We start from the raw sequence: 288,358 nt of genomic DNA on the forward strand, positions 1-288,358 counted from the left end.
ATAAGATAGATCCAGGGGAATTCATTGAAGTAAATATTGGTACCTCTAGTAACCCAAAGATTATTAAAATTGGAAAGATACTAGTGAAGAAGAAAGGAAGAAATTGATTGATTTACTTCATGAATATAAATATGTTTGATCATTTTCTTATGATGACTTGAAATTTATAGGGAATATGTTATGGAACACGGTATCCTTTTAAAATATGAAAATTATAAACCCTTTCATCAAATGATTAGGCAGATAAATCCTAAGTTAGCCTCCACTCCTCACTCTCATCATTCTTCACCCCACACTACCTTTGAAGCCACTATTTTTTATCATCCCAGTCATGGCACTACCCTTTATGATATTGTCGAGATGGAAATTGATTTTGAGTTTTTATTTTCCAACCCAACACCACATACATCATTCCCCTCTCCTCATTATAACTCCTTTTCACATTTTCCCATCCAGGTCCACATTTTTCCATTGGGTTAAGAAGGAATAAGCCTCCCCTCCCCTTGTCCACACTTTGGGTTTCACTTGGAATGATGCCCCAAAGGTCGATGCAGCTAATAGGAAGAAAAAAGAATAATTTTGCCAATTACAATAGGAAAATGTACCATAAAATGCAAAAGATGGTTAGGACATAAAAATTTAGCATGTGGGTAAAAGCGAAAAATAATCTCTACCCCTTATCATTACCATCAACCCAGTCCCAAGGGCACCTATATGAGCCCCTCCTACATCATTAAGTAACCCATGATTGTCTCAACCCTTGATCGAAAATGAACTACCCAACCTTAAGAGGGTAATTCACTTCTATATGATTCACATCATGCTGGAAAAGGCATATGAAGAAGGGTAGAAAAAGAAAGGTCGAGGTAATTCATGTACCATGATTACTCCCTCCTACATCTATACACCCATGTGTGGGTTTCCCTCATTATAGCTTCCCTTATACCATGGAATGTGGCTTGGAGCCTTCTGTTGTAGCCCTACTCTGTTCCATCACTATTTCACATGACACCTACCATTTGACATATGTACCATGACTATATCACTCCCTTAAAGGTTGAAACCACCTAATAGGGTCATTGATTAACCTCCTTCTTTAACCTAGAGACACCTGTAAATTTTAAATCCCATTATGGAAGCGCATGCCACAATGAAGTTCCCACTTGGTTCCATGATTTGTAAGCTCATTTTCTCAATTGCACTGATGAATTGTTATGTTCGAATGTGAGGATATGCATTTGAACTTATATAGGATTGCAGTTGGCTCTTCATATTATTGCTTGGTATACCTATATGGGATCAAAGGCCTCCATAGGGTCTTAATGGAATTTTTAGGGTGAGCGTTGAGAGCCATGGGCCTCCACGATAGTAGAGAGAAGATAGTCACGCCATGGGGTCCTCAACACCAGTTTTTCTTTCTCTTGTCCCACTTGTTCCATGATGATGATGCATCTAGACCACCTTGCCCAGCTAACTACACAGTTGCACCACACACTAAGCAGATGATTCAAGGCCCAAATGGAGTTTTGTCTTACCTAGGGAGATAAGGGAGGGCTTGCACGATTGTTCCATCCCTTATAGATGGAGCACAGGCTTGTTTGATTCAGCAGGAGACCCGTGGGGATGTTATTTGTGCCCCCACAAGAACTTGGGAGCACCATAGATCATTTACTTGGAGATCAAGGGCCCAGCCCCTTCATCATTGTTATTGGAACCCTCTTATTCACATGAGGGACTTCATTTGGCCTTCCAACGACCCTTCTAGCTACTTTTATATCATTTTGGCCCTCTTGAAAGGCTAATTATTCACGTTTTGGAGCTATTTTGCGGGATTGTCATCAAAAGTATTGTATTTTGCACATTATTTTGTTATAGGGTCAATTAGGCTAAATTAGCCAAATTGAACACCTTAGAGGATTGTATAAATATAAGAGATGCATTCTCTCTCATTCATCATCACTTGGATTTTCAATATATCTTTCTAAAGATTTCAGACCTACAATTTGTAGAATGATTTGGATGATTAAATACATTTTGATGTGTGTAATATTTTCGTTATCTCTCTTGGAGCTTCTATTTGGAAAGTTTATGGATGGATATACTCTTTTAGTCATGTAAGTGCACTTTTCATGTGAATTTCATAATGTTTCATGTCTAATGTATAGAATTTTATGTCATGATTTTATTTGGGCCCTAAAAATTAATGCAAAATTATGAAACACTTGTAATCCTAACTTGTTGCATATGTTATTAACCTTGGCAAGAAAAACGAATTTTCCTAGGGGTAGGTTGTTCACCTTTTACCTTGAAAATCCATCAAACATTGCATATGAAAGTGTAAAAGTCTAAATTTTTGATGAAGTTGCATCCACAGAGAGCGTAGCTACTTCTTTAGGTCTCTTTTAAGAGAAAATTTCCTAAATCTTGATCATTTTGACTCCAATCTTCCTAGTAGCTAGGTACTTGTCCTAGATCCTTGGTGATCACATTAACTTAATGTAATATCATTCTTTCACGTCTTTTATTTTTCCTCTAAGGAAAAGGATATTTTCTTGGGATTGGTGTGAAATTTTAGGGAGTAATAAATTTAGGATTCCACCTGGACAAGTTTCTTCATGTATGTCTCCTCTAGGCATCCTCTAGTTTAGAACGAATTTTGATGGCGGAATTTCAAATAAATTGATGCCCTAGCAATCACACCAAGAGACAACCATTGGAGGTGCTTTGACTTGGAGATGTATTGAAGGTTTTCACTTTGAACTTCATCATTCAAAACCTTTTCTCTAACTATATGTGATCATCATATGAGCCTTTACCATGGTATATCTCTCAACCCTTGGTATATTATAATATTTCTCTCAAGGAGTTTTTTGTGGAAAGTCACCCTAGCTTCTCATAAAGCTCACACTTCAATTGAATATTTCCATTGAATGAGCCATCCTTTCCTCACTTTGAACCCTAGTATAAACACATCAGTTAAAAGTGAGGATTTTTGGAAATTTTCTATCTTAGGAATTCATTATTATTGAATATTCCTAAGCCTAAGGTCATCCTTCATAGGTCTTAATTAGGGAGCCTTTTATCTTTTCTTTAAACATTTGAACCATTAATTGAGCCTCTCCTTTGAATGGGCCTTGGAAATCATGTTATAGTTTGTGATTGATCCTATAATCTATGTGATTTACACCATATTGGGACTCCTCCCATTGGTGAAAGTGTATAAAGAGTAGGGGATATCAACTGAGGTGACAGTGGGTCCTTGTCTCAATGTTTCCATTTGTTCTATAATTTTTTTATTAGGTACTCCCAGGTCCCCTACTAAATTGAGCAGTAACATTACTCACCCATTAAAATTATTTCTCTCATCTATTTGAATTTATTTGTGTATTAATGAATATATTTTCTTATAAGAGCCATAAATCATTGTAAATATTGTAAATTGTTTTCTATATAATTTTATTCTAACCCTTGTACATATTACTTCAATTTTTTATATATCTATTAGGGTTTTCATTTGATTTTTTGTAGTTATGAACGGAGAATCTTCTTCTTGAGGGTTCTACTCCTCACCTATCCTAGATGGCTAGGGTTTGGGCTCTATATTTCACATTATGGTTGGTCGTCTAGGACAATTTTCCTTCCCTTTCAGGGCCGCAAGGAATCTAGGGCCCTTCTAGCCCTCTCAAGGCATCCATCTACCATTTGTGCTTATTTCACCTCAACATATTTTTCTAAGAAGTCACAAGGGTTTGTGGCATCTTTGAGGGTTTTAATCTCCATTTGTGTGGCTCCACTCTTCAACAAAAAAACAATTTGGTGCATCTGCTAGGCCTAGAAGCCTTTTCTCACTTCAAATTTAAATCTTTGCAAGGGTTTGACATTCCAAAACAAAATATTTTAAATATTTTAAATTATTTTTTAATCAAAATATAAATTGGGTTATTTGTTGTAGACTTGTAGACACATCTTCAGCTCAAGTTTTGAATTTTTTACTTGTTTTTGGCTAGTTGTCAACCTACTTAGCATTGATTGGCCTAGCTACAAGCATTTTGAGGGTGATATCCTTGTCTGCAAGCTAATTTAGGGTTCGAATTTTATTGCGTGACATTTGAAGACTAATCTTATGGTTTTGTAAGCCTCCTCCATCAAGTTACAAAGGGTCATTGGAGAAATTTTGAGGTCAAAAATGGGCCTCAAGACAAAAACGTACAACCAAAATCAACCATATAAGAACCAATAAGATTCAAGATGATGATTTCAACCAAGCGGGGTGATTCACCATTTTTGGAGTAAAAAAAGTAAAAAGATTAAAAGACTAATAATTAAAAAATCTAATTTTTCAACTTATCTCCCTATGGTTTTACTCAATTTTAAATTGGGAGAATTTGTTGGATGAAAAATTTAATTCAACATCCAAGAAATACCCATGTTGCATACTTTCGATGGACCCTACTACACTAAGAATGAGAAATATGTGTTTTGCAGTCACATTTTTTCATGTATTTCTCTTTTTTCGTGTAGCAAGGTTCATCAAAAATATGCAACATAAGTACTCCTTAGATAAGGAATTAAATTATGCATCCAATGAGTGCTCCCGCTCAAAATTTGAGTAAAACCATAGGGATATAAGTTTAAAATAAGATTTGAAAAAATAGTTTTTTCTTTTTTCCCTCTAAAATTTGATGATGTACTCTAACCTTATTTTATTATTTGTATTATTATTTTATATGAGGCCCATTTTAGACCTCAAAATTTCTCTAGTGTTTATTCATTTGTTTTGGGTTCGATCACTTGGAGGTGCCCTTAAGGCTAGCCGCAAGGCCTCACATCGACATATAGCCTAGCTGTAAGGCTTTTCATTGACCTCTCTTAACCTCATTTGATTTCAAGGACTAACATCTCGTGGTTGCATGGTTATTCTCATTCATTTGGAGGATTTTAACACTAAGTTTGTGGCTAGGGGTTAGTGTTGAAAAATGTGTAACTAGGTTCGACCTTCATTAGTATGAAATATATTCTTGTATATATAAAATGATATATATATATATATATATATATATATATATATATATATATATATATATATATATATATATATATATATATATGTTGGAGCATGGGTTTCATGCTAAAGTTATTTAATTTTATAGGTTAAGCACCCAATGAGTGCTTCTAGGGTTTGTCCTAGGTATAACAGTCATTTTCATATATGGAAGACCTAATGGGCATATTGTAAATTGTAAAAGAAAAATTATTTTGTCTTGAGATTTTCAAATTACCTCCAAGATCAAGTCAACTTACATGAAGAGCCATGTCCACCCTTGAAGGAATCCTATATATAAGAGGAACTCGTCCTCCATTTGGATCATTCACTCACTCATCTCTCATACGAAGGAGGAAGAAGTAGAAGGATGAAAAAGGAAGTGCAAAGAAGAAGGAAAATAAAATTCAAAGTGTTTTGGGTTTCTTTACTTTATTATGGGAATGTGAAGTTAGGGTTTCTGCACTAGGAAAGTCTAAAGTTCGATTTTGAATCAAATAAGAGAAAAAACACAAGCAAAGGTATCTTAGGATTTCGTACTAACCCTTAGACTCAAATCTAGGCATGTGAGGTCAAGGGAATATTAGTTAGAGGGAGATCAAAGTTTCTTAGAGAATCAACAATAGTGAAACATTTGCTCGGGGACAGAATTTCGGATTTACTGGGGAGGTCAAAGATATTTCAGCAAGAGTCTAAGGAATACTTCATATTGGAGGGTATTTTTCTGAGTCTAGGCCATGGTATTCATCAATTGAAAGATCTGAAAGATAAGAAAATATTTTATGGGTTTTCCCCTCAAGATGAGGGGTTTTAGCCCTAGCTTATAGCCTACATATTGTATTGTTATTACTATTTTGGTAGTTGTTTGATGTATTGCACTTGAAATAATAAATATCAAAGCTTATAAGTAAAATGACTACACAAGAAGTAATCAAGTTAAGATAATTAACATATACATTTCCCTATTGAATCCTCAACACTTAGCCCTTTTGGCATCTCATTGTCACTTATTTTTCTCAAGGTTATGCCACAAGCCTAGAAGACCTTATCTTCCTTGGCCATGAACCTCAAAGAGGTTGAAACCCTATTTTATCTAAAGAACATATTAATTAAGGGTTTTAAAATTAAAATTTGTATATTAAAAGGATTGAAATCATTAAAACTCATCAAACATAACTCATAAAAAAATTTAATAAGTTTTCTAGCCTCTTCTCTTGCTTGGTCGTGGGCTTAGTAGGACTAAATCATCTTGGTCGTGAGGGTTTTCTAAATTCAAGTGCAAACATTGGTTATGGAAGTAAAATTTTCATTGCATTTGTGCTTTCCTCCTTAGTGATTGATAGCTTGAAAATTTGTTGTTGTTGTTAGTTTCTTATCTTCTTGTGATCTCTTCAAGATCTTGCTAACAACCTTGATCTTTAGTTAGCTTCTCTTGTTTCAAATTTGGATACTAATCCTTTATTTCTCTCATTGAGTATATAGGCTCTTGCTGTTAGATCTATTTTTTGAGTTATTTTTATCATTAAATTCACTTTTAGCAATCTCATTTGTCTTCTAGTTACTTGCGTTGATATCATTTGAATTTCACTTGTTTCTAATTGCTACAAGTGAAGAAAATTCTAATAAAAACCATAACTAAAGGAATTTTATATTGTTGTCATCATTATTATCGTTTCATTGAGTAATCCTAAATTTCTTTATTGATTTTCTATTGGAATCTTGTAGCCTTGCGTTAAGGTAATATTTAAATAAAGTTTGGATATAAGTTATTTACGTCTATTACATTGAAGCATACTATCATTATTGTATATATTTGAAACTACCTAATTTTTTCATCATTTGCATTAGAATCCTAGTTTATTTTTTCACTCCTAAAATTTATCTCCAAGCATAATCTTGGTTGATATAAAATTAGGACCACCTTTTTCACCCAATTTGGGAAGCCTGAACCTTGTGCAATAGTTAAAACATGAGACCCTGCAGTTCTCTTGTGGGAATTCCCTTGTAGGAATGGAGGCACTTGGGTCATTACAACCCTTGGGGAGGTATCATTAGTGATGACTTAGCCTCCTTCACCATTAGTTCTATATATAACTTTGTGTGAGACCTACTTCGAAACAATTGAGCTGAAGGTTTTCATCTAGATTAGGAATTATAATTAAAATTGACCAAGATCTTGTGTAGGAATTTATAGGGTATGTTCTTCAGATAGAAGACCAGAGGACACCACTCATAAACAAATCACAGATCAATACACCATTATTCTTGATGTGGTTAAAACCCTTAAAGAGGGAAACAGTCCACGACCTGAGCCAACGCGGCCAATTCAAGAATTTTATTAATAAAAGAATGAAAATTTACATAAGCTTCTCTCATGAACGGTCACCCTAGAAATGACCCTCCATGCTCTTTAAATAGAGATCATGGACCAATCGGGTGTTAAGCCATGGATCAAGTGTTAGTAATACAAAGGAGAGAATGAAACGTCGGATCACTTCATGTCTAGAAGATATCATGACCATTGGATTATAAGTTACAAATGTACATAGTAAAGAAACACACTTTACCTAACTCTATAGTAGACCAAGTTATACTTAACTATTTCCTATGGGTTGGAATATCCTAACATCCCCCCTTAAGAAAACCTTGGGATAGGATTGAAGGATGTACAAATATTACACAATAGGCGAAGGAAGGAGGCATTATATCCTATGCTATTGTGACACAATATGAGAAGGAAGGAGGCATTAGAACCTATGGCTCTAATACCATGTAGGAATTTACAAGGTAAGTTCCTCAGATAGAACACCAAAGGACACCGCTCACAAATAGATCACAAATCAACACACCAGTATTCTTGACATGGTTAAAACCCTCAAAGAGGGAAACAGTCCATGGCCTAAGCCAACGCGACCACTTCAGGCAATTTACTAATAAAAGAATGAAAATTTACATAAGCTTCTCTCATGAATGGTCACCCTACAAATGACCCTCCATGCATTTTAAATAGAGATCATGGACCAATCGAGTGTTAAGCCATGGATCAAGCATCAGTAATACAAAGGAGAGAACTAATCGTTGGATCACTTCATGTCTAGAACATATTGTGACTATCAGATTGTAAGTTACAAATGTACATAGTAAAGAAACACATTTTACCTAACGCTACACTAGACTAAGTTATACTTAACTATTTCCTATGTGTCGAAATATCCTAACATTTCCCCTAAGAATAACTTGGGATAGGATTGAAAGATTTACGAATATGACACAATAGGAGAAGGAAGAAGGCATTAGAACTTATTGTATTATGACACAATAGGAGAGGGAAGGAGGCATTAGAAGCTATGGCTCTGATACTTTGTAGGAATTTACAGGGTAAGTTTATTAGATAGAACACCAAAGGACACTGCTCACAAACATATCACATATCAATACACCAGTATTATTAACGTGGTTAAAACCCTCAAAGAGGGAAACAGTCTATGGCCTGAGCCAACACGGCCACTTCAAGCGATTTATTAATAAAATAATGAAAATTTACATAATCTTCTCTCATGAACGGTCACCCTACAAATGACCCTCCATGCTCTGTAAATAGAGATCATGAACCAATCGGGTGTTAAGCCATGATCAAGTGGCGATAATACTGAGGAGAGAATGAACCATCAGATCACTTCATGTCTAGAACATATTGTGACCATCGGATTGTAAGTTACAAATGTACGTAGTAAAGAACCAAACTTTACCTAACTCTACACTAGACCAAGTTATACTTAACTATTTCCTATGTGTCGGAATATCCCAACATCCCCCCTTAAGAACAACTTGGGATAGGATTGAAGGATATACAAATATGATACACTAGGAGAAGGAAGGAGGCATTATAACCTATTCCCCCCTTAGTGACAACTTCTTGAACCCCAACCATAAATCGAAGTTTTGTAAACTTCACCTCTGTGAGAGCCTTTGTAAAGATGTCTACAACTTGATCATCGATTGAACAATATTGCACTTCAAGAACATGGTCATGAATGAGTTTTCTGATGAAGTGCATGTGTAGTTCAATGTGTTTGCTATGTTGATTTTGGACTGGATCTTTTCATAGTTGAATGACACTTTGATTATCACACCAAAGTGTAGTGAGATGTTGCTGCTGAAATCCAAACTCTGATGGGATCTTACAAAGCCACAGGGCTTCCTTACTAGCTTCTACAATGCCATGATACTCTACTTCTACTGAAGAAAGAGAAATGGTACTTTGTTTCTTGAAAGCCCATGTAATAGGTTTAGAACCAAGAGTGAAGACATAACCTGCGATAGATTTCTGAACATCAGGGTCACCATCCCAATTGGATTCAGTGAAACCAACCAATAGAGGAGATGATTCTACACTGTAATGAATCCCAAATTGAATTGTACCTTGAACATAATGAAGTATTATTTTAGCTACTTTCTAATGACTTTCATGTGTTTTTTGCATAAACCGAACAATAATGCCAACAGCAAAGGAAAGGTCAGGATGGGTATGGGTCAGATACAAAAGTTTTCCTACAAGCTGAGGGTATAAGGTAGCATCAACTTCAGGGGAAGTACACGTGACTAAAAAATTGTCTCTACAATGAAAGGGAGAAGGGGATGGCTTACATTCTTCTATGTGAAAGTGGTGTAGAAGATCGCAGGCATACTTGGACTAGGAAAGGGAAATACCTTCCTTGGATTGCAAGACTTGAAGACCAAGAAAATAATCCGAGTGTCCTAATTCTGTTATTTCAAACTACTTTTTAAGGCTAGACTTCACATGGTTTATAAGGTATGGAACACTACCAGTAAGGAAAAGATCATCAACATAAAGAACAAGAATGATAAGAGACTTACCCACTTTCTTGCTGTAGACAGTACTGTCAAAATGACACCTAGAAAAAGTAGTATCTAAAAGAAAGCTATCCATTTTTGCATACCAAGCCTAAGGGGCTTGCTTGACACCATAAATGGATTTATTAAGTTGACATATAAGGTTGGAGTCTACTTGTATAAAGACAAGAGGTTTTTGCATATAGATTTCTTCATGCAAGGCCCCAGGCAAGAAAGTAGATTTAACATCTATCTGATGGACTTTCCATTTGAAAGAGGCTGCAAGGGAAAGAACAAGACAGACAGAGTTCATTTTAGCAACAGGGAGAAGGTTTCAGTATAGTCAATGCCTTCAACCGGTGAAAAGCTATTATGAAACCAGCTCAAAAAAAGATAGAAAAGATAGATCAACACCTTAGAATTCAGCTTCTTTGAGGGGCGCAACCTCATTTACATTACACAAATGAACAATTCTTGGATGATAGAAATGACAACACCTCATTTCTATATATAGGAATCTAAGGGGTCATAATACAATTAGAGCTAGCATAACAATAATAATGTAAGGGAATAATAATAACAATAGTGGGCTTTTATGGGGCACAATAATAACAATATGGGGACTACATGGGCACAAAAATATAGTAAGGGGGTTGTACTAATAACAATAAAGGGGTTACACTAGTAGTATAGGGACCTAACATGCCCCTCTCCTTCAAAAAGTGTTGTCCTCAATGCTTGAGTAGTTCTTGATGTTTTGTATAAAATTCTTGTCCTCCCATGTGGAATATTCAGTGGGTCAGTTCTTCCACTTGATGAGATACTCTGGAATTGATTGATTTCATGGCTATTGAGTTCTTCTTTCCATGATTGCTTCAGGTTACAATACGATTTTTCCTTCCTTGTCAAGTTTTGGAAATATTATTTGAACTAAGATCTTCTGCATCTTTTGAATGAGTGACCACACTTCATCCTTCTTCCATTCATCCCTTGCTTCATTTATCCAATCTGGTTGGACAATAGAAATAGCACAAAACAATGCTTCCACATCCTCATCTTTTTTTGAGAGTGCATCTGCAACAACATTTTTCTTCCCTTTTTTGTAGATGATTTCAATGTCATAACCCAACATATTTGTGACTCATTTTTTATGTTCTTCTGAAGATAATCTTTGTTCTAAAAGGTATTTAGGACTATCTTGATCCATTTTTACCTTGAAGTGTATTCCCCTTAGGTAAGGTCGTCATTTCTTAAGTACAAGTAGTATAGCCAACATTTCCTTCTCATAAATAGCTTGCTTGATATGTAGTCGTAAAAATACCCAATCACTTACATCAAAACTTCTTTCACTACGATCTTGATTTGCATGTTGTTTCATTCGATTCTGCACCAAAGTGGTATTATCCTTTAAAAGTTGGAGAACTTGTTGTTGATGCTTGATGTGATATTTCGCTGCTTGAATATTTTTCTTCTTGATATGTCCTTTTATCTTGTTAGTTTGAGGAGTGGTAATTTCTTCCAATGCATTACAAGATATGGTCGAATTCATTTCTTGAACATTTTTATTCTTGATATGTCCTTCTATCTTGATAGTTTGAGAAGTGGTAATTCTGGCCAATGCATTACAAGATATGGTCAGATTCATTTCTTCTTTCTCGATGTGATATTTCACTTCTTGAACCTTTTTCTTCTTGACATGTCCTTCTATCTTGAGAGTTTGAGGAGTGGTAATTCTTGCCAATGTTTTACAAGATATGGTCAGATTCATTTCATCTTTCTCTGGGGTTGGTTCCTGGTGTATATTCTCTTCTTTTGATGTTTCTTGATTCTTTTCTTCCTCCTCTTGATAATCTATGTAAAATAATTTCTTCTTAGCACACTTATGACCTTTAATGTATTTTCTATCACAATTGCAACAAAGCCATCTTTCTCTTTTTTCTTCCAATTGTTGGGATGTAAGCCTTGTAGGTTGTGGAAGGTTAGGAGAAAAAACTCTTCCATAATTATAGTCGTGAGTGGTGGGGCTCCTTGTTTCCATAATTTCACTTTCAATTTTTCTTGCCAACCTGAATGCCTTCTCCAGTGAATCAGGTTCCCAAAGACAAACCACATGTTGAATGTTATCCTTTAAAGTCCCTATGAAGACATCAATCCTTTGCTTCTCTAGAATATCATTTACCCCTATATTAAATTTTTGAAAGTACTCAATGTGCTTTGCCATTGAACCCTTTTGTTTGAGATTTATCAATTGGCTAAAGAAGTTGTTTCTCTTTGTATCCTCATAATGTGCTATCATTTCCTCCATGAAAATTAACCACGTTACAAGTGGTTTATGAGAAAAAGCCCTTTATGCCATAAAAATTGATATGATTCTAAATATGAAGATGCAATATCTACCTTTTGTAACAGTTGTACCTCATGTAGATAAAAATATTTCTCCATCTATAGTATCCAATTTATCAGATCATTTCCATCAAACTTCCTCATATCGTCCTTTCTTGATTTTAGGATCTCGATCTTGAAATGACTATAACTCTATAATTTCATATCTCCAGGTTTTGAAATGTCGTCTTGCAGTAACCCTCTAAGTCCTCTTTCTAACCCTGCAACTCTGATCAAGATTAGATTCTTCAAGGAAGAGTTATGTCAAATCTCCCACGATGAGCTGATTATAGACTAGTTCAGTAGAGAAAACTTGTATGACATGCCACATGTCACTGTTTCAAGTTTAGGACCTAAAACTGATATAAAAAAACTACAGTTCATCCTCATTCTACAACTTCTTATGAAATTTAAATTTGATGCTCAGAGAGAAAATTATGACAATTTTCTCAAGGTCACCTGTTTAGGATGTAATTCGGGAGCCTATCGAAACCCTAAATGTCTTGAACTGTATTTCTGAAAATATAGTGTACCAAGATCTGAAATTCGATTCCGAGCTTCACCAAAGCTGCAGCTCAAATGGGTTTTAATTTCAGAGTCTGAAACTTCGCATAAAAATAATTATAGCAAAAATTCCCTAGTGACCTACTTGAGATGGAATTCTGAAGTTTTCAAAAACCCTAACTTCCTCAGATCATATCTTCGAAAATATAGTAAGAGAAGATCTCAAATTTAGACCCCAATTTTAGAACAATTTCTTCTGAATTGGATTTTTTTTTAGCTTCGGAAAATTTGTAGCAAAAATGTTATAGTGAAAGCTTCAGGATGACCTGTTTGGAGAAGTGAAACCCTAAAATCCAAAGCTTTGATACCAAATGTTATGAAACCATCTCACAAAAAGATAGAAAAGATAGATCAACGCCTTATAATTCAGCCTCTTCGAGGGGGAAACCTCCTTTACATTACACAAATGAACAATTCTTGGATGATAGAAATGACAATACCTCATTTCTATATATGGAAGTCTAAGGGGTCATAATATAATCAGAGATGACATAACAATAATAATGTAACGGCACAATAATAACAATAGTGGGCTTCTATGGGGAACAATAATAACAATATGGGGACTACATGGGCACAAAAATATAGTAAGGGGGTTGTAATAATAACAATAAGGGGTCACACTAGTAGTATAGGTACCTAACAAAAACCCTTAGCAACAAGACGGGTTTTATGTTTATCAAATTCTCCATCTGGTCCATACTTGGTTCTGTAAACCCATTTGCATCTAACAAGTTTACGTCGATTTGGAAGAGAAACAAGATCCCATGTACCATTTTCCAATAATGAAAAATATTCTTCATTCATAAATATGTCCCAATCTGGATGGCCTAAAGCTTCTGCAAAGGTGTTAGGATCGTAATTCGCTGAAGCTTCAGCTAGTAAAGAAGAGGCTCTATCGAACTGAGAACGAGTATGTCGTTGATTTGTACGATCACCTACAAGAGTACCTACTGCAACCCGAGTAGAACGAACCCATTTTGGAAGCTGATGTTGTGGGAAAAAATGCCTATGCAGGACGATCCTATCCACCTAAGGTGTGATAGTACCTTAGCAACAAACGAATACAGCTACTTCGGTTTCTTCCTTTATGAAATATGAAAGAGAGGAGATTGGTAGACTTACCGTTATCTTCTGGTTGTCCCTCGATCTAAATCCTCTCCTCTTTGGGTGTCCACAGCTACTCGTCTCCTCGCTTGCTCAAGATAACAGCTACTTGATTCCCACGAGATCACAAGAGAACAGCTACCTGTGACAAGAGAACAACTACTTGCGACAAGAGAAGGACACAACACAAAGGCAAATATACATATTCATAAATGATTTAGGATTAGAAGTAAATCAAATACACTAATGCAAATCATCCAATAAACACCAGCATATAGGAAAGAACCAAGAAGCTTTATTGATTGATAAACAAGGTTCAGGAAGAGATACAACCCATAGGGCTCCAACCCAGCATCTCCTTCCCAGCAGAATGGAATTCCTTCTTCAGCCCCTTTCAAAGCATAAACACCCAATGATCTAACCACAAACCAACAGCAATTCTTTGCAATCACAACATTCCAGCCTCCCTTGACCTCATGGAGAGAGATCTATATATAGGAGTTTTGGAGAGAGGATGAGTCAGCTTGAGAAGTGACTAGTGTCCTCTCCCACTTCAGTTCTTGCTTCCACTTGGAGATTTGGAACCTCTTACTCATCACCAGTCGAATTCCCTGACCCAAGTGTCATTTTGGAAGCTTCCTGGGCATTGACACCTTGAGAAATGAGCCTGCCACTTGTCCAGTTACGCTCAGCGCAGGTAGCCTTCTTTGTAGTTGACATTCAACGCAGGTAGACAGTGGAGCAGTTGACATTCAGCGCAGATGCTCAGTGGAGCAGTTGACATGATCTAGAATTGGCCTGTTTTTGAGTGTTTTCAGGTGGAGAACTTTCGTGAACTGTTGTGGTTTGCTGGCCTTGTTCCTCTAGGGGTAGGAACAACATGTTTAGGGACTTTGGATCCCTTAATTATTGACATTCATGCTCAGTGATGCAAGGCACAAAAATGTCTATAACAGTTGCCCCCTAAAGTATGAGGCCGTTTATCGGGTGAAATGCTTTATCCAGGGGAGTCCGAAGTTCATCCATTTGCTGGGAGGAGACCTGTAATAAGATACAATACAATACATTATGATTCATTCTGCTTTCATGATCTAGCTGAGGTGGGCATTCCCATGCTCAGCTTTATAAATACATTTTGGTACACAGAACAGACGATCGTCTGATGGTAGACTGATAATTCTGGCGAAACTATCATCCTTTGAGTAGGATGATCATCTGCTGCAATGATGTACATGTCAAATGTCTTTATTTTCCTGAATATATATCGCATCCCAGATGGATGAAACTAGATCCGGGGTCTTCAAACTCGTTCGATCTTCACTCTGAGTACAAGTCGATCCATGTGAGAATTGCGCTGAAGTCGAACATGGAAAGACATCGCTTGATTACCGGTCAATGATGTAAACCGTTAACAAGCGCGAGAGGACTCACCGATAATGATAATGACCCTCAAGGTACTACAGTACAATTCACGTGGTGTGAAATAAAGGACTTGGCGTCGAACACCACGCAAAATCTTCTGGTCGAAGGTCATTGATGTATACCTGTCGCCGGAAGTGAGAAACTTGCCATTGAGGCATGCAAGCTTCAAAGTACTGAAGAGGTTGTTCCTAGATCAACTTCTTGGATAATGAGCTGATGTCGACAAGAAGCGATCCGTCAAAGGAGGGCCTTAATGAATCCCACATCAGTGACACGGAACGGAGCTAATTATTTTAGTGGAGGTGAAAACAATCTGTGACATATGATTCAGGGTGGCGGTCATGAATGGATGAAGGATAATGTATGGCAGTGGATGGGACTTGGTTGACTCTTTCTGAATGACTTCTCCTAAACATATGGTGACACTGATGCGATGGATTGGTAGCATTACCCCAAGTATGGATGGTATGGCGAGACCATGGTGATGTGACCGGTGAATGAAACAACCCAACCCGATGTGGTACGGAGGAAAAGTGTCATGTTCAAGAGCGACCTGCTACCATCAAAGACTTCTTGATTTTTTCCCAATTTTTCCCCAGTCATTTCTGACCAGTACCTCTTTATTTTTGTCAAGCTTGAGGAGGATAACATATGCTTGTTCTATAACCTGCCCTTCGGGCAAGCCCATCGCTATGTTTTAACGAGCCTAGCGATAGTGAAACTCGTTCTCGTCTAAAGACAAGTTTGTCTCTATTTAGTGATTTTAACGAGTCTAACGACAAAGAAAACTCAACCCTTTTCATTTTTAGAGAGTCTGAAAAGGTACATAAAGTTAACTCCAAAATTCCTTTTTCGTCATCTAATCCCTTAAGTCCGAAAAAGTATAAAACAATACAGAAGGGATGAGTTTTCGGTATTTTTAACGAGCCGAACAAAACAAGCGCTCGATCTTTTTGTGCAATAATCCCTCAGGTCCAAAAAGATTAAAATCTAGAGGAGGGATAGCTCTTCCGGTCGTTTAACGAGCTGGAAGGCCAAAACTCGGCAATCTTTTCATATTTTACGAGTCAGTTGAAAAGAGCTTAAAGAAGACTCATATTCTGAAGAACGAGTGATGAACAGGGTTAGCAGCTGATTCCAGGTACAGGTTGGAATTTTCCAATCACGGCAGTGTCACAAGGATGGCTAGGTGAAATCACTCTTCGCAGCTATTCCTAAAAATGGGTAAACAATCATATGGAGGTAAACGATCGCCCAAATGAACGGTGGAGGTGACGGTACACAAACACGACCAAGGCTTTTATGGTTGATCAGGTTACATACTCAACGGTTATCTACCGGGATGGGTTTATTTTTTAACGAGCTTGAATGCGCCGCTAAAACTGCTCAAGCTTATGTTTATTTTTTAACGAGCATGAACTATGCTGCTAAAACTGCTCGGATCTCGCTTTTCTATTTTTTAACGAGCATAAATTCCGCGGTAAAACTGCTCGATTATACCAGTCATATGATAAGAGCGTCTCATGTGAGATTGCTATTTTTTAAGGAGTTTCATCTCACTACGCTTTACTCCATATCCTTCCTTTATGCAAGTTCGGAAACGGCTAACCCAAAAAATAGATAAATAACCGCTCTTTGCTTGCACTCCAAAAGGTTTGCATGCCCCGAGGTATAAAATACAATTTCAAGGTTTCCCCTCCTTCTTCTTACCTCTGCTTTTCTTTGGGTGTTCACAGCTACTTGTCGTCTTGCTAGTCCAGTTTCAACGGGTCTATACGAGGTCACAAGAGAGCAGCTACTTGTCTTCTCGTTAGTCCAACTTTCAATAGATTTTTTGCAAGATCGCAAGAGAACAGCTACTTGCGACAAGAGAGCAGCTACTTGCGACAAGAGAAGAACACTACTCAAAGACAAAACATTTGTGTTACTGAGGGAGGCTTACCTCTTTCAGGTTACCCAAAGATTGTCTCGTTAATCAAAACACTTCCTTGGCCTACCTTTTTCAGGTTACCTAAAGATTGTCTCGTTAAACAAAACACTTCCTCGGCAATGCCTACCGAAATAGACAAAGGTGAGCGAAAAGCAGATTATTCCACTCACATAACTTTGACAAAAGAATCTTATTCTAGAACAACCCTCTTTCCTAGACGGACGGGGTACAGACTAGTCATATTCTCCCGCGGAAACCTACCTTATACCCAAAGTTCTCTGCCGAAGCAGACCAGGACACATGCCCCCTGGGTTCCAGTCATGTCCTCCCGGATTACTCGAGCTCATCAGGAGGACGGACCGTGGGTTGAGACACTTCTTGCGTGAATAGACCATTTAGGGATGGTATACGACTATTTGCGATGTGTGATCCGGGAAACGAAAGTTGGTCCACGAGCTTGACCATTCTTCCTTCATGTGGAAAACACATTACTCTAAAGAGTGAGGAGACTATTACTCCCATGCAATAGATATAGTCTCGTCCAAGGAGTAGGTTATAATCCAAGGGTCCTTGAACAACCATCACGTTCATTTGAACCGTCTTCCCTTTCAATGTTATTGGCACATTGGGGAGGATCCCTAAAGGGTGACTAGTTCCCTTATCAAAGCCTGATAGATTTCTCATTTCAGGCAAAAGCGCAGGTGAACCAAGCGCTTTCCAAGCAATAGAGGAAAGGATACTCACAGATGCCCCTTCATCAATAGCTGTACCAGCCATTACCATTCTATATATTTGGACAATAATTCTGAATGGTATGCTAGCTGGCAAGCGGGGTCTGCCTAGTTGGTTCCAGTCAAAGGACACAACCAGGTTGCTTGGTGGTGGGACCGAGTACACGGCCAGATAGCGCTCTGATGAACTTCCTTCCTGCGATAAAGGAATGGTGGCATTGCCTCCTTGATCATCAGAGTCAGTGCTGATGAAGAGAATTTGGACGGTGTCGTCTTTATTCTCCTCTGTGATGGTGTCATCCGAAGATAGAGCCTCTGAAGGCAAAACCGGGTCAACTGCCGTTTCAACCTTTAGACTTTCGTCAGGTATGGATTCAGACGGTTCATCTTCAATGACAGGTGCTTCGGCTGACCACCTGGGCGGGTCAACCGGATTCTCAACTAGCGAGGGACTTGGCAAGAGTTTTTGATATCCAGGAGGAAGATTTGCTCGTAATATCAGGCGATCTTCCAGAACTCTTTTCGCCTCGTCTAATAAGGGACAACGGTGGATGGCTTGATCGCCTTCACACAGTCTGCAGGGAAATTTAGCTTTCCCGCTCTATCCTGGAGCTTCACTCCCACTAGTTGATGGTGAACAATCGACATGGCTATCAGAGGTCTATGCTACCGAATTGTGCAAACGGGGGGACCAGTCTCTTAGTATCCAGGGGATACATGGACAATCTCTATGGAAGTGGTCTCCCCTGCATATGACGCATGGCGATTTAGGCCTTACGAGTGCTGTGTGTGGATTTTTGTTAGATGACATTTGTTTGCCCCCAGTTGCCTTAGGCTCCTTCTGCTTCTTTTCTTTCTTCTTCTTCTCCTTCTTCTTCTTAGGAACCCGGTTCTTTGACCGACCAGTTCCGTCAAGCGAAGAGGAAGGAGGAGAGGAAGATGAAGTAGAAGGCTGGGAGGCAACTCTTGTCTGATCTAATTGTTGACTCGACTGTTCAGGAATGGTGGCATTCTGAATGACACTGGTTGAAAAGAGCCATACAAGTAGGCCAATTGTCAGTCCTGGAAGCGACAATGTGGCCATGTGGGGTGCACCAACATCTCCCCAAGAGGAGAAGGGACTAGGATTTCCACCAAGGGGAACTCCTTGGTTGGTGTGCTCCATCTTTTCAACCTAAAGATCAACGCGGGAATAAGGGTGATTGTTCCGTTTAAAATAAATTGTTAACGACGCTTTAGACACAACTTGCTTTTTCAATTTTAAAGAGTCGAGAAAAAGCTAAAGATGACTCTAGTCTCCTTCGATGTTTTAACGAGCCCGAAGTGACAAATGCTCGGTTGGACTTTTTGTGTTATAGAGTCTAAAAAAGGCCAAAAGAAACTGCTCTGGAGATCTAGGCAGAGGGTGTGCCAAACTTTTCGCAAAACCACAGAATACGTTTTACGGTACGGGTGGTCGATCTTCGTGAATGTTGTGTTCACTGCATTGCGATCAGTAGGGCGGCTGACACGGCTTCCTAAGGATAAAGGATATATGCCTATAGGGGTCTCCCAATATATACGCGACGGTACGTGGGAGCACAAGTCTGTATTAGTGCTATCGTCCCTCAGGAGGAATCACCCACCTTCTTAGAGATCGACAGTCACTAGGTTTAACGATGTCGGAACACGTCTCTACCTAGACCTCTATGTTGTGCGTTATGTTGCAAAGCGTTGTTAGGTTCATTCAATATATTTTAAGTTGATCTTTTTAAAGTTTGTCTTTCAGGATCACCACGAGATGTATTGGTACAAATTCCTAAATGCAGTCTAAGATGATAAGCAAGCTTTATAATCTTTCAACTTTGAAAATCCTAGCTACTAAGGGAAAAGAGAGCGACTATCTTTTCTCAAAGAGCAATCAGCACACTCTAATGCACTCTTCCTAAATCCAACATGCAAACTTATCAAAATGCAAATGCACAATGCAGGTGTTTGTTTTCTACTTTCTTAGTATAAATGCCTACAAAGAAAGCTTTTTGTACAACTTTGAATTTGCTTTTAAATGACTGAAAATAAACAAGTTTACTTTTTCCCAAATCAGCAAGGGTAGAAGAGATTACAATCACTTTGCGATTTTCCGAAAGAAATACTTGTTTCGACACTTAAAAGTGACAAATTCAAACCAATAAGCAAAAGCAAATGATAATCAAACTGCAAACAGCCAATGAACTCTCTCCTAAGATCACAATCAATCACTCAATCAGATCTGAATCAAGGCTACAGGATGACTATTTCACTCATGCAAAGGAAAACTGTAAATGACGCCACAAACACATAAAAACACTTACAGCCTTTTTGTACAAAAATGAGGCGGAATCCAAGCAAAGAAAAGGGGTTATCAGAAGTGGTACCTATGCTGGTTCAAGGCTGCAAAAATAGAGATCAAAACAGGGCAAAAGACAGCAAGCAACCCCAGCTACACAAGGCCACACTAGTTCAGCGCAGGTGTAACACTGTCAATTTGACATTCAGCGCAGGTAGCCTTCACGGGACCTGCATTGAAATGCAGACTGCCTTCACAGTGTCTGCGCTGAAAGGAGAAACTCTCGTTTCTCTTGGTTTCTGGGTCATAAAATGCTCAAAAATCAACTGTTTCAGGCCAAATCAGAAACACAAGAAAGGTATAAACAGAGGGATGCTTTGAGAGGGTACTAAAGACTATCACAAACGATCATCAAGTCATTTGTGAGTCCATTGTTGAGATCATAGACAAAAACCCAGTGAAGGATCAACGCAGCAACATTCTACTTTGCAAAGCAGTTCGATTTTTGCTGTTGAGTCTATGAAGTAAACAAGGATGTAAAAACAAACAAAATGACTAAAACAAATCTCCCCAGCGGAGTCGCCAATTTGTTGTGGGGAAAAATGCCTATGCAGGACGATCCTATCCACCTAAGGTGTGATAGTACCTTAGAAACAAACGAATACAGCTACTTCGGTTTCTTCCTTTATGAAATATGAAAGAGAGGAGATTGGTAGACTTACCATTATCTTCCGGTTGTCCCTTGATCTAAATCCTCTCCTCTTTGGGTGTCCACAGCTACTCGTCTCCTCGCTCGCTCAAGATAACATCTACTTGATTCCCACGAGATCACAAGAGAACAACTATCTGTGACAAGAGAACAACTACTTGCGACAAGAGAAGGACACAACACAAAGGCAAATATACATATTCATAAATGATTCAGGATTAGAAGTAAATCAAATACACTAATGCAAATCATCCAATAAACATCAGCATATAGGAAAGAACCAAGAAGCTTTATTGATTGATAAACAAGGTTCAGGAAGAGATACAACCCATAGGGCTCCAACCCAGCATCTCCTTCCCAGCAGAATGGAATTCCTTCTTCAGCCCCTTTCAAAGCATAAACACCCAATGATCTAACCACAAACCAACAAAAATTCTTTGCAATCACAACATTCCAGCCTCCCTTGACCTCATGGAGAGAGATCTATATATAGGAGTTTTGGAGAGAGGATGAGTCAGCTTGAGAAGTGACTAGTGTCCTCTCCCACTTCAGTTCTTGAGTCCACTTGGAGGTTCTTGCTTCCACTTGGAGATTTGGAACCTCTTACTCATCACCAGTTGAATTCCCTGACCGAAGTGTCATTTTGGAAGCTTCCTGGGCATTGACACCTTGAGAAATGAGCCTGCCACTTGTCCAGTTACACTCAGCGCAGGTAGCCTTCTTTACAGTTGACATTCAACGCAGGTAGACAGTGGAGCAGTTGACATTCAGCACAGATGCTTAGTGGAGCAGTTGACATGATCCATAATTGGCCTGTTTTTGAGTGTTTTCAGGTGGAGAACTTTTGTGAACTGTTGTGGTTTGCTGGCCTTGTTCCTCTAGGGGTAGGAACAACATTTTTAGGGACTTTGGATCCCTTAATTATTGACATTTCATGCTCAGTGATGCAAGGCACAAAAATGTCTATAACAGCTAAGGAGTTGAAGGAGGATACTGAGAAGGTGGGAGAGGATTGTCATCCTCGATGTCATCATCTGAATAAGAAATATTTTTAGAAGTGGAAGGGATAGAGAGAGGTGGCACATCCGTCGAACTAGGCTTGTGGGCCAATATATTTTTAGAAAACTTTACATCTCTTCTAATGATAACATTTTTGGACTTACGTGAAAAAAGTCTATATCCTTGGAAATCTTCAGAATATCCAACAAAAATACATTTTTTCACTCTTTGGTTCTAAGGCTTTTCGTTTCTCATCGAGAATATGTGCCCATGCTTCACTTCCAAAAACACAAAATTGTTATGAAACCAACTCACAAAAAGATAGAAAAGATAGATCAATGCCTTAGAGTTCAGCCTCTTTGAGGGGGAAACCTCCTTTACATTACATAAATGAGAAATTATTGGATGATACAAATGAAAATACCTCCTTTCCATATATAGGAGTCTAAGGGGTCATAATATAATCAAAGCTGACATAACAATAATAATGTAAGGGCACAATAATAACAATAGTGGGCTTCTATGGGGCACAATAGTAACAATATGGGCACTACATGGGTACACGAATATAATAAGGGGGTTGTAATAATAACAATAAGGGGTTCCACTAGTAGTATAGGGGCCTCACATGCCCCTCTCCTTCAAAAAGTGTTGTCCTCAATGCTTGAGTAGTTCTTGATGCTTCTGTATAAAATTCTTGTCCTCCCATGTGGAATCTTCAATGGGTAAGTTCTTCCACTTGATGAGATACTCTGAAATTGATCAATTTCGTAATTGTCGGGTTCTTGTTTCTCTGACTCCTCCAGGTTCCAATATGATTTTTCCTTCCTCTTCAATTTCTGCAACAAAATTTTGCTTCCATTTTCTATAGATGATGTCAAAGTCATAACCCAACATATTTGTGACACATTTTTTCTGTTCTTCTAAAGATAATAGTTGTTCTAAAAAGTATTTAAGGCTATCATGATCCATTTTTACCTTCAAGTGTCTTCCCATTCGATAAGGTCTCCATTTCTTAAGTGCATGTAGTATTGTCAACATTTCCTTCTCATAAATAGCTTGGTTGAGATGTAGCAGTAAAAATACCCAATCACCTACATCAAAACATTTTTCACTATGATGTTGATCTACCTGTTGTTTCATTCGATTTTGCACCAAAGTGGTGTTATCCTTTAAAAGTTGGAGAACTTGTTTTTGATGCTCGATATGATATTTCACAGCTGGAACCTTTTTCTTCTTCATATGTCCTTCTATCTTTAGAGTTTGAGGAGTGGTAATTTCTTCCAATCCTTTACAATTCATTTCTTGATGCTCGACATGATCTTTCACTTCTTGAACATTTTTCTTCTTGATATGACCTTCTATCTTGATAGTTTGAGGAGTGGTAATTCTGACAAATGAATTACAATATATGGATGGATTCATTTCTTCCTTCTCGATGTGATATTTCACTTCTTGCACCTTTTTCTTCTTGATATGTCCTTCTATCTTGAGAGTTTGAGGAGTGGTAATTCTTGTCAATGCTTTACAAGATATGGTCTAATTCATTTCTTCTTGCTCTGAGGTTCGGTCCTGGCATATTTCCTCTTCTTCTGATGTTTCTTGATCCTTTTCTTCCTCCTCTTCATACTCTATGTAAAATATTTTCTTCTCTGCACACTTATGACCTTTAGTGCATTTGCTATCACAATTGCAACAAAGCCCTTTTTCTCCTTTTTCTTCCAATTGTTGTGGTGTAACCCTTGTAGTTATGGAAGACTAGGAGAAACAACACTTCCATATTTATAGTTGTGAGGGGTAGACTTCCTTGTTGCCATAATTTTACTTTCCACTATGTAACAAAGCCCTTTTACTCTTTCCAATTGTTGTGGTGTTGCTCTAAAGAAGGTGTTGTTCTTTGTATCCTCATAACATGCTATCATTTCCTCCGTAAAAATTGACAACGCAACAAGTTATTTACGAGAACAAAGCCCTTTATACCATTAAAATTGATCTAGTTCTAAATATGAATATGCAATACATACCTTTTGTAATAGTGGTACACCATGTAGATCAAAATATTCCTCCATCTGAAGTATCCAATTTACCGGATCCTTGCCATCAAACTTCCTCATATCGCCTTTTCTTGATTTTAGGAGCTCGATCTTGAAATGACTATAACTCTGTAATTTCAGATCATCCAGTTATGAAATTACGACCTGCAGTAGCCCTCTGTGTCCTCTTTCCAATGCCACCAGTATAATGGAATTTACATTCTCCTAGGCAGAGTTATGCACAATCTCCCAAGATGACTTGATTATAGACCTTTTTAGAAGAGCTAGCTTGTAGGAAGTGCCACATGTCACTGTTTCAACTTTAGGATCTGAAAAATATACGCAAGAAACTAGAATCCGTCCTCTTTCTGTACTTCTTATGAAATTTCGATCTGATGCTCAAAGCAAAAGTTATGACTAGTTTCCCCAGGTCACCTGTTTGGAATGTAATTCAAGAGTCTACAAAAAGAGCAACTTCCTTAGATCATATCTCCGCAAATATAGTGTGAAAAGCTCTGAAATTCAAACCCAAGGTTTCGTAAGATTTCTTCTCAAATCAGTTTTTTTTTAGCTTCTGAAACATCACAGAATAAAAGTTATAGCGAAAATTCCATGATCACCTATTTGGAGCAGTGAAACCCTAGAATCCAAAGCTCTGATACCAAATGTTATGAAACCAACTCACAGAAAGATAGAAAAGATAGATCAACGCCTTATAATTCAGCCTCTTCGAGGGGGCAACCTCCTTTACATTACACAAATGAAAAATTTTGGATGATACAAATGAAAATACGTCATTTCTATATATAGGAGTCTAAGGGGCCATAATATAATCAGAGCCAACGTAACAATAATAATGTAAGGGCACAATAATAACAATAGTTGGCTTCTATGGGGCACAATAGTAACAATATGGGCACTACATGGGTACATCGATATAATAAGGGGGTTGTACTAATAACAATAACGGGTTCCACTGGTAGTATAGGGCCTAACATGCCCCTCTCCTTCAAAAAGTGTTGTCCTAAACGCTTGAGTAGTTCTTGATGCTTCTGTATAAAATTCTTGTCCTCGCATGTGGAACCTTTAGTGGGTAATTTCTTCCACTTGATGAGATACTCTGAAATTGATTGATTTTGTAGCTATCAGGTTCTTGTTTCTATGACTGCTCCAGGTTCCAATATGATTTTTCATTCCTCCTCAATTTCTAGCAATATTGTTTTAATTGGGATCTTTTGCAACTTTTGAATAAGTGACCATACTTCTTCATCCTTCTTCCATTCATCCCTTGCTTTCTTTATCTAGTCTGGTTGGATAAGAGAAATAGCACAAAAAAATGCTTCCACATCCTCATCATTTCTTGAGAGTGCATATGCAACAAAATTTTTCTTCCATTTTCTATAGATGATGTCAAAGTCATAACCCAACATATTTGTGACACATTTTTTCTGTTCTTCTAAAGATAATAGTTGTTCTAAGAAGTATTTAAGACTATCATGATCCATTTTTACCTTGAAGTGTCTTCCCATTCGGTAAGGTCGCCATTTCTAAAGTGCATGTAGTATTGCCAACATTTCCTTCTCATAAATAGCTTGCTTGAGATGTAGCAGTAAAAATACCCAATCACCTACATCAAAACATTTTTCACTACGATGTTGATCTACCCATTGTTTCATTCGATTTTGCACCAAAGTGGTGTTATCCTTTAAAAATTGGAGAACTTGTTGTTGATGCTTGATGTGATCTTTCACAGCTTGAACCTTTTTCTTCTTCATATCTCCTTCTATCTTTGGAGTTTTAGGAGTGGTAATTTCTTCCAATCCTTTATAATATATGGTCAGATTCATTTCTTGATGCTCGATGTGATCTTTCACTTCTTGAACATTTTTCTTCTTGATATGCCCTTCTATCTTGATAGTTTGAGGAGTGGTAATTCCGACAAATGAATTACAAGATATGGATGGATTCATTTCTTCTTTCTTGATGTGATCTTTCACTTCTTGCACCTTTTTCTTCTCGATATGTCCTTCTATCTTGAGAGTTTGAGGAGTGGTAATTCTTGTCAATGCTTTACAAGATATGGTCTGATTCATTTCTTCTTTCTCTGGGGTTGGGTCCTAGCATATATCCTCTTCTTTTGATGTGTCTTGATCCTTTTCTTTCTCCTCTTTATACTCTATGTAAAATAATTTCTTCTCAGCACACTTATGACCTTTAGTGCATTTGCTATCACAATTTTAATGAAGCCCTTTTTCTCTTTTTCTTCCAATTGTTGTGGTGTAACCCTTATAGGTTGTGGAAGGCTAGGAGAAACAACACTTCCATCTTTATAGTTGTGAGGGGTAGACTTCCTTGTTGCCATAATTTTACTTTCCACTATGTAACAAAGCCCTTTTAATCTTTCCAATTGTTGTGGTGTTGCTCTAAAGAAGGTGTTGTTCTTTGTATCCTCATAATGTGTTATCGTTTCCTCCATGAAAATTGACCACGTAACAAGTTGTTTACGAGAACAAATCCCTTTATACTATAAAAATTGATCAGGTTCTAAATATGAAGATGCAATACATACCTTTTGTAACAATTGTACACCATGTAGATCAAAATATTGTTCCATCTGAAGTATCCAATTTACCGGATCCTTGCCATCAAACTTCCTCATATTGTCTTTTCTTGATTTTAGGAGCTCAATTTGAAATGACTATAAAACTATAATTTCAGATCATCCAGTTCTGAAATTGTGACCTACAGTAGCCCTCTATGTCCTCTTTCCAATGCCACCAGTCTTATAAAATTTAGATTCTCCAAGGCATAGTTATGCACAATCTCCCAAGATGACCTAATTATAGACCTTTTCAGAATAGCTAACTTGTAGGAAGTGCCACGTGTCACTGTTTCGCCCTTAGGATCTAAAAGATATATACAAGAAACTACAGTCCATTCGCTTTCTGTAACTTCTTACGAAATTTCAATCTGATTCTCAAAACAAAAGTTATGACTATTTTCCTGCAGTCACCTATTTGGAACATAATTCAGGAATATTTAAAAATACCAACTTCCTCAGATCATATCTCCGCAAATATAGCGCGAAAATCTTTGAAATTCAGACCCGAGGTTCAGTGTGAGTTCTTCTCAAATTGGATTTTTTTAGCTTCTGAAACGTCACAGAAAAAATTTATAGTGAAAATGTCACGATAACCTATTTGGAGCAGCGAAACCCTAGAATCCAAAGCTCTGATACCAAATGTTATGAAACCAGCTCACAAAAAGATAGAAAAGATAGATCAACGCCTTATAATTCAGCCTCTTCAAGGTGGAAACCTCCTTTACATTACATAAATGAACAATTCTTGGATGATACAAATGAAAAGGCCTCCTTTCTATATATAGGAGTCTAAGGGGTCATAATATAATCAGAGCCGACATAACAACAATAATGTAAGGGCACAATAATAACAATAGTGGGCTTTTATGGGGCACAATACTAACAATATGGGAACTACATGGGTACATCAATATAATAAGGGGGTTGTACTAATAACAGTAAGGGGTTCCACTAGTAGTATAGGGGCCTAACAGAAAGTGACTTACATCTGGTGTCATTGAGCTCCATGATTCTTCTGGAGTGATATTCTTTAAAACCTTAGTAGGAGTGAAATTTACTATGTAATCTGCATAGTTAATTGCTTCTGCCCAAAAATTAAGACTAAGTCCTTTAGATTGAAGCATGCAATTATCCATTTCCTTTAAGGTGTGATTCTTGCTTTCAGCTACATCATTTTTTTATGGAGTATATGGAATAGTATGTTGCGTTTGAATTCCATGCTCTGTGCAAAAGTTGATGAATTTGTTGTTAACATATTTTCCGCCACTATCAGATCTTAGTGTAAGAATTCTATGTCCATATTATTTTTTAACAAAGGCCTTAAAGGCCAAGAACATGTTAAATACTTCACCTTGAGTTTTAAGAAGTATACCCAAGTGCGTCTGGAGAAATCATCAACGAAAATAAGAGAGAATGAAACAACTAGAAGTGGACCACATAAATCACTATGCATAAGTTGTAAAGGGGCCGAGGCATGCCAAGAGGGACATTTTTCAAAAGTATCTCGATGATGTTTTCTGAGTACACATCTGAAACAAACACCAGCTCTAAAAGATATCGTAGGAAGACCTATCACCATATTTTCTTTACATAGATTTTGAAGGGAGCGATAGTTTAAGTGACCAAATCACTCATGCCAAAGTTTGCTCACTTCATCATTATGAGAAACAAATACCGAGGGAAGAGTTGATGACCCTAAGTTGTTAAACCTATACAACCTTGTATAATCATCAGCAATTCTAGTAGCTAAAATCTACTTAGGATCTCTTAGGTCCTTAATTACAACATCATGAGGGGAAAATTCAATGGTTTTACCTTCACCTAAATGAGTTATCTGATATATAGATAGAAGGTTGTAGGATAAGGTTGGAACACATAATACATCATTAAATTAACATTGTATAGATGAACAATTCCAGTCTATACAACACTAAGAGATCTATCATCAACAACATATATATTTTTGGTGTTACAATCATTTAAAGAAGAAAACATGGCTTTGTTTTTTGCCATGTGATAAGTAGATCCAAAATCAATGAGCCACTCATGAGAATGAGAAGAAGAATATACATTTAGTTCGTAACTTGACCGAGATGCTTGACAACCACAAGAAGAAAGTGTTATCGCTAAAGATGAAGTTAAAGTTGAAGAGTGCTCCAAATGGATGTTATGCTTCTTCATTGATGCTTCCAAGGCTTCCATCTTCTTAAAGGATTTGGATTCTAAGTGGCCATCTCGATTACGAAAGTGGAAATGTCTATTAGTCTTCTTCCCTTTGTTTTTGTTTTCCTTATCATTTTGTTGAAATGATTTTCATTTTGAGATTGAAATTGCTTAAGACCCTTGTTTGGTTTATGACCATTCTTTTTAGGATACTTCTTCTTAGGATTCTTTGAATTTGGTTGTTGTTGGATGGCTAAGGCTTTCTTAGAAGAGTTTCCAAGATTAAGAAGACCAAGATGTAAGGTTTTTTCTTATTCTCTTATTAAAGAATCAAAAAATGCATCAAAAGAGGGGGACTTGTAGTCTTGTCCTTGAGAAATAAAGGCTTCTCTAATAGAATGGAAGGTGGAAACAAACACAGAGTAGGCTGGTCTAAACTTAGTAAGAATGGAATAGATAAGGCTACCATATTCTTTCTTAACCTTAACACCTTCCAAGAGAAGTCTAAGGGTCTTGAACTTGGACAAAAAATCTTCAATGGAAGAAAACTTATTGGGGTCCAACATAAGAAACTCATTTTCAAGTTGACAAGTTCTAATTTCATTTTTAATTCCAAAAAATTTAGCAAGTTGTTTCATTACTTCATTAGGAGTATGAAGTTATACGATATGGAATCTAAGGTCTAGAGAAATAGACATCCCTATAAGCCCACGTGCTTGATCTTTCCTATTTTCCCATTTGGTTGCCTTATCTTCATCTTTAGGTTTAGTTTCTTGGCTTGAGGCTATTCTGTAAAGACCTTTACTTCTAAGTAAATCCACAATTTAGGACCACCATTGGAAGTAGTTGGTGTTGTCAGGAATAACTTGGCATGAACATTCCATTTTAACATAAACTAAAGTTGTAGATGCTAAAACTAAGTGTTCCAATGGAAAGATCTCGAAAAATTAGGCTGATTAAAAAAACGGCTCTGAAAATGGCTTCCTGAAGAAGAAGTTATGGATTTTTTAAGAAAAGTTGTTGAAGATATCGACGAAGTGCGTGAATGTGCGGAAGTGAATGATAATTATATATATATATATTTTTAAATCCCCACCCCAAATTAATCTAATTAGCTCACTTTAAAAAAAAAATGTGACCCACTTTCATAAATAAGTGAAAGTCACTTTTACAATGGTACGTTATGAGCTACCCACTAAATTGTAACTTAAATAAAAGATAAAGAGACTTTAGAATTATAAGTGACTCACATTTTATAATGGGTGAGAACACTTTTACATAAAGTAACTTTAAAACATAAGTTACGTGTGCTTTTTGAAAAAGTAACTCAACAAAAAGAAAGACTTGAACTCAAGACCTCTATTTTCATAATGTAACTTTGGACCAAGTGAGCTACTTTAAAAGGTTAGTAATTTTTGAAAAAGAGGAAAGGTCCCCCACCCCCCTTCCAAAATTAATCTAATTAGCTCACTTTAAAAAAAATATATGTGACCCACTTTTATAAATAAGTGAAAGTCACTTTTATAATGGTACTTTTTGAGCTACCCACTAAATTGTAACTTAAATTAAAGATAAAGAGACTTTAAAATTATAAGTGACTTACTTTCTATAATGGGTGAGAAGACTTTTACATAAAGTAACTTTAAAACGTAAGTTACATGTGCTTTTTGAAAAAGTAACTCAATAAAAAGAAAGACTTGAATTCAATACCTCTATTCTCATAATGTAAATTTGGACCAAGTGAGCTACTTTAAAAGATTAGTAATTTTTGGAAAAGAGGAAAGGAGTTTTTTCTTTTTTCTTTTTTGTTTGTTTGTCACTGAAGCTTTGGGGTGCGTACTTACTTGAAAAAGCTCTTTTTTCCTACACAAAAAAAAACCACACAACCCAACACGGACATACAAAAAAAAAACAAGCCTTATGGCTTGAAGTTAGCTTTCACCAGAACCTAAACATTTTCCTCAATGTTTCTGGTTTTCCAAGATCACACTAAGGCGTGGCAGAAAAGAGCATATGCATGAGAAAAATCCTTGATTTATATTTCTGATTTTCCCAAATGGCACAGAGTCGCAGGGTAAAGAGAATATGTAGAAATGAATGGTATAGATCCGGTAATAAAAGAAAGAGACTTAAATAAACCGAAATAAATAGAGAGATGAATAACTAAAACTACAAATAAAGACTGCATACCTGCAGATCTTAAAAATGGCATAGCTAGGGCTACTAGAAACCTTTTAGGGGTTTCTCAATAGAACAGATTCTCCTAACACAATAGAGCAACCTTCTCAGCCCGAAAGTAGTCAAAAACAGTAGATCTAGGACACGACAATCGGATGCAGTTGTACCGGCTTCATATTTGGATCACCAAAAAATGTGGCCCTCAAATAGATTTGATACCATGTAGGAATTTACAGGGTAAGTTCCTCAGATAGAACACCAGAGGACACTGCTCACAAACATATCACAAATAAATACACCAATATTCTTAACGTGATTAAAACCCTCAAAGAGGGAAACAGTCCATGTCCTGACCCAACGTCGCCACTTCAAGAAATTTATTAATAAAAGAATGAAAAATTGCATAAGCTTCTCTATGAAAAATCACCCTACAAATGACCCTATTGAGATTGCAACAAGATGATGGAGCTTAGTGAAAAGAGTCGCCTTCACTAAGTGGGCAAGTCTATTTTTAGACTATGTCTATTTTTAGACATATGGATCATGTCTATGGATTGCAGGTTGCTGTTTATGGATGATTGATCAAGTTGGAAAAAAAATAGATGGACTTCTATTTTTGAAAGTGTGAGTGATCACAGTGTTTGTGATCAAAGTCTATTTTAGACTGGCTGTCAAAAATAGAAAAGTCAAATATTATTATCTCACAATAATATTTGGACTATAAACTTAATCTTATTCTCTTGGAGCACTTCAGTTTGAGCTACAGAGGTGGCACATGCAGTTGTCAGAAGGAAATACGCTTTTCTTATGATTCAGTTGAGTTGTTGCATGCATGGCTTCAGTTAGAACTCAATCAGTTGAGTTTGGTGGAGTTGATTATGGAGTTGATGGAGTTGTGTTCAGTTTAGCTTTGTTAAACTAGTTGTATTTAGTCTAACTGGAAAATAGACTAGAGATGAGTTGGGTGAATTAGTTATTAATTAATTGACAAGTTATTAACTCATAATAAAACTAATGAATACATCAGTTAACTCAGTTGCATGTCATTGCATGTTCAGTTCAACAGGGACAGGTGGTAGAGAATCAGATTGCTATCAGTTGAGACTATAGTTGTGCACCAGATCTTGCACAATAAAGGGATTGAATATGCCAATGAGTTTGCTCACGTATTTTCCCACATTATAGCTTGTGCTCACGTCCAACAAAGTGTGAGTGACTATTTTGCAGGTAAAAACGAGTTTGGTAAGCCATTCTCATCAGTTCTTGAGCAGGTATTGAGCAGTGGAGGCAGGCAAGCAGTGGAAGAGATTTGGAGATCAGATCTGAGCTGTATTGTGTGTAACAGAGGTGGAGAAACTTGTGAGAAGTATTATGCTGTGTAATGTTACATGACTCAATCATTAATATACATAGTGTGGGGTTTAGCGAGATGCTTTCCGCGGGATACATACTGTGTTAATGTGTGAATGCTCTTGATGTTTTATTGTTATTGATGCTGCTATATTGATGATCAACGTAGAGGAGCTTATGTATTGTGTATGTTTTCCACAATAGTACATGATCAGGATAATCTCCATTGAATATGTGTTAAATTATTCAAAATTTCTACATGGTATCAGAGCGAGCTAGATAATTGTAGAAAAAGTTTCTACATGGTATCAGAGCTGTTGATCATCAGATCTACTATTCAGGAAGTGTTTACATTTTATTTCTTCAGGCAGAGTCTGTAATCGGGCCAGGTAGCCTCTGGATTCATCCTTCCTTTGGAAGGTGAGATATCCGGTGAATGCCCATACAGTCAATCTCTGTACGAGAAATATTGTGTTCTCACGAATTCTAGATCGTAAGCAGTTGAGTTGGTTGCTAGTGGAATTCGAATTTGCAACAGTGTTTTCTTGGTGACAACGCAACAATGTCTTTCAACAGATTTTAAATGTTATTCCAAAGCAAGAGTGACCTGGCACTCAAGGATAAACTCAGTAACAATAAAGGTGAGAATGGATCTTCATCAAAGGTATCTGATGAAGAGAATTGCGCTTTGGCTACCAAAGCAAAGAAGGGGAAGAACAAGAAAGCTTCTCATTCCGGTGCGAAAGGCAAGAAGCAGGACATGTCCAAGGTGAAGTGTTTTCACTATCACCAACACGGACACTATGCCACTAATTGTCCATAGAAGAAGAAGAACAAGTAGGCTGCTGGATCTTCAACGGGAGAGGCTCTAGCCTCACAGTTTGAGCTTGATTTTTTATTGATCGCATGCTTGGTTTCAAGTGTGATGGGATCAGTGTGGTTCTTGGACAGTGGTGCGTATTTTCACATGACGGGAGATAGAGATTTGTTCTCTGATCTGGAGGACAAGGATCTTGGAGTGCACATCGAGATGGGCGATGATGGTAGATACAGTGTGACCGGTATCGGTACCATTTCCTTTGAGAGGGAGTCTGGTAAACCCTTTGTATTGAAGGAAGTCATGCATGTTCCAGGATTGAAGAAGAATCTCATCTCAGTGGCGATGTTAGAAGACAAGGGGTATGATGTTGTTTTCAGCGAGGGAAAGGCCTTCCTACGCAGCAAGACAACCAGTGAGACCCGGAAGATAAGGGTTCGAGTTAGGAACATTTATTAGTTTCATGTAGATGGATGCGCAGCAATGGCGGGCAAGGCAGAAGGATTTGTGAGCCGAGATGATGGCGAGTTGTGGCACAGGAGATTGGGTCACCTTCACCATGGAGCCTTGAAGATACTACAGCAGATCACTACAAAGCTTCCTGAAGGCACACTTGCACAGTCAGATCAGTGCAAGGGGTGTACTTTGGGGAAGTTTGTGAAAGCCACCTTTCACGATAAGGATAGTCGCGCCACGATGATCCTTGAGAGAATTCACACAGACGTGTGTGGACCTTTCTCAGTTGCTTCGACAACAAAACACAGTTATTATGTGATTTTTGTTGATGATTTCTCTCGTAAGTGCTGGATCTTCTTCATGCAGAAGAAGAGCGAGACATATTCAAAGTTCTGTGAATTCAAAGCATTGGTCGAGAAGGAGTCGGGGAAGAAGGTGAAGGCTCTTAGGAGCGATAATGGTGGTGAATACATCTCGGACGAGTTCAAGGATTTCTGCAAGACAGAAGGGATTCGTAGAGAGCTCATAGCTCCCCATGACCCACAACAAAACGGCGTAGCTGAGCGGAAGAACAGAACGATTGTGGGTGCTGCACGGGCAATGTTGCATGATCAGGGCCTACCCCTTCACTTGTGGGCGGAAGCATGCAATACAACAGTTTATGTGCAGAACTGTTGTCCTCATAGGATACTTGGCATGAGTACACCTGAGGAGACTTATTCTAGTAAGAAGCCTGATCTTTCTCATTTGAGGATTTTTGGTGCTAACATTTACATGCATGAGACGAAGGATGCCAGGAAGAAGTTGGAGCCGACCGCAGAGGTTGGGATATTTGTGGGGTACACTGATACACCCCACAACTATCGTGTGTATTTTCCAGATAGTGGTAAAACTGTTGTGCGACGGGATATAAATTTCAGGAGGAGAAAGCCATGAAGTGTTCGCTTGAGAGGGAGCTACACTTGCATGCAGATGAGGAGCTATTAGTTCCTAAGGATGAGCTTCAAGACGTGGATCAGCCACACGATGAGGTTCATGGAGTGGACGAGACCACTCATGCAGCGCCACCCATCAGAGGGCGAAAGCGCTTGACAGAAGCTGAGCGACTGGCTCAAGATGCAGAGAAAGTTGTAGGACCACCTACAGCCCAACACAGGCAGAGACAGTCACCTGATCAGTACACTGGATACATGGCTCTTATGAGCAAGTGTGTTGTGATTGAGCCATCCTCTTTCGAGGAAGCTGTGGAGGATCCCGCATGGGTAGACGCCATGGTGGAAGAGTATGACTCTATTGTCAGAAACAGTGCATGGGAGATTGTTCCTAGACCGGAAGGGAAATCAGTGGTGGGTTCGAGATGGATCTACAAAGTTAAGCAGGCAGCTGACGGGAGTGTGGAGAAGTACAAGGCAAGATTTGTTGCCCAAGGCTTTTCACAGATTGAGGGGATCGATTATGAGGAGACCTTTGCACCTGTCGCAAGGTATTCTTCCATACGGACGATTCTTGCTCTCTCAGCGCAGATGGGATGGCACATTCATTAGATGGATGTGAAGACTACGTTCCTCAACAGAGTCATTGAGGAGGAGGTGTACATTGAGCAACCCGAAGGCTTTGAAGTCTTCAGCAGCGAGTCGCATGTGTGCAGGCTCAAGAGAGCGTTGTATGGGTTGAAGCAAGCACCACGTGCTTGGTACACACGGATAGACAACTATTTCACAGGACTTGGATTCTCCAAGAGCGAGGCGGATCCGAACCTTTACCAAATTGTGGTGGAGGGTAAGTTGCTTATCATTGTACTGTATGTTGATGATTTGATTCTAACGGGTGATGAGCTGTTGATACTGTCATGCAAGAAGGATCTTGCTACAGAGTTTGAGATGAAGGATTTGGGCCTCCTTCACTATTTCCTGGGATTGGAAATATGGCAGCGCAGTTGTGGACTGTTTGTTTCTCAGGGCAAGTATGCTCGGGAGATACTGGAGAAGTTCAACATGCATGGCTGCAAGCCTGTTGATACTCCTCTTCCTGGAGGTTGGAGGAAGGAGGATGCCACTTCGGGAGAAGAAGTGGATGCCACTGTTTATCGACAGTTGGTGGGGTCGCTGATGTATTTGGTCAATACACGACCTGATATATGCTATGTAGTTAACTAGCTTTCACAAGCTATGGTTAAGCCTACCAAGCTCTTCTGGAAGGCGGGCAAGCATGTATTGCGCTACTTGAGAGGCACATCGGGATATTGTTTGTGGTATAGAAAGGAGGATGAGGTGAAGCTATGTGGCTTCACGGATGCAGATTGGGCAAGGAGCCCAACAGACAGAAAGAGCACATCAGGAGGGGTCTTCAGTATCGGATCGACAACAGTTTCTTGGTACAGCAGGAAACAGAGATCCGTGGCACTCAGTTCAGCGGAGGCCGAGTATATGGCAGCAAGTTTGGCTGCATGCGAGGCTATATGGATGAGGAAGATCCTGGTTGGTTTGTTTGGTTCTCATTTGGATCCTACTGTGATTTACTGTGATAACTAGAGTTGCATTAAACTCTCGGCTAATCCTATATTTCATGATAGATCTAAACATATTGACATCAGATACCATCATATCAGAGATTGTGTACAACGTAGGATCATGTTACTTTCGTACATTCCAGCGAAGGATCAGGATGCTGATATTCTGACGAAGGCTCTCACCAGGAGCAAATTCGAGTACCACCGAGGCAGGATAGGGGTTGTTGATAATCCATATCTTGTCGAGAGGGAGTGTTGAGATTGCAAAAAGATGATGGAGCTTAGTGAAAAGAGTCCCCTTCACTAAGTGGGCCCGCAGGCTAATTTTGGCGTAAGTCTAATTTTAGACTATGTCTATTTTTAGACATATGGATCATGTCTATGGATTGCAGGTTGTTGTTTATGGATGATTGATCAAGTTGGAAAAAAAATAGATGGACTTCTATTTTTGAAAGTGTCAGTGATCAAAGTCTATTTTAGACTGGCTGTCAAAAATAGAAAAGTCAAATATTATTATCTCACAATAATATTTGGACTATAAACTTAATCTTATTCTCTTGGAGCACTTCAGTTTGAGCTACAGAGGTGGCACATGCAGCTGTCAGAAGGAAATACGCTTTTCTTATGAGTCAGTTGAGTTGTTGCATGCATGACTTCAGTTAGAACTCAATCAATTGAGTTTGGTGGAGTTGATTGTGGAGTTGATGGAGTTGTGTTCAGTTTAGCTTTGTTAAACTAGTTGTATTTAGTCTAACTGGCAAATAGACTAGAGATGAGTTGGGTGAATTAGTTATTAATTAATTCACAAGTTATTAACTCATAATACAACTAATGAATACATCATTTAACTTAGTTGCATGTCAGTGCATGTTCAGTTCAACAGGGACAGGTGGTAGAGAATCAGATTGCTATCAGTTGAGACTATAGTTGTGCACCAGATCTTGCACAATAAAGAGATTGAGTATGCCAATGAGTTTGCTCACATATTTTCCCACATTATAGCTTGTGCTCACGTCCAACAAAGTGTGAGTGACTATTTTGCAGGTGAAAAACGAGTTTGGTAAGCCATTCTCATCAGTTCTTGAGCAGGTATTGAGCAGTGGAGGAAGGGAAGCAGTGGAAGAGATTTGGAGATCAGATCTGAGTTGTATTGTGTGGAGATACTTGTGAGAAGTATTATGCTGTGTAATGTTACATGACTCAATCATTAATATACAGATAGTGTGGGGTTTTTAGCGAGATTCTTTCCCCGGGATACATACTGTGTTAATGTGTGAATGCTCTTGATTTTTTATTGTTATTGATGCTGCTATATTGATGATCAATGTAGAGGAGCTTATGTATTGTGTATGTTTTCTGCAATAGTACATGATCAGGATAATATCCATTGAATATGTGTTAAATTATTCAAAATTTCTATAGACCCTCCATGCTCTCTAAATAGAGATCATGGACCAATCAGGTGTTAAGCCATGGATAAAGTGTTGGTAATATCAAGGAGAGAATGAACCGTCAAATCACTTCATTTCTAGAACATATCGTGACCATCGGATTGTAAGTTACAAATGTACATAGTAAAGAAACACACTTTACCTAACTCTACCCTAGACCAAGTTATACTTAACTATTTCCTATGTGTCATAATATCCTAACATCTTGCGTTTCACATTAGATAGATCTTGCATCTCATTTGATCAATTTCTAATTGGAACTATGAGCTCAATATATAATTGTAGGCCTTAATTGTTTCTCTTCTCATTTAAAATTAATTTTCATTGAATATCATATTTACTTAGAGCAAGTTTATTTTACTTGCAACTGTCCTCTTAAAGTTGATTACATATATATCTGGTTATCTTGAACTTTTCTTGTACTAACATTTCGTTGTAGCATTGCTTGTCTTATAACTTGAAGTATCTTTTATTATGTGCAAGTTATTTAATTTACTTTGGCATTGTTATCAATGCACTTATCTCTTATAATTTCATCTTAAGTGTCATTTGGGTCTAATTGAACATATTCATCTCACATTTTTTCAATTTAATCACTTAACTTGCCATCTAATCTTAATTCGATTTACTTGAAAAAGTGATTTTGATCTCCTAGATTTTTTATTCCAACAAGTTTTCCTTACATTTTCCATCCTTATGGACTACCCCTCGTATCTTTCCTATGAGAGAGATTAAACGAAGTGAGTGGGGATCAGAGTGATATCCCATGCTTTGAGCGTTGTTCCTTAGGTGTACACTTTAGGTAAGAACAAGAACATCAGTAGATACTTGCAAGGCATAGTATTTGTGAAGAGTCAGGAAAACAACAACAACTGCTACTTGGTGGTTGGAGGAGAGGTACTCATTATTTTCCTATATGTGGATTACTTTTTCTTAACAAGTTGAATGGTAATCATCGAGGAGTGCAAGAGGGATCTTACAATACAGTTCGAGATCAAGGATTTTTGGTAAATTCACTACTTTCTAGGCATGGAGGTATTAGAAACAGATGCTAAGATATTCCTTAGTCGCGGGAGATACTACATAGAGTTCCTGGGGAGATTTGGGATAAATTATTGCATGGCCATGTCTACAGCCATGATTAGTAATTGGAAGAAGATAGATGCTTCCAAGGAGAATGATATAGACCCCACCATGTACAGGAAGTTGATAGGCTCTCTCATGTATCTAGTCAAAACTAGGCTAGACATATCCTATTTGCATGGCACAGTTGAGTATGGGATTAATTATGCTCAAAATGATGGTGTCATATTAGTGGGCTATCCGGGTGCAAACTAAGCAGGGAATGTAGAAGGTCAGAAACCCACTTCAGTGTGTTACTTCAACATGCGATCAGTGATTGTCACTTCGTACAACAAGAAGCAGTAGTATGTGGCACTGAGTTCATCCAAGGTAGAGTACATAGAAAATGAGCATGGATACATGCAAGGCTATTTTTCTTAGGAAGTTATTGGTAGCCTTGTTTGGTCATAGGATAGAGACTACAAGGATACATTGTGAAAATCAAAGTTGCATCAAGTTGTTAGAGAATCCATTTTTTCATGATAGGTCCAAGCATATAGACATATGATACCACATCATTAGGGATTTTTCGTAGCACAAGATAGTCTAGCTACAGTATATACATACAGATGAGGAGGTAGTGGATATTTTGATGAAGTATTTGGCGAAGGAAATATTTATCTTCTTTAGATACAAGTTGGTTGTTATGTGTAACACCTTCCTCACTAAGAGGGAGTGTTAGTTTGTGTATCTCAGATAGTTTTTCTAGTCTTAGATTGTGTTTAAGGCTAGGGATCACATTTTCTCCAATACCTAGAATTGGTTTCATGAGAAAAGGCCTTGATTAGACTTAATTAAGTAGTAAATTAAATTTCCCTAAGTATAACTTAAGGAAACAACTTAATTAATCAATAGTAATTTTGGTAAATACAGTTTCCTCTAGAGACATATGAAAAAGTCACTTGATGGATTCAAAATGATATTATCCATCGATTGTGATTATATTATGGTCATTGATATGAAAACAAGAGATTATAAGATGATATCGAGGGTATTTTGGAGAGCATGAAGGAGAGACGAATTGCAGTGAGAGCAAGGGTGTAGAGGCAGTGCATGAACACTAGTAGAAGTGCTTCAACAAGAAAAATTTGGGAGAATATTTCGAGATAATATTTTCATAGAGATTTTCAGTATTCTCGGAGACATAAAAGGTTGTTTTTATATGCAAAAATGAGGGTTGAACAAGTAGTGCAACTAACCAATTTACCAAGTACAAATTGTTGGAGCAGTAAATTCTATTTCCAATTGCCGAAATAATTCCCAAAGGAGGTGATAGTAGCTTCATAACACAAAGGGAGGCAATATATTCGTTCGAACAAATTTTTGGAAGCATTCTCAATTGCTAGTGTGAGCTACAGGTAGAGAGTGTGAATTTGCAGGAGAAGTCCAAGTGGACTTTTGCAGAGGAAGCTTAGTGTTCTAGTTAGATTTTCCAATTAGAATAGTGGAGAAAGTTTTCTAGTGTTTTTCCAGTGTCAAGCAAGCAAATCATTATGCTCTCAAATTGCTGAAAATTTGTAATAATAAAAGCCTCATCTGCAGATTGGTTTACCCTTTAGCATTTTCCAGGGACATTTGTCTGGAAAAACTGGTTTTCTATATTTGTGTATGTGTGTGAATTATTTTATTAGTTCCTATGGTATTTATTTTTTAGTGAAGTTGCAGTTGTATTTTATTCAACATTTTCTACAAGTATTTTGCAATTGAAAAATAATCTAAAAAGATAGGAGAATAACAACCAGTAATTGTAACAGAATAATAAAAATTTCACAACTCTGCCATCATGGAATTCCACCATAACTATTGGTCTACTACCTCGCAAAATATGAAACATTGGGATCTATGATGATGCTCAATAATTCCATTTAGACTGGAAACTTCTTTAGAGATCTACTTTCTCTAAATCTGCTCATAGGAGCCTCAACATAGTCATGAGCACCCCTCAATTTCTTAGTACACCATCAAGGTCTCTTGAAAAAAATGGAATGGGTTATTGTCTTCTACTCTTCACTTGAAGGTTTGTGTACTATTATGGAAGTAACTTATGACCAACATTAAGCATTACAACTTATATCTCTTCATACTCTAAAAAGATTTCATAGCTAAAGCCAACATTTCAAAGCTTTCATTTTAAAGATAAAGCCAACAGTTGGATATATTTGTGGGGTACACTGATATACCTCATAACTATTGGGTGCACCTTCCCTCCAACAAGATGACAATGGTTCATAGAGGTGTGAATTTTGATGAAATAAGGCCATGAAATGTTCCCTTGAGAGGGAGATTGATCTAGATTTAAATGGGAACGCAACAAATTACAGAGATAACCATAAATACATAGATGCAGTGGAAATAATACTTCATTTCATTACTGTAAAATATTGAAATATGCTTACAAACAGAAATGGAAATAAACCAGCTAGGGCGATGCTAGCTTATCTCTGAGAAGAGATGTGGTGGCTACATGCCTTTGAACTATGTTACAATGAGGCTCAAAGGCCTATTTATTATTGAGAAACAATGGAAAACCCTAAACATCCAAAACCCTAACCCTAAAATATGAAACGCCAAACTATGGTCCCGGTTTGGGTAAATTGGTACATCGACTTCTCGGGGTTGTAAATTTGGCATCCGATCTCCATTTGATGCGTATAATACCTCGTTAGAAAGATATATCCGATAAATACAACTTTTGGAAGAGAAACATCAGTCCATGGACCCATGTTTCTCCCAGTTTTCCCAAAAAATGTCATTTAGGGCCTCAAAACGGCTCCGGAAGTTCAAGACCCAAAAAACTGCTGAAAATAGTAAATTGTGCTACAATTAAGGAAACTAAAAAGTTGAACGAAAAAATGGTGTGGGTCCAAGTGGACTTGACAGGTGGCCATAAATATCCACGTGGATCAGATCTTTAGTTACATGCAAATGAGGAGCTTTTAACTCCAAACGAGGAACCTCGGATGATGTGAAGCAGCAACATGCAGAGGAGAAGAAAGTGGAAGCACCCACTCATGTAGATACTTACAGAGATGGAAGGAAGTGGACCAGAGAGGCTGACAGATTGATGCATGATACTAAAGAGAATGTGGGAGAACCCACATCGTAGCGAAAGCAGTGGAGGTCATCAAATCGGTACACAGGCTACATGGCTCAAATGAGAGAGTGTGTAGAGGTTGAGCCATCCTAATTCGAGGAAGTAGTGTAGAAACTAGTATGGTTTGATTCCATGGATGAGGAGTATGACTCCATTATCAGAAACATTGTTTTGGAAGTGGTCCCAAGACCAATAGACAATCTAGTGGTGAGTTCCATATGGCTTTACAAGGTAAAGAAAGCAGCAGATGGGAGTGTGTAGAAACACAAGGTCAGATTTGTGGATAGAGGATTTTTTTCAGATGACGTGCGTGATCCAATATTTTCTTGGAGAACACTATAAAATTATCCAAATAAGCAACAATACTCTTACCTATCAGGCCACCAAAGGCAATGTCTATTGCTCTTTGGAAAGTCGCACCTATGTTTATAAGTCCAAATGGCATCCTCTTAAAGGAGAATGTCCCATGTTTGGTCTCAAATGTTATTTTCATTTAGTTGGGTTCCACTACTAGCACTTTATTATAACATGAGAACCCATCTAGTAGTGAAAACATTTCAAACCCAAAATACTATCTGGAGTATCTGCACCATGAATGGCACTAGATATTTATCTTTATCAAAAGCCTAATTAATGTTTTGGAAATATACACATAATCTTATCTCTCCAGACATCCTTTTGACTGGGACGAGATTGGAAATCCACGTGGAATGTCTAACTTAAAATATGATCCAAGCATCCAACAACTTTCTCAACTCCTTTTGTATAATGGATTCCAGTGTCGGATGAACTTTCTGTAATTTCTGCTCAAACGGTTTCACCCCTTCTTTTATAGGGATGACATATTGGATAATACAAGTATCATAAGTATTTAAATTACCATATATCCATGTGAACACATCATGATACTTCTTAAATAAGTGGATAAATTCTTGTCATTCTTGTGGAGAACAACAAGTACCAAGGTTCACATAATTTGGATCTTTGGGAGTTCCTAAATTGACTTATTCAGATGATAGCTTTGAAATCTGAGTCTTAGTGTTGGTTGGACCCCTGAATCGGTTCTACATATATTTTTTCTAGGGACACCACACTTTTAGGTATAGTGTTTCATTTCACTACATTAGATGCCTCCTGCAGAACCTGATCGTGCTCATCCTCCTCTATGGCAACATATTTGAATATGTGAGAATTAGCCATAAAGTGTAGTATATGTTGTTCATAATTGAAAATACATAAGTTAGTGACATTGTCGAGCACAAATCGTTTAGATATAATTTCAATAGAAAAACATTTTTCAATGGCAACATTCGAGAAGCTACATTCTCTAATGCATCTACTCCAACATTTATAACTCTAGGAACAAAAAAATAATGAAATCTTTGAAATGATTAATCAAACGCCATTCCTCCTGTTGGTATTTTTTTAAATGCAGTAAAACATAGCATATAGTATCTTGTATCTGAAGAGTGACCACCTCTAATTCACTGATTAGCTTCAGAAATTTTACCTTTAGGTCAATATATTTCTTTAACCTGAGAATGAGTGCTTCATATTTAACGGTATTATTAGTGAACCATCTTGTGTCTTTGAACCATCAAAGTATAAAGTCCAAATATTATGAGCTATTAAGGAATTTCCTATACTTTTATTACTAGTATTACTAGTATCACTACTATTGTGTACACCTATATTACATGTTAGATTCGCACCAGCTGGAAAACAAGGAATGAGTTCCAGTTGTCTCTTTGGTAGAATAGGTGATGGTTGTACCTGATAGCACCTGAGATCAATTTCGAGAAAGAAACTCCCAAAAATCATATCAGCAAAAGAAATAGTTTGTTCTGGCCCTCAAGTGGTGTCATGATGTATTCCATGTATAACTCATTATCCACTCGAATTTTATTATTCCTTCCCTTGTATGGAAGCTAAAAATGCGACCAGTCTGTTGCGAAATATCCATTTAGTTTGTTAGACCAGACTCTACTAAGAATTACACCATAAGCTTATGGTATCTACAATCATGACATTTATACATCATTGAACTCGATTGTCTTGAACAATCTGATAAGAACATTCCTAATTTCACAAATTGCCTAGAAAAGAGACCTATCCACCTCAACAATTTGTGCATCGATTTTATCCCATTTTGCATTTAGTTTCTTTTCTACAGATAATGGCATTACATTTACAGATGCACTAGAGTTGACTAATAAATTATGGACAGTATAATTAAAAAATTCAAATGTTAACAAAAACAAAGGGCAGAGAGTGTTAGCTTCTAATGTTAAAGCATTCACAACAGATTCAAGGGGACCAAAAGAATTACCTAACACTTTTTTAGGGGAGGAAGCTTTACTGCTTGCTAAACGTTGCAAAAAAGTTTGGATAATGAGTTCATGCTCGCTTGTGATCTTCACAAGCTCATAAATATAAATTTTGGCCTGTGTCTTCTTCATATCTTCCATAATGTTATAGTCGATTGTTTCACCTATGGTAGGCAATGCTAAAGTGTCTGGAGGAGTGGATTTATTTGACACTTCCGGAATGCTAGAATTTTTCTTGTTACTCAAGGAAGTTCTGTTGGACTTAGTTGCATCTAGAGACTTACTTTGTGTATTTTGAGGAGGATTGATAAGGGATGATATTCTTCTTAACAACTACTCTTTTAGTTTATATCTTCTGAATTCCTATTCAGAGATGGGCCCTTTACTCCTTAAACTATATCGACTAATTTTCTTCTAAGGAAGGGCTTCACCTTGGGGTGGCTCTTCAACATTTTTCTTCTCAACATTTAAAATACAATGATATGCATTCACTGCATGTCTAATACTTTTTCTTTCTTTAGCCATTATAGGTTCTTTTGTTTCCTCTGTTTTTTTTTCCTACTCATATGCTAATAGAGTATCTATGATATGTGTATCGAAAGCATTCATGTTGTGGTTTTACTGGGGGAATTTATTTCTTGAGTGATATTCCTAATGAAATGAACAATCATTATCCATGTCAATGCTTTCTATGTTGATCACAACATTCAAGCTATGTGTATACTTAACGAGCTGATTGTTTTTGTTACTATTTCCCCTTCAAAAAGGGAAGGACTTGGGAGCCTGGCTGCTAGTAGAAGTTTCACTTGACCTTTTCTTTAGCTCTGAGATTTCATTGGTGAGTTTCTTCACCATCATAGTCAAGCTCTTGATATCTAATGATTCCTTTTCTTCAGCATTACTAGAAGAAGGTTGTGACTTCCTAATAGTTTCTTTGGAGACCTTATATTTGTCATCGTCTGTAATGACCCCACTTGAGTGAAGGTACTTCTCAAGTGTGATCTCTTCTGTAAATTTTAATGAAAGTGTATCCTTTACAACTCTCCTTACAAATTTGGAAATACTAGTGGGAAAAACAATCATGTAGTAATAAATAGTGATTGAATCATTTGGTTGCATATCTAGGGAAAATTTATTCAATATGTTACTGAACTTATTATTAAAATCTTTCACCTTCTCTTTCTCCCCCAACTGATGCTTCCTATCTCCTTAAGTAACATGGTTGGAGTCTTGTGTCAGCAAGCTTCTCAAGAAACAAAGTTTTAAACTCCCTCCAGGTATGGATCGAATTGACTGGCAGACTGTGGTATCACATTGTTTCCTTTCCTTCTAGTGTATAAGAGAAAAGTCGGCAGGAAACATCATCATACCTTACCTCCACCATTTGTAGATGCATGTAAAACTCATCAAGGTGGTCAAAGCCTTCGCCTTCTTATTTGGATCATACTTTGAAAGAAGCTTTTTTGGATGTCTTGGAATTTTATTCAAGTTTTTCGGAAGAGAAAGAGGCCCTTGGGTGTTAAATTGGAAACAAGGGCCAAATTCCATGCGGGTCAACTTATTTATGACAGCTGATATTTTTATTGGATCCCTCTCGTTGAGAGGTGTAGGATTGATCCAAATATCATCCGATTCCGATAAGTATTTATGGAGATATGAATTTATTTAGATTATGGAATTATCATCTAGCTGACTAGCAACTTGAGTAGGCTCAGAAGCCCAATAGACGTGTCTATTCATCATCCTCATTTTAGTATAAATAAAAGAAGAATTTAATTCATTCGATACACTCACTCTCTCGTGATCTCTCTTCATCCTGTTTTGGGTTTGATGGAGAAGAGATCTAAAAGGAGTGCCCTAATATCTACGATGCCCTAATGGAGAACGCAGTCATGAGTCATCTACAAATTAAAGCACTGGGATAGAAGTAGACACAGTCAATACGCTGTCATGGAAACCCTTACACATAGTTATGCTGAACGCAAGACATAAAGTTATTAATACGCAGTTATGAAGTTACCCTTACACACAGTTCATATATATATCTGCACACTATTCATGTTATATATTTACAAGTTGTTCATATATATATATATATATATATATATATATATATATATATATATATATATATATATATATATATACGTCGTCAGCTGCAGTAAGATAAGGAACACAACGTGGATGGAATGTAGTTATATACACAATATACATACGCTGTCCAGAAGCCCTAACTCGCAGTCAAGTAATGAACATAGCACCGCTGTCCAGAAACCCTTACACACAGTAATGAACGCAATCAAGAGAGCACCGTTGTCTAGAGATCATAAACACGCAGTTAGATTATATCCGGACTCAGCAAATCTATGCATTGGATATATATACGCAATACAACGCAGCAAGATTCATGGGCAATGACACAACACAACAATATATATACACAGTATTGAAACACAGTTATTTATGGAACGCAGGTCATATATGGAACCCACAGTTGGAACGCACCCGCAGTATTGAAACGCAGGTCTATACGCAGTGATGAAAACTTCTCAACGCTATTCATGGAAACCTTATACGCTATTCATGGTAACACCTTGCCATTGATGAAGTAGATCCAAGTGGTATTCTTGTAGCAGTCTCAGCATAATGGTCAGGAGGGTTTGAATCAGAAGGGCTACGTTCTCTGCAGAACCATTGTAGTATAGAAGATCACTATGATTCGGCATTCTCCCAGTCAAGATCTGTAAGGGTATGACTTATACTTGGTGATCAATAAATATATATGTATATGACCTCTATAATGAAGCAACAAAAGGGTATTATGAGCAGCATGATGAGCTGCATATTGGGCAGTAGTATGAGCAGCATGATGCATGATGTATGAGCATCATGGTAAATGTAATCATGTGCATGGGCAGCACAATGATGCATTGAGCATGGACATCTCATGGGTAGCATGATGTATGGGTAGTATGACGTAACTCATGGGCAGTATGATGTATGGGAAACGTGATGTATGAGATCATGAGCACCGTGATGATGCTACACAGTCAGGTGCAGCAAATGGATGAGATGTAGAACGATGATAGATGAAGGAGTCACCTTGCATAATTAGTTGAAGCAGAATGTCTTCAACTAATCTCATAATTATAAGAAATGATCTATTCTATATCTAGATAAGTCAAAGTGTTGACTTCTGTTGTAAATTTACTATCTCTCTCTCTCTTTCTCTGTTGAACTTTGAAGAACATAAAAGAAGAATTGATCAAGGGTTTCCTCACACATTGTGGGGTTTGTCCCTGACTATCACCACATCTTGTGTCCTCTTGTCTTGGCATGTCTTCTATGATTTATATTTATGTTCTATCTACAGTTTACTTTATGCTGATGTGATTGCTAATATGGAATAGAAATTAAATAAATTTCTTTAGCATAGAACATACCAAAAATTAGCATGGTATCAAAGATGAGGTGAAGACAATGCCCAAGCAAGAGTGAAAGAGCAATCACCAAAGACAGTTGGGACAAGACAAAAGGATCAATGGGTTCCACATCTCTCTTCTAAGTTCACCAAGGGTGAAGTCCAAGAAGAGCATATTATCAGAATGGCATAGCGAAGTTTCTGATGACCTACCTAAAGATCACTTCATTGGGAAGTTCGGATCTAAGGATAGAAGGAAAGGTAGATGCCTTGGTTGTAATAAGTTCAACCATCATGCCAAGGAGTGTCTGAATAGCGGAGACACATCTCTTGATGAAGATAACAATCATTCCAGGGACATCTTCAATGATCAGAGGAATGATAAGTAATGTGGGTCATCAAGGAAATGGTCGATTCTTCAAAGAAAGGAAGGAACCCCAGAATCTCTTTTATGTACCTTATCGCAAGAAGAACCTAGTGTCCATCTCGGAAATTGATGTCAAAAGCTTCAAGGTGGCACTCATCGATGGAAAGGTATGTGCTTGAAAATATATTTTTCAAAGATGTTTTTGAGTTTTGGGTTGTATCAAGTCCATTAGGGACCATGCCCATTGACTCAGCACTGGAGGTCTTTGGATCAGATGGTGACCGGGATGCCTGAATTCAAAAAGAGCATGAAGGTAGATGTATGAGTTGTACTGAAGGAAAATCTTATAAGAGGATCATTCCCCTCATGCCACAAGTCCACAAGTTTGGAACAACCCAAGGAGTTTGAGATTCATGATCGGGAATCTCATGTATGCTGGTGGTAGAAAGCCCTCTATGTAAAACACCCTGGGCATAGTATGAGAGGATCAACAGTTGTCTAATGAAGCTAAGATTCACTAGGAGTGAAATCGATCCAAACCATCCGAAGGTTGTGGATGACAAACCTCTCATACCGGCACCTATGTTTGATAGGTGCAGACCCTCTCATTTGTAGGAGACAGAGGGAGTTGGATTCTGAATGTGGAAAGATAAACTGCAAGCCTATGACTACCTCGAGGATCTTAAATTTCAGAAGTTATATGGTAGTGATGTTGAACCTGATTTGGGAAATGCCTCTGAGTTTCATAAACTCATTCGCATTAATGTTCTTGGTGAACCTCCGTCCAGACATATGTTTTGCAGTCAATATGGTAAGCTCATATTTGGTTGAGCTTCACTGGAGGTGTCTACAATTTTCTGAGATATCTTCAGGGCACAATCTCTCATGGATTGAGATACATTGCAAAAATATTTCAAATACTGAGTGGGCAGGCAGTGTGGAGGATCACTAGAGCACTTCTAAATGCTTATTCTCCTTGGGATCTGCTTTGATATCCTGGTTGAGCAGGAAGTAGATGTCAGTCGCTTTGAGCACCACCGAGGCATAGTCTATTGTTGCTAGCATGGATACCTAAGAGGTAGTCTGGTTGTGAAAGCTCTTCAGTGAGCTATTTGTACACATGATGAATACCACTATGACTCTCTGTGACAACCAGAGGTGGGATTCGATTATAGAGGAATCCCATATTCGATGATTTCTCCTGCAAATAAAAATTAGATGCTACCATATCTGGGATATGGTAATTTGATGAGCAAGGAGGCTCCATTGCACTGAGATGATGTACAGGTTTCTAAAGTCTCGGGGGAAAGATGAAATCTATGATTTTCCTGAACAACTTGGAGTTATCAAGAGACCCTTGTACAAGGGTCCTGCATATTGCATACATTGAGCTCTGGCAGCTATGGGGGCTTGCAGTTCTTGCTGGAGAAACATACAACCACAAAGTGACTCACCCTCCCCTAGTGGTGCACATTGGGACAAGATGATTCACTCTCTTGTGAGACAAGATGATTCGCTCTCTTGTGGAATAGGATGATTCGCTCTCCTATTGTTATAGACATTTTTGTGCTTTACAGATCTAAGCATGAAATGTCCATAAACCAAGGGCTCCTAAGTCCCTAAAAGTGTTGTTCCAACCCCTAAAGGAACAAGGTCAACAAATTACAGCTTCTCCCAGAAGTTCTCCACCAGAAACTGCTCAGAATAAGTCAAATCAGGATCATTTCAGCTGCTCCACTAGCGAAGTGCGTTGCATAACACCTAAACCCACTAGCTAGGTTCGTTGCAACACACCTAAATGCACTACCAGGGTGCGTTGAGCGGGAAATGAAAAATGGCAGGGTCATTACGCGAGGTGGAGAAACAATGGAAGCTTCCAAAATCTTCTCCTATGACACTTGCCTCACTGAATTCGACCAAGGATGAGTAAGAGGCTTTCAGTCTCCAAGTGGAAGCAAGAACTGACAGAGAGAAGCCACTAATCAAATCACAAGCTGACTCATCCTCCTTGCATGCATCTATATATGGATCCCTCATCCCAGAGATCCAGAGGCTGGAATTTTGCACATTGCAAGGAATTGCTGTTGGTTTTGAGATACATATCAGAGAATTGGGTGATCTATGCTTTGTTGGGGGTGAAGAAGGGACTTCTTTGCTGGGAGGTTGATGCTGGGTCAGGAATCATCGGTTGTAACTCCTCCTGGATCTTCTTGTATATCAATAAAAACTATTTGAGTTTCTTCTCCATGCTTTTGTATCATTGATGCTTGTTACATTTGTATGGTTAACTTAAATCTGATCCTAAGTTATTTATGAATATAAACCCATGTCTTTGTATAGTTTCCTTCTTCTGTGATCTTACAGGTACTTGGTGAAGCTGGGCAAGTAAGGGAGCAGGTAGCTGGAAGCTGTCAAAGAGGAGAGAGATTGGATCGAAGGACTAGCGCAAGACACAGGTTGGTTCTTCCCATTCCTCTTTGTTTATAGTTCATAAAGGAGATATAAAAGTAGTTTTCTCTGTTTGTTTCTAAGGTAGTTGTCACACCTTAGTGGGATAGATCAGTTCTAAATAGACATTTTTCCCGGTAACAAAATGGCGACTCCGCTGGGGACATTGTCTAATTAGTTTGTTTTTGTATCTCTAGTTGTTTATTTCATAAACTTATGAGTAGCAATCGAACTGCATTTGCCATTAAAAAAAGCAAAGTAGACATCTGCTGCTTTAATCCATTCACTGGATCTGTTTATGATTTGAACAACTGATTCATAGACTAACTGATTGCCCTTGTGATATCTCTTAGACCCTCCTTAGATCTACCCTTGATTGTGCATTACTGATTGCTTTTACTCGGCCAAAAACCAAAGATTAAATTGCAAACTGTGACCCAGAACCCGGATAGAATTCTCGTTTCTGCCCCAGCGCAGGCACTGTGAAGAGGTTCTGCATTTCAACGCGCTTCCCGAGAGGGAAACCTGCGCTGCAATGCAGTTTCTCTGTGTAACAGGTGCGCTGATCAGCCTAGCCCTGTGCAGCTGAGGTTCTTTGCTTCATTCTTTCCAGTTTTGTCTTTGTATTTTGCAGCCTGTGATCAGTATATGACTGTTTCAGACCCCTTTTCCTTACTGATATTCCAGCTCATTTGTACAAAAGAACTATAGATGTTTTTATGTGTTTGTTGAGTCGTTTACAGTTTTCCGTTGCAAAAGTATAATAATCATACTGTCGTCCTTTGATTTAGATCTGTCGCAAGTGTCGATTTTGATCATAGGAGAAAGTTTATTTGATGTTGATGGTCGATTATGATTTTACTTTTGCCTTTGGTTTGAATTTGTGACTTTCTAGTCTTGAAACGAGTGTTTATTTCAAAATCATAAAGTGTCGTAATCATCTCTACCTTTATATTTCGAAAAGAAGCTTGTTTTTGTTTGTCGCTTGAAAGCAAATTCAGATTTATACATCAACTTTCTTTTTAGCATCAATACTAAGAAAGGGAAAAAACAAATACATGCATGTGCATTTGCATATTGACAGACTGTTTGGCTTGATTTAGGAAAGTGCATTTACAGTGTGCTCTTTGCTCTTTGTGAAAAGATTGTGTCTTTCTTTTCCCCTAGTAGCTAGGATTTTCATTGCTGAAAAGAGATAAAATTTTGTTTATCATCTTTAGATTGCATTTTAGGAATTACATCTACATCTCGTGGTGAACCCAAAATGCAAACTTCATAAGAAAGATCAACTTAAAATAAATTCAATGAACCTAACAACGCTTTGGAACTTAACGCACAACATTCAGAGGTCTAGGCTAGAGACGTATTCCGACGTCGTAAAGCCTGGTAACTGTTGTCCTCACTAATGGTTGGGTGATTCCTCCACTTTGAGACGATAAGTGCCAGTACAGACTTGTGCTACCACGTATCGTCGAGTATATATTGGGAGACCCCTATAGGCTTAAATCCTTTATCCATAGGAAGCCGTGTTGGCCGCCCTACTGATCACAATGCACCGAACACAGCATTCGGGAAGATTAACTGTCGTACCATAAAAAGTATTCTGTAGTTTTGTGATTGGTTTGGTACTCCCTCTACCTTGACCTCCAAAGCAGTCCCTTTCGTTCCTTTTCAGACTCTTTAACGGAAAAGGTCCATCTGAGCACTTGTCACTTCAGGCTCATTAAAAATCGAAGGAGACTAGAGTCATCTTTTGTTTTTTCTCGACTCTTAAAAATTGAAAAAACAAGTTGTGTCAAAGCGTGTTAAAAATTTATTTTAAACAGAATATTCATACCCTTTTCCTACGTTGATCTTGGGTTGAGAAAATGGAGCCTACCAACCAAGGAATTCCCCTTGGTGGAAATCCTAGTCCCTTCTCCTCTTGGGGAGATGTTGGTGCGCCCCATATGGCCACATTGTCGCTTCCAGGACTGAAAATTGGCTTGCCAGTATGGCTCTTCTCAACCTCTGTCATTCAGAACACCACTATTCCTGAACAATCGAATTAGCAATTAGACGAGTCCAGAGTTGCCCATCAGCCTTCTACCTCCTCTAATTCTTCCTCTCCTCCTTCCTCTTCGCTTGATGGGGCTAGTAAAGCCAAAAGTCAAGTTCCTAAGGAAAAGAAGGAAAAGAAGAAGAAAGAGAAGAAGAAGAAGGAGCCAAAGTCAAATGGGGGAAAACGAGTGTCGTCTAACAAAAATCCACACACTCCACCGACCAGGCCTAAATCACCATGTGTCATTTGCAAAGGAGACCACTTTCACAGAGATTGTCCTTGCATCCCTCGGATATTAAGGGACTGGTCTCCCCGTTTTCACAACCCGGTGTCGTCAACCTCTGGTGATCATGCTGAAAGCACACCGTCAACTAGTGAAAGTGAAGCCCCAAGACAAAAAGGGAAAGCTAGATTTCCTTGTAAATTGTGCGAAGGCAATCACGCCATCCACTGTTGTCACTTCTTAGATGAAGCTAAAATAGTTTTGGATGATCGTCCGGTTTGACCGTTACGACTTCCTCCTGGATACAAAAATCTCTTGCCGAGTCCGTCACTAGTTGAGAATCCAGCTGGCCCGCTCAAGTGGTCGGCTGAAGCGCCTATCATTGAAGATAAACCATATGGATCCATGCCAGACGAAAGTCAAAAGGTCGAGGTGGCAGTTGACCCGGTCTTGCCTTCAGAAGTTTCATCTTCAGATGATACAGTCATTGAAGAGAACAAGGATGACATCGTCCAAATTCTCTTCATAAGCATACACTCCGACGAACATGGGGGAAATTTACCCATTCCTTTACTGCAGGGAGGAATTTCGTCAGAGCCGTACCCGACCGTCTATTCGGTCCCACCTCCAAGCAACCTAGTTGTCTCCTTCGACTGGAATCAACTAGGCAGACCCTGTTTACCAGCAAGCGTACCATTCCGAATTATCATTCAAATATATAGAATGGTTATGGCTGGTACCATCATAGATGAGGGGGCTTCTGTGAGTATCCTTTCCTCAACTACTTGGAAAGCGCTTGGTTCGCCATTGCTTTTGCCTGCGATGAGAAATCTGACAGGCTTTGATAAAGGAACTAGTCGAGCTTTAGGGATCCTTCCCGATGTGCCAATAACATTGAGAAGGAAAACAGTTCGCATGAATGTAATGGTAGTTCAAGGACCCTTGGATTATAACCTACTCCTTGGACGAGACTATATTTATTGCATGGAAGCGATTGTCTCCTCACTCTTTAGAGTGATGTGTTTTCCGCACGAAGGAAGAGTGGTCAAGCTCGTGGACCAGCTTTCATTTCCCGGATCACGCATAACAAATAGTCATATACCATCCCTAAATGGTCTTTTCACGCAAGAAATGTCTCAATCCCCAGTCCATCCTCCAGATAAGTGCGAGTAATTCGGAGGGATATGACTAAAACCCAGGGGGCATGCGTCCTGGTCTGCTTCGGCAGGAAAACTTCGGGTATAGGGTAGGTTTCCGCGGGAGAATATGACTAGTATGTACCCCGTTCGTGATTGGAAGAGGGGTTATTCTTGAATAATATTCTCTTGTCAAAGTTATGTGAGTTGGCGGGCATCGTCACTCACCTTTGTTTATCTTGGTAGACATCACCGAAGAAGTGTTTTGTTTGCGCCGCGAATAGAACAATCTTTGGGTGACCTGTAAGAGGTAGGCCTCTCTCGGTAAAACAAATGTTTTGGCAGAAAGAAGTAGAGGTAACCTTGAAACTCTATTTTATACCTGGGGGCATGCAAACCTTTTGGAGTGAAAGCGAAGGGCGGCTATTTATTTTTTAAATTTTTAGGACCTCTATCCCTTTAAACTCGTAGGATTAGTCGTCACCTAACTTGCATAAAGAAAGGATGTGGGGCAAAACTCTAAAAGTTTTCGTTTTATATGAGACATTCTTATCATATGACTGGATTAATCGAGCAGTGTTACCGCAAGGTTCAAGCTCGTTAAAAAATGAACTATCCCCTGGTAAATAACCACCGTGAATGTAGTACTTCAGCCATTAAAGCCTTGGTCGTGTTTGCACCGTCACCTCCACTTTTTCATTGGCCAATCATTCACCTCCATTTGATTGTTTACCCATTTTGAGGAACATCTGTGAAGAGTGATTTCAATAGCCATCCTTGTGACACTGCCGTGATTGGAAAATTCCAAACCTTACCTGGAATCAGCTGCTACCCATTTTATCACTCATTCCTCAAAAGACGAGTCTTCTTTAAGCTCTTTTCAACTGACTCGTAAAATATGAAAATATTGTCGAGTCCTTGGCCTTCCAGCTCGTTAAAGGGACAGGAAGTGCTATCCCTCCTCTAGATTTTAATCTTTTTGGACCTGAGGGATTATTGCACAAAAAGATCGAGCGCTTGTTTTGTTCGGCTCGTTAAAGCTAATCGAAAATTCATCCCTTCTGTATTGTTTTATACTTTTTCGGACTTAAGGGATTAGATGACGAAAAATGAATTTTGGAGTTTCCTTTACGTACCTTTTCAGACTCTCTAAAAATGAGAAGGACCGAGTTATCTTTGTCGTTAAACTCGTTAAAAAGGTTAATAGCGACAAACTTGTCTTTAGACAAGAACGAGTTTCACTGTCGCTAGGCTCGTTAAAACATAGCGATGGGTTTGCCCGAAGGGCAAATTATAGAACAAGCATATGTTATCCTCCTCAAGCTTGACAAAAATAAAGAGGTACTAGTCAGCAATGACTGGGGAAGAATTGGGAAGAAAACTCAAAGAATCTTTATTGGTAGCAAGTCACTCTTGAACATGGCACTTCCGCTCCGTGCCCGAGTCGGGTTGGGTTGTTTCATTCGCCGGTCACATCGCCATGGTCACGCCATACCATCCACATTTGGGGTTAATGCTACCAATCCATCACATCAGTGTCGCCGATATGTTCAAGAGAAGTCATCCAGAAAGGCCACCTGTGTCCCTCCCACTACCATACATTATACTCCATTCTTTCATGACCGCCACCCTGAACCATATATCATCAGATCGTTTTCACCTCCATCAAAATCATTTGCTCCGTTCCGTGTCATTGATGTGGGATTCATTAAGGCCCTCCTGTGACGGATCACTTCTTGTCGACATTAGCTCATTATCCAAGAAGTTGGTCTAGGAACACCCCATTCAGTACTTTGAAGCTTGCATGCCTCAATGGCAAGTTTCTCACTTCCGGCGACAGGTATACATCAATGACCTTCGACCGAAAGATTTTGCGTGGTGTTCGGCGCCAAGTCCTTTATTCACACCACATGAATTGTACTGCAGTACCTTGAGGATCATTATCATTATCGGTGATTCCTCTCGCGCTTGTTAACGGTTTACATAATTGACTGGTAATCAAGCGATGTCTTTCCATGTTCGACTTCAAAACATTTTTCACATGGATCAACTTGTACTTCGAGTGAAGATCGGACGATATTGAAGACCCTGGATCTAGTTTCATCCATCCGGGCTACGATATATATTCAGGAAAATAAAGACATTCAAATGTAAAGCATTACAGCACAGATAATCATCCTACCAAAATGATGATGGCTCTATCAGAATCATCAGTCTACCATCAGACGATTGTCTATCCTATGTACATGAAAATGAATTTATAAAGCTGAGCATGGGAATGCCCGCCTCAGCTAGATCATGAAAACAGTATGAAGATAATGTATGGTATTGTATCTTATTACAGGTCTCCTCCCAGCATTGAAAGAACTTCGGATCCTCATAATAAAGAATTTCACCCGATAAATGGCCTCATACTTTAGGGGGCAACTGTTATAGACATTTTTGTGCTTTACAGCTCTAAGCATGAAATGTCCATAAACCAAGGGCTCCTAAGTCCCTAAAAGTGTTGTTCCAACCCCTAAAGGAACAAGGTCAACAAATTATAGCTTCTCCTAGAAGTTCTCCACCAGAAACTGCTCAGAATAAGTCAAATCAGGATCATTTCAGCTGCTCCACTAGCCAAGTGCGTTGCATAGCACCTAAACCCACTAGCTAGGTGCATTGCAACGCACCTAAATGCACTACCAGGGTGCGTTGAGCGGGAAATGACAAATGGCAGGGTCATTCCGTGAGGTGGAGAAACAATGGAAGCTTCCAAAATCTTCTCCTATGACACTTGCCTCACTGAATTCGACCAAGGATGAGTAAGAGGCTTTCAGTCTCCAAGTGGAAGCAAGAACTAACAGAGATAATCCACTAATCAAATCACAAGTTGACTCATCCTCCTTGCATACATCTATATATGGATCCCTCATCCTAGAGATCCAGAGGCTAGAATTTTGCACATTGCAAGGAATTGTTGTTGTTTTTTAGATACATATCAGAGAATTGGGTGATCTATGCTTTGTTGGGGGTGAAGAAGGGACTTCTTTGCTGGGAGGTTGATGCTGGGTCAGGAATCATCAGTTGTAACTCCTCCTGGATCTTCTTGTATATCAATAAAAACTATTTGAGTTTCTTCTCGATGCTTTTGTATCATTGATGCTTGTTACATTTGTATGGTTAACTTAAATCTGATCCTAAGTTATTTATGAATATAAACCCATGTCTTTGTATAGTTTCCTTCTTCTGTGATCTTACAGGTACTTGGTGAAGCTGGGCAAGTAAGGGAGCAGGTAGCTGGAAGCTGTCAAAGAGGAGAGAGATTGGATCGAAGGACTAGCGCAAGACACTGGTTGGTTCTTCCCATTCCTCTTTGTTTATAGTTCATAAAGGAGATACAAAAGTAGTTTTCTCTGTTTATTTCTAAGGTAGATGTCACACCTTAGTGGGATAGAGAAGTTCTAAATAGACACTTTTCCCGGTAACACCTATGTAGCAGAATGATTAGTTCTCCTATGAGTCTTGGATTGATGTGTTCTCCATGGCAATTGTAGTAGGATTGATGTGTTCTCCTATGACACCTAGATTGATGTGTTATCCATGGCGATTGTAGCAGGATTGATGTGTTCTCCTGTGAGGCCTAGATTGATGTGGTTTCCATGGAAATTGGAGCAGGATTGATGTGTTCTCCATGGTGATTGTGGCAGGATTTATGTGTTCTCCTGTGATGATAGGATTGATTAGTTCTCCTATCGAGGCATCCTACCCATGCAGTCTAGGACTCATGGGAAGTACCTCTCATCTAATCAATGAGCAGGGAAATGAAGTTAGGGACCATAGTAGTACCAATGGACACATTGTTGTATCTACCATACTCCCTACGCTAGGATGACCTCCATTGATCTGGGATCAATGATACTGGTCTGGGACTAGTGGTAGGAGTTGTACCATACTATGACGCTGACTCCAAGTTGGTTGAGACTAGTCTGAGACCAGTGGTACATACTCTGAGACTGACTTCATGTCAGTGCAGTACTGGTCTGGGACTAGTGAGAGTGGTACATACTATGGCACTGACTTCAGGTTGGCTAAGACTAGTCTAGGACCGGTGGTACACTCTCTGAGACTGCGATACTGGTCTGGCACCAGTGGTAGGAGTTATACCATACTATGATGCTAACTTCAAGTTGGTTGAGACTGGTTTGGGACCAGTGGTACATACTCTGAGATTGACTTCGTGTCAGTGCAGTACTTGTCTAGGACCAGTGAGAGTGGTACATACTATGACACTGACTTCAGGTCGGCTGAGACTGGTTTGGGACCAATGGTACACTCTCTAATTGGTCTGGGACCAGTGGTAAGAGTAGTATCCACTATGACGCTGACTTTGGGTCAGTTGAGACTAGTCTGGGGTTAGTGGTACACACTCTGAAACTGACTTTGGGTCAACGGAGAATGGTATGAGACATTCTCAATCAATTCTTCTTCCTCATAGTTCAGCAGAGGAGAGCTGAGAGAGCAGAGCAGAGACAGTAGAGCTGAGTAAAGCTAGCAGACCTGAGCTGAGCTGAGCAGAGCCAGCTGAGACGGTAGAGCTGAGCAAAGCGAGCAAAGCTGAACAGAGCTAGCAGAGCTGAGCAGAGCAGAGCCAGCTAAGACAGCAGAGGTGAGCAAAGATGGGCAAAGCAGTGCATGGAACTAATGGTAGAGATAGTACAGTCAAACATATGATCAACGGATGGAGTTCTTCCTAGTTGAGAGGGATTGTTAAATTTGCAAGTAGGGCCAAACTCCATGTGGGTCAGCTTATTTATGACATCTAATATTTTTATTGGATCCCTCTCGTCGAGAGGTGTAGGATTGATCCAAAGATCATCTGATTCTAATAAGTATTTATGGAGATATGAATTTATTTAGATTATGGAATTATCATCTAGCTGACCAGCAAGTTGAGTAGGCTCAGAAGCTCAATATACGTGTCTATTCATCATCCTCATTTTAGTATAAATAAAAGAAGACTTTAAGTCATTCGATACACTCACTCTCTCGTGATCTCTCTTCATCCTATTTTGGGTTTTATGGAGAAGAGATCTTAAAGGAGTGCCCTAATATCTACGATGCCCTAATGGAGAACGCAGTCATGAGTCATCTATGAATTAAGGTGTTGGGATAGAATTAGACGTAGTCAATACACTTTCATGGAAACCCTTACACATACTAATGTTGAATGCAGGATGTAAAGTTATTAATACGCAGTTATGAAGTTACCCTTACACACAGTTCATATCTATATATATCTATATATATATATATATATATATATATATATATATATATATATATATATATATATATATATATATATATATATATATATATATATATATATATATATATATCACAATATACATAATATACACAATATACATACATTGTCCAGAAGCCCTAACTCGCAGACAAGTAATGAATGTAGCACCACTGTCCAGAGATCATAAACACGCAATTAGGTTATATATGGACATAGAAAATTCATGCATTGGATATATATACACAATACAATGCAACAATATTCACGGGCAATGACACAACGCAACAATATATATACACAGTATTGAAACACAGTTATGTATGGAATGCAGGTCATATATGGAACTCGCAGTTGGAACGCACACGCAGTATTGAAACACGGGTCTATACGCAGTGATGGAAACTTCTCAACGTTGTTCATGGAAACCTTATATGCTATTCATTGTAACACCTTACCATTGATGAAGTAGATCCAGGTGTTATTCATGTAGCAGTCTCAACATAATGGTCAGCAGTGGTTAGGGTTTGAATCAGAAGGGCTACGTTCTTTGCAGAACCATTATAGTATAGAAGATCACTGTGATTCAACATTCTCCCAGTCAAGATCTGTAAGGGTATGACTTATACTTGGTGATCAATAAATATATATGTATATGACCTCTATAATGAAGCAATAGAAGGGTATTATGAGCAGCATGATGAGCTGCATAATGGGCAATAATATGATTAGCATGATGCATGATGTATGAGCATCATGGTAAATGTAATCATGTGCATGGACAGCACAATGATGCATAGATCATGGACAGCTCATGGGCAGCATGATGTGTGGGCAACATGATGTATGAGATCATGAGCAGCATGATGGTGCTACACAGTCAAGTGCAGCAAATGGATGGGATGCAGAACGATGATAGGTGAAGGAGTCACCTTGCAGAATCAGTTGAAGCAGAATGTCTTCAACTGATCTTATCGTTATAAGAAATGATCTATGCTAGATCTAGATAAGTCAAAGTATTGACTTCTGTTGTAAATGTACTATCTCTCTCTCTCTTTCTTTGCTGAACTTTGAAGAGCATAAAATAAGAATTGATCAAGGGTTTCCCCACACAATGTGGGGTTTGTCCCTGGCTAGTGCCACATCTTATGTCCTCTTTCCTTGGCATGTCTTCTACAATTTATATTTATGTTCTATCTGCAGTTTACTTTATGTTGATGTGATTGCTAATATGGAAAATAAATTAAATTTATTGCTCTAGCATAGAACATACAAAAAAATAACATTGGGCCATCCATTTCAAATCCTAGTCGGCCGTGTTCTCATCTATGTGTTCTTCCTCCTGATCATAATCTGAGGAATACTCACTATCTAACCCATCAAATAGGTCATCAGAAAAAATAATTTATTCATCCTCATACCCTTCGTTAATAGGGGAAAGATGTTTTTGGTGTACTATATCATTTTTAGATTCTGCCAACTCTTCATGGGAGGAAAATATGAAATCTTCCACTTTAGAAACCAATATACTTGTACTAGTTGTTTCTTTCTGCTTCAGAAAATGTGGAAGTTTCTGCGCTCTAGGAATCAATTTAATAGACTTTGTGTACCAAGGAGTTATGCGTCAAATTTCCTGGTTATGTTTGTAAGTAACCTTGCAAGTTTATTTTGGGACTAGCTGAGAAGGTCCTTCTTCTTTATGAATTAGAGTTAGAATGGTGCTCAGAATTTTGATACCTTGTGGTGAAGAAGAATCATTTGGGTGTGTGGAGCTACCAGCCATAAGAAGCCAATTTCCCTCCTTCTAGCACCAGAATGTTGATGACATTGGATATTGCCAACATATAGAGGAGCTCCCTGATATAAGGTCCCAATTATACCTTACATTGTTTGGTGTAGGGGTCCCATATAGAATACGGCTCGACTATCGTTTACTTAATTATATGCCTTGGCTTTAGCTGTTAACATGAGAGAGAAGTGCACATCTCTTCTGAATGAGAAATCTAGTATGCCTTGTGGATGTTAAATTGTCAATGTAATAAGGTTCTCTTATTGTAGAGGGGTAAATATAGTGAGCCTCTAAGAGAGAATTAATAGTACTACCCTAATGGAGACACACACATGAAAGAAAAATACTCGTCTAACATCGAGCGAAATAGTTCACAATGATGCAATGATCATTATAGCATTACAACACATTTCCAACAAGGAGCATTGAAGTAACTGAAATAGTTCAACTAATCAAGTACTTAATAAAATAAAACATGAACCATAAACATTCAAAGAACAGCCTTAGAAACATTCACAATCCTTGTATGAAAATGTGTTGGCCTAGAAGGCTTCAATATTAAGTAAAAGTCCCAAGATACATAAATATAATGAACACCACTAGCTCTAATATTGGAGCATTAGAGCCACTACTTGCTTCCTAAAAGTACTAACTTTGTCTCTCTGATGCCTTGTGGGATAAGCCAAGGTTAACATTCCTTTATGTGAGAAATGTGTATCTATTTATAACTTGAGGAATCGCATTTCACATCCTCATGACTCTTGACTTTCTAAATTCTAGTGACATTTGGACTTATACACCCATTGGAGGTCCAAATGACTTTTTGAATTACATATGAATTTTGGTATTACATGTCTTTTTGACTTCCATGACTCTTTAGTTGATACATGACTCTTGGTCTTCTACTTATTTCTCTTTTACAATTATTTCAATAATACATACCCACTTCCACATCATGGTATGATTAAACTTGACATATCACTATCTTTGATGACTAGGACTAATAGTGACTAATGACAAGGAATTTCTCCAGTGGTGACATGGTTTCCAATTGCATCTTGATTCTTTGTGTGACTTTCATCATGGATGTCCTCAACCTCCAAAGGGTCTTTGGTTGAATGGACTTTTTGGGTGCTTTGATCATCGATATTCAAGTGTGTTTCTCATTCTTTTCATGATTCCTTTGTTTATTATCGTTGTCTGATATTCCCCATGTGTGCTTTCCGCAATGTTTCTGGGATACCTACATTTTCAATCGCTCATGATGAGAAACTATCAATCTAAAAATGTCCTATCTACTATGATTTATGCAAATATTTATGTTTGTTCTTTTTTGGTGTGTTTCAAAGGGATAAATGATTTTTTAGCTTCATGGGAGCACTTTGGAAGGTTTAAGGAATGAAGAGGGAAGAATTTAGGGCTTCGGCATGCACTCATTCACTTAAGAGAGAAAGGAAGTTAAGGCGGGAGCATGTATCAAGACCAAAGGATGAAAGGGATGGGTTTGATCTTCCCAATTGCATTGTGCGCTCAAGGGGGAGAGAGAGGCTTCATATCACACTCCCGAAGGTAGAAGAATGAAGCTTCATGCCTTCAAGGTGCACTCATGAGTTCCAGAGGCCTCAGGAAGGGTGTAGGGCACATTATTGAAGGATGAAGGTTGAGGCTTAATGCCTTCATAGTGCTCTTTTTTGCTCCAGGAATCCAGTAGTATGCATGGCATAGTGTGGAACATTGAATTATTGAGCTTAGGGTATTTAGGTTGTGCTAGTGTGCTCAAGGAGATCGTACTTCTTCAAGTCGAACCAGTGCAATCAATGAATACTTAGTCATTTTAGAGGGTGCAGTTCAAGATAAGGAATGGGAATTGAGCTTGAAGAATGTGCTTTGTGCCCTTGAAGGGAATATGGTGCACTTACAAACAACGAATGATCTCCCATCAAGGCTTTGAAATGTTCTCATGCACTTTTTCCCTCAATGGGTTTGCTTTGAACCAAAATTTGTCTAAGTCTGAAAAATGAGGCAAGGGGCGAACATGATAAGTTCAGACATAGAATCATGTGTGGCACACACCAAATCATCAAGAATACTTAGAAAAACTTAAATAATGGTAAATATAGATTGAGATTCCACTCTATACACATTCCCAAAATGCAAAAAGTGTAATGTGTGCGACTACAACCACAAAGTGTAGTTTTACGATGACAAAGATGTTATGACCATGAAATGCAGCAAAAGATGTTCTAATCAATGTGATTACACTTGAAACCATTCAAAGACACTTGAAACACAGAGTATCATGGAATAACATTTTATGATCAAAGTGACTCTATATGTGACAATAAAATAAGGCTCCAAAATTCAAACGTGACGAAATTTTGGAGGGTGTTGTAGCTGTGACAAGACACCATTATATTCTAATTTGTATGGAATAGTCATGTTCTTCTAGATTTATACCTCCTTTTAGAAACCCTTGAACTCCTTGGAAGTATACTCTCCCTCATTTTCCAATCTCAAGACATTGATATTCTTCACTATCTAGTAGACAACTACAACCTTAAACTCCTAAAACATGTTAAATACCTCAACCTTGGTCTTTACAAAGTAGATCTAAGTTTTGTGAGAGAATTCACTTAATTAAGGAAACATAATAGATGATACTAACATAAGTTCATAGACATCTAACTAAACTATGTCTATAATCCCCTTAGACCTATGCTCACTACTTCAGAAATTGTTCATGGCATATTTCCCAAGTGTGCACCCTCTACGTACTTAATCATGTTTAATACAAAAATTTGAAATTCTTGTGACTATATCCCTTAGAATAGTCAATTCACTATGATACAAGTATTGTGTTCTCTTATTGCATGAATCACACAAACCATTGTCGCAAACATCATGAAATAATTGTGATAACATCACGAAAGAATCACGATAACATTGCAACATTGTGATTTTTTCCAGGCACTAATTTTATTGGCCGAAAAAAGCCTCCAATTTTAAGTTTGAAAAATCAAGAAAAAAATCATAAGAATTGAGATAAAATTGATATAACATCATAAAAAACACAAAATAATCATGAGTGAATCCAAAAAGTCATCTTAATTCACTTTTTTTCTACTTTTTTTTTTTATTTTTTCCAATATTTTCTTATTTGTACCAATATTTTCCCAACTTTTACAACATTTTTGTTTTCCAAACCCTTGTTGATTTTAACCCTATGCCAATTTTGGAAACCTTTACACAAACTAACCCTATGCCGATTTTAGAAACCTTGACACAAACTAACATATTTATGAACTAAGTTTCAAACACTTTCACCTTGCAACCTATAAAAATTACCTTCTATAACTCTTGTTACCTAAGCTATATCTAGGCTAGACTCTTACTTAATGAAGACTTGCCAATTATTGAACTAAACAACAAAGAACTTAACCTCCATACCTGAAAATAAAAGAAGATTATTTCTAATACTTGGGACAAACAAGATATCATAAAAACTCAAAGAGTTATCTAACTCAAACTAGAAGGGGACAATACCAACTGCTATTATCAGATGCATGGCATCATTGAGCTTGATCTACACTCCTAATTCATGCTTTGTTAGACTAGAAAATAATTATTGAGATAATGTCATATGACAATATTTCCCGTCATCCACATACCATATAAATCTAGGAACCATATTCCTAGTAAGGAAATATACTATAGATAATTCCTTGACAAACTTGGTAGAAAACTCATTCATATGAGTTTCTTTAAAGGATACTACCTACTTTGGTTGTTTCTTCCCTTTAACCTTCTTATATAGACACTATGATGCATAATGATTAGGATTATGTAAAATGAAACACTTATCTTAAATCTATAATTAAGTCCTTCCTTTCTCTTTGTTAGGATGACTCCTCACTATTTTCCTTAACCTTGTTGGGTTCTATTACCCCTCTTTCAACAAGGGTACATATATGAGCATTTTCATTTTTTGGAAACACGATGGTAATCACAAAGAATGAAATTAAAATGTACTTTAGTCCATTTGGAGGTTATGTTTTATGGTATCCTAGGCTTATTATGGTCAAGCATGGTTGATTGTATCCCTCTTTCATGAGGGGTACAGTTCCAAGACGTTTTTACCATGCCATACAAGCCCAAAGAATGTGTTTTATAACCTTATAAATCCATGTGGGCTTGTATTATTTAGTGAAAGTATATCTTAGATCCCCATTGGTGTGGACAACCATGGATACTTTCGGTCTTGTTTATTTCATGGCATGCATGCCTTTGTGGCATTGCTAACTTATCCCTAGGGGGCAGTGCTTCCCTACCTTAACGAGTATTCTTACACCCTTGGATAGTGTAGTGGGTATCATGGATTAGAAACTAAAATGACTCATGGTTTTGTTAAGAAATCTAAGGCATAGAAATTATGTGATTCCTCTTTTGCTAATAATTGCGTGTGAATGCTTTTTACTTCTTTATATTAGGATCTTCTATTTATTTAGATTATAGTGTTCTTCTTCGTCAAAAAGATACCAATGAATAAACAACAAAGAGACAAGAGACACATATTATAGGCTATCAACCATGGCCAAAAATTCTTCCACTTGAGAGGAAAACCCAAACAAATTCTTCTTCATATAGAGAGTTCAATTGATGAATACCAAGACCAAGAACCTTGACATATTTGACACTCCAAGACCAAAAACAAAGCTTCCTTATCTTCCTTGAGTCAACAAAAGTCAAACTGCTAAATTTATCTCTACTTCTTGGCTACACTTCAAATTTCGGTTTACTACGATTTCTCGTCTTAATGCAAAAGCCCTAGTTGTAGTGCTTAGTAAGTGTCACTTTCTATGTAGTGCCTTAGACTCCTTCGCTTATTATAGAGACTCCTTGCTCAATTTAGTTTCCCTTTGACTTCTCCTTCTTCCAATTTGATTGCCTTAAATGAGTGTAATATTCTGAACCTTTCCTACAGTAGATGATCCCTCTCTTCTTCACACGTGTGACAGAAGAAAAACATTAAAACATACCCAGAATACCTTCACTCTTCCTCCCTTATTCTTACTGGATATGAGACTACTTTCTTAGTGATTCTTGCACTTCTTGTTGTAGACTTCTTCTTGACCGAAACTTTGTCTCTGAAATGACATTGAGTTGCCCTATTTATAGTGGTTGGAGCATCCATAATAGGCCGACTTGAAGGTGAGTTGACATGTCTTTTGGAGAAAATTCATTATTTCATTTAAGGTTGAATTGAAGGATATACTTGAGCTTGGTATTGGAGGGCTATTTGACTCTTTCATTGACTCATATACAAATGTAACATACCCAAGAAGGGTCCTTCATACATGACATTGACTCAATTTGAATTTATGACCATTCCTAAGGGCTCACAATGGGAGCCATTACTAAAAATAAAATCCCTTGCTCATGAAACCCATGAGACAAGAATTACAATAATGATTTTATTTTCTTCTTCACATCAATTATATAAAATCACAATTATGCATGTCATTATGAAGACCGAACCTAGTTACACTTTTCAATAGGTTTAACGGAAAAAAATCAAATTAAATCCTTGTAAGAGTGGTCAAATATGTAATTTTCCCTAAATTATCCCTTCTCATCTAGGTGCACCACCCTACCCCACATGTGCCATGTGTCTTACATAATATTCACTCTTCCTTTTCCTTGGTTTTGCATCATGATAGTCTCATAGTTCCCAATGCATTTACATCTCCCAAGGCATCATGCCACATATTATGAGTCAAATAGGGTTTCCATCTGATTCCCCTTGCCAAGATCAACCACTTATCTTTTGAAGCAATCACATCACCCTCACAAATATTTAGTTACACCTATTGATCAGTGGTGGTCATTGATGTCAACCCAAGCAGCACTAGGGCTACCCCGATATTGCATGGGCATTTTGACTTAACAAATTACTCTATTCTGAGTCAAGGATCTTCTATATGTATTCACTCATTAAGATGTTTTCTTTGATATATGGCACACCAAGCAATTATTCATGGTTTGAGAGATATTCATCCTTTAATTTAGTAACCCCAATTAGTGGGCTAAAACCCTATGGGGTTGTGGCATGGCACTCATATTTGGTTTTGGTTATTGAATAGTCAATAATTAATAATAATAATAATAATAATAAAATCCCTCCAACGTTCACTTGTTGAGGACCCTCTCAACTCAATACTTTCATATAAATACTGACCCCCATATCCTCCTCTAGTAGGGATTTTGTGGCTTCAAACAGGTCATCATGGAATTTTCGCTATAACTTGTTTTCTGAGAAACTTCAAAAGCTGACATTAAAACCCATTTCAGCCAAAATCTTGATGAACGTAGTGTTTTTATTTCAAATCTTGGTGCCCTGTATTTTCGGAGATATGATCTAAGGAAGTTAGGGTTTTTGCAAGCTCCCAAATTCCATGTCAAACAAGTGAAGCTCTTCATAAATTTATCTCTAAGCATTGTATTGAAATTTATTAAATAGTCAAAAAAATAGGACGAACTGTAGTTTGTTGAGTAGCATTTTTAGGGCTAAAGGTCGGAACAGTGACACGTGGCACTTCGTACAAGTTCGCTCTACTGAACCAATCTATAATCAGGTCATCATGGGAGATTGGGCATAATGATTTCTTGAATAATCAAATATTTATCAGGCCTATGGGGTTGGAAAATGACTCAGAGGGATACCACAAGACAAAATTTCTGACCCTAGAGATCCGAAATTACGTAGATACAACAGATTCAATATCAAGCTCCTAGACGCCATGAAAAAACATGCATTCAAGGAGCACTACAATAAGGACCACACATCAACAGTGAAGGGTAAGTCCCCTACAAAAAGGTATGTATTATTAGCATTTACATTTGAATTTTGAGTATCATTTCTGACATATTTTTTTGCAGGACACCGTAAGTATATACAGTGTCTCGGTTATATCTCTATGTCTCTATATGTAACAACTAGTTTTTCAAATGTCCTATTCTTGATACTACACATTTTATGCTACATATTCTTGATGCTACACGAAGTTTGATAAAATTATATGATGTTGTAAGTTCATGTTACTTGTCTTGTCATAGTTGATAGAATGGTCTCTATTGTTGTACTTAGAATTTGGTCCATCACAAGTCTAGGGTTTGTCATCAGTTTTTATTGTATATATTTAGGTTAGTTTTGGATATAGTCTTGCATGGATTCCAGGCCTATATCAAGAGTGGGAGTCTTTCTCTACTACTGCAGCAAGTCAACAACAAAATTGACAAGCACACTTCAAGTACACATTGTAATTTTAATTTGTATTTATTCATTATTATGCACTTACATGTCTTTTGCAGGAAGAGGTAAATTGAAGGGTATTTTTGTTTTCTTTTGGGATTGGTTTCACCGGGAAAATTTCATGTAGGTAGAAGAATATTCAAGTACAACTTCAAGCAAGAATTCAAGAGCAGAAGTACCAAATCAAAGGAAGCATTGCAGCAGGACATCCTTTGAAGACATGACAACCATCTGTATATTGTGAAGAAGTGTCAAGGCTAAGAGTCATCATTGTAAATTTGTAAAAGACTCATTCATAAAAGTGTCATCATTGGAAGAGTCATTATTATAAAATAGTCAATCTTCCTAGAGTCGAAAAGGCATTATTGGGAGATATAGGAGTCTCTGTTGAGATGATGTCATGGTTGGGTTACAGGTCATAGTGTGATTGTGTGTTTGGTCAAAATCATTGTAAAACATATTGTATCATGGATCATTGTCCCTAGTATGGGAATCCACACTCTTATCTCATTTTATTCATTATAGGGTGGCAAGGAGGTGCTAGGATGGTGCATGAAGTCGCCTACAAGTTGGATCCCTTGAACACTTTAGGGTGGTAGATTGGTCTAGGATGTTGGGGCATCCATTCAGTTGACTACTAAAGAAATCAGGGCATTGGGGTGTGCTTCCAATGGGAGCTGGAGAATAATATTTTTCTAGAATTCTAGGAAGGTGTTGCTCTCATTTCAGTTGGGGTTGAAGATTAAATAATTTATTAGAAAAGAATTCGGTGGTTTTTTACCTGGAGGGGGTTTTACACCTAATTTTTTTTGTCTACTATGTTCTTTTATTTACTGTTATTACTACATAAACATTAATAATAATTGAAGATTAAATAATTTTGTGAAAGGATTTAAAAGTGCTAGTTGCTAAGGAATACAGATTCACGCCCCCCCCCCAAGTATTTCCAACAATTGGTATCAGAGCATGGTTCCTTCAGTAATATCTTAACTGTGGAAGTTAGTTTTCAAAGCATAGAGATGGGAAAGTCAAAGAAGTAGGTTACAACGATTTCAAAGGAAGTTACAGGTACAACAAAATCTGAAGAAAGTGAGTATTGTGTACCAACCCCTGATTTTGATGCAGATAATTACTAGATATGGGAATCTAGGATGGAAGTACATTTGTAGGCACATGGACTATGGGAATCAATTTTTTCTGGAGACACATCTACCGAAGAAGTTAAAAGTTATAAATCAAAGGCCATGAGTGTAATTTTGACTATTTTGAAAAATTCTGTGAAAACAAAAGCTGGTCAATGTTCAATAGCTAAAGCTCTTTGGGAAAAGCTTCATAATCTCTATTCAAGAAACCAATCAGGTCAAGATGTTATTGAAAATTCGAATCCTTCTAAATATGTTGAAGAAATTGGGAAAATGAGTAAAACATAGTTTCAAAATCAAGTGATCAAGGTGATAAAGGAACTAAAAAGTCAAAAGGAAAAGACAAGACTTTTGGAAGAAGAATTGAAGACAGAAAAAGAACTCATCAAAGAAAATGAAGAGTCTGAGAAAATGATTATTAGCCTTAGAACTCAATTGGAAGAAATAAAGAATACAACAACACGAGAACTCAAGTGAGAATTTCAACAAAAGCAACAAGAACTCAACACAATGTTTGTAAATACTAGAATGATCACACAACAGATGCAAGAAACAGAAATTGAAAGGAAGGAATCTGACAAAGATACATATCCGCTATTGGCCAAAATTAAAATGAATTAGAAACATCTTTAGTAGAAATAAGCAGGCTCAATATTGCAAATGAGAAGTAGAAGGAACATATGCAGGTTCTCAACAAAGAAGTAGAGAAAACCACTCTTCTCAAGCTACAGGTTGAAGAGGCAGGAAAAAGAAGGAAGATCATGAAAAGATGGTTTCAATAAGATCTTGCTAAAAAGAAAGAAGAACTTGATGAAACCTGTGATGAGATCAATAAACTCAAGGGATCGCAAAAATAACACTTTCAAGATAAGACAAATGAAGAAGCAAAAATGAAGTCAATTAAAGATGGTAAAGCTCCAGTTGATGAAGGTACAAGTTGCACATATTCACAGGATGATTATAAGAAGGAAGTTGTTCAAAGTGAAAAGCCAAAGAAGAATGTTGCAACTCCAAAGAACAACACCAAAACAATCAAGAACAAAGGACCACAACAAACTACAACACCACCTCCAAATAAGAATGAAAAATATTTCAGGTATGTTCGTTTATTTAATGGTTATTGTTTTTCATGCGCTAACTATGGACATATGGCCAAGGATTGTAAATTTATTGAAAGGTACAACTATCAAGGACCGTCGCATTTGAATGACCCATTCAACTACGCACATTTATTTAATGGTTATTTATTTTTATGTGCTAACTATGGACATATAACTAGCTATTGTGAAGCTTTTGACATGTACAATCATTATCTACAAAACCCTAGAAGCAAGTTTTCAGGGTCACAATACAGGTTCCATATTTTTTCAGAAGATAATACGTGTTAGATGGGCCAAACATTGAATGTTTCAAATTTCATAACTATGGCCGTAGAGCTTACGGCTACAGATATCAGATGGAACCACCTATGGAAAACATTGAATGCTTCAAGTGTCATAACTATGGGCACATGGCTTGAGATTGTAGGAATAAGAAGGTCTGGAAAAGGAAACAGGTACATGAAGACAAAGAAGATAACAAGGTTTCAGCAATTATGCTTTCAGGATTTGTAAAAGCAAAAGGTCATGAAGAATTAGTAGTTGCTTCAAATAATGACTCAAGTCAAGATGGCCCATTAGGTGACTCACTATTTTGAACAATCTGGCATGTTGACTCCTTAATGTTTGTAGAGGAGGATTATATGTAGCAGTATATGGCACAAGTATACGATTGATAAGAATGTATTTTGAAAAAGATGGAAGTTTCATTAGAGGTTCAGGGGGAGCAAAATAGTTGAAGGATTATAGGTTACCAGGAACAAGGCAAGATTAGTCTGCAAAGTATATACACAGGTTGAAGGAATCGATTTTGAAGAAATGTTTTCTCTTATTTTCTAGAATGGAAGCTATCAGGATGTTTCTCGGTTATTCTTGCTCAAGAAAAATAAAGGTCTACCAAATGGATGTTAAGTTATCTTCTCTAAATGGTGAATTGGAGGAAGAATTTTACATTTTACAACCCAAAGGTTGTCTATTCTCTGACAAAGAAGACTGCATCTATAGATTAAAGAAGGATCTATACGGTCTCAAGCAAGCTCCTAGGCTTGGTGTGCTCATCTTGACGAATATCTACATCAACTGGGATTCAAAAAAGGACGTGTTGTTAAGTTATGGTATGTTCTATGCTTATAACAGTTTACTTCTTTTTCTTATTATATTCCACCGATTAGCAATCACATGTACATAAAGTAAAGTGCAGATAGAAGACTAAACGATCGACAGAAAACAGCCAAGACAAGAGACACAAGATGTGGCGGCTAGCCAGGGACAAACCCAACAATGTGTGGGGAAACCCTTTGATCAAATCTTCTTTTATCTTCAATAATTCAGTAGAGAGAAATAGTACAATAAATCTGATTCATATCAGCAGTAGCAAACCCTAGATCAGTAGCATCAGCATTAGCGGCTTCATTATCAAACTAGGGCAGACCATATCTCACAAACCGATAGTCGAATTGACTTCATTCCACCACCAAAAGTTTCGGCTTCCAAAGGAGGTTCAGATGAACCTACAGCGCAGTTCCAAAGAGGAGATATTCTAGGCCACGCAAGTCAATCTTTACTTCTGTAGTTGCAGCTTCAGTTTCAGCAGTTTCCGGCTTCAAACTACGGCAGTCGATATCTTGCAAAACGTTCGTTGGATTGACTTCATTCCACCACCAAAAGTTGCATCTTTTAAAGGAGGTTCAGATCAACCTACAGTGCAGTTCCAAAGAGGAGATCTTCTAGGCCACACAATTCAATCTTTACTTCTGCAGTTGCAACTTCAAATTCAACAGCTTCCGACTTCACATGTGTGAGAGAGAGAGACCCATTTCAGCGCAGTAGAGAAGAGACCCATATCTGCGCAATAGAGAGAGAGATGTGATGAGATGAGTGAGTCCAAATAAGGAAAAGTCCTCTTATATTTATACACAACGTTGGTGGGTGAATAGATGCGACTGTTGGGCTTCTGAGCGTACATGAGTTGTAGGTCGGCTTGATAATAATTCCATATAATCAAAATAAATTCATATCTCCATGAATACTTATCGGAATTGGATGATCTTTATATCAATCCTACACCTCTCAATGAGAGGAATCTAATAAAAATATTATTAGCCATGAATAAGATGACTCACATGAAGTTTTTCCCTGGTTGCCAATTTTAACACTCCCTCTCAACCATGGAGAACTTCATCTGCAATCTGTCTATCGGTCGTTACTATTCATTCATCAAATGCACTGCCTTGTACAGCCTGACCCTTGCCCTACTCTGCTCTATTTTGCCTGTTCTGCTTTGTCTTGTTCTGCCCTGCTCTGATCTGTACTGTTTTGTTCTGTTATGCTCTGCTCTTGCACTTTTCTGTTTTACTCTGCTTTTGTCTGAATTATGAAGAAGAAGAAATGATCGAGGATGTATCATACTGACTCAAAGTTAGTCTCAGAGTATGTACCATTGGTCCCAGACCAGTCTCAACCAACCCAAAGTCAGCGTCATAGTGAGTACAACTCCAATGGTCCCAGACCAATATCATCCTCCACTGACTCAAATTCAGTCTCATAGTATGTACCACTGATCCCAGACCAGTCTCAACCGACCCGATGTCAGCGTCATAGTATGGTACAACTCCTACCACTGGTCCCAGACTAGTATCATTGATCCCAGATCAATGGAGGTCATGCTAGTGTAGGGAGTACGGTAGTTACAATGATGCATCCATCGGTACTACTATGGTCCCTAACTTCATTTCCCTGCTCATTGATCAGATGAGAGGTACTTCCCATGAGTCCCAGACTGCATGGGTAGGATGCCTCGACAGGCGAACTAATCAATCCTGTCCTCACAAGAGAACACATCAATCCTGCTACAATTGCCATGGAGAACACATCAATCCAGGCCTCACAGGAGAACACATAAATCCTGCTACAATTGCCATGGAGAACACATCAATCCAGGCCGCCATGGAGAACACATCAATCCAGGCCTCACAGGAGAACACATCAATCCTGCTACAATCGCCATGGAGAACACATCAATCCAGGCCTCACAGGAGAACTAATCATCCTGCTACATAGGAGATCAAATCATCCTGTTCCACAAGAGAGCGAATCATCTTGTCCCACAAGAGAGCGAATCATCTTGTTCCAGTGTGCACCACCAGGGGAGGGTGAGTCACCCTGTGGTCGTATGTTTCTCCAGTAATAACCGCAAGCCCTCAAAGCTCCCAGAGCTCAATGTATGCAACATGCAGGACCTTTGTACAAGGGTTTCTTACCGACTCCAAGTCGTTTGGGAAAATCACAGATTAGATCTTTCCTCAGGGCTTTGACAAGGTGTATCAACCTGTACATCATATTAATGCGATGGAGCCTCCTTGCTCATCAACTTACCATATCCAAGATGATGTCTATCTGCTGGAGCAATCGACAAATACGGGATTCCTCAATAATCGAATCCCACCTCTGGTTGTTATAGAGAATCACAGTGGTATCCAATGTAAATCCAAACAGGTCACTGAAGAGCTTTCGCAACCAGACTACCTCACACGAGGTTATGCTAGCAACAATATATCCTGCTTCGGCGGTGCTCAAAGCCACCGACTTTTGCTTCCTGCTTATCCAGGATATTGAAGCAGATCCCAAGGTGAAACAACACCCGGAAGTGCTCTTACAGTCCACCACACTGCCTGCCCAATCAACATTAGTATATCCAAGTAGTCTCCCATCTCTGGCAGTGTATCTTAATCCATGAGAGATTGTGTCCTGAAGACATCTCAGAAGATTCCTAGCATCAATCCAGTGAGGCTCAACCAAATATGAGCTCACAATGCTAACTGCAAAAAATATGTTCGGACGGAGGTTCACCAAGGACATAAATGCGAATGAGTTTATGAAACTCAGAGGCATTTCCCAAATCTGGTCTGACATCACTACCATATAACTTCTAAAAGTTACGATCCTCGAGGTAGTCACAGGCTTGCAGTCCATCATACCAAATCTTTCCAATATCTTTACCACATATTTCCCTTGAGATAGGAAAATTTCCCTTGGCTTCTGCCATACTTCAAGTCCTAGGAAGTAGTGCATCAAGCCTAGGTCTTTCATTTCAAATTTAGAGGCCAGCTCCCTCTTACATTTGTGAATGAGAGGGTCTGCACCTGTTAGAAAGAGGTCATCCACATACAATACCAGTATGAGAGGCTTGTCATCTTCAACCTTAAAGTAAAGGTTAGGATCGACTTCACTCCTAGTGAATCCCAACTTCATCAAGTAGCTATCTATCCTCTCATACCATGCTCGGGGTGCTTGCTTCAGCCCATAGAGAGCTTTCTTCAACCTGCATACATGAGATTTTCGATCATAAATCTCAAACCCTTCAGGTTGCTCCACGTAGACCTCTTCTTTGATCAAACCGTGCAAGAACGCAGTCTTGACATCCATCTGATGTAGGTTCCATCCTTGTGAAGTGGCAGGGGCTATGATCGAGCGGATGGTCGTATATCTGGCAACAGGTGCAAATATCACATCATAGTCTATACCTTCCTTATGGGAGAAACCATGAGCAAAAAAACGAGCCTTATACTTTTCCATACTTCCATCTGCTGCATGCTATATCTTGTAAACCCATTTTGGAGTAACAATTGTCTTGTCTAGGGTCTGGGAACTACTTCCTAGACATCATTCTCCATAATAGACTCATATTCTATGGTCATAGCATCCTTCCATAATTAATGCTTGATGACATCTGAGAATGATGAAGGTTCATTTTGTATGATCGTGCTCATGATGGTCAGGTATCCCTGATACCTGTTAAGTTTCTTACTTTGATGGAAGGTTCCTTAGGGTGCAACATGTCCTTCTGCATCATCAAGTATCCCCCTAAGCCATGAAGGCCTCTTCCTAGAAGAGGAAGGCTCATGTGGATGAGGATCAATCGGATCCATGGGTTCTTCTACATCAGGCATTGATTCATCATCCTTTTCTTTCGGTTCCCTGCTGTCGGCTTCTTGAGAGCTCCTCAAAGTCAGAAGATTGTTCACCTTACTGAGAGCCATATCTTCGTCAAAGTGACATCATGAGCGACTTCCCTTTGACCGACTACATAGATTCTATAGCCTTTAGTATTTTCACCATAGCCCACAAAAATTCCCTTCTTTCCAGATGCACCCAATTTTTCGGCACATGAAAATATACAGGGCTTCCAAAAATTCTGAAATGAGAAACATCAGTTTTCTTACCAGTGAACTTTTCTTCAGGATTCTTGGAACCCAATGCTTGATGAGGGCATTGAATTTTGTACGTATACGACAGTGTTTGTAGTTTTAGCCCATAGAAACTTTGGAAGTCTTTAATCATGTAGCATGGCCCGGACAGCTTCCACAATCGTGCAGTTCTTCCTTCCCACCACACCATTCTGCTCAAGAGTATGTGGTGTAGTAGTCTCCCTCTTAATGCCAACCTCAGGTATGCCTGAGTGAACCAACTGTAATATATTGGAGGTCTTGCTTTGGCTTGAAGGGAATGGTCCCTTTTTGAGCTTTCCTTTGGCACATCCCGGACATACACCTTCTTTCTCTACTTGGAATTCGGGCATCCCTGTTACCATCTGTCTTACATCGGGTAGAGCTTTGTAATGAAGGTGAGCAAACCTCCGATGCCAAAGTTTGGACTAAAGAGTTGTGTCACAAGACATGACACGTAGCGGACTTCTTGATATAATGAATCAACACTAAACCCAAGAGTAAAGGTATCTTTAACATTATTTTTCCATATACATACCTTGCCATTGCTAAAGGTTACCTTGTAGCCTTTGTCTTCCAGTGCCAAGATGGACACTAGGTTCCTTTTGAGGTCAGGTGCATTTAATACATCTTGGACTTTCTAGCCTTCTTGAATGGTTGTCCTCTTCCTCGATCTCTAGGTCTCCTCTTACCTTTGCTGTTGAATTTGTCATTCCTTTGATTTTCCATAAGAGGGATTTTGATCGTCGTCCTGGTGTGAGTCCTTTCTTCTCTTTGCATGAGAAGAAAAGACAACAGGAGGACCTTTAGGCATGGGCATTTCTTGCACTTCTTCCCTTGTTTCTTCTTGAATGCATCTAGCCATTAATTCCTCGAAACTAGGAATTACATTATTGTTCAAAAGAGTAGTCCTGAGCACATACCATTCAGATGGTAATCCTCCGAGAGTTGTGAGTGCCATCTCTCTGTCAGTAATGGTTTCCCCAATAGATAGGAGATCGTTCTTGATCTCGGTGATTCTTAAGAAGTATGCTTGCATACTTTCATCTTTGCCCTTCTTGATTTCCCTCAACTTATTTCTAAGAAACAAAACTTGATTTGCATCATCAACTTTAAATAAACTCACCAGTCTATCGTAGATTTCCTTGGAGGTGTCTAGATCAGAGATGTAGGCCACCAAGTGCTTATCGATAGAGTCCCGGATGATCTTCTTTGTTTTGACTTTTCCATTTTTCCATTTGTTCCAGGCAGCAGCATATGCATTTGATGAAGGATCAACAATATTCCCTCTTGCATGGTCCATCACTCCTTGATCTTCAAGGGTTAGATCGATAGACATCTTCCATCCGTGATAGTAAGCTTTCTCACGGAGCTTGTCTTCGGCAGGAAAGAGTGTTGAGGACCCCATAGTTCTTTTAGGATAGCCTTGCCAATCTTCTCTTCAATGATTGCTCTTGCTCTTGCTCGGGCTTTGTCTTCACCTCAGCTCTAATACCATGTTAAGTTATGGTATGTTCTATTCTTATAACAGTTTACTTCTTTTTCTTATTATATTCCATCGATTAGCAATCACATGTACATAAAGTAAAGTGCAGATAGAACATTAAACGATCGACAGAAAACAAGCCAAGACAAGAGACACAAGATGTGGCGGCTAGCCAGGGACAAACCCCACAATGTGTGGGGAAACCCTTTGATCAAATCTTATTTTATCTTCAATAATTCAGTAGAGAGAAATAGTACAATAAATCTGATTCATATCAGCAGTAGCAAACCCTAGATCAGTAGCATCAGCATTAGCGGCTTCATTATCAAACTAGGGCAGACCATATCTCACAAACCGACAGTCAGATTGACTTCATTCCACCACCAAAAGTTTCGGCTTCCAGAGGAGGTTCAGATGAACCTACAGCATAGTTCCAAAGAGGAGATCTTCTATGCCACGCAAGTCAATCTTTACTTCTGCAGTTGCAGCTTCAGTTTTAGCAGTTTCCGGCTTCAAACTAGGGCAGTCGATATCTTGCAAACCATTCATCGGACTGACTTCATTCCACCACCAAAAGTTGTGGCTTTCAAAGGAGGTTCAGATGAACCTACAGCACAGTTCCAAAGAGGAGATCTTCTAGGCCACGCAAGTCAATCTTTACTTCTACAGTTGCAGCTTCAAATTCAACAGCTTTCGGCTTCACATGTGTGAGAGAGAGAGACCCATTTCAGCGCAGTAGAGAAGAGACTCATATCTGCACAGTAGAGAGAGAGAGATGTGATGAGATGAGTGAGTCAAAATGAGGAAAAGTCCTCTTATATTTATACACAACTTTGGTGGGTGAATAGATGCGACTGTTGGGCTTCTGAGCTTTACATGAGTTGTAGGTCAGCTTGATAATAATTCCATAATCAAAATAAATTCATATCTCCATGAATACTTATCGGAATTGGATGATCTTTATATCAATCCTACACCTATCGATGAGAGGAATCTAATAAAAATATTATTAGCCATGAATAAGATGACCCACATGAATTTTTTCCCTGGTTTCCAATTTTAACACGTGTTGACAACAATCTTTATGTGAAAGTGGATCAAGATAACCCAACAATTATCGAAGTATATGTGGATGATATAATCTTTGGAAGCAGTGATGACAGATTAAGTAAATACTTTTCAACAAAAATGCAATGTGAGTTTGAAATGTATATGATTCGTGAACTGACATACTTTTTCAGGGCTTTAGATTTCTTAGCAGGATAAAGGAATATTCATATATCAAACCAAGTACATCAAAGAAATGCTCAAGAAAATCCAGATGGAAGATTGCAAGGCAGTCCTTACCCCCATGGTAACATGTTGCAAGTTACACTTAGAAAATTCATCAAAGTATGTGGACCAAAGGTTTTATAGATCCATGATTAGTAGTCTCTTATATGTGACAGCCTCCTGGCCTGATGTGATGTAGGAAGTTGGACAAGTAGCAAGATTCCAAGCAGCACAAAAAGAATCTCATAATATTACCATCAAAAAATTTGCTTCAGTATATTAAGGGCACATGGGAATATGGTCTATCATATCCCATAGGAAATGATCTTGTCATCCAAGCTTATATAGATGCAGATTGGGAAGGAAGTGTTGATGATCATAAGAGTACCAGTGGAGCAACATTCTATCTAGGTGGTTGTCTTGTTTCATGGTTAAGTAAAAAGTAGTCTTCAATCTCATTATTCACAGTAGAAGAAGAATATGTTGTGGCAGTAGCTTGTTGTACGTGTGTTCTCTGGATGAAGAAAATTTTGCAATATCTTCAAATCAAGTTTGATGAGCCTATTCCCATCATTTGTGATAACACTAGTGCCATCAGTATCTCCAAGAATCCTGTGATGAATTCCAAAACGAAGCACATTCTAATTATATATCATTTCATGAGAGAGCAGGTCATCGAAAAGAATATCAATATTGAATATGTTGGCACAAAGGAACAAATTGTTGACATCTTTACCAAACCATTACCTTGTGAAGAATTTGAGTATCTTCGCCAAAAGCTTGGGATTCTCCCAAGTTTTCATTAGACTATTTCTCTTGTCTACTCAAGTAGAAAGGGGGAGTGGAGGTGTAGAAAGAGGGGTCATGATTGCAGGGGGAGTACTTGTGTTGCCATCAATGCCAAAGGGGGAGATTTTTTATTAGTGGTTGTCATTGATGTCAACCCAAGCAGCACCAATGGCTACCCTAATCTTGCATGGGAATTTTGACTTGAAAAAATACTCTATACTAAGTCAAAGATCTTCTATATGGATTCTACTCATTGATATGTTTCTATTGATATATGGCACGCCAAGTAATTCTTCACGGTTTGAGAGATATTCATGTCTGAAATTAGTAAACCCAGTTAGTGGGATAAAACCCTATGGGGTTGTGGCATGGCACTCATAATTGGTTGTGGTCATTAAATATTCAATAATTAATAATAAATAAATAAATCTCTTGAAGTCCCTCCAACATTCACTTATTGAGGACCCTCTCAACTCAAAACTTTCATATAGATAGTGACCCTCATATCCTCCTCTATTAGGGATTTTGTGGCTTCAAACATGTCATCATGGAAATTTCGCTATAACTTGTTTCTTGCGAAGCTTCAGAATCTAAAATTAAAACCCATTTTATCCAAAATCTTCATGAAACTCGTGAACTAATTTCAGATCTTGGTTCGCTAAATTTTCATAGAGATGATCTGCAGAAGTTAGGGTTTTTGCAGGCTCCTGAATTCTATGTCAAATCGGTGATGTTGGGAAAATCGTCATAACTTTCTCTCTGAGTATTGGATTGAAATTTTGTAAATAGTCATAGAAATCAAACAGATTTTAGTTTGTTGAGTATCATTTTTAGGGAATAAGGCTGTAATAGTGACATGTGGCACTTCATACAAGTTTTCTCTACATAACCCTTCTATAATCTGGTCATCGTGGGAGATTGGGCATAACTCCTTCTTGAAGAACCCGATCTTGATCAGACCTGTGGGGTTGGAAACAGGACTCAAATGGATACCACGAGATGAAATTTTAGACCCTAGATATTAGAAATTACATAGATACAACAGATTCAATATCGAGCTCCTAGAAGGCAAGAAAAAGCATGCTTTCAAGGATCAGTGTAGTAAGGACCACATATCAACAGTCAAGGATAAGTCTCCTACAACATGGTAAGTATGATTATCATTTACATTTTAATTTTGAGTATCATATCTGACATATGTTTTTTTGGGACAACATAAGTGTTAGCCTCGTGGGAAAACGGTCCAAAAATGGATCCAAGTATGCTCTTAAAGTTTCCAAGATTGCTTAAAATCATCCCAAAGGATCCAAGAATGCCCCAAAATTCTTCAAACTATTCTTAAGGATTGTTCAAAGTCGAAATGGTCGTAGGAGGGAAGCCCTTGGAAGGGCGAAAATACACTATCGAGAGGCTCAAAACACTCTAAAACCATGAAAAAACCATTATCGCGCGCTTAAAATAGGCATTGCACATCAACCATTAGATCTGGCTGATCAGCAGCCCAGATCTAAGTGGAAAATTGCATATCATCCAGACAGAAGTGACAGTCTAAAGACAGGTGCATGGAACCATTGGTTAGTTATCGCCCATGATCGGATCGGAGGGTCACATCGACAGGGATCTATGTTATGTATATATAAAAGACCTGGGTATTTAGCGAATAGCAATTATGATTGGATCGCATCACTGTATCACATCGGCAATATACCACGGGTGGGGCTTATGCACATACATATTTGCAATGTGATAACCGGACCCAACAGTTATGTGTTACAATGTTTGATAATATTTGAAGTCCACGCCCATGCCATTTTAATGTATTTCCTGTATATTTTGTTATGCAATGTAAACAAAGGGAAATAGGGACAGTGCCGATGCGATGGAGCCTAGACCCAAAAGGGTCTAGGAAGTGGAATATACGATATTTGAAATCCACCAGGGCCATTTTTCATAAATTTTCAATGTTTCGACATATTTCTGATATGAAGGAAAAATCACAAAACAAGTAGGATTTGGGGCGGGCTGTGGGCGGTAAGTGGTTTAGGCCGAGCTCTGCCTGATGCCATACAGCTGCTACCACATGTCTAGGATAAGGAGAGAGAAAACTGCCCTCATTAGGCAGTTAACTCTAGTACAAAAGAGGCACCTGAAATGGATCATAACTGTTGGATCTGGGACTCTCAAATCAACGGTGAAGATGTGTTGTCACTGCAAAGGCAGATCCAAGAGGACAATAAGCCATTTCTAAGGAATTCTTAAGTCTGAAAAGGATAGAGATGGGTGGGATTTTCACAGTGTCATTGTGTTCTCTGTTTAAAACATAAAACAGTCATGTATTAACAGAGAGGGGCCATTTAAAGGGATTATAAGGGCCTGAAGACCCATTCCACCAAATAACAGAGCCTGGGAGACATATTGCTGGGAAACAAGAGCCTTGAAAGGGAGAGAGAAGGGCCACAGCATGCTGCAACCCAAAACAGAAAGAGCAGGGAGCATCAACAGTGCAACACATCCAAATCAAACAATATCAAGGAGCATCAATAGCACTTACAGTGCAATAGCCACACCAACAAACATTATGGAGCACCTCTGGCATAGGAAACCTCCTAGACAGTGCAGCAAGCCACCAAAAATATCTGAAATCAGTTACTCTACTATCAGAAGCAGAAAAATCTGATCCCATGCTTGCCAAGAGGGCATCAAATCAGTTAACAATGCATATCAGGAAGATTAAGACTCCTAGCCTTCTAGAGAGCTCAGGAGAATTGTAAAAGGCCTATAAAAGCTAGGAAACTAAATGTAACAAGGGTTCAACTTTTGGAGATTATTCCTCCTCTGTTCATTCAAGCTTCTCATCTTTATTCTAGCAATATAAGCTTCTTTTTCCATTATATGTTCAATGTCCATTCTCTTTGTTGTTATATGCTTTTACTTGAATAGTTTGTTCAGGTTTTCTTTATGTCTAAGGCCAGATAATTGTCATCTTATCTTTGCTTTGATATATTAGATTTGCAAGCTTCTTTGCTACCTATAGCTAGCCATTTGTTTGTGTTATTATATATGCATCTGCCAGTATAGTCAGTAAGCTCATTTTTTTCCTATAGCTAACCATTCATATATGTTCATGTATGCAATCTGTTGGTAATGTGAGTTTTCTCCATCTATCTATTAAATCTACAAACTATTGAACATTAGTGGTCAAAAGCCTTGTGTTGTTGAGGGTGTTCATGCATGTCTTGAGTGAGTATAGAGCTGAAATGGTTATCTGACTTGATCCAAGCCATCATCCATTCCAATAGTTTTGAGAACAATATTGAAGATTATATGTTACTAAGCATCTCTGATCTACAACCTAGGAGAGTTTCCTGGAGTGATAACATAATTGGCGCCATTGTCGGGTAGAGAAAACTGAAGCTCAGCTTCCCTGGGAAATGAAACAAATCCAGTTTTGATGATAGACAAAGTCTGGGCACATTTTTTGTTGTAATCATCTGTCTGGTGACTCTACTGGAGACCGAACCTCTTGGAGACTCCACTTCATAGTTCTGGCTCAGTTTGTGAGGCATACTTGGAGAAATCCTCAAAAGCTACAAGCTGACCCAGTACCTAACCCTGAAAAAATCATCAAAGAGAGAAAGGTATTGCAAAAAGGAGCATTTTGTTTAGGAAAACATAAACAATCTCCTATATCTCTTCAAGAAAGGTTTGTAATAGAACAAATACATGTTGAGAGTATAGCATCTAATACTAGCAGTGAAGAAAAATTCTCAGAGATTCATAAATCTCCTTACTCTTTAGGTTCTCCTTTTGCTTTAAGCCCAAAGGAAACCTCACCTCCTATCCATCATACTCCTTTATTCCTATCGGTCACTCCTCAGCCCTCTATCACTCAAACTACTAGTACTCTTTCAGCCACCACAGCTATGGCAGGTCCACAAACACCAACCAAAATGGAAAGAATCATAGCTGCTAGGTATGGACCTCTATTACTACCAACACCTTTGAATGCCATGCCTACTGGAGAATATCATAAATATAGGCCTAAGTTCATTGGGACTGAAGGTGTTACTGCTGAAGAACATCTTGAGTGATTCTATAGCTATGCTAATAATATAGACATTAGTGAAGATGATGTGTGCATGAGAGTCTTTGTCCAAAGCCTAGATGAAGAGGCTAGAAAATGGTTCAGAGAACTAACCCCAAGATCTATAGCAGATATTGAAGCTTTAGATGATGCATTCCTAAAGCATTGGGGGGATAAGAAGGATATCCTTTATTACCACACTGAGTCTGGGAACTTAAAGAGGGAAAATGGTGAGTTCCTGTCTGATTTTAATAAGAGGTTTAACCGTATGTATAGCAAGATACCGGCTGAAGTAAAACCTACTACTACCTCTGCTAAACTCACCTATGCTAGTGCTTTTGATTCTGACTTCTACCTACTATTGAGAGAGAGGCGATGTGCTACTTTGGTTGACATGCAGGATGCAGCCTTGGAAGTAGAATCAAACATCATGGCTACAAAGAATCTCAAGGGAAATGTTGATAGAAGAAGACAGAGAGGCGATTCTTCATCGTCCTCTGACCCTAAGATAGATAAAATGACCAAAATTATCGAGTCATTACCCTCTGAAATCTCTAAATTGAAGGTTGATCAGCACCCAGGGAAAGGAAGAATGCCTAATACCTTTACCCCAAGAAATCCAAATCCAAATCTATATAGAAGAACGAATGAGCAGTTGCTGATTTTGCAAAGAAGAAAAGATGCAAATGAAGACCAAAGGGTGAAGGCTCCTTTTCAGAATGTAGTCATGGAAGAAGAGAAGTTTGAAGAAGATGATGGGATCCATTGTCTAGAAGTCAAAGGAAATGCTTCCTTTTTTACCTCAGCTACCTATGAAAAGTCATTATGCGATGACCAGCTTAGCCAAGAATGGGATGGTAAAGCTATTTTACAAACTGTAGATCAGCAAAGATATAATTTGAGGTCAAAGATAAATAGTTCCAAGGAAACTCCTATTCAAAGAGTTATTGTCCCTGTAGTACAACAAGCTAATAAGAAAAAAAAACCGGTAGTTGATCCCAGCATCCTCAAAGCTCTAACTAATGAGGTAAGAGGCCTCGACAAGTCTCCTTCTCCTTTTAGTTTTCAATCAGAAATTCAAAAGCTAAGAATACCTATGCCTCTGATTGAATTAGTGAAGAATGATTCCTTCAAAAGATCCATCCTCAAACCCTTGAGCCTAAAGCCATCCAAGCCTCCACTGACTATTTAAATCTGTAAGATGATAAGCTAGTTATGATTCTCAGCCTAATGATTGAAAATTGTGAAGACAACTTCCCATCGTTCTATGTATCCCTGACTATTCATGATAAAAACCTTCACTATTTCCTTCTGGATACTGGATCTAGCCATAATCTAATGCCCAAGGCTATCATGGATGAGTTGGCTCTTGACATCACTAAGCCTTATCATGACCTGTTTTCCTTTGACTCTAGAAAAGTGAAATGTCTAGGATTAATCAAGGACCTAGCCATCACTTTGTCTTAGTTTGATACGAAAATCATGATGATGGACATTGTGGTAGCAGATGTACCTCCCAATTTTGGCATGTTACTTTCCAGAGGTTGGATCAAGAGATTAGGTGGATCATTACAAAATGATCTGTCCTATGCTACTACCTCAATTTTCAGAGGTGAGAGAAAGAGATTATACAAAGAGGTGTCATTGGCTTATATAATCAGTGATGAAAATAATCCCACCAATCATCCCATATATGCTATCGATATTGATTTTGGAGCTTGTATCCTTCATATTTAAGAATCTCAGTTGACCTCCACGCAGCTCAGGAAACCAGTTTTCCATATCGCTGAAGAAGAAAACCCATAGATTTGGGATATGTTCTTTGATGGGGCTTGCTCTAAAGAAGCTACAGGGGCAAGTGTAGTCCTTTTGTTCCCAACACAGGCATTTATCTTTCAAATTAACCTTTCAGGTCACAAACGACATCACAGAGTATGAAGCTTTGATTCTGGGCTCAAGTGCTGCTAAAGAAATGGGTGTCAAAGGCATGAAAGTGTTTGGAGACACAGACCTCATTATTCAGTAGGTAAATAAAACTTTCCAAGCTAAGCATCCAAGGTTGAAGGCATAGGGAGATGAGGTATGGAGGCTCAACGATTCCTTCAATGATTTCAACATTTCTTATATTCCAAGAATGAAGAACTAGCTTGCCGACTCCCTTTTTGTCTATGCTAGCATGGTTATTCCTCCTTTGCCTCCTAAATTGACATATGAAGTTCAGGTAAAATACATATCATCTATGCCTGACCATGTCAAATATTGGAAGGTTTTTGAAGACGATGAGGAAATTAAAAGGTTTTTGCAAGTCGTGGAGGAATTTTCTGAAACACACATCGATCAAGAAAATGAAACCATGGAAGAATGCGGCCATCTCAAGCTAAAAAGATAGATCGGCTGAGGAAGCATCGTCCAGCTGCCCAGTAATCACATACTAAAAGGATTGGTACCTCTAGAGAAGGTTTTTGATCATAACGACTTGCCATATAAGCCGGCCAAAACAGAGAATGAATCTGTTATCTGTAAACATAATATAGGGAGCCCAGCCCATCCAAAAAACATAAATCTGTCCACGCATTTGTCCTCTGCCCAAAATTCTGAGTATTGCACCCTCATGAAGCAATTCGCTAATTTTTTTTCCTGGGAATACAATGATCTTAAAACTTATGACGCAGATTTCATACAGCATAAGATTCCATTGGAAAAGGACACCATCCCTTTTAAGCAAAAATTAAGGCCTATCAGCCCTCTCTTGTTGCCTTTGATTGAGAAAGAAATCAAGAAGCTCTTGGATGCCAAAATCATAGTTCCCCTAAGGTATTGAAAGTGGATAGCCAACATTGTGGTAGTAAGAAAGAAAAATGGAGAAACCAAGCTTTGTGTTGACTTTAGAATTCTGAACAAGTGCTCTAAAAAAGACAACTATCCCCTGCCCAAGATGGAAAACTTGCTGCAAAGAGATTCAGGGGCTAGAGTCATGTCTTTCTTGGACGGACTTTCAGGTTACAATCAGATTGTTGTACATCCTGAAGATTGGGAAAAGACTACCTTCGCTACTCGTTGGGGCACTTTCATGTACTCCAAGATTCCTTTCAAACTGATGAATTCTAGGGCTACTTTTAAGAGGGCCATGGACATAGGCTTTGTGGGAGAGAAGGAAAATTTTGTCCTTATTTATCTTGATGACATAATATTCTTCTTCAGCAGTCATAAAGACCATTTACAATATTTGAAGAAGGTCTTCCTAAAGTGCAGACAGTTTGGAATTTCAGTGAACCCAAAGAAGTCACAGTTTGCTCTAGAAGAAGGCAAACTTGGGGGACATATTGTTTCTGCTGAAGGTGTAAAAATCGATCTAGAAAGGGTTCAAGCCATTCAGACATTGTCCATTCCAAGGTCAAAAAGGGACATTCAATCCTTCCTGGGTAAGATTAACTTTGCAAGGAGGTTCATTCCAAACTTTGTAGAGCTTGTAAAGCACATTACTTCTATGTTAAAAATAGGAGTAGAAATAAAATGGAAAGATACTTCAAGAAGCTCTTTTGAGGCCATCATGTTAAAATTGGAAACTAGGGCCAAACTCCATGTGGGTCATCTTATTTAATGCAGTTGATATTTTTATTGGATCCCTCTCATCGAGAGGTGTAGGATTGATCTAAAGATCATCCGATTCCAATAAGTATTTATGAAGTTATGAATTTATTTATGTTATGAATTTATTTATGTTATAAATCAAATTGTCAAGTCGGCCAGCAACTTGAGTAGGCTCAGAAGCCCAGCAGACGTGTCTATTCATCATCCACATTTTAGTATAAATTGGTGAGGACTTAAAGTCATTTTAGAAATGTATTCTTAAGGTGATCTCCTCTCCACGTCTTGGTTTTTTGGAGAAGGAGAGAACTAAAGAATATGTTGGTCTAGAAGGAGCCCTAGCTACAGATGATGCCCTTATCTACGCTAGTCATGGAGACATACATACGTTGTTCATGGAGACTGATATATATAGGTCATGGAGACAGTTATTACATGTAGTTCATGAAGACAGTCAATGTGATGCCCTAATCTGGATCCGTTTTCACATGGAACAGTCGCAGTCATTTAGTCATTACATTCAGTTCATGAAGATAGTCAACATGATGCCCTAATCTGGATCCGTTGTCATATGGAATCTGCAGTCATAATTAGGTAGCCGTAGATCATACAATAAGAGAGCCGCGGGCATATATGGTAGCCGCAGTAGATGGTATCCACGATGGAAACAGGTAGCCACAGTAGATGGTAACCATAGCATGGAGAAGCCCTAGAAACAACGTTGAAGATTTCAGGATTGTTATAGGTGACAGCATGGGAACCTAGGCCTGTTTGGGTGGCCGATTGGTGTTGTTCTTGGGTGCTCTTGCAGGGCGTAAAGGCCAAAGTTTGAAGGCTAGACAACGTGAAGAGTCAGCCTTGGACAACATGGAAAAGGACTATGTTTGAAGGTCTAGAGTATGAACTGTCTAAGGGCTAGTTAAGGGCTAAACATCAGGTCGAAAGAGTTGTGTTGAGGGCCAAGGCGCCAAGCTATAAGGATGAGAAGCAGAGGGGAAAAATGCTGGCTATTAAGGACTATTTGAAGGGTTTTGTGGTGACATTTGGAGGCAGCTGACTCTGGAAGACTGTTGAGCTAGACTGTAGGCCATAGCACACAGTCAAGCTTGCATTGAAGCTTGTCAAGGGTGGACAGATCCATATAAATATAGCATGGCAAGTGAGGGAGCTAACCTAGGTACTCCGCAGCCCTAGAAGGGTTTAGTTGCAGGATGATATTGAATGATGCACTTTAGCAAGGGCAACATGATGATGAATGATGCACATTAGCAAGGGCAGCATGATGATGGAAGATAATGAGTGGCATGATGACAAGAGTAGATGAGAGAAGCTCAGTAATCAAGGTTCAACATTGTGACAGTACAGCATGGTGTCACACAGTTATGTGCAGCAAATGGATGAAATGCAACACTACTAGGTGAAGTCGTCACCTTGGAGAACTAGTTGAAGCATAATGTCTTCAACTGATCCCGTCATCATTAGAGGAGATGAGCTCTGCAGATATCAAAAGTCAAAATGTTGACTTCTATTGGAAATGTACTATCTCTCTCATTTTCTCTGCTCAACTATGAAGAACATAAAAGAAGAATTAATCAAGGGTTTCCCCACATTGTGGGGTTTGTCCCTGGTTAGCACCACATCTTGTGTCCTCTTGTCTTCGCTTGTTTGCTGCAATTTTGTTTATGTTCTATCTACAGTTTACTTTAATGCTGATGTGATTGTTGATCAGGAAAAAATAACTAAAATTGAAATAAATTGCTCTAGCATAGAACATACCTAAAATTAACATGGTATCGGAGTTGAGGTGAAGACAATGCCCAAGCAAGAGTGAAAGACCAATCATCGAAGACAGTTGGGACAGGACAAAAGGATCAATGGGTTCCTCATCCATTTTCTAATTCACTTAGTGTGAAGTCAAAGTAGAGAGTATTATCAAAATGGCACAACGAAAGTTTCTGATGGCCTACTTAAAGATCACTTCTTTGGGAAGTTCGGATCTAAGGGTGGAAGGAAAGGCAGATGCCTTGGTTGCAATAAGTTTGGCCATCATGCGAAGGAGTGTCTGAAGGACAAGGACACATCTCTTGATGAAGATAATAATCATTCCGGGGACATCTTCAATGATCAGAGGAATGATAAGTAATGCAAGTCATCAAGGAAATGGTCGACTCTTCAAAGAAAGCAAGGAACCCTAGAATCTCTTTTATGTTCCTAATCGCAAGAATAACCTGGTATCCATCTCAGAAATGGAAGTCAAAGGTTTCAGGGTGGCACTCATCGATGGAAAGGTACGTGTTTGAAAATAGATTTTTCAAAGATGTTTTAGAGTTCAGGGTTGTATCAAGTCTACTAGGGATCATGTCCATTAACTCAACACCAAAGGTCTGTAAGTCAGATGGTGACCGGGATGCCTGAATTCAAAAAGATCATGAAGGTACATGTCTGAGATGTACCGAAGGAAGATCTTACAAGGGGACCATTCCCCTCATGTAGCAGGTTCATAGGTTTGGAACAACCCGTGGAGTTTGAGATTCATGAATGGGAATCTCATGTATACAAGTGGAAGAAAGCCCTTTATGGCTTGAAGCAAAACACCCCAGGCGTAGTATGAGAGGATTGATAGTTGTTTGATCAAGTTGAGATTCACTAGGAGTGAAACCAATCCAAACCATTACCCGAAGGTTGTGGATGATAGACCTCTCATACCGGCACCTTATGCGGATGAACTATTTCTGACAGTTGTGGACCCTCTCATTTGTAGAAGTAAGAGGGAGTTGGATTCTGGACATATGTTTTGTAGTTAGCATGTTGAGCTCATATTTGGTTAAGCCTCACTGGATTGGTGCCAAGAATCTTTTGAGATATCTTTGGGGCACAATCTCTCATGGATTGAGATACACTGCTGGAAATATGAAAACTGCATGATTATTCGAATACTGACTGGGCAGGCAGTGTGGAGGATCACTAGAGCACTTTTTAGCGCTGGTTATATTTGGATTCTACTTTGATATCATGGATGACCTAGAAGAAGAAGTCATTTGTTATAAGTACCACCGAGATCGGATACATAACTATGAGTATGACCTCATATGAAGATGCCTGGTTGTGGAAACTCTTCAGTGAGTACACATGATGAATACCACTGTGATTCTCTGTGACAACCAGAGGTGGGATTCGATTATTGAGGAATCCCATATTCAATGATTTCTCCAGGAGATAGACATCAGATACTGCCTTATTTGGGATATTGTAAGTTGATGAGCAAGGAGGCTCCATCACACTGAGATGGTGTACAAGTCGCTACACTTTATCAGAGCCCCGGGGAAATATCAAATTTGTGATTTTCCCGAACAACTTGGAGTCATCGAGAGACCCTTGTAAAAGGGTCCTAAATGTTGCATACATTGAGCTCTAGGAGCTCTAGGGGCTTGTGGTTCTTACTAGAGCAACATACAACCACAGGGTAACTCACCCTCCCCCGGTGGTGCGCACTGGGACAAGATGATTCACTCTCTTATGGGACAGGATGATTCGCTCTCTTGTGGATAGGATGATTCGTTGTCCTATGAACAAGATGAATCACTATCTTGTGGGACATTATGAATCGCTCTCTTACGGTACAGGATGATTTTCTCTCCTGTGTAGCAAGATGATTATTTCTCCTATGAGGTCTAGATGATGTGTTCTCCATGAAGGTTGTGTAGCAGGATGATTAGTTCTCCTATGAGGACGGGATTAATTAGTTGTGCTGTTAAGGCATCCTACCCATGTAGTCTGGTGCTCATGGGAAGTACCTCTCATTTGATCAATGAGTAGGGAAATGAGCATAGGGACCATAGTAGTACCAATGGATGCATCGTTGTATCTATCGTACTCCCTAAGCTAGTATGACCTTCATTGATATGGGATCAATGATACTGGTCTAGGACTAGTGGTAGGAGTTGTACCCACTATGACACTGACTTCATGTCAATAGAGGACTGGTCTGGGACTAGTGGTACATACTCTGAGACTGACTTCGAGTCAGTAGAGTACTGGTCTGGGACCCGTGGTAGGAGTTGTACTTACTATGACACTAACTTCAGGTTGGTTAAGGAACTATATGGGACCAATGGTACACACTCTGAGACTGACTTCGGGTTAGTGGAGAATGGTATGACACATTCTCGATCAATTCTTCTTCTTCATAGTTCAGCAGAACTAAGCAGAGCAGAGCAAAGCTAGCAAAGCTGACCAAAGCAAAGCAAAGCCAAAAAAGCTGAGCAGAGCAGAGTAGAGCCAGCAGAGCTGAGAAGAGCTGAGCAAAGTAGAGAAGAGCCAGTAGAGCTGAGAAAAGCAGAGCAGAGCTAGCAGAGCTGAGCAGAGCATAGCAGAGCGAGCAAAGCTAAGTAGAGTTGAGCAGAGCAGAGCCAGCAGAGCTAAGTAGAGCTAAACAGAGCAGAGAAGAGCTAGTAGAGCTAAGCAGAGCTAGCAAGATCTGAGCAGAGTTGAGCAGAGCAGTGTAGGGCACTGATGGCAGAGACACTACAGTCGGACATACGGATCAACGGATGGAGTTCTCCCTAGTTGAGAGGGAGTATTAAAATTGGCAACTAGGGCCAAACTCCATGTGGGTCATCTTATTTATGGTAGCTAATATTTTTATTGGATCCCTCTCATTGAGAGGTGTAGGATTGATGTAAAGATCATCTGATTCTGATAAGTATTTATGAAGTTATGATTTTATTTATGTTACAAATCAAATTGTCAAGTCAGCCAACAAATTGAATAGGCTCAGAAGCCCAATAGACGTGTCTATTCATCATCCACGTTTTAGTATAAATTGGTGAGTACTTGAATTCATTTTAGACATGTATTCTTAAGGTGATCTCCTCTCTACGTCTTGGGTTTTTGGAGAAGGAGAGAAAAAAAGAATATGTTGGTCTACAAGGAGCCCTAGCTGCAGATGATGCCCTTATCTACGCTGGTCATGGAAGCATACATACGTTGTCCATGGAGACTGATATATATAGGTCATGGGAAAGGTAATTACACGCAGTTCATGAAGACAGTCAACATGATGACCTAATCTAGATCCATTGTCATATGGAATAGCTGTAGTCATAAATTCATTACACGCAATTCATGAAGATAGTCAACGTGATGTCATAATCTGGATTCGTTGTCATATGGAAGTCGCAGTCATAATTAGGTAGCAGTAGATCATACAGTAAGAGAGTCGCAAGCATAGATGGTAGCCGCAATAGATGGTAGCCACGATGGAAAAAGGTTGCCACAGTAGATGGTAACCACAGCATGGAGAAGCCCTAGAAACAACGTTGAAGATTTCAGGATTGTTGTAGTTGACAGCATGCGAACCTAGGCCTGTTTGGGTGGTTGATTAGTGTTGTTATTGGGTGCTCTTGCAGGGTAGAAAGGCCAAAGTTTGAAGGCTAGATAGTGTGAAGAATCAACCTTGGACAGTGTGGAAAAGGACTTTGTTTGAAGGCCTAGACTGTGGACTATCTAAGGGCTGGTTAAGGGATAAACATCAAGTCCAAAGAGTTGTGTTGAGGGTCAATGAGCTAGGCTGTAAGGCTAAGTAGTAGAGGGGAAAAACGCTGGTTATTAGGGACTGTTTGAAGGGTTTTGTGGTGACATTTGGAGGCAGCTCACTCTGGAAGACTATTGAGCTAGGCCGCAGGCCATAACACACAGTCAAGCTTGCATTGAAGGTCATCAAGGGTGGACATACCCATATAAAGACAACGTGGCAAGTGAGGGAGCTAACCTAGGTACTCTGCAGCCCTAGATAGGTTTATTTGCAGCATGATATTGAATGATGCACTTTAACAAGGGCAACATGATGATGAATGATGCACATTAGCAAGGGTGGCATGATGATGAATGATGCACATTAGCAAGGGTACCATGATGATGGAAGATAATGAGTTGCATGATGACAAGGGCAGATGAGAGCAGCTTAGTCATCAAGGTTCAACATTGTGATAGTAAAGCATGGTGTCACACAGTTATGTGTAGCAAATGGATGAAATGCAACACTACTAGGTGAAGTCGTCACCTTGCAGAATCAGTTGAAGCAGAATGTCTTCAACTGATCTTATCATCATTATAGGAGATGATCTCTGTAGATATCAAAAGTCAAAATGTTGACTTCTATTGTAAATGTACTATCTCTCTCACTTTCTCTGCTGAACTATGAAGAACATAAAAGAAGAATTGATCAAGGGTTTCCCCACATTGTGGGGTTTGTCCCTGGCTAGTGCCACATCTTGTGTCCTCTTGTCTTTGCTTGTCTTCTGCAATTTATATTTATGCTCTATATGCATTTTACTTTAATGCTGATGTGATTGCTGATCAGGAAAAAATAACTAAAATTGAAATAAATTTCTCTAGCATAGAACATACCTAAAATTAACATGGTATCGGAGTTGAGGTGAAGACAATGCCCAAGCAAGAGTGAAAGACCAATCATCGAAGACAGTTGGGATAGGACAAAAGGATCAATGGGTTCCTCATCCATTTTCTAATTCACTTAGTGTGAAGTCAAAGTAGAGAGTATTATCAAAATGGCACAGCGAAAGTTTCTGATGGCCTACTTAAAGATCACTTCTTTGGGAAGTTCGGATCTAAGGGTGGAAGGAAAGGCAGATGCCTTGGTTGCAATAAGTTCAGCCATGATGCAAAGGAGTGTCTGAAGGACAATGACACATCTCTTGACGAAGATAATAATCATTCCGGGGACATCTTCAATGATCAGAGGAATGATAAGTAATGCAAGTCATCAAGGAAATGGTCGATTCTTCAAAGAAAGCAAGGAACCCTAGAATCTCTTTTATGTTCCTAATCGCAAGAAGAACCTGGTGTCCATCTCAGAAATGGAAGTCAAAGGTTTCAGGGTGGCACTCATCAATGGAAAGGTACGTGTTTGAAAATAGATTTTTCAAAGATGTTTTAGAGTTCAGGGTTGTATCAAGTCTACTAGGGATCATGTCCATTAACTCAACACCAGAGGTCTGTAAGTCATATGGTGACCGGGATGCCTGAATTCAAAAAGAGCATGAAGGTACATGTCTGAGATGTACCGAAGGAAGATCTTACAAGGGGACCATTCCCCTCATGTAGCAGGTTCATAGGTTTGGAACAACCCGTGGAGTTTGAGATTCATGAACGGGAATCTGATGTATACAAGTGGAAGAGAGCCCTTTATGGCTTGAAGCAAAACACCCCAGGCGTAGTATGAGAGGATCGATAGTTGTTTGATGAAGTTGATATTCACTAGGAGTGAAACCAATCCAAACCATTACCCGAAGGTTGTGGATGATAGACCTCTCATACCGACACCTTATGCGGATGAACTATTTCTGACAGGTGTAGACCCTCTCATTTGAAGAAGTAAGAGGGAGTTGGATTCTGGACATATGTTTTGTAGTTAGCATGGTGAGATCATATTTGGTTAAGCCTCACTGGATTGATGCCAAGAATCTTTTGAGATATCTTTGGGGCACAATCTCTCATGGATTGAGATACACTGCTGGAAATATGAAAATTGCATGACTATTCAAATGCTGACTAGGCAGGTAGTGTGGAGGATCACTAGAGCACTTTTCAGTGCTGGTTCTATTTGGATTCTACTTTGATATCATGGATGAGCTAGAAGCAGAAGTCAGTTGTTATAAGTACCACCGAGATCAGATACATAACTATGAGTATGACCTCATATGAAGCTGCCTGGTTGTGGAAACTCTTCAGTGAGTACACATGATGAATACCACTGTGATTCTCTGTGACAACCAGAGGTGGGATTCGATTATTGAGGAATCCCATATTCAATGATTTATCTAGGAGATAGACATTAGATACTGCCTTATTTGGGATATTGTAAGTTGATAAGCAAGGAGGCTCCATCACACTGAGATGATGTACAAGTCACTACACTTTATCAGAGCCCCGGGGAAATATCAAATTTGTGATTTTCCCGAACAACTTGGAGTCGTCGAGAGACCCTTGTAAAAGGGTCCTAAATGTTGCATACATTGAGCTCTAGGAGCTCTAGGGGCTTGTGGTTCTTACTAGAGCAACATACAACCACAGGGTAACTCACCCTCCCCCGGTGGTGCGCACTGGGACAAGATGATTCACTCTCTTATGGGAGACGATGATTCGCTCTCCTGTGGATAGGATGATTCGCTCTCCTATGAACAAGATGAATCACTCTCTTGTGGGACAAGATGACTCACTCTCTTACAATACAGGATGATTTTCTCTCCTGTGCAGCAAGATGATTATTTCTCCTATGAGGTCTAGATGATGTGTTCTCCATGATGGTTGTGTAGTAGGATGATTAGTTCTCCTATGAGGACAAGATTAATTAGTTCTATTGTTAAGGCATCCTACCCATGTAGTCTGGTGCTCATGGGAAGTACCTCTCATTTGATCAATGAGGAGGGAAATGAGGATAGGGACCATAGTAGTACCAATGGATGCATCGTTGTATCTATCGTACTCCCTAAGCTAGTATGACCTTCATTGATATGGGATCAATGATACTGGTCTAGGACTAGTGGTAGGAGTTGTACCCACTATAACACTGACTTCGGGTCAATAAAGGACTGGTTTGGGACCAGTGGTACATACTCTGAGACTGACTTCGAGTCAGTAGAGTACTGGTCTAGGACCCGTGGTAGGAGTTGTACTTACTATGACACTAACTTCAGGTTGGTTGAGGAACTGTATGGGACCAATGGTACACACTCTGAGACTGACTTTGGGTTAGTGGAGAATGGTATGACACATTCTCGATCAATTCTTCTTCTTCATAGTTCAGCAGAGCTAAGAAGAGCAGAGCAGAGCTAGCAAAGCTGAGCAAAGCAGAGCAAGAGCCAGCAAAGCTGAGAAGAACTGAGCAAAGTAGAGAAGAGCCAGCAGAGCAGAGCTAGCAGAGCTAAGCAGAGCATAGCAGAGCCAGCAAAGCTAAGTAGAGCTAAGTAGAGCAAAGCCAGCAGAGCTAAGTAGAGCTAAATAGAGCAGAGAAGAGCTAGTAGAGCTAAGCAGAGCTAGCAAGATCTGAGCAGAGTTGAGCAGAGAATCGTAGGGTACTGATGGCAGAGACAGTACAGTCGGACATATGGATCAGCAGATGGAGTTCTCCCAAGTTGAGAGGGAGTGTTAAAATTGGCAACTGGGGCCAAACTCCATGTGGGTCATATTATTTATGGTAGCTAATATTTTTATTGGATCCCTTGCATTGAGAGGTGTAGGATTGATGTAAAGATCATCTGATTCTGATAAGTATTTATGAAGTTATGAATTTATTTATGTTACAAATCAAATTGTCAAGTTGGCCAACACATTGAATAGGCTCAGAAGCCCAACAGACATGTCTATTCATCATCCACGTTTTAGTATAAATTGGTGAGGACTTGAAGTCATTTTAGACATGTATTCTTAAGGTGATCTCCTCTCTACGTCTTGGGTTTTTGGAGAAGGAGAGAACAAAAGAATATGTTGGTCTACAAGGAGCCCTAGCTGCAGATGATGCCCTTATCTACGCTGGTCATGGAAGCATACATACGTTGTTCATGGAGACTGATATATATAGGTCATTGGGAAGGTCATTACACACAGTTCATGAAGACAGTCAATGTGATGACCTAATCTAGATCCATTGTCATATGGAATAGCCATAGTCATAAATTCATTACACGTAATTCATGAAGATAGTCAACATGATGTCCTAATCTGGATTCGTTGTCATATGGAAGCCATAGTCATAATTAGGTAGCAGTAGATCATACAGTAAGAGAGTTGCAAGCATAGATGGTAGTCGCAGTAGATGGTAGCCACGATGGAAATAGGTTGCCACAGTAGATGGTAACCACAGCATGGAGAAGCCCTAGAAACAACGTTGAAGATTTCAGGATTGCTGTAGGTGACAGCGTGCGAACCTAGGCATGTTTGGGTGGTTGATTAGTGTTGTTATTGTGTGCTCTTGCAGGGTAGAAAGGCCAAAGTTTGAAGGCTAGACAGTGTGAAGAATCAGCCTTGGACAGTGTGGAAAAGGACTGTGTTTGAAGGCCTAGACTATGGACTGTCTAAGGGCTGCTTAAGGGCTAAACATCAGTTCCAAAGAGTTGTGTTGAGGGTCAAGGAGCTAGGCTATAAGGCTAAGTAGTAGAGGGGAAAAACGCTGGCTATTAGGGATTGTTTGAAGGGTTTTGTGGTGACATTTGGAGGCAGCTCACTCTGGAAGACTGTTGAGCTAGGCCGCAGGCCATAGCACACAGTCAAGCTTGCATTGAAGGTCGTCAAGGGTGGACATATCCATATAAAGACAACGTGGCAAGTGAGGGAGCTAACCTAGGTACTCCGCAGCCCTAGATGGGTTTATTTGCAGCATGATATTGAATGATGCACTTTAGCAAGGGCAGCATAATGATGAATGATGCACATTAGCAAGGGTGGCATGATGATGAATGATGCACATTAGCAAGGGTACCATGATGATGGAAGATAATGAGTTGCATGATGACAAGAGCAGATGAGAGCTGCTTAGTCATCAAGGTTCAACATTGTGACAGTAAAGCATGGTGTCACACAGTTATGTGTAGCAAATGGATGAAATGCAACACTACTAGGTGAAGTCGTCACCTTGCAGAATCATTTGAAGCAGAATGTCTTCAACTGATCTCGTCATCATTATAGGAGATGATCTCTATAGATATAAAAAGTCAAAATGTTGACTTCTATTGTAAATGTACTATCTCTCTCACTTTCTCTGCTGAACTATGAAGAACATAAAAGAAGAATTGATCAAGGGTTTCCCCACATTGTGGGGTTTGTCCCTATCTAGCGCCACATCTTGTGTCCTCTTGTCTTGGCTTGTCTTCTGCTATTTATATTTATGCTCTATATGCATTTTACTTTAATGCTAGTGTGATTGTTGATCAGGAAAAAATAACTAAAATTGAAATAAATTGCTCTAGCATAGAACATACCTAAAATTAGCACATGAATCAAGATATCATGGAAGCTCCCACTCTAATCAGCCCATATTACACTAAGGAGTTATGTATCTTCTCGTTTTCCTCTTATGATACACTTGCAGCAGTTCTGTTGTAGAAAAATGATGAAGGCATAGAGCTCCCCGTGGTTCTTTTTTAGCAAAACTTTAAGGGATACTGAATTAAGGTATGACTTCATTGAAAAGGAAGCTTATGCTCTCATAAAGTCTTTAAAGGAATTCAAAATTTATATTCTGCATTCCAAAGTAGTTGCATATACACCTTCAAATTCAGTAAAATATGTCTTAATGCAGACGGATATTGATGGGAAGAGAGCTAAATGGATTGCAAAAATCATAGAATTTAACATAGAGGTGAAGCTCGCTGAGCTTGTTAAAGGCCAGGGTTTTGCTAAACTTATGGTTGAAGAAAATTTCAGCTTGTTAGATATAAATTCCATAAGTCTAAATTCAGATTATGAGCAGGCAGAGGGAGTATTAGAAGAGCAAGGTTGAATCAGTCTTTGGCTGAAAATCTAGCCACATGTGAATGTCATTACAAAATAGTTCATTCTTTGCAAAAGCTAGAAGTCCCTCCAGGGCTTAGCTCAAGTCAAGCTCATGCCGTTAAACTTAGATCAGCCAAATTCTATATTGATAAAAAAATTCTTTATTGGAAAGACCCATCAGGAATCCTCTTGAGTTGTTTAGATAAAGAACAATTTGTGGAATTCATGCATCAATTTCATTCTAACATCTCTGGAGGGCATCATTATTGGAAAACCACAACTCACAAAATCTTGAGGGATGGATATTATTGGCCTACTTTGTTCTCTGATGTGTTTTCTTTTGTAAAATCTTGTGACAAGTGTCAGAGGTTTACAGGCAGACAACAACTAAAATCTCTGCCCTTAAAGCCAATGCATGTCAATGGTCCCTTCCAGCAGTGGGGCTTGGACTTTATAAGTGAGATCAACCCACATTCCAGTGGCCAACAAAAACGGATCTTAGTAGCCACTAATTATTTTGCCAAGTGGATTGAGGCTAAACCCACTAAGAATGCCAATCATCAAGTTGTCATAAAGTTCTTGAATGAGAATATTTTCACTAGATTTGGTTGCCCAAACAAACTAGTCACTAATAATGCAGTAGCTTTCAAGGCAAAACAATTGATGGACATGACTAAATCCATGGGCATTCAAGTGGTGCATTCTACCTCATATTATCCTCAAGGAAATGGCTTGGTAGAATCATCTAACAAAAGCCTTCTAAGGGTAATCAAAAAGTTGTTAGAGGACAACAAAAAGAGTTGGGATTCCAAGCTGAGGTTTGCACTATGGGCTAACCAAATTACCATCAAAAAATCCATAGGGAATTCTCCATTTAAACTAGTTTATGGTGCTGATGCTACTTTCCCCATCTAGCTGATTCTCCCAGTGTCTAAGTTCTTGCAAGAAGAACAAGATGAAGAAAATGGCTTGGTAAGAAGAATGAATAACCTAGTCGAACTACATCAAATCAGAGAGGAGCTGGTTGAGAAGTCAAAGGCTCATCAGAAGAACATCAAAGAAACCTTTGACAAGAAAGAAAAAGTGGACAATTTCCAAGTTGGTGATTGGGTGCTTAAATGGCATGCATTTAAGGAAAAGAGAGGAAATCATGGAAAGTTTGACTCCTCATGGACCGGTCCTTTTGTCATCGCTCAAGCTCAGCAGAATAATACATTCATCCTGCACAGTATAGAAGGAGAAGATACCTTTAGCAACCCAATAAATGGGCGATTCTTGAAAATTTATTTTGTTTAAGGTTTAAGGCCTTGTTATTGTAAATATGTTTTTCCAGTTTTTACTCCATACTCAATGGAACACTAGAAGGAAGGTTTAATTTTTGTTTTTACAGGAAAGGCATTGATCTACAGTTCTTGCAACCTCACAAGGAGGCTTTCATCCCCAGAAGGAGCCAGTGTTAGCCTTGTGGGAAAACAGTCCAAAAATGGATCCAAGTATGCTCTTAAAGTTTCCAAGATGGCTTAAAATCATCCCAAAGGATCCAAGAATGCCCCAAAATTCTTCAAAATATTCTTAAGAATCATTCAAAGTCGAAATGGTCGTGGGAGGAAAGCCCTTGGAAGGGCCGAAATACACTATCGGGAGGCTCAAAACACTCTAAAACCGTGAAAAAACCATTATCCCAGGCTTAAACTAGGCATTGCACAGCAGTCGTTAGATCTGGCCAATCATCAGCCCAGATCTAAGTGGAGAATCGCATATCGGTCAGACAGAGGCGACAATCTAAAGACGGGTGCATGGAACAGCCGATCAACGATCACCGATGATCAGATCTGCGGGTCGCATCGGTAGGGAACTATGTTATGTATATATAAAAGACCCGGGTATTGAGCAATCAACGATTGCAATTGGATCACATTGCTGTATTGCATTGGCAATACACGACGGGTGGGGCTTATGAACATACATATTTGCGATGTGATAACCGAACCCGATGGTTATGTGTTACAACGTTTGATAATATTTGAAGTTTGTGCCCATGCCATTTTAATGTATTTCCCGTGTATTTTTTTATGCAATGAAATACAAAGGGAAACGGGGACAATGCTGGAATATATGATATTTGAAATCTGCCAGAGCCGTTTTTCATAAATTTTCAATGTTTCAACATATTTCTGATATGAAGGAAAAATCACAAAATAGGCAGGATTTCGGGCGGGCCGTGGGCAGTAAGTGGTTTAGGCCAAGCTCTGCCCAATGCCATACAGCTGCTACCACATGTCCAAGATGAGGAGAGAGAAAACTGCCCTCATCGGGTGGTTAACTCTAGTACAAAAGAGGCGCCCCAAATGGATCATCACCGTTGGATCTGGGACTCTCAGATCGATGGTGGAGATGTGTTGTCATTGCAAAGGTAGACCCAATAGGAGAATAAGACATTTCTAAGGATTTCTTAAGTCCGAAAAAGGATAGAGATGGGTGGGATTTTCACTGTGTTGTTGCATTCTCTGTTTGAAACAGAGAATAGTCATGTATTAACAGAAAGGGGCGATGTAAAGGGATTATAAGGGCATGAAGACCCATTCCATCATATAACAAAGCCCAGAAGACATATCACTGGGAAACAGGAGCCCTGAAAGGGAGAGAGAAGGGCCACAGCACATTGTAACCCAAAACAAAAAGACCAGGGAGCATCAACAGCGCAACACATCCAAATCAAACAAGATCAAGGAGCATCAATAGCACTTACAGTGCAACAGCCACACCAACAAACATTATGGACAACCTCTGGCATAGGAAAACTCCCGGACAGTGCAGCAAGCCACCAAAAATATCTGAAATCGGTTACTCTATTGTCAGAAGTAGAAAAATCTGATCCCATGCTTGCCAAGAGGGCATCAAATCAGTTAACAATGCATATCAGGAAGATTAAGATTCCTAGCCTTCTAGAGAGCTCAGGAGCATTGTGAAAGGACTATAAAAGGCAAGAAACTAAATGTAACAAGGGTTCAACTTTTGGATATTATTCCTCCTCTGTTCATTCAAGATTTTTATCTTCATTCTAGCAGTATAAGCTTCTTTTGCCATTATATGTTCAATGTCCATTCTCTTTGTTGTTCTATGCTTGCACTTGACTAGTTTGTTCAGGTTTTCTTTGTGTCTAAGGCCAGATAATTGTCATCTTATCTCTGCTTTGATATATTAGATTTGCAAGCTTCTTTTTTGCCTGTAGCTAGCCATTCATATACGTTCATGTATGCAATTTGTTGGTACTGTGAGTTTTCTCCATCTATCCATTAAATCTACAAACTATTGAGAATTAGTGGTCTAAAGCCTTGTGTTGTTGAGGGTGTTCATGCATGTCTTTAGTAAGTATAGAGTTGAAATGGTCATCTGACTTGATCTAAAACATCATCCATTCCAATAGTTTTGAGGATGATATTGAAGATTATATGTTACCAGGCATCTCCGATCTACAACCTAGGAGTTTTTTTAGGACAACGTAAGTATATACAATGTCTTAGTTATATCTCTATGTCTCTATATGTCACAATTAGTTTTTCGGATGTCCTATTCTTTATACTACACATTTTATGCTACATATTCTTGATGTTACACCAAGTTTGCTAAATCTATATGATGTTGTAAGTTCATGTTACTTGTCTTTTCGTAGTTGATAGAATGGTCTTTGTTGTTGTACTTAGAACTTGTTCCATCACAAGTCTAGGGTTTGTCATCAGTTTTTATTGTATATATATTTAGGTCAGTTTTAGATATAGTCTTACATAGAGTCCAAGGCTATATCAAGAGTGGGATTCTTTGTATACTGCTGAAGCAAGTCAACAACAAAAGTGACAAGCACACTTCAGGTATGCATTGTAATTTTTAATTTGTATTTATTCATTATTATGCACTTACATGTGTTTTGCAAGCAGAGGTAAGTTGAAGGGTATTTTGTTTTGTTTTGGGATTGGTTTCATTGGGAAACTTTTGCATGCAGGTAGAATCTTCAAGTACAACTTCAAGCAAGAATTCAAGAGCATAATTATCAAATCAAAGGAATCATTGCAGTGGGACATCCTTTGAAGACATGACATCCATACGTATATTGTGAATAAGTGTCAAGGCCAAGAGTCATCATTGTAAAGTTGTAAAAGAGTCATTTGTACACGTGTCATCATTGGAAGAGTCATTATTGTAAAAGATTCAATCTTCATAGAGTCGAAAATGCATTATTGAGAGGTATAGTAGTCTTTGTAGGGATGATGTCATGGTTGGGTTGTAGGTCATAGTGTGATTGGGTGTTCGGTCAAAATCATTGTAAATCATATTGTATCGTGGATCATTGTCCCTCGTATGGGAATCCACACTCTTCTCTCATTTCAGTCATTATAGGGTGGAAGGGAGGTTGTAGGATGGTGCATGAAGTCACCTACAGGTTGGAGCCTGTGAACACTTCAGGGTGGTATGTTGGTCTAGTTTGTTGGGGGATCCATTCAGTTGACTAGTGAAGAAACTAGGGTGTTGGGGGGTACTTCTAGTGGGAGCTGGAGAATAATGTTTTTCTAGAATTCTAGGAAGTTGTTTCTTTCATTTCAATTGGGGTTGAAGATTAGATAATTAATTAGAAAAGAGTTCAGTGGTTTTTGACCCGGCGGGGGGCTTTCCACCTAAAATTCTTGTGTCTATTGTGTTCTTTTATTTATTGTTATTATTAAATAAACATTAATAATAATTGAAGATTAACGAATGCTCTAAAACTATTTAAGAGTGTTGATTGCTAAGGAATATTTATTCATCCCCACTCAGTATTTCCAACAATTGGTATTAGAGCTTGGTTCCTTCAGTAACAACTTAAACATGGAAGTCAAGGGGATAGATATTGGAAAGTCAAAGAAGTAGGTTACAAGGATTTCAAAGGAAGGTACATGTACAACAAAATCTGAAGAAAGTGAGTATTGTGTACCAACCCCTGATTTTGATGCAGATAATTACTAGATATGGGAATCTAGGATGGAAGTACATTTGCAAGCACATGGAATATGGGAATCAATTGTTTCTAGAGACACATCTACCGATGAAGCTAGAATCTACAATTCAAAGGCCATGAATGTAATTTTGAATGTTTTGCCAAATTATGTGAAAACAAAAGTTGGTAAATGTTCAACTTCTAAAGCTCTTTGGGAAAAGCTTCATAATCTCTATTCATCAAAATAATCAGGTCAAGATGTTATTGAAAATTCATATCCTTCTGATTATGATAAATAAATGGGAGAAATGAGTAAACCAGAGTTTCAAAATCAAGTGATCAAGGCAATAAAGGAACTCAAAAGTCAAAAGGAAAAGATAAGACTTTTGGAAGAATAATTGAAGACAACAAAAGAACTCATCAAATAGAATGAAGAGTCTGAGAAGATGATTAATAGTCTTAGAACTCAATTGGAACAAATCAAGAATATAGTGACAGGAGACCTCAAGAGAGAAGTCTGACACAAGAAACAAGAACTCGACGTAGCATTTGCAGAGATTAGTAGGATCACACAACAGATGCAGGAAGCAGAAATTGAAATGAAGGAATTTGATCAAAGATACATATCCACTGTTGACCAAAAGCGAAAGGAATTAGAAAAATATTCAGTAGAAATAAGGAGGCCCAAGATTGAAAATCAGAAGTAGAAGGAACAGATACAGGTTCTCAACGGAGAAGTAGAGAAAACCACTCTTATCAAGCTACAGGTTGAGGAGGCAGAAAAAATAAGGAAGATATTGAAAAGATGGTTTCAAGAAGATCTTCCTCAAAAAAAGAAGAAATTCATGCAACCTGTGATGAGATCAACAAACTAAAAGGATCACAAAAACAACACATACAAGATAAGAGAGATGAAGAAAAAAAAATGAAGGCAATTAAAGATGGTAAAGCTTTAGTTGATGAAGGTACAAGTTGCACATCTTTGTGGGATAGTTCTGAGAAGGAAGTTGACCAAAGTGAAAAGCTAGAGAAGAATGTTGCAACTCCAAAGAACAAGGCCAAAGTAATCAAGAACAAAGGACCACAATAAATTACAAAACCACCTCCAAAGACGAATGAAAAATCTTCCAGGTATGTTCATTTATTTAATGGTTATTGTTTTTAATGCACTAACTATGCACATATGGCCAAGGATTGTAAAGTTATTGACAGGTATAATTATCAAGGACCATCGCATCCAAATGAACCATTCAGGTACACACATTTATTTAAGGGTTATTTCTTTTTATGTGCTAACTATGGACATATGGCTAGGGATTGTGAATTTTTTGACAGCTACAATCATTATCTACAAAACCCTAGGGTTTTTGCAGGCTCCCAAATTCAATGCAAACAGGTGACATTAGGAAAATCGTCATAACTTTCACGCTGATCATTGGATTGAAATTTCGTAAATAGTCATAGAAATCATAACTTTCACGCTGATCATTGGATTGAAATTTCGTAAATAGTCATAGAAATCAAACGAACTGCAGCATTTTTAGAAGAGTTTACATGGCCGAAGGTCACAACAATGACACGTGGCACTTCATACAAGTTCACTCTATTTAACTAGTCTATAATCACGTCATCGTGGGAGATTGGGCATAACTATTTCTTGAAGAATCCAATCTTGATCAGACTTATGGGGTTGGAAAGAGGACTCATAGGGCTACCATAGGACAATGTAAGAACCTGGAGATTAGGAATTACATAAATGCAATAGATTAAATATCGAGTTCCTAGAAGGCAAGAAAAAGCATGCATTCAAGGATCACTGCAGTAAGGACCACACATCAACATTCAAGGGTAAGTCTCCTACAACAAGGTATGTATGATTAGTTTTTACTTTTTGATTTTGAATATCATCTCTGACATATGTTTTTGTAGGACAACATAAGCATATGCAGTGTCTTGGTTATATCTCTATGTCTCTATATGTCACAATTAGTTTTTTGGATGTCCTATTCTTGATACTACAAATTTTATGCTACATATTCTTAATGCTACACCAATTCTTCTAAATCTATATGATGTTGTAGGTTCATGTTACTTGTCTTGTCATAGTTGATAGAATGGTCTCTATTGTTGTACTTAGAACTTGATCCATCACAAGTCTAGAGTCTGTCATCAGTTTTTGTTGTATATATCTTTAGGTCATTTTTTGATATAGTCTTGCATAGAGTCCAAGGCTATATCAAGAGTGGGAGTCTTTGTATATTGCTGCAGAAAGTCAACAACAAAAGTGACAAGCACAATTCAAGTATGCATTGTAATTTTTAATTTGTATTTATTAATTATTATGCACTTACATGTGTTTTGCAGGCAGAGGTAAGTTGAAGGGTATTTTGTTTTGTTTTGGGATTGGTTTCGCCGGGAAAATTCTGCATGTAGGTATAAGAATATTCAAGTAAAACTTCAAGCAAGAATTCAAGAGCATAATTATCAAATCAAAGGAAGCATTGCAGCAGGACATCCTTTGAAGACATTACATCCATCCATATATTGTGAAGAAGTGTCAAGGCCAAGAGCCATCATTGTAAAGTTGTAAAAGTGTCATCATTGGAAGAGTCATAATTTTAAAAGAGTCAATCTACCTAGAGTCAAAAAGGAATTATTGGGAGGTATAGGAGTCTCTGTTGGGATGATGTCATGGTTGGGTTTCATTTCAAATTATTATTGGGTTTTTGGTCAAAATCATTGTAAATCATATTGTATCATGGATCATTTTCCCTGGTACGAGAATCCACACTCTTGTCTCATTTAAAAAATTATAGGGTGGCAGGGAGGTGCTAGGATGGTGCATGACGTCGCCTACAAGTTGGAGCCTGTGAACACTTCAGGGTAGTAGGTTGGTCTAGGATGTTGGGGCATCCATAAGGTTGACTACTAAAGAAACCAGGGCATTGAGGCATCCTTCAAGTGGGTGCTAGAGAAGAATGATTTTCTAGAATTCTAAGAATTTGTTGCTTTCATTTCAGTTGGGGCTGAAGATTACATATTTTATTAGAAAAGAGTTCAGTGATTTTTGACCTGGAGGGGGTTTTCCACCTAAAATTCTTGTGTCTACTATGTTATTTTATTAACTTTTATTAGTGCATAAACATTAATAATAATTGAAAATTAACAAATGCTCTGAAAAGATTTAAAAGTGCTAATTGCTAGGGAATACTGATTCACCCCCCTCTCAGCATTTTCAACACCAATAGACCCACTTTTGGAGTGAGATGTATTTCCATGTGGCATTGCAAGCAAAAATGTTTGAAGTAAAATCACGAAGTGGGCAAATAATATGGGTTAATAAAGTGTCATATCCAAGCCAAAGTTAATTGAACTCTCAAGAAAAGTGACATTAAATTGAGCTCTTCCAACTATGTGTACCAAATTTGGATCATGGAGTCATCCTCTTTGGCGTTATTTGAAGGTATAATGAAAAAATAGTAGGAAACATAATGGAACATTGAAGTCTATTCATCAAAATTGGAGCTTACGAGGGCTAATTATACAAGTTTCGATTAGAAATTACTGAAATAAGAGGTCAAAGGGCTCCAAGTCATCCTAGCTGCTAGCATCCCAAAGAGGAAAGAGATTTTGAGACCTCCAAGCAAGAAAAAGAAACATCTCCAAGCAATACATTGAAGGAATAAATGAAGAAGTAAGCTAGGCTAAATCAAGCAAAGTAATATAAATTCAAAGGTCAAATCCAAGCATTTTCTCTCGATTAAGTAAGTCATTAGGAAGATATAGGACCAAGGATGGAGGTTGAGCCATCCTTAAGCAATATTAAGCCTTTTGCAAGAAAAATTAAGGATATGTATACATTAAGGAGAGCCCCCAAGGGCTATTTTAAATATTTTCAATCCAAATAAAGAGATAAGCCAAGGGAATGTTGCATCCTAAAGGCAAATTTATTTCTTCTATGTTTTATGTCACTTTATTCCTTAAGAGTTTTATGACCAATTTTTTAGCTTTGAAAGTCATCATGGGCTATAAAATATAGATGATTGATCGATATTCAGTGTAAACGTGTTCTCTCACCTTACTAAAGGAGTTAATATTTATCCCTAGTCTAGTGGGACCTCCCCTAAGGCCTTATTCTTATAAGAGGGGCACTACTTGCAAAACATGGATTGAAGTAGCATGTTCATTTTTATTTTTTCATACCTCAAATTTTCCATGTCACATTATCCTATTATCTACCCTAGTAGTTATTTTAAAAATACCAAGGCTCCAAGAAATAAAAGAACCACTCACAAGAAAAAAAATATTGACGTTACCACATCTACCCTATTTCAAAATACTTATGTGGTTAGAAACCTATTACTAGACACACAATACCATTAATAGCATGAAAAAACCCTAACTCATTACAATTCAAGACAATGGGTGTTAGAAAACTCCCTATAGCTCCCCATTCACTGCCTGAGAATTATGAAGAATGGTTATTCAAATTCAATGGAAATAATGTTATTGTTGCATAAAAACATACACATGATTTCTATTATGTTGTTAGTGCTAGGCCAGTCCAAGATGAGGATGTGGTTATGATGCTTTTTTCCTTTACCTTATAAGGAAGTCCCAAGGATTGATACTTTAGTTTTCCTCAACATAGTCTCAGTGACCAAGATACCTTTCTCCAAGGCTTTGACAAAAGATGGGGCATGGTCAAAGAATTCGTTATGCTCCTTGATTGATTCCAGGGGGCTAGACAAACTGATAATGAAAATGTTAAAGAATTGATGCAACAATTTGATAACATAATAAGGGATGTTCCTAGTATGTATAGACCAAATGATGATTCCATCCTTGCTAGATTCATTACAACTTTCCATCGACACGCATAATATGTTGTGAGAGAAAAAAAATTGTAAATATTTAGATTAGGCTACAATCTTGGCTATTGAAATAGAGATAAATATCAATTCCTTATAAGTATGTTTGTGGATTTGACTTAAATTATACGCATTTATATTGTCTTATGAAGGATTTTAAGGCATCCTTGGTTTCTAATGAGGACATTTTTGTATCATGTGATATTGCAATCATAGATGTGCCATATCTTTAGGGATGCCCTTGTATAAAAGTGGTGTGTCTCAGTTAGTGGACACTTACAAATGGACCTATCATATGCCACTATACCTACCATGGATGGAGCACCATTCATCCTTTACATGAAGCCACCCATACATGAGCATGGAGAAAATGTGGAACCTTTTTCATTACCTAAACCTGGTCGAAAATTCAAAGCTCATATACCTCCTAATGACCTACGTACAAAGCAAAAACACTTTGGGTCAAAGGGTCATGAAAAGCTTAAAGAGGTTGAACCTTCAGGAAATCTATACCAAGTTAAGAACGCACAGATGAACAAAAAAAAGAGGCTAACATTTCAAAATGGGTTGAAAAACACTGCAAAGAGTTTAAAGTGGGTGATGGGTGATCTAGTCCTTTTTAGTGGTAATCTTATCTTAGTTATTGTCCAAGGAAAAGTATGGGTTGTGTACTTTTACATTGTTAAACTTGATGGTGAAATCTTGCCATCTCTAATAGGAGAAAAGCACCTCCCTTTGTTTAATGGGAATTGATGTATTTTAGATAAGTAGTTGCATTTCATTTGTGTGTTTACTCTTGTGTGAGAATCTTGTTGAAATCTATAACTAGGTTTGGTCTTCATAAATATGAAATATACTCTTGATTCTTGTATATTGTAAAAATAAAATAAAAATTATTATTATTATTATTATTATTGTAGCATGGGTTTCATGCTCAATATCATTTTATTTGTAGGTCAAGCATCCATTCAGTGCTTCTATGGTTTTTTATTGAGTCAAAAAATAAATTGATTCATTGTCATATATGTAAGACCCCATTGGGAATATTGTATCATGTCAAGAAAATTATTGTAAGTCAAAAAGTGTCACAAAGACCCTCCAAGGTCTAGTCAACCTATAAAAATCAAGTCAGCCTAAAAAGTAGTGAAGTCAGCCTCAATAAATAAGAAGCTCTTAGCCTCATTTGAAGGACATAAATCAAGAATTCAAGAAGTTTGATTAAAAGTTAAGAACATGACCTTAATAACCAAAGAAAATAAGAGAAAAAAAAGAAAAGTGAAATCAAGGTTTTTGGAACTATTTTTGGGTTTCCATCCTCCACATGTGCAAAGAAGTTAGGACATCACTACTACTACAACAAGAACGAATTGTAGTCACTTCAAGGAGTCAAGTATCAAGAAGCATCAAGTTTACAAGTTGAGTAGTCAAGGAAGAGAATTCTATCCAAGCGAAGAAGTTAGAAGGAAAAATTTTCCATCAATTCTCTCACATGTGTCAGTGAGGGTTTTTGTAGTAGAGGCTAAAAATTGTCATCTTAAACAAGCAAGCCAAAATTATGAAAATAGGTTGAAATCTAAAGCATTGAAGAAAGTTTGACTAGAGTTGACTTTGTGGAAGAGAAGTTGATTAAAGCAGAGATGTGACTTGGTCTTAGAGGGGTATTGGTCTTCTGTCATAGGTCTTCGAATTTATCATCTGAACATTCTATGAGGAGAGAGGAATTCTTATGGGTTAATCCTCTCAAGAGGAGAGGTTTTGGCTCTGACTAGCAACCTACATTTTATGTCCTCTTGTCTCATTGATATTCATTATTTGGTAGTTGTTTGATGATAAACAACATAATAATAAACAAGTGAAAGAATCTAGTAAAAAGTACATCAAGATATGTAAAATGACATCACAAGAAGTTATCAAAGTAGAGAAATCACCTAATATAGATGCCCTAGTTTCTCAACATGGTTTCAGAGCTAAGGTGAAAATGACAAGGAAAGGAAGCTTGAAGATAGTCCATTTAAAGAAGGATACATGAAGAATGAGCACAAGGAGATCATAAAGGAGCATTATCAATCACAAGTATCATATCATATACACATCATATTGAAGAAATAAACTCTTAGAAAAAGGGGATGACCACAAAGACCCTACCTCCACTCAAAGGAATCTACAATTGAAGCATTCTTGAAAGCTCACACATCCTACAATCCTCAATAAAAGGATGCAAGAAGAAGCATTTCCATCATCATCAAATAAATCAAGGTGATATCCCTCTCATTGAATAAAGGATCACATCTCAAGCATACTTGAAGAAACAAGGTCATCAATGAAGCAATCACCATCAAGAAAGCATCTTCAATAATCAACATCATCAAGATGGAATCAAGTTGAAGATATCATCATCAAAAGGAGCATATTAATTTGACAAATAATTATTCTATATTTTATATCTTAATCTGCAATGACTTCTTTCTGCAAGGAGAATAACAAATTAGTTGGTGTGAAAATTTCGTGACCCAGAATCATACTGTCGCAACTGATTATGTTTCTTCTATTTGTTAAATAAACTGAACAAATTATTTATTGTTTTCTAAGGAAAATATCGAAACTAATACATTGAATCCTTCACAAAATAAATATTGCATAAGAAATAAAAACACTGGAAGAATAGATGCACACAAACAGAAATACACAGTTATTTTTGGACTAAGTCCCCGCAAAAACCCAACATGGGAAAATCGATGCAGCAGTTGAGGGTTTTAATTATTATGCAGTAGTAACGTTGAGTGCAAAACTATGGATGCTCAAATATAGCAATCCATATAGAAAAATGATTCGCAATTAGTCTGGTGAGAAAAATGTCAATCCCACTAGTGATCCGACACTGACCTTGGCTCAAGATGAGCTTCTCTCTACTACCTCTGCACACTCCTTGCATCATTCTACGCAGTACTACATCCCACAACTTGACACTGTGCCTCTCTCACTATATGATCAGATCTTGTCTAGAAGATGGACTCTCCTGGCCTTCAGGCTCCCACTCCGGCTTTTGGCACTGAATCACTATTTCTCCCCAGCAAAATACAGATTCCCCTTTGAAGCACTGCACTGCCTATACGTGGATCTACCCTGCCTCTCTATGGAACTCACTTCCTCTTTGCAATTCACTTCACCAAACTGGAAAATCTTCTTTCGACCTTACTATCTATGCCCCTCTCTCGCTGCTTCCAGTTCACTATCTCTCTCCTTAGCAACTCAGTGCTACTACTTTGGAGTTCGATCTTCCAGTAATTTGAACTGCTAGTGGCTCAAGTGTGTTCTCCAACCCCCATTGAATTTCTTCTTATAATTTCTCATTGAGACATCTAAAACCAAGATTAAAACATAATTGATGGCTAAGATTAACTAGAAATCGATCCATTCCTTCTTCTCGAATATTCTCACCATGACTTAATTAATACCCTTTAATTAATCATATTTCCCAGGTTTAAACTTAGGAACCATAAAAAAAAAATGGTTAATTATTTTAATTAAGTCATCTCTAGGTGGAATCTCAATAAATGATTTCTAGTTTTTTGAGAATACATGTATTCTAGACTCTCCACAAAATTTCATGGCTATAACACATCCGATGCTACAAAAACTAATACTCCCTCTTAGCAAGGAGTGTGTTTTAGCGTTGCAACCCACTGAAGCAACACCTTTTCTTTGCACCATCTCCTGTTATGTTGCTAATGTCTTGATGTTACTTCCCACCAACCACTGCACAATTTTTATATACGCTACATTTGTGCTACTACAGACCCTGTTCTACTATTGTCAAATATTTATCTACACTGCAACTCCCTCTCCATCTGTTGTTGTTGTGACTGGAGCAACTACAACTGAAAAGCATCCAAAATACTAAATAAATTGTGATCAGTATGATGCATCTGCCACCCAAGTCTTGATTGCTACTAGACTCTACGTTTTCACTAAAGGCTCTACATTGTTGTTGACTCTGCTCTGTGTCAACTACACTACTGCCAATTCTGCACTGCATTTCCCAGTATTCGACCGCTACTATCCACTGCTACTGTCACTCTAGCATCTGACTATATCCTTTCCCATTGATCCATCCTACAACTACATGTTATGGGATCCCGTAGCAAGGTATTGATTCATGAGGTGGACCTCCTCAAGAATCCTACTCATATGTAGCTCTTTGGGGCTACAAAACCAAATCACCCCACCTCACTCCTGGAGGTATATCAGTGATCATGGAAAAATATTTCTCCAATCTGGAGGACAACCTGTCGATCTTCGTAGATGCAGCTTGTTGATCCTGCTTCTCCTCTTTGTCCTTATTTTTGAGAGGACATTGAGTGTTGTAGTGGCTAAGCTCACCACATCTAAATCATCTGACCTTGGAAACATCCTTCTTCCTCCTATGCTTCTCCTACTACCCCTTTGATGCAAGGGCCACATTCTCTTCTTCCTTCACTTATTTTTTCCCTTTGTTCTTATTGGTGCCACTGATGGTGCTCTTCACCAAATCTCACCTCATCTCATCCTGCTACAAATCAATGCACATTTGATCCTAATATGGAAATTTTTCTCTACCCAAAATACTTTGGATAGAGACTTTCCATCCTTTGGAAATGTTGTTTAGAGCTAACTACACCAATTCCATAGGTTGGGGTGTTGACCCTACTGCAGATAGCTGGTCTCAGATATCTTGAAGCTTAGTGAGGAAGGGATCTATGCACTCCCCTTTCTGCATCCTTGTACATCTTAGCTCCTCCTCAAGATACATCTTCCACTGCTCAGAAGATCCCTTGTATAGCATAGTAAGTGTCTCCAACATTTTTCGGGCAATATCTTTGCCAACTATGTGAGACACCACATGATCTCGAACCCCATCGAGAATCATACACTTTGCCTTCACCATATCCTTCTTGTAGGCCTTTAGCAGATCTACATCTACGGGTACAACTACCACACTATTGATGTATTTGAGTTCATATTCATCTAGAAGAAAAGTAATTATTTCCTTCTAGATCACATTATTGGTGGCTCCCTCCAACCAATCCTGATCTCTTAGCCCTATTGATGACATCTTTGCAAAAATTTGAATTCCTCCTCTTCTCCTCTTTGCAACTGTTGACTAACTCTATACACTCCCTGCTAGAGTGGGAAAATCTGCTCACAACTACTACCAATCTACAAGTGGAAATATTAGACCTATAAAACTTGAGATACCTTGACATAAATTTTCCCTATGTTGTTTGTGTTTCTTCTTCAACCCGACACTAGATCTGCTCTAGAAAAATATTGCAAAAACTACTACGTCCAGCTAGAGACCCGCTCTGTGAAAATAATAGGTTGCTCCCTCTACCTCTGGAATCCCTCAATTTGGAGAGATCGAATTTTTGTCCCTCACTCAAAAAAATTGAATCTCCTCAAGAAACGCGACCTCTCGACAAAGTAACTGTGTTCCCTCTGGGGTTTCAATTTTCTACCCCCACTGAAGAGTGAAACTCCTCATGTCTTCGCTATTGATCTCTCCAGCTGATCAACTGCACTCTAATACAATTTGAAAATCCTATGACCCAAATTCCTACTGTTGCAGCTCATTAAGTTTCTTATATTTTTTAAATAAACTAAACAAATTATTTATTGTGTTCTACAGAAAATATCGAAACTAGTACATTGCAACCTTCACAAAATAAATACTTCGGAAGAAATAAAAAAATCAGAAGAATAGATGCACACACACAAATACACAATTATTTTTTGAGTAATTCCTCGAAAATCCCCAACTCAGGAAAACCGGTGCAGCAGCTGAGGGTTTTAAATATTATGCAATAGTAAATTTGAGTACAAAACTATGGATGCTAAAATCAAGCAACCCATATAGAGAAATGATTGACAATATGTCTAGTGAGAAATATCACTCCCACCGACAATCTGACACTGACCTTGGCTCAAGATAGGCTGCTCTCTGCTAGCTCTACGCAGTCCCTGTGTCATGGCTAGAACACATCTGATGCTACAAAAAATAATAGTTGGGTCATCAAGTTACCATGTGTTATGCACTTAACCATCGAGAATAACAGAATTCCAAAAATACAAACAATATTGCTAGAAGCATAAAAATATCACATTAATTGAGACAAGCTGCAAATATATATTATTATTCAAAAGTAGATTACAATGTTCAATTTCCTCTTCAAGGGAACTACCTCCAACAGATCAGAGCTCAATTACAATAAGACTCAATGATTCTTCCCTTGCTATCTAAGATTTTATAGCTTTATGACATCCAAAACACTAATTACTAGTAGTCCCTTGGATAATATGGGTTAACCACTTTATTTATTAACTATGGCCCATTTATAATTAATTGTGGTCCCTAATCTATAACGTGGGTCAACCACTTACAATTATTATTAATGTGGATATCCACTTTCAATAATTCTTGACTCCACTAACTAAATATGACTCTGACTAGGCCCCTCGGGTTTATTGAATAAATAAAGAGGTTAGGGTTGGACCTTAACATGCCCTCCCCCACCAAAAGCATCATTTTCCTTAAGGCTAATGCTGCGAAAAATGTTGAAGAATAGTGGTTGGTTCCCATGTCGCATCTTCTTAAGAGATTTATTTTCACTTAATGAGGACTTCCTTGATCATGTGGCCTATTATCACTCCTCCGGATCTCCAAGGCTGAGGAAGAGTCTAGCTGAGGTAACCGCAGACAGATCTTTTGACTTGGTAGCTAGCCCTACCAAGCCGGAGATGGCTGTCTCCAAAGAATCATGGCCCGGAAGGATGGATGGAATAGGGTTTTAGGCTAGGTATAGTAGCTCACGGTTTTGATTCAATTTGATTAGGGTAGTCACTGGATGAGTGAATTAGGTCATAGAGTGAACTAGGTCAGGGAAAAATAAAATTAGAAGTATAGACATTTGATGGGGCAAGGTAGGCAAGTACTTTAACAGTTTGTAGTATGTTGATGGAATGATTTAGACTGATGAGGTGCTAAAAAAAGCATGGAAATCATGAATTCTTCTTAAACTGGAGAAATGAAACAAATTATGATGATTTTCCCAAAATAGAGCATAGAAGATGAATTCTGCTTATCACCCTTGAAAATCAAACATATTTAGAAATGAAATGGATCATGGAAAATAAAAAAACATTCACACACATGTAACTGAAGAAGAAACAATGTCAAAATACCATGCCACAGGAATCCCACCAAAATAGTTGCAACTCATCCACTATATTCCATGCCAAAGTCTGAATTACTAATACAACATCCAATGGAGTCCAACCTGTAGAATGACTGAAAAATTACATGATATAGGCCTCAAACAAACTCCTCCCAACCTCAGGGGTCGAATCCATGAGAGGAGGATCAGTTCCATCAAAAACTAAACTAATAGCTAGAATGTAGGGTGGTCAAAATGATTCATCCCTAACTTAAGTGAACTGGTTCATTACACCTCATTGAGTCCATTTACCTAATGTATTTACCCTAGGTAATAGTCAAAACATGATAATTACATTTACTTCATCAATTACATAACTGAAAATTTATTTCCAAAGGTGAAAATTAAAACTAGAGCAAAATAGTGAAAATATCAGGGAATATGTCCTATGCATAGCACCAGTGCTCTATGCCTTAAGCCTGTGTGCAACGCCTTAAGCCTATGCTGAGCACCAACTTCAAGCTGATTTTTGAAGGATTTTCTGATGTCCAAATCGAGCTTAGGATAGCTCACTGGAAACCTTATCCTATATAATTTCCAAAAATTACCTTGGTTCCCAAAAATGATAAGATTTAACCCTAAAAAAGGTTAATATCCCAAGACTGCTTATGTGCACAGTGTCTAGCTAAAAAAGAGGATAGAAAGGTGAATTTGAGGTGTTTTTGGCCATTTCTCCCTATCCAATGGTCCAAATTTGGTGTTCCAATAGTCAAACGTGTATGTTCTTGGCCTTATGAATCCAATGGTGGTCTTGATTTTGCATTTTGAGGCCTCAAGAAGATGCGTAGTTCCTAGGGAACTGTGCATAGGACAGTTCACATGTGCCAAAACTATCCAATGTTGCACAAAAAGACCAAAAATGTCAAAAGGGCCCAAAATCTTGTCAAAATTGGTGTATAAGCTGTTGAGGAAGTGTGCTAGGCATGGAAATAGGCCTCAACAAGGATATCCAACTTTCTTTTCTCCTCTTGCACCTTTAGGGTTTCAAGCTTTGACTTCATTTCCTTGAGCTTGGACCTTACTATTTGGCTTCCTTGGAAATAACACTTTCCCATCCTCCTCTGTATGTTATTGTCTCCTTTAGCCTTGTCTTTTTAGGCCTCTAATCCTTGGACTTTTCCTTGGCACTTATTATTCCATCTCATCATCATATTATCCATATGCTTCATCAAGTAAGGCCTTAGCCTTTTCTGCCTCTCTTTGTTCTTTTATGAATTTCACTTCATCAATGAAGTGCTTTGTCTTCAGCTGCTTATTCTCCTGCTTGTAGAAGTTAATGACAAATATGGCCCTGTCAAGATTAGTTTGGAGTTCTCTAATCTTGGCATCCTTACCCTTGAGGTATAGGATCATGTCCTCATAGTCATCCTACTCACTTAGATCAACAAGCTCAAAATCTTGTTCTGTTTCATGGAGGTCCTCCTCTTGCTGCTAGATTTCTACCTCTATCATCTTTTACTTGACCTTTTGTACCTTCTTTGTTGATGAAGAAGGCAAGATCCCTCCCATAATTTGTGGGGAAAACACCTACCTATGGCTTCTCTAATAAGTATGTGCCAATGTGCTCAAATCTTTCCTCTTAGGCTTGATGGCCTCAGCTCTGCCAGGTGACCCTCCATGATCATGAAATGGTGATGATGGTGGTGAAATAGGCAGAGATGATGGAGGGATAGATGTAGTGGGTTGAGATGGAGGGGGTATGTCTTCAACATGTCAAGGTTTTGGAGTAGTGAAAATATTATTGGCAATGAGAGTGTTCCATGCAATGTTTAGCTGGTTAAGGTGATGGAGGAAAATGATCTTGATCAGAGAGTGCTGGAAAAGATTGTTCATTTGTTGCTCGTACCTTTTTCCCTGAACTATGTATGCCATTTTTTCAATTCTCTAAAAAAATTATAAGGGATATTGAGCATTCTGACTCTTGTGAAGTGCATGAGCAATCTGATATGGTATGAATAAAGTCTGGAAAATCTACCTTCACAATTGAAGTACTTCATGATGATTTTCATCATGGGAGCATATGTACCAAGAAGGTGGCTGAAAGGTAAGAATATCTTTCTCTCATTTCTATACCAAGGCTTCAAATATGGCTCATAATACTTATGATCTAGATTTTTAGCTTTAAACCACCTTTCACCCACATTAGGTATTCCAGTAGTAGCAACAATAATGTCTGAGGATATGGTGAAGGTTACCCCAACAAGGGTCACTTGATTGTCTTCAAGATTTGAAATGAACACTCTAGTTAAAAGAAGATGGCTTTGGACTCTGTGTACCATCATACAAAAATCAAAACAGCCCAAATGCTTGAAGGAAGTGACTATCATAGGTGAGGCCATTAATTCTTTGGTGTTGGTAGGTTCGAACCTCAAGATTATTCCTCCTTCATGTGGTTTTCTTTCTTCTTTGTCTTCTTCCTCTGAAAAATCTATGTTTTCTTCCTCCATTATGTGTTTTATTTCTTCTTGCTTGAAGCCCTAGGGATTAGGAAATAGGAGTGGGAATGGGGTAGGAAAAACTTAGGGACTGGAGGAAGGGATTAGGGAACTCAGGGAAGTGATAGGGGAGTGAAATGTGTATGCGATTTTGGATTTTATATTTAATTACAGGTATGTAGTATGGATGCCTAGGGATTTTGTGGCCTAGGAATTAGGGTCTAAGGGAGAATGCACTTGAGATATGGATTTAGCAACTCAGCAGTAGGGATGGAGTTTATTGTGATGTGAGTAGTGTAGTAGGATTTTAGAATAGTTTTTAGGGGTCTAGGAAAAAAGCTAGGGTTTGCAAGGCTTTAGAATTCCCAATTTCACATAATGAAATCCATATTATGAATGATGACTTTGAGAGGTGCAAGGAGGGATTAACAAGGTTGTACTTGCTTGATAAGAGGCTTAGAAACCATGTACTGAAGTTTAGGAACCTTTGTTTGTAGTTTGAGAGACTGTGGGAAAAATTTGACCAGTGCGCAACACCCTTAGTGTGTACGCGACACCTTAAGCCCATGCACAATGCCTTTAGCTCATGTACAGCGCCTTCAGCCCGTGTGCAACACCTTCAACCCGTGCGCAATGCCTACTCGGTTTCACTAATTTCACCCAAAATCGTGAGGAATGGTGCTTTGGGGTTTTCTCAAACAATGATAGGAGGCAAATGGAGTTGGGTTAGATGCTAGGAAGGCCTTTATACATGAGAGAAATTGATCATTAGCTTTAGAAAACCCACTTTCTAATATTTCTCTTCTCCTTTTTGAAATGGTTTCTAATTTCATTTCTAACTTTTTCCTTGCAGGTGGATGATGCTAGAGTGTTGGCACTCTTCACATTTTATTTTGCTTTGGATGGAGTTGGCACATATTTTTCTTAGTTAACAACTCAGGAATATTAACTTATTACATTTAATGAACATAAAATTACATATATTGGAAAAAATATTACATCTCTATTTTATGAAATAAAATTACAATCTAAAATAGAACTGATACTTGGAATAAAAATTAGAATTTGGGCAAACATAGCCACATGTTTACCAATCCTCTTTAAATGAGAAAAGGATATTATTTTTCTCTCTCATAATTTTGGCTGGATTTATGTAGTGAAATGGAGTATTATTGGACCTTGAAAAAATGAAACCTAGTGACCTAATGGGGTTTTGAATGAGCAGACTCCATGTGGACTTGTGACTGACACAAAACATGATGAAATGAGCCTTTATGGTCAATTTATGCTCAGTAAGAAACATGAAGGTGGGACATAAAATATTGATTTTCGAGAGAGTGTAGGGATTTTGACATAGGGCTACCATCAGTGAGTAAATTTTTTAATGAGGACCTAGGTGGATTAAAAAAAAATTCATAAACGGACCCTAATATGATATAAAAGACGAGTTTTGATCACTCATGGCAGTATGCAAATACTAACACTAACATCATCCTTATTGGGGATGGAAGCTCCTTGGAGATGTCAAGAACACCGTAGACCAAGTTCCTAACCATGTGGGCCAATACGGTCAAAACCTTAAACTAAAATGCATGACTAAATGCTGACAACTCAAATGACACAAACTGACTTGTGACAAATTGATAACTGACTGAAAAATGACTCAATATTGACTTACTTAACTAACAAAAGTACTTAAAACATTTATTAATGGAAGCAAACCATCGATATTTGAGGGCTTCAAATCTTGATGACAACCACCTTGCCTACTGAAGAAATATGTACAATCATGTGAAGTGATCCTTCTAGTTTAACCAATCCAACAGATGGCTACTTACTGAAATTTTGCATTCACATTCCTCGAGCAGGCAGAATGATGTACATGTGGGAAACTCAAAATAACAACTAAAACCAAGGCTTATGCTAACAAACAAGACAACATTCATGTTCGCCAATTCTTTCAAAAGACTGCTGAAGGGATCTTGAAAATCCTAAAGCATTACCTTGTCTTGAGATCTAGCAACCAAAATACAAGTACTACCTTTTTCTGATCTGAAAGAACAGTTGGTTTTTGATTGATAGGAAGGGATAGGGAAGTATAACCTTCTCCTATCTGAGTGTTGGCTGTAAATTCCTCAAGCATGAGAAATTTTGACTTGATTTCTAGCATACTATCTCTCTCAGGCTCATACTCCTCAAAGTCAAAGTCTATGTCATTTTTAAATAGAAAACATTCTTCAATATTATCAAACATGACAGCCCTATCATCTTCATGAAAGAAAGCAATATTTGTTAGCTGATCTATAAATATAATTTCAAGACTATCATTATTTTCAAAAGTGGAAGTTTCACTAACACCTTCTTGACTATGTGAACACTGCAAACCTGCATTAGCTTGGGTTGTAACATGACCTTTCAGGAGTTGATCTATCTCATCTTCTGACAAACGAGATAGTACCTTTTTTTTTCTTTTGCTAAAATAGTAATCGTCTTCTTTCCCTCCTAAAGTTTGACAAGGATGTTGAATATCTTCATTAATTTCAAGCAAAGGAGTATATAAATTTTCATCAGACTGCTGATTCATTTCATGTGATTCCCTTTGACTATCAAGATGCAGAATTCCTTCATCTTCAAGCAAAGAGGAAGCTACTGTATGCTGACTATGATCTTGTGTATCAAAATGACTAGCTTCTTCAAATTGTCCTTGAAACTCAAAACTAAAATTTCCATCATTTACCGCGGAGTCATGCAAAGAATATTTTTCACTTACTTGAAAAAATATCTCGTCTTGTTTTTCATAAAGGGACTAGATTACATCCTTCTAAAAGCTTTGCTCAGATGGGATGAGAACACTTGGGTTGATAACTTTGTTTTCTTCATTTAAGGTGATCTCAACAATAGAACTCTCCTCCATGGGATCTGGAACAACATACTCTTCATCATCACAATTTGAATCTAGATTTGGAATAGCCAGCTTGACCATATCACAATCTAAAATTGGAACTTGATTTTCCTTCATACCATCTTTTGCTGCAAGCAGATCTGAAATAAGACCTTATCTTCCATCATTTCCAATTGTACAAAGATTTTCAGCCTGCTGCGAACTTTCCTAAGCATCTTGACAAGTATCCTCTAAGCTTTCTTTATGCTACTAAAATGGATTTTCATACAGGGCTTCGATGATCTCATCATCCATGAATTCATCATCTCCATAAACATTCTCAAGATTTTCAATAAAACTATCAACATGTTTACAACAGTTCTGAACTAATATTAAGGATGGACAAGATTCTTTATACCTTTCAAAGAACATGGTATGAAAGTAATTTAAACAATAAATACAAGCAAGCTTAAAAATTTCATACCAAGATTGGGCTTCACCTTCGAGAGTGTCCATGAATATCTTCATCAAGCAGTCTTCAGGAAAATCAATCTTTAATCTACACACATGCATGTGAAATCTCACCAGATGAAGAGCAACATCATAACCTTTCACATCCTTGAACATAGGAAAATTTCTTTGCCAATTTATCTTAGGAATTTTATTTTGGAAACCTGGAATGTGATCTCTTTTCAATGGAGCATACCTTCTTACAACAGATCCCATCTTGAAAGTTCTTCAAGCTACTGATCTTAATGCGATGGAGTCACCATGAAGTGTTGATTTTATGTATCTTTCAGTCAATGGTTTTGCCAGGTGAATGGTACAGCCTTCCTATGTGTCCAACTATTGTTCACCATCAAAAATTAGATCTAAATCATTGTCGTTATTTACCGAGGAAGATAGATATTTCGCTCCCCGACAATGATGCTAGTATGCTATCACTCCTCCAGATATCCAAGGCTGAGGAAGAGTCCAGCTTAGGTAACCGAAGGCCAATCTTTTGACTTGGTAGCTAGCCCTACCGGGCCAGAGAGGGGTCTGTCCAAAGAATCACAACTAGGAGGGCTGGATGGATTAGGGTTTTAGGCTAATTATAGTAGCTCAGGGTTTTGAATTTGATTTTGGCCATTTCTCACTCTCCAATGCTTCACATTTGGTGTGCCAATAGTCAAAAGTGTAAGTTCTTAGCCTTCTGAATCCAATGGTCATATTGGTTTTCCATTCGGAGGCCTCAATAATATGTGCAGCGCCTAGGACATTATGCATAGGACAGTTCACCTGTGCCAAAACTATACAATGTTGCACAAAAAACCCAAAAATGTCAAATGTGCCCAAAATCTTGTCAAAATTGGTGTATAAGTTGTTGAGGAAGTGTGCTAGGAATGTAAAGAAGCATCAACAAGGATATCCAACTTTCCTTTCTCCTCTTGCACCTTTAGGGTTTCAAGCTTTGACTTCATTTCCTTGATCTTGGACCTTGATATTTGGCTTCTTTGGCAATAGTAGTTTTCCATCCTCCTCTATATGTCATTGTCTCTTTTAGCCTTGTCTAGGAGCTTTTCAAGATGGTTGTTCACCATATCAAGCCAATTCTCCCTGTTTTCATTGATCATTATGGCCACTTTCTCATTTAGGGTAAGCTCATTGGCTAGTTCAGCTTCTTTCTGTTTTTTTAGTTCCAATGCTCTTTTTAGGCCTCTGGTCCTTGGCATTTTATTTGGCACTTATTCTTCCAGATCATCATCATATTCTCCATATGCCTCATCGAGTAAGGCCTTAGCCTTTTCTGCCTCTCTTTGTGATTTTATGAATTTCACTTCATCAATGAAGTGCTTTGTCTTTAGTTGCTTATTATCCTTCTTGTAGAAGTCAAGGAAAAATCTGGCCCTATCAAGATTAGTTTGGAGTTATCTAATCTTGGAATCCTTCCCCTTGAGGGCTAGGCTCATGTCATCATAGTCATCCTACTCACTTAGATCAACAAGCTCAAAATCCTGTCTTGTTTCATGGAGGTCCTCCTCCTGCTATTGGATTTCTACCTATGTCATATTTTACTTGCCCTTCCGTACCTGCTTTGATGATGAAGAAGACAAGGCCCCTCCCACAATTTGTGGTCCAAACACCTGTCTATGGCCTCTCTAATTAGTATGTGCCAATGTGCTCAAATATTCCCTCTTAGGCTTGATGACCTCAACTCTGCCAGGTGACCCTGCATGATCATGAAATGGTGATGATGGTGGTGAAATAGGCTAAGATGATGGAGGGATAGATGTAGTGGGATGGGATGGAGGGGGTATGTCTTCATCATGTGGAGGTTTTGGAGAAGTGAAAATATGATTGGCAATGAAAGTGTCCCATGCAATCTTCCGCTGGTTAAGATGATGGAGGAAAATGATCTTGCTCAGAGAGTGATGGAAAACATTACCCATTTGTTGCTCATATGGTTTTCCATGAACTATGTATGCCATTTTCTTAATGCTCCTGAACAAATAATAAGGTATATTGAGCATTTTGACTCTTGTGAAGTGCATGAGAAATATGATATGGTATGAATAAAGTCTGGAAAATCTACCTTCACAAGTGAAGTACTTCATGATGATTTTCATCATGGGAGCATATGTACCAAGAAGGTGGCTGAAAGGGAAGAATATCTTTCTCTCCTTTCTATACTGACGCTTCAAATATGGCTCATAATACTGATGATCTAGGTTTTGAGCTTTAAACCAGCTTTCACACACATTAGGTATTCCAGTGGCAGCAGCAATAATGTCTGAGGATATGGTGAGGGTTACCCCTGCAAGGGTCACTTGATTATCTCCAAGATTTTAAATGAATGCTCTAGTCAAAACAGGATGGCTTTGGACTCTTTGTACCATCACACAAAATCAAAACATCCCAAATGCTTGAGGGAATTGACTATCATAGGTAAGGCCATTAACTCTCTGGTGTTGGTAGGTTCAAACCTCAAGATTCTTCCTCCTTTGTGTGGTTTTCTTTCTTCTTGGTCTTCTTCCTCTAAAAAAATATCTATTTTCTTCCTCCATTATGTGTTTTCTTTCCTCGTGCTTGAAACCCTAAGGATTATGAAATAGGAGTGGGAATGGGGTAATAAAAATTTATGGAGTGGAGGAAGGGATTAGGGAACTTAGGGAAGTGACAAGGGAGTGAAATGTGTATGGGATTTTGGATTTTTCATTTAATTACAAGTATGTAGTATAGTTGCCTAGGGAATTTGTTGCCTAGGACTTAGGGTTTAAGGGAGAATGCACTTGGGATATGGATTTAGCAACTCAGTGGTAGGGATGGAGTTTATTGTGATGTGGGAAGGGTAGTAGGGTTTTAAGAATAGTTTTTAGAGGTGTATGAAAAAATATAGGGTTTGCAAGGCTTTAGAATTCCCAATTTCACGTAATGAACTTCATAACATGAATGATGACTTTGAGAGGTGTAAGGAGGGATGAACAAGGTTGTACTTACTTGATAAGAGGCTTATAAACCATGTACTGAAGTTTAGGAACCTTTATTTCTAGTTCGAGAGACTGTGGGAAAAATTTGACCAGTGCACAGTGCCCTTAGTGTGTGTGCAACACCTTCAACCCGTGCACTGCACCTTTAGCCTCTGCGCAGTGCCTTCAACCTATGGCAGCGCCTGCTCTGTTTTGATAATTTTGCCCAAAATTATGAGGAACGGTTCTTTGGGGTTTGCTTAAACAATGATAGGAGGCAAATGGAGCTGAGTTAGATGCTAAAGGCCTTTATACATGAGCGAAATTGACCATTAGCTTTAGAAAACCCACTTTATAATGTTTCTCTTCTCCTTTTTGAAATGGTTTCTAATTTCCTTTCTGACTTTTTCTTTGTAGGTGGATGATGCTAGAGTGTTGGCACTCTTCACATTTGATTTTTCTTTGGATGGAATTGGCACATATTTTTCTTAGTTGACAGCTCAGGAATATTAACTTATTACATATAATGATCATAAAATTACATAAATTGGAAAAAATATTACATCTCTGTTTTTTGAAATAAAATTACAATCTGAAATAGAACGGATACGTGCAACAAAAATTAGAACTTGGGAAAACATAGCCACATGTTTACCAATCCTATTTAAATGAAAAAAGGATATTATTTTTCTCACTCTCATACTTTTGGATATCTTTATGTAGTGAAATGGAGTATTATTGGACCTTGAAAGAATGAAACCTAGTGACCTAATGGGACCTTGAATGAGCTGACTCCGTGTGGACTTGACTGACACAAAACATGATGAAATGAGCCTTTATGGCTAATGTATGCTCAGTAAGACACATGAATGTGGGCCAACAAATATTGATTTTTGAGAGAGAGTAGGGCTTTTGACATAGGGCTACCATTAGTGAGTAAATTTTTTAATGAGGACCTAGGTGGAGTGACAAAAATTTCAGAATGGGGCCCTAATACAATATAAAATAGGAGTTTTGATCACTCATGGCAGTATGCAAATACTGACACTAACAAAGCCACAAATATTTCTTTCGAAAGTATCGAGGACTTGTTTGGGTCGGAGCCAAAGCCATCCTTTCTCATCAAATTCTAGTAGATTTGTTTGAACCCTGCAATTGTTCCCCACAACTTTCTTGAGGCAAGATACAAGGAACACTAGGTGGATGTTTGAAGTAGTCAGCAAGGCCAATTTGTAAGTGACTTCTCCTATACACTAAAGTACCTAATAAGGCCTATATAATTTTGGTGCTTGTTTCTAGCATCCCTTTTCTTTAAGAGAGGTCTGCTTATAAGGTTGGATTTGAAGGAACACCTGATCGCCTACTTGAAATGACAGCTCAGAACAATGTTGGCTGGCCTATTTCTTCATTCTGTTTTGGTCTTGATGCATATTCTCTTTGAGATAAGTGATCATAATGGCATGGTTCTGCAGGAGCTGATCAACTTATTGTACTTTGGAACATCCGAAAGATATAAGAAGTTAGTAAATATGGGAGTTGACCATATACTGCCTCATATGGCATCATCTTGGTGGCTTCATGATAGTTAGTATTATACCACCATTCAATTAAAGGCATCCATTGTACCCATTGATGTCACTTCTCTGAAGTGAAGTACCACAAATAGGTCTCCAAAAATTAGTTGACTGCTTCTGTTTGACCATCAGTTGGGGGATGATAAATTGTACTTAGTTGGAGTTGCGTGCCCTATAGCTTGAAAATATCTTGCCAAAATTTCTTGGTGAAAGTGAGGTTTTGATTAGAAATAATGGACATTGACATGCCATGCAGTTTGAAGATTTATTCCATGTAAACTTGAGCCTCCAATGTTGGGTTAAATAGGTGTGGTAGTGTGGAAAAATGAGCATATTTAGAAAATATATCAACAAGTTCCATGATTACTAATGTGTTGTCTGACTTTGGGAGACCTATAATGAAATCCATGGAAATATTTGTCCATATGGAAGCAAGGAGTGGTAATGGTTGTAAGGTTTCTGGTAGCTTGATCGTTTCCCCTTTATTGCATTGGCATACATCGCATTCAACTACAAAATTAATAATTTCGTTCTTCATGTTGATCCAAAAGAAAGAGCAGTGTGCTCGTGCATGAGTGTTCTGAAAGCCTAAATGTCCTGCAACTAGAGAGGAGTGCAACTCTTCCAAGATGCAGTTTTTGAGGGTGGAGGTCATAGATAGTCCTACATGATCCTTGTAGCGAAGAACCTCATCCTTCCAAGAGTATTCCTTTGAGGAATTAGGTTCTTCTCCTTATCTACTAATGAGTTGGGACAAAGAAGGGTGGGAGAACCATTCATGATAGGCTTCATCAATCAAATTTGGTATGGATAGAGTGGGGGATAAAATGGTTCCCTCATCCTCAAATTGGCGCGATAAGGTATTAGCCACTACATTGTCACACCCCTTCTTGTAAATTATCTCATAATCATATCCCAACATTTTTTTGATCCATTTATTTGTTGTGGTGACGATAAATGTTGCTCAAGGAAATATTTTAGGCTATGATGGTCAGTACAGATTTGGAAATGACGCCCCAATAATTATGGTCTTCAAGTGTCTATTGTGTGTACGATGTCCATCATTTCTTTCTCATATGTAGATTGACCCAAGTGCTTGCCTTTGAGTTGTTGACTTGTGAAAGTCAATGGTCTACCTTGCTAAGTCAAATTTGTGATATTAGCCTGTGAGACCCAAGAATACCCTCAAACACTTCAAGGTTTTTTGTTAGGGCCACTGTTGCGTTGCCTAAATATTTTTCAGATCAACCCTCACTCCTTCACATCCCACAATGTGTTGCAAATATTCTATTTCTTCCATGTCAAAGGAGCGCTTGGATAATTTTACAAATAGTTTATGATCTTGGAGCAGTCGCAATACCTAGTCAACATGTTGAAGGTGAGTGTCCCATGTTATGTTGTAGATTGGCATGTCATCAAAAAAGAAAAGGACGAATTTTCTGAGATACGTTTCAGAAGGTGGTTCATGAGTCTCTGAAAAGTGGATGGGCATTACAAAGACCAAATGGCATGACTAGTAATTCATAATGGCCTTCATGAGTTTGGAAGGTTGCCTTGGGAATGCCAACTTCCTTCATCCATATTTGGTGATAGCCTGAGCGAAGGTCCAACTTGGTAAAAAATTTGGTACCATGCAGCTCATCAACTACTGGGATAGGAAATTATATGCCTTGATTCAATAGTGAAGAAATGGGTGCCTTGTATATTAGGTAAAGAAACCATCCTCCATATTAATCGCTAATCATTAAAATACTTACATTCCCAAAGAAATATCCAAAAACTAAGATACTATAAATAGGTTGGATTTCTACAACAATTGCAATTAGTGATCAAATACAAGAAGGGTATAACAAACAAGTTAGCTAATCTTCTATCTAAATATCCAACACCAAAAGTCACAGTTCTAGGAGTTCATTAGATGCATGCATTTATCCACCCTTAAAGCATATAAATAAGAGAATGGAGAAGATGCAAACTTTAAGGGGGCGTGTCGATATTTTGAATGAAATAAAGAAAAAGAAAATGTTGATTACTTTTGAGATGGATTAGTCTACACATCGGGAAGCTTTTTTAATCAGGGAAGAAAGATTTGTTTAAAGTTGTGTGTCAATATTTGTGATGACAATAAGATCAACAATAAAAACCCAATCACGTCAAGCATGGATTACTCTACGACATGACAAAGCTTTGTTAAATTGAAGGGAGAATCACACCTCCAATGTCGCTAGTCATTTTCGTGTCAAGAACACTTGTCTAATTTGTAGGGGCGTGTTTATTGGACCAAGATGCAAGAAATAGTAAGTTTTTTCAAATGTTATATTTTATGTTCAATTAGCAAGTGTAGTAACGAGAAAAAACTATATGGTCCACTTCCAATCCCTACAATGCCATTGGAAAGCATATCAATGGACCTTGTTGGGGATTTGTTGAGGAAAGAGAGAGGACATGACTACATGCATGTGGTAGTAGAAATGATCTTAATGGGATAATTATTTTGTTGTACTAAATTCGTTTTCAGATTATGTTAAAAGTGCTTAAGGATTCATCAGGTTAATTTCAAGTTTAAACATCAATTTTGAGTGTTTTTATGTAAATTTTATGTGCAAATTAACATAAACAAATGACTGGACAACAACATATAACAAACATGAACATCACCAAAAATAGTATCACAGCAGCACATGTTGAAGGAGTTCACCCCGCATGGGTTATGTCTCCTTGGTCCAAATTCCAATGGCTTGGCCCTCTCTATTATGCTAAAAAATGTGAATACATCAATTTACAATGCTTAGATAGCTTTGAAACTTGTTCCAACGGCTCCAGAATGCCAAAAAATGCTTGTGTACCCTCTTTCTCCTCCTGATTTGGTAAAAATTTGAAGAAGTTATGGCTTCCCCAAGTCCTTCTATTGAACACACTGCAAATTCCCCAAAATCCAGCATCAGCCTACAATTTCGCCGCAAATTGTGCTAACAGAGTGACAATTTCATTGATTTTCAGGAAAAATTATCGGATGCGTTAAATTGCCTCTAATGCCTAAAGTTTGAATTTTGTGGCCATATGGGGGCCATGTGTTGGGGGCTAAGGCAAATAGCCTACCCCCTCCAGCCGCGCCCCCCGCTCCATTTGCTGGTGGACGTATGGCGTGGCATGTCCAAAGGTTGGCCCCCATGGGCTGGCCCTTCTTTAGAATGGCACAGATCTAATCTTCAAATAAATGGTGAGTACTATATAGTTAAGAACTTCTCTGATGGCGTGTTGGTAGTTAGCTTGGCTTGTTGCTTCATGGTCATGGGTTTGACCCGTGCTAATGCTGCCCAGACCCTTGACCATAATTTTGGTTGCCACATGGCGGCCTATGTCTAGGCCATGTGTCGGCCTATGGTTGGCAACAAAACCACCCAATCAAAAATCGCTAAATGCACCCAATGAGATTGTACCACTTGGCACAACATCATTCAAAAAAGGCAAGTTGACTAGTCAAAGTTTCCACCTTAGCCTGCATAGTTAGTGCCACGTCAATAATATGGACTGTTGGCTGGGTTGTCACATTTTGCAAAAATTCCCCTATTTGGGAAAACGAACATAACATGATTCTGGGAGCATATAGTGTCTGTTTCGCGTGAAACAAGTTGCAACAGATTCAGGATGACGAGAACTGTGTGGTGGTTCAGGTTCCACACTGATTCGACAACTTTGAATTTTGAGCTATTTTTTTAGCACCTGATCAAGAAAGGTTTAGTAAAATGTGTGGTTTGATAGCTTGTAAGAAGAACATCAAAGCACAAGGTGTTGCAAAATTTTTCTCATATTCACATTTCTGAGGAGCATCATTTTTAAGAAGTACTAGATCCCTCAAAGTATTTTAGACTTCATTGTGAGAGAAGCTTGATATTAAACTAAAGATATTTGCATCCTTTTACTCACATACTAATAGGTGAACACAATTAGTAAATAAGACATTGGTTTAATGTTTAATAGGCTATATCAAAATTATCTATGGAATTTGATATAAATTTTATACATACACCATTCTATTAATAAAGTTGTCCATAGTTCCAATAGTGAGTCTCCTTTTCGAATTTATTTTGGTTGTTTGCCACTATCTCTTGGATATGGTATATGGATAGCCTAAAGTAGGAGCAATAGCCTGGAGTGATGCATTTAATGAAAAATGATTCCAAAGGAGAGGTAATAGCTTCAGGTGATCCATTTAAGGAAAAATGGTTCATCCACATGATAAGGAAAATATATTTATGAATTCAAGAGAAATTAAAGAATCCTTAGGAAAAATACAAGACTAGACATCATAAATATATCGTTAAGAAGATGTTCCAAGTAGGGCACAATGTTTGGTTGCACCTTAATAAGGAAAGGTTACAAGAGATAGAGAAATGAGTCAAAGTTGTAAGAAAAAGACCTTTCAAGATATTGGAGAAACTAAGAGACAATGGTTACAAAGTCATTCTTATACCTTATATGTGCAATTACTCATTAGTAAATGTCAAGACCCTAAAACTGTATGAGCCATTCATGGTCAATGAGGATGAAGAGGGCTAAATCTTGCTTTCCATTGAAGATTTGGTACTAGATGCATATGTATAATTATCAAAGGACATAATTCCATGAAACAAAACCATAATGACTAAAATCAGTCAACAAGAACTTCAATAGGTAGAATTGAAAGATTATGTACTAGCTAAAGCTAAATGATACTCAAGGAGAAAGTTGAGGAATAATTTTCATATCCTTCAAAGCTAAATATTTTGGAAAGACAAATGCTCCTAAAATGGTGAGGAAAGATCCAAAAATGATATATAAAAGTGCAATATGAATAAATTTATGCATTATTTTTCGATATTTGAATTTCGGACATCTCAAATATGATGTTTTTTTTCCAAAATTTGGGTCATCAATTTCTAACATGTTGAGGCCATTTTTTGGGAATTGTGTAAATGAGGTTTCTCGCAGGCTTCAATCATCCAAGGTGAGAATTGTTCTTATCATTTAAAACTTTGCAATACACTATTGTGCACCTTAATTAGGGTCTGTATGCAAACGTTATGGTCTTGAAAAGATAAAAGTCCAATATTCCCCACTATCCAAGTAAAAACCATGTTGATTGACCATAAATCAAATATGAAGATATGATAACATATCACAAATCCAACCCCTAGGCAGAAATTAAATTGGTAACTATTCAAATCCCCCAATTAACTGATGTCTGTAGAAAGGGCATACATAGGCACTTATAGGTTATAGTGGTAGTGATCAAAATCAACCCTGTGTTACACAAATACGAAACCAACGAAGTTGTTCAAAACATGTCACAAATCCACTAAAGGCTTCTAACAACATCATAGAGATTCCTAAAGAATTTGGAACCCTATAGCTAGCCATAATGCTACCCATTTGAAACTTCACAAAATGAGAAGAAAGGGTTCATTTTTCACTAACTAGTTATTGTTCCATAATATGAGTCGAAGTGTAGAGAAAATACTCAATTCGAAAATGTTGAAATTTCTAAGTTTGACACGTCAGAAATTCCTATTGCATTATCTGGTTTATTATCTCCTACTTATTCCTTTCCATTAACAAGTGATTTATAAATATAAATACCGAAATAAACACAAATGCAGCCTCAACACATATACAGATCAAAAACTGAAATAACTGAGACGATCAATCAAGGGACACCATTATTTTTGGACAATCATCCCTAGAAAAACCCAATGCAGCAGATATGAGGGTGTTATTATTATGTAGTTTTTGAATACAACTAGGGTGTCAGAAATGGCTCACCCTTCAAAGAATTTCCTTCGAAGAAGTACCTCTCCTCAGAGACAGATATTTTAGCTGATCACCCACCATATGATTGACCCCACAACAACTATGATAGCTCCTTAGTTGGACAGTGAAAGATGCTCCAAGCTTCTCCATTACTCTGTGTCACTCTTCAAGGATTGTGTCACCCTCTCAGCACCAGTCTACCCACGGAAATCTCTAGCGTTGACACTTGTCCCGGCATTAGTTGTGGGCTCCAGTATTGCAGCAATAATGTTGCAACTCCTGGGACTCCCTTCCTTAATTTTATCAACCTGGTAGTTCGTAACAAACTTGGAAGCGACGGTGTTGTATGCATAAGTACTAGATCTTGCCGCAGCTGTCACTTGGTCAGCTGGCACAAGTCCGCTAGGGGCTTAAGCCAACTTCTATGAGCTCTTAGAAGAAGCTTATTAACTGATGGATGGAAGCTAACTCAAAGGAAGTTGATCTATTTGCAGAAAGAAACTGAAAGCCAAAAAGTAACATAAACCCTAGCAAACCCTAATTCTACCAGCTAGTCCTATTGATGCAGACGAGAGAATGCAAACTATTGAAAGAGATTCCATTACTTCTGTGAAGGTAAATTGCACATGTCTATGCTAGCTCTATCTGAAGAACACATCTTTTTGTATTTTTGAATAAGTTATCAGAATTATCATGCATGTGCTTTTAGCTGGCGTTTTCCTATGCAGGGGTGGATCAAGGAAGGAGAATGCTTGGAAAAGGTTGGGAAGGCTCAGAGAGGGTCTAAGGAGTCCCTAACACCCTTCCGGAGAGTTTAACAAAGTTTGGCTATCCAGCAACCTCACTTGTGAGCTTCTACAGGAAGTCTGCAGGGGTTCTACAGGATGTTTCAGCGATTTCTAGAGGATGTTCAAAAATTTCTACAGGATGTTCTAAAATTGGATTTTGGAGGATGGGTGAGTGAAAGAGGATGCATGAATGGATAGGGAGGTAGGGTAGGGGTCTGAGATGACCCAATGACTGATGGATGAAGTGATGAGAGGGTGTGGAAAGCTAGCTTGACTTAAAGAAGGCTAAGGTAATGGAAGAGCAAGAAGGTAGGGTTACGTGGACAGAAGAGTAGTTGTGAGACGAGGAAGCTAACTAGGAGATGGAGCAGCTGGCCTGGACGAAGCTTAGGTGGATGAGAGAGAGATGGATATGCCCTACACGGTGTGTACTTGACCGAATCAACCAAATCCTGCACACAATCAAAATCTTAGCTAACCTATCAGAACTATCAACGAAACAAATGAACAACAGATTTATTTCTAAAGAGAACCATGTGCATCACTTAATCAAAGAAACATCCACAAAGGTCTGAATGCATGACTAACTTCTACAACTGAAGACATTACACCAAATATTGCACGGTCAAGCAAACTAGTGTTTTTGTTGGGCAGCACTGTTTCTACAATTCCAGCCCCTGATCCAATAAGGGAGAGGTGAAACTGAGAGTGCAGGCAACCCTTTTTTCTGGAGCTTTATCAATTATTATCCTATCAATCTATTCTACACATCTGAAGAAATTCTATTCCTCAACAATGACCTATTTAACCAACACAACTAAATCTTGCTCAATAAAACCACGTTTCAAATGCATAAAAGGAAAATCACAGTGCTTAAAGGAAAGATAACAATACAAAGAAGGAGGCCCTAGGCTCTCAGGTTGGGCCCAACCCTGAGAGCTATGGCTCCTATAGAAAAGTTAGAGCTGATATCAAATCTGACTGCTTCCCATTATCAAAAAATAATCATAAGTCAAGAGTTATGCCAACAATGGCTACAAAAGAACAAAACAGAGCTAGCAGCACTATAGTACAGAATATGCAAGAGTTTTTCAAAAGTCCTTTTTGAAGGTTGAGGCCTTAACATTTATACACCATGAGGCCCTAGCTGGCCTCCTAAATCTATGGGACTTGGTTGCCCAAACTGTGAGTGAATAGCTCCTTCCAAGAAATCTGTTTGGCTGCCTTCTAGATTTGGTTTTGGTGGCCTTTGTAGCTCGCAGTTGGGGGTGAAGATCCTGAGGGAGGCTATTTAATGCCATAGACAACCCCCCTACGAATCCTCAACCCAAGCTTGGATATCTCTTAGCCCATGTCTGCTCGGTTTTGCTCCAAAATGTGTCAAAAAATCCTGAAATGAGCACGTGTTAGCCACTTAGGAATAGTGACTACCCTTATTCGTACAAATGACATAAACATACTAAAAAAATAATGCATAAGTTATGAAAAATGAAGGATTGAACAAGGGTAATTAGGCCAAATGAGCCCAAAATGTTACCAAATTTGGGGCTCATCATCACCCCCCTGCTAAAATGATTGCTCATCCCTGAGCAACTAGTCCAGCTCCTCGTCCTTCATTGCTTTAACTGCCACTCTCACATCCCAAGCTTCTGAAGTAGTATCCTCCTCACTGTCATAGAACCCGGCCTTCTTTTCCACCTCTTCCCACTGCTTATGCTCTTCTTTTTCTGTGCTTCCTTCTACCAATCCCAAAAGCAAAGGTGGGCTTAGCTTGAGGCCGATCCAGCTGGCCTGGAGGTTCTGCATGGACTTCTTGTAGAGAGGTACCCATACTAGGCCCTCCCTCATTCTAGTTGGAGTGTGATACTCTCTGATTTTGAGGTTGTTGGACAATGTGTTGCACCTTCGGGTGCAAGCATAAACACAATTGTCCCCTAATAATCGCTCCATATCCTCGAAATGTGCTATCGCCTGAGCCTGCTGATCCATGTATTTTAGTAAAGCTTGAGGGTTGGTTGCTAGGTGTTGGTGGGCGGATATCAATGCAGTGGGGTCCCCTGGCTCTGCTCTAATTAACAGTGGTTCATGTAACTCTCGGTTCATAACATCTTTGACCTCTGTCGCTCTCTTTTCTTCGTGGTTTAACCATGAGGTAAATGCCATCAGCTGCATATCTCCCACGACTATGTTGGGGTCCCATGAAGTTACATTAGGAAGGGCCAAATTATGGAGGTAGAACTCTGATAGCTTGGCCTTGTCCTTTGTGGAGATGTTGTTGCATAAATCTGTGAACTGCTGGGGGTTTTGGATCTGGGAGATACCCCTCTGTGCTAATGCATTAATTTGGAATTGCAACCTCTGGTCCCGTAGGTATAGGCCATAAGATTTGGCGGGCTGCCTACATTGTATAGCATCCATAGCCCACCTGGCCATGCAGGCCAGTTGTGCCTCTTTTTCTTGCAACTGTTGTTTGAGAGCTTGTATCTCTATATTTGCTTGCAATTCCCTTTCCTGTAGTTTTTGGATTAGTTCCTCAAGATCAGCTTGCATTCCATCTTTGCCTTGAGGTTCTGTTGTAGTGTCCTCTGATGTTGTGCCCCTTTCTTTTCTCTGTTCCTTGTAGCTGCAGTTTGAGCTTCTCATTCTCTTCCTGTAGAAATACTCACTGGCAGTTTCCCACATGTTTTGCCATAGCTAATTCCCTTCTTGCCTCATTGAGTTGTTCCTCCAAGGGGCCTATATCTATTACTCATTTACATTTAGCTATCCTCATCCATGTGTGGGTCCTCACTCGTTCTTCCTCCAGCGCAAAGAAAAGCGGCACTGTGAATTTTTGTGGAATAATTTTCCCAGCCTCCAAAAAGTTATAATAAGATCTCAAGCTGGGTTGAGGGCTAGGCTCCATAATGTGTTCTACCTCTTTTTCCCTTTTTGGTGATGTAGCTACCTCCCCCTCCATTCTTTCAGTCTCCTTGAGCCTGGCTAATGTTTCCTGTAGAACTGCTTCAGCATCTTGTAGAGGGGTTTTTGATGCTGACCTTTCCATTCTCTCCCTCCAGGTAGTTGTCTTCGAGCTCCCACGCTCATAAGCGACTGATACTTTGGAGGGTGACTTCTCCTTTGGTGAGGTAGGGGTGTCTTCAATGGTAATTGGATATTTGGATGGAGGTTGGGGCCTACCAGTTTTAATTCTTACACTTCTCCTCGCTTTGAAATACAAAGGAGTCTCCCTTTTGTGTTTCTCCTTTGGCTTGGGAGAGGTACTTAGGGTGGCCAGCACAGCTACTACCTCCCTAGCAAGAATTTCGGTTGTTTTCTCCTTCTATTTTCCTTTCTCAGGACTTCCTGTAGAAAGCCCTGTAGTGGCTGATTTTTGGCTTCCTGTAGAAGCCGCTTTTAACATTCCTGTAGAAAGAGACGGCACCGCTTTAGCCTCCTTGGCTGAGGGTGCTTTTTCTTTCAGTTTTGCTGAGGCTGCCTTAGAGGTGCCCTCACTGACATGGACTTTTTCATTCCTTTCCACCCTACTCGGTAGTCGTTTCTCCCTGGGTGTTAGTGTGGTTTTGTCACCCTCTGTTTTGGCAGCTTGTTTTTTCTCTTGTTTTCCCTTGTGTTCTTTCTTTGGTGTTTTGGCCATGGTTTCTTGGCCTTTACCTTTCTTCTATGCTTGAATGGGTTCCTTCTCCTCACTGCTGGAGGAGGTGAGCTCCTCAGCCAACACTCAGATGTCATCATCCTTAGTCAAATTTCGAAAGGTTTCCCAGGAGAGAGGGACGGTGTACGTGTGGAGTGCATCTTCCACGAGGAGCTTAATGAGCCCATGATGGGATATTTGGTCTGGCGTTCCCTCTCTCAATTTGGTGGCACACTCAGTCATGGACTGTAGGAGGAAGTAAGGAATGCTCAACTTTTTCTCTGAGGGTAGGCCCATTTGGTGCCTAAGTTCTGTGAGCAGCCGGAAATGATAGCCATACACGATGCTGAATCGCCCCTCACACGTGATATAATTCATAATTTGGAGGCTGATCTCGCTCCAGAACGGCTGTAGGCTGGTTCTTCGAACTCCATTCTTGTCTTCTGAGAATTGTTCCTCTGGAAAAAAGAACTCTTTCTTAGCTTTCTGACCCAGTTTTCTCTCCTCCTTATCCCAAGGTACCCCCATCGATAGATCAGTGACTCTGCTAATGAACTGTGGGGTGACTCTGAGGGTCAATCCTCTGAAGTTGACAATGGCCAACGTCTTTGACTTTGGCTGCAAGGATCATAGGAATTCTTTTGCAACCTCGTCATCGTGACCTTGAAGCTTGTCACAGAATGACATCCACCGTGCACGAGAAAATAGGTCCACCACCTCAAGGGTTTCCCGTAACTTCTTTAAGTCTGTAGGCTCTTTCCTAATGAACCCACCTGGCATGGTAAAAGCTTTCTATGTTGGCCTGAGCTTGCTTACGCGTATAAAAAAGTGGATCTTTGGGATTTCCTTAGACAGAGCGCAGAGTTATGCCTCTATTATGCACAGAGTTTATCACTGTCTACAGGTGAGCCTTGACAGTGACTCAATTATGAACCAAACCCTGGAGAAAATCCCGCATACACACTATGACGACAATTCTCATGCAACAATAAGAAGACGCTTGCAAATTCATGCACACACTGTAATTTACGGTTTCCTACCCCTTTAACATGTCGACTTCACCACCTTTTGAACAAATTGCATGGGAGGACTATGTTCAGGCTTACCTCATTCCAGAATTTCCACCTTTGACGTGAACAGTTCAATTTCCTCCATAACATTGAGCTTCCTGTAGCGCAGCTTCCTGTAGAAGTCATGCACAGGTGCTGGGGAGCGCTTCAGTGGTTTTGGGCCTTTTATGCAGCAACAGGATGTTGGAACAGGCCGAGAACTCGAAGTAACAACCTTCAGAAAATTTAGGATGCGTACTCGGCTGCAAAGCAGTTGAGAATAAATGAGTGCAGTGCACCATACATGATCTAGCCGGTGGATTTGAATTTCTACGGAATTCGTGGCACTGGGGTGAGCTGTCCTCGTCGGCCTGTTGGCCGACATCACCTGCTATCATTCCGCTGCATGTCTTCCTGACCACCGAATCATTACCTGTATATCTACTGCTGCCACTCCTGTTAGATCGTCGCTTCTCTCCAACTGGACGCTTCCCACGTGGCCATTTCCTGTCTCGTCGACACAACCAAAGATTTTCGGATCGGACGAGGCTGTCAGGCTGGTTGTGGTGGCCAGTTGAATGGATACCTGACTTGTTCAATCCATTCATTTTCATATTTGCACCCATTTTAGAGCATCGTTTATGTTATTTGACGAAACATGGTGAGGCACTTACCTGTGCAGTCGTGGACGTTATTTTTTTCATGCTTCAGGACGAGGGGTGACAGATCCGCTTGCTGCCGCTTCGTGCATAGGCACGGGAGCTCATTTTCGTTGACTGCTGCTGGTTACGAGACCGGTTGCCTAGCTGTGGATGGTGCATGCACCGGCTTCATGAGTTGCAGGTATCTTCATGGTGTGTGCTCTAGCCGGATCAACTGCTACAAGATTCCTGTAGGACAGCCTGTAGTCGTTTCTCCTCCTACGGTACATGTCGAAATGGTGGAGTCACATTCATAGTTGCAGGGTCCTCAGATCGCCTTGACAGGTAGCGCATTGGGCCTCTGCATACTTTATTTTCCATTTGAAAATTATTTCTTCTGAGAGTCCAACGTTCTGGTATGACTGTGCAGGTATTTCAATCATATGGAAGCAATGGTGGTGGAAGGAGGCGACAACAGTGAGTGATGGAGAAAAACATTGGTTGCATGCCTCCTTATTGGGCTTCGAGCTTCAAATTCTTCTACATAGTCGGTCCTTGCCCGTCCAAAGATTCTACAGGAAGTTTCCTGTAGAAATACAGAGCTTCCTGTAGAAAGTCCTGTAGCTTCCTGTAGAAGGCTAAACTATGACCAGATCGTGCCCAAACCTTGGAAGAGATGAGTGTTTATGGAGGGAATGCTGGTGAGGTCGCCCGGTAGCATGCTAGGGACCCTTGTTCTTGAGTGGAGTGGCCTCCTTGTTTGCATGGAATACCTGCAACCTACATTAATTTCCAAAGCCTGAGCCTGTTTTTCTGTTTCTGCCTCCTTCTTTTTTTTTTTTTTTTTTTAGGAGACAGCAGGGGCGCCTCAAGGAGGTTTTCACCCATACTATCTGCCTTGGGCGCCTCAGAGAGGTTTTCACCAAGGGTCTTTTTTATTCCAATTTTTTCAGAGAGACAGCAGGGGCGCCTCAATGAGGTTTTCACCTCTACCATCTGCCTTGGGAGCCTCAGAAAGGTTTTCACCCAAGGATCTTTTTATTATGATATATATATATATATATATATTAAATTTTTTTTTTATGGTGCTCAGGGTATGCCCAAAACAGAGGCAGAACCCTTCTCTATGACTAGCACTGATTTTTCCACAGTTTTGATGAACTCTTGCCCCGAAAGAGGTTTCCTATAGATCTTTAGTCGATGCCCATTGACGAGCATGGGGATGGCTTCCTCATCGATGGTACGAATAAGAACAGACCCATTATCATTACACTTCTCCACTACATATGGTCCTAGCCATCTTGTCCTCAGCTTCCACATGAAATCCTTGTGTATGGAATCATACAGCAACGCCCAATCTCCCAGTTGGAATTGCTTGTCATTGAGGTGCCGGTCATGCCATATCTTCCTCTGAAGTTGAACCACTTCTGAGTGGAGAAGGGTCTGCGTTTGGTGTTTATCCAGCCCATTTAGCTGCAATAACCTTTCTTGTTGGGCATGGCTGAGATCTAGGTCCAGCTGAGCTGCCATCCTCAATGTGTTGTACTTGAACTCAATTGACAGCAAAGCCCTCTTCCCATAGACCAGTTCATAAGGTGTGAAACTGGTCGTGGTCTTCGAAGTGGTGTTGTAAGCCCAGGTGGCCTCAACAAAGCGATCTGCCCAATCCTTTCTGCTGCTGCTCACCACTTTAGTCAAAATCCCTTCCAATGCTCTATTGGTGACCTCCACCTACCCACTTGCTTGAGGATGATAGGGGGTGGAAGTCCTATGCTTGATCTTGTGATGAGCAAGCAAGTCTTCAATTAAGTTGGAGGTGAACTGGCTTCCTTGATCGGTGACTAACTCTCTTGGGTAGCCAAATTTGTAGAAGATGTTTTCCCTTAAAAACTCAGCCACCTTTTCTTCTGTCGCTGCTTTGATTACCTTGGTTTCTGCCCACTTTGTCAGATAGTCTGTGCACACAATGATATAAGACCTTTGCCTTGAAGGATGGTTGATAGGACCCACAAAATCCATACCCCACTTCTCAAATGGTTCAAGAGTCACTTGAGGTTGGAGAGGCATTTCGTCCCTTGGGGTTGGCTTCCCCATCCTTTGGCATCGGTCACATTGGCTAATATATCTCTTGACATCTTGATGAAGCGTGGGTCAATAGTAGCCTGCCTGTAGAATTTTGAAGGTAGTCCTCTTGGCTGCAAAATGTCCTCCACAAGGCCCATCATGACAGGTTAGGATGATGTCGAAGACTTCCTCCTCCCTTACACAACGCCTTAAGATCTGATCGGGGCCAAGTTTGAACAGGTTTCCCCCGATCCAAGTGAATGAGGCACTCTTCCTTACAATTCTGCTTTTCTCTTTTGAAGATAGATGCGGAGGGAACTGTGCTGAAACCAGATAGTTTGCGATATCAACAAACCATGGAGAGAGTACTGAGATAGAAAACAGATGTTCATCTAGCATCTGGTCGTCCACTGTTCCATCTTCACCTGCAGGTAAATCCAGTCTAGACAAGAAGTCAGCAACAACATTTTCTTTACCTGGTTTGCAACAATATTCAAATCAAACTGCTGCAACAGAAGTAACCATCTAATAATACGAGCATCCACATCTGGTTTATTCATTAAATATCTAATTGCAGCATGATCAGTATGTACAAATGTTTGATAGCCAATGATGTAGTGTCGGAACTTGTTCAGTGCATGGACCATGGCCAAGAACTCTTTCTCAGTTACAGTATAATTCAGTTCTGCCTTGGATAAGTTTTTGCTGACAAAGTATATGGCATATGGGAGTTTTTGTTCAACTTGTCCTAAGGCTTCCCCTATGGCTTTGTTTGAGGCATCAGTGTGGATGTGGAAAGGTAGGGCCCAGTTTGGACCTCTCAATATCGGGGCGGACACCAACTTATCCTTTAATTCATTCAGAGCCCTTTGATAGTCGTCTGTCCATTTGAACTCAACATATTTTGCTAAGAGGCCAAACAGTGGCAAGGCTAGCTTACTGAAGTCTTTAATAAATCTTATATAATATCCTGCTAAGCCTAAGAAACTCCGAACATCTCTTACCTTCTGAGGAGATGGAACCTTTTTGATGAGAGTAATTTTATTAGGATCCACCTGCAATCCTTGGCGAGAAATGGTATGTCCTAGCACGGTCCCTTCAGTCATCAAGAATTCACATTTTTCAGGACTAAGGGACAGGTTCATCTCAATGCACTTGGTTAGAACTTTTCCCAGATTGGACAATGCTTCCTGGAAGTTGGACCCATAGGGAGTGAAGTCATCCATATAGATTTCCACCGAATCACGGACCATCTCAGAAAAGATGCTCAATACTGCTCTTTGGAAAGTGGCAGGAGCGTTGCATAGCCCAAAGGGAAGGACTCGGTAAGCAAAGGTACCCCAAGGACAAGTGAAGGTGGTCTTATCTTGGTTTTCCGGGCTGATTTGGATCTGGTTATACCCGTTGAACCCATCTAGGAAAGAGAAAAACTTCTTCCCTGACAATCCATCCAACACTTGATCTATGAAGGGCAGAGGAAAGTGGTCTTTCTTGGTGGCTTTGTTCAGTTCTCAGTAGTCCACATAGATTCTCCACTTTCCATTTTTCTTGGGTACCAACACCAGAGGGGACACCCACTCGCTATCCGAAATGGGGTAGATGAATCCTGCATCCAACAGTTTTTACAATTCTTCTTTGACAATGTCCTTAAGGGCTGGATTCATTCTCCTCTGAGGTTGCCTGACCGATTTACAGTCTTCTTTGATGTAGATATGATGGGTACAGACCGAAGGATGGATTCCTTTCATCTCCTTATAGCTCCAAGCGAAAGCATCTAGATGACTGGCCAACAGACTATACGGCTCCTTTTCCTGGGAAGGAGATAGGGAGGAGTTGATCTTTAACGTTCTCTCGGGGCCAAACTCCACATTTTTGACTCTGGGATAGATTGGATCGGTCATACAAAGGTCCACTAAGGTGCTAGCTTGAGTATCTTCCACCAATTTCTCTAAGGACAATGCACTGGGAGGCGGATTCTGAATCAAGGTCTCAATCAAATCATCCTCGGTTTGAGGACCTCCTCTGGCGGTTTCTAAGGTACACAAGGGTGCAGAGTACACCTCATCCTCTTCTCTTTCTTCCAACCAAAGTGGTAAGTCATGCTTTAATAGAGGTTGGGCAGGAGGGTATAGGACTAGCTGCTTGGACATAGGACCATTTTTGATGGTCATGTTTCCTACTCGGCAGCTTGTGTAAGCATCCGCAGTGGCTAACCAAGGTCTTCCCAAAATAAGGGGGTATCTAGTAAGTTTTTCCTTTCGTTGAAGAACCAAGAAGTCCGCAGGATACTCCCAAGAGTCAACAGAGACCAAGACATCCTCCACGATCCCTTCAGGAGTCACGGTGGAGCGATCTGCCAACTGCAGGACCGTCGAGGTCTTCCTTAAGGAACCCTGAAGGTTGAGTTTGAGCATGGTATCCCTGGTCATCACATTAATGGCAGCCCCTAAATCAATCAAAGTGTGGGGCATGATGTGGACATCAACTACAGGACTCCCAGGATCCAAATACTTTGGACAGATTACTTGCCCCAACATAAGATCAGACAGTTGTCCTATGACATTGATGGTTGAGGCATCTCCTTTTCGCCTGCCTGGGTGCCTGAAACACTTTTCCTTAACCAACTTGTTGTATATCGGTACATCTTTGATGGCTTGGAGAAGTGGTATTCTCACACACAACTGTTTGAGTTCCCCAAAAGCTCATTCTCCTCTGGGTTGGGTTGTGTGGTGACTGTTAGTCTCTCAGGAAAGGGTGGAGTGGTCTTGGGTTCACTTTCCTGTTTATCTTCCTCGTCCTCTAGGGGAGGAGGTTGGCGATCCAGAAGAGTCTTCCCGGATCGTAGGTTGATCTCCTAGATCTCCACAGCCTAGGTCGGGCAGGTTGTTTCCCCGGTATATACCTGCTGGGCCTGTCAGTTGTTGGGATTCGGGTTCGGTTGAGCAGGCATTTGGGGTTGTCTTGGAGGAGTAGGAGGTAATAGTTGTGGTTGAGCTGGTGGTGGAGGCAAAATGGCGGGAGGAGTGTTGTACTGTGGCCTCCACCCCGGTTGAGGTGCATTCCACTGAGGCTGTGGCTGGACATGTGAGTGAAACGAATGAGTAGTGGGCTGAGTATGGTATTGAGGTGTGTAAGACCATGGAGGAGGCACAGACCAGGAAGGATGAGCAGGGGGACCCCAAGAAGGCATAGGAGCAGATTGGTTGGGGCTATAATAAGCTTGGGATGTCCCTTGCATCCCCTGCTGGTAAGGTCTAGGTCCATGCGGCCTCCTTTGGTTGAGGAAGTAGAGAGGTTCAGTGGGTGCCTTAGTTCCTTGGTACATGGCCTTAAACCCAGGTAAGGTTGGGCATTGGTTTGTGGGGTGGTCCTCCTCACAAACGAAGCATACCTCTAGCGAGTGTAATGGACACTCGTTCTTAGGGTGCTTCCTTGTACTCCTAGGACAGAAGATGGCCAAAACCCTCTTAGCTTCCTCTTTCTTTTGCTGGATACATAATGTATCAAGTTGCATGGCAATGGTCTGTCTCACCTCACTTTTGAGGTCCTCCAGCTGATTAACAAACTCATGCTTGGAGAAAGTAGCACTAGCTGAAAGGGGGTTTCCCCTACCTCTTTTCCGGGCTGCCCTAGAGTGGTTTCTAAACACATTCTTTATATCCTCATAAGGTAGTTGGCAAATATCTCCTCCAGCTAGCATGTGAAGGGTGTCTAGAAGGTCTTCAGGGACTCCTCGGAGCAGGACCAACTTGAGAGATTCAGGGTCAAGTGTGCACCTGGCCCGTTTACAACTAAGTTGGAACCTTTCCTCATAATCTTCTAAAGACTCATCATTTCCCATGGTCATACGAAAGATCTCTCCCTTGGCTTCCTTGGACCTACAGTAGTCCCGGTATTTGGTATTGAAAGCTTGTTGCATCTGAGCCCAAATGTTGATACCGTTTCCAGGTAAGCCCATGAACTAGCGTAATGCTGCATCCTTGAGGGTAGAGGGAAAGAGTTTCAATTTTTGCTCATCTTTTGTATAGTCATAGGTTCGACAAAGGACAGGAAACTCAAACAGGAACGTATCAGGGTCTTTAGTAGTCAATCCATGGAGGTGAGGTAAAGCGGAGGGGATATGTTTTTCATTTTCATGTCTCCATTGGTCTCTCAGATGGGAAAGTCACCTTCTATTCTCTCATCTTCTCTCCCATTCTCAGCCATGGCTCCAGGTGGAGTGGTTTCTAACTCTTCTTCTGGTATAGGATCTTCGTATATCTCAAGAAGCTCACCTATAGGTTCTTTTGGATCACTGTCACCAAAGAAGAGAGAAGGGTGACTCAGTGAAGTGGTGGGGGTGTTGGGTAAGAATTTGCCGGTTTTATCTATGTTCCTACGAGGCATGAAATGGAAAGGCTTTTGATTGCTTTTTGCTTTTTCTGCTTGTACCTGCAAAACTAAAATAGATTGAATTGCAACTAGCTATCTTGATGAAATGAAAATGCGGAATTGAAATGAAAGCAGGAAATGGATAATCTATTTTGCTCAACTGAAATTGCAGGAATGAAATGCTAGTCTATGCTTGCAGAATTGAAATTGCTAATCTACACTTGCAAAATTGAAATTGCAGAATTGAAATGCTAATCTATGAAAGCAGGATATATCTATTCTACTTTTGCGGAAATGAAATTGCAGGATGGAAATGAAATAAACTATCTAGCAGAAGGCGAGTGTAGGAAAATAGAAGAAAAGCAACAATCACCAATACTCTGACGCTTCCCCAGCAACGACACCAAAAAGATGGTGGGCTCCAGTATTGCAACAATAATGTTGCAACTCCTTGGACTCCCTTCTTTACTTTTATCAACCCGGTAGTTCGTAACAAACATGGCAGCGACAGTGCTGTATGCACAAGTACTAGCTCTTGCCGCAACTATCACTTGGTCAGCTGGCACAAGTCCGCTAGGTGCTTAAGCCAACTTCTATGAGCTCTTAAAAGAAGCTTGTTAATTGATGGATGGAAGCTAACTCAAAGGAAGTTGATCTATCTGCAGAAAGAAACTGAAAGCCAAAAAGTAACATAAACCCTAGCAAACCCTAATTCTACCAGCTAGTCCTACTGATGCAGAGGAGGGAATGCAAACTATTGAAAGAGATGCCATTACTTCTGTGAAGGTAAAATGCACATGTCTATGCTATCTCTATCTGAAGAATACATCTTTTTGTATTTTTGAATAAGTTATTAGAATTATCATGCATGTGCTTTTAACTAGCTTTTTACTATGCAGGGGTGGATCAAGGAAGGGGAATGCTTGGAAAAGGTTGGGAAGGCTCAGAGAGGGTCTAAGGAGTCCCTAACACCCTTCCGGAGAGTTTCACAAAGTTTGGCTATCCAGCAACCTCACTTGTGAGCTTCTACAGGAAGTCTGCAGGGGTTCTACACGATGTTTTAGGGATTTCTACAGGATGTTCAGAAATTTCTACATGATGTTCTAAAATTGGATTTTGGAGGATGGGTGAGTGAAAGAGGATGCATGAATGGATAGGGAGGTAGGGTAGGGGTCTGAGATGACCTAGTGACTGATGGATGAAGTGATGAGAGGGTGTGGAAAGCTAACTTGACTTAAAGAAGGCTAAGGTAATGGAAGAGCAAGAAGGTAGGGTTACGTGGACATAAGAGTAGTTGTGAGACGAGGAAGCTAACTAGGAGATGGAGCAGCTGGCCTGGATGAAGCTTAGTTGGATGAGAGAGATGGATATGCCTTGCACGGTGTGTACTTGACCGAATCAACCAAATCCTGCACACAATCAAAATCTTAGCTAATCTATCCGAACTATCAACGAAACAAATGAACAGCAGCTTTATTTCTAAAGAGAACCATGTACAACACTTAATCAAAGAAACATCCACAAAGGTCTGAATGCATGACTAACTTCTACAACTGAAGACATTACACCAAAGATTGCATGGTCAAGTAAACTAGTGTTTTTGTTGGGCAGCACTGTTTCTACAATTCCAGCCCCTGATCCATAAGGGAGAGGTGAAACTGAGAGTGCAGGCAACCCTTTTTTCTGGAGCTTTATCAATTATTATCCTATCAATCTATTCTACACATCTGAAGCAATTCTATTCCTCAACAATGACCTATTTAACTAACACAACTAAATCTTGCTCAATAAAACCACGTTTCAAATGCATAAAAGGAAAATCACAGTGCTTAAAGGAAAGATAACAATACAAAGAAGGAGGACCTAGGCTCTCAGGTTGGGCCCAACCCCGAGAGCTATGGCTCCTATAGAAAACTGAGAGCTGATATCAAATCTGACTGCTTCCCATTATCAAAAAATAATCATAAGTCAAGAGTTATGCCAAAAATGGCTACAAAAGAACAAAACAGAGCTAGCAGCACTGTAGTACAGAATATGCAAGAGTTTTTCAAAAGACCTTTTCGAAGGCTGAGGCTTTAACATTTATACACCACGAGGCCCTAGCTGGCCTCCTAAATCTATGGGACTTGGCTGCCCAAACTGTGAGTGAACAGCTCCTTCCAAGAAATCTGTTTGGCTGCCTTCTAGATCCGGTTTTGGTGGCCTTTGGAGCTCGAAGTTAGGGGTGAAGATCCCGAGGGAGGCGATTTAATGCCATAGACAAGCCCCCTACGAATCCTCAACCCAAGCTTGGCTATCTCTTAGCCCATGTCTGCTCGGTTTTGCTCCAACATGTGTCAAAAAATCCTGAAATGAGCACGTGTTAGCCACCTAGGAATAGTGACTACCCTTATTCATACAAATGACATAAACATACTAAAAAAATAATGCATAAGTTATGAAAAATGAAGGATTGAACAAGGGTAATTAGGCCAAATGAGCCCAAAATGTTACCAAATTTGGGGTTCATCAGTTAGCTCTGCTAGCCTCTGCATAAATATTCCTGCCTTTACGTGATCCACTTGGCTCTTTGTGTCAGCCCTCTGCATCACCCATGCTGGCCTCATCAGCATCTACGTCATTTCTAGCTGCCTCTACGTCAGCCTCCCCAGACTCTGTATTTTCTCTATAGCACTATCTTTGTCTCTTTTCTATGTATTCTCAGCCTTCTGTTGAACTACCCCTCGCTACAACAAATTACTGGTTCGATTATCTCAGCAAACCCCACTGCAGAAAATCGAATTGACTGATCAATTTGGTGTATCTCCAACTGACCCTCAGGCCTCGTCTTATACTTTCTCTGTTGAGTCTTCAATGGTAGATATTAAGTCCCTAATCAACGTATAAGATTAGATTCGGCTTGATCCTCGTCTATTGGAACCTTCTAACCCAAAATTATATTAATACACATTAATATTTTAATTTTCCTAAGTTTATACTTAGGACCCATTTAAAAATATTAATTATTTTAATATCTCCTCATCTAGGTAGAATTTCTCCAAATTATTTCTGGGTTATTTATATCTCATGTGCTTTAGCCTCTCCACCAATTTTCATGGCTAGAGAACATTCGATGCTACCAAAAATCAACACTCCATCTTAGTAAGGAATGTGCTCTAGTAATGTTTCACCATGGAAACATCACACTGATCCTCTGCACAGTACCTGTTTTGATGCTTGGCCTGCTGCCTCACATCATCTACATTGCTGCCCATGACACTACCACTGGCACTGCTACATTTGTATTGTAGCTCCCTCTCAATATGTTGCCCATGCTTCCCCTAGCACTGCCATTGCTAACTGTTGCACTACAACTCTGTTACTAAGAAGTAGGTAACTGAATTCTCCCAAATACCGATATTCCATTCAGTCTAGAAGCCTTGTGAAACTGAAGCTCCATCTACTTCTATCCTATGCTCCCTCTACTACCACTACATTGTTGCATACACCTCTATGCCTATCACACTGTTGCGACCTCTACTGCGCTACCTCAAACTTCTGCACCCAAGAACTACCTTGTTGCTCCACTACACTTTGGTCCACCTGATCCCTGTCATCCTGCTATTGTCGTTAAGGGCTCCCATAGCCAGATATGATCTAAGAGTTTGGGCACCTCAAGGATCCTGCCCTTAGTATGTAGTCCTCCTGACTACAACTCGATGTCTCCCCACCTCTTCTCTAGAGGTGCATGAGCACTTATGGCACAATCATCATTAGTCTTGACCTCTTTCTCCGCCTTAGCTGGAGCTTCCTTTCAATCAGAAGCCTCTCCCTTATTTTTCTTCCTGAGACACTGGGATGCATAATGTCCCAGCTCCCCACAATGAAATCACTTCACCTTAGAGATGTCCTTCTTCTTCCTATTCCCTTGCTATCCTGCCAATTCTAGAGCTACATCCTCCTCCTCCTCTTTCTTGATTCGAATTCTCTTGCCACTACTCCCTGCCTTGCTCATCCTCATTATTTCTTCCTCGCGAAGAGCTTCCCACATCTCCTTCCAACCGAGAAGAGCATCACTTCCCAAAATACTTTGGACAAATGTCTCCCACTCCTCGGAGACTACATTCATGGTCGTCCTGACCATAAATTTTGGATCTGGTTTAGACCCCACGGAGCTAATTTGGTCACAAATATCCTGAAACCTGAGAAGGAATAGATCTATCTGCTCTCCCTTCTACATATGATATGACTGCAGTTGATTCTCTAATAGCATCTCCCGCTACGTAGAAGAGCCCAGGTATAAGGTGGTCAAGGTGTCCAACATCTCCTTTGTTGTGTTCTTTTCAGCAATATGTGGTATAACATGATGTTTGACCCCGTCTAAGATCATGCACATTGCGCTTTCCATTGCATCCTCATACTTCTCATTCTCAGATGGGTCAACTGGTGATCCGAATTGGATCCATGAAAAATAATCAAAGTTCCATGACTGTATCAAATCGGGACAGACTTCGAATTTATGGATAAAGAGCAATCAAGAAAACCTCTAGATGGTGGCAGTTTGTAGCCAGCAAGGAACGATGAGGACCTCGGTCAAAGCGCGCTGACCGAGGCCCATGGAAACTACGCAGGAGGCAAAACTGGCACTTGGAAAGCCCGGATCAGGAAACGGGGAGCATTTCTGATGCTCAATTATCCCTGAAGCACTTGGTCGCATGGAAGTCAGGAAACCATGGGGAAGGCGCTAAGGCGAAAGGTGGAACCCGCGCTCCAAAATCGGTGGTATATTAGGGGCATCCTTGGGTGGTAAGCGGATTTGGAGAAAAACGAGTGATTCTGTTCAGCGCTTGACGCGTGTCCGGCCAATGAGAGAGAAAACTGCCACTTATCACGTGCTAACGGTCAAGCAAGTCAATCGCACGAAATGAGTGAATGTCATAGTATCTGGGGGCTCCAGATCTAATGGTGGAGATTGTGCCCGATGGAGGAACCGAATTTGACAGGGGATTAAGCCACAACATAGAGAAGTTTGAAGTCCGATTTGACCGTTGAGTTGACGGATGAGTCATTCTACAATGTAATTGAAAAACCAAACTGTTGAGGAAGAGCTGGCACAGTTCATGAGAGGACAAGTGGCCACTCCCTCTGAGACGTTGGCAAAGACGCAGAGGCAGGGAACTCCAAGTGAACAGCAGTAGGCGAACCAAACAGACAGAAGAGGAGGCGAGCAGCGATGAGACAGACTGGCTTTAAGCCATGAATAGACACAACAAAGAGAACGAGGACAGAGAGGGGAGGCAAAAGAACAGTGAAGAAAGAAGTGGAAAAACAGAGAGCCGAGCTGACCTGCAGTGTAAGGTAGCATCGAGCAAACAAGTAATCCTTGTGAGGATCTATCGGGAATTGAGTACCACATTGGGCTCCTCCCATTAAAGACTAGAGAGGTCAAGAGTTGGCAAGGAAAAAAGTCTGTGCACTCTAGTGGCTTGGGGGATCCAAGAACCACCTTACCAAACATTCTCTGTTTCAGGAGACTCAAATTGAGCTCCTCATTGTAATTATCTGCTTTAAAGACACAATAAAAGAAGGCCACCACTGAAAGCTAGACCAGAGATGTAGCCCTGGAGAATAGGGTGAACTCCTTATTAATTGTTGCGTTCTTGCATTTTCTTACTGTGTTTTCCTTACTTATTTCCATTTTTTCAATTTCTGTGTATTTTGCAATCTGATCGATCCGTTGCCTAAAATAACATAGACACACACCAGCACATGAGTCTATAATACCTTCATATAATAATTATTTAATTGAGGTCACATACGAGTGATTTTCAGATCAAGTGGTATCAGAGCAAAAGGTTGTTAAGGTTAGACAAGCTTGTGTTGGTTTGGCTGTTGAATGCTAACTAGATCAAAGCTCAAATTAGGAGAAGGAGAGTTGGTCGAAACTAATCCTGAAATTGGGAGAGTCTATTCTTGGAAGACAATGTCAAAAGAAGGCTCTATAGGGCCAGATCCTCAATTCATAGATAGTTTCCTAGCCATAAGGTCCATGGTAGAATAAATGTATAAGGACTTTAGAAAACACAAGGATGAAGATGCATCAGGCTCCAAACAAGACAAAGGAGAAGACGAGTCCTTCTTCCATGACCACTCAAAAGGAAAAGGGAAAGAAGAACAATTTCTCACACCTCCTAATAGCCCTAAACATAAAAAGAAAGCATCTTTGATCAAACTAGATGTTAAATTTGATTTGCCTATATATGATGGAGAGTTGAATGCAGAAAAGTTGGACAATTGGATTAGACAAATTGATGTTTATTGCAGAGTGCAGAGTATTGAATCAGATAAGAGCAAGATTCAGCTAGCAAACCTATGCCTTGGAGGCACTACCTTGGTTTGGTGGGAAGGCAGGACCCAAGCTGACCTGAAGAGACATGGTAAGACTATCTCTATTTGGAGTGAACTTTTTTCTGTAATCAAAAAATAGTTCTATCCATTGCCCTACATGTAGCAAGCCATGATGAGTTGGCAAACTCTTCGATAGTTGAAAGGGAAAAGTGTGCAAGGGTATACTCAAGAATTTAGAAAGAGAGCATTGATTCTAGGAATCTCATTAGACTCACCTGAGACTCTGTTGAAGTACATTGGTGGTCTATACAACTACATGAGGCACACTATCCTCATGTTTAATCCCACTAGTATAGATGAGGTATTTTTACAAGCTACTCATCTAGAAGCTAGACGAAAGAATGGAAGTCTAGAAGTTGGGGGAGCATCCCAGTCCACCGTAAGCAAGAATAAGGAGAAAAGAAAGAAGAAATGGAAAGCAAGGAAGGCTAATATTGAACAGAAGAGAAAAGCTTCATGCACTCACTGTAAAAAGGATGGGCATGATGATGAGCACTGTTGGATTCTGCATCCAGAGATGAGACCTAAGAAGTTCGAGGGCAAGAAGAAGAAGACTGTTGCAGCTATTCAGAAAGATTTGGGGTCAGACTTAGGAGATGAAACAACTATTACAGCCACAGGTCTAAAAGGTAATAATTCTAAAGCATCTACTAGTAATTTTGCACAATCTATTATTGATGGAGAAAATGAGAGAAAAAGACATGAGCTTTTCCATATTCAAGTTATTTCCAAACATCAAAAGATTAATACTTTGTTTGATAGTGGCTCACAAGTAAATTTAAGTTGTGAATCAATTTTAAGGAAGTTGGGATTAGTAACTACACCTCACAAGAAACCATACCCATTAGGATGGTTGAATGATAAAGCACAACTACAAGTGACTAAACAGTGCAAACTCAAGTTTTCTTTTGGGTCAGCATTTGTAGATGAGGTCGAGTTACACATAATTCCTTTGGATATATGAGGAATTGTTTTAGGAAGTCCTTACTTGTATGACCAGAAAACTATTTTCTATAGAGCTGAGAACAAGTATCTACTTGTTAAATATGGAATCGAATACTTTGTAAGAGCTCATAAGCTCAAGAATAATTATACTCTCATAAACTCAGGGCAAATGAAACGAATGATAAATTCATGTAAACAATTCTTACTGATGGTTGTAAAGGAAAATAAACCTGATAAAACCAATGTATTTGAAGGCTATAATGTTGAACAACAAGTTGATTTAGAAAAGGTTGTTTCAGAGTATGATATCTTGTTTCAAGAACCTAAAGATTTGCCACCCAAAAAGGAAATAGTACATGATATTATTTTGCAGCAAGATGCTCCATTGCCTAACATTGGAATGTACAGGTTGTCTTCTTTAGAGAATGCTGAAATCAAGAAGCAAGTGTAGGAGTTGCTCGAGAAAGGGCTCATCAGACCTAGCACATCACCTTGTGGGTCACCAATCATTTTGGTGAGAAAGAAAGATGGCTCGTGGAGAATGTGCATCGATTATCGAGCACTACATAAGATAAAAATAAAAAATTGTTATCCCCTTCCTCGCATAAATGATATTTTAGATCAATTGAAGGAAGCTGCTTATTTTCCAAATTGGACTTGCACAGTGGATACCATCAGGTCAGAGTTGGAGAACAAGATGCATGGATGACTGCTTTCAAAACAAAGCAAGGATTGTATGAGTGGCTAGTTATGCCTTTTGGCTTAACTAATGCTCCTGCTACTTTCATGATAATAATAAATGAAGTACTCAGACATTTTCTTGATGATTTTGTTATTATGTATCTGGATGACATTATGATTTTTAGCAAAACATGGGAAGAACACTTAAAACATGTGTTATCACTTAAGAATTCTAATTTCAAAACCGCTCACATTAGTTTGATGGTAAAAAAAATTCGGTGCTAGTCTAAGTTTCGCCATAGTTCAGATGATGGTTGTTCCCATACCTTTGTCCAAAGCACCAGCTGTGTGAAGTGAATTTTAAAAGGCAGGGAAGAAGTTAGGATTTGAGTTTGATGAGATTAGACCTGGAGAGAATGATATTGATGTCAGAATGTCATTGAAGAAAGTGTTACATGGAGGAATGGGCTATTTCTTTGTGGAGCACCTGATTCAGCCGGTCATTCTGGAAATGCTATTGCAACAGGGCAAACAGGCAATGCATCCATTAATCAGCCAGTGAGGTACCAGCCAGCTTCATACAGTTATATTTGGAACAGTCAATGGTGTTATTGATATCATTGCATCTTTTCCTCAGGAGAAATATTTGTTTCTTGAAAAGTTGCAAGCAAATCTTTTCAAGACAATCAAGGGAGTAAGGTGTTTAAGCCATGAACACTGGCGATCATTTAGCTATGAAAGGAAGACTGTGTTTTTGAAATTACACAGCAGTTTCGTAGCGCGCTACGAAACTGCTGTAGGTGATGATTTTAACGTAGACAGGCAGTTTTGTATTATGAGCGGGAATTTTGAAAGGGAAACGCCAAAAGGGTATGCAAGACATCAGTTGGAGCAACAATAGTCAATCAGATCAAGACAGGTGGATGCTTTAAAAAGGTGGAATATTTCAACCCAATTTTAAAATTTCTGTTGTAAAGCCCCTTTATCACCGTTCAAGAGGTATCAAGCGATTTGCATACAAGGAACTTTTGCCTACACACATGTTCATCGATGCAGCTTACAACACATCAAGAACGTGGCAGTGTTCCATATTTTGGGTTATTAAAGGCTAGAAAACATGTTTCTGTGCATTCGAGTACTTTGGAGAAAACTGAAGCCGAGAAACCAGGGACATCTCCTAATACTTCTGAACAGTTAAAAGATTCAGCATCCAAGGTAAACGTGGGGCATTAAACATCCATCTCAGCTATCTCAGCCAAACTCCAGATGTCAAAGAACGAAGAGAAGCCATCATGAATATAATATAGAGTTAGAGTCATAGTAGATTTAGAACTCTTAAAAACTACAGTCAGCACTTTGTTGCATTTATTAGTTAGCTAAATGTTGATAGGTGTCATTAGAGGTAGTGATCGAATTCCCCTCATGCTGGAGGAGGAATCTCGATCAACTAGAATAAGAATTCTATATATAGCTGAAACAACAAGGTAATAGGGGTGGGAAATTTGATGAACAGAGCATTGTTTTCGCTTATGTAAAGACAGAGTTTCAGTAATATAATTTGGCTGCTTTATTTCTCAGGATTCATGAGGGATTTCTATGTTCAGAATGTATGATTTTATCTTTTCCTTAATGTCTTTTACAGTGGTATGGATGTATAATCACTCAGAATTTACTGAATGTGCTCTGACTTCCTGTATACATTTATAAACTATGTGGTCCCATATGAGTTTATGTTCTGAATGTTTAAATGCTGAATGCCCTGACTTCCATGTAAGGTTGAGTTCATTGTTATATTGAGGTGTTGTTGACTCCATAAGCCCAATGGATGTTTACTGATCATGTTCAACCATTCATATTTTTCACTTGTTTCATAGAGTTAGCCATCTAATCTTTATCAAAATCATTAACCTTTGAGAGAGCCCTCTCAGGTTGAGGAGGCTAAGCCTCAGCCTAAAGTAGGTTTGAAATAGTTACTTGAAGTCTTCCTGGTCTGCAGCCTTCCAGGGCCTGATTTTGAGATAACAACATGTTAAGCAAACATTAGATGTTTTGAAAAGAGAAAAACTTCGTGTTAAACTCTCAAAGTGTGAATTTGGCAAAACATCTCTAAATTATTTGGGTCATATAGTAGGGGGTGGTGAATTGAAGATAGATCCCTCTAAGGTGGAAGTCCTTGTAAACTGGCCTAAATCCAAATCTGCTACAGAAGTTTGAAGCTTCTTAGGAATAGAACAATATTTAAGGAATTTCATTTCTAACTTTTCCTCAATTGCAGCTCCCTTACATGCTTTAACAGGATTGAACAAGGTGTTTCAGTGGGGCGGCAAATAGTAGAAAAGCTTCGACACCTTGAAAGAAAATATTAGTACAACACCTGTACTAGCACTGCCTGATCTTCAGAGACCATTTGAGATCCAAATAGATGCGAGTGACTATGCCACAGGAGCAGTGTTGACACAGCATGGTAAACCCATATGTTATCATTCTGAGACATTTAATTCTGCAGTAGTTAACTATCCTACATATAATAAAGAATTGTATGCATTAGTCCAGAGTGTGAAAAAGTGGAAACATTACTTAATGGCCAAAGAGACAGTAATACATATTGATCATCAACCACTTCAATATCTACACTCCCAAACTAAATTGCAGCAATCGAGACACTATAGATGGATGGGTTTTCTACAATAGTTTCATTTAGTCATCAGATATAAAAAGGGCATACATAATAAAGTTGCAGACATGTTATCTAGACCCATTATAAATGCATCTACAATACTTAAGCAAAATTCTATGTTACATGAGAGCTACATTGAACAATATGCTCAAGATATAGATTTCAAAGATGTATATGCAACTTTAAGTCAAAGAAAAAGAGTAGAAGAATTGGACTACCATGTAAAGGACCGACTCTTATACCATTGTGGAAAGTTATGCATTCCATAAACTGAAAGAGTAAAGATAATTCGAGAAGCACACACTTCTTTAATATCAGGTCACTTTGGGGTAAGTAAAACAGTTGCGCAACTGCAAAGATTTTGTTATTGGCCAAAAATGAATGAGAAATTTTCTAGATATGTGAGAGGGTGTACTATGTGTGCTAAAAGCAAGCCCAATAATAGAAATCTAGGCTTGTACACTCCATTACCAGTTCCTTCTCACCCTTGGGAAAGTGTTTCCATGGATTTTGTTGGAGGACTACCTAAATCTAGGAAAGGTCATGATTACCTATATGTTGTTGTGGATAGGTTCAGCAAAATGTGTATTTTGATACCTTGTAATAAACAAATTACAGCTAAACAAACCGCAAAACGGTTCTTTGAACATGTATGGGTTCATTTTGGATTACCCACTTCCATTGTATATGATCGAGACACCCGATTTGTGGGGAAGTTTTGGTCAATTCTGTGGGAACTAATGGACACCAAATTAAAGAAAAGCACAACTTTTCATCCACAAACTGGTGGCCAGACTGAGGTAGTCAACAGGAGAATGATCCAGTTACTCAGAGGATATTGTAGCAAGCACCCTAAGCTTTGGGATGAACATTTGTGTTATGTGCAACATGCTTATAATAGAACAAAACATTCTTCTACACAGAGATCTCCTTTTGAGACCTGTTTTGGTTTCATGCCAAGGTCTCCTTTGGATTTTGTCTTTGGTAACGACACCACAGTTGAGGGACACAGTGATGTGGATAGGGAAACTAGGTTCATTGAACAGATCGAAGAGATCCACTAGGCAGTACAAGAATAACTAGAAAAGAGCCAAGCCAAATACAAGGCAAGGCATGACAAGCATCAGATGGAGCATAGTTTCCAAGTTGGTGACAAATTCTGGCTATACATCAACAAGGATAGGATGCAAGGTGAAGGTAAACAGTTGAAGCCTATCAGGTATGGACCTTTCAAGATACTTGAGAAGATTGATGAGAATTCTTTTTGCCTTTATCTACCAGCTTACATGCACATCTACTCAGTCGTGAATGCAGATTTCTTGAGGCAGTTTGAACCTTCACTAATTGAGGATCCCGATGAGCAGAGTCAATTTCCCTCTATTGATGACCTGCTACCTGAATATCTTAATGAATTGCAGGAAGACATAGTGCTGGACAAACGACACGCAGGGGAGATGTTGAGTACCTCAGAATTGGGCTCAAGGGTTCAAAGCCGAGCAATGCAAAGTGGATAGAGATTGGACAAGTGAGACAATCATGCCCTCACTTAGTCGATGATTGAAAACTAACTTTTGGTGGTCCAATAGCTTTTTCAGTGGGAAGGTTGTGATCCAAATTGGATCCATGAAAAATAATCAAAGTGACATGACTGTATCAAATCGAGATAGACTTCAAATTTATGGATAAAGAGCGATCAGGAAAACCTCTAGAAGGTGGCATTTTGCAGCCAGCAAGGAACAACGAGGACCTTAGTCAAAGCGTGCTGACCGAGGCCCATGGAGACTGCGCAGGAGGCAAAACTAGCCCTTGGGAAGCCAGGATCAGGAAATGGAGGGCATTTTTGATGCGCGGGCAAAACCCCTCAAGAAGGAAAAAGCCCTGAAGGCTCAATCACATGGAAGCCAAGAAACTGTGGGGAAGGCGCTAAGGCAAAAGGCGGGACCCACACTCCAAAACCAGCGGTATATTGGGGGCATCCTTGGGCAGTAAGCAGATTTGGAGAAAAATGAGCGATTCCATTCAGCGCCTGATGTGTGTCTGGTGGATGAGAGAGAAAACCGCCGCTTGTCGCGTGCTAACGGTCGAGCAAGTCAACCGCGCGAAATGAGCGAATTTCGTAGGATCTGGGGCTCCAGATCTGATGGTGGAGATTGTGCTCGATGGAGGAACTAGATTTGACAGGCGATTAAGCCACGGCTTAGAGAAGTTTGAAGTCTGATTTGACCACTGAGTTGGTAGATGAGTCATTCCATCGTGCAACTGAAAAACTAAACCGTTGAGGAAGAGCTGGCGCAGTTCGTGAGAGGACAAGTGGCCACTCCCTATGAGACGTTGGTGAAGACGCAGAGGCATGGAACTCCAAGTGAACAGCAGAAGGCGAACCGAAGGGGCGGAAGAGGAGGTGAGTAGTCATGATACAGACTGGCTTTAAGCCATGAATAGACATAGCACAAAGAACGAGGATAGAGAGGGGAGGCGAAAGAACAATGAAGCAAGCAGCAAAAAAATCGAGAGCCGAGTTGACCTACAGTGTAAGGAAACATCAAGTAGACAAGTAATCCTTGTGAGGATCTGTCAGGAATTGAGTACTATATTGGGCTCCTCCCATTAAAGACTAGAGAGGTCAAGATTTGGCAAGGAAAAGAGTCTGTGCACTCTAGTGGCTTGGGGAATCCAAGAACCACCCTACCAAACATTCTTTGTTTCAAGAGACTCAAATTGAGCTCCCCATTGTAATTCTTTGCTTTAAAGACACAATAAAAGAAGGCCACCACTAAAAGCTGGACTAGAGATGTAGCCCTAGAGAATAGGGTGAACTCCTTATTAATTGTTGTGTTCTTGCATTTTCTTATTGTGTTTTCCTTATTGTTTTCCATTTTTCCAGTGTCTGTGTATTTTGCAATCTTATCTATCCGTTGCCTAAAATAACATAGACACACACTAGCACATAAGTCTATAATACCTTCATATAATAATTATTTAACTAAGGTCACATACGAGTGATTTTCAGATCAACTAGGATAGCCATGGTTCTCAAGGCAAAGTCCTTGATGCGATGTTGATCCAGGACTGCCAAGATCCTAGCCTTCCAGATGACAAAGTTGGAAGCCCCATCCAACCTGTCTTGATCCCTTAGTCTGTTCACTGCCATTTTAGCTCCTCTTATGGACTCCCTCTGAGTCTCGACTTCTCTTTCATAAATCTCCCTCTAATTCTTGGTTTCCCTCCTAGAAATCCTCTCCAATCCTCCTTGCAACTACAACTCAGATATGCATTTCTTGGCTAGAAATCCATCAAGGTAGTGGCTCCCTCTACCTTGGTTCCGTCTCTATATACATTGTTTTTCTTCGACGGAAACAACGTCCCACCAGCTCCTCAAATCACAATCTTCCCACATCTCCCCAAGCCCAACAATTGAAGAAAATGAGCCTTTCAAGCTCTGCGCAATCCTGACAATGGCTGAATCTACACCTCCTAGTCATAGTGTCGATCCTTGCTAGCTGAGAAAGACGACTAGGCACTGTGTAGGTCTGATCTGCCCCTTCTTTGCTTCTAGGTTGACCCTCCTCTTGGCTTGAAATGATGACACATGCTTTTTGTCACTTCCTCTCTAGCTGCTTCTACTATGGAACAACATTGTCTCTCGGGATTGCTGCTACTGCGACAAATTCTTTAGATTACTGTTGGTGCCTTCAGTTTTCCTATGATCTACAATGCTTTGATACCATGTTGAAATCTCTAATTCTGATACGTCAGAAATTCCTACTAAATTATCTGGTTTATTATCTTCTACTTTTTCTTTTCATTAACAAGTTATTTATAAATATAAATATCGAAATAAACACAAATGCAACCTCAACACATATACACATCAACAATTGAAATAACTGGGATGAGCACACAAGGCACACCTTTAATTTTGGACAATCGTCCCTTGAAAAACTCAATGTGGGAAAACTGGTGTCACAGATATGATGGTTTTATTATTATGTAGTTTCTGAATACATTAGGGTGCCAAAAATGGTTCACCCTTCAGACAATTTCCTTGGTAGAAGTACCTCTCCTTGGAGACATATATTCTTGCTTATAACCCACCAGATCATCGATCCCTCAACAAATACGGTAGCTCCTTAGCTGGACGACGAAAGCTACTCCAAGCTTCTCCATTGCTATGTGTCACTCTCCAAGGACTACATCACCCTCTCGGCTCCAGTTTGCCCCACGAAAATCTCCAACGCTGCCTCTTGGGCCTGAATCAAATCTACTAGCATATGTGCAACTACTGCTACCTATGCATCAACCACTTGGCTCTCTGCATCAGCCCTCTAGCTCTTTGCGTCACCCACGCTGGCCTCCTCAGCCTCCGTGTCAGTCCCAATTGTCTCTACATCAGCCTTCCCAAGCTCTACTTTGTCTCTATGGCACTATCTCTGCTTCTCTGCTATGTATTCTTGGCCTTCTATTGAACTACCCTTCACTGCAACATACCATTGGTTCGATTCTCTCAACAAACCCCACTTCAGAAAATCGAACTCACTAATCAATTTGGTGTATCTCCAACTAACCCTCAAGCCTCGTCTTATAATTTTTCTTTTGAGTCTTTAACGATCGAGATTAAGTCCCTAATCAACGACTAAAATTTGATTCGACTTGATCCTCGTCTCTTGGAACCTTCTAAACCAAAATTATATTAATACACATTAATATTTTAATTTTCCTAAGTTTATACTTAAAACACCATTAAAAATATTAATTATTTTAATATCTCCTCATTGGGGTAGAATTTCTCCAAACGATTTATGGGTTTTGGAGATCTCATGTGCTTTAGCCTCTCCACTAATGTCATGGCTAGAGCACATCTAATGCTACCACAAATCAACACAAAAGAGAAGCAAAGAGATATGAGTATAATATAGAGTATTATAAAAGACTATAGTATCCCACAGATTCATAATAACAAATCCATAATAATCGTATATAAATTTATAATCTATATTATGATCTCATATTAAAATAGAAGGCATATTATAATATTTATTATAATATAATATGGAAGGCATGATGGTTCAGTGAGTATTTGTTATGGTAAATATTTGTATTCCATTATGTAGTATTTCTTTTATAATTTATTATGTGGTTAATAAATAAAAGAAGTAAAAAACAAAAGTCATTTTTAATAAAAATATTTTTATTTCAAAATGACTAAACAAACAACTAAGAAAAAGCTGGAAAAAACAACAAAGAAAAAGTGTGAGGGAAAATTAAGAAAAAGCTCGAGGTCCCCAAGGGAATGGGGAATGAAATCCACACAATAAAAAAGCAACGAAAGTAAGAAGCAAGGAATGGGGAGTCCATTGGACGTGTTTTTGATGAAGTTTTCTTTACTTTGAATTTAAAGAAACAAACGCCTAATGGGATGAAGTCTCCTTTGCTTTGAATTTAGAGAAACAAATGTCCAATGGAAATAAGGAATGGGAATCCATTATAAAAAAAATTAACAAAGTCTTCCATTTTTGTTCCTAATGCCTAGTAAGCATGCATTAATTCTTCACTCTTTGTTCTTAACTTAAAGAAACCAATGGCTAGTAATAATGCAATCTTGTAGTGACTAGAAGCCATCATGGAACAAAACCCAATTTCTTATTTTTAAGAAAATTAGTTAGTTTGTGCAGGTGGGGAGCACACTTTCCATTCTCAAAGGGCAAAGAATATACATAAAACCCTTTTGGCTCTCCCTTAAATCACCTGGCAAATGGATATGAAGTCCCTTCAATCTAGTCATGAATTTGACTTCAAATGAAAGTGTATAATGCGAGTTGTAAAATTGGGTACGAACACCTCATTGCTTCAACACCAAGTCTCCAAGTTCTTTGGTTCTCTTAGGTCTCCTTTGTGTTGAGGGGAACCAAATGGCTAGTAAGTATGCAATCTTGTAGTGACTAGAAACAATCATGGAACAAAACCCAATTTCTTATTTTTAAGAAAATTAGTTAGTTTGTGCAGATGGGGAGCACACTTCCCATTCTCAAAGAGCAAAGAATATACATAAAACCCTTTTAACTCTCCCTTAAATGACTCTGAAAATGGATACGAAGTCCCTTCAATCTAGTCATGAATTTGGCTTCAAATGAAAGTGTATAATGCGAGTTGTAAAATTTGGGTATGAACACCTCAATGCTTCAACACCAAGTCTCCAAGTTCTTTGGTTCTCTTAGGTCTCCTTTGTTTTGATATATGATAGTTAAAATAAATGTGTTCTTCTCAAGAATACAATACACTCAATGCAACGAGTATTCAATGGGATTGTGGTTGCTTCGAAAGGGTTGGGTTTTTGTTTTCCTTGTAAACTCTTCTTTGTGATGGCATATAATACAAATTTTATTTTATTAAATTAGCTTATAAATGGTTTAGTCAAGACGTATAGTTAATTTGGCCAAGCTAAAATTTATATGGGAATGAAGGAAATGCTATGGATGCATTAAACATAGTCCCACCAACACACAATAACACAGCTAACAAAGTACCAAGGTCAATGGCCATGTCTTAAAATCACGTTCCAATTTCCAATACTGTTTTTGATGCAATTTTCAAGTACAATAATGAAAAAGAAGTACAATTATAACCATGCGGTAAAATCCTCCCCTCCCAACAAATACGCGTGTTTGAGAAAAACGGCCAAGGTTTATGTTGGCCAATAAATACGCATCCTTGAGAAAAGTGGCCAAGAAAATGGATAAATCTTTGCAAAAAATAGTTATTCATTAAATTCAACATACAGATTGTTGCTGACACAGAGAATCACCAACGAAATATCAGGATATTGTGTCAGATTCCGATTTTGCAGGTCGAAGACTCTTTGCCCTTTCCAGGTATTGTTTGCACAACCTTCGACCTATTTCTGCCATCTGCCTTTTCATTTCTCGAGGATTTCCTACATTTTTAGAACCTTTTGGCCTTCCTCTGGGAGGAGGCTTGTGCTGTACCTGCAAATCAGAGTGGAAAATATCGGAATCATGCTGAAGAAAAGAGCGTGGACTGCGAGGAGAATCTGAGAAAGGAACCGCCTTAAGTGATCCCCCTAAAATAGTAGAACAATGGCCAGGGTTTAACAGGCCATTTACCAATGGCATTATAGGGTAGCACGGTTGGTTATGAGAATTCAAATAGCCATCGCATCCGGCCTGATGGCTTACCGACGAACTGGCCAAACCGTCATCTAGGGCGGCCTTGCCAGTCACAGGGTGGAACAACTTTTGTTTCTTTTCTGTATTTCCTGAGCAAATTTTACTTGTATTTTGATTGTCCCAGTTTTGTCCCTGTTTTTGCCCATCTGCAACCTGTTTTTGCCCATCTGCAAACAAGAAAGAGAGAAGATAAGTAAAATGCAATATGTGAAGAGGAGAGTGTATTGTTCAATGTAAAACTACAAAACACTTAATAAAGCAAGAAAGTAAGAATCTATGAGGCGTACAAAACACTTAATAAAGCAAGAAAGTAAGAACTTATGAGGCGTAGAATAAATGGTTTATTGAGAACTTAGGAGACAAGAATAAATGGTGATAGTGTGTTTTGTTAAGGTATTTTATAGTATTGTTATGGTCTAGGTCTATGGTGACAGTGTGTTTTGTTTAGGTATTTCATAGTATTGGTATGATTTAGGTGAGATGGGATCCTTGATAATTTTGACATGTAATTATCTTTGGACTCACATAAACTAGTAAACAAAAAAATAAAAAATAAAGAAAGAAAGTATTAGAATGGGGAGTGTCATTTTCCTCTCAAAATCCTTTATATATGTTTGTATCTATATTAAAAAAAACTATTTGGAAGGTCAAATTAAAAAACACATAAGATTTGTATATATGTTTGTATCTATATTAAAAAAACCTATTTGGAAGGTCAAATTAAAAAACACATAAGATTTGTATGTAAGCCAAGATAGAGATTGCATTGAGAGTACAATAGTGAGTAATTAATCAATCATCAACCATCTAAATTTAGCAACATCACTTTTTTCTAGTACAACCACATTAGCAATGTTAATGTGGTTGATATAGCGGAAGGATTCATAAATATAGCAAAAAAACTATTGCAACATGAAAAATGTTTTAGCAATGCACACATTTACCTGATTAACCATGTATAAAAAGATGGAATTGTCTTTAGTGCGACTTTTTGGACTTTCTGGTCCGGTGGAAAAATTTGAGGTGAAATCTTGATTTATGTAGTTTTTCACTGTATATATGGATTCAAGACAGTGGACTTTCCGATGCCGGAATGTGACGGAAAAATTTGAGGTAAAATCTTGATGTGTTATTTAAACTGGTTTTTTACTCCGAGGTGAAATCTTGATTTGTGTTATTTAAACTAGTTTTTTACGGAAAAATTTGAGGTAAAAATTTGAGGTAAAATCTTGATGTATTATTTAAACTCATTTTTTACTCAGAGGTGAAATCTTGATTTGTGGTATTTAAACTAGTTTTTCACTGTATATATGGATTCAAGACCGTGGACTTTTCGATGCCGGAATCTGACGGAAAAATTTGAGGTAAAATCTTGATGTGTTATTTAAACTGGTTTTTTACTCCATATTTGGATTTAGCACCCTCAAAAAACCCTAGGACACTTTGATTGTGCAAGAATGCAGTTGTCTATAACGCGACTTTTTGAAAGCCTTTCCGGCGGGTTTTTCTCGTCGAAATCCGGCAGGAATTTATTGGAATCGCAAGTTTGATAGCTAGTTTCTGCACAATTAAAGCATCCCAGGGGTTTTTCAGGGTGCTGAATCCAAATATGTAGTTAAAAAACCATTTTAACTGCAACAAATCAAGATTTAACCTTAATTTCTTCCGCCGGATTCCGTCACCAGAATCTCCAAAAAGTCGCATTATAGACAACTCCTACAAGAATTACCCATCAGGCTTGTGATTTCAATAAATAGTTGTCGATTTTTAGAGAAATTTGATCCGAAAAACCAACCAGAAAAGCTTCCAAAAGTCGCACTAAAGACAACTCCAAAAGATTATGGATCAACTTTAACTTGAGAAAGAAAAGGAATCACATCTTATTGTAAAATGGACTATTTTGCTAAATAAAATTTACCTATATATTAATTTTCCATTTAATTACAATACTAACTTATTAGAATTGGAATAATCTCAAATCCCTAGGAAATTGGTGGGCAAGAGCCAAGTGGTCTAATTTAACGAAAAAAAATTACACAATTTATTGTAAAATGGACTATTTCGCTAAATAAAATTTGATTATATATTAATTTGTCCACCTAATTGGAATATGAACATATTAGAATTTGGAATAATCTCAAATCCCTAGAAAATTAGTGGGCAGGGAGACAAATATAATTTTTAAAATTTATTAAAAGTCAATGCAACCTAACAAAATGCACTTGTCAAACATTAAAAATAAGCATATGTTTAGCATATTCCCTTAAGAATCAATCTAGGCTTAAAAAAATAAGAAAAAAAAAATCAACAAATCTTCATCCACCCTAACTGAATATTTCTTTAGCAATAATAAAAAGTAAACAATTAAATCATTGAAATAGATTATCTAACATCTATCAACATTTCTTTAGCAATAATAAAAAGTAAACAATTAAATCATTGAAATAGATTATCTAACATCTATCAACATTAACATGACCAACTAGTAAAGTTTACAAAATATGGGCGATATTTTTGGATTTACAAAATAGGTCATCAAAAAATAAAGGCGATTTATTTGACGTTTCAAACCAGCCATAAATCCTAATGAATAAATAGCAAGCAAGCATAGAATCCAGAATTAACTGCTAAAAACTAGTCGTTAGGAAATTAATTAATATATTATAATAAGTAATATAATATATAGTAATTTTAATATTATTAATTAATAATTAAATATTTATATAAACAATTAACAGCATGATGATGATGATGATGATGATGATGATGATGATGATGATGATGATGATGATGATGGTGGTGGTGGTTACCGTCCACTGAGACCAAATTGGTCTATCGGACCTATAATATTTTTAATTTTTAATTGTCTGGCTCCTTGTCTTTCTTGGCGAGATTGGTGTTGTAGCTCTCTTTTTTTTCTCTACGGTCTTCCAACTTCCTTTATTGTGCATCTCCTTCATCTCTTCTGGTTCTTGAAACAATGGCGTCTTAGCTTCGCGGTCAATTGTGTTCGTCCTTTTGAAGATAGTGGGAGAAGAGGTTTGGTCTAAGAGATCTGCTTTGTTGTTAAATGAAGATTTATTTTGCACAATAATCGAATCCTCATAACTGTTGACACTTGAGGGGTTGTCGAGTGCACTTTTTTGTTGTTGGGCAGGGCTTTCTCCATGCTTGTCTTGAGAGTTGTTTCTGTCTTGCCCAATTTCTTGTGATTCAGAGTTTTCTCTAGAGTATTCTTCTTTGATGACAGTGTAGTGTTCTTTTTGTGCTCCTTCCCACCAAGTAGATCTGTGGTGGCTTTTTTTACCAGGATTTTTCTGGGAGGCTTTTGGGCAATTTTTGGCTAGATGGCCTGTCTCAAAGCAGGATCGACATCGGAAGAGGACACTTTCATAATCGAGTTTCTGGTTCCACATATAATCTTTACTTGTTAGGTTTATTTCCGCTGGGAATCCGGCACTGAAGTCCATTTCCACACAAATGCGTGCATAGGTGGTTCTGGCATATTCCTATGTTTCTGGACACCTGCAGTAAAATTTCCCAATTGCATTTCCAATGGCTTTTAGCGAGGAGTGATTCCAGAGATGCAAGGGTAGGCTTGGCAATCTCACCCAAACTGGTGCTGAGGTTATCACTGCTGTTGAGGGATCGAATGATGGGTTCCATGGCTTCATGAATAAGCCTGATTTTTCCCAAAACCAAGGGCCGGAATCCATAATACATTGTCTGCTTTCAGGATTTTCAAAATCTACTATAAAGAAACCCCTAGCACAGGGGTAGATATTAATGTCATCAGAAATTACAGGCTTCCATACCTCTGAGATCCAATTGTGGAGAGCTGTTAGTCGCGGCCAAAAACCATTGAACCGACAAATTAGGGCACTTTAATAACTAGTCTTTAATTAGAATTTAAAAATTAAATTGTATTAATTTCTTAATTAAATAACTAATTTCCTAAGTGCTAATTCTAGACTCTATGCTTCCTTTCTATTTGATTTTTTCAGCTTTGAACCACATTAGCTAATTGAAAGATACCAAAAGATACTGATATGATTAATAGAACTTTACATTTAGATATAGAAAAAAGAAAAAAAAAGTAATTAAGATAAATTTCTAAGTGTTTAATACTTTTGAAATTAAGATAGGTCTTTAAAAAAGTTACATTCTAGAGAAAGATTTTTTGGCGAAAATCACATGGAATACCATTTGTCGACGCGTTTCGAACCAACTAGTGTGGTTCATCGTCAGGACAAGTCCTGACGATGAACCACACTAGTTGGTTCGAAACGCGTCGACAAATGGTATTCCATGTGATTTTCGCCAAAAAATCTATCTCTAACTTGATATAGATCACAGAAGCTTGAACTCTATTAAGTTAAGTTCTACTAGCGCTTTGCTTTTCGCAATGCATAAAGTAAAACAAGACGACAAAGCTAGGAAACCATTGCCTATGAGTAAGATCTAGTGTTACTGATATCACAATAATATCATGAATATCACGATAATATCGTGATATTTGTTGACATTATTATGGCAAATCAATGCCAAATATCACCCTATCCATATCAATTACATACTGGCCCAATTTTTTCGACCTTTTAACGTAATAATTTTATTCATTTGGATCTACTCTTCCCATATTTTTCCGTTTCCACCATTCCTATGATCTACCATTCTCGAGTATGCATAAAACATTTTGCGAATATTGGTTGAATTTTAATGTGATATTTGATGTTTATCAATGTTTATTTCTTATTAGTTCCTATTTTTATATTTGTTGACTTTTAACGTGAGATTTGATGTTTATCAATGTCTATTTCTTATTAATTTCTATGATCTATTATTCTCCAATATGTATAAAACATTTGTGAATATTTGTTGATTTTTAATGTGAGATTTGTTGTGAATAGTTGTTGATTTTTAATGTGAAATTTGATGTTTATCAATGTCTATTTCTTATTTAGATGTTTTTAAGTTGTTTTTCATTTATTTTTCCTTAGTTTAATATATGTCTTACAAAAACGTTGAGGCATAAGACCCATTGTGAAAATATGATGACCCAATTGACCTTCAAAATTGGCCAAAGTTGACACATAGTTGGCAAATACTGTGATACTAGTGTGAGAAGGAAATGAATGGTGTAGTCAATGATTCAAAATACCATCTTTTGGTATGGAGTGGAAATGTTCCTTACATCTACCTAAAAAGTCGTCCATATTACCATCCATCAATCCATATATCATAAAGTAAGAAAAACCGTCCATATTACCACCAATCCTTATATCATAAATAGAAATATAAAAATAAATCATTGAGATTTAAAATTAGAACTAAAGCCTTGGAACACTATCCATAGTAAGCTCACCTTTTTTTGTGCCTAGGTCAATTCCTAGGGCAAAACCTTCTTTTAAGTCTTAAAATAAAAGAAAAATAATAAGCCAACAAGGTTATGGCAAGCTTTTTTTATAACAAGTTTTTTTTAATGGAGTAACACTCGTTTAAAGATTAAAAAGAAACAACCCATTCTACTAGTTAATGTTTGAAGTTGTTTCTATTATTGACCTAGTGTACAAGGGCTCTTTCTATGAGTTGAGAAGGTCTATCAAAGAGTGCATTGTGATGTCAAATAGTTACATAGATGGAAAACATTGTGATGTCAAATAGTTAGATAGAGGGAAAAGATAAAATGATTCCCATTTTCTTGGTTAATGATTCCAATGACAATATTTACCAAAACTATCGATGCATCTACATATGAAAGAAACACAATTATAACACAATTATTATGTGAACTATTGGATGGGTTCTTCAAGATATAGATACACAACATGTTGCTAATTTTTTTTTTGAGTAAATGGTACTAATTATGTGGCTATTGGTAAGTTGTTTATACAAAGCTATGCATCTACATATAAAACAAACACAATTATTATGTGAACTATCGGATGGGGTCTTCCAAGAGATAGATATGCAACATGTTGCTAAAGTTTTTTTTGAATAATGGTACTACTTATGTGGTTGTTGGTAAGTTGTTTATACAAAGCTATGCATCTACATATAAAAGAAACACAATTATTATGTGAACTATTGCATGGGGTCTTCCAAGAGATAGATATGCAACATGTTGCTAAAGGTTTTTTTGAATAATGGTACTAATTATGTGGTTGTTGGTAAGTTGTTGATACAAAGCTACCAAATATTGTATAGAGATAGATATGCAACATGTTGCTAAAGGTTTTTTTGAATAATGGTACTAATTATGTGGTTGTTGTTAAGTTGTTTATACAAAGCTACCAAATATTGTATAGACTCCTTGTCCACCCATTGCATTGATAAAATCATTGATATGATTTTAGAGGACATGGCCAAATTTTTTATAATCAAAGATATTATTGAATGAGCGAGGAGGATCGAAAAATAAAGATGAGACATTTCAAGAGAAATCAGTTGGTGCATCTCACAATCACGTGTGTTTCTCCATTAGCTTCATTTCTCTTCAATCACTATTCGCTCTCCTTGTCCACCCATTGCATTGATAAAATCATAAATCATTGATGTGATTTTAGAGGACATGGCCAAATTATGTAGAACCTAGGATATTATTGAATGAGTGAGGAGCATCGCAAAATAAACATGAGACAATTCAAGAGAAATGAGTTGGTGCATCTCACAATCATGTGTGTTTCTCCATTAGCTTCATTTCTCTTCAATCCCTACTCACTTCTACATTGGAAGTGAAAAGAATTTGTCTTCTATATGAGTCGCATGTTTGTCTTTATAATAGTAAAATAGATAGACAAGCTATAGACCAACTAGTGCACCAAAGAGATTTAGAGGTTTCGGAGGTTTTGGACTGGATTGTAAGAGATGTGGACCATTAGCAAAACTTTGCTAAACGTTCATTGTTTCATTGATGGTGACAAGCCTACAATGGGGTATTTATGTGAGGCCATGGATAGAGACAAAGAACCTATCCATTCATACTATAAGGGCAAAGTGTAGGAGCATTTCATCAAACAAGTTAAGATATTGAAGTTGGGGTACTTATGCGAGGCCATGGATAGAGACAAAGAACCTATCCATTCACTATAAGGGATATGAGGGAAAAGGGTAGGAACATTTCATCAAAAAAGTTACGATATGGAAGTTGAGATATGGAAATTGATTAATGAGTGATGGAAAAATACTCTCCATCATCCCATTCATGGAGCAGGGATCTACCTCAACTTCATGTTTTGCTACTCCTATGCTTTTAGATTTGATAATGAGAATATGGATCGATTCCTCTAATGTGTTCAAAGGATGATGTGAACTCCCCCAAAATGGCCACCAAACAAGTTGAATAGAAATTATTTGATGAGTGATGGAAGGATACTCTCCATCATCCCTTTCATGGAGTAAAGCTCTACCAATTGAATAGAAATTAATTGATGAGTGATGGAAAAATAGTAGCCATGACCCCTTTCATGGAGTAGATCTCTACCTTAACCTTGAATAGAAATTAATTGATTAGTGATGGAAAAATACTCTCCATCACCCCTTTCATAGAGTAAGGATCTACCTTAAACTTGAGTTCTGCTACTCTTATGGTTGATTTGTTGTTGAGGTTTTGGATGGATTCCTCCAATGTGTTCAAAATATTATGCTAACTCCCCCAAAATTCTTTTGGTTGTAGGACACTTGGTTATGGCAACACCACTCATAATCTAGATTAGCTTCAAAGAAATATAATTTAATATTTTCTTTTAATTCAATGTAGATGTTTGGTGCGCAAACTATCAGAAAAGAGCACATAGTTTATATAAACTTGTCATTTGGTTGCTCAATCAAGCTTATAGCCCTTCAAGGTGCAACTACAATGGGAGTTTATTTTGAAAAAACACACAGGGTCAAAGCATGGAGTTAGATTACAATTTTTGGTAAAATGAGAGCATGCTTTGTTGAAAAACATATGCTCATTCAAGCAATTTTAAGCGCTTGATCGAGCATTTAAAAAAACTCTCGATTGAGTTGTTTTATAACCCAGGTTAATGGCTCGATCGAGCCCTTGAGCCGTATGGTTAGCCATTAATACCATTAATAAAAGTTGGTAAGCGTGTTTGCAGATTATCTTTTTAATGGCTCAATCGAACAACTAGTTAACCACATATGTCGCTCAATCGAGGGTTACTTTAACATTTGATCGAGCAATTTGAATTTTGAATTTAAGTGCTCGATCGAGCTCTTGAAGTCCTAAAAATTGTAGTTTCAACAACTCTTTTGCAGATTTATCTGCAAACCCATTTTGTACCCTATCAGATTTAGGGCAAAATTTGTCCTTAAGTAGCAGAGTTGATCACGTTGGATTCGTGAAAGAACCCTCTATCCAATGGCATATGAATTTGACACTTTCGAATTCATATGATATTTTTCATCTAATTTATTTTAAACATCAAACTTGAATTTTTTTTGAATGGTTTCAAAGGGGTTGAATAAAAAATCAATAACATAAAATATAAACAACTAAAAATTTTCAAAAAATACCACTATCTTCATTTATGAGTCCTATTCAAAAGGATACTCTTGGTTTTTTAATTTATTTAAAGAGTTGAATAAAATATAACATCAACAAATGTGCCTCCAAAATGTAATTGAAATTACTTCGCCAACTTCAAAAAATAATAAAAAAAAATATAATTTTGCATTAAAAAATATTTTTTTAATATAAAAGAATCGGTTCTCTCGGTTACACATTTTAGACTAAGTTATGTTATGTGAAGAAATGCATTGCAAAAATTTGCAAGGACATATATTGAATTTTATGGAAAATTGAGAGATTATAAAACACAAAATTTTTGCAATAAATATCATTAGGAAAACAACATAATTCTCCACATATTGTCTTTTTACTCCGAATCAAAATTCATAATTCTTATATGAATTTTGAGGGGTGCAATTCGATAAAAGAGGAAAAACTTGAAATTTCATTGCCACATTTGGCCCAAAAGTGTAACCCATCTTCATGTTTTCACCCCACATCAAGATGCAATGTTCATAGTTCATTAATTTATATTTATCAACACCTAATCACAATATAACCATGAGGATACAAATTAGATGTGGATAAACTAGATTGAAAAAAACCCTAACAAAAAGGATATTTCATTGGAAAAAATAGGCATCATGGCTCAATAGAGGGTGATGGCTCAAAGGCTTGTTGGGGAGCGGGGGGTGGGGTGGCACTAAAGGAGGACCTCAATGCACCGAAGGAGGTGGTCGAGGAGGGGAAGAAAGTGGAGGAATTTCCTCTTATAGTGAAGATACCTTTAGAGGAGGTTATTGAGTGTGTCGCAACTAGTACCTCCATACAAATAGGTGGCTAGCAAAAGGAATTTCACTTCCACTCTATCTTCTAACCCAACCCAAAAATGTTTCACCTTAACCTTAATGCCTACTACTTCCAAAGGAATAGTCTAAGTGACCTTTTCCTATAAAATGGGTAGAGGAAATTGATTATTCCTTAATATATATATACCTTGTATAGTTTAGATGACACTCGATATTTAATAATTAGATACTTTTATTATCCTTTTGATGTGATTTTGTATCAACCAATAAACACTATGAATAGATATTAGAGTTGAATATTGAAGTGTGGTGTATTACTTGACATATTAGACATCTTATGTATTAGTTTTATTTCATATTTATGTGGCAATGTAGTTATTTGATGTTATTGTTGTTTTAGATGTTCAAAAGAATGAAATAAAAATTTATGTTTTTGTAATTTTAAGTTTGTTGATATTTTTCAATATTTTCACTAAGTTATGTTCAACATCCTTTCTGATATATTCACACAATATTAGTAGAATTTTTTTTTGTAAGTTTAAGTTGTATTACCTTATAAAATCAAGCAAACCATGTACATTCATCAAGCATCATCAACACATATGTCATTCAGTAAGTGGTCTCAAGCTACCCAATATGAAACCAAATATTTTTGATTGCCTACCAATAGAGCGATTGGTCCAAAATTCAAGAAGTTTCAACATTTCTAGCATGACTTGGATATCTATGAATGCACTGTAAAAACAAAAACTAGAGATAAGCATTCAAACTCAAGTGTCCGTGAATGTGACATGAATTGTCTCTCTAGTAATTGATTTTAGAAGAGTATGTGAATCTAGTCTACATTGGAAATGGACCTCAATGTGTGCAATCATCTCTTCTATTTTGTCTCTATGATAATTCTAATTTCACCGATACCTTTTCACATCCTCCAAACTAGAAATTATGTTGTATCTCTCAGCCTACTTGGCCATCAAGATCTTGCCTAACAGAGTTCATCTTCCAATATAAAGTCAATGCTCCAAAATTGTGCTTCCTTCGTCCTTGGTTATGTTGAGAAATTTAGGGCATGAATTTTAGGTGATTTTTCTTGTAATTATAACTACTTGTGTATACTTTTTACTTCTTTAGATTAGGATATTCTCTTTACTTAGATTATTAAAGCGTTCTTCATCATACAGATACCAAAAATAAACAATAAAGAGACAAGAGACACAAAATATAGGAGCTCAGCCAGGGCCAAAACCTCTCCAAAATGAGAGGAAAACCAAAATGAATTATTCTTCATATAAAGACTTCAATTGACGAATACCAAGACCAAGACCCTTGACTCAACAAATTCTCCAAGGCCAAGTCAACTTTCTTCAAGTCAAAATTAAACCTTTAATGGTCCAGTTGCAACTTCTTCTTCAATGTTTAGCCTTCACTCTTGCAACATTGATATGAACTTTTCGATCCTCTTGACTGTAATCTTCAGCCTTCTATAGTGGACTATACTTCTCGCACATGTGACAGCATGGGGTAAATTATGTTCTTTGTTTCTTCGCTCAACTAGAGAGGATCTCCTTGTTATCTCAACATGAAGGATAGATCAATTTCTTGCCTTAACTTTGTCTCTTGAAGTTCTGCAATTCCACTTCTCTGCAATAAGTGTAAGCCCTAACCCCTCCTCGCACGTGTGGAGTGAATCAACCCAAAATAGATCAGAAAAATGGTTCGGTTGTCTTCTTCTTTCCTTCGCTTGGTGATGAGGCTTCTCTCTTGTGATCTTCACACCTTTTCTCGGTTCTGGTTGACTTGACTGAATTCTTCCCTTGATGATGTTGAGTTCTGCTATATATATAGTGGTATGTCCATGATATAAGTCGACTTTATCTTGGGCCTAGGCTGACATACCATTTTGGAATAATCTTTGTTCACTTTTGTAGGCCGAATTCAAGGAGGGCTTGTGAAAAGGTCTTGGAGGGCTATTGACACAATAAAAAATACTTTTTAAAATATGTAACATGTATTCAATTCATTTATGACATTTAATTCCTAGACTTTTATGACTTGATGACCAAACCTAATAGCTCATAATGGGAGCTTCAACTAAAAATAAAATTCCTTGATCATGAAACCCATGATTCAAGTATTACAAAAATAATTTTATTTTCTTCTTTGCATGAATTACATAAAATCACAATTACACATGTCATTATGAAGACCAAACCTAGTTACACTTTTCAACACTCCCTCTTAACAAGGGAGGTATTTATAATCCATACAACGTACTTGGACATTCTCAATCTGAAGAATTCTCATAAGAAGAGTCAAATTGGTAACCCATTTGTATAGCATTATATCAACCAACATTGTCACATAGCAAGGCCTTGACTAAAATCTTTATCTCTTCACAAGATCAGAGTTCAATGTTAGTGAGACCAATGATTTATAGGCACCCTCGTCATTGTCTCTCTCGGAACATACCCCACCCAGGTTTTCTTAGAGTATGTTCCACTGGGATTATTCTTATCTTGGATTCCCACTCCTCAAAGAATATCAGTCCTCTATGACTACTCTTATCTTGGATGCCCTAACTCATCCTCAAAGAGTATCAGATGCCAAATGTTTACCCAATCCTCCATTTTGTCTTCACAATTGAAGACAAGAATGATGTGTCTATCTCTCTCTCTCAACTTAGGGAGTACATACCCATTCCTATAAACAGGAATGTACCCAAACTCCCTCTTAACTAGGGACTTGACCAAGCTCCCTCTTGACCAGGGACTTTCTTTCAGTAGCTCTTCAGGTGGAGATGATGGGACAACCAGCTACTTCTAGAACGCCTTACTTTGATGTCATGAATTTATTATTTGTCATAGAGTCTACATCTTTTGGGACTTCTTCGTAGTGCATAGACCATCCATCAATTTCATCCATGAGTCAGTCATGTCATTATTCCTTTCATTAGAAAGTGATCCAATAGTCCATATTTGGTCTTCCTTAATGCCATGATGCCTTTTCATGCCATGTTTCCTTAAGGATCTTTCATCCTGCTACATGGGCATCAGTTGTGGAAGACATCCACAGTTCTTCCCTTGGTAGCCCTGCATAAGCCCATCTAGATATTATTCAAAACTAAGAAATGAATCATTAAATCAAAATTACCTTTGTTATGGTCTTTCATCATGACATCTTCTAGTTCTTGCAAACAAATTGACACATCTCCAAAATATATACAACGTCAAGGGTCTCCTCCATTTTCAGACTTCATCAAGGTCTTCATATCTTTCATGGAGATATCATAGTCAACTCTCTCAGTCCTCAGATGTTGATTGTATTTTCCATAGTTGCATATTTCATGATCTCTCCCTTTCTTTCTTCACACATTTCCTTCCAAGAACTTCTAATCATAGTTCCTCCAATTATTTTCAACCACCTCATATTTCATTTGGGGACATATTATGTTGATTTCATCTAGTTAATGTGGGATACATGCCTTGCTACATATTTTAAGGAGGAGACCCTTTCTTTTGATCATGCTCTTGAGATAGAGCATTTATCCATGTTACCTGCAACTTTATGACATGACTCTAAAATACAAGCATACATACCTCATTTTCCTTTAGGTCATATAGACTTCCTTAGTAGTTTGATTGAAATAACTTCAATCCCTTGATCTTCTTCACCTCTTTTGTCATCATACCATCATCCCATGAATTCCACAAATTTCAATTCTTGATGAAACACTTGCTTCCTTTTAATTCGTGAAGGTTCCGTTGAAGATTCCAAAAGAGAATCTTAAGTATCCTCATCGAGAAAATGCTTCATTTTTACTAATGTATGATGAGATTTGTAGTAGATAACTTTTTCCTTTTTCCATAGGTACCATTTATGCTTCTAATGAGGTTACCAAGAGCTATATCATTCCTTAGGTGATTTCCACAAAGTTCTATCTTTCATGCTTCTCTATGATGATTTCAAAAGCTCTTTCTTTCAATTCTTATTTGATGTCATGATGCATCCTATCATGCTTCTAATGATTCCTAACATGATACTTATACTCTATAAGAGAAAATAGAAACTTGACAAGAACTAGGTGAGGAAAACTTATCTCAATAATAGTAGAGATATTTTACTTCCTCCTTGAATTTCTTCTTTTCAACTTCTTCCTCTTCTTTAATGATATGGGCTTCTTACCTTCTTCGTTTTTTGTTGTCCTTCTTGACCTTACGACAGTGTCTCTTGAAATGCCCATATCCCTAGCATCCATAGCATTGGATTTGAGACATATTGATCTTCTTCTCTTTCTAAGGACCAAACTTGCCAAATATCCCTTTACTTCTTGACATGACAACAAATGTTTGACCCTTCTCATTTGATCCCGTATCACTTTTTTCCTTCAACTTATTTTCTTCACTCTTGCATAGTGACCACACATTATTAAATGGGATAGGTTTCTCCTGTTCATAGGCATTTGATACAAGGTTTCCTTGTTCATCAGTTAGAGCATTTAGAACAACAGTAATCATTTCTTTATCGGATGCCATCTCTCCTAGATCTTGAAGTTGATTCCTTATTAAAGATGATTTTCTGAAACATGTAAATATCCCTTCATCCTTTGATTCTTTCAATATGCATAAATCAGATCTTAGTGACATGATTTTTCCTGTCATGATTTTAGAGAATAATTCTGCTAGCTTATCATATATCCCTTTTGATGTCTCCAACTCTGCTACATATGGAATAAGTGAATCCTTGATGGATTCTATAAGGATCGTTTGAGCTGTTAGATCCTTTTTCATATATTTAGATAGTGCTTTCCCTTTAGATGGTTTGGAGAATTTTCCATTGAAATGACCAATAACTTCATTTTCCTTGAGGACTAAGTCTATCCTCCTTTTCCATGCAAGGAAGTTCAATGACCCAACCAAATTGTTGATCTCCTTGCAAAATGGAGTCATTTTACTGAATTTAATTTATAGGAATAAAGATACTCACTTGTCAAGTGAAGATGAACTCTTCAACTTGATCCCTTTGTTGATGATGATTGATGACTTCTTGATGATGCCTTGATGCTTCTTGGATGATCTTCTTCAAGGATAAGGATTTTCTTTTGAAATGAAATCCTTTGCTTCAAAGAGAAGGAGATTTCCTTCATATCTTTGATGGTGACAATGTCCTTGATCTAGATACCTTTGGATTAGTAGTCTTTAAGATGGTTTAACTCCAATTCCTTCCTTTGAGTGTAAATAGGGTTTTTGAGGTCCTTTTCTTTGATTATGACTTGAGCGAGGATCCCAAGACTTCTTTTGGTGAGTCTTATTCTTTGATCTATCATTTTGACACTTCTTAGTAGATATTGACTTCAAGATTATCTTCTAGATTTGATTTGATTCCTTCCTTGAGATTTGGTCCTTGAATGCTTAGGTGTCCCTTGATGAGATGTCCTTTCCATGATTTTTTCACCTTAGTTCTTATATCATGTTGAGAAATATAGGGCATGAAGTTTATAGTTGATTTCTCTTATAACAATAATTTCTTGTTAATGCCTTTTACTTCTTTAGATTAGGATCTTATCTTTACTTAGATTATTATAGTGTTCTTCTTCATCAAACAACTACCAAAGCATAAAAAATAAAGCAACAAGAGACACATAATATAGGCGATCAGCCAAGGCCAAAAGCTCTCCAACTTGAGAGGAAAACCCAAATGAATTCTACTTCTTCTAGATACTTCAATTGAAGAATGCCAAGACCAAGACCCTCGACTCAACAACCTCTCCAAGACCAAGTCAACTTTCTTCAAGTGAAAATTGAAACTTTGATGATCCAGCTGCAGTTCTTCTTCAATTGTTTAGCCTTCACTCTTGCAACACTGATCTGAACTTTTCAGCCTCCTTGACTATAATCTTCAGTCTTCTACAATGGAATATACTTCTCGCACATGTGACAGACTTGGGATAAATTCTTCGCTCTCTTTCTTCGCTCAACTAGAGAGGATCTCCTTGTTATCTTGACATGAAGGATAGATCAATTTCTTGCCTTAAATTGATCTCTTGAAGTTCTGCAATTTGGCTTCTCTGCAATAAGTGTAAGCCCTAACCCTTCCTCACATGTGTGGAGTGAATTAGCCCAAAGCATATCATAAAAATGGTTTGTTTGTCTTCTTTTTTCCTTCGCTTTATGATGAGGCTTCTCTCTTGTGATATTCGCACCTTTTCTTTCTTTTGATTGACTTGAATGAATTCTTCCCTTGATGATGTTGAGCTCTGTTATATATATAGTGGTATGTCCATGATATTGGCCAACTGGATCTTGGGCCTAGGTCGACATACCCTTATAGAATCATATTTGTTCCCTTTTGTAGGCTAAATTCAAGGAGGGCTTATGGCAAGGCCTTGGAGGGCTATTGACACAATCAAAAATACTTTTTACAATATGTAACATGTCTTCAATACATGACATTGACTTCCTCAACTTTTATGACTTGATGACCAAAACTAATAACTCAAAATGGGTGCTTCAACTAAAAATAAAATTCCTTGATCATGAAACCCATGATTCAAGTATTACATAATTTTATTTTCTTATTTACATCAATTACATAAAATCACAATTACACATGTCATTATGAGGAGTGAAACTAGTTACACTTTTCAACAGGGTATGCCCTAGGTGAGGAATCTAAGTGGCTACATCTTCTAGGATCTCAAAATCGAAGAAAACATGTATGTCTTGAACAACACAAGACTCCAAATTACGTATTTCATTATGGGTATCAGGGGGACCACTGCATGGTATTTATCAGCAACCTCTTAGGCTTATTGTTGATCTCTAATGCATCCTTAGGGGTTGCGGCCCCTCCCCCACACCTATTGCACATTTGTTGGTGTTCCACCTTTAGCCAATAACAATTTGCTCTAGGGTTAAGACTCATAGAATGCAACACCAAGATAGAGGGGTTGTAATTTCTAGACATGATATACTTTAAGACACTAATTATAGACCATCCAAAGGAATAGTCATGACAAGAAGAAATTTTCTGTACCCACAGTAAGCCTCCAAAAAAATTCAGCTACCAATGACAACCGAAGGGGGGCATCAAAGATAAAGCCACACATAATGAGCCTCTATATTCCAACAAACCCAAAATTGGTGAAAAAAGGTGAAGACATAAAGGATGTCGAGCCCAATTCAACTAACCACTACTGGGGGTGACACCGAAATGTGTACATGTGATAATAATTAACACATACATGACACCACAACTAAGCCTCCAAAGGCTATTTAAAGCACCACAAAAAATATATTGAACCCCTAGGAAAATAAAAAAAATTCCAAAGATATACCAAATAAAATTGAGAGAAGAATCTTGAAGATTAAGGAATATTTAAAGTTGAAACTTCCAAGACTCAAACTATTACAAGATCTCCTTACAGACCTATTAATCCTTCTTATGTTATACTTCTCAACTACATTACATGACCTTCCCTTATCCTCAACCTACAACCATATCATTATTTTATCACTACAAAGTATGTAAAGTAGTTCATACAACCCTAATGAGCTATATGTCAAATAAAATATAACAAAGAATATTCTTCAAGAATATGTTGAAGAAGATAGATATACAATATTTTCCATTAATCGTCCTTATATTTAAAATCATATAGAGATGATGATAAATGAAAAGCATTAAAATATATTAAATGTGATTATAGATGGTTAACAACTCTCTCAAACAAGCACCACAGTGACTCATGTTTCCCTGTCCAGGTGATTAATAGTGGTACAACCAACACCACAATGATTCAATCATCCACTAAGAATCTCACTAATCAGTGAAGTTTGGACACAAGCCAACAACCTCGTGACATCAATACAAGGGTTAACACTATGATTTCCGAGCATTAGGCTTAGACATAATTCCAGCATTTCTCCATGCACTCCATCCTCGACATCCAAGGAAAATATTTCTCCTGTTGTGTCCCCTTTTCACCATTTACTGTCAATGTGATTAATGGTTAATGTGATTGCTAATGGAAATAATTGGAAAATATTATTGGGATGCTAAAGGACCATTGAAGTAATTGTAATAAGCATAGAATATCATTATTATCTAAAATTAACATGGTATCAGAGATCAGGTGAAGGCAAAGCCCAAGCAAGAGTGAGAAAAGAAATCGCTAAGGAAATTTGTTGGACAAGAATTTTGAGCTAACTTCAATGACGACTACATCATACTTCAAATCCGAGGAAAAGCAAAAGGAAAAATTTGACTATCATGCATGGAAGATGTCTCTGGATTTGACTTTGGAAGAGAATGATACTATGTAGTATGTAAAATGAAGAGTGGTGGAACCTCCTTCAAATGATCCCATTGTTGCAAAAACAAAGTACAAGAAGGTGAGGTTAAAGCTAAGAAAATTATTGTATATTCCATTCACAAGCCTTTGGTTGCCTATATTTCTGATTTGGAAACATCTAAGGAGATGTATGACAAGCTGGTTGGGATGTTCAAAGTAAACAATGCAAAACCAAGTCCTATTTATCAAGAACAAGTTGAAATACATCAAGATGGATATAGGAGAGTCCATTCAATCCTACTTCACGAGGATTACGGAAATCAAGAATGATCTTCTATCTATTGGAGAAATTGTTGGTGACAAGGAACTCACTCTTATTGCACTTGGAGGTATTACAAGAGAACGGGATGTGTTTAACACCACCATCCTCAACAATGATAGGATTCTAGGTTTTGATGAATTATTGGCAAATCCTTCCAAGTATCAACAACTTGTGGGGGCCCTGATGTTCTTGGTAAACTCTCGCCCATACATATGCTTCCTTGTGAATACATTGAGTCAATTTATGGTTGAACCTCATCACATACATTGGATTGCTGCCAATAATCTCTTGAGATATCTTCGTGGCACAATCAACTATGATTTGAGATACACTATCGGGAATTTGAGGCTACATGGATATATTGATGTTGACTGGGCTGGCAGTGTGGTGGATCGTAAGAGTACATCTGGATGTTGCTTCTCGTTGTGGTCTGCTTCAATATCTTGGATGGGTAGGAAGCAAAAACTGGTTGCTTTAAGCACCACCAAGGTTGAATACATTGTTGCTAGTATGGCCTGTTGCGAATTTGTTTGGTTGAGGAAGCTCTTAACTGAGAAATTTTAGCATATGCTAGATACCACCATGATCATCAACGAGAACCAAAGTGGGATTTTCCTTTCATAGAATTATGGGTTCCACGACCACTCCAAGAAGATTGATATTAGGTACCACTTTAACTGAGATATGGTACAACGAGGAACAATAAGGCTCCAACACATCAGGACTGATGAGCAGGTCGTAGATATCCTCATGAAGCCTTTGGGGAAGGTAAAATTCTTAACCTTCTGAGAGAGACTTGGAGTCATGGAAAGACCCTCCGATGAGGGTTCGGCTGGAGTTGGACATTAAGCTTTGGGAGCTCCTAGGGGCTTGGGGTACTTCTTGGAGCTATGAACGACCATAGGGTGATTGGTTCACCTTCCCCTAGTGGTACGCTATGTACAGGGTGAGTGTTTCACCTTCCCCTATAATACCCCATGATGGTTCACATATGTGTGGGGTGAGTGGTTCACCTTTCCCTACGATTGCGGACACACGGATACAAGGTGAGTGTTTCACCTTTCCTTACGATTGGCATATGCATATGATGAGGGGTTCGCCTTCTCCTATGGCGTATAAGCAGGATGAGTGGTTCACCTTCTCTTGTTGATGCCCCAACATACATCCTACCCATGTAGTCTAGGACTCATGGGAAGTACCTCTCATCTGGCCAATGAGTTTGGAAACATGGATAGGGACCATAGCACTAGTGATGAATGCATCATGTACTACCATAATATCTATGTCAAGGATGCATGGTGTTCAACAACTTGATCTGGGATCATTTGAGCTTCTACCTTTGGACTAACTTTTGTCAGTGGAGAGTGGTAAGGTCTCGTCACTCACTCTCGATCAATTCTTCTTCATTATTACTTCATGGTTTAGCATAGAAAAGATGACATAGATGGTATATGATGATAGGATGGCATGATGACCACAGATTGATTGACAAGTGGAATTCTCCATTGTTAAGAGGGAGTGTTAAAATTGGAAACTAGAGCTAAATTCCACCTTGGGACATCTCATTTGTTGGAAATGATGATTGCATTGGATTCCTCTTTTCGAGAGGTCCAATATTGATATAAATATCATCTCATTTGGACAAGAAGAAGTGTGATTTTGAATTTATGACCACACATGTGCAAATTTTTCAAGTCGGCCTCAACTAAATGTAGGCTCAATAAGCCCAATGGATGTCTCTTCACCCACAACAAAGTGTATAAATAGAAGAGACCTCAAACATCATTTGATCATCCATCACTCACACATCCTTCTCTCTCTCTTCATCATATTGGTTCGTATAGCTTGGGTAACCCCTCTCTCTCTCTCTCTCAATTGCAACTAGGAGGATATAATTTCTTAGCTAAATCACATAACCGAAATTGCAGAATTTTAGGTAGTTTGACCATCATTCACTAAGGTTGTTTTGACCAATTTTGATTGTGGTTTTGAGGGAAGAATTTCAATTTCCTTAGGCCGCATTGACTAGCACAGAAATAAAAGCTTTCTAGGCAGTTTGACCTACATTGACCACAGGCATGTTTGACCGTAGAGTTGACCAAGTTTGACCATAGTTTTTGTGATTGTTTTGGGTTGACTTTGACCATTTCTAGAGGCTGAGTTTGGCTACCTTTGACTGAGCTTCAAAGGAGTTAATTGACTATTGTTTTTCCCAGCATAGACTTTTTGGTTAGGGTTGAAGTTTGAATGCAGAATTTGTCAAGGCTAATTTGACTTTGTATTGGGCTAGTCAATTTGACTTTTGTACTCTCTCTGTTGAATTACCAAATAATAAGAAGAAGATTTGATCAAAGTTTTTTCCCCACATTCGGGCTTTCCCTAGCATACACCAAATCCAGTGTTCTCTGGTCTTGGCTTGTCTTCTGTAATTTTGTTTTACGTTCTATCTGAATTTATTGTCAATGTGATTAATGGTTAATGTGATTACTATTGGAAATAATTGGAAATTTTTATTTGGATGCTAAAGGAACATTGATGTAACTTGTGTTAAGCATAGAACTTACCATTGTTATCTAGAATTAATAGTTTTCTATGTGACACTCACCATTTTGGATGCCTAACATAATTATGTTAGACAAGAAAAGTTACATAATATATTACCTCCTTAAAGAAACCGTAAATCCACACACAGAGCTAATCTAATTTGCATTTTACAAAATGTTTCATTCTCAATTTCAAGGATGTAAGTAAAAGACATGTCATGATGAAATTCCCACAAACATGGTTGGAAGCTTATGATAGAGATGGTGTTTAGATAGTGATCAATGTGAAAACTAGAAGACCTTTATTCATCACTAGCCCTAAGCCCCCTATGGTAACTACTCCTGACTCATCCAACTCACAACCAATTTGCATCCACAAGTAATCCCAAAGAGAAATACATCCATATTTGCTATAATTGCGATGAGTGATATTCCAAAGGGCTAAAATGTAAGAATAGAAATTACTTAAAATGTATGTATGTCTACATCGCTACTTAGAGGACATTGATATTGAATATATAGAAATTACTAGAAATGTATGTACCTCCAAATCACTACTTAGAGGACATTCCTATTGAATAGATATTTATGAATAAGCTTTGGAAGACACCAAGGAAGATGAAGCCCCCTTGCAAACTCCTTATAAGAGACCCCAAATTTATTTCTGTGCCCTATAAATTTCTCAAACCAAAAACCTTGAAATTAATTGGCTACTTCAAGCATCACAAAGTGATTGTGTTAATTGACAATGGAAACACCACAATTTTATTCATAAGAGAGTGGTACAAGGCATCCATTATCGTGTACATCCCATATGTAATTTTGAAATTATGATCATCAATGGTGACACAATGAAATTTGAGGTAGAAGTGAAATTGCAAAACTACAAATGTTTCTAAAATCACATGTTTTCTATTGAAATGAAAATTTTGATAGTTCTTAGGTAAGAATGGTTATGCACTTTTGAACCAATCACCATGGATTTCAAAGAATTATACATGAGCTTCATAGGAAGTTCTAAAACATACCCTAGGGGGGCTTACATTAAGTTCCCCTAAACCTCTCATAATATGGAGAAGTTATCAAATAAAGGCCACTTGGTTGTTATTTCACAATTTGATGCCATATAGGAAGTTGACACCACACCACTAAGAATTCACCTTGATTTGCAACTAGTTCTCTCTAAGCATCAACAAGTCTTTGAAAATCTGCAAGGTTTACCACCTTCACATGGAAGGTGTGACCATAGGATTCCCCTCATTCCAAGAAGTCATTCAACCACCTAATGTGTGTTTGTATAGGCACCCTTTTGCACATAAAAATGAAATTAAAAGTATCATTAAGAAATTGTTGGAGTCATTCCAATATTATCCCTTACTCATCACTAATGGTCATGAATTTAAAGAAGATAATTGGCTCCTAGGTTTTGAAGTTTGGGCTCTAAATAAGTTGATGATCAAGGACATATTCCCTATTCTAAATTATTGATAACATCTTGGATGAACTTCATGCAACCATTTTTTCACCAAACTTTTGCCTTTGCTCTAGCAACCAATAGATCAAGATGAAAGAGGAAGACATCCCTCAGATCATTTTCCATACACATGAAGTTCATTATGAGTTTTTTATAATGGAAGTCTCGCTTTTGCAATTCCTTATCAATGTTGAAAAATGCAGCAAGAAAGTCTCAATTTGATTTTGCCTTGGTCAAATTGAGAAAATTCAAATTTCCACATCAACAGACAACTTGAATGCAGTTAACTTGTATGACATGGCTCTTGTCACCTAGATAGCTTAGTAAATTCGAGTTATAAGAGTTAAAGTTTAGTTAAGCATGTGTGATTGCTAATTTGTAGCAATCAAGTTCAATTATTTCAAGTTGTTTTCAATTAAACTAGTTCTAACTATTGGAGGAACCAGTGGAAGGTCAGTTGTGCAGTGGGACTTTACTCAAACTCAGTGATCATCGAGTTAATTGATTAATCAGCCTAAAATATCTAGTACATGTAGATAATTTGAGTTCACCGACTATGGTGGAGATTTCAAGGCAGTGTAACATCAGTTGTAGACTAATCTTGAGTGTACAGGTGTTGCATACAGTTTGATGATCAACCTTGGGAATTGCACAAGCATTTTGGAGGAATTTCCCAAATAATAGGTGCTTAATTTCTCAAGAATTTCACAAGGAAATAGAGGCTCAAGTAGAGGCAAAAATTGACTAAGTCTAGGTCAGAGCTTCTCAATGAGTAGATAGATAGGTTATTCACTTGCAGGTTGAGCTAGCAATTGTAAATCATATCTATTCATCAGATTAATGCAAGCAGGCATAACGAGTTTTTAACAGTTGCTTTCCCTTGGAAAAATATTGTGTGCATGTGTATTATTTCTCATTACATCTTTGTGATTGATGTTCTAAACTATGAATTGAATTCTGCAGAGCAGTAGAGAAGGATTGTCTTGTGATTTTGATTAAAATTTCATTTGCAGTTGCAATTCTACACCATAATTTCTACAATCAACCTTCTAGAGACTCATTAACAATATCCAGGGTAACCATTCCTCTACAATTTTTTTTCTACGATTCGTGTTGGGATTCTTTATGATATTTTGACCTATGACAAAATATCAATATGCCACATTAAAAATGTTGATAAATCCTTAAAAATCCTATAGGACCACCACCAATCTACAAAACACTTCAAATGTATTTTTAGTACTTCAAAGGTTGAATATTTGGGCAACATTATAAGCCATGAGAAAGTATGAGTTGATCTTGCAACTACGAATGTTTGGCCCTATCCCAAAGCCCTAAAGTGTTTACATGGATTTTCAAGATAGAATACTAGAAGATATTTGTGAAGAAATATTCAAAAATGCAACTCCCTTAGCCTCATGGATCAAAATGATTGTCTTTGTTTGGAATGAGGCCATGAAATAACCATTCTTAGCTTTAAAAGTTGCCATGTGCAAAACTCGAGTAATAGTTGTATCATATTTTACGAAAATTTTTGTCTTGGAATGTGATGCCTTATGTGGAGGTATTAGAATAATATTGATGCAAGAACAACACACTTTGGCATTATCCAATAAGAAGGAAATTTGGGTAAATCCACATATTGGAAAGAGATTATGACCATGCTCCATGCCCTAGAGACTTGGCATGCATGTTGTAGAAACCTGGCACCTATACTTCACTAAATACAGGCTCCTCTTTATCAATAAGAGAGCTCATAAGTTGGAACACCAAAACAATATCTTTCTCACTAGGCTATTTGTTGTCAATCAAATTCATTCCTTGGGAATTGATCCCAAGGATTCCAAGTGGAAAGTTTAGACTTGTTATTCCTCTCACCAAAAACAAGTTTTTTTCTTTAAACGTTTAGAAACAGTGCACACTAGTTCCAAGGAGGGCGATTTTTTATGGATTTGGCCGATTACTACTAGTTAGGTACCAAACTGGCTAACTAGTCATAACCAGACAATGAATGGGCTTTATTACTCCAATTAGCAAGCTCAAGCATCTAACAAGCCAGTTTGCCCGATTTTTGGTTCAACCAGGCTGGTTTTTAAAATATGATCTTAAGTGGTCAACAAGTTCCTAGAAACCTATTTGAGATACTTCACCTCTAACCCCAATGGGCACAATGGCTTCCCCTAATAAAGTAGTGCTACTATCCCTCTTATCATGGAGTTACCAAATTACCTTATATGAAGTAATTAATAGCCAAAAACCATTATCAATCACTATCATTTAATATTTAAGAGGCACTTCCAAGGATTGTGACTCAAAATGTAATGAAGCAACAACCAAACTTCCATCCCTCAAAATGTTATTTTGCTAACTTCAACCCTATAAATAAGCAACACCTCATAAATTAGCATCCAAATTCTATGGACCCTATGAAATCTTCAAACACATTGAATACAAACTCACTTTCACTTCCAACCCACTCAAAGACCCATCTACTATTTCATGTGTCTTATCTAAAAAAGGCCATGAGATCAAAGTGCAAGGTGCAAACTATTTTTTTAAATAGTTCTTTAAAATTGCAGAAAACACATGAATATCTCACACATTGATAAGAACAGATCCAACGTTCGTTAGATTTGGGACTATACCTGAAGCTTTCACATCTTCCGATTCATACGTTGCAGCGGCAGATGCTTCATCTTCGACACTTCGCAGCAACCTAGACTTCCGCTTGGGCTTCTCGCCAGTTTCTAGGTATATTTGAACTTCCCGCTTAGATCGGAATATATAGCCAGTAGATTTTTCCTTATAATACTGCAGAAAACAGCCATTTTGTTGGTGTAAATTAAAATGAGACATTTTTTATCCATTATGAGCTACGTTTTCTCACAAAGGCACCACAACCCTAAAATATACCGTATCGGTTGAACCTGCTGACGCCCCAGATTTTCGGCGTTTTGTAAATTTTATGAATCCTTCAAGAGAGAAATCGGGGGACTCAGCTTCGGCAGTTTTCTTGTTACTCCTCACCTGCTTCCTGATGGAAGCCACTTCACCGGCCTGCATTTCTGCATGGGATGCACTCTTACTCTGCTCATGCATTTCTGCATGGGAAGTTCTATTTTCCGTTTCAAGGGCCTGAAACGGGGAACAGGCGGGCGAATTTTTTTCAGTTGTTTCGGACATCTCAAAAGGCGGATACTCCAACAGATAAATTTGAGGGGAGCGGCCGAGTACAAGAGTCAAAACTCCTTGAAATCAAATGACTTATCAGAGAGCAGCCGTTTGATGGGTTAGCGCCGTTGTTCAAGAGGCTCAACGTAGAGCACCTCGACTCGTTCGACGCGACTGTCCAGAAGGTTCCGCTTTCGATTCCTGACGACTCGTCTCTCCCACGCCCTACCTCTCCACTTTTAACACCTCTTCCAATTGTTTTTGCAAGCAATGGACCCCTCCTGTCTTGGGTTTAAATAGAAACCCTCGTTTATTATTAAAAAATAATAAGATATGGCAGCTTCGATTACTGTGAAAGTGATGCCTGTTATTTCCCCGTCATGTCGTTAGCGGAAATGTTATTGGCTTCCACGGTCAAAATATAATTATAAGAAAACTATAGTTCATTGTTTGGTAAATTAAAAACCATTAAGGGTTAGTGTGGTTTAAGCCTCGTAAGTGTTTAAATGTCTCTCGGTTGTGGCTACTCAAATTATAGGTTAGGGGTATGAGTGATCTTAGAATTCACATAACCTAGCAAGCAAAGAAAACTCCAATTACTTATATTACATATTTGTAAAGGGTATTGTTAAACATGCTATTTTTTCTAGTTGTCTTTAGTGCTACTTTTTGGAAGTTTTTCTCGTGGATTTTTCCGAACTAATTTCTCTAAAATCGAGCGGAATTCATTGAACACTACACAATAGAAGTGCCTAAGGGTTTTCAGAGTGCTGAATCCATATTTACAATAAAAAAACTAGTTTAAATAACACAAATCAAGATTTCACCATAAATTTTTAAGTAGCAAGAAACTCCAAAATGTTGCACTAAGACAACTCCCTATTTTTTGGAGTCATTGAAATCACAAGATTGATGGGTAAACACTACACAATAGAAGTGCCCTAAGGGTTTTCAGAATCCATATTTACAGTAAAAAAAACTAGTTTGAATAACGCAAATCAAGATTTCACCATAAATTTTTAAGTCGCGAGAAACTCCAAATAGTCACACTAGGACAACTCCCTATTTTTTTGGAGTTTTGGATGGAATCCAACAACAAATTTTTTTGGGCCAAATTTTACTTTTTGTTGTTTAAAATGGGTTTTTGACTACTTATATATAGATTCAGGGCCTTGAAAAACCATTGGCCATTAGAATTATAGAGATTTTACAACTCAAACTTATGATTCAAAAAAATCCCTACAAATAAACAACAACAACAAACCATAAAACTATAATATATGTAAAAGTGTAAAAATGTAATGAATAACTAGATTATTGTCCATCTCATTAAAGTATTTTATTGAGAATATAATATATAAAGAAGTAAATATATAAAATTAATATATAAAATAATAAATAAATATTAAAAATAAAATGAAATATAGTTTTATACAAATTTAAAATATTAAAAATATAATTTTTAAATATTTAAATTGAGAGGTAAGTTTTAAAAAGACAAATAAAGAGAACTTAATATGGAATGTAAGCATTAAAGTTGGTTACATTTTAAGTAAAAAGAGAAGTATGATTTTAACTTGGATTGAAAAGTGTAGATTGTTTTATGTTTTTTTTATAGGTTTGTAAATTTGATATTTAGGTGATAAAGTTATAGGAAAAACTATTTACTTTAAATGGTCATGGAAGAACACAGTAAGGAGAAGATAATGCTCATAGTCACATCTTAGTTTCAAGTCACATTAGGAGCTTGTAGAGATTTGGGGAACGATAAAAGTATTGAATAAAGACTAATCCCTAGTTGATGTGGATAAAATCTTGGTTAGCAAACTACCAAGTGGAAGGTATACATTAGAAGGAAGAGCCAAGGATAGGACTCACCAATTAAGAACTTCGGTCAAAGGGGAAAAGGAGGTAAACAATGACATAAGTCTAACATCATTTGAGGAAAAAGAGAATTATCAAGATAATTCTACTAGGGATACATCATTCCTCATTTCATTTGATTAACTAAGCTTCGGATTTAAGCATATTGGAAACCCTCACTTTGATAATGTGGCAATAAGTATGAGAAAATATTAGAGAAATTTTGAGGTCCAAAATTGGTCTTTTAAGGAATATTATAAAAAATAGTGGAAACAATAAAATAAGATTAGATTACATCATTAAATTTTAGAGGGAAAAAGGAAAAATTAATTTTTCAACTCATATTTTCAACTTATCTCCCTATGGTTTTACTCAAATTTTGAGGGGACCACTCATTGGATGCAAAATTTAACTTCTCATCCAAGCAGTACCCATGTTGGATACTTTCGATGGACCCTGCAAAATGAAAAATGAGAAATACATGGAAAAACATGATTAAAATGAGAAATACATGAAAAGAGGTGAAAAGAGAGAAAAGTTGAAAAGGTAATTTTTTTATTTTTTATTTTTTAGTATTTTTATTTTTTACTCCAAAAATGGTGAATCATTCCTCATGGTTGACATCATCATATTAAATCCTACTAGTTCCTATAACGTTGATTTTGGTTGTACATTTTTTTGTTTTGAGGCCTATTTTAGACCTTAGAATTTCTCTAATGGGACTAAGTCATGAGAAGCTACGTACATTGTTTAGAACATGGAGGAAATTCCTAGTGATAAGAAGGAAGTTAGTTCAAGTGGAAAATTCTTATTAAGTGAAAAGGAGATTGTGGGGGATCATAAAAATGGAAAAGGAAGTGTATTAACGATACCTAGAGTGAGTACAAATGATAGTTGATCTAGATGTGAGCTTGATCAAGGTGGAAGGAATAACACATAGGGCCTTAATTAGGTGTTTTTGGCACAAACCCAATCCCATGGACAATGTTAAATAGGTTGGGTATCCAATTTTTTCCTCTTAAACAAAATTCTTATATTACTTATAGTCTTACTAATGCATTCTACTCATCAAGAGCTTTCTAATGATTGTACTCTTGCTCAATTCTTAGCTCCAAGCAAGAAGTTACGACCTTCTAAATTACTCTAATGGATTTCTCTATCCTATCATGTCATCATGCCTACGTTGCCCCACACGTGCTAGCTGATGTGGCTACATATAATGAAATCTTAGCAATTGGATGGATGACCCCATGATTCATGTTATCAAAGCATTTTACTCTCTCTCCAACTTATCACATCTTAGAAGAAATTTGGAGTGATTTTTGCACCTCCAACAATCTGCTTGTCATGTCTTGATCATTTTTTATCACATGACATATCATGCCAAGGAATTTTATGGCATAATACATCATGCCAACAAACTTTTTCTCCTTTGTAATGGCTCCCTCTTTGGTTATCACATTACTTGAAACTGTGTGGTGTATCACACAAAGTTTATCTTCGTGATATATTTTACATTGCATGAATCTTTCATTTGGTGTGATGTGCATCTTCCTTCCATTTTCTTCTCCTCCTTTATATTTCTTTTCCTTTGTCCTTTCTCTCCTTCTTCTTCCTTTCCTTCCCTTTCCCTTTCTTTCATCCTTCTTTTCCTCTCCTTCCTTCTTCTTATCACATCTCCAAAAAACTTGGCCCCTACTAAAAGTCACACCAAAAACAAAGTTTGGGTACAACATATCACATCAAAAATATTTTGGTGCGATACATCACACCCTAGGAAATTTTTCTTTTTTACGATAAAGAATCCACCTCCAAGAGTTATAGGTCCTTTTCTTAGTATTTCTAGGGAATCTTCATGTGATATGCATTGTTTCACATGAAATAAATCTACCTAACTTTCCTTAAAGAAAAGAAATCCAAAATTTTCTTGAGTTTTACTAAGTGTTTTATCTAAAGAGAAAGAACTTCCCTAGGGATCCCCCTAGACTTCTACAAGATAGGGAAGGAACCCTGGGAATTTAAATTAAAACTTGGTCAATCTTTGAAGTAATATACTAATTTCATACAAACCCTAAGTTTAGTCCTATATAATCCTCATAGTTAGGCTTGAAAATAAAGGGGTTCCAGGACCCTAGGAACATTATTAGCTCCATATTTTTTATTAACAAAATTCACCTTAGCTTATGATATGCAAGTTGGCCTTCCAATTCAAGAGATTCATGTCTTTAAAACTCATAATGTCCAATTTTGAGAAATCAACCCTTATTGGGTTTCTCAAGACCCTTTCCACCTAAAACTTCTAGGGTTTACACAAGTAATGTAAGTCATTTTATACCATAGGATTCAACACTTTTTCTCAGGGATAAGTATAAACAAATACATCTAAATAGGTAAATATACCATTCAAAACAAACACATAACCTAATATACATGGATATACAATAGGATTAAGTACTATTGTAGTGTAAAATTAAATGTCTCAAGGGTTCACAGGCATGCATAACCAACATCCTAAATTTCCTATGCAATAGTCACTAGAGTCATAAACATAAAATTCTTGGAAATAGTTTGATAGATACTTAATACTCATAAGTCAGGCTCATAAGGTAGAACAGTGGTTAACATAAGTTTTATCATGAAAAGTAAATTTTCCATTCCATTTAATCATAAAGGCCCTCCCCAATATCTAAATTTAGTCTACAAAGTGATATTCGCATAACAAGTACCCTAATAGAAGTTTTATTGGAACTTAGAGACCAAAATAAATCTTGGATGTATCTTACCACTTAACACTCATGAATCCAAAAGCATAACATATAAGGTTATGATGATTACAATATCCATAATTTTATTCAGTCCTACAAAATTCATTGTAAGCTATGGCTTATAAACTAAAGCATATCACCGATACAACCCCCAAATCTACACCATTAAGGGTTCACATCATGTAAGTGTTGTAATATGATTTACGAGAATAGTGTTCCTCCATTAAGAAATCCAATCCAAAAAATATTAAAAACTTTCACATGCATAATTATTCTTTCATGAAATTTCAATGTCGATGACATATCTTAATTAATGCATGCATAATTCCATAAATCAAACTTCATTGCGTGTGCTTTTTAGTGTAAAATTAGAAATAATTATCTGAATAAAATATGATAAAAAAACTAATTGAGGGTGAGAAATTTTCCACTTAATCATAGGCTTAGTTTCACCTTGTCTTTCTATAATTGGCCACTCCCTAGCTAAACCATGATATCACATGGGAAATTTGAGAATACTCTCAACCATCATGGGCTATTAACCACTCTTCAAGGATTAACCATGTGTGAAAATCCTCATTGGCTGTCAGGAATCCTACAAAGTCTAGGTGCCCCCTTCATATCTCTTCACAAAATAAGAGTGAGCCCTCTTTCACTTCTTCATAGTTGTTGGGAGCTTGAATATACAAAGAAGGGGGGAGGGGAGGTGAATCAATATAGTGTAAAATGGATCACCAATTTAGACTTTTTACTTTTTAGTGTGCTCAGGAATATATACATGACTTTACTAAAGGAAATACACATATGTAAGGGTTTTTCTAACACACAAACAATGCATACTTTTGTATACTCTAATTTCTTACTTTGCTTCTATTCTATAATTATTTGAAACATTAGATAGGAAATAACACACATATGAATATTATGTCTAATTGTACAGTGATGAAGTCATAACATATGTGCAATGGATCTAAACATGATACATAAGAAGCAAATGGCACATGCACAAGTAAACGAAGAGAAAATCATATACATAAGCAGCACATAAAACATAGTTAACATCAAAAAACACATATGGACACCAAATATTATGTGGAAACCCTTCGAAGAGAAAAACCACTTACGCTTGTCTTCTTCTTCTTCTTCTTCTTTGATATAAAACTATTTTACATCAATCACTGGCAGCCACCAATGTGCAAGCATCGACTTGCAATATGCAAGCACCTACTCGCTCCAGGCCACAACTTGATGGAAGCACCACGAGGGGTTCACCGAGGGAGAAATACCATACCACATGCATTCATATTGGGGGATATATATTGAGGAAAAAATGACACAATATGTTGAGCATGTAATAATGGGTGAAGGGTTTTTATATTGGCAGTTATAAAAGATGGAGCTCAAAGTTAATGGAAAACTATTAAGGGTTATAAAAAAATTTAATGAAAAAATGGATACCTACAATATGTAGTCAAAGTAGGGGTTTTTTTAATTGGGAAGGTGTTTTGGGTTTGTATTGGTAGCATATTAAATAATGTGATTTTTAGAGGTATTTTCCAATATGTATTCAAACTAGGGGTATCATTTACTATGCCACGAGTGCACTTGATATGTCAGAGGTTCATTGAGTGGAGCCCTCATGAGACGCACCCACTTTTGCAACTAGATGCAGAAACCCATCTACTAGAGGAACTGACACCCAAATTGTTTCTCAGGCAACCATGTGGAGGAATCCACTACTTCCTATAACAACAAGCCACTACTTTCAACTTAAGGACCCAACCTTCAAATCCTTGTGGATCATGTTTCATCGATTTTCATATTGGACCCACATATATCTCTCTACTCAATAAGAATAATATAAAACACCAAAACTTCTATGCAATGAAAAACCTCTTCTCACAAGCACACTCAACAGAACATCCTCATTATCTCTGCTCAATAATACATCTTATGTCAAACCTAACAACAATATGCATACATCAACATTCTCTCACAAGCCCTATCATCATCCATTCAACTCCCTTGCAAACTCAATCTTAGAAGGAGTGCAATCAATCCCAATCAAGATATTTTCCACGACACCTAGTTTCATGGAAAAATATCAATAGTAATTGGAGAAAATATATTAGCCAAGTTCCCTTTAGAAGAAATAGAAAAAATCCATGTGAAGTGTGGGGAAGCATTGGCATTTCTAGAGGAAACTAGGATTTGATGAGAGGAGTCTGAAATATCTATGTGAGGTAAAAAGGAAGAGTGATGATGAAGCATTCCCCATGGATTGCCAAAAACTGACATGACTTCTCTAATAACTTCATCTGATGGTAACTAGAAGTCAAGGAAGTCACAAGGGAGGGGACGGTCAATGGCCTAAGAAGGAAAAGGGTAATCATTGGGTGGTACTGAAATGTCATCACAAGACTAATCATATGTGGAGGCCAGTGGGATAGCTTCATTAGTGTTATAGACAATTTTGTGCCTTACAGCAACAAGCATGAATTGTCAATAATCCAAGGGATCCAAAGTTCCCTAAACATGATGTTCCTACCCCTAGAGGAACAAGGTCAGCAAACCAACAGCTCTCAGATCAGTTCTCCACCTGAAAACACTCAAAAACAAGCAATCCTGAAATCAAAGCAGGTGCTCCACTAGGTTTCTGCGCTGAAACTCAGTTGCTCCATGGTGTACCTGCGTTGCAAAGCAAGTGGGACAAAGGCCACCTGCGCTGAGCGAGAAGGGACAAGTGGCACAGTGAGTCATTGCTTTGGAATCTTCCAAAAATGACACTTGGATCAGGGATTTCGCCTTGTGATGAGTCAGAGGCTCTGTTTCTCCAAGTGGAAGCAAGGTTCTCCAAGTGGACTCAAGAACTGAAGATCAACTAAAGATTAACTGAAGAGAGAGAGGACACAAGGCAGCTACACATCAGTTGCAAGCTGACTCATCCTTTCTCAATTCATCTATATATTGAGCTCTCTCCTATGAGCTCAGGAGGCTGGAATTTTGTGCAAAGTAATGATATGCTGTTGGTTTCACTATTGAGTTATTGGGTGATTGTTTGAGAGAGGTGAAGAAGAGCAATTCTTTCTGCTGGGAGGTGTTGCTGCGTTGGAGCCTTCAATGGTTGTAATACTCTCAGAACCTTTATTTCTTCATTAATAAAAGCTATTGAGGTTCTTCTATGTGCTCTTGTTTCAATAATATATTGTGATGATTGCATGTTTGGTTTACACTAATCCATGAACCAGTTATGATTGCATGCCTCTTGTAGTTTCCTTCTTTGTTATTTTGCAGGATCTCATTGTAGCTGGGCGAGCAGAAGAACAAAGAGCTAGGAGCAAGCGGCCAAAGAGAAGAGTTTGGATTCGACATTAAGCGCAAGGCAACGGTTAGTGCATTTCTCCATTCTCTTTTGCTTTCATAAAGAAGTAAACCTTAAGTAGTTTGTTTTACAGTTGTTGCTAAGGAACTGTCACCCTTAGAGTGGGATAGGGTCATCCGAGTCGGATACTTTTCCCTACAACAAACTGGCGACTCCGCTGGGGATCGTATCCGTTTGATTGTGTTTGTAGTATTTTGCTATTCATTTCCTGAACAAAAGAGTACCAAATCGAAAAGCTTTTGACTATATCAAAAGCGAAGTAGAGGGCAGCTACTCTTGCTCATTTTCTGAGCAAATTCATGATTTGAAGAGCTGATCTACAAGGATCCTTGTAAGCTCTTAGTGATAGCTTTGCACCTTCTTAATCATCCCTTTGAGTGTGCTTGACTGATTGCTTCTGATTTGAGCAAAAACCGTGCATTTTTGAGAAAATTATGACCCGGAAACTGTGAAAACGCAATTCTCGTTTTCCAAAGCAGGTAGTACACAGGCTACCTGCTTTGCAACGCAGGTCCCGAAGGGGCTACCTGCGCTGAGAGCCAGTTTGGCTGTGCAGAGCCTGCGTTGGCCCAAATTTGCCTAGTGCATTTGGGGTTTCCTCCTTTCTCTTGCCTGTTTTCACTTAGTTTTGCTGCTAGGTGTCAGTCTTGTGCCTGTTTTGAAACCAATATTACTTGCCATCATTCTGCCTCTGTTATATAACGAAATTGTACTTGTTCTTTGTATTTCTTACTCATTTACAATTTCCCATAACGAAAAGTAAACTAGTCATGCTTTTGGCTTCTTAGATCTGAACCTGTGTTAGGCATTTTGCTGGTCTAAAGAGTTAGCTTGTTTGCTGTCCATAGCTGATTAGTCATTTTACTTTCGTTAGTATGGTTTGATTTCATGTATTTCCAGTGATTAAGCAAGTGAATCTTAAGGTGTCTTTTGATTTTGGACAAACTTGTTTACTGTCGCTTTAAATCGAAATCAAAGTTATATGACCACTTTCTTTTTGTAATCCATCCACATTAAGAAAAGGAAAAGAAAATACATGCATTGTGCATTTTGCATTTGAAAAAGTTTGCATGATGATTTAGGAGAAAGTGCATTAGTTTGTGCTGTATGAACTGTGTGAAAAGAATTTGCCTTTCTTCTCCCTCAGTAGTTAAGATTTTCATCAGTCAAAAAGATTTGAAAAAGCTTGCTTCTCATCTTAGGCTGCATTTAGGAATTTGTTATATACATCTCGTGGTGAACCTTGAAAGGCAAAATTTAAAAAGATCAACTTAAAATATACTGAATGAACCTAACAACGCATTTGAAACATAACGCAAACATCTAGAGGTCTAGGTAGAGACGTGTTCCGGCGTCGTTAAACATAGTGACTGTCGATCTCTACGAAGGTGGGTGATTCCTCCTGAGAGTCGGTGGCACTAATACGGACTTGTGCTCCCACGTACCGTCGCGTATATATTGGGAGACCCCTATAGGCAATTATCCTTTATCCATAGGAAGCCGTGTCGGCCGCCCTACTGATCGCGATGCAGTGAACACAGCATTCACGAAGATCGACCACCCGTACCGTAAAACGTATTCTGTGGTTTCGCGAAAAGTTTGGCACACCCTCTGCCTAGATCTCCAGAGCAGTTTCTTTTGGCCTTTTTCAAACTCTATAACTGAAAAGGTCCAACCGAGCATTTGTCACTTCGGGCTCGTTAATACATCGAAGGAGACTAGAGTCATCTTTAGCTTTTTCTCGACTCTTAAAACATGAAAAAGCAAAGTTATGTTTAAAAGCGTCTAATAAAATTCATTCAAATCGGAAACACAAATTTTCCCCTTTATATTTTAGTTGATCGAGTAATCCGCAATCGTGGAAGAAAGTCAATTGAATATCCGTCGTTCTCGGAGGCTTGCGAGTCAACCGTCTTTGTCTCCGGAATCGAAAACAATCCGGACAAAGCGAGCTCGTCGAACCAGTTCAAAATCTCCTTTAAAAGTTAGAACAAGTGTTCCAACAACATCTGAGATTCTGGTCACTCCAAACGTTTCCGGAAACCCTGCCTCCATAGAAGAAGTTCAATCGCCACGGAGGGACAGTAATACTGATCCTAGTCTGGGGGCAAATACTTGTATGACTGAACCAGTTCCATCTGTAACCGGTCCAGAGAGTTTTGTTCCTCAAACATCCGTCGCGGACGATACAACCCCTTCTTCGGCACCGGAAATCTTTTACGGACCTGACGGTCTTCCTCTTCCACCTGGTCTGATTGCGATAGAGGAAATTATAGAAGAACCGCAAGTATCCACTCCAATTCAATTTGGAGTAGGGGTCACTCTATTTCCTGCTACAACAGAAGTTTGTCCATCACCAGTGGAAGTTCCTGTAGAATCACTAGGTGATCAATTGGATAGACTAAAAATGACTGAACAACCGTCGACATCTAGGACTGTGTCAAATGACAGGGCGACGGCAGAATTACCTGCTGCAAATCCAACAATGTTCGCCGGCATACCATCTGTCCCAACTAGCTCTCAGTCGCTAGAAGGAGTCCACCAAGAGACTATCTCGACAGTATGGTCTGTTCCTGTTTGTTCCGGAGTAATGTCTGGTAACTCTCATGGTGAGACTCATCAAATTGACCCTTTTGGGAATCTAATTAGGCCATCCAGTCCTCCAGGACAATCAATTACCTTGAGTTCTGGATTGCTACCGTATGGGGGGCAGTATGCCCTTTCATTACCCCCTCCGGGAGGGTACCCATACGGGAGTTCTCAACCTTATTCAAGTTATGGCGGAATTGCAACGAGTAGTTGGGTACCTATGATATCCCAGCCACCGAGAGTTGTATATTCTATGCAACAGTGTGTACCTGTGACGAACATCCCAACTACACCGGCTATTGTGACCGTGTCGCAAGTTCAAACAATGCCTGTTGTATGTCAACCTCAGATTTCTCAGGTTCTCATGCAACAGCCCCTTGACCCGGCGACCCAACCACAATCGCCTACTGGTGGGGCAACACAAGTACAGTTGGGTACAGCTACCCCACATCTTGGTCCAATGGTTAGTGTAGCGCAACAACCCATGGTGTCGCAACCGTGGATAGTGCAATACCAACAGCCGCAATTCCAACAAGTGTACCAAGGTTCTGAACAGCAAATATTTGCGAATACTGGACAACCATATATTCAAAATGGTCAAAATCAACCACTTTATAGTGGTCAAGTCCATCAACCGTATTCATCATACCAACATCAACTCCATTATGCTGGTATGCAAAGACCGACTGTTCAGGCGATTCCATCGTATCCTGGTTACGCTTCACCTAACTTGAACCAGTAGTTACCATTCGTGGCGACTTTAGAGTTGCCTGATTTACATCGGTTAACCAACGATCCAATTGCTTACGCCCCTTGGTGGCCAGTGATTCCACACAAACTTCCATCCGATATTCCTAAATTCAATGGAAATCCAGGCAAAGACCCGTCGAATCATGTGATGACATTTCATCTATGGTGTTCGTCGAACACTTTGAATGACGATTCGATAAGGCTTCGCCTCTTTCAGAGGACATTGACAGGTCCAGTGGCAAAATGGTATATAGAATTGCCTAGAGCTTCGTTCGACAATTTTGGCTCCCTTGCCACGACATTCTTGACCCACTTTCAATTACCAATAAGGTATGAAACGGGAACAGAGATATTGACTAACTTCAAACAGACAACCGCAACTCATATATCAGATCATATACATGAGTGGCGACGTCGACGAAGAATGGTTAAAACATACGTTCCTGATCAGCTTTTAGCTGAGTGGTTTATAAAGTCATTACTTCCGGCTATAACGGAAGATGTAGCAAAGGGAGGAGTCGTAACAGAAGAGCAAGTTATCGCTCGTGCACAATACTTGGATTTAGTATATACTCAGTCCGGCACACTCTATGACAAAATACCAGACGCCCCTAGACCAGAATTTTCAATCCCTCCTCCTCCTAAATCAAACAGTGACTCTCATGCCGGTGATGGCGTGATTGGCACGGCAAACACGAATCCGAAAAGGACCAATCAAAAGAAGGCCCGTAAGGATTCGAATCAAAATGCGCATGAAGAAGTTCTTGCTTCGGAAGTAAATGCCGTATCGACAGATAAGGGCAAAGAAACCGATCAACCAGGAAGCAAGAAGAATCAAAACAAAGGGAGGAAGAATAAACAAGGTGGGTCATCCCCTAAGAAAAATTCTTCAAACCCTCCTGGGAATAGGAAACAGTTTCCGTGTCAAATATGCGATGACAAAGATCACAACACTAAGGATTGCCCATTCAAAGCTGAGCTAAAGAGGTTCTTTAAAAGTCCTCATACCTCAACTGTGTCAAGTGATCAATTTCCTAACCCAAGTCAAAATCTGGTTGATAGTGGAAACGCTTCCCCGTCCCAAGTACTTATGTTGTCGATTTCGAAACAGCAAAATGATGCTTTGATTTCGACAAGGAGCAAAGATTATGGGAATCCACAGGTGTCGAACGATAAAGGGACAGATCAACCTAGCAGTTCGACAACAACTTCGGCAGAAGTTGTGCCCCCCATCACACATGAATTAACAATAAAACCGCCAAAGGGAGTAATACACAAGTCGACATTTAATCCTCGTGCCCGAGCGGCACAGTATTACAACATAGTAGAAGATTTAGCGCAATTGCCATCTGCTATGTCGACTCTTGAGGTATTACAACATTGCCCATCCCAAAGGCAGGCATTGTTATCAGCAATTGGTGGGGTGGATCCTAAAGATTCCAATCTGGTATCCTTTGATCACAAAGGGTATGATCCTCAGTTGCCGGCTCAATTAGCTTTCCTCGTCCAAGTGAAAGCCCTCAACAAAACAGTTCATAGAACGATTATTGATGAGGGAGCATCGACGTGTATTATGTCGATGAGTTGCTGGAAAACTTTAGGATCTCCAACCTTGTCGCGATCATCGACAACATTAAAAGCATTCGACGGAAGGATATATACCCCTTACGGTATCCTTAGTAACCTGAAGATTGAACTAGGGGGCAAAACAGTAGAAATAGATGTTGAAGTCATCGATGGCAATCTTGACTATAACATCCTACTAGGAAGGCCATGGATTTATGCCATGCAAGCTGTTGTGTCGACTTATTTTAGGAAGATCGCATTCCCCTTTGAAGGAGGGATTACGGTCGTCGATCAACAAAACTTCCTCCCTAATGGTTCACAAGTTACAGGAAGCGTTCCCATGATCCATGGCAGCGACCGGTCGATTCAAGACATTGGAGTAGGTCTGTTGAAAGACCCCACTATGATGGGAACTTTCGCGCTACCACCTCCTATTTGTATAGGAAATGTACCATTTGTAGCAACATGCAATATGGTATCCACCTTGAAAGTCACAGAAGGCAGAGTCGCTATGGATCATGCAATGGTTTTGCCACCAAGCCCCATTGAAATATTGTAGCAATCAATGTTTCATGCATGGGAGGCAAACCCAAATCAACGCTCGTCGAGCGTTTGGGTAGATAGATCTAGAGAATATCGTACCCCATTAGATCCTTGGTCGAAAATACATGGGACTGACGAAGGAATCTTACAATCAATGATGATTGAGGGGGCACCATGGAATGATCACCACCATCGTTCCCTTCTTCCAGAATACGAAGAAGATACTCAGAAAGATCTTTACCACCCTTCAGTCTTTGAATTCCTAACAAATACTGTAAACACGGTGGATTCCGAGCGAAACTTATCAAATATCGAAGAGACTATAGCCATAAATATCTCGACAAAACCTGATATTGTAGAGAATATTCATGTTGGCAAAGGTTGTTCCCCTTCAGAACTGAAAATATATAACGCTCTCTTTCGCGAATTTAGAGATGTCTTTGCTTGGTCGTATGATGAAATGCCAGGCATCGACTCGAGTATCGTTGAACATGAAATTAAAATGTATCCTGATGTCAAACCAGTAAGACAACGGCTTCGACAGGTGCACCCTAAGAAAGCCGCTGCCATTAAAGCAGAAGTTGAGAAACTTCTCCATGCTGGATTCATCTACCCGGTTCCTCTAACCGATTGGGTATCGAATATTGTCCCTGTTATGAAAAAACAAGGGACGATAAGAGTGTGCGTCGATTATAGGGATGTAAACCAAGCTTGTCCGAAGGACAACTACCTACACCCTTCATCGACCAGATAATTGATGAATGCGCCGGATGTGAAATCTTTTCCTTTATGGATGGATTTTCCGGGTATAATCAAATAAATATCCGCCCACAGGACCAGTCGAAGACTGCATTTATATGTCCGTGGGGCACGTTCGCTTATCGAAAATTACCCTTTGGCTTGAAGAACGCAGGGGCAACTTTTCAGAGGGCTATGAATTACGCCTTCCATGACATCAAGAGCATTGTGCAACCATATCTCGACGATCTTCCGGCTCATTCGCGAAAGCGGACTGATCATCCGCAGCATTTAAGAGCGATATTTCTACGTTGCCGACACTACAAGATAAGACTCAACCCTCACAAATGTGTATTTTGCGTCGGTTCTGGTCGTTTACTTGGCTTTGTAGTCTCTAAAGATGGGATTCGTCTCGACCCCTGTAAGGTTCAGGCAATCATTAATTTGCCTCCACCTTCGAATTTGCTTCAGATTCAGAAACTCCAAGGGAAAGCAAACTTTCTGAGGAGGTTCATTCCAAATTACGCAGAACTTGCTAAAGGTTATACACGTCTTTTGAAAAAAGATGTACCCTTCGATTGGGACCAGGTTGCGCAAGCTTCCTTTGACGCTTTGAAAGAGTCCCTAGTAAAAGCATCATTAATGTACGCCCCAGATTATCTTAGGGATTTTAACCTGTATCTAGCTGCGGCAGATACGACCATTGCGATGGTTTTAGTGCAAGAAGTCGATGGAGTTGAACATCCTGTATATTATTTAAGTAAAAACTTAAATGATACAGAAATTAAATATTCTTACGTTGAAAAGCTAGCGCTCGCTGCTGTTCAAGCGGTACAGAGATTTCGACATTATATCCTCTTTAGGAAAACTACCATTCTGTCAGATTGCAACCCCATGACTTATATACTGTCGCGACAGTTGCTGGGGGGAAAATATTCCAAATGGATAGCGATCCTTCAAGAGTTTGATCTGGAATTTGTGAAATCCAAGTCAAAGAAAGCTCTAGTATTCGCAGAATTATTATGCGATCTCCCATCATCGTCCAACGACGAAACTTCCAAGGAGTCAATAGTGGACGAGACTTTATTTCTGATATCTGCAAGCGATGAATGGTATGGAGATATAATTATCTATCTCCAAACCCAAAAGTTTCGGCCTGACACCTCTCACTCCGAACAGAAACGTATACGATACCAAGCAAAAGACTACATGATCGTCGGTGATACTCTTTACCGTCGTGGTATCGATACCGTTCTGAGGAGGTGTCTCACCCATGAAGAAGCCGAAAAAGCCCTGAATGAGTGTCATTCAGGCGCGTGTGGGGGGCATCAATCAGGTTTCGCTACAGCCCAAAAGATATTAAGAGCAGGATATTTTTGGCCAACAATGTTCAAAGATTGCATAATCGCAGTCCGAAGTTGTCATTCCTGCCAAATCTTTGATAGCAAAACCAGAAGACCACCCGCACCGCTGCAACCAATAGTTGCGGTTGGGCCTTTCGCCAAATGGGGCATCGATTTCATGCAATGTGACCCCACCTCGACCGGGGGGCATGGGTATATTATAGTCGCAGTTGACTATTTTACCAAATGGGCCGAGGCGATGCCTACATTGGACAATACTGGTGAAACAGCTGCCCTATTCTTTTTCAATCATGTAGTCGCCAGGTTCGGTGTACCCCAGGCTATAGTTACAGATCATGGATCGCACTTCCGCAATCACATGATGGTCGAATTAGCTGCCAAACTAGGGCTATCTCACGACAGCTCTACTCCGTATTATCCACAAGCCAACGGACAAGTTGAAGCAATCAACAAGGTCCTGAAGCGTATGTTGCAGAGGATGATCGGAGTTCATAAAAGAAGATGGCACCTAATCCTGTATGCAGCCTTGTGGGCCTACCGAACCTCGGTAAGAAACGCGACCGGTTTCACACCTTTTCAATTGGTGTACGGTCTAGAAGCAGTCTTACCGATCCAGTGTGAAATTTCGTCGCTTAAACTCGCAATTGATCTCCTCCCCGGAACTTCGGAAGAAGAGGCTCGTTTCATGGAATTAATCCAATTGGATGAAACCCGTCGTGATGCCGCTTTGGCTAACGAAGCCCATAAGAAACGAGTCAAGGCTCAGTTCGACAAAAATGTCAAACCCCGTGTCTTCTCAGAAGGTGATTTGGTCTTGCTTTATGACCAAGAATCCGATAAATTAGGAGCAGGTAAATTCAATTCCTTATGGATGGGCCCCTATATTGTTAAAAGAGTATTAGCAAAAGGAGCCTACGAGTTAATAGATTACGACGGAATTCCACTGGCACAGCCCCGGAACGGGCTGTACCTCAAGCGTTACTATGCTTAAATAGTAACCTGCGTGCTTTTGTTGTATTTTGTTTTCGCCAAAGTTCTCGTTCTGGTTGAGTGATTCCCTTTTTCATTCGTTGCAGATGTCAAACCTTATGGAGACATGTGTTGGATATGCCGACGGAGCAAGTCGTAGTTCGCGGAACCTATCCTCCACAGCATGGGCCATTTTTAATCCAAATGGCGAGTTAGTGAGTTTCAGAGGTGTATGTATTGGGCAATCAACGAATAACATCGCTGAATATAGCGCGTTGATAGAACTACTCTCTGATGCCATCACACGAGGCATACGCCGACTAATTGTCAGGCTAGACTCACAGCTCGTAGTACTACAACTCCATGGTATATATTCTGTTCGTAATCCAGCTATTTATCGCATGTTCCTAAGAGTAAAGATCTTGGAAAGACGATTTGATTCAATTCAATATCAACATATTTCAAGAAATCTAAACACATTAACTGACTCATTGGAAAACTATGTGTTAGACAGACATTTGCAACATTTATAAAGGACACATCATAAAAAGTGTACATATGAATCATCCAAAGCAACCAGAATAAGACTCGAAAATCAAAATATATATATAAGCTGTTCATAAAGTTCATACATGATGTTCTGTAACCAAGACAAAATTGGTCATATGACCTAAAAACTCAAAATGCTAGGGGGCACCCTAGCCTAGTGATGCTCCTGATAGTAAGCCACAGTATGTGCGATCATGCGCAGAAGACGGGTCCATCGTCTAGGTACACCGATAGTATGCTGCTGCATCGGTAAAGGTAACTCGTCAATCTGTACATCCGGAAGACCACGGGTAAGGTTCTCGACCTGCCCCTGCACAGCTGTAAGGGTCTCTGTGTCGCTAAGATCACGGATAATAACTCTCCGAGCAGGTTCCTCTGCCGGAACAGTAACAGGTGGTCTCGGACGAAATGCCGGACGAACAGGACCGACATCTGCAAGCGCACATGAGTTCAATTAAAGTCTTGAAAGAATAAAGCACAAGAACATTATGAATGAAAACAATGAACGGTGGTATGGTTGAAGTTCTTACCAGTAGCATCCCACTGAGCACCGTCTGGCAGTACCATATCCGGATCGCCCCGGAAATCTATACCAACATATGGGTACTCGGAAAAAGCCATCTCCTGGCGATCGAACCACCTAAAGAAAGCAGCATTGAAAGAAATCTGGGATTGACCGGCATGCCTGGACATGTGATCGACCCATCGCTGCATACGTGGCTCGGTAGGAGAAGGCACTCCGAGATCAATGTACTGAGGTTGCATCAGAGGGATCTTCTCCAAGGCGAAGGCAGTCAGAATCGAACCAAAACCAAAGTTCTTCAGCTTCCCGTCCTTCACCTTGTTCAATTGATTTTTCATCTGACTAAGCACTGCATCACTCCAGTTGAAGATTTTCGGTTGGAGACATTCCAAGGCGTGCTGCATGTGAGACCTGTTGGCAACATGTAAAGATGCGCTACCAGCCATCCTACCAAGAGTATACAGAATGGACCTGAGAGGCCTGCTAGTAACATCACGGATAACCACCTTGCCGTCTCTGCTCGGCTGGGACCCCTCCCTGCAATACTGGCGAACATAATCTCTCACGGAATCATTCCCCCGAACTGTACCTGATAAAGAAATGGGGGCACCCCGCCTTGACAGGCCAGTCAAGAAGTAAATATCTGTCACAGTCAATGGAATAGGTTTGTTCCTGATCTGGAATACTTGGTTAACAGGATCCCAAGCATCAAGCAAATACTGCAGTAGTGAAATCTGTGCTCTCATGCTAGAGATACGGAAAAACTTCAGTAAACCACAGTCTCGCAATGCGCCCACCGTAACAGGATCATGAAGGGCAATCATATCTTCTTCTTCATGTTCTCGTTCTCGCCATGTTAGGGCCATCTTGTTCAAGAATCCCTGCAAAACAAACAAGAGGATGAGTCAGCTCCTGAAATTGATGAAAAACTGGCGAAAATTTCATCAAAATCTGTGAAAAATTGTTGCTTTTGTGCCCCAAAGCAGGTGCCCAGTGTACTACCTGCGTTGGGGGACAAGCTGCCTTCAAGCAGCTTGGATCCCAACGCAGTTTTCGAATGGGGAACCTGCGTTGATCAGAGGGCGCCCTGGCAAAACCCCAGAGGCTCAATAGAGCAGCAAAACAAGCATAAAACAGGAAAATGAAACCATGAAAATGAAGAGCTAAGGTTTAGCTCCTACCTGGTCCAAACGGCGCCGAAAATCGTCCGCAGAATCTCCCGGAATCAGCTGATGAAAATCGAGGGGAAAGAGGCTCCTCCAAAGCTCCAACAAGCAAAATGCAAATGAAATGGTAAAATGAGAGGTAAAACCCTTTTTATTTGCTTTCTTACGTAATTCAAGGTAAATATTGATGTGTTAATCTCATTTTCAAGTAAATATTACCCATTTCTAACTAGTTTGTTGCAGCAAATTGAAAATGCAAGTGCTATCAATGGAAAAGAGAAGCTAATTATGGTAAAAAATCAAAAGTAAACCATATAATCGAGCAGTTTTAGCAATGTTCATGCTCGTTAAAAAATAAACGCAAGAATCGAGCAGTTTTGTACAGAGTTCATGCTCGTTAAAAAATAAACACAAGTTGTGAGCAATCTTTCCCTACAGTTCAAGCTCATCCAGAAAAAATGAACCGGTAAGCAACCTCGAGAAATGTAACCTTTGAAAGCCATATTAAAAGCCCTTGGTCGTGTTTATATGCCATCACCTCCATCCGTTCATTTGGCCAATCGTTCACCTCCATATGTTTGTTTACCCATTTTGAGGAACAGCTGCGAAGAGTGACTCCACTTAGCCATCCTTGTGACACTGCCGTGATTGGAGAATTCCAACCTGTACCTGGAATCTACTGCTATCCCTGTTCATCACTCGTTCCTCAAAAGACGAGTCTTCTTTGAGCTCTTTTCACTGACTCGTAAAATATGAAAAGTTTGCCGAGTTTTGGCCTTCCAGCTCGTTAAAGGACAAGAAGAGCTATCCCTCCTCTAGATTTTAATCTTTTTGGACCTGAGGGATTATTACACAAAAAGATCGAGCGCTTGTTTTGTTCGGCTCGTTAAAGAAATCAAAAATTCATCCCTTCTGTATTGTTTTATACTTTTTCGGACTTAAGGGATTAGAAGACGAAAAAGGAATTTTGGAGTTAACTTTTCGTACCTTTTCAGACTCTCTAAAAATGAAAAGGACCGAGTTTTCTTTGTCGTTAGACTCGTTAAAATGATTAAATAGCGACAAACTTGTCTTTAGACGAGAACGAGTTTCCCTATCGCTAGGCTCGTTAAAACATAGCGATGGGCTTGCCCGAAGGGCAGGTTATAGAACAAGCATATGTTATCCTCCTCAAGCTTGACAAAAATAAAGAGGTACTGGTCAGCAATGACTGGGGAAAAATTGGGAGAACCTCACAGCATTAATGGTAGCAAGTCGCTCTTGAACATGACACTTTGTCCTCCGTATCACATCGGGTTGGGTTGTTTCATTCACCGGTCTCATAACCATGGTCCTCGCCACACCATCCACAATTGGGGTAATGCTACCAATCCATCACATCAGTGTCGTTATATGTTCAAGAGATGTGGTTCTGTAAAGAGTCAACCGTGTTCCACCCACTGCCATACATTATCCTTCATCCACTTCATGACCGCCACCCTGAATCATACATCACAGTTTGTTTTCACCTCATCACAATCACTAGCTCCGTTCCGTGTCACTGATGTGGGATTCATTAAGGCCCTCCTTTGACGGATCGCTCCTTGTCGACATCAGCTCATTATCCAAGGAGTTGATCTAGGAACACCCCCCTCAGTACTTTGAAGCTTGCATGCCTCAATGTCAAGTTTCTCACTTCCGGCGACAGGTATACATCAATGACCTTCGACCAGAAGATTTTGCATGGTGGTCGACGCCAAGTCCTTTATTCCCACCATGTGGATTGTACTGCCGTACCTTGAGGGTCATCATCCTTATCGGTGACTCCTCTCGCACTTGTTAACGGTTTACATCATTGACCGGTAATCAAGCGATGTCTTTCCATGTTCGACTTCAAGAAATTCTCACATGGATCGACTTGTACATCGAGTGAAGATCGGAAGAGATTGAAGACCCCGGATCTAGTTTCATCCATCCGGGCTGCGATATATATTCAGGACATAAAGACATTTGATATGTACATCATTACAGCAGATGATCATCCTTCTCAAAGGATGATAATTTCAGCAGAGAATTATCAGTCTACAATCAGACGATCGTCTGTTCTATGTACCAAAATGTATTTATAAAGCTGAGCATGGGAATGCCCGCCTCAGCTATATCATGAAAAATGTATAAAAAATAATGTATTGTATTGTATCTTATTACAGGACACTTCTCAGCAGATTGAATGAACTTCGGATCCTCTCAATAAAGCATTTCACCCGATGAACGACCTCATACTTTAGGGGGCATCTGTTATAGACAATTTTGTGCCTTACAGCAACAAGCATGAATTGTCAATAATCCAAGGGATCCAAAGTTCCCTAAACATGATGTTCCTACCCCTAGAGGAACAAGGTCAGCAAACCAACAGCTCTCAGATCAGTTCTCCACCTGAAAACACTCAAAAACAAGCAATCCTGAAATCAAAGCAGGTGCTCCACTAGGTTTCTGCGCTGAAACTCAGTTGCTCCATGGTGTACCTGCGTTGCAAAGCAAGTGGGACAAAGGCCACCTGCGCTGAGCGAGAAGGGACAAGTGGCACAGTGAGTCATTGCTTTGGAATCTTCCAAAAATGACACTTGGATCAGGGATTTCGCCTTGTGATGAGTCAGAGGCTCTGTTTCTCCAAGTGGAAGCAAGGTTCTCCAAGTGGACTCAAGAACTAAAGATCAACTAAAGATTAACTGAAGAGAGAGAGGACACAAGGCAGCTACACATCAATTGCAAGTTGACTCATCCTTTCTCAATTCATCTATATATTGAGCTCTCTCCTATGAGCTCAGGAGGCTAGAATTTTGTGCAAAGTAATGATATGCTGTTGGTTTCACTATTGAGTTATTGGGTGATTGTTTGAGAGAGGTGAAGAAGAGCAATTCTTTCTGCTGGGAGGTGTTGCTGGGTTGGAGCCTTCAATGGTTGTAATACTCTCAGAACCTTTATTTCTTCATTAATAAAAGCTATTGAGGTTCTTCTATGTGCTCTTGTTTCAATAATATATTGTGATGATTGCATGTTTGGTTTACACTAATCCATGAACCAGTTATGATTGCATGCCTCTTGTAGTTTCCTTCTTTGTTATTTTGCAGGATCTCATTGTAGCTGGGCGAGCAGAAGAACAAAGAGCTAGGAGCAAGCGGCCAAAGAGAAGAGTTTGGATTCGACATTAAGCGCAAGGCAACGGTTAGTGCATTTCTCCATTCTCTTTTGCTTTCATAAAGAAGTAAACCTTAAGTAGTTTGTTTTACAGTTGTTGCTAAGGAACTGTCACCCTTAGAGTGGGATAGGGTCATCCGAGTCAGATACTTTTCCCTACAACAATTAGAAAGCTCTGATGGAGTTAAAGGCATATGCTTTCCATATTGATCAAGATCAAATTCGGAAGGCACAACCCAATGATTGTCAAGAAGTTGGGGTCCATAGGTGCGAGAAGAGATCATATGGACTCAAGTAGCTGTAGAGGCGGAAGAAGTGCTAGGCTGGAGTAATTGAGGAAAGAATCCCATAAGAGTTGAACTTTTAAATAGTCCCACTCCAACACTTTGAAATTGACCAAGGTTATCTCCCACGAGTGGTATTGAATTCCTTGTAGTGGAAATTTTGGCTGATGGCACGCAATAGTCATGTTGATCGATAGTGAAAATTATGCCATCATGAGGAAAGCAAAGCAAACAGAAGGTAGACGAGACAATGACGGCCATGGAATAGAACTAACTACAACCAAGGAGCATGTTATAATATAAGGTGGTGTTGATGACTTCAACATTAAGATAAATGGTTTTACCTTTGATCTCAATGGAAAACTTGGGAAGAACCCCATTAGGTACAAAGTTGTGTCCATCAAAGGCTTGAAGAGTAGTGTTCGACGTAGCGAGCACTAGAGAGTTGAGAGCCTTCCAGAATGATGCTGACACGACACAAGTGGAACAACCTTCATCCACCAAAGTGTGATGAATATTCTTATGGAAGACACACATGATAATCTGAAAAGTGATCTAGTAGGAAATTTGAAGAGAAGGCTTATCAACTTTAAACACAATGAGGCTTGAGTTAGATGGATCTACTCCACTAATTATAGACAACAAGGCCTTGCGCTGCTGAGGAAATATTTGCAAAACCTCTAGGGAAGACATGGCACAAGGAGCCTGGGCAAGATATTCAACAAAATTGTAGTGTTGAGCGGCCCGGGCATAAGGATTGCATGTTATCTTACAAACAATACCCTTAGGTTAGCAATAAACAAGTTGTAAAGGGTTATCTAACGTGAGAGGTCCAGTGGAAGTAGGTGGAGTGAGTGAGTCCTTAAGAGAAGAACTCGACTTCAAAACATCATATGACTTAGCTCGTGTGGTCACATTCATGTCTTCTTTGCACATAAAGACAGACAAACTGTTGGTATGATGTGAAAATGACCCCTTGTTTCCCTTTTGTGGAGGTGGGGGATGTTGGGAAACCATTTGTTGTTGTGATTGTGCAAGAAACGGATGAGTTAAAATAATAGTTTTTTGGGTAGATTGGGGTGGTACAAGGAGACTATAAAATTCATCCATTCGAGGGAATTCATGAGTAAGATGTTCACCTTGGAATTTAATCTTTCAACGATGCTCACTAGTTCCCTCTCCCTAATTCTGAGGGTTTGTTTTAGTTTCCTGACTAGTTTGATTTTTCTGTTTATTCTTCTTATTATTTTTACCACTATTTTGTTAGTTCTTCTTAGGTTGGGTGGACTTCACCGTGAGAACATCGGTGGACTACTTAGAAGAAGGTGCTTTAGTAGAGACATACAAACTTGTTGGGGCTTCTGATGTAATGATCAAGTGCCCAAGTTGAGCAATAAGTTGGGTCACAGAATCGAAAACAGACCCAATCACACCATCAACATGTGCACCAGGAGTAGGTTTTAGTGGATCAATGGAAGGCCTAGGGGAATTAGGAATTCCTTCATAAGGCATTCCAAGCTGTGAATAAATCAAATCCTGTTATTGGGCAGCTAAATTATCTTTCTCTTTTGTGATAACCCTAAACATAGACACATCTTTGGCTATTTGATTTCTTAAATATCGAATGAACCATTTGCTTAAAATCTCATCGAGAAGCTTGGTTCTCACCAACCTACTACAACAACACCACTTGTGAATATGATCAGAAATCAACATGGCATCATCTTGTTTAAATTTTGCCAAGAGATCAAAATCGATACCATCCCTCGTAGGCAACTGAAAGTGCATTAAAACGGTTTGGGCTAAAGAGGAAAAGTCACTATAGGACGCGATGTCCAATTCGATGTACCAATTGGCACCATCCCTAGTCAAATTCAATTGGAACAAGCGAAGTTTAATGGAATTGTATACTAAAGGATTGGATGAACAGCATAGGTGATAAGTGGTAATGTGAGTAGACGAATTATCACCAGGATTTCCTTCAAATTTTGGTATATCAGAAGGGAGTTTTGCAGGCATAAGTGGGCACTAGGGATCATGTTTGATGGGATTGTTAGTCAACGTAGACAAATCTAGTAGATCAAGAAAAGATAAAAATATATTATGAAGTTGGCTAAATAGATCATAGGCAAAAGGAGCCCATAACCAACCTTGCGGTCCCCCCATATAGGGATTATGATGCATGGATTGTTGGTGAAGGTATGGGTTCACCCAGGCATATGAATATTGTGGGCTAGAATGATTAGTGAAAGGATTTTTCCCCTATAGAGGAAAGGACCCCCAAGAAAAAATATACTCATAGGGTTATAGCTAGGAGGACAAGAAGAAACAACATGTGCAGTAGGACCGACATAAGGAGAATAACCTATATGGGTGATGACACTAGCAATAGGGTTGCCTCTAGGTAAATTAGCCCCTTAAGAAAAAGTATTGGTAGGTGGCATCCCTCCAAATAGTGAATTATACCAGACTTGTGACATGATAGAATAATTTTTTCCCCCAGGTTGACTAGGAACAAGTGATGATCCCCCTCATACATTTCCAGAAGTAACCACACCTAATTGAGGAATAGGAATTGTTGGTTGAGCCAAGTTTGGTGAAAATTCTCCTAACCCTACCAGCCGTCTAGGAGGAATAAACATGCTCAACAGAGAAGGAGTAAGTATGGAAACATTCGGGAAATTTGTAGGAGCTATAGATGAAACTAGTGGGATGCACCAAGAAGATGTGAGAGGTGTAGACGAAGGAGTAGATATAGACCCATTGAGAGGCGATAATGATGATATGGCAGCTGACACTACTGATGGAGAAGGTAAAGAGGTATCAGAATCTACCATACGATAGACAAATACAAATGGTACAAAGATATAAGCAAGTGTGGAACCATCAGGGTTCAACTGCACCAACTCAGGTCCTAGTGGATCGGTCAAAGGTGGATTGGCAGGAGTAGCACAATTGTCTGTTAAAGTTTTAATAGAAATCAGATCACTACCAGAAGGACTAGGTATGGATTGGAAAATTGTGTGTTTATCTAAGTCTTGAGCACTAAAAATCACTCTATGTGCATGAGTGACAAGTCCACCTCGTTTAGGAGGAAAAACGTGAAGACGACATTACTAACGGCAAATAAATTCAACCATGGTGAAAAATTATAAACTAACATAATTATGTTAGCGCAAACACCCTAAGGAAAAAAATATAGACTCGGACCAAACATCACACACTAGAAATGTCCTAAGTATAGTCACACATAAACCAAAATACAAATAAGTTGGCAATGGAACAGTTATACTAGAAACTTTCTTCTCAGGCCTTTTAGCTGCAAACTTGATCCAAGTGCCCTCACTAGCCGTGGAGCACCTCCTGAGAGGACTGAGAGAGTATGAATAATATATGTCCCAAGTAAAGAGAAGATGACCTCGAACCTGCACCTATGTATTACCTAAAAGATAGGACAATATGGTTACCACTAACAATAACACGTTCTAGGAGGATAGTCGTAGACCAAATCTACATGCAAGTGCAAGACACTTTAGCTAAAGAGATAACAAAAAACCCCCTTTAGAGTTTCCTTCCAAGTGGCCCCCAAGTGCTACACCAAAATTCTAATAACACCATTTGTATGCATGCAAATTTTGCTATATCGTGCCACCTGAAACTAAGTGAAATGGGTCATGTCACCTCACCTAGCGCAAGTGTGACCTCATGCTTAAGCCTCTTGTTAGAAGGGATTAATAGAAGGCACTACTACAAGTGGATTTATCTCCCTACCGCAAGCTGCTAAGTTTTTTTTCTAGTCTTGGAGAAGTTAACTCACACACCTATCTCCAAGACCCTAGCCTAAGTTAGTGTTGTTGTTCTACTAGTAAAAGAAAAAGACAAGTCTAATTACTTTTATTATCACACTAATTTTAAGTGGTTGTTGTTTAAATAGTTGAGATGTAGTGTGAAACTTAGATGGTGTGAATGACTCTTGTTAGTCACCTTGATGCAACTATATGCAAATTATCTTTTTCACTCGGATGAATGCTAACTACAAGTGGGTAAGAGTTTTTTTACAACACATCAATGCCTATTATAATGCACCTCTCACTAAATTATTAAATGCAAAGACCCCAAAGTTATAAATATGTTGACCCAAAAATCAAACCAAATAGAGAAAATAGTTGAAAAGAGACCAAAGAAAAGTCCCCAAGCTAGAATGCCAAGCACTTCAAAAGTGTCAAAGCTTTCAAAAGTGTCAAAGCTAGGAAAACAAAACCAAAGAATCAAACACACTCAAGCGATAAAGAAGAAAGATAAAAGTACAAAAGGAAATCAATGTCAACAAGCTAGGGCTGTAGCACAATGGCTCAACAAAGGCCAATGTTCTACAAAGGTGAAAATCATACCCTAGAGGTAGGAAGGGCTAAACAAGATCAACTAAGAGTGATAAAAAGCAATGGAAACACACTCACATGAAATTTTCTAGATGGCAACTGCACAACCAATCACAACACCACCAATTGTGACAAAAATAAACAAGAGAAGAAAGAGATCACTTAAAAAAAAGTGATAAAACCACACAAAGGCAAAAATAATCTAAAAGTGGAATATGAAACAAGTCTAAACAACCATTAAAAGAAGCCAAACATATCTGAAAATGAGATCTAGAGACAAAATCCAAGCCTCAACCAAATCACCTAAAATGTCTTCAAGAATACTAGCTATGGAACACCCCAAGAAAACTAATAAAAAATGGATCAAATCAGACAATTACCAACAAATAATCAGCAACAGAAATTGTTAGGTCCCTATTATACTAGTGTAACCTTTATTGTTATTAGTGAAAACCCCTTATTATATTGTTGTGCCCATGTAGTCCTTGTATTGTTATTGTTGTGCCCCATAAAAGCCCACTATTTTTATTGTTGTGCCATTACATTAGTATTGTTTTTTCGGCTCTGATTAGATTATGACCCCTTAGGCTCTTATATATAGAAAGGAGGTCTCGTCATTTATATCATCCAAGAATTATTCATTTGTGTAATGTAAAGGAGGTTGCCCCCTCAAGGAGGCTTATTTTGAAGGTGTTGATCTCTCTTTTCTATCTTTTTCTGAGTTGGTTTCATAACATTTGGTATCAAAGCTTTGGATTCTAGGGTTTCGCTGCTCCAAACAGGCCTTTGTAGAATTTTCACTATAAATTTTTTTCTGCGAAGTTTCATAAGATAAAAAAAAAAAAAAAAAACCATTTGAGATGAAATTGTTCTAAACCTTGGGTATAAGTTTCAGATCTTGTCTTGCTATAGTTTCAGAAATATGATCTGAGGAAGTTAGGGTTTTTGCAAGCTCCAGAATTCCATCCCAAACATGTCATCGTGGAATTTTCACTCTAATTTTTTTTACACAGTTTTGGATTCTAAAATTAAAATCCATTTGAGCCAAAAACTTGGTGAAGCTTGGGCCCAAATTTTAGATATTTTTTCACTACATTTTTGGAGATATTGTCCAAGACATTTAGGGTTTCTCCAGGCTCCTAAATTACATCCCAAATAGGTGACCTTGGGAAAATCGTCGTAACCCTCGCTCTGAGCATCGGATTCAAATCTCATAAAAAGTGAAAGAAATCAGACTGAATTTAGTTTGTTGGGTATCATTTTTAGAACCTAAGGTCGAAACAATGACACGTGGCATGTCGTAGAAGTTGGCTCTACTAAAAACAGGTCTATAATTAGGTCACTGCAGGATATTGGACATAACGATTTCTTCGGGAATCCAATTGCAATCAGATTTTTGGGGTTAGAAAGAGGACTCATAGGGATATCAAAAACCAAAATTTCAAAATGTAAAGATCCAAAATTATAGAGTTATATTCATTTCAAGATCGAGCTCCTAAAATCAAGAAAAGGAGATATGAGGAAGTTTGATGGCAAGGATCCAGTAAATTGGATAATACATATGGAGCAATATTTTGATCTAAATGAGGTGCAATTTTTACAAAAGGTACGTATTGCATATTCATATTTAGAAATGGATCAATTGTTATGGTATAAAGGGATTTGTTTGCGTAAACCATTTGTTACATGGTCAATTTTCATAGAGGAAATGATTGCACATTATGAGGATACACAGAGCAACACCTTCTTTAGCCAATTGATAAATCTCAAACAAAAGTGTTCAATGGTGGAGCACATTGAGGACTTTCAAAAATTGAATATAAGGGAAAATGATATTCTATAGAAGTAGAGGATTGATGTCTCCATAGGGAATTTAAAGGATAACATTTAACATGAAGTTCATCTTTTTGAGCCTGATTCATTGGAGAATGCATTCAAGTTGGCAAGAAAAGTGGAAAACAAAATAATGGCAACAAGGAATTCTACCCGTCACAACTATAAAGATGGAAGTGATGTTTCTCCTAGCCTTCCAAAACCTACAAGGTTGACACTACAACAATTGGAAGAAAAAATAGAAAAAGGGCTTTGTTACAATTGTGATAACAAATACATTAAAGATCATAAGTGTGCTGAGGAGAAATTATTTTACATTGATTGTGAAGAGGAGGAAGAAAAGGATCAAGAAATGTCAAAAGAAGAGGAGATACACCATAAACCAACCCCAGAGAAAGAAGAAATGAATCTGACCATATCTTGTAAAGCATTGGAAAGAATTACCATTCCTCAAACTCTCAAGATTGAAGGACATATCAAGAAGAAAAATGTTCAAGAAGTGAAAGATCACATTGAGCATCAAGAAATGAATCAGACCATATCTTGTAATGCATTGGTAGAAATTACCATTCCTCAAACTCTCAAGATAGAAGGACATATCAAGAAGAAAAAGGTTCAAGCAGTGAAATATCACATCGAGCATCAACAACAAGTTCTCCAACTTTTAAAGTATAATGCCACTTTGGTGTAGACTCGAATGAAACAACAGGAAGATCAACGTTGTAGTGAATGAAGTTTTGATGTAGGCGATTGGGTATGTTTACGGCTACATCTCAAACAAGCTATTTATGAGAAGGAAATCATGGCAATACTACATGCACTTAAGAAATTGTGACCTTACCTAATGGGAAGACATGTCAAGGTAAAAACGGATCATGATAGTCTTAAATGTTTTTTAGAACAAAGATTATCTTTAGAAGAACAAAAAAAATGGGTCAAAAATATGTTGGGTCATGACTTTGAAATCATCTAAAAAAAAGGGAAGAAAAATGTTGTTGCAGATGCACTCTCAAGAAAGGATGAGTATGTGGAAGCATTATTTTGTGCTATTTATATTATCCAACCAGATTAGATAAGAAAAGAAAGGGATGAATGGAAGAATGATGAAGAAGTGTGGCAACTCATTCAAAAGTTACAGAAGATCCCAATTCAAACAAGATTGCCAAAACTTGACGAGGAAGAAAAAACATATTGGAACCTGGAGCAGTCACAAAAACAAGAAGTAATAGCTATGAAATCGATCAATTTCAGAGTATCTCATCAAGTGGAAGAACTTACCTGCTGAAGATTCCACATGGGAGGACAAAATTGTTATAGACATTTTTGTGCCTTACAGCATGAAGCATGAAATGTCAATAATCTGAGGGATCCAAAGTCCCTAAACATGTTGTTCCTACCCCTAGAGGAACAAGGTCAGCAAACCACAGCACTAAATATCAGTTCTCCACCTGAAAACACTCAAAAACAAGCTAATTCTGGATCATGTCAACTGCTCCACTGAGCATCTGCGCTGAATGTCAACTGCTCCACTCTGTACCTGCGCTGAATGTCAAAAGCAATGAAGGCTACCTGCGCTGGGCGAGATTGGCCAAGTGGCACAGTCATTCTGCAAGGTGTCAAATGCCCAGGAAGCTTCCAAAATGACACTTGGATCAGGGAATTCGCCTTGTGATGAGTAAGAGGATCTAGATCTCCAAGTGGAAGCAAGAAACTCCAAGTGGACTCAAGAACTGAAGTATAACTGAAGTGGGAGAGGACACTAGTCAGCTTTATGCTAAGCTCAAGCTGACTCATCCTTTCTCCAAAACTCCTATATATAGAGCTCTCTCATGAGGTCTAAGGGGGGGTGGAATCTTGTGAATGTAAGGAAGTGTTGTTGGTTTGTGCATAGAACTATTGGGTGATTTGCTTGAAGGAGGTGAAGAGGAGATTTCTTTCTGCTGGGAGGTGTTGCTGGATTGGGCCTATTATGGTTGTAACACTCTCAGAACTTTACTTCTTCCATTAATAAAGTATTTGAGGTTCTTCTATATGCATGTGTCTCTGTGGCGTATTGATACTTGTATATTTGATTTATTCTAATCCTTGAATCAATTATGGATGTATGCTTCTTGTAGTTTCCTTTTCTTATGCTTTTGCAGGATCTTTGTGTAGCTGGGCCAGTGAAAGAGCAAGGAGCTAGGAGCAAGCAGCAAAGAGGGAAGATTGGATCAATCATTAAGCGGAAGATAACGGTTAGTGGATCTCTTTCTCCTCTCTCTTACATCTCATAAAGAAGTAATCTTGAATAGCTTTACATCCGGTTGTTGCTGAGGTACTATCACCCTTAGAGTGGGATAGGGTCATTCCGTATTGGATACTTTTCCCAAAAAAAAATTGGCGACTCCGCTGGGGATCGTATCTTGTTGATTGTTTGTGTTTTTTGCTATTCATTTCATAAACAAAGGGAGTACCGAATCGAACTGTATTTGGATCTTTCAAATGCAAAGTAGAGGGCAGCTACTCTAGCTCAGTTTCTGGGCAAGTTTATGATTTGAAGAGCTGATCCACAAGGACTCTAATAAGCTCTTAGTGATAGCTTTTCATCCTCCTTGTCATCCCTTAGTGTGTCCTTGACTGATAGCTTCTGATTTGGCCAAAAACTGTGAATTTTTGAGCAATCTGTGACCCGGAAACTGAGAAAAACGAAAGTTTATCTCTTCAGTGCAGGCACTGTGAAGGCAGTCTGCATTTCAGCGCAGTTCCCGAAGGGGCTACCTGCGCTGAATGTCAAACTGACAGTGTACCACCTGCGCTGAACCAGTTTTGCCTTGTGCTACTGGGGTTCCTTGCTGTTCATTGCCTTGTTTTCATCCTTGTTTTTGCAGCCTGTTGTCAGTCAATGTACCTATCTGAAACCAACTTTCCTTGCCACTATTCCGCCTCGGTTGTATAAAGAAACTGTGTTTGTTCTTTGTGTATTTCTTATATCATTTGCAGTTTCCCATAACGAAAAGTGAACTAGTCTTGTTGTGGCCTCTTAGATCTAGACCTGTGATAAGTGTCGTTTTGATCTTAAGAGTTAGTTTGTTTGTTGTTCATAGCTGATTGAGCTTTTGCTTTCATCATATGGTTTGAATTTATATATTTCTAGTGTTGAAACAAGTAAATATTAAGGTGTCTTTTGATTTTGGACAAGCTTGTTTGCTTTCTCTTGAAATTGAATTCGAAATTATACAACAGCTTTCTTTTTGTATTACATCAACATTAAGAAAGAGAAAAGAAATACCTGCATTTTGCATTTTGCATTTGATAAGTTTGTATGTTGATTTAGGGAAAAGTGCATTAGTGTATACTCTTTGATCTGTGTGAAAAGATGATGTCTTTCTTTTCCCTCAGTAGTTAAGATTTTCATAAGTCGAAAAGATTGAAAAAGCTTGCTTCTCATCTTAGACTGCATTTAGGAATTTGTATCATACATCTCGTGGTGAACCTTGAAAGGGAAACTTTAAAAATATCAACTTAAAATATATTGAATGAACCTAACAACGCTCTGAAACATAACACAAACATATAGAGGTCTAAGGTAGAGACGTGTTCCGGCGTCGTTAAACATAGTGACTATCGATCTCGAAGAAGGTGGGTGATTCCTCCTGAGAGTCGGTGGCACTAATACGGACTTGTGCTCCCATGTACCGTCGCGTATATATTGGGATACCCCTATAGGAACAAAGCCTTTATCCATAGGAAGCCGTGTCGACCGCCTTACTGATCGCAATGCAGTGAACACAGCATTCACGAAGATCGACCAACCGTACCGTAAAACGTATTCTGTGGTTTTGCGAAAGGTTTGGCACACCCTCTGCCTAGAACTCCAGAGCAGTTTCTTTTGGCCTTTTTCAAACTCTATAACTGAAAAAGTCCATCCGAGCATTTGTCACTTCGGGCTCGTTAAAACATCGAAGGAGACTAGAGTCATCTTTAGCTTTTTATCGACTCTTTAAAACTAAAAAAGCAAGTTGTGTCTAAAGCGTCGTTATAAAATTTATTTTAAGCGGAATAATCATCACCTTTCCCTCGTTGATCTTCGAAGTTAGTACACCACAAGTGGAAGTTCCTGTAGAATCGCTAAGAAATCTTTTGGATAGACTAGATATGTCTGAACAACCGTCGACATCTAGGACTGTGTCGTCCGACACAGCAGCAGCAGAGCCTCCTGCTACTACTCCAACGATGTTCGCTGGTATACCATCTGTCCCGGCCAATTGTCAACAACAAGCCGGAGTCCAATCAGGGACAACGACATGGTTAGTTCCTATTTCTTCATCCGGATTATAATCTGGTATTTCTTATGTTGAAAATCAACAAATTGATCCAATGTGTCTTCAAAGGCCAATTTACCCTTTAAGTACTGGATTTCCGCCATATGGAGGGCAGTATGCTCTTTCATTGTTCCCTCCCAGAGAACAACCATATGGGAGTTTACAACAAAGTTCAGGTCAAACTGGAATTACATCCAGCGGTTGGGTACCAATACTGCCTCAACAACCAGGGGTTGTATATTCAATGCAACCAATACACCCTGTGTCGAATATTCCCACCATACCTGCTATAGTGAATGTGTCGCAAGTACAAGCTCCACCTGTTGTATGTCAACCCCAAGTTTCTCAGGTTGCAATACAACAACCTCTTGTCTCAACGACTCAATCACAATCTCAGGGTAGTGCCTCCTTATCTGGAGCGACTCAGGCTCAAACACGTACTGTGACTCCTCATCCCGGTCAATCATCCAGTATTGGTCAACAGCAAATGGTCCAACAACTAGAGCTGGTTCAATCTCAACAACCGCCATTCCAGCAATCATATCAAGGACCTGAGCAACAAGTCTTTGTAAGTAATGGGCAACCATACTATAATGGTTATGCCCATCAACCTTGTCAAAGTTGGCAGCATTATGCTGGTTTGCAAAGACCCATTGCTCAGGCGATCCCATCTTATCCTGGGTATGCTTCGCCTAACCTGAATCAACAATTGCCCTTTGTAGCAACTCTAGAATTACCAGATCTAAACCGGCTGATGAATGATCCAATTGCTTATGCTCCCTGGTGGCCAGCAATTCCGCATAAACTTCCGTCAGATATTCCTAAATTTAATGGAAATTCGGGTGAAGATCCGTCGAATCATATGATGACATTCCATCTATGGTGTTCATCGAACACCCTGAATGATGATTCGATAAGACTTCGCCTCTTTCAGAGGACGTTAACGGGTCTAGCGGCAAAATGGTACATTGAATTGCCTAGAGCTTCGTTCGACAACTTCAGTACCTTAGCCACAACCTTTTTAACCCATTTTCAATTACCGATAAGGTATGAAACGGGAACAGAACTCCTTACCAACTTCAAACAGACGACTGCTACCCACATATCTGATCATATACATGAGTGGCGTCGTCGTCGTAGGATGGTGAAAACATATGTTCCCGATCAGCTGTTAGCTGAATGGTTTATAAAGTCGTTACTTCCTGCTATAACGGAAGATGTGGCCAAGGGGGGAGTCGTAACAGAGGAGCAAGTTATCGCTCGTGCACAGTATTTGGACTTAGTTTATACTTAGTCCGGCACGCTCTACGACAAAATACCCGACGCTCCTAGACCAGAATTTTCAATTCCTCCTCCTCCTAAATCAAACAATGACTCTCACGCCAGCGATGGTGTGATTGGCAAGCACAAAATTTATAGTCAAAATGCAAATGAAGAACTTCTTGCCTCAGAAGTAAATGCCATGTCGACCGACAAGGGCAAACAACTGAAGCAACCATGGGGCAAGAAGAAAAAGAAAGGGAGAAAAAGGAAACCCCCAAAAGGGTGTCACATATGCGATGAGGATCATTGGACGAAAGATTGTCCACATATAGCTGAAGTTAAGTAACTCTTTAAGAGTTCAAAAACCCCAACAGTATTGACTGATCCGTTTCCTAATCCAGGTCAAAATCTGGTTGCTAATCAAAATGCTTCCCGATCCCAAGTGCTTATGTTGTCTACCTCAAAGCAGCAAAATAATGCTTTGACGAGGAATAAGGATTACAGGAATCCAAAGCTGTCGAACAACAAGGCTAACGAACAACCTAGTAGTTCGACAACAACTTTGACCGGAGTTGTGCCACCCATCGTCCCTGAGCCAATAATAAAGTCGCAAAAAGGAGCAGTACACAAATCGACATTTAATCCTTGTGCGAAAATAGCACAGATAGAGTACCTGGCCCAATCGCCGTCCGTTATGTCGACACTTGAGGTACCGCAAAATTGCTTCTCCCAAGAACAAGCTTTATTATCAGCAATAGGTGGAATTGACCCAATGGATTCCAATCTTGTCGCCTTTGATCATAAAGGATATGACCCTCAGTTACCAGCTCAACTAGCTTTCCTTATTCAAGTGAAAGCCCTCAACAAAATTGTTCATCGAACAATTATTGATGAGGGGGCATCTACATGTCTTATGTCGATGAGTTGCTGGAAAGATTTAGGCTCACCACCCTTGTCGAAATCGTCAACGACGTTAAAGGCATTTGATGGATGATCATACACTCCATACGGGATTTTAAGTAACTTGCAAGTTGAACTGGGGGGCAAAACAGTAGGAATTGATGTTGAAGTAATTGATGGAAACCTCGATTACAACATCCTACTCGGAAGACCATGGATCTATGCCATGGCCGTAGTTGTGTCGACCTACTTCAGGAAGATTGCATTTCCCTTCCAAGGAGGAATTACAATCGTCGACCAACAAACTTTTCTCCCCAACAGTTCACAAGTTACGGGAAGCATTCCAATGATCCATGGAAGGAATCATTCGCTCCAAAATATCGGAGTAGGTCTCCTAACAGACGTTGCCTTAATGGGTACTTTTGCCCTACCGCCTCCAAGTAATCTGGCGGAAGTGGCCACAGTGGAATATGAAACCTTCTATGTCTGATGGATTTGGACTCCGAGGACAGTTCTTATCTCATGTCAACCTCGTTAAAAAATGAAACAAGGAGTCAGAGGACGGTTCTTATCTTGTGTCAACCTCATTAAAAAATGAAACAAATCCCCTTTCTCAAAGGTAAACCTTCATTCCAACCACCGAGTTGAATGCAATGAAGCTTGGGGGGCATGCACCTCGATTTGCGTTATTATGCTGGGGGCATGCGAACTTATCACCGAGCAGTTTTAGCACATAGTTCATGCTCGTTAAAAAATAAACATAAGATTGAGCAGTGTTTTGGCGCATTCAAGCTCGTTAAAAAATGAACCCATCTCGGTAAATAACCATTAAGTATGTAGCCTGATCAACCATAAAAGCCTTGGTCGTGTTTTGCACCTGCCACCTCCACTTTCATTTGGCTGATCGTTCACCTCCATATGATCGTTTACCCATTTTGAGGAACAGCTGCGAAGAGTGATTTCACCTAGCCATCCTTGTGACACTGCCGTGATTGGAAAATTCCAACCTGTACCTGGAATCAGCTGCTATCCCTGTTCATCACTCGTTCCTCAAAAGACGAGTCTTCTTTAAGCTCTTTTCAACAGACTCGTAAAATATGAAAAGATTGCCGAGTTTTGGCCTTCCAGCTCGTTAAACGACCGGAAGAGCTATCCCTCCTCTAGATTTTAATCTTTTTGGACCTGAGGGATTATTGCACAAAAAGATCGAGCGCTTGTTTTGTTCGGCTCGTTAAAACTATCGAAAACTCATCCCTTCTGTATTGTTTTATACTTTTTCGGACTTAAAGGATTAGATGACGAAAAAGGAATTTTGGACTTAACTTTATGTACCTTTTCAGACTCTCTAAAAATGAAAAGGACGGAGTTTTCCTTGTCGTTAGACTCATTAAAATGATTAAATAGCGACAAACTTGTCTTTAGATGAGAACGAGTTTCCCTATCGCTAGGCTCGTTAAAACATAGCGATGGGCTTGCCCGAAGGGTAGGTCATAGAACAAGCATATGTTATCCTCCTCAAGCTTGACAAAAATAAAGAGGTACTGGTCAGAAATGACTGGGGAAAAATTGGGAGAACCTCAAAGCTTTAATGGTAGCAAGTCGCTCTTGAACATGACACTTTTCCTCCGTATCACATCGGGTTGGGTTGTTTCATTCACTGGTCTCATCACCATGGTCTTCGCCAAACCATCCACATTTGGGGTAATGCTACCGATCAATCACATCAGTGTCGTTATATGTTCAAGAGATGTTGTTCAGAAAGAGTGAACCGTGTCCCATCCACTGCCATACATTATCCTTCATCCACCCATGATCGCCACCCTGAATCATATCTCACAGATTGTTTTCACCTCCACTAAAATCATTAGCTCCGTTCCGTGTCACTGATGTGGGATTCATTAAGGCCCTCCTTTGACGGATCGCTTCTTGTCGACTTCAGCTCATTATCCAAGAAGTTGATCTGGGAACACCCCCCTCAGTACTTTGAAGCTTGCATGCCTCAATGGCAAGTTTCTCACTTCCGTCGACAGGTATACATCAATGACCTTCGACCAGAAGATTTTGCGTGGTGTTCGACGCCAAGTCCTTTATTCACACCACGTGAATTGTACTGCAGTACCTTGAGGGTCATTATCATTATCGGTGATTCCTCTCGTGCTTGTTAACGGTTTACATTATTGACCGGTAATCAAGCGATGACTTTCCATGTTCGACTTCAGCGCAATTCTCACATGGATCGACTTGTACTTAGAGTGAAGATCGAACGAGTTTGAAGACCCCGGATCTAGTTTCATCCATCCGGGCTGCGATATATATTCAGGAAATATAAAGACATTTGATATGTACATTATTACAGCAGATGATCATCCTATTCAAAGGATGATAATTTCAGCAGAGAATTATCAGTCTACCATCAGACGGTCGTCTGTTATATGTACCAAAATGAATTTATAAAGCTGAGCATGGGAATGCCCGCCTCAGCTAGATCATGAAAGCAGAATGAAAAATAATGTATTGTATTGTCTTTACTATAGGTCACCTCTCAGTGATTGAATGAACTTCGGATCCTCCTGATAAAGCATTTCACCCGATAAACGACCTCATACTTTAGGGGGCAACTGTTATAGACATTTTTGTGCCTTACAGCATGAAGCATGAAATGTCAATAATCTAAGGGATCCAAATTCCCTAAACATGTTGTTCCTACCCCTAGAGGAACAAGGTCAGCAAACCACAGCACTAAATATCAGTTCTCCACCTGAAAACACTCAAAAACAAGCTAATTCTGGATCATGTCAACTGCTCCACTGAGCATCTGCGCTGAATGTCAACTGCTCCACTCTGTACCTGCGCTGAATGTCAAAAGCAATGAAGGCTACCTGCGCTGGGCGAGATTGGCCAAGTGGCACAGTCATTCTGCAAGGTGTCAAATGCCCAGGAAGCTTCCAAAATGACACTTGGATTAGGGAATTCGCCTTGTGATGAGTAAGAGGATCTAGATCTCCAAGTGGAAGCAAGAAACTCCAAGTGGACTCAAGAACTGAAGTATAACTGAAGTGGGAGAGGACACTAGTCAGCTTTATGCCAAGCTCAAGTTGACTCATCCTTTCTCCAAAACTCCTATATATAGAGCTCTCTCATGAGGTCTAAGGGGGGGTGGAATCTTGTGAATGTAAGGAAGTGCTGTTGGTTTGTGAATAGAACTATTGGGTGATTTTCTTGAAGGAGGTGAAGAGGAGATTTCTTTCTGCTGGGAGGTGTTGCTGGATTGGGCCTATTATGGTTGTAACACTCTCAGAACTTTACTTCTTCCATTAATAAAGTATTTGAGGTTCTTCTATATGCATGTGTCTCTGTGGCGTATTGATACTTGTATATTTGATCTATTCTAATCCTTGAATCAATTATGGATGTATGCTTCTTGTAGTTTCCTTTTCTTGTGCTTTTGCAGGATCTTTGTGTAGCTGGGCCAGTGAAAGAGCAAGGAGCTGGGAGCAAGCAGCAAAGAGGGAAGATTGGATCAATCATTAAAGATAACGGTTAGTGGATCTCTTTCTCCTCTCTCTTACATCTCATAAAGAAGTAATCTTGAATAGCTTTACATCCGGTTGTTGCTGAGGTACTATCACCCTTAGAGTGGGATAGGGTCATTCCGTATTGGATACTTTTCCCAACAACAAAAATGTTTATACAGAAGCATCCAGAACTACTCAAGCATTGAGGACAACAATTTTTGAAGGAGAGGGGCATGTTAGGTCCCTATTATACTAGTGTAACACCTTATTGTTATTAGTGAAACCCCCTTATTATATTGTGGTGCCCATGTAGTCCTCGTATTGTTATTATTGTGCCCCATAGAAGTGAACTATTGTTATTGTTGTGCCATTACATTATTATTGTTATGTCGGATCTAATTACATTATGACTCCTTAGAATCTTATATATATAAAGGACGTCTTGTCATTTCTATCATCAAAGAATTATTCATTTGTGTAATGTAAAGGAGGTTTCCCCCTCGAAGAGGCTTATTTCGAAGGTGTTGATCTCTCTTTTCTATATTTTTGTGAGTTGGTTTCATAGCAGAAATCATAGACCCAATAGATCTCCAATAGGCCAAAAAGGATAAGAGAATCAAAGCTTAAAACAAGCACAACACTTTCCTCAAACAAAGCAAAATACAGTCAATGAAATCAAACACAAGAAGACAGATCTAGGCCAAAACCAATAGGCATATAGAAAGACAACTCAGATCCAAAGTAGAGAAAAAACTTCTAGAGGGTAAATCTGAAATTTTCAAGGCTAGAAGGCCAGTTGCTCTGATGCAAGGGAAACCTAGTGATCGATTGCTCAGATTTAAATGCAAGCCAGCAACCAAAAAGTTACAGTCATCGGATGCAGTGCTATGCCAACAACTCGGAAAAATCCTAAAAATTCTAAAAAACTTGTGCACAAATAGAGAAAAATACTAAATATTTAGGAAATTAAGCTCTGAAAACAACCAAAAAGAGTAGTAAAAATTCAGGGAAGTTTAGAAAATTGGATTAGGAGAGAAATAATAAAAAATCCAAGATGATGTGGGCAAGAACAAGAATTCTCTTATTGAAAGCACATGTTATGTTGCAATGAATTATGCAAAGATCTATTTCTCTTCAATCTTCTGTCCAAAAGGATCACCAGACAACAAAATGAAGATGGATAATGGATAAATAAATTGATCCCAACCAAATGCTCACACATGCAACATACAAACAGTTATAGATGTTATAAGGAAAAAACATGCACCTGTCCTCCACGCAGATCAGTGAAAGGTTTTGAGTTCGTTGCAGAATCCAAACGCTCTACTCAAATGATCTACTTTGACCACACTCGATCTCAATACTTGCACACAATCACAAACATTCAAGGACGATGAGTGATCTCCTTTAGAATATCATTAACTCAAAACATCGTAGAAATAGTAAAATTTGTTGCTGCAAACATGTAGATATAGGGAAGGAACATGAATTTATATTAATCCAAAATCAAAGTACACATATACGTTCACTTAGGTTGCCTCTCCAGAATATGATAGAGTCTCCCCACTACAATAGGCAACATATGGAATCCAACAACATGACCCTCACAAAATCTGTCTCTCTCAACAGGAATCTAGTGTTGAAGCTATTATGCTCTTGTCCTGCGAGAAGATACTAGAATACCAAATATGTGAAGAAATATACCCGGAACACATAACAATAAGAAATAAAAAAATGTATTTTATTATTCAAAAGGGAAAGCAATGTTCACTTGCCTCTTCGAGGGGGCAACCTCCAATAGAGCTGGGATCAATTACAAAATAAGACATGATGCTCCTCAAGGAGGGTCTCTATCCTTTATATAGGACTCATACATGTGATACCATGGGTTAGTACCATGGTTCTTATTAATAACATCTATCTAATACCATGGCCCATTTGCAACTAACTGTGGTCCATTCTTTAAATGCAGGTCAACCACTTACAATTATTAATATGGGCTTTATTGACTCTTTAACTAACTATAACTATGACTCGACCCTATTACATAAATAAGGGGGTTAGGGTTGGACCCTAACATGCCCTCCCCCATAAAAATAGCCTTGTCCTCAAGGATAAAGCTGTGGAAATTGTTGAAGAACAGTGGCTAGTTCCCAGGTTGCATCTTCTAAAGAGGTGTCTTTCCACTTGACGAGGACTTCCTTGATCTTCCGGTCGTGCAGGTGTCATTATCGCGTGTCAAGAACCTATTCAGGTAAGAGCCAGATTGAACCTTCTTCATCCAATTCCAGTAGACTGGTTTAAATTCTCTAATGGTTCCCAACCACATTCTTGAGGCATGAGACATGGAAGATGAGATGGATTTTTGCAGTGGGTGGCAAGGATAACTTGTCGGCTACTTCTCCGATGCGCTGAAGTATTTGATAAAGTCCATAAAATTTTGGAGATAATTTCTAACAACCCTTGTCTTTGAGTGATGTTTGCTTATATGGTTGTAGCCTCAAGAATACCTTATCCCCTTCTTGAAATTTGTGCTCTGAACGATGTTGGTCTGCCTCTTACTTCATGTGATTTTGAACTTGATGGAAATTCTCTTTGAGGTGGGCCAGCATGGTTGCATGGTTCTGCAGGAGTTGATCCGCTGCTTGTACCTTCAAGCATCCCTGGATATAAGAAGTAGGTGAAGGAGGGAGTTGACCATAAACTGCTTCATATGGAGTCATTTTGATGGTGGCATGATAGTTAGTATTATACCACCATTCGGCTAGAGGTAATCACTATACCCATTGATGTTTCTTTTCTGAAGTGAAACACCTGAGGTAGGTCTCTAGAAATTTGTTGACTGCTTCAGTTTGACCATCAGTTTGGGGATGATAGGAAGTACTAAGTTGTAGTTGGGTACGTTGTAGCCTAAAGAGTTCCTGCCAAAAGTTACTGGTGAAGATCAAGTCACAATCAGACACAATAGAAGTGGGCATGCCATGCAATTTGAAGATTTGGTCCATGAAAGATTGAGCCACTAAAGATGGTGTAAAAGGGAGGGGTAGGGCGTAGAAATGAGCATACTTAGAAAGTCTGTCCACAACCACCATGATGACTGACTTGTTGCCTGACTTCGAAAGACCCGTAATGAAATCCATAGAAACCTCCATCCATATTGAGGCAGGGATGGGAAATGGTTGTAATGTGCCTGGGGATTTGACTGTTTCTCCTTTGTGGCACTGACACATATCACACTCAGCTACAAAAGTAAGAATGTCCTTTTTCATGCCTATCCAAAACAATGAACGTCGAGTGTAGCATAAGTCTTCTGAAAGCCTGAATGGCTTGTAGTGAGAGATGAGTTCAACTCTGCCAAAATGCGACTTTTGAGGGTGGATGTTGGTGATATAACTACTTTATCCTTGTAGCGAAGAATCTCATCCTGCCAAGAGTAGCCCGCTGTGGAATTTGAATCCACCTACAATTTATTAATGAGTTGGGAGAGCAAAGGATGTGAAAACCATTCCTTGCGAGCCTCTTCAATCCACTCTAGAATGGGAAGAGAGATTGCTAGCAGGGTGCTTTCCTCCTCAAATTGGCATGATAATGCATCCGCTACGACATTTTCGTGCCCTTTCTTGTAAATTATCTCATAATCATTTCCCAACATGTTGGCTAGCCATTTATTTTAATGTGGTGAGGATAGGCATTTCTCTAAAAAGATATTTAAGGCTTTGATGGTTTGTGCGTATTTGGAAATGCCACCCCAATAAGTGTGGTTGCCAGATATCCACTGCATGTAAGATGGCCATCATCTCCTTCTCATAGGTAGATGTCCTATATTTGTCCCACTTCGTTGTTGGCTAGTGAAGGCCAAGGGTCAACCTTCCTGCATTAAACAGCCCTAATACCCATACCTAAAGCATGACATTCAATCACAAAAGATTTTGTGAAGTCAGGTAGTGCCAATATGGGAGTGGAACACATGGCATGTTTGAGAGCTATAAATGCCTGTTGCACTTCATCATTCCAGAGGAAGGAATTTTTCTTGAGAAGGTGAGTGAGGGGGCTAGTAGTGCGACCATAATTGCAACCAAATTTGCGATAGTAGTTGGTGAGACCCAAAAATCCTCGCAAGCTATTCAAGGTCTTTGGTTAAGGCCAATCTTGCATTGCCTAAATCTTTTTGGGATCCACCCTGACACCTTCATGCCCCACAATGTGGCCCAAATACTCAACTTATTCCATGCCAAAAGATCACTTGGACAATTTGACAAATAATTTATGCTTTCGGAGCAGTTGCAAGAGCAGATCTACATGTTGAAGATGTTTTTCCCAGGTGAGGTTGTAGATGAGGATGTCATCAAAGAAAACAAGGACAAATTTTCTGAGATATGGTTTAAGCAAGTGATTCATGAGGCTATGAAAAGTGGATGGGGCATTACAGAGACCAAATGGCATGACCAAGAATTCATATTGGCCTTCATGAGTTTGGAAAGTAGTCTTTGGAATGTCTACTTCGTTCATGTGAATTTGGTGATAGCCCAAGCGAAGGTTGAGCTTAGTAAAGAATTGAGCCCCATTTAGTTCATCCAACAAATCATCAACAACCAGGATGGGAAATTTATCTTTGACCGTCAGCTTGTTGAGGGCCCTGAAGTTGGGACACATACGCCATTCCCCATCTTTCTTGAGCACCATGACCACATGCGATGAATAAGGACTAATGCTAGGATGAATGACACCAACTTCCAGGAGTTCCTTGATGATTTTTTCAATTTCATTCTTTTGGGCGAAAGCATATCTATATGGGCACACTTTTTGTGGTTGTGCCCCTAGGACCAAAGTGATGCTATGATCATGTTCCCCTCTTGAAGGTGGAAGCTCATGAGGCTTGTCAAAGACCTACAGATGGTTGTTTAAGATCTGTTGCATCTCAGGATGAATATGAAGAGAAGTGGGTTTGAAGGCCTGGATGGCATTAAATTGGGCTATAACTCCATGGTGGCCCTTTTTTAACAATTTTTCCATCCTATGCGAGCTGATGATAGATGGAGCACCTGCTTGGAGTCCGCAGAGGGTATTGTTACACTAAAAAATGTCACCATGACTATTTGCAGTCAGTATGGCTCCATCAACTGTCATACTATCCTCCTTGGAAAGTCTCATGCCTCTGCTTTCCATGTCAAACTCAAAGAAAGAGAGAAAAGTCATTTAAAGTCAAGTTATCTCTGGTACGCAGTTTCTATCAACCTTACCTGCGGGTACGCAATCCAAGTTCACAATACCTGCGTACTTGTACGCTCTGTCTGTAAAGCAATGGGTGTGTACTCCTGTAAAGGTCAATAAGCGCAAGTTTCACTCCAAAAAAGTTACTTGTGGTTATTTCTAGAGAATTCTAGAAGCTTGTTTGACGTGTATGGAGTGCCTCCAGATGGTTCATGTATCCCTATAGAAGAGGAACTTATCCCATCAAGAGGGGAGCTAACCCACCCAAAGAGGGGCTTATCCCATTGATGGTGGACCTGATTAACTTCCTCTACAGCACTATAAATACATGCATTGAGCCAGAGGGAGGGGAGGTTGAAAGCTGAAAATTCCTAAGGGTAGATGCTGCTGAGATTAGGACTTCCTTGCAGAAGCTTGTGAGGAGAGATTGTCATCCTTTCTTGTTTCATTTGGAAGTGTGTGAGCTGATCAAAGTAAAGGAAAACTCTTTCTGGATCCTGGGAGGAACTTGCACAACACCAAGGCTCAGGTTGTAATGGTTTCTTTTGTTTCCTATTAATACAAATAAGTCCATTCTTCTAAAAAATTTGTTATTTATGAGTTGTTTCATATACTCCTTGGTCTGTATGTTAAATATGTTTTGTTTTATGAGATATTCAGGTGCTATTTAATCATGTGATTGTTAGTGAATGCAGGTTTCGAAGAGAAGGAGGAGCTCATCCGGATCGACGAAGCTGGACTACTACAACAGCGTTGGGTTACAGGTAGGATCTAAACACTTGATTTCGTGTATGATAAATGCATATTTAGAGAAGGATTGCTCTTAATTGTCTTGTTTGTCACTAGAAAGCCTTAAGCTTCTAGGGAGGTTGGTTGTGTCCGCACTATCGACTCTTTCCGCATGACAAAATGGCGACCATACTGGGGAATCCATTGATGTGAATGTGTTTTCCCTTGTCTGAAACTTTGATCTGAGAAAAGTCTTTTTCTTTCTGGTTTTTGGTTGTCTGACTATGTGTTTGGGTGGGCTAGCTTAGGATTAAATTAGTTTTTAGTTTTTCTTAGTTTTGCTAGAAGTACGCAGCCTCTGAGTTCAGCACAGTGCGTACTTGTACGCACTGTGACTGTGTGCACAGAGCGTATCCGCACCTGTGTAAACAGGTTGCCTGCGTACCCTGTCAAAATTGAGAAAATTTCAATTTTCTCCTTTTTTCTTATTAGATTTTGCTTTTAATTTGTTTTTTCCACCCAGATCCACTGGTTACCTACCAGAGATCTTCATCTAAACTTGTTTCGTCACTGTCAAGTGTTTTAGTGGAATTCATAGAGATTTTGCCTTAGGGTTTGATTTTTAACTGGTCCTGTAGTGACTTTGGCGTTAGAGGTTGTCAAACTTTGGATCTCCCTGGTTTTGTTCAACCCTCTTAGGAGTCGGGCCTGCCATAGAATTCACCCTTGTGAGAGACCTACCTTTGTGTCTTCTCTTTGCAAATCTCGAAAAAGTTTGTTGATTGAACTTTGAATTTTATTTTTGAGAAAAAGAACAAAAGATTTTGATTTTTGTTTTTGACTGGTTTTTGGTTCTGCATTAACTAGTCCTTAGTTGCATTTTGACTAAGTAAAACATCCAGGAATCATCTTTAGTAGGCTTTTGCCTCATTAGGTTTGCTTATTAGGTGAATTTCGTTTGATTTGTTTTTAAGTAGCTTTGATTTAATTGTCATAGATTTGTAAAGGTTTGCTTTTTGATTTTTAAATGCTTTGTTAAGTAGGGAAAAATCCAAAAAATCTCCTTTGAAAGAAAAGTTTTCTTAGTGGCATTTGAGTCTTTGAATGAAAAGGGCATTTTCACAAAATAATTAGTGGTCATGAATTGCATGCTTGGAAAAGATAAAGAGATTGTTTCTTTGATTGTCTGTTAAGAAAGTTGCTTTTATCAATTTTGCATTTTCAAACTCTCTTAGCCAGGGAATTCATTGAAAAAGAAAAGTAGCATAAATCATCCTAAGTGCATCTTTGTAGTGGTTTGAGTCGAGTCTACACACCATCAGTTTCATCTCCGCTACCTTTTGTCTTAAAGAAAAGCCATAAAAATTAACGCTTAAAGTAAAATCAACTTAGTAACGTTTTATTTATTAGGGCTCTGAAACACCAATATAGATCAGGCTAGTGTCTTGGAGTAGGAGAGTAATTAACTCTCCAAGACAGCAAAACCAAACAAGTAGCTTATCTTGTGGTAGGATAAATCCAAATGTTGCATTTATACTCTGGGAAAGCTCCTCTTAAAGGAGAAGCACGAGCTCGTGTCTGAACCAGTGAGGGGATCAATCCTCCCTCGTTGGGAACGACGCCAGACACGCACGTATTACAAACGGTAAACCTCGGATTAACCATTGTCGAGGAGCCAGGGGTCACTTGTCGGTAAACCTTGGATTATTATCAAGGAGCCGGCAAGGGGATTGAGCTTGATACTCTGCCCTTGCATGCCGTCGGAGTGTAGACTGTTCCCCTAGGTGTATTTGTTGTTGTTGGTAACCTTAGTGAGCATTATCTTTAGGATTCTACCCGAGGTGATGGTGGAGGGAAGATCCCACTATACCTGGAGCAGACGTCGGCTAGACTCACTTGGATTTTCCGGGGGGTTCACTTCGCTCGAGACGGTTAAAGTGGAGGAACTTGTGCCGGTCTATTCATTAAGCAGGTTGCCGGGGTAACTGTTCTACCCACCACTTCTGTACTGAATTCGGCGATGTTGGGCTTCATCACCAACTAGTGTTTTCGGTCCGGAAGGCTACTGTTTGTGCATGGTTTGACGCCCTAGATTCTTTAGGCGTGTGATTCAAATTTGTTTGGTTCTTTAGAGACTTTAGGTGGTTTGTTTTGAGATTTTTACTTTGTTTGCGTGTGCGGTAGTTAAAAGTTTTTAACTGTGGCAGAATTACCGAGACAGTCCCGTAGACTTCGGGGCCAGTCTCCTGAGATTGTTTCCGTGGCCGAATTGTTGAGGAAATCCCGTAGAATTCAGGGTGAACCTTCTCAAGACGTCCCGGGTCATTACGAAGGTTTGAAAGTCCTTGTAACTCCTCCTAGTGGCAGTAAAGTAGGTTCACTTGAAGAAGGAGAATCTTCGTTGGTAGTCCATCCAGATTACCAAAGTCTAGAAACAAGTTATAATCCTGAAGCTGTTGCAGTTTCTGAGCTTGCTGGTAGTTTTTCATCTACTAGTGATATAGGTGAAGAACCTGAAATATCTGAACCTGTTACTCCAACTTCTAGTGTTCCTGATTCACCTAGGGTAGAAAGAGTCATAATCGAAAATCTTCCTTCTGGTTTGATAGCTATTGAAGAACTTGCCCCAGAAGAAGAAGCAGGCCCTATTCTTGAAGATCAACCTACTCTTGATCTAAGAGAGCGTGAATCTATCTTTTAAAGTCCACCTAGAAGAACTACTTGGTACCTTTCGTTAACTAATTACTTAGACAACTCAGGCATAGGTTTTTCTCTACCTCGTACTCCTGTAAATATGTCTAGTCAGTCGTCCGTGTTTACTCAACCCCCTGAATCTTTCTTGTATGGTGGTCCTTCTGTTCCTACTGGGTATCAATCACTTTCTGGTACCTTTGCAGGAGCATCTCCTCAACCCATTGGACATGGGTCAGTAGCTGGAAACAATGGTAATAAACCATTGGGTGTAGGAGACATTTATATGATGTCAGGTTCAATTCCCGGTTCTCAACCTCAAGGTGGTCAATTACCGCCTGGGGAGCAGCCTCAATTAGCGCCTGGGGGGCAACCTCAAGGTACACAACTTGCGTCTGGGGGGCAGCCTCAAGGACAGTATGTACCCATGGTACAATACATTCCTCAAGGTCAACCCCAGCCTCAATATGTACCCCAGGGTCAACCTCAGTACCAATATATGCCTCAAGGTCAACCCCAGTATCAGTACTTACCTCAAGGGTATCTACCCCAAGGTCAGTACTCGAGTCAAGGTTATCAACCACCTCAAGGTCAATCTTACGTTCAAGGTATGGGAAATGTACCTATCAATTATCAATCCTACCCTCAATCTGGTTATGGATCTCAATATCCTCAACCTGTCATGGGTCAATACCCCGGAATAAATGTAGTGTGGGATCCATCACAAGTTCAACAAGTGTTGCAGCCCAGCGTACAGTTGTCAACTCAAACTGGACAACCTGTGGTTTCTGGTCCACCCCAGCAACCCGTCCAGTCCAGTGTTCAAACTTTTGTACCTTCGGTAGTTACTCAGTCGCCAATTACACCTAGTACTCCATCTCAAACGACTGCTGCAACTACCGCAACATCTGTTCCTTCCCCCACACCTACTTCCGGAGTATCGACAGCTCCGGTTTCTACTGTCTCTGCCACTACTCCGCAGACATCTTTACCATTGTCTGGGTCTACGATTCAAACTACGGTCCAGATGCCTGTGGGGCAGCCAGGTTTAAGTACGGTTGTTACTTCTCAACCACAATTTGTTTATCAAACGTACCAGGGATAGTACCAATACGGGCCTGCTGTCCAACAACCGGTTTACCAGTATCAACCGTATCCTGGGTACACTTATCAACAACCACAGCAACCCCAGTACGGTCCGGTTAATCCTGGTTTTTCGGGAGGATACAATATCCCGAATGCGATTCCTGTTCCTAGTTATCCTGGATATCCTCCTCCTGGGACTGGTCTTGTGACCCAGAGTTTTAGGGATCCTAACCGGCAATTGTCGTTTATCGCAACTTTGGATTTACCAGATTTGACGCGCTTAACGAACGATCCAATAAATTATCTTCCGTTCTGGCCACCAATGCCAAATAAGTTGCCCAGTGACATACCCAAGTTCGAAGGTAAGTCTGGAGAGGATCCATCAAATCATGTGATGACTTACCACCTCTGGTGTGCTTCAAATTCTATCTCGGATGATTCGATCCGTTTACGTCTTTTTCAGCGTACGCTCATTGGTCTCGCGGCCAAGTGGTACATTGAGTTACCACGGGCCTCTTTTTATAACTTTAGTCAGTTAGCTACCTCGTTCTTGACACATTTTCAGTTGTCGGTCAGATATGATAATGGCACCAAGTTATTAACTTCATTAAAACAGTCGACGTCCACTTATATTTCTGACCATATTCATGAATGGCGACGTCGAAGGCGCTTAGTGAAAGTTTTTATCCCGGACCAAATCTTAGCTGAATGGTTTGTTAAATCATTATTACCGAAGATTACTGAAGACGTATCTAAGGCCAGAGTAGTTACTGAAGAGCAAGTCATTGCTCAAGCGCAGTACCTTGACTTAGTTTATACTCAGTCGGGTACGTTACACGAAAAAATCCCCGATCTTCCAAAGTCGAATCAAATCGTTGTTGCTCCTTCGGGATCTCATGCTGCTGATGGCATGATTGGTACGGTGAATACTAAAAGCAAGAAGAAGTCTTCAAAGAATTCTTCGCCCATTATCACCTTACTCGACTCCCCGACAGGAGAATCTTCTCCTGAAATTTCCGCTGATATTCACGCTGTAGAGTCATCTACGGCCAAATCAAAAAACGGTGGGAAAAAGAAAGGTAAGAAGAAGGATAAAGCAGACAAGGCTCCAAAGGAGAAAAAAGAAAATTTGGAAACCAATGACAAAAAGTGCAAACCTCGATATCCTTGTCTTATTTGTGAAGAGGATCATTTTACAAGAGATTGCCCTCATCGGGCTGAGGTTGTGAAAATTGTCAAGGGTTCCCCAACTCCTGCTGTTTTGAAAGATCCATTTCCAAAGCAGGAGAGTAAGATGATAGGTTCTTCTTCGAATGCCAGTGAAGAACCCATATTGATGATGTCTCATGTACGGATTGCAACTCGATCACACGATTATGGTAGTAAAAGTCATGTTGATGGATCGAAAGAAGCAGAATCTTCTCAGTCAAATCCATCAACCTCAGCTCCCGGTTCCGATCCACTACAGATCGAGAAACCTAACCCTAACTTAGTAATCAAACCGCCGCCAAGGGTGTATCGAAGGTCTGCTTTCAATCCACATGTGAGAGCAGCCCAGAATTACAACATTGTTGAGGATTTAGCTGTTTCACCCTCAGCGATGTCGGCTTTAGAAGTGCTGCAATCATGCCCAGCACAACGAAAATTACTTTTGTCGGCTATAGGAGCTGTTGACGTTCAGGACCGAACCTGATAATCTTTGATCTAGAAAATAGTACACCGCGTCTCCCTCATCAGATGGCTTTCCAGATTCCAGTGATAGTAAAAAACAGGCCTATTCATCGGACTGTAATTGATGAAGGGGCTTCCACGTGTATTATGTCGATTCAGTGTTGGAGATCACTTGGTTCTCCTTCGCTGAACCAATCCCCGACAATCCTTAAGGCCTTTGATGGCCGTGGGTTCCATCCGTTTGGCATTCTACAGGATTTTCCTATAGGGGTTGAAGGAAAAACCGTTAGTCTGGATGTGGAGGTGGTTGATGCCCCTCTAGACTACAACCTTCTCTTGGGTCAAAGTTGGTCTTATGCTATGACAACGGTCGTCTCATCGGTCTTCAGAGTTATAAAGTTTCCACATAATGGCAAGATCGTGACAATAGACCAGCTGGCTTTCTTTTCATCCGACCCAGCCTCTTCAGAGAGTATCCAACATGTCGGTAAAACGACTATCCCTTATAAGGATGTTGGCGTAGGATTAGTTAAAGATTCCGATTTACTGGGAACTTTTCCTTTCCCTCCGATCAACGCAGACCCTTCATTCGCTTCCATTCATATGATTACATCAGATACTATTATTTACGATGATCCATGGATTGTCCCATCTGAATCTGAGATAGACTCATTCGGTGATGCTATGCCTTTGAGTCCATATGAAATTGCTTATGACGCCGTGCAGTCTTTTACCGACTCGCGTTCAACCCAAGTCGACCAAATGAATGTGGTCGGTGAGGAATCACTTTTCACATCAACCTCAGAACGGATAACGTTTCCCGAAGTCATGTCATCTGACGAGCAACTTCGCGAAATCCTAAGTGTAGACGATCTACCATGGGAATATCTCCATCATAGATCTTCGTTTTTACTTGAGGATGATGGCTTTGAAAATCATTTTTCATCAATCTTTACGGCTGAATATGTCAAGGACGCTCAGAATCCCATGAAACATCCTGATTCAGAGTTGAATTTGGGAAACATTTCCCAAACTATTGCCATTGACATTTCAGTCAAAACTGGAATTGTTGAGAACATTCATATAGGTGCCTCGTGTACAGATGACGAGATTCAAACATACAAGGCCCTATTTCAAGAATTTCGTGACGTGTTTGCCTGGTCCTATGAGGAAATGCCAGGAATTGATCCCTCCATTGTTGTTCATGAGATCAAGACTTACCCGGACGCTAAACCCGTTCGGCAACGTCTGCGTCAGATACACCCTCGAAAAGCGGCTGCAATTAAAGCAGAAGTTGAGAAGCTATTGAAAGCAAGTTTCATTTATCCGACCCCGTTAACGGATTGGGTATCGAATATTGTTCCGGTTAACAAGAAGTAGGGTACAATAAGAATATGCATCGACTATAGGGATATAAATCGTGCTTGTCCAAAAGACAACTACCCCACACCCTATATCGATCAAATAATTGATGATTGTGCCGGAAGTGAAATATTTTCCTTTATGGACGGTTTTTCTGGTTACAATCAAATCAATATTCTACCTGCCGATCAACCAAAAACGACTTTCATTTGTCCTTGGGGGACATTTTCTTATTGCAAATTACCTTTTGGGCTTAAGAATGCCGGAGCCACTTTTCAAAGGGCAATGTCTTATGCGTTTCACGACATCAAACACATAGTGCAACCGTACCTCGATGATTTTCCTGCTCATTCCTTACATCGAGTTGATCACCTTGTCCATTTATGAGCAATTTTCATGAGGTGTAGGCATTATCGTATATGTTTGAACCCACACAAATGTGTCTTCTGTATAGAAGTGGGACGATTGCTGGGATTTGTAGTTTCAAAAGCCGGCATTCGCGTCGATCCCTCGAAGGTCGAAGCTATCATCAAATTGCCTCCCCCTTCGAGTCTTCACCAACTCCAAAGTTTGCAAGGGAAAGCAAACTTTCTACGCCGATTCATTCCTAACTACGCCGAGGTTACGAAAGGTTTCATAGGGTTGTTGAAACAGAATGCTCAATTCGCTTGGGATGAGATAGCTCAGCAATCTTTTGATGCACTTAAACACGCGTTGACCCATGCACCATTGTTGCATCCTCCCAACTAAAACCAAGACTACTTTTTGTACGTCGCTACCTCTCATTCCACGATTGGGATGGTATTAGTTCAGGAAGATGAATTCGCCACGGAACATGTGATATATTATCTTAGTAGGACGTTAAATCCCACTGAGCTAAATATTTGCATGTGGAGAAATTGGCCCTGGCAGCCGTTCAGGCTGTCCAACGTTTTCGTCATTACATTCTTCTCCGCAAAACTACAGTCATTTCGGATTGCAACCCTATGATCTACATTTTGACTAAACAATTGCTAGGGGGCAAGCACTCTAAATGGATCGTTATCCTGCAAGAGTTCGACTTAGAGTTTGAAAAATCTAAGTCTAAGAAATCTTTAGTTTTTGCCGATTTGATGTGTGACTTCCCGCGTGCTGACACGGAAATTGTGGCAGAGGAACCCATTGCGGACGAATCTTTGTTTCTCATCAGCACTTTAGATCCGTGGTATGGGGATATAATCATCTATCTCCAAACCCAATCCTTTCGGCCCGAAGCTTCTAAGACGGAACATCGGAAAATTCGATTCCAGTCCCAACAGTACAAAATTATTGGAGATACTCTTTATCGCCGTGGGGCGGACTTGGTTTTCCGACGTTGCTTAACTCACGAAGAGGCAGAAAGGGTTTTGAATGACTGTCACTCTGGGGCGTGTGGCGGTCATATGTCTGGGTATGCCACACCTCAGAAGGTGTTGCGTGCTGGCTATTTCTGGCTGTCCATGTTTAAAGATTGTATCATTGCGGTCCGAAAATGCCACAACTGTCAAGTTTTTGATCGCAAGATGCGCGCACCACCAGCTCCTCTCCAGCCTATAATTGCCGTCGGTCCTTTTGCTAAATGGGGTATCGACTTTATTACATGTAACCCTCACTCGGCCGGGGGGAATGCGTATATCATCCTTGCGGTTGATTATTTTACTAAGTGGGCCGAGGCGATGCCTACATTCGAGGCAGACGACAAGACAGCTGCGATTTTCGTATTCAATCACCTTATTGCTAGGTTTGGTGTCCAACAAGCGATAATCACTGACCATGGGCGTCATTTTCGAAACATTATGATGACAGAACTTACAGGCCAGCTTGGTTTGCGCCGCGATAGCTCAACTCCTTATTATCCACAAGCCAACGATCTGGTTGAGTCCATCAACAAAGTTTTGGTCATCATGATCCGACGAATCATTGGTATTCATCGGTCGAATTGGCACAAAATGTTATTTTCCATGCTTTGGGCATATCGAACTTCGGTGAAAACATCAACAGGGTTCACTCCTTTCCAACTAGTTTATGGTTTGGAAGCCATGTTGCCCATTGAATGCGAAATCCCATCACTTAAAATGGTTGTCGAATTACTTCCAGCTACTTCCGAAGAGGAGAAGCATTTATTATACTTAGCTCAATTAGATGAGACTCGACGCGATGCTGCACTGGCAATCAAGACTCATTCAAAACGAATGAAAGCTCAGTATGATCGAAATGTGACCCCTCGAAATTTTTCGGAAGGAGACCTAGTGCTATTGTATGATCAAGCTAACGATAAATTGGGTGCTGGAAAATTCGTTCCTATGTGGCATGGACCCTACATTGTTAAGCGAAAGCTAGCAAAAGGGGCCTATGAGCTGGGTGACTTTGATGGGGACTCTTTGGGTAAACCCAGAAATGGACTTTACCTAAAAAGGTACTATGCTTAAATGGTGGGTGTGAAGTTTTTTGTTAGGATAGTTAGGTTAATTTTCTCTTTCTAGCTAGTGTGTTTGTTAGAATAGACAGTGTGCTTAGTTTAGAAAGTGTGTTTTTCGCCATTATTCTGCTTATCTTGGTTTTACCTTTGATGTTTGCAGATGTCGATGCCTCTCCAAAAGTACATTGGATTTGCTGATGGTGCTTGTCGTAGTACACGGAATATCTCTTCCGCAGCTTGGGTTATCTATTCGCCCTCTGACGAGTTAGTTTCTATGCATGGGGTGAGCCTCGATCAAACAACAAACAACATTGTAGAATACAGTGCAGTGATTGAGTTATTATCTGAATCTATTTCGTTTGGGATTCGGAGTTTGATAGTGAGGTTAGATTCTGAACTCGTTGTATTACAGCTTAATAGAGTTTATGCCATTAGAAATCCAGTGTTATTAAGGTTATTTTTGAGAGTGCGTCTTTTGGAACGTGAATTTGATTACATCGAATATCAACATATTCCAAGGTCTTTTAATACATTAGCAAATGCAATTGCTTCTCGAATGTTAGACAAACATTTGCGATAATCATACATGTAAATTTAAAAACATTAACATTTAATCACACATGTTTAACAAGATAAGCCGGTAATAATGATATATATAGATAGGAGTGTGTCAAAATATACATCGTCTTCGATCATAGGTTGAAAAACACCTTATGATCGGCAAAAATGATAAGTACATAAAACCAAAAATGTCATATGTGTCTGCAAAAAGTGACTAGCCAATCACTGGTGGTGCTCTCTATACGAAACCACTGCCCGCGCTACCCTACACAAGAACCTCCTGAAAGGTCCTGGGACTGCGACCACATAGCACTGAAGTCGGATAGGAATATCGTCTATAGTCGTCTCTGGTATGTCCGCCGTGAGACGCTCTAGGTCCTGTTCTAGCTCGGCTAAGGTCTCTGCGGCCGCATCCTGTGGGGCCGATGCTGGTGCAATTGGTACTCTTCTATCGAATGGCCAGAGATTGGCCGGACGCTGTGGACCTTCATCTGCATTTTTAAAATTGTCACTATCAGTTTTGAGACGATATAAAAACAAATAAAAAGTAAATAATTTAAAAACTTGTGGAAAATGAAATACCTCTGTCGTCCCATTGTTCTCCCTATGGAAGAACCATGTCCGGATCACCGCGAAAATCTACTCCGGCATAAGGAAAGTCCTGAATCGCAAAGACCTGGTTCTCCAACCAGTGAAAGTAACCTGCAGGAAATCGAACAACTCCCGCTCCCTCATCAGGATGTCGGGCCATCACCGTAACCCATCGTATCAACTTGGGCTCCCGAGGTGGCCCAACCGCAACAGTGAGATGCTGAGGGATAAGCATCAGAACTCTCTCTAGGGCAAAGCTCACAACTAAAGGCCCATATCCAAAGGTCTTTAATTGCCCTTTCTTTGCCCTAGTTAGTTGGCCCTTCATGTTGGCCAACACAGCATCGCACCAGTTGAAAATGGTGCCTCGGTAGCAATCTATCGCCATCCGCATTTGGGACCCGGTGGCAATGTGCAAGGCAGCTGCGCCGCAGAGTCTGGTAACTGTAAATGCAATTACCATAAGTTCGGGCAGGGATATATATTTGATTTCTATCACTTTCTCCTAGTTCTGATTGTTGCACCACTCTAGTCGGAGACTAGCAAGGGATTGGCCACCCGGCCTAGTCCCGAACAGAGACAGTTGCTCGCCCCTATTAGGCAAACCAGTGAGAAAATATATGTCAGAGGGCTCTATCTCGAGCTGGTGCCCTCCGATGTAAAAGCATTGTTCCTGAACATTCCACCTTTCAACCAGCCACTCAAAGAGTGGCTCCTGGGCCCTCATGCCAGGTATGGCCCAGTACTTGTAGAGACCGCATGCCTTCAAAGCATCAATGGAGGGTTGATGATCTATTGCGGCCAAATCGACATCTTCGTGTTCTCTTTCACGCCAATCAAGCATGGTGGGCAATCTACACACCAAAAAACATTGATTAGAATTCATTAAATAAAAAATTGATGGTTAGATTTTGAGTTTGGGGTTTGGAAAACCGCTTTGCGCGGAGTACGCACCCTGCATTCAGAAAACAGAGCATGGGTACGCAGCTGTTCTGAAGGTGGGCTGCGTACCCCGACCTTTTTCCCATATACGAAAAAGTCGGGGTACGCAGGTCGCCCATGGGGCACCTGCGTACCCCGAAGAGCGCATCCTAAAACCCCAAACCCTCTAAAAAATCAAACTAAAACTTGAAATGAAATTCTAAACGGATGAAATTGAAGAGGAGGATGTTGTGAAATACCTGAAAGAGACGACGCTCGATTCCGACGGTTGGATTCTCCGCAAAGTCCACGGGAATTTTCTTGTCAAAATCCCTTTTCTCTCCCTCAACAGTAAAATGGTAAAAATGACATGGTAAAAAGTCTTTTTATAGGTTTTTTGGATCAATGAATGCTAGGTTTGTTTATTTTTCACCATAGAAAGATATTTTTCAATATTTTTGCCCATCTTAAACAGGTATGAGTAATGTGTAGTTTTTGTGTAGGACAAAAGGACTTTCAGAGAAAATTATCATTTTTCACGAACCAAAACATCAGAGTCATCTTTTAAGCCCTTTTTTGACTCCTAAAACATGAAAATATTGCCGAGCGTTTCTTTTACACTCGTTAAAACGGAATTAAAAGACGGTCCCCTTATAGCCCTTTTCTGACCGTAAAAACAGGAAAAGATTGCCGGGTTTTTGTCGTTTCAAACTCGATACTGAAAATAAAATGATGTGTCCTTGATCTCTTTTTACTTTTCAGGTCAGAGGCACTAATCATGAAAGTACTCCTTGGTCGCAAGGTCAAGTGGTTCTCTCAAGTATTATTTTATGCTTTTTCGGGCTTGAGGGACATAAATTTACGAAAAAGTTCAACCCTGGAGTCTTCTTTAGTTTTTTCAGACTCTCTAAAATTGAAAAACGCCGAGTTTCTCCTATACTGGACTCATTAAAATTTCACAGTAAAGGACCTGTTCGATTACAAACAGGAACGAACCACTCCTTCTTAGGGTTCGAATCTAAACTAAGTTGGACTCATCCGAAGGATGAGCTTATAATCAAGCATATGTTATCCTCCTCAAGCTTGTAAAAAATAAAGAGGTACTTGCCAGAAATGGTGGGGGAAAAGAGAGAAGAATGAACCTATTTGTTATCCTTTGTCACAGAAAAACCTTACTACCACTCTTGAACAGGACACTTTTCATTCACCTGGGTTGGGAAATCCTTTGTCTTAAAGTTGATTAAAACCACTTTGAAAGTCTTCAACCGTTTCTGGGTATTAACTTTGGGTCAATCGTCGCCAAGCCATCTGTCATGTCGTTATGTGTTCAAGAGGTCTCTGCAAATAAACCATTCATATGCAAAACACTTGTCATCCATTTTGACCATCCCTGAGTCAGTCCTTACAGCAACATTTCTTCAACTTGAACTATGATTTCGTGTTGTGGGCTTGCCTGCAACGGGTCGCTTTCTATCGACATCAACAAATTATCTAGAGAGATGACTTAGAAATCATCAGTACCTTGAAGTCTGCATGCATCAATGGCAGGTTTCTCGCCTTTGACGACAGTTTACATCATTGACTTTCGATCGAAGGATTCCATGACGTGTTCGACATCGACTCATTCATTCACATCTCATGGGCTGTACTGGGTACTTTGAGAACCATTGACATCACTGGTGGTCTCTCTCACACGTGTTAACGGTTTACATCATTGACTGGTAATCAAGTGGTTTCTACCATGTTCGACATCAACTCATTTATTCACATGGATAGAATCGTACCAATTTGGGAAGTAGAAATGAAGACCCTGGATCTAGTTTCCACCATCCAGGCTGCGAGGAGTTTTGTATTCATTGTATAAGTAGACTAACTATAAACAGATGGCTGCGTCCATACTGTGTCTACATGAGTCTATGATTATGATGTATTGCGAAATCGTTCCTGTATCAGAGCAGTAGTTAGATTGTTAGTTAAAGTTTTCAATCTGAGTATGGGAATGCCTACCTCAGCGATGATATCATCTTATATATGTATTTTGTGTTGAATACTTGCAGGTTCTGACCAAGCTCTCCACAAGATAATTCTTGAAATGATAAAGTACTTCACCCTTCCTAGATGATTTGAAACCCTAAATCTACTTCAGGCTTCGCACTTTAGGGGGCAATCTGTTACACTAAAAAATGTCACCATGACTATTTGCAGTCAGTATGGCTCCATCAACTGTCATACTATCCTCCTTGGCAAGTCTCATGCCTCTGCTTTCCATGTCAAACTCAAAGAAAGAGAGAAAAGTCATTTAAAGTCAAGTTATCTCTGGTACGTAGTTTCTCTCAACCTTACCTGCGGGTACGCAATCCAAGTTCACAATACCTACGTACGTGTACGCTCTGTCTATAAAGCAATGGGTGTGTACTCCTGTAAAGGTCAATAAGCGCAAGTTTCACTCCAAAAAAGTTACTTGTGGTTATTTCTAGAGCATTCTAGAAGCTTGTTTGACGTGTATGGAGCGCCTCCAGATGGTTCATGTATCCCTATAGAAGAGGAACTTATCCCATCAAGAGGGGAGCTAACCCACCCAAAGAGGGGCTTATCCCATTGATGGTGGACCTGATTAACTTCCTCTACAACACTATAAATACATGCATTGAGCCAAAGGGAGGGGAGGTTGAAAGCTGAAAATTACTAAGGGTAGATGCTGTTAAGATTAGGACTTCCTTGTAGAAGCTTGTGAGGAGAGATTGTCATCCTTTCTTGTTTCATTTGGAAGTGGGTGAGCTGATCAAAGTAAAGGAAAACTCTTGCTGGACCCTGGGAGGAACTTGCACAACACCAAGGCTCAGGTTGTAATGGTTTCTTTTGTTTCCTATTAATACAAATAAGTCCATTCTTCTCAACAATTTGTTATTTATGAGTTGTTTCATATACTCCTTGGTCTGTATGTTAAATATGTTTTGTTTTATGAGATATTCAGGTGCTATTTAATCGTGTGATTGTTAGTGAATGCAGGTTTCGAAGAGAAGGAGGAGCTCATCCGGATCGACGAAGCTGGACTAATACAACGGCGTTGGGTTACAGGTAGGATCTAAACACTTGATTTCTTGTATGATAAATGCATATTTAGAGAAGGATTGCTCTTAATTGTCTTGTTTGTCACTAGAAAGCCTTAAGCTTCTAGGGAGGTTGGTTGTGTCCGCACTATCGACTCTTTCCGCATGACAGGTATGTGTGTGGTTATTCTGCTTAAAGTTCATATATAACGCCTGGAAATCCATTATGATTGGGCTGAGTGTGTGGAGCCATTCATCACCCAAGACAATGTCACACCCACCCATGTTGATGGCAAACATGTGGGTCTTTAGGTGATAATCCCCCATTTGAAGTTTGACATTTTCACAGAGGCCTTCACATTTCATTGTCCCCCCATCAGCAATATGGACCTGGAAATTAGAGACTATTCTAACAAAATAATGCACTGCTTTAGCGAATCTTTGATGGATAAAGTTATGCGTACTACCACTATCAATCAAGACTGCTACAGGGAACGCTTAATAAAACCTCTGATTTTGAGAGTTTTGGGAGAAGAAATTTCTGCCAAAGCATGAAGCGAGATAATTGGTTCTTCAGGTGTAGCTGGGAGCTCATTGTCTAGTTGGTTGTCTTCATCTTCCTCCTCTAGTCCCTCAAATGGTGGGGCTTCCTCAGATGAACTGTGATCAGTAGCATCAATTTGAAAGAATTTGGGTTCCTTGCATTTATGCGGAGTATTTCTCATCACAGTAGTAACACAATCCTTGCTTTCTTCTTTCCACCATTTCGACTGGTGACAACTTTTGAACCTTAAGTGTTTGGGTAGTGCTTGGAGGGGTGTCCCTTGGCTATGAAATTTGGATGAGTCGACTGGGCCACTAACACGCATTCTACTTCACAAGCTATCTTGCAAACTACCAGCCATGAGACTAGTTGTTGCATTTAAACGTGGGCTTGTATAGCGTCTTTGAGACCACTGACAAAACATTCCAAGTAGAATTCATCTACTAGACCTCCTGTGTAGAAGGCTAATGCTTCAAAGGCCTTAATATATTCTTGCACTATGCCTGTCTGTCAGAGCTTAGTAAGATGACCCAAAAAGTTAGATTCATGGCCAAAGTGATCAGAAAGGGCTTTTGAAAATATCTGCCAAGTCATTGGCCTTGCATAGCAGGGTTGATGCCACTGCCACCATTGCCATATTTCTCGATCAAGTATAGGCTTCCCACACTTAGCTCAGTTGCATCATCTCTGATGCGATTCAATGTGAAATATTTCTCCATTTTTGCTAGCCATATGGCCGGATGAGAGCCATCAAATTTATACATGTCCAGCTTGGGTGGTCAAGGCTGGGACTATTGGTGGTTTCCATAGAAGTGAAGAGAATGGCTAGACTCACCCTCAAGGTTTTCATTAAACTCATATGCCTTTGATTGTTCCCCTGACTTGCCCTTTGTGATTGTTTCATTTAAGGTCTATATCTACTTTGTTAATGCCTCCAACTTTTGTTCAAGGGTGTCTATCTTCTCATTGGCCATAGCTTGAGCTTTGGTTTGTACCATGCACAAATCCGATGCACTTGTCAATACTGTGAAAAAAAAATTGGGACCACCTGAAATTTTGACGTTGAAAAGTGAATGGTACCACCTTGCTCAGCTCGTTGACTCGATTCTTATGGGCCAAGTCTCCTATAAGCATCCTAAGAGGGTCTCATTTTTTTTCTTTTTTTTTTTCTTTTTTCTTTTGTTTTTTTTTTTTTTTTTTTTACTTCGAAAGGAGTTTTACTCCTCGCTTAGGAATATTGCAGTAGCCGATTCCCAGAAATGTTAATTCTACTTCATGTCCTACGAGAATCACACCCAGGTATAGGAGCCACACAAATAGTCAAATCTGTCAATGAAACCCTCAACTGCAGAGTATGAGTAGGAATGTGGTAGTGATCGAACCCCTGCTGCTAGATTTGAATGGTGGGTCTAATTGTGGTGACTGCTACAAAACCCCAAACTACTGGATCTGAATGGCAGATCTGATAGATCTAAATGGCAGAACTGATTGTTGCAGCTGTGGTAGAACCCAACCTACTATATCTGATCTGGCAAAGATGATGCATGATCTAGAGAGAGACAAGGGAACTATGGTCTCAAGGAGTTTCAGGTGCTACAGATCGCAATATACATAAGGGTTTGATAGTAGTACTTGGCCCAATATTTCAGGGCACTAACAAAGGAGGATCAACCATACCCTTAGTCGTACAACCCGACTACCCTATCGTACGTCCAAGTAATCTACCTGAGTGTTATTCTCGGTGTACTATAGCAGCAAGACGGCTGATGATTTATCTATGGCGAGGTTTCAAGAAAGCCTAGGGGGCTTCTAATATACCAAGAGGGTACTTGGAAGACAGTCTATGCATGGTTCTGTCCAATGCGCTACTACTCGAAGGGGTACCCACAGGGGTTACAAGGGAGTCCAACAAGTTTGACCAACTCTTGTATTCCCTGCATGCATGCCTCCTCAAATCCGCAAGTTTATGTGCTTAACGATAGATCTCGTGGTTTAAAGACGCCAGAACACATCTCTAGCTAAAAAAAATCTACTAAAAATGGAGATCCCACTGGCCCTGGAAAGTGCTCTGATACTACTTGTTATGCTATTGACCTACGAGAAGATACCAGAATACCAAATATGTGAAGAACTATACCTAGAACACAGAACAACAAGAAATAATAGAATGTATTTTATTATTCAGAAAGGAAAGAAACGTTCACTTGCCTCTTTGAGGGGGCAACCTCCAATAGAGTTGGGCTCAATTACAAAATAAGACACGATGCTCCTCAAGGGGAGTCTCTATCCTTTATATATGGGTCATACATGCAATACCATGGGTCAGTACCATGGTTCTTATTAATACCATCTATCTAATACCATGGCCCATTTGCAATTAACTGTGGTCCCTTCTTTAAATGTGGGTCAACCACTTACAATTATAATATGGGCTTTATTGACTCTTTAAGTAACTATAACTGTTACTTGACCTTATTACATAAATAAGGGGGTTAGGCTTGGACCCTAACAGAAGCATAAACTATGTATACTTAAGACTCTAGCTCTAGCTCTGGCTAGCCTGACCCTCTCTAGTGGTCCAGTATAAATAGGATGAAGAGAGATCCTAAGAGGATGAATCTGGATGCTCAGGATGACGAGTAGTTATGGAAGCTTATCAATGATAAGCCTGGCCAACTCTAATAAGTGATGAGTCTAACAGATCTCGTAGGAACCATGAGACTCTAGAAATATTCCCCACTCGTAGGAACAGAACAAAGACGAAAAAACTATGTTTTCTCCAATAAGGTCATGATGTGAGTGACTAGAAGGATTTAGATGCTATCACAAGGTCATCATCCATGTGACTAGGTGTCATGACTAGAAAAAGAAGGTATGAGGCCTAGGTAAAAGGTAAATCAAACATAATTTCTTAGAGGCACTAACCCTAGGGAGAAATATAGGTTGATAACACTTTTCCTTTTTCCTTTACTTTTCCTTCATTTTCCCTTGCATGCATATTCCTGTCCCTCCATCTTCCTTTTCTCCTTTTCCTTTATTTCTTGTATTAAATTTCCATCTATTTCCTTTTTCCTTTTCCAAATGTCATTTCCAATTTCAATAGCCAATAATAAACCACAAGTGATTTCCAATGTAATATTTTCCCTCTATATTCTTCTTGGAATATGTGTCCCATGACCTTGGATTTATTTTATTTACATGGAAACTTAACCCGGGGTTGTTACATTTTCCTTTATTTTAATGCACACTAATCTATGAGAATTATTACTTTCTTGATCAAGTGAACAAAGTGATAATATTAATTAACAATGAATTTAATCAGTCTAGCCTGGAAGGAGGTGAATATTCAAGAATCTAAGTGTAGGAATTGAAATTACAAAATTAAAGTTGCAAGAATCAAAGGAAACAAATCTACAAAGTAAAAAATGTTGGGAAACAAACTTTCAATAATTAAAACTATTGTTATGGAACTCAAGGAAATACACTTGTTGCATGGAAGAAAATGTTAAATGCTTCATTTGACTTGTGCCTTAATCAAATGAAGAAATCTGAATTTCCACTTCAATAGGATGAGTTGTCAGGAAGTTAGTAGGAGTGACATGGCCAAGTCACTCAGTTAAGTCAATCAATTCGATTTTGTGGGAAAGAAGTAGAGTTGTGCATGAGTTGATTATTAATATCTATCTATCTAGTGGAGTTATATATAGTTAAACTCAGTTATCTAAGCTTTAGTCTAGAATAGAGTCAGTACGAGATCAGTTGAGTAGTCATAACTATTGTTAACTCACTGATCTCCAAGTTAACTAGTCAATTTACTAAAAATATCCCTAGTCGTGCATGCAATTCAAATTTCCTAGTGGAGTAGAGGAAAAAGGCATAATTGTAATCATTATTGTATACTAGTGAGTGTACATAGTTTGCATTAAGAAGGTGAGAAAATTGTCTTGGGATTTGCACAAGGAAATAGGAGCTTCCATATTTTTAGGAATAGTAATTATACAAGGAAATAGGAGGAAGTAGGAGGCCTACTTTTCCTAAGTATTGGGTAGAGAAGACTTAGGAGGAGGAGATCAGTATTGTAGTGCAGGTTGAGCTTCAAGGATTGAAGTTGTCATTGTAATATATGATTGTTCTCATCTAATTTAATACAAATAGAGAAGTGGTTTTTCCCAGTTGGATTCCCTAGTAGAAACTATGTACATTGTGATTGAGTGATTGTGTGTGTTTCTATTGTATGTTTTCCCTTCCATAGATTGAGTAGAATAAATTTGTGTCTATTGATTTCATTCTAATTTCATTAACAGCTGCAAATTTTGAGTTATTTCTACATGGTGTAAGAGCTATTGAAAACTACATAGAAACCATGATCCTGATCATCTCTCAAAGAAATTTTGACTAACAGATTTGTGGTGCGGATATTTATTTAGTTTAGGAACAATGTCTTTCAATGAGTTGAGGCTGGAGTATGCATCGGAGGGAACTTTGAATTTCTATGCTTGGAAAGACGAGATGGATGTTGTGTTGTATGGCAATGGAGTATTTGAGTACAGACAAACTAATATTCCAAAACCAACAACATTAGATGCACAACCACTCGCTCATTGGAAGAAAGACACAATAAAATCTAGGAGGATTATCCTGGAGGGAGTCAGAGATCATGTGATTTTGAATTTTCATGGAAAGAAGACTCCATTTACAATGTGTAAAACTATCACGGACCTATTATAAAGTAGCAGCGATGCTAGGAAGTTGGCGTTGAGAGATAATATTAGGAACATTTGAATGGGTAAAAATGAAATTGTTGTCCAATACCTATCTAGATTCACTCAGATGAGAGATGAACTTGGAGGAGTAGGAGAGATTGTGCCATCATCCAAACTTGTTAGCTTAGCACTCCTTGGTTTGACTTGGTGTAGGAGGAGTTCAGACAAAACACTAAAGATGGTGTCACATCTAGAACTGATGAGGACGAAAAAATTTATTTAGCAAGAAAAGGAGAGAAGGCCCAAGGAAGTGCAGAATCTAGCTAGAACCATCATCGAAAGAAGAAAGAACTCAGTAAAATTAAATTCTTTCACTGCCATGAGTATGGACATGATGCAACCAAGTGTCAACAAAATAAATCCAGTAAGAATCCTGCAACAGGAGTAGGAGGATATGCTCCCAATTCACAATTCAAGTTGGATTTCACCCTTATTTCTTGCATGGAAAGTATTGTACGAGGTAGTGTAATATACTTAGACTCTGGTGCTTCATTTCATATGATAGGAAATAAGGAGTTCTTCAGCAACTTAGAGGAGAAGGACTTACAGTTACAAATTGATCTTGGAGATGATGGAAGGTATAGTTCCAAAGGGATTTACATTGTCACCTTTAAGAGGGATTCATGCTCTCGTCTTCACATTAATATTGTAATGTATGTGCCTGGTCTAGAGAAAAATCTAGTTTTAGTAGTTGTACTTGAAGACAGGGGATATGGTGTGGTGTTCAGTAGAGGGAAGGCCTATCTGAAGCATGTTGCTTCTAGATAAGTTAAACAAAATGGTGTTTAGGTTAAAAATATCTACAAGCTAAAGGCGGATGCATGTGCTGCATTAAGTAGCAAGGTAGAACATCTTCAGGGTCGAGATGTTGGAGAGCTATAGAATAGGAAAATGGGACACCTACATGATGGAGCCTTGAAAATAATGTGACATATCACCACTGGACTTCCAAAATGTACCCTTGATCAACATGATGTCTGCAAGGGATGCACTTTTGGAAAATATGTTAAATCATCCTTCTAGGGCTGAGATAGTAGAGTTGAATCCATCTTGGAGTGAGTACACTTAGATGTGTGTGGACCATTTTCCACAGTCTCAACCACAAATTATAGGTATTATGTGATCTTCATAGATGATTTTTCCCACAAATGTTGGAACTATTCATGAAAAAGAAAGATGATGTTTATTCAAAGTTTGTTGAATTCAAAGCCATAGTTGAAAATGAGGCTAGGAAGAAAATTAAATCCCTAAGAAGTGATAACATAGGAGAGTATGTGCCTAATGCCTTCAAATAATTATATTCCAAGGAGGGTATTAGAAGGGATTTCATTGCACTCGACAACCCACAACAAAATGGGGTTATAGGGAAGAAAAATAGAAGTATTGTAGGATCTAATAGAGTAATGTTGCATGACCAAGGATTGCAACTATCCCTATGGGTAGAAACTTGCAATATATTTGTTTACTTGTAGAAAATGAGCACTCACAAAATTCTTGGAATGATTAAACCTGAAGAGGAATTCACTGGGAGGAAGCCAGATGTATCCCACTTTTGCTTTCTTTTATCCATAGTCTATTCTCATGTCTCCAAAGATAGCAAGAAAAGTTGGATCCCACTATAGAGAGGGGGACCCTTTGCAAGATATAGTGAGACACCTCATACTTTCTGGGTGTACATGCCCTCACTTAGGATGTACGGGACGAGGAGTGATGTGAGATTTGATGAGGTGAAAGCCATGAGCTCTCTAGAGAAATAGTTTAGCATGCCCCCAGAGGAGGAGCTTTTAGTTCCAAAGGAGGAGCCTTAGTAAGATCCACAGATTTAGATATTTCTCAAAGGTAAGAGGAAATTCTAGGAGGATGATGTGGAGTATCCACATGTGAAGGAGTAAAGAGAAAACCAAGTGGAGGCACCCACTCATAGAGAGCCCTCCATAGAAGGGAGGAAGAGGACCAAGATGGTTGACATATTGGTGCAGGAATCTTAGGAGTAGGTTGGAGATCCTAGTTCCTCTTGTAGGTAGAGGAGATCACTAGAAAGATATACAAGATATATGGAAATCATGACATAATTAATAGATCCTGAGCCACTTCTTTTGAAGAGGAAGTTTCCCAGCAAGTTTGGGTAGATTCCATGGTGGAGGAGTATGACTTGATCATGAAGAACGTTGCTTGGGAGGTTGTGCCTAGACCTGAGGGAAAATTATTTATTGGTTCCAAGTGCATGTATAAGGTGAAACATGCAGATGATGGAAGTGTTGAGAAGTACAAGGCCAAATTTGTGGTTAAAGGCTTCTCACAGGTGTAGGGGATTGATTATAAGGAGACATTTTCCCCTATGGCAAGATAATCATCTATCGAGACCATAATTGCGTAGCATCATAGTTTGGGTGGACGATCCACAAAATCAATGTTAAGATTGTCTTCCTCAATGGAGTGGTTGAGGAAGAGATCTATATTAAGTAGAGTGAGGGGTTCAAGACCTTTAGAAAGGAGGTGCATGTTTGTCAGCTCAAGATATCCCTCTATGGTCTCAAGCAGGCAACTCATTCTTGGTACAATCACATAGATTCTTATCTCAATGGATTGGGCTTCACTAAGAGTGAAGCAAATGCCAATCTCTACTACATTATGGTAGATGGTAGTATGCTCATCTTAGTTCTCTATGTGGATGATTGGATATTGATAGGAGATAAAAAGTTGATTTAGTTTTGCAAGGAGGACCTTGCAAATAACTAAAAATTAAGGATATGGGTTTGATACACTACTTCCTTGGCTTAGAGGTGTGGTAGGGAGATGGAGAGACATTTGTTGGATAGGGGAAGTACACCTCTAAGATCCTTTAGATATTTCATATGCAAGATTGAATACCCATGTATACTCCTCTAGGTACTAGCTAGAGGAAAGAGGATGCTTCTACATGGGAGACAGTAGATGGCACTATCTATACATAGCTGGTGGGGTCCCTGATGTACTTAGTGAACATAAGGCCTGATCTTTGTATTGCAGTTGATCAACTTAGTCAGTTCATAGTGGAGCCTTACAAGCTTCACTAGAGAGAAAAAAAACATGTTCTTAGACACCTCAAAGGTATAATAGATTTTGTTTTATGGTATAGGTAGGCTAATGGAGTGAAGCTCCAAGGCTTCACATTTGCAGATTAGGTAGGTAGTCCCTTAGATAAGAAGAGCACATTGAGAGTAGTATTTGTTGTTGGGTCAGTAGTAGTTTCTTGGTACAATAGGAAATAGAGAACTATAACACTCAAATCAGTAGAGGTCGAATATATGGTTCCTAGTCAAGTAGCATGCAAGGCTATTTGGATGAGGAGGATCTTGGTTGGTCTCTTCAGTCAGAGGATGGAGCCTACATTGATCCATTGTCACAATCATAGTTATATAAAACTCTCTAAAAATATATTGTTTCATGATAGGTCCAAGCATCTAGACATCAAGTACCATCACATGAGAGATTGTTTGTAGAGGAGGATTGTTATGTTATAGTACATTCCTACAAACCCAGATGCAAACATCTTGACAAAGGCTTTGTCAAGAGGCCAGTTTGAGTTCCACAAGAGCATGAATGGGGTTGTTCAAAACTCTTTTCTTGCTAATATGGAGGGTTAAATTGCAGCAACAAAAGGCTTCATTTGACTTGTTCCTTAATAGAATGAAGAAATTCAAATTTCCACTTCAACAAGATGAGATTTTAGGTAGTTAGCAGGAGTGACATGGCCAAACTCAGTTAAGTCAATCAATTCGAGTTTTTGGACACACAGAGTTGTGCATGTGATCCAAGTGGATATTGGTGGCCACCCGCCTATTCCACTTGGACCCCCAACACTGCCTCTTTCAGTTTTTTGGTTTCCTTAATTGTAGCACACTTTACTATTTTTGGCAGTTTTTCAGGTCCTGAACTTCCGGAGCCATTTTGTGGCCCACAACAACATTTTTAGGGAAAATGGAGAGACCAAAAATGTCCCAAACTAGCTTGTAATTTGGTTTTGGCCTTCTCTTTGAGATCTTCAAAAAGAGGTATTATTATAGCCAAACAGAGATTGTATGCCAAAGTTACAACCGCGGGAAGTTGATGTACCAATTTACCCAAACAGGGCCCACAATTTTGGTGCTTCATCTCCTAGGGTTAGGTTTTTGGATGTTTATGGTTTTCCATTGTTTCTCAATAATAAATAGGCCTTTGAGCCTCATTGTAACACAGTTCAAAGGCATGTAGCCGCCACATCTCTTCTTAGAGATAAGCTACCATCGCCCGAGCTATCTTCTTTCCATTCTGTTTGTAAGCATAGTTCAGTATTTTTCTATTAATGAAATGAAGTGTTTTTCTGTTGCATCTCTATGTTTATGATTATATCTGTAAGTTGTTGTGTTCTTGTTTAAGTTTGGATTAGTGGTATCAGAGCCATCTCCTCTTTCTCTGTTTTTCTTCGCATGTACCCAACGAGGTCAGGGTATAACGAGTTAGGGCTCGATCTGGTTGAACCATGGCAAGATCAACCTTGTAAAACCTGACGACCTCCCATGGTGGAAGAAAATAAAGACAAGGGGGCAAGAGATCCTTTCAAAATGTTGCTTGAGGAAGCCCTCGAATGACAGAGGGATGTGATGATGGATAACTTTGCCCAAATCCTTCGACGACTACCCACAGGCGATGCGTCTTCATCAAATAGCCACTTTGGAGGCACCACTCCTTTTAAGGTGCAAGTTAACTTCAATATTCCCATTTTTGAAGGCCTGGTAGATGCAAACGCCATAGATAAATGGTTAAATCTGTTGGAAGGATATATTCAGTTCATGACTTTTCCAATCAGGAAAAGATTACTTTTGCACTTCTCAAAGCCACCCCACACGTCAAGCACTGGTGGGGAACATATTGTGAACAAAAGGATAAGAGTGAACCCTCGTTTTTTTTAGCCGCACCCACTTGAGATTCTTTCCAACATGCCATTAAGGAACAATATTACCCTGTCGAAAGTTATGAAGATAAATACATAAAGTGGACCACGCTACATCATGGAAGGGACCAAGATGTGTCAAATTTCACAAATATTTTCCATACCCTTTACACGAAGTTGGGTATCAAGGATAATAAGCGGAATTTGATGCTCAAGTACTGTGGATGTCTACACAAGTACATCATCCAGGATGAGATGGAGTTCTTGAAAATTTCCTCGCTCAGTACAGCGTACCAGTATGCTGTCAAGATTGAGCAGAAGTTTAAATAGAAAAAGCGGGACTTTGGATCCTCGAATCCAAAGCAAGGAAAAGGCACCCTCAAACCATAGAACAGAGGTCCAAGCCAAGGTGGGGCTACCTAAGACAGCCCGCCAAAGCTGTAAGCAAAGAACAACACAACGAAGACAAATAAGGACATAGGAAAATGGTGTGAGTTCCATAAGAGCTCCACTCAAAATACAAGTCAGTGTTGGACCAAGCAGTCACTGGTGGCTGAGATGAAGGCTTCTAAATCATACACATATTTCGACTCTGAATCAGAACCCAATAAGGAAACTGACAAATGGAAGTAAATAATTGATGCGGAGCCTAGTGCCATCTTAGCCACCACCAAGATCCAGAAGATTGAGCCTGAAGATCCAGAGGAGGGGGAATGCCTCTTCCACTCATAGATTTTGGTGAAGGGTTCTCCTCTATAGTTCATTGTCGACATCGGGAGCCAAAAGAACCTCATTTCAGTAGAGGTTGTGAAGCGGTTGGGCCTAAAGACTACAACACATCGACAACCGTACACCATCGGGTGGCTTCACCAAGGACAAGATCTTCGTGTCAGCCAACAGTGTCGCCTTCCCTACAGCATAAAGCCCTTCACGGATGAGGTATTGTGTGATGTTTCTCCTCTTGAAGTTTGTGATGTATTGTTAGGAAAACCATACTTGTGGAAGCGACATGTTGTATATGAGTCTAGACCTTGCTCTATGATTACTACCTTGGCCAACAAGTTGTACAGGATACCAGAGGTAGCCTCGGCTACCACCATCTCTATGATCACTGCAAAGAAATGCAGTAAGATAATTTCCTAGACCACAAAATGTGTTTTCCTTGTGATTTTCCCTCAGGGAAAGAAGAAGGTTGTGGCCATGGATTCTAGGCAGGGCTCCTCTACACAACAACAACAGATGGACAAGGTTGTGGAGGAGTATAGGGATATTTTTGCCTCACTTATAGGGGTACCTCTGCACTGTCAGGTCAAGCACTCCATCGATCTAACCCTGGGTGCACCACTTCCCAATGGGCCGATCTATCGACACTCTATTCTCGAGAATGATGAGATCAGGAGGAAGATTCAGGAACTATTGCAAAAAGGGTAGATCAGGCCAAGCTCATCACCACGTGGGAGCCCGACTATATTGGTATAGAAGAAGGATGGGACTTGGAGGCTCTGTATTGACTACCGGGCATTGAACAAGATTACTGTCTGGAATAAGTACCCAATCCTGCGGATTGATGACCTTCTTGATCAGCTCAAGGGAGCCAAATATTTTAGCAAGATTGACTTGAAGTCAGCTTATCACTAGGTCCCTATAGAACCCTCTGATGTGTGGAAGACTTCCTTCAAATCCAAGGAGGGCCTCTACGAATGGTTGGTCATGTCATTTGTATTGATGAACACCCTTGTAGCCTTCATGAGACTGATGGATGACATTTTGCGACCCTTCACCAATGCATTCATGGTGATGTATTTAGATGACATCTTGATCTTCAGCCAAATTTGGGACGAGAACCTCCACCATATTCGATAGGTCCTTCAAACCCTGCGACAACACAAGATGTGTGCTAACTTGGAGAAATACACCTTTGGCCTAACCGAGGTTAAATATCTTGGGTACATAATTGATGAGTAGGGTGTACATGTGGACCCATTCAAGATACAAGTCATTCATGATTGGCCAACCCCAACCACTCTAACAGAGCTCCATAGCTTTTTGGGTCTTGCCAATTTCTACTGTAGGTTCATGTTGGGGTTCTCTCATATCACTTAGCCTTTATGTCAAGTCACTAAGGGCAGAGCAAAAGAAAAGTTTTTTTGTTATGAAACCCAATAAGCGTTCTCTGAGTTGAAGAATCACCTCTGTTCTGCACCAGTGCTCACTTTACCAAACTTGCAACAACCATTTGAGATTGAGATGGATACCTTCGACTATGTTATTGGTGTGGTGCTTACTGAGCATGGGAATCCAGTGGCTTACCACATTGAGACACTTTCAGACATAGTTCGAAAGTACCCCACTTATGACAAAGAAATGTATTCCATTGTGTAGGCCTGCTATCAATGGAAGCATTACATTCTAGGGAAGGAAACGACCATCCACACAGACCACCAACCTCTATAGTTCATACAGACACAAGGGATGTTGCAGAATGATCACCATATGAAATGGTCCACCTACCTGCAACAGTTCCATTTGAACATTAATTATAAGAAGGAAAGCACCAATAATGTTGTTTATTGCCTCAACCAACCACCAGTCATGGCTCTGATCACTATGCTCAACTCCTGTGGGCATGAGACATCAAGGTGGCTACACCTTTACAAGAGTGATCCAGAATTCAGCAGCACAGACCAGACACTCCCAGAAGGGAAGCAACTTCCAAATTTTCACCTTCAGGATGCACTGCTATGCCACCTAGGACACATATGTGTTTCTTCAAGCAAACGCACCAAGATGATTTGGGAGGTGCACTATAGTCAGGTTGCTGGCATTTCAGAGTAGAGAAAATAGTGGTGGTATTGTAGAAATATTTTTATTGGTCGAAACTTTGTCAGGATGTTGGGAAGTACATTAGATCCTGCACCACTTGCACCATCGCCAAACCAACCATCAAGAAGAAAGGCCTATATACTCCTCTACCTACTCCTAGTCAGGCTTGGGAATTTGTCTCCATGGATTACATGTTGAGCCTTCCTTCTACTAAGCATGGCAATGATTGCGTTTTCGTGGTCGTCGATAGATTCTCTAAGATGACCATCATGGCAGTCTGCAAGAAGAGCATCAAAACAGAGGCCACTGCTAAGCTCTTCTTTGAGCATGTACGGGTACACTTTGGGATCCCATAGTCCATTGTATCAGATTGAGATAAAAAATTCCTGAGTGCATTTTGGTCAAGTCTCTGGTTGATGCTAGATACAAAACTTACTAAGTCCATGGCTTTCCATCCCCAAACTGATGGCCAAACATAGGTTATCAATAGGATGATCGTACACATTCTACGCATGTACAACTCAAAGCATCCAAACACATGGGATGAAAGCCTCCCCTATGTCCAGCACAACTACAACAGAGCTCTCCACAGCTCAACGGGCCACAACCCCTTTCAGGTAGGGCTCGGATTTCATCCATTATATCCCATTGATATGGCCATACCATTTGCAACTACTCAGGCAGATTCATCTCATATCCAGTTCGAAGCTGACAGGGCTGACAACTTCATTGAGCACATTCAACACATCCATCAGTAGGTCCATGATATATTGGATAGAGCCAATGCCAAGTACAAGAAGTGCCATGATCAGCATCGGGTGCAACACAAATTCAAGGTGGGTGACAAAGTTTGGCTACATTTGCAAAAGGAGTGCCTCGTTGGACCCCACCGCAAGCTTCACCCACTCTGATATGGGCCATACACCATCACCAAGGCTGTAGGGGAAAATTCCTTCGAGCTTAGCATTCCATCATTCCTTGGTCTGCACCCAGTGTTCAATGTAGACCACCTTCGGCCATACTTTCCACCATTGCTAGACACATTCGACATTGCAGAACAGCTCACACCAACAGAGCTAAACGCAAACTACATGGAACATGCCATCATCGATCGGATCATGGACACATAGATCAAGAACACTCGACAGCAAAAGATCCAACTATATCGGGTTGTCAAAGTTTGCCAACTCCTTCACCAAGGCAAGTGGCTCACTAGGGAACAAGTTCAACAAAAGTTTACCCATCTCATGGAGGCACTCAACGTAATGGGGACCATTTCTTCCTAAGGGGGGAGGAATGATCCGGGTGGATATTGGTGGCCACTCTCCTATTCCACTTGGACCCCCAACACTGTCTCTTTTAGTTTTTCGATTTCCTTAATTGTAGCACAGTTTACTATTTTTGGCAGCTTTCCAGGTCTTGAACTTCCAGAGCCATTTTAAGGCCCTAAAAGACGTTTTCAAGGAAAGCAGAGAGACCAAAAATGTCCCACATTGGCTTGCCATTTTTTTTCAACCTTCTCTTTGAGATCTTTGAAACGAGGTATTATGATAGTCAAACGGAGATCGTATGCCAAAGTTACGACCATGGGAAGTTGATGTACCAATTTACCCAAACGAAGCCCACAGTTTTGGCGCTTCATCTCGTAGGATTAGGTTTTTGGATGTTTAGGGTTTTCCATTGTTTCTCAATAATAAATAGGCCTTTGAGCCTCATTTTAACACAGTTCAGAGGCATGTAGCCGCCACATCTCTTCTCAGAGATAAGCTACCATCACCCGAGGTATCTTATTTCCATTTTGTTTGTAAGCATAGTTCAATTTTTTTCTATTAATGAAATGAAGTGTTTTTCTGTTGCATCTCTATATTTATGGTTATATCTATAATTTTTTGCGTTCCTGTTTAAGTTCGAATCAGCATGAGTTGATTTCTGAGATCTAGCTATATAATGGAGTTATATTTATTGAAACTCAGTTATCTGACCTCTAGTCTCGAATGGAGTCAGTATGAGTTCAGTTGAGTAGTTGTAACTATTTTTAACTCAATGATCTCTTAGTTAACTAGTCATTTTACTAAAAATAGCCCTAGTGATGTAGGTAATTCTAATTTCCTAGTGGAGGGGAGGAAAAAGGCATAATTGTAATCAATATTATATACTAGTGAGTGTACAGAGTTTGCATTGAGAAGGTGAGCAAATTTTCTTGGGATTTTCACAAGGAAATATGAGCTTCCCTATTTTTTAGGAGCAAGAATTATGCAAGGAAATATGAGGAAGTAGGAGGCCTATTTTTCCTAAGTATTGAGAAAAGCAGACTCAGGACGAGGAGATCAATATTGTAGCGCAATTTGAGTTTCAAGGCCTGAATTTGTCATTGTAATAGATCATTGTTCTCATCTGATTTAACGCAAAGAGAGGAGGGGTTTTTCTTAGTTGTGTTCCCCAGTAAAAATTGTGTTCATTGTGACTAAATGATTGCATTTGTTTTTATTCTATGTTTTCCCTTCCACAAATTGAGTAGAATAAATTTGTGTCTATTGATTTAAGTTTGATATCATTAGAAACTGCAAATTTTGAGTTATTTCTACAGAAAACACAATGTTAATGTTGTATAAAAGTAAAGCAATCCATTCAACAAAACAGAAATAAAACAACATACAAATTCTTCGTTAATTCTTCCTCATTCATTTAATCATGCTAAAATGACTAACTGGTGTGTTCATCAAATAACTGACATGAAATCTTAAAAAATAGTGAAAAAATGGAGCTGTCAGGTCTCTTCTACAAGAAACCTTGTATTTCTACAGGAATACCTATACTTCTATAAGAAACTCTAGAAATGACATAACCATAAAAAAATCAATGAAGGAAAGATGAAATCAGCTACATGGATCTAATTCTAACTTATGGAAACTAAGACCATCACTCAACAAATAAGAAATGTTATCTTTAAGCATCTATAAGAACATTAATATATGTCAATATCACTATACATTGGCCCAAAATTATAACAACTTAAGGGAAAATGTTAAAATAAGGTACAAAAAGTATAAGAAGGGTTCTTGATTTCCTGTGGGTGGGACCTTCCCAAGGTGCACATGAACCTTAAATAAAATAAACTCATAAAACTTGCTAAAAGATTTGTCTTTTCATTAATGGAAAATTTCCATTACATGAAATGAAATATAAAATTTATAATTATGCATAGTAGTAGTATGATTCTTATTCTCCCAAAAATCTTTCTTCATTAGAACAACTTCCCCTTCTTATACAAAATGTAAGGGAGTAACCTCCTCAATAAGAGCATTTTGTTTCCCTCCAAAAATCCCTAGAATCATGGTAATTGTTCCCCTAAGGCTTGTTGCACAACCACCTAGTCTTTAGCAATTCACATCTCCAATTTTTTAGTGATCCTATAGGAATAAATTAAAAGCCAATGGGATAGGGCCCCTATATTCATGGTAGGCTATTGGGGGGTTGTTGGAATTTAGAAATCTATCCAAATTATGATTTTAATACTACCAAAGGTCACAAAAATCATTAGTATGATTAAATCACCTAGGCACACACTTCAACATAAGCAATGACATGTAAACTATAAAAATGAACAATAATCAAGGTCGTAAATACAATTATTCCTAGGTGATAGAGGAGATAGAGGTTATAGATGGACCCTTTAAGTGTACAACTCAAGGGTTTGTTATACCCTCACACTTAGATGGTTTACCATCCCTAGGAAAAATTACCTTTTTAATATTCTTAATCCAAAAATCCTAGTTTTTATGTTCCATAACCCCCACACATACCTTATATAACCCTCCCAACCATTTCCCATACCCATTGCCTTCATATCCCCTCATTTTATCTAAACCCTAGCTCATTGCTGCGTTTTTGTAAATTTCTAGGCTAGGACTGTGTTTTGGACTTTTTCACACCTTTCCTTCACTCTCCTCAAGAAATTAAACCTCCTTACACTCTATAATATCTATCCCCACTACCAAAAATTTTCCCGAGAATTTATAAATCCCCTAACCCCTTCATTCCCCTCCATCTACAAGACTGTCTCAAATCCCCTGTTTTCCTAAAACTAGACCCTAATTCTTCCTCCTAGTGAGCTAGGGTTTTCACCTTGGAAGTAGACCCCACACACACTAAAAAGAAGAAGTAAAATAATGGAGGAAATTTCTTAAGATTTGATCCATCTAAAATCAAAGAGATCAGTGCCTCACAAACTTATAAAGAGGTCATTTGCGACACACATGGATGATTTTGCTTCAAAGTGTGTTTGGGACCAAATGGAGATGAAATTGACAAACGTGGAAGAGGTTTTTGTCAAAAATATACAAACCAAAAAAAAAATTCCTTCGTTTTCTACACAGGTATCCTATATTGGGAAATATGGAACTTTCTTGGAGACCTATGTCAGAAAATAAAACAATTTCAAGTTAATTACGAGTTTTAGACATGATTTTGTGGCACAGATTTTGAGAAAATGAAACTTAATTTCTAGAAACAGAGACTATTTTGTCTTCAAAATAGCCTTATCTACAAAAACCTCTCCTAGTTTTCCAAAACTCCTTATGGTTAGAGAGATATAGCTCCATCCTGGAGCCCTATTTTTGCGGAAAGACCCAAAATTTTAACCAAGGCATTGCGCTTTTTCCTCGGAGCTCCAATTGACAAGTGGCTTGCATTTTGGGAATGATGGTGGTATTCTCTCAAAACCCATTTCATCAGATTTCTCAAACAGGCCTCAGATTTTGATAAAAATGAGAAAAAAAAAAAGGGTCAAAAATCAACACTCTGCCCTTGTTTTTGACAGGCGCTGGGCTTTTGGAGACACCTTGGGAGAACCAATTTTTGAAGGCCTTCCCATGGGCCACTTTCAAAAATGCAAGATGTTCTCGAAACTAGATAGATAAGACTAGTTGAATATTCTATCATATTTCAAATTTGATTTTAGAAACACACCAAAAAATGAACTCAAAATTGGCGCTGCGATTCTCTAAATTTCTGAGTTTTTATTTTAAATTTCACTTTGTAATTTCCTAGTTTTCAGTTTGACTTGGTCGAAGTCAAAACTCATGATGTAATTGAAGTATTCCATGGTCAGATGATTCAATCATGAATAAATATACATGATAGCTTGTTTTTATGGTTATTACGCCTCATTAAGGAAGCAAAATTCAAAACAAAGTCTAAGAGAAGAGTTTGAATTTGACCTTCTCACTCTCACCTGTTGGTTGAGAGAATCTTGGAAACAGTTCCACCACCTAGGAATTCGACTCTTGAAGGTGGGGAAGTGGTTCATTTGAGTCTATATGTATCATTTCTCATTCAGAGAGAAGGGTTGGATGTTTGTGGAGAAGCTTGTACCTTATGTTCACTCACAGCGAATATAGGAATAGTTGCAGCTATATTTCAAGAATTCTTGTTCAGTGAGTCTATGGTGTTGTTTTCTTTTCCTATTAGTTTCTAATGGATAAATCATCTCTCTTTTCATTTTTTATCTTATTCCTATGAATTTCCTTGCAGTTATATAGACACAAATCTTATATTTAAGCTTTGTTTATATAGAAATCAAGTGTGTGTTTCTTTTCTTCTAAAACAAATTAATTCATGCTTTTACATTCTCATTATGTTTTCTTAAACTCTTAGACTTATACTACGTTGAAAACATTTTAATTTCACCATAGCACACTGATATCTAGCTCATTTTTATACTTGTCATTACATACTTGAAGCCTTGGCCTAATTACCTGCTCTAATCCCTAGTCCAGCAAACCAAAAACCCTAAACTCACAAATACTCAAACAAGACTTGTATATCTAGCCTAAAACCTATTTCCTTTCAGTTATTTATTGGCAAATCCTCAGAGAGATCCCTCTCTGGTTCAGTAGGTAGCTACTGAACTAAAAGTGGTTCGAGGTTACCTCTTTCAATTACCTCCTCAATTTGGGACATTGTAGGGGACAACATTTTTGCGCCGTTTCCGAGGAACGAAAGATCATATCTTCCCTGGGAAAGAACGACAAAGATCAGATCTGATTGCTGATGGTGAACAGTGATCAGAAACAAGAAAGGCTGAAGCATCCCACCTAGCGACTCCAATCAGTTTCATGCAATTTCAAAGTACTGCATTATTGACTAGATTGTTGACTTCACTGCTGCAGGATGAATCCCAGATCTGCAAGGTATACTCCCTTAAATCAAGCTCATATTCCAGGTTTTCCAAACTAGATGCCTTGTGTAGACTATTAGACTTATTTGCCGAAGTTCAAAGACAAGAAAGGAGAGCATGTTGCTCTTCACTTGGTCAAATTTCACATGCATGTACATAGGCTGCAGATTCAGTTTCCTGAATATTGTCTGATGAAGATGTTCATGGCCACCTTGGAGGAACAAGCAAGATCATGGTATCAAGGTTTGCCACCTAGTTGTATTTATTCACTTGTTGATTTTCATATGATGTTTTATGAAAATTTTAAAGAAGAACATCCATCTTTACTACTGGTAAAATATTGTTGCAAGCATTTTCAAGGTTTTATTCATCATTTGGAAAGTGTTTATGGTGATGAAGAGTTCATGGATGAAGAGATCCTAGAGGCTTTATATGAGAACCCTTTCCATCACCAAGAAGAACAGGTGTTTTCTCCCTTGGATGAAAGTGAAACTGAGCAGGACTCCAATGATGACATTAAAAAGGTTGTAGACATTTCAGAAGAACAAGAGAACGTTCAGCCCTGTTTTAATGAAGAAATGATGCTTATGAATGATAGTCATGTTCCATCCTATGAGTTTGATGAATCTTTGCAGTAGATTTGTCAGTATTTTAATGAAAGGTATGAAGATAGTCATTCATTTGTTGTTTCAGATTGTTCTTTCTCTGGGTTTTTATTTCAAGATCAGGTTTATGATGAAATGCATGAACAGGGATCTAAAACACTATTCCAAGAGCATATTCATGAAAATTGTAATTTTGAACTCGCATGTGTGGAGGTTTCAAACAATGTGTTATAGACATTTTTGTGCCTTACAACTCTAAGCATGAAATGTCCATAAACCAAGGGCTCCTAAGTCCCTAAAAGTGTCGTTCTAACTCCTAAAGGAACAAGGTCAACAAATTACAGCTTCTCCCAGAAGTTCTCCACCAGAAACTGCTCAGAATAAGTCAAATCAGGATCATTTCAGCTGCTCCACTAGCCAAGTGCGTTGCATAGCACCTAAGTCCACTAGCTAGGTGCGTTGCAACGCACCTAAATGCACTACCAGGGTGCGTTGAGCGGGAAATGACAAGTGGCAGAGTCATTCTACGAGGTGGAGAGACAATGGAAGCTTCTAGAATCTTCTCCAATGACACTTGCCTCACTGAATTCGACCAAGGATGAGTAAGAGGCTCTCAGTCTCCAAGTGGAAGCAAGAACTGACAGAGAGAAGCCACTAATCAATTCATGAGCTGACTCATCCTCCTTGCATACATCTATATATGGATCCCTCATCCCAGAGATCCAGAGGCTGGAATTTTTCACATTGTAAGGAATTGCTGTTGGTTTTGAGATACATATCAGAGAATTGGGTGATCTATGCTTTGTTGGGGTTGAAGAAGGGACTTCTTTGCTGGGAGGTTGATGCTGGGTCAGGAATCATCGGTTGTAACTCCTCCTGGATCTTCTTGTATATCAATAAAACTATTTGAGTTTCTTCTCCATGCTTGTGTTTCATTGATTCTTGTTACATTTGTATGGTTAACTTAAATCTGATCCTAAGTTATTTATGAGTATAAACCCATGTCTTTGTATAGTTTCCCTCTTCTGTGATCTTACAGGTACTTGGTGAAGCTGGGCAAGTAAGGGAGCAGGTAGCTGGAAGCTGTCAAAGAGGAGAGAGATTGGATCAAAGGACTAGCGCAAGACACAGGTTGGTTCATCCTATTCCTCTTTGTTTATAGTTCATAAAGAAGAATACAAAAGTAGTTTTCTCTGTTTGTTTCTAAGGTAGCTGTCACACCTTAGTGGGATAGAGCAGTTCTAAATAGACACTTTTCCCGATAACAAAATGGCGACTCCGCTGGGGATCGTGTCTAGTTAGTTTGTTTGTGTTTCTCTTGTTGTTTATTTCATAAACTTAGAAGTAGCAATCGAACTGCATTTTCCATTAACAAATGCAAAGTAGACATCTGCTGCTTCAATCCATTCAGTGGATCTGATTATGATTTGAACATCTGATTCATAGACTAACTGATTGCCCTTGTGATAGCTCTTAGACCCCCCTTAGATCTACCTCTGATTGTGCATTACTGATTGCTTTTACTCGGCCAAAAACCATAGATTAAACTACAAACCGTGACCCAGAACCCGGATAGAATTCTCGTTTTTGCCCCAGAGCAGGCTCTGTGAAGAGGTTCTTCATTTCAACGCACTTCCCGAGAGGGCTACCTGCGCTGCAATGCAGTTTCTCTGTGTAACAGGTGCGCTGATCAGCCTAGCCTTGTGCAGCTGAGGTTCTTTGCTTCATTTTTTCCAGTTTTGTCTCTGATTTTTGCAGCCTATGATCAATATTTCACTGATTCAAACCCCTTTTCCTTACTGATATTCTACCTCAGTTGTACAAAAGAAACTGTAGATGTTTTTATGTGTTTGTTGCGTCGTTTACAGTTTTCCATTGCAAAAGTAGAATAGTCGTACTATCGTCCTTTGATTTAGATCTCCCGCAAGTGTCGATTTTGATCATAGGAGAAAGTTTATTTGTTGTTGATAGTCGATTATGCTTGTACTTTTGCCTTTGGTTTGAATTTGTGACTTTCTAGTGTCGAAACGAGTATTTATTTCAAAATCATGAAGTGTCGTAATCATCTCTACCTTTTGATTTCGAAAAGAAGCTTGTTTATGTTTGTCGCTTGAAAGCAAATTTAGATTTATACATCAACTTTCTTTTTAGGCATCAATATTAACATAGTGGAAAATAAAACACATGCATGTGCATTTGCATATTGGCAGTCTGTTTGGCTTGATTTAGGAAAGTGCATTTACAGTGTGCTCTTTGCTCTTTGAGAAAAGATTGTGTCTTTCTTTTCCCCTAGTAGCTAGGATTTTCATTGCTGAAAGGAGATAAAAGTTTGTTTATCATCTTTAGATTGCATTTTAGGAATTACATCTACATCTCGTGGTGATCCCAAAAGACAAACTTCATAAGAAAGATCAACTTAAAATAAATTCAATGAACTTAACAACGCTTTGGAACTTATCACACAACATTTAGAGGTCTAGGCTAGAGACGTATTCCGGCGTCGTAAAGCCTGGTAACTGTTGTCCTCACTAATGGTTGGGTGATTCCTCCACTTTGAGACGATAAGTGCCAGTACGGACTTGTGCTCCCACGTACCGTCGAGTATATATTGGGAGACCCCTATACGCTTAAATCCTTTTATCCATAGGAAGTCGTGTCGGCCGCCCTACTGATCGCAATGCACCGAACACAACATTCGGGAAGATTGACTGCCGTACCGTAAAAAGTATTCTGCAGTTTTGCGATTGGTTTGGTACTCCCTCTACCTAGACCTCCAGAGCAGTCCCTTTCGTTCCTTTTCAGACTCCTTAACAGAAAAGGTCCATCTGAGCACTTGTCACTTCAGGCTCATTAAAAATCGAAGGAGACTAGAGTCATCTTTTGTTTTTTCTCGACTCTTAAAAACTGAAAAAACAAGTTGTGTCAAAGCGTGTTAAAATTTATTTTAAACGGAATATTCATACCCCTTTCCTACGTTGATCTTGGGTTGAGAAAATGGAGCCTACCAACCAAGGAATTCCCCTTGGTGGAAATCCTAGTCCCTTCTCCTCTTGGGGAGATGTTGGTGCACCCCATATGGCCACATTGTCGCTTCCCGGACTGACAATTGGCTTGCCAGTATGGCTCTTCTCAACGAATGTCGTTCAGACCACTATTCCTGAACAATCGAATCAGCAATTAGACGAGTCCAGAGTTGCCCACCAGCCTTCTACTTCCTCTAATTCTTCCTCTCCTCCTTCCTCTTCGCTTGATGGAGCTGGTAAAGATAAAAGCCAAGTTCCTAAGGAGAAGAAGGAAAATAAGAAGAAAGAGAATAAGAAGAAGGAGCCAAAGGCGAATGGGAGAAAACGAGTGTCGTCTAACGGAAATCCACACACTGCACCGACCAGGCCTAAATCGCCATGTGTCATTTGCAAAGGAGACCACTTTCACAGAGATTGTCCTTGTATCCCTCAGATACTAAGGGACTGGTCTCCTCGTTTGCACAACCCGGTGTCGTCAACCTCTGGTGATCATGTTGAAAGCACACCGTCAACTAGTGAAAGTGAAGCCCCAGGACAAAAAGGGAAAGCTAGATTTCCTTGGAAACTGTGCGAAGGCAATCATGCCATCCACCGTTGTCCCTTCTTAGACGAGGCTAAAAGAGTTTTGGATGATCGTCCGGTTTCACCGTTACGACTTCCTCTTGGATATAAAAAACTCTTGCCGAGTCCGTCACTAGTTGAGAATCCGGCTGGCCCGCTCAAGTGGTCAGCTGAAGCACCTATCATTGAAGATAAACCAACTGAATCCATACCAGACGAAAGTCAAAAGGTCGAGGCGGCAGTTGACCCGGTCTTGCCTTCAGAGGTTTTATCTTCAGATGATACAATCATTGAAGAGAACAAGGATGACACCGTCCAAATTCTCTTCATAAACACAGACTCCGACGAACATGGGGCAATCCACCCATTCCTTTACTGCAGGAAGGAAGTTCGTCAGAGCCATACCTGGCCGTCTATTCGGTCCCACCTCCAAGCAACCTAGTTGTCTCCTTCGACTGGAATCAACTAGGCAGACCCCGCCTACCAGCAAGCATACCATTCCGAATTATCGTTCAAATATATAGAATGGTCATGGTTGGTACCATCATAGATGAGGGGGCTTCTGTGAGTATCCTTTCCTCTACTGCTTGGAAAGCGCTTGGTTCACCATCGCTTTTTCCTGAGATGAGAAATCTGACAAGCTTTGATAAAGGAACCAGTCGACCTTTAGGGATCCTTCCCGATGTGCCCATAACATTAAGAAGGAAGACAGTTCGCATGAACGTAATGGTAGTTCAAGGACCCTTGGATTATAACCTACTCCTTGGACGAGACTATATTTATTGCATGGGAGCGATTGTCTCCTCACTCTTTAGAGTAATGTGTTTTCTGCACGAAGGAAGAGTGGTCAAGCTCGTGGACCAGCTTTCATTTCCCGGATAACGCATAGAAAATAGTCATATACCATCCCTAAATGGTCTTTTCACGCAAGAAATGTCTCAATCTCCAGTTCGTCCTCCCGATGAGTGTGAGTAATTCGGAGGGATATGACTGAAACCCAGGGGGCATGTGTTCTAGTCTGCTTCGGCAGGAAAACTTCGGGTATAGGGTAGGTTTCCGCGGGAGAATATGACTAGTCTGTACCCCGTCCGTGATTGGAAGAGGGCTTATTCTAGAATAAGATTCTCTTGTCAAAGTTATGTGAGTTGGCGGGCATCGTCGCTCACCTTTTTTTATCTCGGTAGACATCGCCAAAGAAGTGTTTTGTTTGCTGCGTGAATAGAACAATCTTTGGGTAACCTGTAAGAGGTAGGCCTCTCTCGGTAAAACAAATGTTTCGGCGGAAGTGAAGTAGAGGTAACTTTGAAACTCTGTTTTATACCTGGGGGCATGCAAACCTTTTGGAGTGCAAGCGATGGGCGGCTATTTATTTTTAAAATTTTTAGGACCTCTAACCCTTTAAACTCGTAGGATTGGTCGTCACCTAACTTGCATAAAGAAAGGATGTGGGGAAAAAATCTAAAAATTGCCATTTTTTATATGAGACATTCTTATCATATGACTGGATTAATCGAGCAGTGTTTACCGCGAGGTTCAAGCTCGTTAAAAAATAAACCCGGACCGAGCAAATGTTTCCACCCGCGCTTAAGCTCGTTAAAAAATGAACTATCCCCTGGTAAATGACCACCGTGAATGTAACATTTCAGCCATTAAATCCTTGGTCGTGTTTGCACTGTCACCTCCACTTTTCCATTGGCTGATCATTCACCTCCATTTGATTGTTTACCCATTTTGAGGAACAGCTGCGAAGAGTGATTTCACTAGCCATCCTTGTGACACTGCTGTGATTGGAAAATTCCAAACCTTACCTGGAATCAGCTGCTACCCATTTTATCACTCGTTCCTCAAAAGATGAGTCTTCTTTAAGCTCTTTTCTGACTCGTAAAATATGAAAAGATTGCCGAGTTCTGGCCTTCCAGCTCGTTAAAGCGACGGGAAGTGCTATCCCTCCTCTAGATTTTAATCTTTTTGGACCTGAGGGATTATTGCACAAAAAGATCGAGCGCTTGTTTTGTTCGGCACGTTAAAGCGATCGAAAATTCATCCCTTCTGTATTGTTTTATACTTTTTCGGACTTAAGGGATTAGATGACGAAAAAGGAATTTTGGAGTTACCTTTACGTACCTTTTCAGACTCTCTAAAGATGAAAAGGACCAAGTTATCTTTGTCGTTAGACTCGTTAAAAAGATTAATAGCAACAAACTTGTCTTTAGACGAGAACGAGTTTCACTATCGCTAGGCTCGTTAAAACATAGCGATGGGTTTTCCTGAAGGGAAAATTATAGAACAAGCATATGTTATCCTCCTCAAGCTTGACAAAAATAAAGAGGTACTGGTCAGCAATGACTGGGGAAATATTGGGAAGAAAACTCAAAGAATCTTTATTGGTAGCAAGTCGCTCTGAACATGACACTTCCACTCCATGCCCAAGTTGGGTTGGGTTGTTTCATTCACCGGTCACATCGCCATGGTCTCGCCATACCATCTGTTAGCTACCTATACCAATAGGTTTCATATTTCATGATTGGCTATGGAAGGACCAAATATGCTCTGCTTTGATGACTCAAAGATCACATATTTCCAAGAGAATCCAATCTATGTTTATAGCTTGGTATGGACTTAAAATTTTGATGGATGGTCCAACAGTCTAATCTGGATCATTCCATGGTTTAAATTTGCAGTTGTAGATTAGAGAAGAAAGTCTGTCCAAACTGTTTAATCTTGGCAGACAAGTAGTCCAGGTAGAGAAGAAAAGGCTCCCAACAGCTTAATCTGGGACCTTGGAAGAAATAAGGGTAGAAGTAGATAGGAAAAACAAAAGAAAAAGCCAAAGAAAAGAAAAGGCAAGTAAGGGTCTGCAAGTCCAAATGCACCCTCCAAGAAGGAATAAAAAATGCTAGGCAAGTAGCTGGGTAAGTAGTTGGGGTTGCAGAAAGATTATCTTTACCATTGCAGATGTGTTAACTGTGTTTACCAAAGCAAAGTCAATCAATTGACAAGGTGTTCATCTTCATCAAGTTGCAGCAGGGAGCATGACTAACCTCCCTCCTTCCCCCTTCCATTTCATTACTAACATCCCCTCATCAGGTGAGATTCATGGAAGAAGATCATGGTTTCATGGTGGTTCTTGTTCATTCAAAAGCCACATTTCTTGTGTAAAAATCTTTTCATTTTGATCTACTCTTTAAACCAAGTGTTTCACAAACAAACTCAGTGTTTTCTCCCTTTATTCACCCCCCATCCATATTAACTCTAACTTTACTATGTAAATCCCTATATCACCTTTCCCCTACTAATATTAAACACCATGGTGTATAAACCCCAAATTTTGTATAAATACCCCTCCCCTTGGCATTATAGCCAATAAGTCCTATGTCAGGGATCAAAGTGACATCTGGCCACTTGGATGAACCTATACCTCATCTACCCCCCTTGCCTCAAGTCATTCCACTCACTAAACCATTATTTGCCAAGAAAAACCCTATACAAGCCCCTTTTTACCCATAACCCCTTTGAAATCATAAAAAGACCCAAAAACCCACTTTTGACCGCTTAACCAAAGTCTCGGCGCATATATTTGTTTTTTGAAATACATGGAAAACCTTACTAAAGCACTATACCCCGATGACCCTCCGCCTAAGCGCGCATCCCGAAAATAACTATTAAAATAATGCCGCGCCTTTTGCCATATCCACAGTGCATGTCATCCACCCGACAGCCGTCCGATCGGATCTTGAGCATCCAACGGCTCTTATCACATCGGAGCGGCTCCGACGTCCGCCGTTTACCCGCCATATCTACCGATCACGTCACTCCCCCGACAGCCGTTGGATCGAGCCCTCCAGATCCGACGGTCATCGTTGATATCGGAGCGGGTCTCACATCCGACGGATATCGTCCGATGTCCGTAAAAAGGTTACGTCACTCGGCAGCCACGCGTCCTCGCCACAGCTCGTCGGAGGTACGTCTGACAGATTCCCCCCCGTACCATAAGCGGTGCGATATGAAACCGCTGGCTGTTTCCGGTTTCGGCTTTTCCGCCTATGCTACGTCACCTCCACATCATCCCACGTCACTGCCACCATGCCGTCACGTCAACCCTTGCGCCCGACCGTCTGCCGACCTGTCCTGCCACTTCACCATCCCCGTGGACCAATCAGATCCCGCCACCTCACCTATGACGTCAGCCGGCCCTGACCCCACCTATGACATCATGCTGACGTCAGCAGAAAAATGCGCCAAAAGTCCAAAAAACCAATTATATGGTGAAATTTCGTGTTTTTTCACATTTTTCTCACAAAAGACTTTGTTGCTCCTGCATGCGATTTTCACGTCCAAAGTCCACCAACCTGCAGAACCCGACCAGGAGACCGGAGGAGTGCCATTTCCACAGTCATCCATGACCATTGCCTACTCTTCACTAGGTATTTTCCGCCATAAATCCTTCACGTACTTGCTTTATCTGTTATGTCCCTCGAAAGAGCTTAGAACAGAGAAAACTCTTGAATTCACCGGCAGAAATCCCTGCACCTGCCCCTTTGACAGTTGTGAACTCGAAAACTACTAGCCGAGCCTTGTTTTACCTGCATTTTCATTGAAAAAACTAAGCTCTGTCTGCGCAATCGCGGCAGACTCATTCAAACCGAATTTAACTACTGAGAGAGACAGAGTGAGGCCAAACATTTGTCCTAGTTGCACTACAAATAGTATTTCAATTGCTATTTACTAGAACCACTCTCTGTTCCTGATAAATTCACCTCCCTGAAAAAGAGGCATTCCTCTGTACTGTCCTGCTCAATCAAAACCACTTTGCACTCAATTCAAAATCCTCTTGTGCAATGGAGACACCTGTAGTACTAAATGTTCAACCTCTGAATGCCCCTCAAAAGAACTTGAAATGGCAAACCTTGGCAGATATGGATTACCAAATTACAGAAGAAAAGCTTATGAGCAGCAAATTCCACATTCATCTGTTGAATGAGTTGAAAGCCAAGCATGAAAATGGGACAGATATATTGGGCTTATGGGACTCTTTCCTCCCTATTTTCAAGCTCCCTCAGGTCAACCAGTTCCCTGAACTAATCCACCTGTGTGCTGAACAATATGATGTTTCTCAGAGGGCTGTTGTTGACCCATCTGGTTCAGTACTTTTTTATGTTACCCCTCAAGCTATCAGAGACATGCTTTGCTTCAACCCTCAGAAGAAGTTGGTCCCTTTGTCACTAGTGAACCTGATTAAACAAGGGGATAAACTGACAGATGCTCAAATTATCAAATTTAATCAATTATACATTAAAACTGACATTGTGATGTACCCTCCAATTGTTCATGTATATCTCAATGAGCTGGGCAGAGACCTTGTAGATATGATTTCTCCCATCTTGGGATATAGTTCAATTGAGCATATTGATGCAACTGTGCTGGTAATGATGCTTATGTTTGCTCCTGGCAAGTCACCAATCTGCTATGACTATGCCACCTACATATCAGACAAGATTCATGAGCAATTGATGAATTTGAGGAGAGATAGGATGTTCAGATACACCTCCTACATTTACCATTTGATCTTGTACCATCAACATGAGAAATTTCATTTTTCAATCAAAAGAATGGATGCCCAAGGCAATCCCAGATCAGTGGTCTATTGGTCTTCTGTCTTCCACATTAGACCTGAGTCTCCATACACTTACTGTGAATTCATGGATCTGTTCATCCATCCAGCTATGGCAATGTTGTAGGGAAAAGTATCCGATTCGGATGACCCTATCCCACTCTAAGGGTGATAGTACCTCAGCAACAACTGTAAAGAAAACTACTTAAGGTTTACTTCTTTACGAAAGCAAGAGAGAATGAAGAAAAGCACTAACCGTTGCCTTGCGCTTAATGTCGAATCCAAACTCTTCTCTTTGCTGCTTGCTCCCAGCTCCTTGCTCTTTTTCTGGCCCAGCTACAATGAGATCCTGCAAAATAACAAAGAGGAAACTACAAGAAGCATGCAATCATAACTGATTCAAGGATTAGCATAAATCAAATATACAATTATCACAATATATCATTGAAACAAGTGCATATAGAAGAACCTCAACAGCTTTTATTAATAGAAGAAGTAAAGTTCTGAGAAGGTTACAACCATTGAAGGCCCCAATCCAGCAACACCTCCCAGCAGAAAGAATTTCTCCTCTTCACCTCCTTCAAGCAATCACCCAATAGTTCTATAGTGAAACCAACAGCATATCATTACTTTGCACAAAATTCCAGCCTCCTGAGCTCATAGGAGAGAGCTCAATATATAGATGAATTGAGAAAGGATGAGTCAGCTTGCAACTGATGTGTAGCTGCCTTGTGTCCTCTCTCTCTTCAGTTGATCTTCAGTTCTTGAGTCCACTTGGAGAACCTTGCTTCCACTTGGAGAAACAGAGCCTCTGACTCATCACAAGGCGAAATCCCTGATCCAAGTGTCATTTTTGGAAGATTCCAGAGCAATGACTCAGTGTGCCACTTGTCCCATCTCGCTCAGCGCAGGTGGCCTTTGTTCTACCTGCTTTGCAACGCAGGTACACCATGGAGGAGTTGAGTTTCAGCGCAGAAGCCTAGTGGAGCACCTGCTTTGATTTCAGGATTGCTTGTTTTTGAGTGTTTTCAGGTGGAGAACTGATCTGAGAGCTGTTGGTTTGCTGACCTTGTTCCTCTAGGGGTAGGAACATCATGTTTAGGCACTTTGGATTCCTTGGATTATTGACAATTCATGCCCGATGCTGCCAGCCACAAAATTGTCTATAACAGATGCCCCCTAAAGTATGAGGTCGTTTATCGGGTGAAATGCTTTATTAGGAGGATCCGAAGTTCATTCAATCTGCTGAGAAGTGTCCTGTAATAAGATACAATACAATACATTATTTTTCATACTTTTTCATGATCTAGCTGAGGCGGGCATTCCCATGCTCAGCTTTATAAATTCATTTTGGTACATAGCACAGACGATCGTCTGATGATAGACTGATAATCCTCTGCTGAAATTATCATCCTTTGAGAAGGATGATCATCTGCTGCAATGATGTACATATCAAATGTCTTTATATCCTGAATATATATCGCAGCCCGGATGGATGAAACTAGATCCGGGGTCTTCAATCTCTTCCGATCTTCACTCGATGCACAAGTCGATCCATGTGAGAATTTCTTGAAGTCGAACATGGAAAGACATCGCTTGATTACCAGTCAATGATGTAAACCGTTAACAAGCGCGAGAGGAATCACCGATAAGGATGATGACCCTCAAGGTACGGCAGTACAATTCACATGGTGGGAATAAAGGACTTGGCGTCGACCACCATGCAAAATCTTCTGGTCGAAGGTCATTGATGTATACCTGTCGCCAGAAGTGAGAAACTTGCCATTGAGGCATGCAAGCTTCAAAGTACTGAAGGGGTTGTTCTTAGATCAACTCCTTGGATAATGAGCTGATGTCGACAAGGAGCGATCCGTCAAAGGAGGGCCTTAATGAATCCCACATCAGTGACACGGAACGGAGCTAGTGATTGTGATGAGGTGAAAACAAACTGTGATGTATGATTCAGGGTGGCGGTCATGAAATGGATGAAGGACAATGTATGGCAGTGGATGGGACACGGTTGACTCTTTGCAGAACAACATCTCTTGAACATATAACGACACTGATGTGATGGATTGGTAGCATTACCCCAAATGTGGATGGTGTGGCGAGGAGCATGGTGATGAGACCGGTGAATGAAACAACCCAACCCGATGTGATACGGAGGACAAAGTGTCATGTTCAAGAGCGACTTGCTACCATTAAAGCTGTGAGGTTCTCCCAATTTTTCCCCAGTCATTGCTGACCAGTACCTCTTTATTTTTATCAAGCTTGAGGAGGATAACATATGCTTGTTCTATAACCTGCCCTTCGGGCAAGCCCATCGCTATGTTTTAACGAGCCTAGCGATAGGGAAACTCGTTCTCGTCTAAAGACAAGTTTGTCGCTATTTAATGAATTTAACGAGTCTAACGACAAGGATAACTCGGTCCTTTTCATTTTTAGAGAGTCTGAAAAGGTACATAAAGTCAACTCCAGAATTCCTTTTTCGTCATCTAATCCCTTAAGTCCGAAAAAGTATAAAACAATACAGAAGGGATGAATTTTCGATTGCTTTAACGAGCCGAACAAAACAAGCGCTCGATCTTTTTGTGCAATAATCCCTCAGGTCCAAAAAGATTAAAATCTAGAGGAGGGATAGCTCTTCTGGTCGTTTAACGAGCTGGAAGGCCAAAACTCGGCAAACTTTTCATATTTTACGAGTCAGTGAAAAGAGCTCAAAGAAGACTCGTCTTTTGAGGAACGAGTGATAAACAGGGATAGCAGCAGATTCCAGGTACAGGTTGGAATTTTCCAATCACGGCAGTGTCACAAGGATGGCTAAGTGAAATCACTCTTCGCAGCTGTTCCTCAAAATGGGTAAACAAACATATGGAGATGAACGATTGGCCAAATGAACGGATGGAGGTGAGACTGCAAGAACACGACCAAGGGCTTTAATATGGCTGTCAAAGGTTACATTTACCAAGGTTATTTACCGGTTCATTTTTTCTGGGTGAGCTTGAACTCTAGGGGAAGATTGCTCACAACTTATGTTTATTTTTTAACGAGCATGAACTATGTGCTAAAACTGCTCGGATGATGGATGCCCCCAGCATAATAATGCAGACGAGGCATATGCCCCCTAAACCTTAAGGGGTAGTTCATTTTTTAACGAGCTTGAATGCGACCAAACCTTGCTCAAATATACCAGTCTTAATACAAAGAACGCCTCAGGTGAGGTAGTCATATTTAAGGAGCTATACCTCACTAGTTACTCCAATTTGGCAAGTTTTAACTTTTGCCCCACATCCTTTCTTCATGCAAGCTGGAAACAGCTAATCCTACGAGTTTAAGGGGTTAGACCTACAGGTTTAAAGGGAGGACCTAAAAATTTAAAAAATAAATAGTCGTCCCGTGCTTGCACCCCAAAAGGTTTGCATGCCCCCAGGTATAAAGTATAATTTCGAGGCACTGCCTCTTTCTTATTACCCGAAAAATGGTTCTATTTGCTGCCGCAAACTAAACTCTTTTTTCCGGCGATGTCTATTACTAGGTTGCTAAGGATGGTGACTACTTGTTGCAGCAATTTCATCTCTTTCTTTGGAGGCTGCCCCTACTTATCCTTCAAAACATATGTTTTAATGGGTGAGGCTTGCCTTCAAAGATGGTGGCTACTTGCCGCCACAAATGGATCTCCTCCCTCGGGAGAGCCTAGTTTTTAGACAAAGGGAGCGAGAAGCTGATTATCTCACTCACATAACTTTGACAAAAGAACTTTATCCTAGAACAACCCTCTCTTCCTTCCTTCGGACGGGGTACGGACTAGTTTCATTCTTCTGCGGAAATTAACTTTATACCCAAGGTTTTCTCTGCCCAAGGCAGGCCAGGGTGCATGCCCCCTGGGTCCTAGTTCTTTCTTTCCGAATCACTCGCACTCATCGGGAAGTAGAACCGGGGGTGGAGGCATTCCTTGAGTGAATAAACCGTTAAGGGATGGTATTTGACTATTTGCGATGTGTGATCCTGGAAATGAAAGTTGGTCTACGAGCTTGACCATTCTTCCCTCGTGCGGAAAACACATAACTCTAAAGAGTGAGGACACTATCGCCTCCATGCAATATATATAGTCTCGTCCAAGGAGTAAGTTATAAACCAAGGGTCCCTGGACGACCATGACGTTCATATGAACTGTCTTCCCCTTCAATGTAACAGGAACATTGGGGAGAATCACTAACGGGCGACTGGTTCCTTTATCAAAACCTGATAGATTTCTCATCTCAGGTAAAAGCGCCGGGGAACCCAGTGCTTTCCAAGCAATAGAGGAAAGGATACTCACAGATGCCCCTTCATCAATGATAGTTCCAGCCATCACCATTCTGTAGATTTGGACGATGATTCTGAATGGGATACTGGCTGGTAACCGGGGTCTGCCTAGTTGATTCCAATCAAAGGACACAACCAGGTTGCTTGGTGGTGGGACCGAATACACGGCCGGATACGACCCTGACGATGTTCCTTCCTGCGATAAAGGAATGGGCGCGTTGCCCTGATGCTCATCAGAGTCTGTGTTGATGAAAAGAATCTGGACGGTGTCATCCTTGTTCTCTTCAGTGAGGGTGTCATTTGAAGATGAATCTTCAACGACGGTGTCATTTGAGGATGAAACCTCTGAAGGAAGAACCGGGTCAACTGCCGTTTCGACCTTTAGACTTTCGTCTGGTCTGGATTCAGTAGGTTCATTCTCAATGACCGACACTTCAGCTGACCACTTGATCGGGCCAGCTGGATTTTCAACTATCGAGGGACTTGGCATGAGTTTTTGGTATCCAGGAGGAAGTTGTAACGGTGAAACCGGACGATCTTCCAAAACTCTCTTCGCCTCATCTAAGAATGGACAACGGTGGATGGCGTGATCGCCTTCACACAGTCTGCAGGGTGATCTTGGTCTCCCTCTTTGTCCTTCACTCTCGCTAGTTGACGGAATGCAATCAACATGTCTATCAGAGGTTGATGCTACCGGATTGTGCAACCTGGGGGACCAGTCCCTTAGTATCCGGGGAATACAAGGACAGTCACGGTGGAAGTGGGTCCCTTTGCAAATGACACATGGCGATTTAGGCCCGGTCGGTGCAGTGTGTGGATTTTTGTCAGATGTCTTTTCCTTGCCCCCAGTCGCCTTCGCCATAGGCCCCTTCTGCTTCTTTTCTCTCTTCTTCTTTTCCTTCTTCTCCATGGGAGGCTGACTTTTGCCGGCTCTACCTTGCGAAGATGAAGGATCAGAGGAAGAATTGTAAGAAGTGGAAGGCTGGTGGGTAGCTCTAGACTGGTCTGACTGTTGATTCGACTGCTCAGGATTAGTGGTGATCTGAACTACATTAGTTGAAAAGAGCCATACAGGTAGGCCAATTGTCAATCCTGGAAGTGACAATGTGGCCATATGAGGCGCACCAACATCTCCCCAAGAGGAGAAGGGATTGGGACTTCCACCAAGGTGACTTCCTTGGTTGGTGGGCTCCATACTTTTCAACTGAAAGATCAACGTGGGAATAACAGGTGATTATGTTCCGATTAAAATAAATTTTATTAACGACGCTTTAGACACAACTTTGCTTTTTCATGTTTTAAGAGTCGAGAAAAAGCTAAAGATGACTCTAGTCTCCTTCGATGTTTTAACGAGCCCGAAGTGACAAATGCTCGGATGGACTCTTTCAGTTATAGAGTTTGAAAAAGGCCAAAAGAAACTTCTCTGGAGTTCTAGGCAGAGGGTGTGCCAAACTTTTCGCGAAACCACAGAATACGTCTTACAGTACGGGTGGTCGATCTTCGTGAATGCTGTGTTCACTGCATCGCGATCAGTAGGGCGGCCGACACGGCTTCCTATGGATAAAGGCTTTGTTCCTATAGGGGTCTCCCAATATATACGCGACGGTACGTGGGAGCACAAGTCCGTATTAGTGCCACCGACTCTCAGGAGGAATCACCCACCTTCGTAGAGATCGACAGTCACTATGTTTAACGACGCCGGAACACGTCTCTACCTAGACCTCTATGTGTTTGCGTTATGTTACAAAGCGTTGTTATGTAAATTGAATTTATTTTAATGTTGATCTTGTTTAGCAGTTTGCCTTTAAGGATCACCACGAGATGTATGTAACAAATTCCTGAATGCAGTCTAAGATGAGAAGCAAACTTTTCAATCTTTCAACTTTGAAAATCTTAACTACTGAGGGAGAAGAAAGGCAAATCTTTTCACACAGATCATAGAGCACACACTAATGCAATTTTTTCCTAAATTAGCATGCAAACAGTCAAATGCAAAATTCACAATGCATGTATTTTCTTTTCCCTTTCTTAATGTTGATGTATTACAAAAAGAAAGTTGTTATATAACTTTGATTTCGATTTAAAGCGAAAACAAACAAGTTTGTCCAAAATCAAAAGACACCTTAAGATTTACTTGTTTAATCACTGGAAATGCATGAAATCAAACCATAATGACGAAAGTAAGAAGACTAATCAGCTATGGACAGCAAACAAGCTAACTCTTTAGACCAGCAAAATGCCTAACACAGGTTCAGATCTAAGAGGCCAAAGCAAGACTAGTTCACTTTCGTTATGGGAAATTGTAAATGATGTAAGAAATACAAAAGAACAAGTACAATTTCGTTATATAACAGAGGCGGAATGATGGCAAGTAAGGTTGGTTTCAGAATAGGTACAAGACTGGTAACTGGCTGCAAAATCTATAGTGAAAACAGGCAAGAAAAAGGGAGGAAACCCCAAATGCACAAGGCAAAATTGGGCCAACGCAGGTGCTGCACAGCCAGTCTGGCTCTCAGCGCAGGTAGCCCCTTCGGGACCTGCGTTGCAAAGCAGGTAGCCTGTGTACTACCTGCTTTGGAAAACGAAAGTTGCGTTTTCTCAGTTTCCGGGTCACAATTTTCTCAAAAATTCACAGTTTTTGCTCAAATCAGAAGCTATCAGTCAAGCACACACTAAGGGATGACAAGGAAGATGAAAAGCTATCACTAAGAGCTTACAAGGATCCTTGTAGATCAGCTCTTCAAATCATGAACATGCTCAGAAATGAGCTAGAGTAGCTGCCCTCTACTTCGCTTTTGATATAGTCAAAAGCTTTTCGATTTGGTACTCTTTTGTTCAGGAAATGAATAGCAAAATACCACAAACAATCAAACAGATACGATCCCCAGCGGAGTCACCAGTTTGTTGTAGGGAAAAGTATCCGATTCGGATGACCCTATCCCACTCTAAGGGTGATAGTACCTCAGCAACAACTGTAAAGAAAACTACTTAAGGTTTACTTCTTTACGAAAGCAAGAGAGAATGAAGAAAAGCACTAACCGTTGCCTTGCGCTTAATGTCGAATCCAAACTCTTCTCTTTGCTGCTTGCTCCCAGCTCCTTGCTCTTTTGCTGGCCCAGCTACAATGAGATCCTGCAAAATAACAAAGAAGGAAACTACAAGAAGCATGCAATCATAACTGATTCAAGGATTAGCATAAATCAAATATACAATTATCACAATATATCATTGAAACAAGTGCATATAGAAGAACCTCAATAGCTTTTATTAATAGAAGAAGTAAAGTTCTGAGAAGGTTACAACCATTGAAGGCCCCAATCCAACAACACCTCCCAGCAGAAAGAATTTCTCCTCTTCACCTCCTTCAAGCAATCACCCAATAGTTCTATAGTGAAACCAACAGCATATCATTACTTTGCACAAAATTCCAGCCTCCTGAGCTCATAGGAGAGAGCTCAATATATAGATGAATTGAGAAAGGATGAGTCAGCTTGCAACTGATGTGTAGCTGCCTTGTGTCCTCTCTCTCTTCAGTTGATCTTCAGTTCTTGAGTCCACTTGGAGAACCTTGCTTCCACTTGGAGAAACAGAGCCTCTGACTCATCACAAGGCGAAATCCCTGATCCAAGTGTCATTTTTGGAAGATTCCAGAGCAATGACTCAGTGTGCCACTTGTCCCATCTCGCTCAGCGCAGGTGGCCTTTGTTCTACCTGCTTTGCAACGCAGGTACACCATGGAGGAGTTGAGTTTCAGCGCAGAAGCCTAGTGGAGCACCTGCTTTGATTTCAGGATTGCTTGTTTTTGAGTGTTTTCAGGTGGAGAACTGATCTGAGAGCTGTTGGTTTGTTGACCTTGTTCCTCTAGGGGTAGGAACATCATGTTTAGGGACTTTGGATCCCTTGGATTATTGACAATTCATGCCCGATGCTGCCAGGCACAAAATTGTCTATAACAGGCAATGCTGATGAGCTCACCTCCTCCGAGACTCACTGATGACATGCAGAGAATTCTTCAGCTGTTCAAAGCTTACAGCATTGGGGATTGGTACTTCTACCAAAACCACACTGTCATCAGGATATATGGGTGTGATCTACCTCCATTCAAACTACCTAAGTATGTGCCTATGAGGCTATTTGCCCTAGAGTACTTTAGGCAATTTGGCAGAGTTGATGTGCTTCACTTTTCAGGAAAAGGCAAAAAAGCATAGTTGAAGGTCAAAAGCCAACTTGGCTATTTTATCTATAACGAGAGGGAGCAAGGATGGAGGGAAGCAGAGAGAATGCTTGAGGCCCTTGGCCTGCAAACCAGTTTCCTATGGGCTCCCTATGACCCTAATCATTTCATATCTATGAGGAGGCTCAAATATAAGTTATCTTCCTATGATCACCATAGTATCCCTCACATTGAAAAATATGCAAACCAAGACAAATGGAGGAGAGGGACCTTAGAAGAGCCCATGTCACAAGAAGAGCTAAATAAGAGGGCACTAAGGAATCTAAGGAAGATGGCTGACCTTGAACTTTGTTCATAGGTATTCACACTTCCAAGCACACAAGCGGGAGCAGCTGCATCCTCCTCAACTGCCAAACAGCAAACTACCAAGGCCACTGAAAGTACATCCAGCAAAGGCAAAGAAAAGGAAATGGAGACAGAGCAACCACATCAAGAGAAGGAGCAGTCACCTCCAGTGACTCAAGAGCAGGCAGATAAAGAAAAGCAGCAGGCAGAGCAACAACAGCAACAAGGATTGCAGCAAGAAGAAGGGCAACATGACAGACAACAGCCCTTACAGCAGGAAAGAGTAATTGATACTCCAACTTCCACTGAGCAACAGGCTCAGAACATAGTGCCTCCTAGGCCAGAAGTCACCACTGATGCCTCGGTCCTCCAAACTCCACAGAAGGAGGACTTAAGCAGAAAAAGGGATAGAGAGACTCCTCTGACTTCATCTATCAACCAGGGAGAGAAAAGACAAAGATTGAATGACTTCTCGGAGGATGACATAGCAATAAGACAAGCATTGGGCATGGGCCCACCCAGCAGAGAAGCTTCAGCAAGTTCCTTCCAGCAGGAACAGGACAGGACTATGGGAGGGGAGGTCAGCTCCTCCAGCCAACAAAAAGAAGGACAAGTAAGCATCAAACAGCAATTTATAGACATCAAAAGGAGGAGTGATCCTATCAAAATACAGCTGTACAATCATCTGCTAAACATGGCTCCTACCAATCAACAAAGACTTATGTCTGCCTTTGATGTAGGTGAAGGCAAAATGATCATGAGTCATTTTATGCCCACAGCACTGCATCCCCAATCTGCCTCAGATTACCTCAGGACCAACCTGGAGGTCATGGCCAAAGACATACACCCAATGGACAAAATTGAACTGCACAAACAGACTGGTGAGATGGTGTATGCCTCCTTGGCAGATGAAACATTAGAAAATTACAAACTAAAGAGCAGCCTTAATGCCACAGCCTCTCAACTGGAATTGGAGAAGGCATCATCCCAGGCGAAGGACAACAGAATAAGGTCCCTGGAAGACATAATCATTGAAATTGGGCATGATCCCAAAGATATTTCAGGAATACAGGAAATCTTGAAGTTGAGGGATGCTGACATGGCTGCCATGAGGAAGAAAATCAAACTCCCAACTACCATTCACCCTCGGACAGATGAGGTAGCTAGCAAAGGCATGAGAAGGACACCACAGATTTGTTGATCTCCATTTATAAACAGCTTGTTCAGGCACAAGAAAAATTGGGAGAATCTGAGGCTACACAAGCGGCCCTGCAAGCAGCATTGAAACAAAGAGAAGAGGGTCAGACCTCTCAGCCTCCTCCTCAGATCATAAATCTTGAGGAAACTGCTCCTATCACTACTCCTCCTCCTCAACAGACTGAACAGACAGCAACATCTACTTCAGCAGCGCCAACAACTACAGAGCAGGCCCAAAGCCTGGATATGCAAAAGCTGAAGAATGAAATCCAAATCCTGGAAGCTCAAATGACAGAGTTAAATGAGACCAGGGAAAAGTTAGCCAAGATCAATGACAGGCATGATAAATCAAAGAGAGAAGTGGCAGAAAAGAGCAGGGAAATCAAAGCCCTTAAAGACAAGATCAAAGAGCTAGAGAATGAGCTCAAGTTAGATAAAGTGGTGGCTGAACTTAAAATAGTGTTGTGGGCTAACATTGGTCAATCTATCAATGAGCAATGGCAATATATTGAAACTATCCATGAGCAACTAGAGCTCATCCCAAAGGCACAGAGGGAGGTTCACAGATCAAGAGCTTTATTGAGCAATATGCCTGAAGTGGCCACCAGAATGATCAATGTACTTAACCATAAAACAAGTTCTCAGTTAGCTACCATGGGAATTACAAACAGAACTGAGACTATCCAAATGGTCAAAAGGGTTCTCACACTGAGAAACTTAGTGCAGACATTGGAGAGAAGAACCCAGGATATGTAGACCGAGGTGAACAAGTTTCTGGAAAAATTTCAGGTGTTAGAAAGCAGAGGTCTCCCTGGCTTACTGAACAGCGCAGGGAGATTATTCACACATGACCAATATGCTAAAAGGGTCAACACATTTGCCACCAGTCAGATCAATGAGAAGCCCAGTACCTCAGAGGAGACAGGGCCAGCCACAGGACAGACTCTCTATAACAGAGTAGAGAATCTGTTTTTTATAATGAATGAGATCAATCACCTGTTCGGGGTGGCTCCCAATTTCTTCAAGTATACAGAGGCAGAGGAGACAATGGATGCCATTCTCAGGCATCAACTCCCTACGCAAGACTGGTGGACAAATGCAATACAGAAGATTTTGTAAACAGGGAGCCACTCACCAATTTTTGTTTCTTAAAAAATATCAGTTGTCATGCAGAGCACAGTTTAACAAAATCAGCATGCATGGTGGATTAAAGCTGAGCCAACTCAGCAGATGTATCGGCCAACAAAGCAGAAATAGAAAACTACAGGTGGCAGGGCCGAGAAAATACAGCGCAGCAAGAAATAAAGACACATTATTCAGCATTAAAGCAAAGCGGCTCAACCGACTCAATGACCTCCAAAGGTCAAATTATCCTCTGACAGACATAAAGAGCATTTATGCTGCATTCAAAGTTGTAATAACTTCTTTTCTACTTTCTGTACGAATTTATGAAGATATTTTCTCTCTCAGATGACTCAATGCCTGAGATATTTTGTATAAGCATTCCTATAAAGTCCCCTTCGCATGAGCTTGCAAGGGTTGTTGTTGATTTCTCCTGAAGAAATTCTTATGCTGTAATCCTTTCAGAAGTTTAATAAAGAAAGTGATGGAATTTCTCGGATTTCTGAAGTGTTGAATGCGTTCTGGTGTCTGTTGATAACTGCTGGATTCCTGTGTATTTCACCATACAATAAGTCTTTGTAACTCTCTCTGTTATTTATTTGTTTTGTTAAAATCCATATATGTTATCTGATTTTCAATACTAAGCAACAAGGAAAAAGAATAACTTTCAGGATTTATTCACTGAGTACCCTGAGTTCAATCTGTGTTGTTAATGAATGTTTTCTTCAGCTGTAATCTAGATAAGTGTAATTCTTAATTGTTGCACTTTCAGAATACACCTTTCACAGTGGCCTTTGTCACAGGAATTCAAGTTTTGCTCCTGTGCAGCGTGTTCACTTTCACCTCACCAGCTTAATAGAAAATTCTTAATTGCTTTCTGTTGGTTGACATACATCACCATCTAAGCTAAATTTGTTTGTCTAAAGATACACAATAGGCCCTGCAGTTTGAACACCACCAATCCTGCATATCAAATCATTTCACAATTCCAGACTCCATTGCCCAATGGTATTTTACTCTCTAAACACTATATCATGAGACCTGAAAGAAATCCTTCAACCAAAACATAAACCAAAACCTGAGCATAATAGCTAGCCTAAAACACCATCATAACAGAGACAAATCATAAAGAGAGAGCCCTCTCTGATTACAGTTTGGCTAGAAACTGTGATCCAAAGATTGGTTAGTGGTTACCCCGGCCATATTCCCTTGGGAGTCATAGGGAACAACCTGGGTGTTAAAACCATCCACATTTGGGGTTAATGCTACCAATCCATCACATAAGTGTCACCGACATGTTCAAGAGAAGTCATCCAGAAAGGCCACCTGTGTCTCGCCCACTACCATACATTATACTCCATTCTTTCATGACTGCCACCATGAACCATCTATCATCAGATTGTTTTCACCTCCATCAAAATCATTTGCTCTGTTCCGTGTCATTGATGTGGGATTCATTAAGGCCCTCCTATGATGGATCACTTCTTGTCGACATCAGCTCATTATCCAAGAAGTTGATCTAGGAACACCCCATTCAGTACTTTGAAGCTTGCATGCCTCAATGGCAAGTTTCTCACTTTCGGCGACAGGTATACATCAATGACCTTCGATCGAAAGATTTTGTGTGGTGTTCGACGCCAAGTCCTTTATTCACACCACGTGAATTGTACTGCAGTACCTTGAGGGTAATTATCATTATCGGTGATTCCTCTCGCGCTTGTTAACAGTTTACATCATTGACTGGTAATCAAGCGATGTCTTTCCATGTTCGACTTCAAAACATTTCTCACATGGATTGACTTGTACTTCGAGTGAAGATCAGACGAGATTGAAGACCCCGGATCTAGTTTCATCCATCCGGGCTGCGATATATATTCAGGAAAATAAAGACATTGAAATGTACAGCATTGTAGCACAGATAATCATCCTACCAAAAGGATGATGGATCTATCAGAATCATCAGTTTACCATCAGACGATTGTCTATCCTATGTACATGAAAATGAGTTTATAAAGCTGAGCATGGGAATGCCAGCCTCAGCTAGATCATGAAAACAATATGAATATAATGTATTGTATTGTATCTCATTACAGGTCTCCTCCCAGCATTGAAAGAACTTCGGATCCTCCTAATAAATCATTTCACCCGATAAACGGCCTCATACTTTAGGGGGCAACTGTTATAGACATTTTTGTTCCTTACAGCTCTAAGCATGAAATGTCCATAAACCAAGGGCTCCTAAGTCCCTAAAAGTGTTGTTCTAAATCCTAAAGGAACAAGGTCAACAAATTACAACTTCTCCCAGAAGTTCTCCACCAGAAACTGCTCAGAATAAGTC

Source organism: Pinus tabuliformis, chromosome 7 (assembly GCF_031772625.1).
Source record: "Pinus tabuliformis cultivar Carrire ecotype Pingquan chromosome 7, CPIR1, whole genome shotgun sequence".
Taxonomy (NCBI): domain Eukaryota; kingdom Viridiplantae; phylum Streptophyta; class Pinopsida; order Pinales; family Pinaceae; genus Pinus; species Pinus tabuliformis.